Here is a 288,358-nt window from a genome sequence, read left to right as displayed (position 1 = left end):
TGATATAATTGTTGGGTCAACTGTTCCACAGGTGAGGCTTCCTGGCAGGTGTCTCAAAAGAGTTGAGGGGAGAGGTTTACCTTTTCTAGATTTTGAAGGTGTTCTTACATTAATTCCTGGAAGTTAATTGGTTGACTATATTATCAGGAGAAGGGCCATCATTATAAAAAGCTTGGGAAGAGCCAATCTGGATACCTCATGCAAATTCTCTTAGCTGAATGGAGCAAGGGGATTTTTTAAAAAGCAATGGAAATGTTTTATAAATCATTGGAGCTCTCCAATGACATAGTTCTGGAGAGGAAAATCTCAGAGACAAGGCAGGTTGTTTGGGACCATATTAAAAAGTATTGTTAACTGGAAACGTCTTTGGGAATTAATGTGAGAGAGCAAATTGTCACAGCTGATTTGTGTGTTTTCTTTTCTAATTTGTTCAAGATTTGTTTTGTATGAACGTAGCAAAAACCGAGCCGTAGCTTGTCAGCACAATCCACTTTCTTTAGTGTCAAACTGGAAAATGACATAGTAGGGAAAGTACATCTCTTCACACTGTACAGTGCAACCCCAATAGCCATGAGAGATCCTTTCCCAGACTTCATGTGAGTACATAAAACCAAGGATAATAGTGAATCTTGTTGAAATGATGGACTTCCATCCATAGAATCATGCTGGATGACCTAGAAAATATCTAGAGAGGTTATATTTTATTAGAAGTGGATCAATGAAACCACAGGTACCGATCCTGTATTGTATGAATTGTATGTGGCATTCATATTCCACCAAGGAGAAATCACTGGAAATATGAATTGTAAAAGTTATACAAAAGAGTTTTGCATCCCCGTTACTTTGGGAATATGGACACGAGAGTTTCAAGCATGAAGTGCCCTAATGTGTGTTTCCAAGGGAATAAGGATACATTTATCCCTTTTATAGTCTCAGGAAACACCAGAGGAATTGAGCTGTTGAGTAAACCGCAAAAAGGTCATTCTTGCACATTTGGGAGAAGAATAATTATAGCTTCAGATTACATTTAATGTTAATAATGGGAATATTATTTTAAAGATATATGCACCACCAAGTGCAGATAAAAGGTTTCAAGAAAAATTTCTGGAGATCATTTCCAATTTTACAGTTCATTTAGTCCAATCTTGTCATGAACAATGAAATCATTCTTGAAAGATGACCATCCAACCCCTATTTAAAAAACTTGGATGGTTGTCTCTCTGGAGTGTTTTAGCTGTATGTTGTCCCTGTGGGAACAACAGGAGTAAAGGTTGAAAAGAAGGCAATAAAAGTTCAGTTCTTTGTTGCAGCCAATTAAGTTGCTTTCCTAGAGATCTATACAGTGTCACTAATTTTGTGACTTCACAAATAGCATGAATTCTTTGCTTTACAAGGACTGAGAAATGGGTCTGGTATCACTTTCCCAAATTTGTGACAATTCCAATACTATAGTTCTTAACTTTTGAGAATACAATGATTCCATTTGAGAGTTTGACAAAAGGTATGGACCCCCTTCCAAAAATACATTTAAAACCTAATTTTCTTAAAAATATCAGAAAAGAACTTGAATGGGAGAAAGCACATAGTTCATAGTACAGGTTAAGATCTCTTCACCATATCATAGGGATGTTTAAGACTTGTTGTATTCAGGCTTTTAAAGATATTAGTAAAAGCTCCTTTTAATAACTAGAAGCTAAGCTTTCCAGAATTCTGATACATATTATTTGGGTTTTTGATGAGCAAAAGAATATTTTGGAGCAGTATAATTGTTGGTAGTTGTGTGTATTTTTTCTGTATCTTTTAATAGAAGCTCACTACCTGTTTTCTCATTATGTGTGCTTAAAGGGATCTCATCAATACACAATATATTATTAACCATTATCATCATCAACAACAACCTATGAATAATGAAGCCTTTCTTGCAAGCGTACTCATTTAGCTTGCATAATAACATCTCCATGCCTTTGCTTTTTCATAGTTGTGATGAATTGTGACATTCTGAACATTATGGTTTAAAAATAGATTTGTAGCACCCAGATACATATTTTTGGAAAAAAAACTTGTTTCTGCATAATTGTGAAAGTGTACTACAATGCATTATCTTTCTACACTTATTTAGCAGGGCACCCCAAATCTCAAATCCCATGCATTTGGTATTCTCATGCTTTATTGGAAATTGTTGATTTTTAACATTTCATAAAAAGTCTATTTTTCCAAGCCTACCTAGGGAGGTTCAAGGACAGAAGGAGGCGATCTGAGAAACTAACAGAATCTACAACTAATCTCATATACTTGTTTGCACTTGCATGTATATGAAAGTTGGGAGTGAGTTATGGTACTTACCATGTCCCCTAGGCATAATGCCCAGATTCTCCTAGTGAATAATTGATATTCCAGAAGCAATTGTTGCCTGACACCATATTTTGATAGTCAGGGGAATGAGCTTTTTAATTGCCCCCAAGGGTTGAATTTAAGATTAGAAGTTGCTATCTAATGATTAAATTTAAATCATTTCTCCCCAGAGTGCATTCAAATCTACACGCCCACAAATATTGAGTATGAGTAACTTGATGTCTGAGAAACAATTCAGTTGCTGGCTGATTCTGCTAGTATTTTGAATTGAGCCCAGGAGTTGAGTATAATGTGGAGACTGAATATTCAGTCAACTGTTCGTCCTTTGAGAATATTACAAGATTGAAATTTCGATTTCATATGAATACATTCATCCTTTCCAAAAACAGAGCACAGAATTGCATATTAATATCTTTATATTAACAGCATTCCCAACATGGGTAAATAGCTAATAGCTAAAAACTGAAATACAGTTCCTGATCTAAGTAGACTATCCCTATTAAACCAATGATGCTATTGGCTTGTATTCTGTTCTGTATCATTGAGTTAGTTCTAGTTTGGACTAATAATTGTACTGAGGCTTAAAACCAAAGTCATTGTAAAAAAGAGTTCTAAAGGCAAGGAATATCACGGTAAGACCCAAAGAACAAATACATTGAAAACATATATGACAATAAATTTAATGTATAGTAGTGGCATATACCATGTAGCTAAAGAACTACTCGAATCTGAAACAAGTAAAAATTAATGATTATGAACAAAATATATTGATAACAAAAAAAAAAACCCATAATAGATCATTCACACATTGAATGTAGCTGGAACGATAAATAAAAATGTAACAATCCTGGATGAATAGTACATGTAAGTTTCACAACATATAATTTATGTAGGATTAATGTAGAACATGTCCAAATATAAAAATACAAAGTGCATAAACCATCCTGGGTGATGATAAACAATCCAAAATAGAACTGATATAACCACTCCATAAAATATGCAGTTATTTCGAGAATCCAAGAAATTCTACACACTATCCAAGAAATAAACTTGAGATATGTGACTCATGTAACTGTCTTAATAGTGTGTATTAGAGCTAGTACCTCAATTTTCTTCTTGTAAAGAGTAACCAATAATAACAGTTATAGAGGGGTTTTTTTATCACACAATTGTAAAGAAAAAGATGAAAAATGTACATACTATTTATTTACTGTGTTTTTACTCATTGTAATATGTTTTTATTTGTTGTACTTTGTTTATTGCTTCAGGCCTTTGTCCTGTGTTAGCCACCCCGGGTCCCTGCGGGGAGACGGTGGCGGGATAGAAAAAAAAGTTATTATTATTATTATACTATAAATCTGGGACTTTTCTATATTTATGTGCAAGAAGGATTAATGTCTATAATTTCCTTTCCATTGTGGGAGAAAATAAATATTTCTGTGTGTTTTTCACTTGGTACTTAATATCTGAAACTACTTTAGGAAATAATTCTGTACAAAAATACATATTGTTTTTGTATTTGTGTAAAAAATAATCATTTGTTTTGTGTGCAAAAAAGAGGAGCTGTGTAAAAATTATGTACAATTTTAAATCAAATTTAGCACTTCATAAAAAGTGTTTTTGTGGAAGAAACAATGTGACTTTTGTTCCGAAAAATATATTTCTGTACAGAATTGTTTCTTCAAACATTTTGGGATATGGAAATACTACAAAATTCTTTCTTTTGTGTTATTCTTCCTTTCCCAATTTTGTGGGGAAATTAATAAAATAATTTACAACAACAACAATAAAAAGAAAATAAAACTTTTCAGATAAGAAATTAAATGTGTACAAATGGAAATGTTATTTTAGACTGGGCATATGATGTACTTTTATTGAAAGTGAATTCCTGAGTAAGCACCTCTTGATGACTGCTGAATTTTATTCATGATATTTTAATCCAGAAATTTTTACATGAGCAATCCTTTTTGTTGCAACTTTCCATTGAAAATTTGCTCATGAAAACATTGAAAGAAGTTGTTGCACAATACATTAAACATTCTGTATCACCCCAACGATGTTTCAGAAATTAGCTTTACTAACAGGACAAGCCTGTGTTAATACACAAGCATGTCCCACTACATCCAAAGGGACATACATCCAGGTACAGTAATTAGGTAGAAGGCCTGACTATAAATTTCCCCATTAAACTGTCCCATGTGAAACTTCTTGCAGATTTCCTACGTCAGCTCTTCTCAAAATAGCAGCAGAATTACATAGTATCGCTTCTTGTTGGCATTTTGAGAGGGACTTCAGAAGATGTGGAGGGATCCCAGAATAGTGCAGGATTCTCGTAGAGTAGTGTATTCTGCATATTTCTGCACATTTGGGGGGGGGGGGGGATTCTGTATTGTTTAAGGTAAAAATTGCCCAAAATCACCATGCCATTTTTCTCTTTTGAAAAACGAGATTCTGGAGGATGTTTTGAGATATGGCTAGAAAAGACCCAAAGTGCATGCACAATGCACCCTCCTGTTGTACACATTTGTGTAGCTTCTAGCAATGTGTATGTTTTCTGCATTAATGAAATTATTTGTGCGAATTCCTTCAACATTCTAACCATTGACATTTTAAAATTTGGGATTTGTATTCCTCCAAAAATGCTGTGTAGCCTCACATACATTAGATTTCTGTGGTGAAGAGCATTTCCTCTTGGAATGAGTCTTACAAGGTCACTTTTATCAAAGCTTTCCAATCCAATTATTCTGGCTATCCCACCAGTAATGTATACATATAAGTTATTCTACAGAAGTGGTTGGACATTTCGATCTAATATGGAAGTTCACATGCAGATGATGTCTTTGAAAGCAGGGTTTCACATATAGTGCCATTGTGCAGGTGGTGCCATTCCCTATGTGTTTATTATGCATTGCAATTGTACACTTCACATGTGTTTAAACACCCAATTGCATGGTGTGGCAATTTATTAATGCATAATTGTAATGAACTACTGTTGATGTAAAGTTCTATTTTGGCGGACCTCAACCAACCTTAGCTCTTGCTTTCTAATGTGGTTGGCTTATAGATGGCCAAATGCCACCAGTGACAAGTTTGGAAAATACCTATGGTATTTTTTCTTCATCATTAGTTGGCGAAATAGCTAAATTTGTAGAAACTTATAGAAATGTGTTGAAATAGCTAAACTTCCATTTCCATCTAGCACACTGTAGTAAATGATTTCAAATCAATTTTATTCTGTTAAGTGAAAATCAAGTTCTGTGAGTTAAATGCTGGTAATTAATTGCATACACAACTGCCATTAGAGTTATGTGAGCAGTTTTAGACATGTATTCATTTTGGACATCTCTTCGATTTTCCCAGATCTTAAAGAAAGGAGGTGGCTGGAGAGAACTATTTGTTTTCCTGGGAAATAGTGACCACAGTTTTCTTGTATGTGCAAATGCCTTAATCTTTCATTGTACCCATTTCAATCCACTCTTCAGAGCTCACAGACACCTTTATTCCTAGGTGCAGGAGTGGAACAACACAGAAAAATATGAGGAAGTGTCAAGCGTAACTTGATGTGGATAATTACTTGACGGTGGGCATAAAATGGGGATTAACTGGTGCCTCAAGGGATTGCTACTGAAAAGTAATCTTATCTTTCTCTCTCCCTTCCCCTTCCCCAGCCATTTGAAGTAATGAACTAGTTATAAATAGCGAATTAGTCAATTATATCCTAGTCTACTTATGGAGTCTTGCAACTGAAATTCCCTGGACTGTGCAGAAGGGAGTCTCATTGGAGACCTGGAATCAGGTGGAGTAGACGTAGAGGGATTATATAAACAAACCTCACTTGCCTAGTTTCCAACATACCTCACAACCTCTGAGGATAGCTGCCATAGATGTGGGTGAAGTGTAAGGAGAAAATGCTTCTGGAACATGGCCATACAGCCCGGAAAACTCACAGCAACACAGCAACTCAATCCGGCCATGAAAGCCTTTGACAGCATGATTTTAGCTTTGTTTAAAAATTCAGTTTTCACATTATTCCACTGGTTTCATTTGAATGTGATTGTTTCTTTGAATTCTTATTTTTTAAAATTAAGAAAATTTATGATAATGGCATATCATTCCAGAGCTTGAGTTCCTTATGTTCACAAAAGGTGAGTTTTGGGAAGTGCCTCACTGGTCTTGTGCATTACAAGAGGAGGTATTATTTATTTATTTATTTACAGCATTTATATTCCGCCCTTCTCACCCCGACGGGGACTCAGGGCGGATCACATTACACATATAGTAGACCATAGCAAACCAAGGCTGGATTCATAATTAGCTTATGTGTGTGTTATTACAAATGTGTTGTAAAGCTACACACCTTCAAAGAATTTTTAACTCTGGTTGTCTTCATTTTTTTTTCATCCTAGACTACTTCTTGTAATGTCTCCTACCTTTTCTCACTCCTTTAATTTTTTCCTCCTCCATCACCACTCCTGCTTCTACCTTGTGATCTCTCCTTAATTCCTTTTTTTTTGGCACTTTCCTTTCTTCCAGGCATGCGTATCTTGGTGAATCTGCTCTTGGACACTCTGCCCATGCTGGGAAATGTTCTGCTTCTCTGTTTCTTCGTCTTCTTCATCTTTGGCATCATCGGAGTACAGTTATGGGCTGGTCTACTGAGAAACCGCTGTTTCATGGAGGAAAATCTGACCATGTGAGTGACAAGGAACTGATTCTTTCATTTTGCTTCCTGCTTGTAAAGCTTCCTCCTTCTATTTCCTTTATGTGGTACTGACCTAGAACAAGTATCTTCATTTTCATGCTTTCTTTTCCACCAAAAGCCACTTTATTATTGTGAACAATAATGAAAACTATTGCCTACTTCTGGAAAAGACCTGGGGAAACATGACACCCACTCTGTAGCATTGTATATACAGGCAGACCCCCAAAACTTCAGAATCCATACCTACAGTTTCATTTCCTTGCATCCAGGAATTTGCTAGGTCCCCTGGATGATCCTATGGCTTCACCTGGAAGATGTAATACTTAATAGCCTTACTCTTATGCCAGTGTAAGAAGTGGCCACATGAGAAAAAAGACTTTAGGTGCTGTTGTTCTGGATGAAGAACTGTTTATTGAAGTAATAAGCTGCTCAGAGCCAGAAGATTTTCCCCGCCTATTCTTACCACCCTTGTATGATCCTAGAAAAATCAAAACTGCTAGAATGGTGGCCACTTCTTATTCATTCAGTTTAATTTTTAACCCATCTTGATTTCCCTGGGTATAGTACTACAGTTTTAAATTTGGATTCAATATTATGAGAAGTAGTACTATCAGATGTTGGGAAATAAGTACAGTACACTATGTGATTCTGTATACTGGCACAGCACCAGATTACCCATTTGCTCCACAAGGCATACATCTGTTGTCTGCTTTATTTCAAACTGTGTGGAAAATATTCAGCTTGAGGGAGAAAAAATGATCAAAACTACTCTTATTTAAACCTTTTTCTCAAAATCTCTTTCCACTGAGTGTGTATGGGGTGAGATGGAAAGGATTTTGCTTGGGGTTGTGCCTCAGTTCGGATCATTTTCCAACTTCCTGCGTTACCTGATTGTGCAGAACATTTGCCCCCCAAATCAGAATTAGAAACAAAAGATCTATTCCTGAATTCATATAGAGGGGAGGAATAAAGCTGAACATGCTGACCTGTCCTCGGCCTCTCCACAGCTGTAACTCTTATATGTCTTACAGTAAGCATGAAAGTCTGAAGGGGGGGGGGGGAATTCTTCAATCACTCAACTCAATGTCACCATCAGTGCTTCCGATCACACAGACGGTACTAGATGTGTGCAACAGAAAACATGAAGGATTTATCTTCACATCTTCTAATCCTGGTCTGGAGAGCAAATACCAACCATCATTTGCTGAGTTGGTTATGACAAGTTGTGATTGCTGCTAAATGGAGAATAAGGTGGGGAGTGGGGTGCTTGTAGACCTTACTTTATAGTCCCTGAAACTAGATCTTGAACAGCCTCCTGAAAATGGTCTAATAAGCACTGCTTTTCTATCTGCTGATGTAATAGATAATTGGGAAGCTATTGTGCTCAAGCGGTTCTCCCATTTTCCACAGATGTTATCTCAAATGTTTGCAATGGCCATTTCATTAGAGTGTTCTTTCTGTCTTTTCAGACAAGGTAACATCACCCTTCCTCCCTATTATCAACCTGAGGAGGATGACGAAATGCCCTTCATCTGTTCACTATCAGGAGATAATGGCATCATGGGCTGCCATGAGATTCCCCCACTGAAGGAGCGAGGCCATGTATGCTGTTTGGACAAAGATGACTATTTCTACTACACTTCTGTCAGACAGGAGTTCAATGTCAGTGGCATGTGTGTCAACTGGAATCAATATTACAGTGAATGTCGCACAGGCAATGCCAATCCTCATAAAGGGGCCATCAACTTTGACAACATCGGCTATGCATGGATTGTTATATTTCAGGTAATTTGATTTGGAATGTCTAAAACCCGGTGCTAATTTTATACTGCAGGTTTACTTCTTCTTTACTGAAACATCAGGATATGTTCTTGCACAGATTGTGTTTCTGATGCCACAGCTGTTATGCTTGAAAGCAAGCTTTGTGGCAGGTACTGGGTCCTTAGGGCTGATTGTGAGAAAGGTAAGTGAGGGTGTTCTGATGTAGAAAACATGCTGGTCATAGACAAAGTGGAGTTCAGATATCATCAACAATAGGCTATTGGTCTTGAATACTAGTAAAGCAATGAAGATCCAGAGATCCAAAGGCAGGATAATAGTCACAGATAGGCTAGTAGTTAGGTACCAGATAAAGCAATGTGGTGAGATCTTTGCTTTTACTCCCTTGGATGGTGGCTTGGACCAAATTGAAGAAGTTAAATCGAGCCTATCAAATCCTTGTCTTGGACCGATGGACTGAATAGCTGCAGTTCCAGTTCTGCCTACCAAAGAAATAGTACTACAGCTCAGCAGAAATCTGACTGATAATTCCCCCACTGAGAATCACAGAGAGTTGTCCCATTGATGCAGAAACTAATGTGCTTTGTTTCGCCTTCCAAAACCTGTGGTTCTGGTTTCTGGTTACCTTACAAGAAAATTCTACCTTCTCTGAATTGGTGCAAGGAGGAATCCATACAAAATGGGGTTGTGTTCTTCACAAAAATGGGGTTGTGTGCATTCTCTGCTCTCCTCATCAGTTTCTTTTTACTATCTAAGACCAGACCAGAGCTTTCTCTTAGCACCTTGTGATGCAACATTGTTAAATATGTGTCTTATTATTCTTTTTGAAGTTTACTTAGATGTTTTGCTTTTGTGTTCTTTTTCATTGCATTATATAAGATCTTGTCTAGCATTCTTCTTGCATCTTTTACACCATTCTTTTGCTACTCTAAGGTGAGACCTGACAAAGAGAAAATGAAAAGAACAGATTCAATTACACTTGAACAACCCAAGCACATAAAGCAGCCTTTTGACCTGGAACACTCTCTGTTGAAACTGGCAAAGGAACAAGCTGCCCATTTGGCACCACTAACCATTTCTTCACTATAGAGATGTTAGGAGAGGGAGTGCCTCCTGTTATTTTAGAATTACTGGGCAGTAGAAGTGAGGGTGATGACTTGGAGCCCTTGCTAAAAGGGGTTCTAGCACTAGTCAGATAGTGTTAACATTTGAATGGGAGGCTTTTAAAAGCAAATGGTCTGCGTGAAAAGTGTGGGATGTAACAGTTTCCCATACTATTAATCAATCAATTCATTAATTTCATTTGTATACCATCTTTTCCCAAGACAAGATTCAAAACATTTAGAATTAATATTTTTAAAGATTAAGATTTAAAATAATTTTTGAAAGAGTATGATTTATCATGCTAAATTGGCCAGCCATTTTTCAAAGAAATAGCTTCCCTTTGGCTGCCATCTTGAGGCTGACCTAAATGGATCACATATTCATGTATTTATTTAAGTTTTCTATTTTGAGCTGTTGCTTTGCCTTCTATATATCAACATCCCTCTTCTGATTTAGGAGCAGCAATGGCACAAATATGACACCGTTGTTGTGGACAGATACTGATTTTTAAAAAGGCCCTGCAGCTGGTCCCATTGTTTTGCTAAATGTATCTTGCGGATTCACGTTTAGTAAGCTATCACTTGTAAAAATCACAGTGAGGTCAATCAAAACACCAACTGCAGCAGGGGTATCTGCAGTTTAATCCCATTGTTGGTCCATCTCAGAATTTTTGCTGCCCTGGAGACTAGGACACAGAACAATGGCTTCAAATTACAGGAAAGGATATTCCACCTAAACATTAGGAAGAACTTCCTAACTATGAGAGCTGTTCAGCAGTGGAACTCTCTGCCCAAGAATGTGGTGGAGGCTCCTTCTTTGGAGGCTTTTAAACAAAGGCTGGATGGCCATTTGTCAGGGATGCCTTGAATGTGATTCTCCTGCTTTTTGGCAGGGATCTGGACTGGATGACCCATGAGGTCTCTTCCAGCACTTTGACTTTCTGTCTTTTCTCAAATGTGAATTCATACCTAATACTTCAATGCCAGAGTGTAGTTATTGGTCTTTTGTTGGCCTGACCACCACTTTTGGCTCTCTCATACCTGAAGAAATTTCAGGTGGAGGCATAAATAATGTCTCCACCTGCAACTCACCTTTTCCCTGTGTGGGATCTGCTTCTAGTTTTAAAACTATAATGTCACTTTTTAGTTTCAAAAAATCCCACTGTGTATGTTGTCTTTGAAATGTTTTTTTAAAAATGCTGCTTTGACTTCTCAAAAAAATTCAAAACTGTCAATAGTTTCAGTAAGAAAACGGTGCACTTTTCACCATAATTATCACTCTTTGCACCCAAATCCTACCTTTCTTCAAAAAGTTCTTTCTTCTTTCTTTGTCTCCCAAGAGCTAATCCTACCCTCATTCTGTCTTAATCTATTTTGTCCATCAGCAAAGCACTGGCATAATCTGAGAAGCTCTGTCGGATGAGCCCTAGTGAAAGAGAGACAGAACCAAACCTATCAGACAGTCAGAGCTGTTTCTTTGTTTTTATCTGACCTGTTTAACATGTTAACTTTTTGGGACTGTCTTAGAGCAGTGGGTTGGGGCAATATTTTTCAGAGTGGTGGTCAGTGGGTCAGTGCTGGCCTGAGAGCCTTTGGTTGTCAGTCCAAAACAAGTTTCTATTGGGTTTTTTTCTAGAAAAGAAAGACATGTCAGAATCAACAGAAAGAAATAATGGTATCAATCTCTAGCATGTTTTGGGGGAAAATGCCAGTTCCCCATATTAGATTGTTTGAGAAACACTGGCATGTATTTCAATAGCTAAAACATTGCATTCTCTTCTCATCACAGCCTACAGTTCAAGAGCTACAGTCCCATTGGTGTTTTTTTTCCTTAATGCCTCATTTACTAAAGTTTGTGAAGCAACAACCTTTTACGTGTATCAACAGATTCAAGTCAGCAGTTTTGTTTTGTTTTGTTTTTTTGGCTTGATAAAGTTAAGACAATAGTGGAGCGGGGCTTCAGCATCTTTCTTGCTGCAACATTTTTTTAATCTAAATTTAAGCTACTGTTTTTAAACTTGTTACTCAGCATGCCTTTAGGACAGAGTGAAACAGAAATCCAGTTTAATTGCAGCCACAACTGCATACTTTGAATATGTGTGTTGTCAATCATTGCCTTATCACTTTGAATTTTTGCTCAGCAGGTTGCAGATAAGTCTATTGGTGAACATTAACTGTCATGGTTATTATCCATATAAACCACCCAACACAGCTATCACTTAAATTGAATGTGTGACTTCATCCACTTCAGCTCCAAATATGAGGATATTGATGTATAGTTTGTGACATTTTTGATGATTAAGTGACTGCAGTTCTTAACTATTTTGCAAAATATCTGAAATGTGCTGTAAAGAACTATTGCTGTGAACATTTATATCTGACTGTCTTCTTAGTTTGTGTGTATGTATTTGCCTTCAAATTGCCTGTCTACTTATTGTGACCCCATGAATTGCACAGAGTTTTCTGAGCCAAGGAATATTTAGAGGTGTTTTTGTGAGTTCCGTTCTGTAAAATATAGTCTACAGTTTTTAGTATTCATTGGTGGTCTCCCATTCAAGTACAGTAGAGTCTCACTTATCTAAACTAAACGGGGTGGCAGAACATTGGATAAGCGAATATGTTGGATAATAAGGAGAGATTAAGGAGAAGCCTATTAAACACCAAATTAAGTTATGATTTTACAAATTAAGCACCAAAACATTATGTTATACAACAAATTTGGCAGAAAAATGTAGTTCATAGAATCATAGAATCATAGAATAGTAGAGTTGGAAGAGACCTCAAGGGCCATCTAGTCCAACCCCCCGCTAAGAAGCAGGAAATCGCATTCAAAGCACCCCCGACAGATGGCCATCCAGCCTCTGCTTAAAAGCTTAAAAGCCTCCAAAGAAGGAGCCTCCACCACAGTCCGGGGGAGAGAGTTCCACTGCCGAACAGCCCTCACAGTGAGGAAGTTCCTCTCAGCCTTCTCTTCTGCAGGCTAAACATGCCCAGCTCTTTAAGCCTCTCCTCATAGGGCTTGTTCTCCAGACCCTTAATCATTTTAGTTGCCCTCCTCTGGACGCTTTCCAGCTTGTCAGCATCTCCCTTCATCTGCGGTGCCCAAAACTGGACACAGTATTCCAGGTGTGGTCTGACCAAGGCAGAATAGAGGGGGAGCATGACTTCCCTGGATCTAGACGTTATTCCCCTATTGATGCAGGCCAAAATCCCATTGGCTTTTTTAGCTGCCGCATCACATTGTAGGCTCATGTTTAACTTGTTGTCCACGAGGACTCCAAGGTCTTTTTCGCACACACTGCTGTCAAGCCAGGCGTCCCCCATTCTGTATCTTTGATTTCCATTTTTTCTGCCGAAGTGAAGTATCTTGCATTTGTCCCTGTTGAACTTCATTTTGTTAGTTTCGGCCCATCTCTCTAGTCTGTCAAGATCGTTTTGAATTCTGCTCCTGTCTTCTGGAGTGTTAGCTATCCCTCCGAGTTTGGTGTCATCTGCAAACTTGATGATCGTGCCTTCTAACCCTTCGTATAAGTCGTTAATAAAGATGTTGAACAGAACCGGGCCCAGGACGGAGCCCTGCGGCACTCCACTTGTCACTTCTTTCCATGATAAGGCAGTAATGCTACGTAGTAATTACTGTATTTACAAATTTAGCACCAAAATATCATGATGTATTGAAAACATTGACTACAAAAATGTGTTGGATAATCCAGAACATTGGACAAGCGAATGTTGGATAAGTGAGACTCTACTGTACTAACTAGGGCTGACCTTCCTTGGTTTCCAAAATCGGATGAGATCTGCTACTTTAGTTTATGTAGCTACTCTATATAAAACATGTCCCCCTTGTGTTTCAGTTCATGATAAGACAGACCTGGACATGCACCCCAAATCTTTAACTACAACTTTTCATGTATAAAGAAATGTGGAATTCAAAAGTAAGACTGGCCTACCTTTAAGCATTATCCATTGATATAACTGAAGGAGACAATTATGTACTTAATCATCACCCATTGAAGTCAGTTGGATTTTTCAAGCAAATTTTAATGATGATTGAATCCAGTTATTTCCCACAACAACAAAGCTGCCCAGTGGCCACCCCTTCATCCATGCCATAGAGAAAAGACTGCTAACCGAGTCAAACTAATGTTACTTTAGTGATCTATCTATCAGAACTAAACCAATTAGTTGGCTTTTCGCTTTTGAGAGATTGTTTGCTAATGAAATAAAACACCTTAAAATAGATTGGATCATTCTTTCTTTAGTTACTGGTATGTTTCCTCTTTTCTTGTTCTTTCCTTGCAGGTGATCACTCTAGAAGGCTGGGTGGAGATTATGTACTATGTGATGGATGCTCATTCATTCTACAACTTCATCTACTTCATCTTGCTGATCATTGTAAGTACAATCACCCTTTTACTTAAGTGAATCAGATTCTAGACAAGTTGGGAGTCTGACAAGTGACACATTCTGTAGAAAAGCAAAAGATGTTACTGTAAGTAATTCTAGATAGCACATAATTCCAGTATTGGCTCTTCCTTTTTATCTGAATAGGAATATCTTTCTAACAAAGTTCATAGATAAACTTTGATTTTCCAATTCTAGAATTAGATTTTTCTGCATTGAAGAAATCAGTTTCCATAATTTCTCATCCCATTTATCGTTGTGTTTATTTGACAAGTAGCATAACTCCCATTCTTATGTGCATTTAGGTCAACACTAACTTAGGACCTTATCTCACAATAAATGTTTCCATTTTCTCACTGTCTTCTCACGCTGATGCAACGGAGTCCCCTGGAGGTCTTTTCATGACGACGCACAGCCACTTTCGGTGGTTGTGCATACAAGTCTGTCACAACCGTGTGAGAAGATGGAGAAAAAAGTCAGTTTTCAGGAATCTGGTGTTTCCCTGACTCCTGATTGAAGATAGTGGCAAGAAGCAGAGGAAAGCAGGAAAACATTGTGGGATTGCTGGCCATCCCCGAAGATAGATCTTGTTGGGCTTAGGTCAAGTCCCCACTATTAATGATACTTTCCCCCACTTTCCTCTGATTTCCTCCATCCCCCCCCTTCTTCCCTGCCTGTGGGATAAGGTCATCAGTGACCTATTGTGGGATTGCTGGGCAAGATTTATTTTGAGGAGTTTGCCATTGCCTTTCTCTGAGGGTGAGGGTGAGGTCACTCAATGGATTTCTATGGCTAGATGGAGATTTGAACCCAAACTCCCAGTCCAGAATCTCAACCATGCTGGCCATTTACACCACACATCTTCTATCTGCCTGGCGTAATCTCCCTACACACAAATTACTATGTACATGACTTAAAGAATGTATGATCTAAGTCAATCATTGCCAACCTGGTGACCTCCAGAAATGTCAAAGAGCAACTCCCACCATACTTAACCAATGTGACCAATGCCTGTGCTGGTTATGAGTAACAAACATTACATTTCAATACACTGAGAGTGCATTGAGTTGGAGAAAGCTAACTTTAATCATTGGTCACTATCCCCCAAGGTCACAACATGAAATAATAGATTCAAATATAACAAGAAATGGATGCATAAAATTTATTTATTTATTTATTTACTGTATTTATATTCCACCCTTCTCACCCTGAAGGGGACTCAGGGCGGATCACAATGTACATATATATGGCAAACATTCAATGCCATTAAACAAACAACACACAGACAGACAGACACAGAGGCTATTTAACTTCCCAGCTTCTGGCTTTGTGAGGGTATGCTCGATTCCGGCCACAGGAGGAGCTGCTGCTTCATCATCCACTGTGAAGACGAGTCCTTTTGATGGTGTACTTCCTCATCTGGCATGCAGGCTGCTGTTTTTTATGGTGTTGTAAATCAGTTAAATTAGCCTCCCCACATAAGCTGTCCCTAAATTTTCCTACATGACAGATGCAACTATCTTTCGAGTTGCTTAGGTCAACAGCAAACAGGGCTATTTTTTATTTTAATTGTTGGGCGCTCACTCTGACACGGACTCATGAGCTCTTGGTCATAGTGATTTATTGCAGCTGGTTACTAACCAGCCTGCGCCACAGCCTGGCCCAATAATACCAGTTATACGTCCAGTGTTTCACTCTTTTTAAATGTTTGTATGCTTTGAGTTTTAATTTACATACTGTATAATTTTTAGTGTAAACTGCTTTGAGTCTCCATTAGGAGAGAAGGAGTGAAATATAAATCCATAGAGGAAAAAAGAGAAGAAGAAATAAACACATAACACTAATTAAAAATAGACAATATCCATTTTTTGTTTAAAAAAAAACAGAAAAAAGTGGTTTAACATCAGTTGAAAGAGCATACACATTGAAAACAATTGAATCAAAATCTAAAACATTCCCCTTGGAGAAGAGATCATTTTCTTGTATTGAAACAATAGGTTCTGAGAGTAATAACACAGGATCTATATTGGAGCCCACATGCAGAATACTTACCCTATCATCTTGGCTAGAGTCCAGCTTTGTGGCAAAGAGGGGTAAAAACAGCTTTTGAAAAACAAAAATAGAAGCGAACTTCTTGTCACTATAGGATTCAGTAGCATGGGATGAGACAGTCTACGGCAGGCCTTGAGTGAGGGAAATTGCCCCCCGCCTGGACTTTCCAGGGTTGCTCAGCACTGCTTTAAACTGCTCCCATTTCTCCTCTTTCCTTTCACCTACCAACATGGAGACCAGAGGAAGGTCTACCAAGATATACAACTAAAGAATACTTAGCATTTTTGTCTGTTCAGACTTTCTGTTGACAAGAGAACAAAGCTGGCAGCAGGAATGGGCTAGGATATATTTTGGAAGAAGCTGGGACTCTTAAAGCCTTAGCAACAAGAGAAAAATGGAGAGCATGTACTAAACAAAATTCTCAGAAGCCAGAACAGTACTTTCTCTATCACCACCTTCCCCCATCTTCAAACCCATATCCGAATGTCTAAAACAATCTTTAGAAATCTGGTGTCCCTCCAATTGGATGATAATCCTTACAATCCACATCCAGTATTGCTGATATATTGCTACGTATATTAGCATTGTACTATGTAGTTCAGTACATCTGAAGGACATTGCATTGAGGAACATTTTTTCTTAAAAAAAGGAGATTAAGTACATAGAGGGGAGTTGATAGATAAAACTCCAAACTATTTAAAACAACTTAGAAAGATATTTAGGGGGGGGGGGGAACACTTTTCTATTTTGTCTTGAAACAGTGTTTTACCCTAATACGTAAGCTGGCCAGTCTCAGGTTTTCAAAGGCTTCGTCAGGTGTTTTCATTTATGTATTTGTCACCTTTGTCCTACATTCGGGTTAGGCTGTGTTCGATGGTGTAAATAAGAAAAGGCTGAGTGGGCAAATTCACTGAATGGGCCTTTTGCAGGTAATTGGAAAGGAGTAACCATTTCCCCTTCAACTGCCACAGTTTACACAAATGCCACTGCTAGAACCAGAAGAACATTGTTGAAAGTCACTTCTGAAAGAACTCTTTCTTGCCTTTTAAATTAAGATTGGGAACATAGCTAAGCCAATACCAAAGTGAGAATGGTTTTTCTGAACACCATCAACTTCATTATAATTGCTTATATTTTTAAATAAATACAAAGAGCTGTATTTTAAGATGATAGGAGAAATAAAAATTTGAAAGAATAAAACCCACAAAATATTGCCTACAGGCTTACAACCAGAATGAACACACACACACACACAAAAATGAAAAAGTAGGAGAAGACCATTAAGGAATAGAGACATTGAGTTAAATCACTCAGTTAACAGACAGCCAATTCTTAACTTTTTGGTATCCATATTTACAGTTGTGGCACAATTGTCACAATTGCAAATGTCCTCCCCCAAATCTACCTTCATAGAGAAAATGGTTTGCTGTGCTGGTGATCCAAACGTAGCATGGGAGCTGAAAACGTCATTCTGTTGCACCCTGATCACCAGCAGAACAAATACATGCCACTCATTGCCACTGCTGGCTGTTCAAGTAGGTTTGGGAATTTCAATCAGGAGATGATATATAGCTGTGCATTTTTAACTATGTCTATGAGGTCAGTTCTCAGAGCACTTCTTAAAAGGGCGGGAAGGACTGGAAGAGCAAGTGGAGAACAGCAAGGGAGCTAAATTCAACCAACATCCTCACCCCAAAGTGCCTTGCCCATGCTGCATAATGGTGGAAGTAAAAATAAAATATCCAGTATTCTCTTCCCTGCCTGCCCCTGTCAAGGAAAGCTGTTGAAAGTCTTATCAAGGGGACTTGTTTCCAAATTAAGTTTTTTCCTACAGACATGTATCAGTTACATCAAAGGCCTGTGGAGCATCCTTTTTCATAAAAACATTTTTATTAGTGCCAGCTTATTTGGAGACTGCTTGTCAGGCAGTTGGAAATGCTCCAGATATCCCAAATAAATAAGTACTAGATGTAATATTTTACATGAAGCAGTGTTTCATCCACACCTTCATTTTCTGAATCCCCCCCCTTAAACTTCTTATTTTAAACATATGGCTCTATGCATTTCTTCTCCACTGGTTCCTAGGTGGGCTCATTCTTCATGATCAACCTGTGCTTAGTGGTCATTGCTACACAGTTTTCGGAAACCAAGCAGCGAGAACACCAGCTGATGCAGGAGCAGCGAGCCCGATACCTGTCCTCCAGCACTGTGGCGAGCTACATGGAGCCAGGAGATTGCTATGAGGAGATCTTTCAGTATGTCTGCCATATTGTCCGCAAAGCCAAGCGCCGCACCCTTGGCTTCTATAACAGCCTGCAGGACAGACGCCTAGGTCGGACAGAGCCAAGCACTGCCAAGCGGAACATCAAGGAGAAAGACCAGAGGCAATACAGTAAGAATTGTCATGCTAATGCTCTAAAACGGGTGTCAAATTCATCTTCACAGAGGGACACATAAGCCTTATGATTGCCTTTAAAGGGCTGTTGGTATTTGTAAGACTGTATAAATATAACTATGTTACCCTGGCATTGAAAACCTTGTGGGCCACATAATATGAAATGGCAGGCCAAATTCGATCCATGGGCCTTGTGTTTGATGTGTGTCCTGTAGAATGTGGAGCTAAGGGAAGAACAATACAGTGAGTGGTAATTTACACAGAGATAGTTATCTTAATACGTTGTTGAAGGCTTTCATGGTTGGAATCACTGGGTTGCTGTGAGTTTTCCGGGCTGTATGGACATATTCCAAAAGCATTCTCTCCTGACATTTGGTCCACATCTACGACAGGCATCCTCAGAGGTTATGAGGTCTGTTGGAAACTAGGCAAGTGGTCTGTCACAGCAAAAAAAAAAAAGGAAATGAGGGATAGTGGGAAGAAGGAATCTAGTAGCAGCTTGAAAACTTTCTTTATTTCAGCATGAACTTTCATATTAATCCACTTGCATTGATGGAGTACAGTATTAGAGGACAGGAATTTTAAGTATAGCTATGGAAGGGAAATCTAAATGTAATAGGATGTAGAAAGACTTAAATTGTGAACCTGGCTTCAAAGAGCACAATGAGAAAACACAAGTGTCTGATGTTTCATATTCCAAAGCATCTCCATGAATCAAAGTACTTTAAACTAGGAAATGTTCCATGTTTCACATCAAAATGGCAGAAATGGTTTTCTGCCATTTTATTTTCAATGTATGAAAAATCATATTAAATTTTTACTAAATTCATTCATATAGTATGCATGTTTGTACACAATTCCTCCCGATACACTTTTTAGATGTGCATTTTCCCTAATATACCAATTTACTTGTTCATTTTTGATCTGAGAATTGTATCATATATTTTGGAGATGTGTAGTATCCGAAAATCAATGTGCTCTGATTTGTATATTAGTCTAGGAAATTAGATCATTTACAAATATGGACCAAACTAAATTCCCCCCCATCCATGCTTCAAAAACATGACTTATTCTTATGCTGATAGAAGACAGTACCTAGTAGACATGATTCAGTGGGCAAAGCACCGGAGAAGCTATCAGTATATAGCAGGCTTTCCACTTTTTCACAGAACACCCCCCCCCACACACACACACACACAAACAAAAATGGGAACACTGCAAATATACCGTGTTTCCCCGAAAATAAGACAGTGTCTTATATTACTTTTTGCTCCCAAAGATGCTCTAGGTCTTATTTTCAGGGGATGTCTTATTTTTCCATGAAGAAGAATTCACATTTATTGTTGAACAAAAAAAAGAACATTTATTATATACTGTACAGTAGTTGTCATCACAAACCAGCATAAACAGACGAACTGTGAATCCTGTCAAGAATTTCTTGTTACTACCATTATTTCCATGTACAACACTCTATGATACGTACATTTACCAATCCTGCATGCTCTGGTGTTCTGTTTGGCAGGCATGCTTCCAAACAAAAACTTTGCTAGGTCTTACTTTCGGGGGAGGCCTTATATTTAGCAATTCAGCAAAACCTCTACTAGGTCTTATTTTCTGGGGATGTCTTATTTTAGGGGAAACAGGGTAAAACCTGCTATATTTTTAACTGAGAAAACACCTCTATAGGAAACTCTAGACCCTCCAGCATGAATCTGTGGTCAACTTCTTCTGGAAACTGACCACAGAATGCCCTGGAAAACCTAAAAATTCCTTACATATTAATTAAACCCATGAATAACCAAATCCACAAAAGTGAAACCTTTAAATGTGGAGGGTGGACTGTAATCTTCTTGTTTATTGGCGACGCTGTACACAATTTAACAGCATTGAAGGACTCAGGTCCCCAGGTTTGGAAATATATATTTTGCAGCTTGAAATACAAGAGAATATGAAACAGGTAAACAGAATCCAATAGGTTTTATAATTAAGAAGAAGGATTACTAAATTAAAGCAGCTTTGCACCTTGTTTGTTAAGAGGAAAGCACATAATAAATCATTTATGACATAGAAAACAGACCACAGTCACATAAAATTATCCTAAAGAGCATCTAGCAAACAGGGTTTAAAAAACAAAGGAAAACAAATGATGCTGATTTCAGTGGAGTGGACCATGAAGGATTTCATGCTCTAAACAGGTCCAGTGTGCTTTGCAGCCTGAGCTAGAAGATCAAATGGCACCACCTTCCTCTGCCATGTAAAATATATTAAATCATAGGATTTACGGTATTAAATTCTACAAGAAGCTCCCTCTGCCACCATTCCTGGCAGTGAAAAAAACAGTTTCAATGAAATAACTATTGATTTGCTAGCTTCAGGCGTTAAAACGGTGACTCTTTTTTTGAACTATAAACACTCAAATTTTAGTTCTGGGGGCTATAATGCTAAAATAAGTTCTTTTTCCAACCTTTCCCTATCCCATCAGCTGCCTGGGGAGCAGTATCTCCCTACCTTATATTGCAGCCAACCTAGAATGCAATGTTGTAGCACAGGCTATGCACTCAGAAGATCCTTAAGTTCCTGAACTTAGGTCCATTCATATTTACAGCACTATGAATCCACTTTAACTGTGATTGTATCTTGGGGTTGGTAGTTTGGTGAGGCACGGTGACACTTTGTCTGAGAATTCTAAATACTTTCTCCTAAACTGCATATCCCAGGAATCCACAGGATGCTTCCAGGACAATTGAGTGAAATAGAGTACTATTACTGTGCCATGGGAATGTATCTAAGCCCTTGTTTGTCCATTGAATTGAACCTTTACAAAAGGCTTACAAACCTGGCATGCTCCCTTTGCCATTCTTGTAAGTCCTTATGCAGAGATGAGGATAGGATAAAATCAAATAGTCTTCATAGGAGACTCAAGGCTGCAGGCACACTCTATGCTTGTACATGTAGTTCTAGTACAAGAACAGTGACATTCAAGACTGGCTTTTAGTGCTTGACTTTCCATCACAATGAATTCAGCAAGGGCAGAGAAAGAAAACGAAGGCAGAAAAAGAAATAGCCTTTTTCACAGGTCTGCAATCTCAGCCTTTTTAATGATAAGAGCATTTTTACCATCTGTAGGTGATGATTTCTTTCAGCATGACTACTCTTCTTCTAATGCTCTGTCCTCATTCTAAAAGAAACTCACTTTCACTGTGATCTGCTGGAATTAATTATGGTACTGTGAGACGCGTAAGGGAATGGCATCTAGATGACAGGCTCAATATTTTGTCTTCCTAAGGCTTTCATGAATTGAGTCCACATCCCATCAGAGTGTAGGCCTGGTTTATAATATATTCATTGTGCTACCATCTCTCCTCTAGGGATGGAAATAATTTTGACAAGGTTTTTAAAGTATTTAAAAAGTGTTTCTCAAGTATTGGGAAACTGTGATGGAAAGAATCCCAAATTGACAAGAACCTTCAAAGTTTGAGACATATTTTACATAAAAGCCATACATGTGTGAAACTCTATTATGAGCTGGAAGCAGTTTTCAAAAGATTTGTATGTGAAAAAAATACAGTTTTCTGTTCAAAATTTTTTGCTCAAATTAAATTCTCAACCACAGTATTTTTGTGCAGAAAATTTTGTTTTCTATACAAAAGAAATATTGTTTTCTTTACATAAAATGCTATGCAAAAATGCCATGTGTGAATTTTCACAGAATAAGTCCCCAAATTGTGAATAGCCTATGAAAACTGTGTGCACTTTATCACAACAGGAAGAAAATGGTTGAAATTACCCATTGCTTCTTTAGAGAGCAAAATTAGTAACAACGTGCATCCCTGCCCTCCTCACAAACACTGCCGCTCCTTTTTCACCCAAAAGTAGATGGTACTACCAGCTGAGTCCCCTCCTTGAGGTGTCTTCATCACAACCTCCATATAAGTCACAGAGACAGGGAAAGTGAATGTGTTCAATGAGAGCAGGAGAGCCATGTGGACTTGCTCCTCTATACTCCTGATGGCATAATATATAATGTGAGGAGGCACAAACATGCTGGAGATAGAAAATGATTTCTCTGGTTGGGAGATGAAGACCATTTGTCCCAAGACCACTCCTAACTCAGAGCAAAAATGCTCACTGATCACTAAGAACGTAAGACTAAAAATATCCCAATCAGGATGACAATTGACCATGCTGGCTGGAAGGTTTTCTGAACTTTATACCCACTAGAACAGACATAACTTTATACTAAAGAGTGGATAATTATGGATTATTAGCAGTGGAGAGGGAAGGCATGTAATGCTTTCCTTCCTATTGCAGTCTTGAGGAAAATCCTCATCTGCAGTTGATAGTTTCATTGAGAGGAAATCCTCTGTTGGTGCTGGTAGGAGATTTCCATCCAACACAAATAACAGCTTTAGAGGAACAGCTTTAGTTTAGGATTGTAACAGGAGAAATACATGATAAGCTCTCATTCTCCACATTCATTTCTTGTAATGGTTGTCCTATTTATCCTATTTGCTTCTACAATATGAATATTAAATGTTAAGATGGAACATGGATTAGTTGGTTTTAATGCATAAAAAGCATACATCCTATCTTTGGCTACATCCTCCTATGTCACTTTTGTTTTAGCAACAGCACAAGTATCATGTCAATTAAAGAAGTATCTGATGGTTGTTGAGACAGACTATGGCCCCTTCCACATAGCTGTATAAAATCCACATTGAACTGGATTATATGGCAGTGTGGACTCAGACACAACAACAAATCAGGGATGAGCTTGCAGCACTGCCTAATTTGGAGGAAGTCAGCAAAGCCATCAGCCAACATAAAAAATAAAGCCAGCAGACCTGATGGGATCCCTGCTGAAATCTTTAAAGAGGGCTGACACAACAACTCCACCAGCTCATTGAAAAAGTGTGTGCAACTGAGAAAATCCCAACAGACTTCAAAGATGCCACCATCATCGCCCTTTTCAAAAAGGGGGAAAGAACAGTCTGCGGAAGCTATCCAAGATACCTCTCTTCTAACCTCCGCTGGGAAAATCCTTGCAAGAATCTTTGCAAACCACCTTCTACTTATTTCAGAAGACATCCCCCTGGATCCCATAATGGCTTCTGCCCCTCCAGAGAAACAGTGGATATGATCTTCACTGCATGAAAACTCCAAGAAAAATGCAAAGAACAAATCAACCTCTGTACATGGCATTCACTGATCTTGCAAAGGCATTTGACACAGTGAATTGCAGTGCTCTCTGGACCATCCTCCAAAAAATTGGATGTCCTGACAGATTTGTGAACATCCTGTGTCTCTTCCATAATGACATGATGGCAACAGTCTTGGACAGCAAAGGCTCCCAAAGTAACCCATTTAAGGTGGAAACAGGTGTCAGACAGGGATGTGTTATTGCCCCAACCTTATTCTCCATCTTCATCACTACTGCATCTTGTTGATGGGAAGCTACCCACCGGTGTGGAAATCATCTATCAGACAGATGGCAAGCTGTTTAACCTCAGCAGACTGAAAACCAAAACCAAGGTAACAACATATGTTATACAACTCTGATATGATTATGATAATGTAGTCTGTGCTCATTCAGAAAGAGACCTACAAGCCAATTTAAACACCTTTGCAGAAGCATACAAAAGTTTGGCCTCTCACTGAACATCGAGAAAACCAAAGTGCTCCTTCAAATGGTGCCAACCAATCCCTCTGCAATGCCAGAAATATAGCTTAATGGTATAACATTAGAAAATATTGACCATTTCTGCTACCTTGGCAGCCACCTCTCCACAAAAGTCAACATTGACACTGAAATACAACATCGTCTGATCTCTGTGAGTGCAGCATTTTTCTGAATGAAGCAGAGAGTGTTTAAGGATCGGGACATTCATAGTGATACCAAGATGCTTTTCTATAAAGCTGTTGTCCTCCCTATTCTGTTACACGCCTGCAAAACGTAGATGGTCTGCAGATGTCACACTCAACTTCTGGAACAATTCCATCAGCATTGCCTCTGAAAAATCTTGCAAATCTCTTGGGAAGACAAGAAGGCAAATGTCAGTGTTTTGGAAGAAGCCAAGAAGAAGTAAAGACCACCAGCACTGAAGCGATGATCCTCAACCATCAACTCCACTGGAGTGGCCACGTTGTCCGAATGCCTGATCACTGTCTCTCAAAGCAGTTACTATACTCCCAATTCAGGAATGGAAAATGGATTGTTGGTGGACAGGAAAAGAGATTTAAAGATGGGCTTAAAGCCAATCTTAAAAATTGTGGCACAGACACTGAGAACTGGGAACTCCTGACCCTTGAGCATTCTCACTGGAGGTCAGCTGTGACCAACAGTGCTGTGGAATTCGAAGAGACATGAATTGAGGGCGAAAGGAAAAAATGTGCCAAGAGGAAACCACGTCAAGCCAACCCTGACCAGGACCACCTTTCATCTGGAAATTGATGTCCTCACTGCAGAAGAACATGCGGATCAAGAATAGGTCTTTATAGTCACCTACAGACCCACCACCAAGATCCTACATTTGGAAAGCAATCATATTCAGACACGAGTGATCACCAGTGATGATGATGGGATTCAGATAATTCAGTTCAAAGCAGATAATGTGTTATATGCCTTGATATTCTGGTTTATCCTTAGATGATCCCTCGTAGTTCGAGGATGATGGTCCTCCATTTCATGGAAGACGCCTGTGTGTGATTTTTTTTAATGTGTAGAGGTCGGTGCACGGCCGGTCAACACACAGTCTTCACAGATTGAGGTCCCAGCAGTGGTGTGATTAACACAACGAGAGTGGCTTCTCAGTCTGTTGCAGCCTTCTTCCGCCTTCACAGCCGTTGTAACATGTACCATGTTATCCTCTGCCTTCTCCGCCATTGAGGTCTTTGGGTCTTCGGATTGTTCTTAGTCTGAATCCTCCCCTGTGGCCACTCCTGGGAGTGTGTGACTCCCGTGGTTGTCCCCACAGGTTCATTGGAACATGCAAGCCCCCTCACCACGTCAAGGTGACAATCCATCGAGGGGGTTTATATGGCTTTGTGGAAGGGCCCAAAGCTATTCAGTTCCATTCATTTTAAAAAGAGAGTCCTTTGTGTGCTTCCACACATTAGGCAGCAAGCAACCTGAGTTTGCAACTTCTTAGATGCTCAGCAGGAAATTGCTGTCAACCCCTGCAGGTTGATGAATGCATCTGCTGATTGATATGTGTTTGGTGCGCTCAGACTTTGCATTTTCAGATAAATAAATGATCTGAGGTCTATGTCTGAAATAAAATGTGTGAAGGTTCCCTTTGTGTCACAGAAGAGCATGAGGTGATGTCTTTTCACCAGTCTTTGTCACAGGGAGAAATAGGCAGGTAAAGAAACCGTGAACCTAATTCAATCCTAACCTGCTGCTTTTTCTCTTGGTACCTTTATTATTTGTTTGTTTGTTTGTTATATTTATATATGCCCCGCTTTATCTCCTCCAAAGCGGACTCATAAAAGCATAACAGAAAAGCATCAGCATAACCATTTAAAATATACAAATACTGTATATGAACATTTAAGCAGGATTAAATATAAACAGTATTTAAAAACTCCCAGTTAAAAATCATTAAAACAAATTCAAAGTTAAAAACCACAGCACCCCCTGAATTGATCTTAAGAACCTTCATCCTTAAAAGCCTGTCTAAATAAAAAAGGTTTTAGCCTGCCACCAGAAGGACAGCAAGGAGGGGGCCATTCTGGCTTCACTGGGCATTGCCTTAAAATGTATTTTGAACTGTTTCTTCATGTCAGCCTTCCACAACCTGGAACATTCCATATCAATGGATTCAATTATCCATGGCTTGAAATATATGTCTTTCCCCACCCATTGCAAAAAGCAAACTTTAATTTTGTCATTTTTTTTGGTAGCAATACTATTTTGCTGCATTATTGTATGTATAATGGGATTTGAACATACATTAATTTTTGTATCCATGGGGAACTCTGAAACTAAACCGAAATAGTTACAAAGGATCCACTATACCAATTATCCTCAGCCATCATACCCAATGGGAACTGTATTATAATAGATTTGGAGGGCACCAGTTTACAGAAGACTACTTTATGTGATCAATAAGCTTGAATAAATTATAAAGACAGAAATGTTTTTCAGAATTATTCTCCCTCCACTACTCTTCTTTTTGTTTGACCTCCAGGATAATACAAGCCATAGCCTCTTGTTTAATGATTCCTACAGCCTGGAGAATTATTCCATTCCTGCTAACTACCTGAACACAATCAAGTGAAAACTATTGTGGTGGAACTAGAGCGTGTCTCTGAGAGACAAGCAATCTTCATTTAAAGACACTGTAATGATGAACTTAACACTTCCCTTGGCAGACAGTCCCAGTGCTTAATTTTCATCGCTGTTACAATAGCGAGCAACCTAGTTTAGGAGTTGCTTGTGCTTAATTACATACTGAGAAGGAATAGTGTTGCACCGTTCTGAGAAATGAATGATTAACCCTTGCATTTGATATCTTTATGTGTTTCTATCCAGGGCGCTGCCGAAAACATAACTCTGCTGATTACATGCCCTCACAAGGCCTTGGCCAGCCTATTGCTGTGACTCTGACCTCTGATCCCAGCAATTGTCCAAGATGTCATAAGGTCCAGCGGGAAGCAGCTCGGAGACTTTCCGTCCTTGAAAGTGCTGATTCAGAACAAGAAGATGGTGGAGGACCCACAGAGGAGAAGGGAGATGGCAAGAAAGGAAGCGTGGAAGCTGCAGACCTAGAGAAAGAGGAGGAGGAGGGAGAAGAAGGTGGCCAGGTGGCCATCTGCAGTGACGTGTGGCAAGAAGTGAGGGTCAAACTGAGAGGAATAGTAGAGAGCAAATATTTCAACCGTGGTATCATGATCGCCATCCTTGTGAACACCATCAGCATGGGCATTGAACATCATGAGCAGGTAACTAGAGCGCGGGAGAAGTGAAGCCAACCAATTAATTCAGCAGCCTAAGGGGACTCTGTGCAATTCAGAATGGGTGGACTGGACATACATCAGCATGTTGTGATGATTGGGATAGCTCTGTGAGTATTAACCTTATAATGTGCAGCCACTTTTATCTTTCAATTTGACATTCCCTGGGGCTGGAACGTAATGAGCCCAAGGAATTTCAAGCAGCACATTCTGGGAAGCAGTCATATTTGTGCTAGAAGTCAAAGAAGGTGAAAAGTAACCTGAAATCTGCTGCAGTTTCCCCAGAGCATAGGTGAACAGCTGCTGGTCATCCATATATGATGGGACTGTAACTGATATTTCAGTCCTAACTTACACTTTCAGTCTTCATGATTGACTATGCTTACTAGAACGTATTGAAATTGCCTTTTAATGTTTCTAAGGCCAAGATCTTTCTTCTTGACCAGGCAGGCCCCAGGTTACGAACAAGATAGGTTCTGTACATTTCTTCTTAAGGTGAATTTGTGTGTAAGCTGGTACATTTTAAAGTGTAACTCCAGCCAAAAAGAATTTTTTTAAAGTTTTGGATAGCATAGGGAGGGGTAACACCCTGTGGTGCTTGTTTTGCTCTCTGTGCCCCTGTTCAGATAATTTCACCCCACTTTCTGTCCCTGTGACAATTGGGTTTTGAAAACTTTGGGTTGTCATGGAAACAAGGATTGGTGATAAAGCTTCAGTTGAGACCCGTTTTTTTCCCGTGTGAACTCTTTCAGGAGTGCATTTCCTTTCCTAGAGGTAGATTTCCTCTCACTTCCTGTTGTCTCACCCCCATTTGTAACTAGGAGTCAGATGTAAGTCAGATATTTGTAACTCAGGGACTGCCTATATCATTATTCCCACCTTCTGTGATCATTTCTTGTTCACATAGTCTGTACAAAGTTCCTCATCCTATCCCAAATAATTATATTGGAAATAAATGTTATTGGAGGCTTCAAGTTAGCAATCATGCCAGATAGACTAACACCAAAGTTTTTTCACCTCTGAAAAAATAACATGGGGAGGAGATCACTCCAAGAGGTTTGAGCTGGACATTGTCTATACGGTATTTTTAAAGAAAAACACAATTCACAAGTAGTTGTGCTGTGTGTTAGAAAATCTGAAAGCCACGGTAAGACAACACTATTGTTATGAATATTTTTTCAATCCGTTGAACAAATTGTTCTAAAAAACAACTCCGGGTGTCTTACAATATTACAATATTGTTCTTTGTTAAATACAAGGAACGAACAACAAAAACAAGAGCCATGAGCAAGAAAAACAAATAATCATACCAAAATGTCACAATGCCAAAAGGTAAATTCTTGGGTTTTCTTCTTCAGGCTACATGTTAAACATGGAAGGTGTAATAGTTGAAGTAGGGTTTTATATTATAGCCCCAAAGTCTGCAATTTATAATAGTCTTGAAATGTAGGAAACAGTGTACAGGTTTAGATTAGTTACTCGTCGTATTAAGTAGGTTTCAGGTTTTGCCAAAAGCTGCTGGAACAGGGCTTATAATAGCTATTGAATCAGTTTTTAAAAAACAAAATGCAATCCAGCAAGTGCTTGGTTCTATATCCATTCTGGAAATGATTTTATGGCTGATTGGTCCCAGTGAAAGTAATACTAATACCCTATAGTGGTGTTTGGAGAGAAGTAGCTTGTAAGCCTACCACAGTAACAGGTGTTATTAGGGTCTTGTGTTGACTAAACAAAGATCACCTTTCATATCATCAGGCTTCAGATGAGTAAACATTTCTGCAGTCTCTCTGTTTTTGTGACTCCACACACAGCAATTTTCGTGCACAATATTTTCTCTTCAGTTTCTGCCCTATCTTTTCCTCCCTTCTATTTCTGTCCCTTTCTGCTGGTGTATTCACTTTCCACTGATGGCTCCCTGTCTCTTCTCATCTTTGCTATAACTCACCATCTTCCCCTCTTTCTGTCTCATTTCTCCCTTCATTAGCTAACAGAATCCTTGCTCTATTTGGCTTAGTTTAACACACCCTCTGGGGAGAGCACAGACATTTCACCAGCAGCTCAAATCCAATCCATCAGCTTGCCAGTCTTCCCAAATTAATTAAGACACACACAGACATATTCTGCCTTGCACAGAGGTAGCAAAGAATCAAATGAGTCCTGTATGAGTGCAACTGCAGAAAACCTTTCATCCTCTCAAGGGGCAGGAATGTGCTTTCTAATTGGTAACTATTGGCTAAAAACCAGTCTCAGAGTGCATCTACTCAACACAATTACAACAGATTTTTTCCAGTGTGACTGACTTTGCTCCATCCTGTAGAATTCTGGGGATTGCGGTTTGGTGAAATGCTTAGGCTTCTCTTCTGAGCTCTGGAGCTACAATCCAGAGTAGTGAGCTAGAACTCTTTAGCACAGACATATAAATAACTGTATCTCAAAAACACTGAATCCCAGGATATCCCTCCGTTGTAGGTACTGCGGGCAAAACTGCTTTCACAATGGAGAGTAGATATGCTCCAAGGTTTTTGGGAAGGGGGTGCAAATGTGATATCTCTGAGACCTTAACCTGCAAGTCACATGTATAATGCTATGATTTCAAAGTGAAAGTGAAATCATAGTATTACAGGCAGTCCTCAAGTTCTGTAGGTTTGTTCTTAAGTTCAATTTGTATGTAATTCAGAACAGGCACTTTTTTTAAAGTGTAACTCCAGCCAATAACAGATATTTTAAGCTTTGGATAACTCAGGAAAGGGTTAACACCCCTGTGGTGTATGCTTTGCTGTTTGTGGCCCTTTTCAGAAGATTTCTCCTCGCTTTTGGTCCTTGTGATAAATGTTTTTTTTGTTTTTTTAAAAATGGCATATTGTGGAAACAAGGATTTATGATACAGCTTCAGTGGAGACGCCTTTTCTCCATGATAACTCTTTCAGGAGCGAATTCCCCTTCCAAGGGGTAGATTTCTCTCACTTCCTGCTGTCTCATCCCCATCCTTATGAGTTGTAAACTGGATGTAGGTAAACTCAGGGACTACCTGTATACAGATATTACTGAGTTAACAAAATATATTTATTTTACAGAGCAGGTACACATGGCAGAAATAACATGGGAAGAATAGGGTAGATTCCAAAAAAGTAGAACAGTTCAACTTGTTTCAGTAAACCTTTTATTCAAAACTGACCATATGCACATATGAAATTAAACAACCAGACTAGGTGAGTCTTCCATAAGTAAATAAAAAATATTTTTGAACTTTCTAGAGATGACATAAGTGCTCTTCCAAGAAATCCAGGGATGACCTTTTTTTTTTACTGGTATCCTCATTTCTTATGATTTTAATCTTATTGACCAAAACTACGAATCTTTTAAACATGTTTAGAGATAGCTGTCAGGCATGTCTCCTCCCCACCTTTTCTCTCTGCTTTACTGCTCACACACGGCCAATAAAGGATTTAGAAGCAGATGCTACTTACTTCACCTGATGTAGTAAGCCATATACAACTACAGTAGAATTGCCTACAGTGGAATCATTTCCTTCCCCAGCTCAAGACTGATTTGTTGCTTTGTTTTCTGAAGATGTGCCACCACAACCTGGCACCAAAACATGTGTTTCTCTCATTCTTTTTCACCATTCTCCTAACGTCAAATGTTGCTAAAAACAAAAACAACCTTTATTTTTGGTAGACAGATAATGGGAAGGAAAAGTGGAACTGGGCAGGCTTTAAAAGTCTTTGTTAAAAATGAACTTTCTTGTCAGAAGTAACTGCTACGAAAGAGGCACTGGTGGACATAGTAGAAGCTGAACAGAGTTCTGGAAAGGAGTAAGGCAACTTGTTTCTATTTCAGCTGATACTGGTACTTCTGATAGATTTGGGATAAAACAAATGCAGTTTTCCAGCAACTTTAGGAGGTTTTTTTTTAGTATATTGTTCTATATAGGACAGGAAAAGGAGGGTGTGTTTACAGTTTTCAAGACCTGACAAAGGTTGTTGTCACCCCAATTACTGATGGGCAGGTAGCCGCTCAGCAGCTGCAATGAATGGTGCTTCATCAAACAACAACTCCCAGGATTCCATAGCATTAAGTCATGACAGTTAATGTCAATCAATCAAACTTTATTTATATCCTGCCCTATCTACCCATGGGGACTCAGGGTGGATTACAACATAAAAGGTAACCATTCAGTGCCACAGAAATAAACAACAAATTAAACAATGCAGGTAAATATGTCAAAGTGATGTCAAACTGCATTAATTCCATTGTATAGATGCACCCTGGGTGTCAGCCACCTATCATGGTCTTACCCAGTTCAATCCACACCCACCACACTCACTTCATGTATATAAGGATCAGAAATTTGTGTAGAATTCTTATATTTCAAATGGTCATTTGTTTTTTAAGAGAACATTTCCAGTCTTTGTTATTACCAACATTATTTTGAAAATTGACAGACAATGTACTAATGCATTGTAAGTATAGAAATTATTATTGTACTTATCTTTATTGTACTTGTTTTTATTTATGAAGTCCCCCAGTGTTAGGTGCAGTAAAATAATTGAAGTAAAAAGCACAAACACTGCCCACAGGCTTACAATCTAAACTGTGAAGCCAGTGAAAAGATTTCCTAATCCGTTGCTTTTGATCTCTTAGAATTTCTAGTCCATGCCTTTCAAGAACTGATTCAGCATGTTCATAGCGAATACCCATAATTCGGCCTCAAATAAGTTCATGAAAACAATTTGCAACTTATGTTAATCATAGGCAATTAATTCATGCAAATTAGCTGTATTCCTCTGCATGATATATTCCCAGAGTAGCCAGGTCCTGATATAGAGTGTCTGTAGAAAGTTAATAATTTGGCTATTTTAATGAACATTATACTTTATCACTGTGCAAAATAGTTATACTTCAATGCTTGCAATTTCAATTCATGAAGCAAGGAATATGCAATAAGAGTGTAAAATCGCTCAGAGTAACGTATATTTTATTTCACATAAAGCAGTCAATAGTGCATAGAAATTCGTTAGACTTAAGTGAACCATATCCCATAAGACAGTTTCCCATTTTGATCAGTACACGGTCATATGCTGACCAAAAGAAATAAACAGAGCATGTCCAGAATAACACTTTATCTATAATATTTTATTTAAAATGTTTCTTTAAATTGTGTTTCAGGGAAGCATGAATTCCCCATCCCTTTATTATTATTTTTATTTATGTATTGGTCTTAGTGATATCTCACTTGTATGAAATATAATAGAACAGAGCTTGGAAACATATTTTTGGAGTATAGTTCTCAGCAACCTCCCACATGGACATGCTGGCTGGCAGATTCTGGAAGTTGTAGTTCAAAAGCTCTGGTCAAAAAACAAATGTATTTGTCTTCAGATCCAGTGACTGGTTTCCTTTTTGTTCTCACCCTATGTTCTAAGTCAGAGCTTTCCAAATATTTCATGTTGGTGGCACACTTTTTACCCATGCATCATTTCGCGACACAGTAATTTAGTTTTACTAGGAAACCAAAGGTTAAACCAACCACTCATAAAAGATGCAGACACATATATAAGTTGTTATAACCAAATCTATGGGAACACAACATACCTCATGAAAATCTTTCACGCATCTTTTTTTAACAACGGCTTCAAACTACAGGAAAGGAGATTCCACCTGAACATTAGGAAGAACTTCCTAATTGTGAGAGCTGTTCAGCAGTGGAATCTCTGCCTCGGAGTGTGGTGGAGGCTCCTCCTTTGGAGGCTTTTAAATAGAGGCTGGATGGCCATCTGTCGGGGGTGCTTTGAATGCAATTTTCCTGCTTTTTGGTAAGGGAATGGACAGGATGGCCCATGAGGTCTCTTCCAACTCTATGATTCTATGATGCTCACTATATGATTTATACTTATTTCACATAGAGTTTTCTTGTTACATTTGCGTGACACACCTACACACTGCAGCCAACACACTAATGTGTCATGACACACAGTTTGGAAAGCTCTGCTCTAGGTGAGCTGTGCACTTGGCACATTTATCTGAGTAAATGTTTGGTGCCTTACATAAAGTAAAGGTATTTGCGCAGACGTTACTTCAATTGGGATGGTTTAATCTAATTACGAAGACTCAATCCTGACGCTGCCACCAATTGCGCTGGTGCTAAAGCCAATTGGGAAGACTCAAGCCAATTGTAATGGTGTCAAAGCAAATTGTAAATGCTGTTTCCACTGCTGAGGGGATTTTTGAATCTTTTAATCCCTCTAGATTATATATATATATCACCTTTATATGAGGAGAAGGATTACAGGGGGTGATCTTTATTTCAAGATCCCAGCCTCTGTCTCTGTAGTTAGGGATTTCTGTGTTGTTGTTCCCTTTCTGAGGTAACTGTGACTATTACTCTTTCCCAATTAGGTGATTTATTAAGGTAACTGCCACCAACGTGAGGCTTTTGAATTATCACCGATGAAATTTGGCTCCACAGATGCAGATGAGATGTAATGAGTCAGTTGTTAGCAAAGAACAACAAGTTTATTGCGTACAAAGCTTATGGTTGCAGGTTGATTGATTTACTTATGGAACTTTAGATAAACAAGTGGTTTAATAACTCTTATAACCACCACACCAGTAGTCTCTGGTGTAATTCCACTCTCACTCTCCTACTGATGATATAAATTGTAGTGAACTCTAACCTCAGCTGAGCTCCTTAGTGAACAATGTCCCAACTACAATAAAAGCCTTTAATTTGATCTACTACCGATCAAATTCCTGATCACTAGTCCTTCCCAACTAGAGATCTTGCCTAGGCTCCCTTTAGTCTGCCTTGACTAAAGATTTTTGGCCAGGCCTGACTCCTCAGCCCTTCTTGACTGAAAAACCTCCCGCCACGCACTCCCTGGCTTCTTCTTTTTTTTTAAACTCCCACTTTTTCCTTTTCTTGGCTCTGCCCACTTCTCCCTCTGGTGAGCTAGCCAGCTCCGTCTCCTTGGTAACAGCACTACTGTGGATTGAAACAAGATGGCTTCTGTTTCAGCTACTGTGTCAACTAAACACAAATACATACTCTAACAGTTAAAATTAACAGTTAAAATTAACATAATAACTATGACTTCTCCACAGTATTGCCCATTTTTACATTAGAAAAGTACTTGAAACTTAAGTGGTTCTGTGATTGTTACAAGGGTTAGTGCCAAGTTGGGAGTCAATACCAGGAAGAATGGGGTTTCTGTTCTCTTGTTTCTGAAACCTGTGCATATTTTTCTTAATGGGACAGAGTATCATATTCTACCCATAGGTTACAAATGTTTCTTTCTTTCCTGGAAACTTGTCACAGACTGGCAACTAATGGTTTACAGGTTGGGACTAGTCTTTGAATCACCAGTTTGAAAAGTAATAATGTAGAATAGAAAGAGATTAAACAGCACAGAGAATAATCTCCATGGACTGGGAAGGCTGGACTGTATATCTTACTTTGTCTGTAAAGCGAGCCATGCATCTAATAAAGTTAAGGCATTCCCACCAAAGCCAGACCTCTTCTTGAAGAAACAGAGCAGTTTATCACCATGAGTTCAAAAGGGGACATTACTGTGGCTGTGACGTGTGTGAGAGGGCCAGTGGGTCCTCTGCTTAGCCAAGCGTTTCACCTACCAAAGCCCATAATAGAGCATCTTCCAAAGGCTTGAACTGAGCTTAGGACACATCATAATGCATATCGTAATCTCCCTGATCTTTTTCTGTGAAACATTAAGCTGTGCACTTAGTTGTTCAAGGACAACAAGACAGTGTTCTTGTTGTTCTGGTTCGAGCTCTTTCCTTAATGACAACTACACAGTATTATCCTGTTCCTGTTTATTGAATCTGCTAATATGAGTAAGTAATGTCATTAATAGATGTCTGGACTGTACCTGGCAATTCCTGGTCCTTATCCCTCAGTTTCATTATAAGTGTCAAAATCCAAAATCCACAAAAAAAGCAATATCTTTCTTGATCAAACAAAATGCACAAGATCCAAGTATTCTAAGATTTACTTTTTCATAGAATTGTAGAATGTTAAATTACAGCTACTATAATCCGCTGCCCACAGGACATCAGAGGACTCTGGAATTTATAAATCAAAATGTCAATTTGTCAAGCTCTGATTTCCAACTTATATTGAAAAGAATCGATCAAACTAAGACTTTTGTCAACAGTAATACTTCAATTAAGCCAGGACTGATGTCTTGGATGTTCTAGTCATAAGAGGTAGCGTCTGGCAGTATTATTGGTGGGTGTATGGGAATCTTGCAGTTAGACACAATCAAGTGGGCTGAGTGAGCCGGAGAAGTATGTTCTATGAACTGTAAAAAACAGAAGTACTAACAACCCTGTGACAAAAGTGATCAATAGTACATGGGGTAAAAGGGCTGAAAGTCAATGGCGTATAAAATAGAACTGGAGACAAAAGTAAGTAGAAAGCCTCCACCCATTACATTTGATAGATAAAGTGGTCTGGTATGAACTGCTGGCAACAAAACTAAGGGGAATCAGTTCTCTCTGCTTAAGATCTGCTGTGAATTTGTGTCTGATCCCACTATTAGACAGGGGCAGGCAGATTTTTTTTTGGTCCCAAACACAGGACATGATGCTGTTAGTTATTTGCTTGTTATTGCATATTTACAGCCAGGATCTGGTGAGATTCACTTCCCCAACTTTCTAAATAAGTCAGGTGGCTGTGGATGCTATGTACCTTGACTTAGACAAATGTGCAACGTTTGCTGTTCTGTCCCAGGCAACATAACATCTAGGGCTATCCCTCATTCATTATAAACTCCATCCAGCTACACAGCCTAAAACTGACTTCTAATCTTTGTTTTCTGTAGAGGGTAAAATAGCACTCAAGTGTGGAAAACACCACTTTTTTTTTTTTTTGGCAGTATGTATGATGATAACCTGCATTTGCTGACTAACCTGCCCACAGTCTTGTTGAATGTTTATGGAATATTCATAGCCGACAATCCGCTGTGAATCAGACAGTGTGGGCATAGCCTTTAAAAGGGGCCTGGGATTATTAGAACCTCTGCCTAATATAATAAGCACTCTTGTATCCACCTCCGTTTTCAAAAAATGAAATGAAATTAAACCCAACTACAATGAGAGCAATAAAAAAAGAAATTAATCGGCCGGGGGGGGGGGGGTTAAAAAAGGAAGATCTGACACAAAGGAAAGATGAAAGAAACTGAATAGGTTTCCCTTTGATTGGTGATGACTAAGGGCAGAGGACAGTCAGGATAATCAACTAGAAGTCTTCAAAGGTGATAAACACAAGCTCTTCGGAAGGCAAAGGAAAATTTGAGGAAAGAAAAAATAATTGTTTATCTCATATGCACGTAAAAATGGGAATAATGTCATATTCAGGACTACTTATAGGGAAACTAGCACAGCGGAATGACAGTGCAGGATAGCACTTCTTTGTGCTTGTGCATGTGTGCCTTTAAGGTAGCTGTTGACTTATAGTAATCCCATGAATTTCATAGGGTTTTCTTAGGCATGGATTATTCAGAGGTTTTGCCAGGTTCTTCCTCTGAAATAGTGCGTACAATACCTGATAGAGATGTGCATTAAAATTTTTGCTTCATTTCCTTCATGCTATCGTCTCATTTTGACCGTTTGTCTACACAAAACTAATGATGACATTTTCGTAGAAAACAAGAGGCAACACAAAAATGAAAGCCGGACAGTCATCCTGCTTGCTTTCGTTTTCCTTTCATTTCTGCTCTGTAACAATCAGGGCCGGCCCCACCATAGAGGCCACGTGACGCTGCCGCCTCGGGCGCAGGTCCCGGGAGGCGCCGTCAGGCTGGGCGGGAGGCGGGGCACCGCTCTGACGGTGCCCCGCCGCCCGACCAGTGCGCCCTGGCCTTGTGGCTCCCTCTTTCGCTGCCAGGGAAGGGGAGGAGGGATCCCCTCCTCCCCTCCCCGGGCGGCGAAGCCTCCTTCTTTCGCCGCCCAGGAAGGGGAGGAGGGATCCCGTCCTCCCCTCCCCGGGCGGCGAAGCCTCCTTCTTTCGCCGCCCGGGGAGGGGAGGAGGGATCCCCTCCCCGGGCGGCGAAGCCTCCCTCTTTCCAACCCTGGCTGCGCCTCCCACGCTGCGTGGGAGGCGGGGCCAGGGCGAATAGCATGGGAGGCGGGGCCAACCCTGGCCCCGCCTCCCACCCAGCGTGCCCTGGCCCCGCCTCCCACGCAGTGTGGGAGGCGGGGCCAGGGCACAGGAGGCGGGGCCGGCGGGGGGCGCTTTTCAGCACCCCCGCTTAATATTTAAATTTATCTCCGACCGGCCCTGGTAACAATAAGCGGGTACTGACAGAGGGCTGCTTTCTCATTACAGCTGATGTGTAACAATGAGTGTTAGTTTTATGATGGCAAGCTACTCTCGGAATCTAAGCTGAACCTGCGAGAGGAAAATGCCTCCACATTGCATCTGATGTGTGGAAATGGGTGTTAAAAACAATATTAATAACAATAGTACTCTGGGGAAGATCCAAATGTTTTAAAAATTGGTGGGCTAAAAGGGATCAAAATGCCCTCCGTGTGTGGCGACTTTCACCCCTCTAGCCCAAAAACTGAGGGGGGGGGGGTGAGCCTCGGAAGCCTGCCCATTGCCGCCAATGGCACAAAACTTTCGTGTATTTTCAAGCTGTGGATGATTGAATCCATGGATGGATGGAGGATCCATGGCTATGGAGGATCAGTTGTACTCAAGGTGCAAGTTACTTCATGGCCCATGTGTGGACTTTGTGAAGCCACTAGCTGTTCACTATAGGAAAAAGTGTTGGACTGGCAACCAAATGTTTCTTGAACATTCATAGCTGGCTCCTTTAAGTGGATGACAACATGGCATATAAACACAGTCCTTATATGAAAGTTGAGTTGACTAGTAGTTGACTCTTACTTCAACATTAGCAATAGGATAATATCCTTCTCCACTCATACCAAATGCAGCAACTTAATTTAGGGGCCAAAAAGGCTTGTATGATATACACAATTCAGTTTCCAGCTCAGAGAACGGCTGGAGAGTTCATTAGAAATATCTGGGATGCTGCTTGCACAAATCCCCAACATATGCATTTTGAGATTGTTGCCATTCTGCATAAGGCTAGGAACGGCGCTGTCAGCATCAACACATCTTCTTCCTCTGTTCCCAAAGGTATCAATGTAACTGAGGGCAAATGACAACACTGCATGGAACACAGTTCTCTCCTGAAACACCTTGCTGCTACCATGAAACATCAGCTGTGCCAAGTTACCACCTCTGCCTAACACAGTGGTTCTCAATCTGTGGGTCCCCAGGTGTTTTGGCCTACAACTCCCAAAAATCCCAACCAGTTTACCAGGTTTACCAGGACCCACAGATTGAAAACCACTGTCCTAACGGTAGGATCAGCTCTGAGCATTAAATACCACCACTTCACTTGCAGACATATAAATGTATTTTAAAATATAATGTAGCAAAATTAATAACCTAGAGATCATTTCAATATACCTAGCGTTATAATGACAATTAAAATTAGTGGCATGATAGATTTTCATTTTAGCCAGTGTCTGGCGTCTGCTTTTAATTATGTTACACGTTCAATTTTTAAAACTATCTGTCTTTATCTCTGATTTCTGTTTTGCTTCATAGAACTGTCAAAGGTTTTCTCCTTCTCCGCCTCTCGTTAACTCACGCCTGCTCCTACATCTTGTCTCCCATTCTGATGTTTTTCTCTTCTTACCCAACTCGCTTACTAAAACATCCCTTGGGGTGATTGATGGCCCATTAGAAAAAGATTAACAGGTGTGCATTTGACTAGAGAAACAGATGTCAGGCTAGAAAGGAGAATGAATGAAAACAGGCGACCTCTTCCAAAAAGAAAAAAGAAAAAGAAAAAGCCAAGCATGACAATCAATTCCTTCCTAAGATGAGAGCTAGTGAGCAAGAGACCACCAAATACAAGAGCAGGAGGACTTCCCAGCCTTGTATTTTGATGTTACCCTACATTTCTCATGATTATTTCTATAATCTGAAAGATTTGGCCCAGAACTGGAATCTTCACATTTTCACATTTCTGCCAATGTTTTCTAAGAGCAGATTTGCGCGAGCACTTCTAAGCTTATTTTTATCCCTGTAGTATCTACCATTGTCACATACTCATCCAAGTGGTCAAGTGTGCTATTAGGAAAAGTGATTCCATTTGAATATGTGCCTGCATGGTGGGGAAATTCATAGAGGTAAAAATGAGCACTAATGTAAAGAAAAAGCCCACCTTAAAAGTCTTTTTACACAATCCATTTTAAGAAAAGTGAATATAGAATCCAGATATATTTTATAATCATCTCTTCTGCTGTAGAGATCCTTGGGCCCTTCCACACTGCAAAATCATTATACGATGTTCTGCTTATAATACAATGACAGTATTAGTGATGCACTAGTGCTATCTGGCTGAAAATTCCCTATATCTCTTTCTAAACTGTAGATCCCAGAATTCCCATGATTGGGACTATGGGAACCATGGATGAAACTGATATATTATATTGTAATTGTGTAGTGTGAAAGAGTTTCTGCTATATTTTGATATACTGGCCAATGTTCCGCAGGTGGAAATTGGGACACAAGTCCAAGCACAAACATAATGTGATCAAGAAGGCAAAATTTATTAAACATTTTCTTATTAATAATAATAAATGTATTAATGGAGAAGGAAAAACACGCAAGCTAGGGAAGGCTGCAGCAGGGTGTTTTTTGTTTGTTTGTTTGTTTTTGCTTGAGCCTATTGGAAATTGCAAGACTTTCCCTCTTTCTCTCTCCCCACTACTGAATTAAATGCAAACTACTTTTGCTCTTTTAATTCAGTTTGCAGCAACTGATGTATGCTCAAGACAAATAGGGGAAGGGAAGGATGAGAAAAAACTGTTGACATTTTCAGAAGCAGCTGAAAAAAGTGGGATGACAGAGGATTAATTGTGACTGCCCCTGCCAAATGGAGATAGTTGGAGTGAATGTTTTGAGCTTACAATGATTTCTTAGTGCACGCATTTTGATTGCAGTTGCTACATGGAATATAGTTCCATTAGTATTTGTGCATCTTTGTCTTCAGCAGTAAATTTGGATTCTTTTTAATTTGGTGAATAACTGTGCACAGAAGTCCCATAATCTATAATCGCTGTGTTAATCACTCAGACAATTTTTACTGTAGTTATTAATTTGTTTGATTGATGCCATCCTTTTCCTCACACAAGCCCTGGGCATCTTATTGTATCCAACAAAAAATTACAAGTACCCCAAATGGCAAATTTCAGATACCTAAACTCCCAGATCACAAATGTAACAACCCGAACCTATGCATATTTACTCGAAAGTAATTACTACTGAGTATAGCAGGGATTACTCCAGAATGCTGCTGTAGGATATATTTCTTTGAACATGAATGCAGAAGCAAGGTTCAGCTCATCCCACTGAATCCTAAGGGGTTTACTCAGGGGTAAAAACGCATAGAATTACACTATTGGTTTTCCTGTTTTATCTTTGGCCTTGTCTATTGGGTCAAATATAATTACAGATGAAAACAAAGAGGCCTTGCAGATTGGTCTAAACTAGAATTCTCTAGGTTTTGCTGATTGTTGTTGCTGCCTTTGTGTACATTATTTAGTTCATTTGGCTGGGCTGTTTTCACAGTTTTTTGGATCTACATTAAAACAAGGTGTTTTTTTAAAAACCTAGGCATGGTTTGCTGATGTGATCCTATCTGACCCTGCTTAGCTTCCAATATCAGATGAGATCTTCTGCCTTTAAAGTGTTTATGCCTACTTCTGTTTAACTTGCCAAAATCAGACAAAATGACTGGGACCAAGAAAAAATAGGAGATGGGAACCGGATAGTCTTCAGTGTAATTTCTAATTGTACTTTCTCTTTATTTTTGTCCAGTGATTAAAAGTACAGCTGTGGAGGGAGGGGTTGGCCAGGAGAAAATTGGTTGCCCACCTCTGCTCTGAGGGAAAGACAGGGAAGGGTGTACAAGAAAAGTCGAAAGGGTCAAAATGCCTCCTGCACATCATAGAGCAGAAAGTGTGAAATCAAATTGGTTATCAGCATGACTAATGAACAGAATGAAATAAGCTATTAAAGAATGCAAAAAAGCGAGGCAGGATTTGGAAGACCATATCACTAATAACAACAAGACCTAGCATAAATATTTTAAAGCATACATCAAAAGCAGGAAGCCCATCAAAGTGGCAACTGGATCATTGCACAGCAATAAAATTAAAAAGAGTTCTGAAGAAGGTAAGAAAACTATAGAGAGCGTAAGACAGAGCCTTAACTAATGTTTCCTGGAGGAGAAAACAAAGACCAGAGGCAAATAGTTGTGGTCAGAGCAGCAGTTTGAGATAGATGCTAACCACCAATTCTTGATGGAAAGTGTTATTACGGATAATGCTGTCAAGTGTATTGAAGGGCAAGTCTTAATTTTAAAAGAAACAGTGTAGCCATACTCTGCCCTGATTTAACAGAGGTATTTATTTATCATATCAGAAGCAAACCGAGGGCACAAGTTGTAATGTATTGGAAAACACAAAGTTTAAAAAAAAAACTTGCCATTATACTAAATGACATTTGACCAAAGCCTCTGGTGTTGCTATAAGAAGGTCCCCCATTGTGCATATGGCAAGGCTCAAACTGCATTGTAGTAGGTGGTCTGTGGTTTGCTCTTCTCCACACTCGCATGTCATGGACTCCACTTTGCAACCCCATTTCTTAAGGTTGGCTCTGCATCTCATGGTGCCAGAGCGCAGCCTGTTCAGCACCTTCCAAGTTACCCAGTCTTCTGTGTGCCCAGGATGCCAGAACCTCAATCAGTGGCATCAGCCACTGATTGAGGTTCCGGGTTTTAGTCTGCCACTTTTGGACTCTCGCTTGCTAGAATGTTTCTGCAAATATTTCTGTAGATCTTCGAAAACTACTTCTTGATTTAAGGCGTGCTGGCTGATATCCAAACAGGGGATGGGCTGGAGATGGCAATGCCTTGGTCCTTTAGTTGCTGGCTGCTACTTCTCAGCCGGGCTGTGGCGCAGGCTGTTGATCAACCAGCTGCAGCCAGCTGCAATGAATCACTCTGACCAGGAGGTCATGAGTTTGAGGCCAGCTCGGAGCCCCGTGTTTGTCTTGACTTTGTTCTATGTTAAGGCATTGAATGTTTGCCTTATATGTGTAATGTGATCCGCCCTGAGTCCCCTTCGGGATGAGAAGGGCGGAATATAAATATGTAAATAAATAAATAAATAAATAAATAAATAAATAAGATGTCAGGCGGTGCAATACTGGCTAAACAGTATAATTTGTGCAGTGGTATGGGGCGTAGACATCCTGTGATAATGCGACATGTCTCATTAAGATGTCTTTACTATGTCTGGTTGTGATCCCCAGGTTGTGCCAGTCAGCTTTTGTACGATGTTATTTGTAGCACCCACTTTTTGCTTGATAGTCAAGCAGTATTTCTTGTAAATCAGAGCACGGCCCAGGGTAACTCCCAAATATTTTGGTGTGCTGCAATGCTCCAGTGGGATTCCTTCCCAGATAATCCTCAGAGCTCAAGATGCAGCAACACGCATTACCCCGTTGCCTTTTCTGCCATCACATAGGCTTTTGGGGCCAAAAGTGTGGCTAGCTCCATTGGAGCTACTCTCATGATGCTTATCTCCCCGTAGTGGAGGGCGCTTCACCTCAACTTTGGGAGAAAAGTGGGCGGGGCCTGCCTTGCTTCATGTGATGGTGCATGGCAGGCCCCGTCAAAGCTGCCCATGAAGAGGTCCTTAGACAACATCAAATTCCATCTTATTTATATCTTTTGCCATCATGACAATGTTGCTTGACAGTAAAATGTTGGCGAGCATTTATAGTTTTTACAAATGTCACTCTTACAAGGGAAAATTCTTTTAAAACCTCCATAAACACAGGAATTATACATGAGCTATTGTTTCATTGAACTTTGAAAAAGTAGCATACCCAAGAGTAGTAACCAATGTTAGCAGTCATAGAATAAGAGCAAAAGTCCTCTTGCAGATGGAAAACTTTTTAAAGAACAAGAAGCATAAAGTAGGTATCAATGACTAGTTCTTGTCATGGAGGGGTTCAAATAGTGGACTCATGCAGGGATACATGTTGGGACTGGTGCTCTTAAATATGATCATAAACACATTAGCAGCAGGCAATGAAATAGCTATATTTACTGATGACACTAAATTATTTGAGAACAATGGATTTCTGAAGAGCATCAAAAAGGTCTTGCCAAACAAGGAGGATGTTTGAGGTGAGATCTTATGTAAACAAGTATTGGAGGAGGGGAAATCCCAACTTCACATCCCCTGATGATGTCTGAGCTGGCAGTGACTGACTAAGAAAGGCACCTTGGGGTTTTAGACAGCTTGATTAAAATGTCAATGTGTGCAGCTATTTAAAAATGGTGAATGCCATGTTGGGCATAATTAAAAAGGGAATTGAAAAGAAAACCGTCAATACCTTATAGTTCTTATACAAACCCATGATGTGTTCTTTTCTGGAATATTATGTACAATTTCAGTTGCCACTACATTTAAAAGAAGGGCAATTTGGTTCTATAAATGTGTAGAAAGAGCAAGCAAAATGCAGTGCTAACTAGAGCAATTTAGGGCTGTGAAAAGTGAACAAGTAGAGAAATGACAGAGGTATAAAAATTAATCATATTTTTACTGTACTGTGGGTGGTGGGTTGTCTTTGCATGTGTATGTGTATATGTTTGTAATGTATATTATAGGTGCATTACAATTATAAAATTATTTTTATAAATAAATAGTAATCATATTGTGTACAAAATAGATAGTGAGACATATTTCTCCCTCTCACAAACTGCTACAATCAGGATCACACAATGAAGCTAAGTGGGCAGCAGGAGATATAAGGAAATGCTTCTTCACACAGGACAAAGTTCAACTCTGAAGTTTGTTGATACAAGATTTTACTATGGTTGCCAATGTCTTTAAAATGGGATTGGGTTAATTCATTGAGACTGATTTTTTTTTAAAAAAAAATGCATTTTTCTGAGGCTGAGAGAATGTGACTTGCCAAGGTCACTCAGTGGGTTTCCATGGGCGAATGTGGATTTGAACCTTGGCCTCCAAAATACTAATCCAACACTCAACCACTAGACCATATATATATTACCTTTATTATCAAAAGCAATACTTGTGCTCCAGTTTGGGGAACTTAGGATAGAAGATCCAATTAAATGTATGTCCTACTGATGAATGACACATGCTCCACAGACCAATCATGTATGGAGCAGAACAGTGAATTAAATTCACCTTTGACTTCATCCAGTGTGGCTCTTTCTATGCTCTTGGCTACATAATATAATTATAACCTTTAAAAGCCACCAATAGGTCTTTTAGCCCAAAATAATAGAAGCACTGCCTTTTCCAATACTTTGTCCTTGGTATTTTCTATTCCTTCTTATTTATTAGTATGTTATTCCTTGCTGATGCCTAATTCATGCACACTGATACTCACCAGAGTAATCACCCATAACGATGCCAAGAGACAGTATTAGCTATTAGAAAAGATTACCAGAACAGGAACTAGCAGAATACAACTAGAGGAAAGCAGGTCGAAAGAGGGACCAAGGCAAGAAGGTAGTACAAAGATAATTCCAAAGGAAAGAAAAATAAGAGGAAGTTTTTATTTGCAAATAGAGATGATACCTTGTGGCAGATTTTTTCATATCCTACAGCTGATTGTGTATGTCTGTGCTAGTATTATTTTTCACTACTGGTGGAAGCACTGCCTTTTCCAATACTTGGTGGATGGAGCCCCCGGTGGCCTAGGGGATAAAAGCCTCGCGACTTGAAGGTTGGGTTGCTGACCTGAAAGCTGCCAGGTTCGAATCCCACCCGGGGAGAGCGTGGATGAGCTCCCTCTGTCAGCTCCAGCTCCATGCGGGGACATGAGAGAAGCCTCCCACAAGGATGGTAAAACATCAAAACATCCGGGCGTCCCCTGGGCAACGTCCTTGCAGACGGCCAATTCTCTCACTCCAGAAGCAACTCCGGTTGCTCCTGACACGAAAAAAAAAAAAAAAACTACTGGTGGAAACCAAAAGCTTTTATACCATGAAATAAAATTGTTTAAATCCTGCAATATTATTGCAGATATATTGCTGCAGGTAAAACAGCACATCTTGTTCATGTGCCATGAATGGGACAAAAGATGTGGATATTTTCTTTGCCATTTAGAAAAAACTGTACAAAGTAGAGATTCCATAGTCCCTTAAATATACCAACAGTACAGGGAAGTGGGGGAAATGCAATTACCCTTTAAAAGCTTCAAACTTTGATGCAAATGACTAGAAAAAGGCAATAAAGGTTTGACAGTCCAACAATGACAATACATAAATGAATGCTTGCAGACAAAGCTTTTATTTTGCTATCATCTTGCCTCATTCACAGAACTTTATGGCATGGAAAGTCAAAATGATATCTTAGATCTCTAATCATTCTCGGTTTTTGAAGTTCTCTTTCTTTGTTTCATTCATTTATTTCTTCATCTACGAATGAGGAAAAACTAGACTATAATTGAATTGCTTTTCTATTTGTTGGCAGGAGCCATCCACTGAAAGTTCCTAAGATAATGTCCCTTATTTTATGTGCCTTCAAGTCACTTTTAATGGAGCTTTCTTAAGGCAAGGAACACTCAGAGGTGGTTTTATTAGTTCCTTCCTCTGAAATAGTCCCCAGCACCTGACATTTGTTGGCAACCTCCACCCAGGTATTTACTACTGCTGATTCTACTTAGCTTCCAAGATCAGACTGTTGCACCCCTAGACTGCAGAGACACCTCAAGAGCACCCTGGAGCCCCAGACTATAATCAAAGCAAGTTGTTTATCGAAGAATATATGTAAGCAATAGCAAATCAAAGTTCAAAGTCAATGAAACAAGGTTTTAGTCCACCAGGTACAAGATACTTGAGAGTTTTGAAACAAGGGTCCATGAAAATCAAACACAAGAATACACTTCAACAAGGTATCAAATTAGTCCAAGGAACAGGAACCAAACTGGAACCAAGAACAGGATATTTAACTGGAACAAGGGATCCAAACTGCAAATCTTTCATGAACAATGTCTGGATAATCCAAAATTCCCCAAGAGCAAGAACAAAAACTCGAACAAAACTCAAGATACAAGGCTACATGAACTTGGCATGAAAGTCCACAGGAATATGAAACAGGATTCTATGAAGCATGAAACATGAGTCCATGAACAGGAACAACACTCTCAATGAGCAAAGTTATCACCTCTGAAAATCTCTCTCAGAAGCAGTTCCTCTTAAAGCTGAAATCAAGGCCTCTTTCTGTGAGAAGTTTGCTCGAAAGCTTTTCTCATTAGCAACCGTCTGCTCCTTCTCAGAGCCTCCCTTTCTTGTCTCTGTTGACATATTGCTTTCTTTCTGTCAACCTCATTACTCTTATCACAACTGGAATGCCTGTCTGCCAAGGGATAGTTCGACCTTGACTTTCTCAAGGAATTTATTTATTTTTATTTATTTATTATTTATTTATTATTTAAACTTATATGCCGCCACTCCCCTAGGGCTCGGGGCGACTTACAAGAAAGGCTAAAATTTAAAAACATCTTTAAAATATCTTTTTAAAAAAATCTTTAAAACACTCCCTCACGGCTCGGAGTGGCTTACAAAAACAGCTAAAATCTAAGCAATTTAAAAACAGCAATAGCGGAGATCAAAAGCCTGCCGAAACAGGTGTGTCTTACATGCCCTGCGGAAGACTGATAAGTCCCTCAGGGCACGAACTTCAGGCGGCAGAGTGTTCCAGAGTGATGGCGCCACTGATGTAAAAGCTCTATGTCTAGTTGCTGTTAGGCGCAAGGTCTTAAAACTGGGAACTTCCAATGGATCTTGGTCCTCCGAACGGAGGGATCTCTGGGGTTGGTAAGGGGTGAGACGGTCCCTCAGGTACATTGGCCCTAGACCATGTAAGGCCTTAAAGGTAAGCACCATCACTTTGAAAGTGATCCGGGGCTCAATTGGCAACCAGTGCAGCTGTAGTAGGATTGGTGTTATATGACATCTCATCGGGACTCCTGCAAGAAGTCGAGCAGCTGCATTTTGTACCAACTTGAGTTTCCGGATCACCGACAAAGGAAGGCCAATGTAGAGGACGTTACAGTAGTCCAGCCTTGAGATGACCGTGGCCTGGATCACTGTAGCTAGGTTATCCCTTGACAGATAGGGGGCCAGCCGTCTAGCCTGCCGCAGGTGAAAAAAGGCGGTTCTACTAATGGCGGAGACCTGGGCTTCCATCGTCAGCAGAGGGTCCAAAAGGACTCCCAGACTCTTTACCAATGATGACGGGCATAGCGCCTCGCCATCCAGGGTAGGCAACTGGATATCCCCACTGCCCGGTCGACCCAGCCATAAGATCTCCGTTTTTGCTGGATTCACCCTCAACCTGCTGGCACGCAGCCATCCAGTAACAGCCTCGAGGCATTGATGAAAGCCATCGGGTACAGAGTCCGGTCGGCCTTCCATCTTCAACATAAGCTGAGTGTCATCAGCGTACTGGTAGCACTCGAGTCCGAAACCTCGAACCAGCTGAGCAAGTGGTCGCATATAGATGTTAAACAACAGAGGGGAGAGAATGGCTCCTTGAGGTACCCCACAAAGTAGAAGGGACCTTTCAGAGACCAGGCCTCCCCTCTCCACTCGCTGTCCACGGTTGTGAAGAAAGGAGGCCAGCCAATTTAAAGCTGTCCCCCTGACTCCAGCAACGGCAAGGCGGTGGGTCAAAAGATTATAATCAACTGTGTCAAATGCTGCAGTGAGGTCCAATAACACGAGCAGCGCCGACCCGCCCTGATCAAGCTGGCATCGAAGATGATCCGTGATGGAGACCAGCACAGTCTCTGTCCCATGCCCCGCACGAAAGACAGACTGGAAGGGATCTAATCTGGCTGTGTTGCCTAGGAACTGTTGCAACTGCTCCGCTACTGCCCTCTCAATCACCTTGCCCAGGAACGAGAGGTTCGAAACTGGGCGATAGCTGGAGGGAACCGAACGATCTAAATCTGGTTTCTTCAGCAGGGGAGAGACCACTGCCTCTTTTAAACCCTCTGGAAAGACTCCTTGCTCAAGGGAGCTGCCTGCTTGAAACCATTGTATGCTTGCTCCCAGAATCCTCAGGAACAAACTCTGCCTGTCCAGGAACAGCAGCTTCACCCAACTCTGGCTGCATGGGAATCCTAGGCCCCAACCCAGATTCATCTGACAAGTCAGGTGCAGGCACAATCACAGGCCAAATTCAGGTTCAGGTGCAGGCTAGGATACAACACAGACAGGATCTGGGTTGTAGCTTTGTAAAAGTTAGGTATTGCAGCTGTATAGCAGGCAAAGGAGAATGCTAGCAATGCAAGCTCCAAATATACCATCAACAAATAATGAAAAAAATGGGTGTTAAAATCTGAGCTCTTAATTCTATTAATGGTTAGATTCAGAGCACATAGGGTGCATCTACACTGTAGAATTATTGCAATTTGACACCACTTCAACTGCCATGGCTCAATGATATGGTTTTGTGGGAGTGTTGTTTGTTGAGGCACCAGCATTCTTTGGCAGAGAAGACCTTGTAAAACTACAACTCCCATAATTACATAGCATTGAGCTATGGTAGTTAAAATGGAACCAAACAGCATTAATTCCACAGTGTAGATGCACCCATAAATGTTTTATCAGTGGCAATACTGAAGATCTTCAAAAAGGCTTCCAGCAGAAACTGAATCTACACTGACATATAATTCAGTTCCTGAATCCAGATTATCTGCTTTGAACTGGATTATATGAGTATAAACTGCCATCTAATCCAATTCTAATCATATAATCTGGATTCTGAAACTGGATTATATGACAGTGTGGATGGGGCTAGAATGAGATTCAGTTGTTATCTTCCATTATCCTTATTTATATGCATTCCATTTTCAATACAATAGTCAAGGGACACTTCAATGAAGCATTATAGCAATCCTCGTTTATTCATCTTCTTCTCCATAATACCAAATTGTGGCATTTTAAGATTTCTGCAACCACTTCTTTATTGCAGAGGGTGATGTTGTGCTCATTGTAAAGCTGCTACTAACAAATGCAAACCAGGGATATATGCACAAAGGAGAAGGGAAGAACAAACAAAATGTGCAAGTGTTTATGTAAAAACAGGGGAGGTAATGGTAAAAAATCAAGAAATGTTGAGACATCATAAGGAGCTGATGACCTTTCATATACACACTGACGGTGAAATGAAATAAGAGAACGGAAGGACCTTGAGAGTTCATTCTGCAGTCCTCTGCTTTTCATCTTTTCCATATCATGCAAAACAAAACACTGATCCCAATCCAAGAATAATTGATCAAGATATATGAATGTGTGTTGAAGGCTTTCATGGCTGGGATCACAGGGTTGTTGTGGCCATGTTCCATGTTCAGGAGAGAATACTTCTGGAACATGGCCACACAGCCCAAAAGACATACAACAACCCTAAGATATATGAAGTTGCTGAACTGGATTAACTGATAATGTTATTAGAGATATATCTTTGGGTAATGTTAAGAAAGACTGGGACACGTTTATTACTTTTTAAAGACTATAATAATGGTGCTCCATGCAGTCATGCTGGCCACATGACCTTGGAGGTGTCTACAGACAACACCGGCTCTTCGCTTAGAAACTGAGATGAGTACCAACCCCCAAAGTCGGACACAACTAGACTTCATGTCAGGGGAAAACCTTTACCCACCTTTACCTAAAGACAATGCTGGGGGAATGTATCAGTTTTAGGTTTCATATGATATTAGCAATTTCCTTCAGTAGAAGTGTAACCAGAATGATGATGATGATGATGATAATGATGATTATTATTATTATTATTATTATTACCATAAACAGAAAGCATATGAATTTTAACTCACTGTTATGGAAGAGAGAATATTTGTAGTTTATAGATTTTAATATATGTCTGTTGTTGTTGTTGAGGGTTTTGTAATGTAATATAGACTCTTTTTGTTGAGATATATAGATATATTTCTGCATTTAATAATAATAATAATAATAATAATAATAATAATAATAATAATAATAATAGCAAAAACAACAACAACTAGAACAGGTTCTCTAATGTGGCATTTTCTAAATTGCCTCTAATTCTTTGGTGTCCTCCTTTCTCTCTCCTGCAGCCAGAAGAGCTGACCAACATTTTAGAGATCTGCAATGTTGTGTTTACCAGCATGTTTGCCCTGGAGATGATCTTGAAACTTGCTGCCTTTGGTCTGTTTGATTATCTCCGCAACCCTTACAACATTTTCGACAGCATCATTGTCATTATCAGGTAATGGCTGTCAAATAGGCATGGAGAGCTTGGAAACTGAGTACAAGTAACCCTTTATTTTTCCTTTGTTTTAAAGAAACTCAGATATTTTTATCTACATTAAAAAATCAAAGTAATAGAGTGTAAAGCTGACCTTTGCCAAAAAAAAAACCTAAAACACCCAAATAGGTAACACTCCTGCAAATCATAAGGTTATAGTTATGCTACAGTAGGAGTGAAATTATTCTTCATTCTGATAACTCCATAATGTAATTTTGTTATGCCTTGGTCGTTGCAGAGAGAAACTAATTACAAACAACTTGTTCATAATTGGATATTTCCATGCTCTAGCTTTGACTCTATATTTTATATTCAGCATGACAAAGGGTATACCTAAAGAGGGGCAGACGAGAATTGACCTCATGGCATCCTTGCCCCCAACGCAGAGCAAGGCCATTCATTTTAGTGTATACAGTGCTGTCCTTTGCTCATCACTTTCCCTTGTTTTGTTACTACTTTTCAATCTTTTATTACTAGCACAGGAAATATGTTAAGAAGGAAAATATGCCTTCCAGTTGTTTGTGTGAGGAACACCCAATCTGTGAACTTTTTTTTTTTTTTCGTGTCAGGAGCAACCGGAGTTGCTTCTGGAGTGAGAGAATTGGCCGTCTGCAAGGACGTTGCCCAGGGGACGCCCGGATGTTTTTTGATGTTTTTACCATCCTTGTGGGAGGCTTCTCTCATGTCCCCGCATGGAGCTGGAGCTGATAGAGGGAGCTCATCCACACTCTCCCCAGGTGGGATTCGAACCTGGCAGCTTTCAGGTCAGCAACCCAACCTTCAAGTCACTTAGTCCACTACGCCATCTGGGGGCTCCTGAACTGTGAACTGAGAAATATACTAAAGCTTGAGTCAGACTTTGTGTTGCTTTGACGCACAGTACTAATTGATAGACATCAGTAGATATCATGTGGAAATTCATTCTTCTACTTTATTTCTCTCCTTCCACCTCTCCTCCTTCTCTCAAACATTTATCAAACTCAACTATAATTCAAAATTATTAGAATAAATATTATTTCTACAGTAGACCCCCATATACATGGGGGACTACATTCCTGAACTTACAGTGGAGACAGGAAACTATGAATAATAGTGAACCTTATTGAAATGGACGCCTTCTGTTGGACATTACCATGCAGTTGCTCTGAAGGGCTGGGAAAATTCCTAGAACACGATTCTTTCTAGTAATTGATTAGGTCCTCTAAGGTGACTCTGTGGTCGCTTCTGAAGGAAGCAATCCATAAAATTGCCTGGAAGATGTAGAGATTGTTTAAAGATTGACTTATTTTGTTGAATTAGGGTACTGATCCATGGGCAAAGGGTCGTTCTATAGTTTAACATTGCTCCTAGAATCATAGAATCATAAAATAGAGTTGGAAGAGACCTCATGGGCCATCCAGTCCAACACCCTGCCAAGAAGCAGGAAATCGCATTCAAAGCACCCCCAACAGATGGCCTTCCAGCCTCTGCTTAAAAGCCTCCAAAGAAGGAGCTTCCACCACACTCTGGGGCAGAGAGTTCCACTGCTGAACAGCTCTCACAGTTAGGAAGTTCTTCCCAATGTTCAGGTGGAATCTCCTTTCCTGTAGTTTAAAGCCATTGTTCTGCGTCCTAGTCTGCAGGGCAGCAGAAAACAAGCTTGCTCCCTCCTCCCTATGACTTCCCCTCACATATTTATACAAGGCTATCATGTCTCCTCTCAGCCTTCTCTTCTGCAGGCTAAACATACCCAGCTCTTTAAGCCGCTCCTCATAGGGTTTGTTCTCCAGACCCTTAATCATTTCAGTCGCCCTCCTCTGGACACATTCCAGCTTGTCAACATCTCCCTTCAATTGCAGTGCCCAGAATTGGACACAGTGTGATTCCAGGTGTGGTCTAACCAAGGCAGAATAGAGGGGTAGCATGACTTCCCTGGACGCTATACACTTATTGATGCAGGCCAAAATCCCATTGGCTTTTTAGCTGCCGCATCACATTGTAAGCTCATGTTTAACTTGTTGTCCACAAGGACTCCAAGGTCTTTTTCACACGTACCGTGTCGAGACGGTGTCCCCCATTCTGTATCTTTGCATATCCTCTATATCTGTATCCTCTGCTTTTTACTTTCTTTCTGATCCTAGCTACCTTTCTTTCTTTCTCTTGTTCTGTTATTGGTGATCTGTAGCATCTGGGAGATCATAGGCCAAGCTGATGGAGGTCTGTCAGTGTTGAGGACATTTCGGTTGCTGAGGGTGTTGAAGCTGGTCAGGTTCATGCCTGCCTTACGGCGTCAGCTGGTGGTGCTAATGAAGACTATGGACAATGTGGCTACCTTCTGCATGCTTCTTATGCTGTTTATTTTCATATTCAGGTAAGAAGAAAGATTCTTTCATGAAGGCTGGGGAAGATGCCTTTAAAATATGTAAAAGTAGAATGCAAATTAGTTTGAGATCCATTTGGTTTCAGTTTGATTGATCTCAATGCCTTTCGTTCGGAAATCACATGGAACTGAGCCAAGCTTCTCTGCCATTTAAGGGGAAATCAGTGTACAACAATGTCACTTCGCTTCTGACACGATAAATAAATAGACTTACTGTGCTAATACTGTGTGGGTGAAGGAATTGGGATATATGTTCAAATTCTTTAAGTTCTGGTTTCACTGAAAACAAAATTAACAAAAGATAGACTGTTTATTGGTGAAACAGTGAAAACAAATTTGCAGGAAACTAGAGCCTAGGATAAGTGCGATTTGAGCAAATAATCTAAAACATAGCAAATCTCTTCTATCTTCCCTCTTTTTCCTCTCCTTCTCTCAAGCATTATTGTTCCAACTGTCATTCAATGTTAACCTTCACTTCTCCCTTCTACATTATTTTTAATATCCAATGTTGTGGAATTATGGGAGCTGTAATTTAAAAAACTTAGGGTACCCCAGTTGCCCACCTCTGTTCTAATTAAGAGACGCCTGAAGCGTCCTAGCCCTGCATTATACTACCCTGACCAAAACTCTTTACGTGCTTTTAGCAGACAAGTGTCCAAAATATAATGTCTTGTTTTGGTGATACAGATAACATCCATGGACACAATAGAAAGATTTTGCACATTCCTAGGGGACACACTGTCAGATTGGTTCTACTGATATCTCACAGAGAGCACAGTGTAGCTTGGATTTTCTCTCTCAGTGTGACCTAAATTTATTTGGGAAAGGAGGAGGAGGAGGAAGAGAAGGGGAAATGGAGAGGAAGGGTGTTGGAAGCAGTGGGAATGTGCAAGAACACTTGCACTAATTAACATTCTAGCACTACTATTTTGAAGATTAGCAAAGTATCATTGTTGAAGAAGCAGTACATCGAGTGTAGGCAATTTGTGTCCCTCTGCATATTAGTTTGACATTTCCCTTGTCTCCTACTGTTGGGTATTCTAACTGGAACTGATAGGAATTGTAGTGTTCTATATCCGGAGGGCCATAGCTTGCCCACCATTTATTTACCCTTTGTCTTCTGCCTAAATTACTTCTTTTAAGGTGGGTTCACAGGAGAAAACAGTCTGGGTTAAATGTACAGTGTTCCCTCACTTATTGCGGGGGTTACGTTCCAGGACCACCCACAATAAGTGAAAATCCACAAAGTAGGGACACTATATTTATTTTAATATTTATACATTATTTTAGTAGTTATACACTATTTTAAGTCTTTATCAATCAATTGTGTGTTGATAAATCGCCTCCTTCTCCTCTCGTTGCCGCATGGGCTCCTTTTCTCCCCCTTCAGCTTCTCCTTCCTCCCTTCCTTAGGCAATAAATTGTAATTTTTTATGATTTATAATAGTCTTTTAGAGTTTGTTGAAAAACCGCAAAACAGCAAATCCACAAAAAGCGAACCTCGAAGTAGTGAGGGAACACTGGATACAAATTCTACATTTTCAAATAATCATTATCATTATCGTTTTCAGCTTCTACTTGTTCTGATGGATTTGTCTCATTTGAGTTATAGTCATTTGTCTTCATTAATGTGTGACTTCTTGGACCTACATGTGAAGGAGACACTAGACAGACATATCATGAAGGCAGCCAGTCACAGCTCAATCAGGATATGATGGTGGGCTGCGGAGGAGCAGAATGCCTCAAAAAACAAAGGCTTGCTTATGTGAGATTCAAACAGGAGTTTGAACAGATACAAACAGGGTTTGAACTGGAACTGATGGGTTTGAAAGTTGGCACAACAGAGATTGGGTCGTAAATAGGAAGGGTTTTAGATTTGAGAAAGAAGGGAGAAGTACTCCTAGTTTTGGAAAGCATACAGAATACGGTATATTATTTTAAATTATTCGATTTTTCTATTGTTTTTATAAGCCATTTTGTGTTGTTGTTTTGTACCTGGCTCTATCAAACCTAAACTGGAGTCAGGCCATGCACACCAAAACTAAAAGACTGATGCAACAACATAATCACAAATTTACATATAAGGGGTAACCCTGAGGCCCAGTAACCCAACCCAACAAGGGAATAATTGGGGAAAGAAGGGCAGAGTGTTCGGTAAGACTCATAAATGTGTTCTCATATATTATCTTTTGGTTTAAAAATAATGTTCCTTTCATCATTATTGCAATCTTGCTGTTTATATAACCTTGCTCAACATTATCACAAACTGATTAGGTTTGAGCTTGATTCTCATTATCTATATATACACTGGCATTAGCTATTAAATAGATTAATAAGGACATGATTATTTTTTAAAGATGTAGAAATGTGTTGATAATTAACAAAAGAACCTGTGTTCCTCCTTGCAGCATCTTGGGAATGCACATCTTTGGCTGTAAATTCAGCCTCAGAACTGACACAGGAGATACAGTCCCTGACCGAAAGAATTTTGACTCCCTCCTTTGGGCCATTGTCACTGTGTTTCAGGTGAGTCCAGAACAGGAAAAGAGGAAGGCGCTGAGGTATGACCTACAAAGCAAAAAGTGGGGTTTGATCTGTCATTGGGGATAATGCTATGATTAACCATTTTAAAAAACATACTGGAAAAATGTCTTTTTCAGGCCAACTCAAGATTCAGCAAATGGGATGGTTACTTTCATCCAGATATCTTAATGAGGCAAGATGCTTTTAAAAAGCAGGCTGAAAAGTGGGAAGGGGGAATGAAAACTGAAAACAACTTGATTTTGAAGTAATAAAGTCAGCATTATTTGGATCCCAATTTCTGAAAGCAGAAAATCCAGCTGCTACTTTCAGATGTTTCCATACAACAAAATATAGGACATCCTTGATAGTGGAAAATCAAACCTGGTCATTTATCTCTTCGTTCCAGCAGTCCTAAAGGTATCCTGAAGCTATTACATTACTTGGATGAATTTAACTGAGCATTAGCAGTTTTCTTCTGCATTCACTGAAGACTGAACTTGCAGTCTTTATGACTTCAATATCAAATAAATCTTTTCCTCTGCTTCCCCAGCTTCCATTCACACACCTGCTTTTGGTACCATCTTGCATATCTGGAGATTTCAAAAGCTTGCCCATTGTTGGTGACCTTTGAGCTACCCTTATAAAGACACTTCCTTAAGACTGGATTTTGGGTTTTTTCCCTTATGAACAATACAGCTGTCTCTTAACAGTGTCTTTATAAGTCCAAAGTGCACACAGACCCACTGTGCATTCAGTCGCAATCTGCTATTGTTTGCAAGCACAGCCGTGCCTCTCCTCACAGAGCTGCATTGTGTCTGCTGCTCTCCAGTGAACTGTGAATGACAACTGGCTGTATTTCAGAGAGCGCCTGTGGCATTAGCATAGTATGACACAGCGTGATGCATCGCTTCATAAAAATCATGTCATGATAAGAAAAAGTTCACACGTATGAACGGACTCTCAAAGATAGAAACAATTAGAGATTATTTTTCCATTGGTAAACACGTTTTTTCACCCTGAATCCTCTTTACTTTGACCTGACTTTACAAGCTTGGGTCCTGTTTTTTATATATATCTCTCTCATGGCAGAGGTGTATAAAAGTTTGCATGATGTGGAGAAAGGTGACATATTTTTCTGCTTGTTGCATAATAATACTGATGCTGAACAATGGGAGATTCAGATCAGATAAAAGAAAGTACGTCCTTGTACACAAGCGCGTAATTGAACTGTGGGGTTTAATCTGGAGATTAAACAGTAGAATTAAACTGTGAGATTTACTGTCACAGTGATGGCTGCCAGTGTGAGTGTTTTCAAAAGGGGATTGGTCAAGTTCATGGAAGATGGAGCTATTAGTGACTTGCTTACTTACTTAGGCGATCCCTCATTGTCCGAGTATGATGGCTTTCCAAGTGTAGTGACTGTAGAGCCCTATTCTTTACCCGCATGTTCTTCCACAGTGAGGACATCAGTTTCCAAATGGAAGGCGGTCCCAGTCAGGGTTGGCTTGAAGCGCCTTCCTCTTGGCACGTTTCTCCCTTTCGTCTTCCATTCATGCCTCTTCAAATTCCACAGCACTGCTGGTCACAGCTGACCTCTAGTTAGAGCACTCAAGGGCCAGGGCTTCTCAGTTCTCGATGTCTATGCCACAGTTTTTAAGGTTAGCTGTAAGCCCATCTTTAAATCTCTTTTCCTGTCCACCAACATTCCATTTTCCATTCTTGATTTGGGAGTAAAGTAACTACTTTGGGAGACAGTGATTGGGCATTCGGACAACGTGGACAGTCCAGCGGAGTTGATGGCATAGGAGCATCGCTTCAATGCTAGTGGTCTTTACTTCTTCTAGCACGCTGACATTTGTCCGCCTGTCTTCCCAAGAGATTTTCAGTATTTTTCTGAGGCAACGCTGATGGAAATGCTCCAGGAGTTGAGTGTGACATCTGTAGGCAGTCCATGTTTTGCAACCGTATAAAAGGGTTGAAGGGTCAATAGCTTTATAAACAAGCACCTTGGTATCCCTACAGATGTCCCAATCCTCAAACACTCTGTCCAATAAATGATTTCCACTGAGGTGGGAAGCTTCCCATTGACAAGATGAAGTATCATAGTGATGAAGATGGAAAACACATCTCTGTCTGACACCTGATTCCACCTTAAATGGGTCACTTTGGGAGCCATTGCTGTCCATGACAGTTGTCATCATGTCATAGTAGAGGAGCCGCAGGATGTTCACAAATTCGTCAGGGCATCCTTTTTTCTTTTTTTCTTTTTTTGGAAAATGGTCCAGAGAGCACTGCGATTCACTGTGTCAAATGCCTCTTCAAAGTCAATGAATTCCATGTACAGAAGTTGATTTTGTTCCCCGCATTTTTCTTGGAGCTGTTGTGCAGTGAAGATCATGTCCACTGTTCCTCTGGAGGGGCTGAAGTGGTTCTGAGATTCTGGGAGGGTGTCTTCTGAGACAGGTAGAAGGCAGTTTGTATTTAAGATTAAAATTACACTCAGACATCATGGCAAACTTCCAATGAGCAATTAATTGTCCAGACCCAACATGGCTTTTCTTCTTATCTTTTTATATATTTCAGATCTTGACTCAGGAGGACTGGAATGTTGTGCTATATAATGGCATGGCCTCCACTTCCCCGTGGGCATCCCTGTACTTTGTGGCTCTCATGACATTTGGCAATTACGTTCTCTTCAATCTGCTTGTGGCCATCTTAGTAGAGGGATTCCAGGCCGAGGTGAGTTGCTATAGAAACTGTTTCTGGGGGAAAGGGACTAGGCTTATGGCCAATTAGAGAGAAGGCATGGTAAAGCATCAGGTGTTTAGTAATTCTCCCTTTATGTCAACTTTCCTCAACCTTATTCATTGTATCAGACCAGTAATGACACTAGGGTTGGTGTCACTCGGTGCAATAACTCACAGTGTCACCCCCATGGATCTCCTTCAGTACTAGACCAGAACATAATATTGTAGGTAAAATATCAGAAAATTCAACAAAATCAGCAGCTGTAAAAAACCAAGAGCAATGAAAACAACAGTGTGTGCTGGTAGCACTTGTTAGTGAAATCATAACAAAGTATAATTGTTACTGGATAAAAATAACAACTTTGAACAGAGTGCATACACATTAGAAAGTTCAAAAAATAATTCAGCATATTTATCTCTATGAACCAAAGGTGGGTTCAAGAAAAATGTTTTTATGGATATAACTCATTGCAGGGATTTTTTGTGAGAAAATAATACATTTCTACTGAAACACTGCACAAAAAATGTATATAGATAGTCCTTTTGGTGCCACCCCCTCTGATGGTGTTGTCCAATGGAGATTACCCTCCATGCCTTGCTAGTAATAACAGTATGTTAAATTACTGCTCAAAATGTCATACAACATAAAGTTGAGGAATGCTTTTCTCACATATCCATGATGGTCTTTAAAATAATTAACAAGAAATGGGTGCATTGGATGCCCAGGAGAATAAGTCAGCCTCATCTTCTTCATTCTGTGGCATATTATCCGAGCATTTCTATGGAATCATAGGAAAACATCTTTGCTCTAAGGATGCTCACCATTCCCAGGTCTTTGATTTTATTTTTCCAACACAGGGTGATGCTAACCGGTCATTTTCAGATGAGGATCAGAGTTCATCAAACACCGAAGAGTTTGATAAGTTCCAGGATGCCCCAGGTAGGACTATGAGGTATATCCATGCTGCATGACTATGAATGCAGTGCAAATTCCAGCCATTTGTCAGTTTGTTGCTTCACCTGTGGCCCCTTCCAATGCTTGAGGATATCAGTTTGTAATAATTATGGATAAATTAAGAGATCCTTAAGAAACATATTTTCCCCATTTACAAGGTTTGCTTATAGTGTTTGGCCTGTTAGTAAGCCTCACTGACCTTATTGGGACTAACACTTGAGCAGGACTCTGTTTGCGGAGCCCCCAGTGGTGCAGCAGGTTAAACCGCCGAGCTGCAGAACTTGCTGACCAAAAAGTCAGTGGTTCATATCCGGGGGGAGCTCCCTCTGTTAGCCCCAGATCCTGCCAACCTAGCAGTTCGAAAACATGCCAATGTGAGTAGGTCAATAGGTATCACTCCAGCGGGAAGGTAGCGACGTTCCATGCAGTCATGCCGACCACATGAACTAGGAGGTGTCTATGGACAACACTGACTCTTCGACTTAGAAAAGGAGATGAGCACCAACATCCCCGATTCAAGCACAACTAGACTTAGGGGAAAACTTTTACCTTTACCTAGGACTTTGTTATTGATTTCAAAATCCTATAATAAGGTCATTCTTTCTGTCATTCCAGAAGAAAAAAAATATTTGACAGGAGCGTGAGGGGAGGGCCTTCTTAGTGGTTGCTCCTATGCTCTAGCACTTCACAAAATAATCCCAAACTTACTGTTGTCAATCTGCCTGCACATTTTTTGTATTCAGCCGTTTGACTTTCAAACTATCATGTTTGTGGAATCAGGTATAAACCAATGGGTGCAGTTAATCTCCTTTTTAATTGTGTTTTTACATTATGTATTTTTATCTTTTAATTATAATTCTGTATTTTATTACTGTTAGCCACCTTGTATACTATTTTAAGTGTGTGTATGTGTCTTGAAGTCACTTGACATCCTATAACAACACCTGACATAGACTTTTCTTAAACCAACTCCTTGCTCTGAAATATAGCCTTCATCATTTGGTATTAATTGGCAGTCTCCCATTCAAGTAGTCACCAGGGCTGATCCTGCTTAGCTTCCAAGATAAGACAGGATCTGGTACCTTTTGGGCGTTTAGACGCTATTACCTCAAGAAGAAAGGTGGACTGTAAATAAATTGTCTGTGACTCATTTTGCTGAAAGATCTTGGGTCACGCTTAGAATTTTGACTGTGAAAATGTGTGTCATTTTAAAAGTGTTTATCTTCCTTAGCCCAGCAGATGGCTTGAGTTACAAAGAGGAATCCCATAATTCACTTGCATTTCTAGTTGCAAAAGGCAAAATTATGACAACACTTCATCACAGGATGTTTACTTTCATATCTTTTGGGCTTTCTGTGGTCAAGATCCTGTTTCTTTTCTCTAAAAGGCATATAGTTTGGTTCAGATTACAACAGTGATTTCCTAGACATGCCTGGCTTTTTCAAATACAGTAGTTTCACTGCAGCTAGAATAATGATGATACGAATGCTCAAACTGCTGATGAAGCTGGGCTGCCATACCAAGTTTCAATCAAACACCCAGTGTTCAAATTACACAACAGGTCGAAGAGAAATGAAAAATTTTATGTAAAACATCCAGCAGCTACTGACAGAAAATGATAAAACTTTGGATTCAAGTATCAGTAAAATCAGTTCATACTCAAAGACAAAATGGAAGATAATACCGTACATGGTAGCCAGTATTTACTCCGCTTCACTGTCAGTCCAGGTCTGTGCAATGAAAAAATGTTTTCCAGGTTAGAACAAACAGACAGGCCACTTAGAAGCCTTGAATACAACAGCAGATTGTTAACTAAGTACAAATTGCTTTTTCACTTTGAACTCAATTTGATAGAAGTAAGCTGAGCACAAAGCAGGAAAGTATTCAGAAGAGAGAGAAACTGGGGAGATAGCAGATCAATGAGGACTGTCCCTGACAAATTAGGACATTTGGATAGTATGAAACAACTGGTTTTAAAAGAAACAGGCATTTTCCAAAGGAGAAGAGAGACAGTAAACATTGCCAGCCTTCACCAGGAGAGATATGAAGCATTGTTAGCAGAAGCTTCTCAGGGAGTGGGAGAAAAACTTTCTTGTTTGGTTTCGTTTGGTTTTGTATATTCTTTTCTGTGCTCATAAGCCTTGACTATGGAGATAGCTCTGAAGCCTGTAAGAGAATCTATGTATCTGGCAGAGAGAAAGGAATGTATTGTTCTCCTTGTCTTTTGTGGTTTTCTGATCAGATCCAAAGCTTTGCACAATCCCCATGACCCCAAACGGGCATCTTGATCCCAACTTGCCTTGTCTTAACCAGCCTGGGACAACTGCTGGAATTGCTAATCCTTTATGCAATGCTCTACAGCCAGACAAAATCCTTGTAGCCCACGAATCCCGGAAAAGCAGTGTGATGTCTTTGGTGAGTCAATTTAAATGTAGCATGCTTTTTTCAAAGCATTTTCCAGTCTGTACCAGAATATGTGGTTTTAGGCTTGATGGTAAACAAGAAAATGTTCAAAGTATATGGTTTGCTGCTGAGCTATTTCTCCCAAACTTGCAAGTGGCTACTTCTTCCAGATCTTCTAGACTCCTCCCTCCATATTTCCTGCTGCTTCTACAGTATTTCTACAGGCTCCACCCATCTTAGGATCCTCCCCTTTCATTATACATGATCAATGGGTTGGTGCAAGACAAGTTCCTAGTGGATGGTAGCCATCATGAACTGTGAGTAAATTATTATAAGAATGAAGCCAAAATGACGGAACCCATATTTCTTGCCAGCCTTTCTTTTTTTCACTTCAAATATCTCAAGTACTGAAAGTTAGTATGATGATGTAGGCCAGGGGTCCCCAAACTAAGGCCCGGGGGCCACATGCGGCCCATCGAAGCCATTTATCCAGACCCAGGCGCACAACTTTCCAAACTCCTCCCTCACCTGGTGCGTGCCTTCCAAAGCTTTACTTCTTTATAATGGTATTTTAATTATTTAATTAATAATTGATTAATTATTAAGGGGTACTTTGCCAGTGCTTTTGGTGCACAAAGGCAGAAGGGGGTTGGACTAAATGGCCCAAGAGGTCTCTTCCAACCCTCTTTATTATCATCATCATCATCATCAACACAAAGACACAGTATAACACAGCAAACGAGATATACATGCTGGATTTCATATCACAAAATCACAAGTTGAACACTTCCCAAGAGTTTAGGACTGTGTGATTTTATTATTATTATTATTATTATTATTATTATTATTATTATTATTATTATTACAGTAGAGTTCTGGTTAACCGACTTCCGGTTAACCGACACTCCGTATTATCCGACGTCCCAGGCCCCTTGGGAGGCGCTCATGCACGTTGCTAGGTAGCTTGCTATCTACCTAGCAACGCGCACAGGCACCTCTCAAGAGGCAGGGCGGCGAGCAGAGAAGCGCCCGTGCGCGTTGCTAGGTAGATAGCAAGCTACCTAGCAATGCGCACGGGCGCTTCGCTAAGCCGAGTGCTCACTGCTCTGCCCCTTGGGAGGCGCCTGTGCGCGTTGCTAGGTAGATAGCAAGCTACCTAGCAACACGCACAGGCGCTTCCCAAGGGGCAGAGCGGTGAGCACTCGGCTTAAGAAGCACCCCTGAGCGTTGTTAGGTAGCTTGTTATCTACCTAGCAACGCGCACGGGCGCCTCCCAAGAGTCAGGGCAGAAGCGCCCCTGCGCGTTGCTAGGTAGCTTGCTATCTACCTAGCAATGTGCACGGGGCACTTCCTTCAACTGGCTTGCTAGATAATAGGGCCTCCCTATTATCCGTCAGATCCAGTTATTCGACATTCGGCCCACCCATTTATGTCGAATAACCGGAACTCTACTGTATTATTATTATTATTATTATTATTATTATTATTATTATTATTATTATTATTATTATTAACAACATTGAGGCTGGGTGGCCATCTGTCAGGGATGCTTTGCTTGTGCTTTTGGTGCACAAAAGTAGAAGGGGGTTGGACTAAATAGCCCAACGGGTCTCTTCCAACCCTTTTTATTATTTTTATTATGATTATGATTAACATTGAGGCTGTATTTGTTCCCGTTTGGTTTTTTTTTACTTCAAAATAAGAGATGTGCAATGTGCATAGGAATTTGTTCATAGTTGTTGTTTTTTTCAACTATAGTCCGGCCCTCCAATGGTCTGAGGGACCGTGATCTGGCCCCCTGTTTAAAAGGTTTGGGGACCCCTGATGTAGGCAGTCTGAGACCCTGCAGATACTGTCAAACTACAGCATTCATCTTCCCTGACAATTATCCATAATGACTAGGGGCTGATGGGGGTTGTAGTCCAGGGACAACAGGAAGGGCACAGAATGTACACCCCTGATGAAGTTGAAGAAGAGAAACTCAGTTAAAATACTAACTTGGTCAAAGGTTCAATATGTGCTCTAAACACATGTTCACATGTTTGTTCAGTAAAGTATATGCCAGAGGCTTCTTGTAATGATAAAATTCCAGTGGGGGTGTCATAATTCATAAATTCTGTGGAGCAGAATTTCCATAGCAGTTTATAAATGGCATTTGAGTTCATGGTGCTTATACCTATTGTTCATTTCATATATATATATATATATGTATGTATATGAATGACAACCTAATGGAAACAAAGGAGAGTGTGAAGGACATTATAGTGGAGCAGTAGCCATAGAAGAATTGCACCACGAGTAACAGAGCCAAAGGGTGGAGTGGATTCTCTCACACTGTGTCTACTAGGCTAATAGAGCCATTGGTTGTTCCTCCTATTATTTCTATGATGGATCTGAGTGGGGAAAGCAGCAGAGTAAGGAAGACCCTTTCTAAGATTGATATTCTTCATAACAGCCTACAGCAGTTGATAGGCACAGTTAAAAGCAAACTCGGGGCATGTGATAAGAAGTAAGGACAATCTTTAATGTGGCTATCACTCAATTAAAAAAATTAATTTGCTTAATTATACAGATCACATAAAATCAGCATGAATAAAAGCAGTAGTTCTGTGTTTTACAAGTATATGTGTGTGTCATCATCTTAGAAGAAGAAATCACTGTTCTAGAAGTGTGCTTGCCGTCTTTAGTTTCCATGAATACTTGCAGTCAATTTCCTTTTTTTTTAAAGACATCAGCTACCTAGTTAATCAGGAACATTTTTTAGCTATCAAAATATTTTAATTGATTAATCTCTCAGACAGACAGATGACTTTGAAATTAAGGAAGCCTTGAATATTTCAGTTACTAGGTAGTAGTTTAGAGCAATTTTGATATGCAGATGCTCATTATGGCACTCTCCAGAACCAAGCCCCCAAGAAGAGTCCATTAATGTAGACAGCTACATTGGTTCTGTACCAGGAACAGGGATCCAAGCATTGTTGGACTGCAAATCATAGCAGGCCAGGCCAGTGTAGCCACTAGTCAAGAATCTTGGAACCTGGATGACTGCATAATTCTCACCTAGATCTACATCAAGAAATCAATTCTGGTAGTTTTTATCTCCACCCAGAATCTCTTATAAATTTGATTAATCTGGATTACCCATTCAGAACCAAACCACCACAATATTTTTCACATTAAAACAGAAATAGCATACAACAATAAACCGTATTACTGCTGGTTAAATCCATTACTGCCTTCCAGCTTCTGTGAGATGAGACACTAAGATCAGAGGTAATACAGTCGAGTCTCACTTATCCAACATAAACGGGCCGGCAGAATGTTGGATAAGCGAATATGTTGGATAATAAGGAGGCATTAAGGAAAAGCCTATTAAACATCAAATTAGGTTATGATTTTACAAATTAAGCACCAAAACATAATGTTAGACAACAAATTTGGCAGAAAAAGTAGTTCAATACGCAGTAATGCTATGTAGTAATTACTGTATTTATGAATTTAGCACCAAAACGATGTATTGAAAACATTGACTACAAAAATGCGTTAGATAATCCAGAATGTTGGATAAGCGAGTGTTGGATAAGTGAGACTCTACTGTAGATGTGTTTGAGGGGGATAGGAGGTAAACCCCTGCTAATCAAAAATTCTTGGCACTTGACCTCTTAAACACTGACTCCCTTATACTGCTATCATTAAAAAATATGCAATGTATATAAAATACTATTGAGCTTGCATTATTATTTTTTCAGTTACAAAATTCCAAGATGTGAAATTGGGTTTGAGAGAGGGATAATTTTAGATGTGACTCCTTGAATGAAAATGTGGACTCATCCAAGTTTCCTGTTTGGGTGGAGATTCTGAATCCTATCTTGGCTCTCTCACAGTCTAGCTCTCGCAGTACTCACTATGGAGCATGGAGTCGTACAGGGGGCTGGGGGAGTCGACGCTCCAGCTGGAATACTCTTGCACGGGGGCATAGCCTCAAACACAAGCCTCCTTCAGCTGAGCATGAGTCGCTCTTATCTGGAGATAGGCAGAGGACATTAGAGGGAGAACGAGAAGTACCAGTAAGAATTCATCACCATCGACGAACGCTCTCCTTGGATATCAAAGGCACTTCTGAACTAGTGGAGTTGGTGCCATCAACAGTGTCTTGTCATAGGCCATCACGGAAAACAGGTGTGACAACTGGGCCTACTGAGCATCAAGACTGCAATGGTAAAATGCCCAATATTGCTAAGGACATCTTTCCAGAAATGAACAATCGCAAGGACCATGGAGAAGATGAGGATGAGACAGACTATGTGAGTACTTGTTGTTTTCACTAAAGCAATATTAAAAGCTTGCAGAATTGATAACTATCACAGCAGATAAGAGGGTGAACTAGATCAAACCAGAACTTCTGCACAGCAATATGAAAGAGGGAATCATGAATTGAAAGTTCCTATGAAGTTACTTCCAAATAATATGTTTTTATGGAGTATTTTCACACTGTTTTGCAGAATGCCCAGGTCCTAGACTTAACAGGATTCCTGATTGCACTGAAAACCAGTTTAAAGTAGGGATAACAGAAGTTTTAGTGGGAATGCTCCTTTACTCACCAAATTCTTCTTTGCAGCCAATAAGAATGAGAAAACTATTAGAATGTCTACTGTTGGAAAATCTGCAATTCAACCCATGCACCATTACTTAGAAATATGTCTTGCTGTGTTTCCACCATTAGCTGCAATCTTTCATCTGATGAAATTGGGTAGGATATGACCTTGCCAAAATGGTGCAAGAAAGTGCTCATGTGTATTCAGTTCATAAATCATCTATGCTTTCTGCCAAATAAGCCAACTTTTCCCAAGTTTGTTTATAGAGCCAGCATGGTGTAGTGGTTTGTGTATTGGAGTAGGATCCCAGGAAACCAGGGTTCAAATCCTTGCTCATCCATGAAAACACACAGGGTAATATTGAGCAAGTCACATTCTCTCAATCTTAGAGAAGGCATTTTGAACAAAACTTGCCAAGAAAACACTGTGGTAGATTTTGCCTTCACATCAGCATTACTTGGAAATTATTTAAAAGCACAGAACAACACAGTTTGTTTATAACTCTCAAAACTTATGGCACACAGAATTCCAGTAGACTTGATGAAGAATGAAATGCCTGTAGCAGTAAGGTGCCATTGGGAAAGCTCATCTTCGGAAGACAGTGTTTTGTGTTGTTTTGGTAGCTGATGCCTGTCAATCATGCTAACACTGTGGCACAATCAGCAATGTTTTCAATCTAAGTCAGAATAGCAGTGCTGATTCTCCACTTTCTAGGAGGTAAATTAGCTCATTACTCCTGCTGGGTTGACTTTGATGACCTTGGAGTTTTTCTTCAGCCTTACAGATCAGAGTGGAACTTCTCTGGATATTCTGTGCATGCCCTCAGCATCCTACTGCTGCAGTTCAAGACATTTTGTTATCTTGCAAAGGGTGTGGTGGGTAGATAGTGAATGATCTATAAAGATAAGGGAGCAGTAATTGGAAAAATTCCCAGTTATTACTGTGCTAGCCATGAAGGAGGTGGAAGTCACGCTCATGGACAGAAGCCAAGAAGATGGCAGTTCTAATGTCCTGCTTCTGTTTTTGCAGAGCCTGTGTTTCCGTATCAGAAAGATGATAGAAGCCTACAAGCCAGACTGGTGCGAGTTGCGGGAGGATTGGTCCATCTATCTCTTCTCACCACAAAACAAGTAAAGATTCATTTACTTCTGGTTAGTTGGTAGTTAGGTAGATAGGTAGTATGAGGTCACCATGGTGGATCCCAATTATAAAATAAAGGGTCATAAGTTGCTTTTAATTCTACAAGCCCATTTTAAGTTCTGCGGGGGGGGGGGGGGCTTTCTCTCAGGGCCCTTCCAGACAGGCCCTTTATCCCAGGTTCTGATCCCAGGTTTTCTGCTTTACACTGGATTATATGAGTCTGCACTGCCAAATAATCTGAGATAAATAGAAAACCTTGGATCAGAGCCTGTCTTGAAGGGCCCTCAGTCCCACCACCTTTTCAGGTGCACTTGGTGGGAACTTGGAGAGAACCCTTCTCCCCCAGTTGGCCCCCTCTCTGTTCTCTTTTCACTGGCAGGTAAAGATATTTTTATTTAGGCAGACATTTGAATTGCAATTTTTAATTATCGAATTGCTGTGTGTGTGTTTGTGTGTGTGTGTGTGTGTAACTGATGTGCTGTTTTAATGTTTTCAACCTATATGCTATTTTATGTTTTAAAATTATATTTTAAGTGTTTTTAATTGTAAATATCATTTATAACAAAACCAATTATTTCATTTCTTCTTAACTTTTGTAATTTAATGTTAACCTTCATTCCTTGTAAATAATTGCAAGTCACCTTGGATCTTAGTTTGAGAGAATGGCAAGGTATAAATATAATCAATTGATCAACCAATCAATCACACAATGTGAAATTAATAGTAGGATGTAATCATTTTGACAGTGTTCGTTCTCTCTCTCTCTCTCTTTCTCTCTCTCTTTCTCTCTTTCCTTCTTTCCTTCGTTCCTGTTCTCCCCACTTCAAAATAGTTTCCCAGATCTACCATTTTGTATAACAATAAAAATAAGAGTTTGCCTTGTCAAATATGAAGTGTTTCCCATTTCAAAAATGGGAAGTTCTAAAATGTCGCCATGAACCAGAATTTGTTAAATTACTTGCACAACCTTTAAATAAAATCCTGAGAACTCAGAGACATGACATTTAATAGCTAACACAGGCAGTAATTTCTTTCATCTCCAGTCTCTTCAGAACTTTGACAATGTTCTTGTAGCTTATCAGAAACATGTATAGTGTAAAAACAAACTCTCTATCTTGCAGGTTTCGCATCCTCTGTCAAACTATCATTGCCCATAAGCTGTTTGATTATGTTGTGCTGTCCTTCATTTTCCTGAACTGCATCACCATTGCACTGGAGAGACCTCAGATTGAGCATGGGAGTACTGTGAGTAGTCTTACACCATGATCTGTTCCAATTTCTTGCTTCTTTACACCAGTCTGAAATAGTTCTAAGGGTGGATGTAAATGGTAAACTTTGTTAAACTACAGCACCATGATTCCATAGCACAGAACTATGGCAGTTAAAGTGATGTCAATCTAGATGTACCCTAAGAGACAACCATCAAAATAATCACATTCCCTGTACAGTAATGTGTGTTATGTATTTTATGGATTATTATAAGTTAGTGGAAAAAATCCATATAAAATGGATTTGAAAGGGCATGAAAAAACCAATTCTTCTTTGACAGAATTATTTGAACTGATATCTCCTTGCATGATGGGAAATTGTCTTCTTGCCCCGTGTCCTTCCATATTGAAGGCATAGGAGGAGTTGCAGTTGGAAAGGGAACTGGAGTACTTATGTAGGTAGTAGGTCAGAACTTAATTAGTGCAGATTTGTTTTGTGTGACCGAAGTAGAGACGGTGTGTTACAGATTAATTAGCTGACTTTTAGAAAGAATATTTCTGAACACATCTGTGGTTAAAATTATGATGCTTCTATTCTCTATTAGAAATTTATTTCTGATTCTTTTGCATGAAATATAAGAGCACATATTTGGTAAAATGCCTCAGACTCATATAAATGTAATATTTGACAGCATATCTAATCTACATGAAGAAAATGCTTCCCATCCAAAGCATCAAGATGCTACATTTTCCCCTTGCTAGATTAAATTCCAATTAATTTTTCTTTATTGCTATTCCATGTAAATGCAAAGCATCAGAATGTTCATAATAACCTCGCCCTGTACATGACAGCAGTGAAGAAGAAATTATGTACTACTATTTGCTCTTGGTATTATTGGAATTAGCTTTTAAATGTATAATTGGGAGAACGCAAACCAAAAGCTGTTTTCCCACTCCTGAGACAAGGCTTATGGTCTGCCACACATGAACCATGACTATGTAACAGAGGCAAAAAAAACCTTTGCCGTTAATATCAGTATTCCATATTTTCAAGTACATGGGAAGCTATTTATGTAAAGTAGGGTAACATACAATGAATCCAGTTTTAGTGCATACACAAAACTTCCCATTTACCGTAAGTGGACTGTGTGGCTAGAAGTCAGTCTAGTACCGTACGGGACCACCAGTTTTGCATGAAATTGAAGGAACATTTCTCAGTAATAGAACACATGTTTTGCAGACAGAAAGTCCCATAAATAGTCCCTGTTAAAACAGAAAGTGGCTGTAACATCTCAGCTTGACATACAGGACAGCTATTTTTGGTTAAGGTAGACAGAAGATTTTAGATGGACATGCCATCAGTCAGATTTATTATTTGTGGATTAGATTGACATGTTCTTTCTAAGAATCTCTAGGTTCTCTAGTGGGATTCTGTGATCACCTTTCAGCAGAAGGTGATCATAGAGTCATGCTGAAAGACCTCAAAATTTCTAGAGAAATGTTCTCTTAGGTAAAAATAAATAGCATTTTGTATGTATGGTTTTCACTTTCATGGGGGTCCTGTGCCCCTAAACCCAGCGAATGTAGAGAGCTGACTGTATTTATATGTTGCTATGAACAATTTCCCTTAACCTTGCTGTAAGCTGCCTTCTATCCCATTTTGGGAGACACCTCAAAGAGCCATATACTTGAATGAGCTGTGACCTCCATGAATCTGGAGTTTCTGTGTTATGTTCAGTGGTTTGATAGGCCACTGTTAGGATTTCCAAGCCATTTTTTTTTGTTTAAAAAAGAAGACAGCAGTCACTGAAATTGTTTTGCTCCATCTACATCCATTAGAAGTAGATTAGACCACTAGATTAGACTAAAAGACAGCCAATTAGGCTTTAAGGTGATGGATAGATTGATGCTTTTTGGCAAGTTCTCTAAAGAAGTTTAGATTGTCATTCACCCAGTTCTTAACATAAGTCTTGGTAGCCTTTGCCAAGCTTATAATTTAAATAATTTAAATTGCAAAATACTTGCCAGATATATTTTGAGGCTGCCTTTGATTGTTCCAGGAAAGAATCTTCCTCACGGTATCCAATTACATCTTCACAGCAATCTTTGTTGCTGAGATGACACTGAAGGTAAGTCATCCACTAAAAAAGTTTCTTTTCCTTGATAAAACTGAGTGAAAAAGAGGTGCCATCTTCACCAACAATTTCACTGAATTATGTTTCTCCTTTACTGAATTTCCCCTCTGATAGAAGCCATTCACATCCCTTTGTATATGCTTTGGTCGCAGACAGTGACACTAGCAATAGCCAGGTCTCATTAGCTATGTAGTTACTGTGATTTCATCACAGTTATTATGATTCTTGATTGGTTAGAATCACTTCAGACATAAAGTGGGGGTGCAAAGTGGGAATGGCACCCAGTTATAGCAGATAAGAGAAATGTTGTTGTTGTTGTTGTTGTTGTTGTTGTAGTGGTTGTTGTTGTTGTTTATACCCCACTTTAGGACTCAAAGCAGCTTGACATAAAAGCATTAGCACAGCATTTACAATATATAAATATAAAAGCAGAATTAAATATAAACAGTAGTGAAAGATTCACAGTTGAAACCATTCAAACATATTTGTTGCCTATTCAAAGCTAAAGCCACAGCACCCCCTGAATTGATATTAAAAATCTTCATCTTTAAAAGCCTTCCTGAATAGAAAGGTTTTAGCCTTCAGCATTCACATATTCTGCATACATGGATTCAACTATCCACAACTTGGGCCCCTTCCACACAGATGAATAAAATCCCACATTTTCTGCTTTGAACTGGAATATATGGCAGTGTGGACTCAGATAACACAGTTCAAAGTAGATATTGTGGGATTTTTTGCCTTGATATTCTGGCTGTGTGGAAGGGCCCCTGGAAAACTTTTTAAAAATCCAAACGGCAAATCTTGATTTTGCTATTTTGTATATGGGATACCATCTTCTTATGCTGATAGATATATAGAGGGAAAGAGAGGGGGAGAGAGTGGGGGACTTGAGCATTCATTCCACTGAAGATCCTGGAAACAAACTTCAGTCGATACCAAGGGCCCATTATAACAAAACTCTGTGAAGATGAAAGATGGAAATACTCATATTTCCAGGATGATTTCCAGGAAGTATTTATAACCTCGCCTGCAAAAATAAAAATGGCAAACGTACAGCATTGGCCTACTTCAAGTTTTTGCAGTTCTATTTTTTACATTTTCCTCCCACAAGTTGGCATTATTAAGAGTAGTGAAAATTAAAACAGTTTCATTTGCAAATCTTAGTAATGCAAAGCTCATAATTATCTCTGTGACTATAAAGGAATTTATAACATCCCTATGAAGAGACATGAGTGGGTACAAGAACTTTATCAGCCCCTGATGGCTACAGGCAACTTTAAAAAATTTCATTTCTAAAGAAGGAGCAGTCAGTGCCTCCAGGGTTTCATCTTCTATTCCCCAGAATTGATTTTATATGAATACTGTGATAACAGTGTGATCATCAGTTTTCCATCAGTCTCTTGCCAATTGTTAATGAGGATTCAGTGCCAAAATGAAATTGGAAAATCTTTGCACTGTGCTTCTGTAATGGTATAGACTTGCTCTTCCAGTTTGTCTATCTAATTCTCCATGCCCATTTATTCTCTCAACTCCTCTAGGTAGTCTCCCTTGGCCTATATTTTGGGGAGCAGGCCTATCTCCGCAGCAGTTGGAATATCCTTGATGGCTTCCTGGTGTTTGTATCCATCATTGATATTGTGGTTTCAGTTGCATCTGCTGGGGGAGCCAAGATTCTGGGGGTGCTGCGCGTTCTCCGACTACTCCGCACTTTGCGTCCCCTCAGGTGAGATCTAAGGAGTAATGTACCTCCTCTTCTCGTGCATTATTGTTTTATGCTTTGAAGTGTTTCTATCTAGGGCATTTCTAAGGTGATTCTTGCCAAGATTTGTTTAGAGAGAGGTTGCTATTACCTTCCTCTGAGCCAGCTATCCAATGACCTGCCCAAGGTTACCCAGTGAGTTTGCATGGTTGTATGATGATTTAAACCCTGGTCTCCAGAGTTGTAGTGCAACACTGAAACCACTGCGCAACTCTGACACCCCTCTCTTGCATGACAAGCCTAATTCTGAATTTTCATGGCTTGTCGTGTTTCTGCATTCCCACATATTGAGATTTAGGTAAGGCAATGAAAAGGTCAATTATAGTCAAATTAGAAATGAGCTCTTCCATGACTGGGCCTACTAACTGGGAAAGAACAAGGACGGGTGGGGTCATCTGAATTAAAATGTAGTGGCAAATTTGAGATTCACTGAACTGCTAAGGTAGCATTAGGAAAAGGCAGCTATGAAGAAATTAGATAAGATCTTCAGGTGCCAAGATAAAATATTGAATATCAAAGTCAGGATAAGCCATGCCATGCCATTTACACTTTCTGTCTGAACTTGAGAACTGGACAGGAAGAGAATCGTTTCATTTGAAGTCTGGATTAATGTTCTGCAAATATTATGGTCTGACAAAAAGACAAATAAATGGACCTGAGTACAAATTACACCTGAACACAGGAAGAGAATCATATCATTTGAAGTCTATTTTAGAGTTCTGCAAATATTATGGTCTGGCAAAAAGACAAATAAATGGGTTTGAGTGCAAATTACCCCTGAGCTCTCATTAGAAGCCAGAGTGACCAAACTGAGGATATTGTGCTTTGGACATATTGTAAGACCACATGACTGGCTGGAAAAGGAAGACATTACAGATGAATTGACTCAGTCAAGGAAGCCATGACCCTGAGTTTGCAAGACCTGAGTGCTGGGCTCTTAATGACTGAGGCTTTTGAGATCTCTCTTTCATAGGATCATTGTAAATCAAATGTGACTTGTTTGCTCTTGCTGAACAAATTAGAGAGGTAAGCAAGCAAGCTGATTAGTTTATTAAGAACTAGCCAATGAATCAGTTTCAAGCATTCCTCACCATTGGTTATCCTGCCATGGATGTTGAGAGCTACAGTCCAGCAACATCTGGATGACTAAATAACACATACACACACACACTATTTAGATGCATGATGGGCTGGAACGGAAGCTATGTAAGTTCCTTGAAATATGCCATGTTGAGTTGCTTCACACATGCCCATTTTCCTAGAATCATAGAATCATAGAATAGTAGAGTTGGAAGAGACCTCATGCGCCATCTAGTCCAACCCCCCGCTACGAAGCAGGAAATCGCATTCAAAGCACCCCCGACAGATGGCCAACCAGCCTCTGCTTAAAAGCCTCCAAAGAAGGAGCCTCCACCACAGTCCGGGGGGGGGGGGGGGAAGAGTTCCACTGTCGAACAGCCCTTACAGTGAGGAAGTTCTTTCTGATGTTCAGGTGGAATCTCCTTTCCTGTAGTTTGAAGCCATTGTTCCGTGTCCTAGTCTGCAGGGCAGCAGAAAATAAGCTTGCTCCCTCCTCCCTATGACTTCCCCTCACATATTTGTACATGGCTATCATGTTTCCTCTCAGCCTTCTCTTCTGCAGGCGAAACATGCCCAGCTCTTTAAGCCGCTCCTCATAGGGCTTGTTCTCCAAACCCTTAATCATTTTAGTCGCCCTCTTCCGGACGCTTTCCAGCTTGTCAACATCTCCCTTCAACTGCGGTGCCTAAAATTGGACACAGTATTCCAGGTGTGGTCTGACCAAGGCAGAGTAGAGGGGTAGCATGACTTCCCTGGATCTAGACGCTATTCCCCTATTGATGCAGGCCAGAATCCCATTTGCTTTTTAAACTGCTGCATCACATTGTAGGCTCATGTTTAACTTGTTGTCCACGAGGACTCCAAGGTCTTTTTCGCACACACTGCTGTCAAGCCAGTATATTCCTACTTGAATATAATTATAAATCGGACATAACCTAATAAACTTATATATTTCAATTTTACCACATGCACACTTCCCACCAGACAAAACCTCATACATATGTGGCAAAACAATCAAATGTCCATACATCTGACAAGCATCTGGTTGAACATAGTTTCCTACATAGGAATGATATCCTTCTAGGAAATGTGACATGTTGCAATAGCTTTAAGCAGCAGCTGCCTCATATGTCTTTGGGGACTTCTTAATAAATAGACAGAAACAAACATTTCGGTATTCCTTCTGGCTGCCCCTCACAGTCCTGTTTTTTCCAGGGTCATCAGCCGTGCTCCAGGCCTGAAGCTGGTGGTTGAGACGCTGATTTCATCACTCAAGCCCATTGGAAACATTGTTCTCATTTGCTGTGCTTTCTTCATCATCTTTGGCATTCTTGGAGTGCAGGTATTGTCATTGCTATGTCTTAGTTTATGCGTAAGAGCAGTTGAGAAAACATATCCTCATGCTCATAGCCATGAACCCTTTTCCTGTTATCACAGACCAGAATAAATCATGGGAGATATATCAAGAGAAGGCAGCAAAAGTGTTACCTCCTACAAAATTATCTCCTTGGCATCAGTTCAGGGCTGTCTTGATTCTGAGTCAAGTCCCTTGCTGTAGTCAAACACGGGGTTTCCAGGTGGATTCCTGCTATACTGTTCTACCAGGCAAAATTATACAGCATCCCCTCCTTCACCCAGCCCCAAGCTCATCTTTTAGCTGTGCATTCTTCTGCAACACAACCATTTATTAGCCAGCCAGTAGAGCGTCAAGTGATGGAGTGATGATACAGAAGCATCCAGATATATTCCTGTTTAACTGGGCACACAGTATGGAAGGACAATATTAATGCTGTGAATCCATCTATAGGAACATGGTTGAATGCTTCTCTACTACAGCCCCAACTCTCCATCAATGAGCAGGAAGGACATGTCTCTACCTGGCAGAATCTGAAGCAATTCAAAATAACAATAAGAGAAGGCTTGGAATTGGAACTGCATTAAGATTCAGCAGGATCATAAAACCCATTGCTGTAATAATAGGCTAATGGCTGGTCAGAATGACACTGCCTGAAACAACGAACAGAGCACTTACCTGTTTTAGCTACATTTAATCTCCTTAGTCCCTGACTTTCCCCTATCTTGAAAGTACTGAATCCACCCACAACTGTTTGAAGAGAAAGAAAAAGTGTTATTCTCGTAATCTCTTTATTTTAGGCTTCTCTGCAAGAGTGGGTAGTGCTTCTGTCATGGTGAGGAATGTGCTATACTCTGTCTGTAGATAGCCAGTTTTGGGGACGGCAGCTTCACAGTTTATAGGAAGTGGTGCAAAGCAGATGTGCTTCCTGTAACATGTGAAATCACCCTGATCTTTTACAAATGCACAATCCAGTCCTTGCCACTTCAGAAAAGGAGTTTTTTTTAAAAAAAAAAAAAACCTTGCAGAATAAATTTATTTTGAAATACATAAGCAGTAGGACTTGTTTTGCTAATGCTTTACTCTTCAAAATAATATTTCTGTCTTTAGAACAACCATAACTATTTGGGCACTTACTGAATCAGGGGTCCTCCAACTTTTTAAACAGGGGGCCAGTTCACTGTCCCTCAGACCGTTGGAAGGCCGGACTATAGCTTTAAAAAACTATGAACAAATTCCTATGTTTACTGCACATATCTTATTTTGAAGTTTAAAAAAGCAAAATGGAAACAAATAGAGCCTCAATGTTAATAATAATCATAATAAAAATAATAAAGAGGATTGGAAGAAACTCTTTGAGCCACCTAGTCCAACCCCCTTCTGCTTTTGTGCACCAAAACGTAATCAAAGCACCCCTGACAGATGGCCACCCAGCCTCAATGTTAATAATAGTATAATTATAATCATAATCACAATAAAAATAATAAAGAGGGTTGGAAGAGACCTCTTCTGCCTTTGTGCACCAAAACATAATCAAAGCACCCCTGACAGTCACCCAATAATTTCCTGCAGCAGCAGGAAAGATGCGCGAGAGGCGGAGGGGAAGGGGGGGAGCCTCGCCATCATGAGAACAAACTCATAGGACAGGCAGTGGCAGCAAAAACACCCAGAGGGCAGGATAAATGTTTTTTGCAGGCCACATGTGGCCTGCGGGTCATATTTTGGGGACACCTGTACTAAATCTAGGCTGGCTTGAGGAAAAGAACTACTAGAATGAATACTCATTCATTTCCAATAAATGTCAGAATCATCAGTCATAATGGACCCAAGTCAATATTGGTCTCAGTGAATTTGAAGTCTTCTAATAGGGGTGTAAATCTTTGCTAATTTTAATCTTGATGGAAGCAATGAGCAATTTTAGCAATTTCTTTCCCACTGTGAAAAAGTCTTCAAAAGCTGTTTTTGAAGACTATTTATAATTCAGAATTCAATATGTGCCAAAAATGTGTTCATTTCTGTTTTCCACAGAGAATATTATTTTCTGCACAAAAATATAATTTTTCAGCATAAAATATTAGTTTCTGCACAGAATTTTCTAAGATAATGAGTGAACATCTTACACAGAATAATTCAAAAACTGTGAAGATTCTTGTCAGTCCAGGTTTTTTCTCCCAGCATTTGAGCTATTTTTCAGATATTCTTTCCATTCCTATCCCATAACCAATTACAAGGATGTCATCATCACATCTGTTTATACTGGCAAACTCTGACAGATTGCTTCCTTTTGCAGCTCTTCAAGGGAAAGTTCTACCATTGTCTGGGGGTGGACATCCGAAATATCACCAACAGGTCTGACTGTATGGCTGCCAATTACAAATGGGTGCATCACAAATACAATTTCGACAATCTGGGCCAGGTAAATGTGGACCATTGTCACACGATCTTTGGAGTACCGGTAACACTGTGGTCAGAGCTTCCCTTCAGAAATGCATTTAGTTACCTTATTTAAAGTAGATATGATTTACTGAGGCAGAAAGGCACAAGCCAGGCAATATTAATCTCTTCTAAATCTCGTTAGTTTTAGTAAAAGAGATTATTTATCTCTTTGTCTGGAGCACTTGCAGTGACTACACACACACATCCATACATAGAGCAAGAGAGAGCAGTAATTTGTATACTGCTCTTATGCCATGTTTACTTCAGCAGAAAATTGATAGGAGTAAAATCAATGCAGGACTCCTTCCAAATGGGGAAATGAGGAAACTTTGGCATTTATTTCTCTGAATTAAAAATGGGGTATAGATATCCAAACAAGATGTCTGCTGTCCTGAACTATTTTCTGTCAATTTTCAGAACTAGCTATAACATTTTATTCCCAACCTTAAATGGGTTTATTTTTAATTCTCAGACATGGCCAAACACCACAATTCCTCTCTTTTTCTTCTTGATTTTTTAAAAAATGTAAATGAATAAACTATAGTATAGCAGTAAAATGGTAATTGGGCACTATAAATCTACAACTCTGAAAAAATTAAAATTCAGAAAGGGAACATTTGTCCTTTAGATCTTAGGCCCTCCTCAGCAAACCATGGAAATTCAAGAAATTACTATAAGCAGAAGAATGGAACGCATGAATGCATAGGTAACAACCTGTCAGGACCCAGGCTGCAGAGCACCAATAACCATACACAGAGGCCAGAATCTATCTAATATCTTTATTGAGGAAATATATAAAGTTAATAAAAGCAAGTGTAGGAAATAGTTCAAAAGTAGACCTTTCAGGAAAGGTCAAAATTAGTCCAAGGAAACAATGTCCAATATGAAATATTAAGGTCCAAAGTTGTAATCCAATAACCGAAACACTCACTTTGCCAAGCAAAGTGAGGGGAGATGACAAGGTCCTTTAGTCCATGGAGTTTAATGCAAGGCTAGGAAGCAAACTAGATTCTTGGTAAACAAGGCTTGATTCAAGGCAACAAGAGGCGAGGAGCAAGAACAGGGTCCGTGGCGAGGGTCCGTGGCGAGGTCCGGGGAACAAGGCAGGGCTGGAGACGAGAGCAAGGTCCTGGAAACTGGAGTAGCGTAGTCCACACACAATCTACTCCCGAAGCTGACGAATTGACTCCGCAAGGAATCCTTGTGGCCAAGCATCTATATAGGATCTTGTTTTCCCGCCAAAGCAGACTTTCTCTGGGGAACAAGAACCGAAACCTAAACTGTCCAGATGCAGGACTCCTTAAACTTTCCCAAGGGAACCAGACTTAATCATCTAATTGCCTGGCAGCTATTCGGGCGCTTCGGCGAGTCGCCTCCCGCGCGTGTCTATCTTGATTATAATAAAGGCGGCGAGAAAATGGGGGAGATTTCTCCTCAAGGCTTGTTTGTGTGACTTCTTGTGGGCAAACATCCTGCAGCTGCAAGGGCTCCAATTCTGGCAGAAACGGTGGGAAACCCAAGTTTTCCTCTTCATCTGTCACAACAGTACTAGGAACGGGACTACATGGCCCATAAGTCATCACACAACCACTGCTAAAACCTATTGGGACCCTTCCCTAGAGCTGCTTGTAAGAGTCCATAGTAAAACTAGGGGAAAATCTAGTTTTAAGACCACAAGTAATGCTGCAATTAAAACTGTACAACACTTTTAATACATATTTGTGTACCTTGTTGAATATAGTGGGACATAAAGCATCTCACTTTAACTCACATCATGCCAAAATGTTTTAGGTCACATGTCACATTCAGAAAAGACAAAGAGGTATGTGCAATGTGCCATTAAAATGTACTAACAGCATATTTTGAAGTTTATAACTCTATTTATATAGTTGAGCTCACTATTCTAAACATGAAGAATAGGGAAGCAGGACTCTGGTGACCTATGCTACTCCTGGTCTCAGTGTTATTCATTAGCAGCTACAGCAGCCTTTATTAATCTGACATCCTTACAACTCTCATCATCCCCATCTACCATGGCCAAGCTGCTTGGAGATGATGGGCGATGTAGTCCAGCATACTGAAAGGGGACATCAACTTGAAGAAAGCTAGTCTACAGGTTTGTGCGGAATTGCTAGTGTGTGCATAGGCATCTTGATTGGATCTGGCTTCCTGAACCAGCTGTGTGGCTCCACAGGTTTACTGAAGGTTGTCCTCCTGTTACATAAAAAGGGCAATGACTTTTATATTGGATGTTGTATGCAGGGCCGGTCGGAGATAAATTTAAATATTAAGCGGGGGCGCTGAAAAGCGCCCCCCGCCGGCCCCGCCTCCTGCGCCCTGGCCCTGCCTCCCAACCAGCGTGCCCTGGCCCCGCCTCCCGCGCTGCGTGGGAGGCGGGGCCAGGGCACGCTGGGTGGAAGGCGGGGCCAGGGTAGGCCCCGCCTCCCATGCTATTCGCCCTGGCCCCGCCTCCCACGCAGCGTGGGAGGCGCGGCCAGGGTTGGAAAGAGGGAGGCTTCGCCGCCCGGGGAGGGGAGGAGGGATCGCCTCCTCCCCTCCCCGGGCGGCGAAAGAAGCAGGCTTCGCCGCCCGGGGAGGGGAGGAGGGATCGCCTCCTCCCCTCCCCGGGCGGCGAAAGAAGCAGGCCTCTTTCGCCGCCCGGGGAGGGAAGGAGGCGATCCCTCCTCCCCTCCCCGGGCGCCGAAAGAGGGAGCCACAAGGCCAGGGCGCACTGGTCGGGCGGCGGGGCACCGTCAGAGCGGTGCCCCGCCTCCCTCCCAGCCTGACGGCGCCCCCCGGGACCTGCGCCCGAGGCGGCGGCGTCACTGGCCTTTATGGTGGGGCCGGCCCTGGTTGTATGCTATCTTGAGAATAGTGATGGAAGGATTAACACAATCAACTTAAGTGGAAAATAGCTGTTCACCAGGCACAAATAAAGAAAGACCAAAAAATAAAATATAAGAAAGATGAGAATTGAAGTGTTGAACCTGCAGTAAAAGTTGTATGCTAAAGCTGGACATTAGGAAACTCCCATTTTTCAAAATAACTAATGGGAAATGGAAATGGTTGCCAAGGGAAACCACTAAGTCTCAATCTCTAGAGGCTTTTAAGAAAGTAAACTGAATGAGTGTTCACATGGGATGCTTTACATTTCTGATTAAATTATTACCTTGTTTTCATTCACGGGCAAATCAATTGAAATTCACTGTCTACTCTGTATGTATATGTAATGGATTCTGCACAATCCTCCCATGTTCTCATGCCACAGTTGGTAGAGTGGGGCCTTAAAGCCTCTTTGAATCTTCTTCAAATAGTTCATTTTTGCACATAACATGAAATGAAAGAACAAGAATTGACAGAGAAATATAGAGAAGCAGTAATAAAGGGAGGTAGTTTTTTTTAAAAAAGATATAAATCAGGTGCTGTCCTTTGGATTGATGGCCTTGCAGTATTTTAGCAGAGCAAGGTGGTGTTTATCACAGTGGACTGTTTTGGAATCCATTAGTCTGACTGAGATGATCTGGTATTTCCTTGGGGAAGAACTTCAGCTAGCTGGCATTTCTTCCTTCTTCTCATATCTCTCACATACAGATTCTTTGCCCTTTCTTAGTAGCTCTTCCTGGTCAGTTTAAACAGGATGGTGGAACAGAGCATGGAAGGTTTCTCATTTAAAAAAATGTGTAAATCAATTGTGTACCTACCAATCAAAATTCCACCTAAAATGACCAAACATGCCTTCATGTGTTTCAGGCATTGATGTCGCTCTTTGTTCTGGCTTCCAAAGATGGCTGGGTCAACATTATGTACAACGGTCTGGATGCTGTGGCTGTTGACCAGCAGGTATAGAAGCTCCTTCTCAATGATCATTCTTATATCTTTAAAATGAATTGTTAAATGGCCTGAAGGAACCATGTCTGGTGGCTGGGGTTTATTTTGTGAGGCCCTTCCCTACATGATGAAAAGTTTTAGCCAGAATCTTACATGGTGTAGATACAGTTGGCTTTCTACATTTGAGGGTTTAACTTTGGCAGATTGGATCATTCACAGATTTTATTAATACATTGCCTATTTTCCAACCATCAGGAAACACAGTATATATGGCATTTTTCAAATACTTATTTTTAAGTACCGTATATACTCGAGTATGAGCTGACTCTTTCAGCCTTTTTTAAGGGCTGAAAAAGTGAGGGTCCTGGTTGGCTTATATTTGGGACACTTTATACTCTAGTATATTGGCAATCAGAGTTGGACAGACTTATCTTAAATTATAGTTTTATGTAAATATTCAAAAACATTTAACCTACTGATGCCTCAATTAATGTAATTGTATTGGTATATATATTTATTTTTGTAATTTACCAGTAGCTGCTGCATTTCCTACCCTCTTCTTATACTCGAGTCAATAAGTTTTCCCAATTTTTGTGGTAAAATTAGGTGCCTTGGCTTATATTTGGGTCTAGATCCAGGGAAGTCATGCTCCCCCTCTATTCTGCCTTGGTCAGACCACACCTGGAATACTGTGTCCAATTTTGGGCACCGCAGATGAAGGGAGATGTTGACAAGCTGGAAAGCGTCCAGAGGAGGGTGACTAAAATGATTAAGGGTCTGGAGAACAAGCCCTATGAGGAGAGGCTTAAAGAGCTGGGCATGTTTAGCCTGCAGAAAGAGAAGGCTGAGAGGAGACATGATAGCCATGTACAAATACGTGAGGGGAAGTCATAGGGAGGAGGGAGCAAGCTTATTTTCTGCTGCCCTGCAGACTAGGACGCGGAACAATGGCTTCAAACTACAGGAAAGGAGATTCCACCTGAACATCAGGAAGAACTTCCTCACTGTGAGGGCTGTTCGGCAGTGGAACTCTCTCCCCCAGACTGTGGTGGAGGCTCCTTCTTTGGAAGCTTTTAAGCAGAGGCTGGATGGCCATCTGTCGGGGGTGCTTTGAATGCGATTTCCTGCTTCTTGGCGGGGGGTTGGACTGGATGGCCCATGAGGTCTCTTCCAACACTACTATTCTATGATTCTATGATTCTATGGGTCAGCTTATACTCAAGTATATATGGTATCCTTGCCATCCCTACTGTCCTCCTCCTCCTCCTCCTCCTTCTCTCTCTCTCTCTCTCTCTCTCTCTCTCTCTCTCTCTCTTTCTTTCTGTCTTTCTTTCTTTCTTTCTTTCTTTCTTTCTTTCTTTCTTTCTTTCCTATTCCATCCCTCTCCCCTCATGGGACACAAGGTGAATTTCCTCTCTTACTCAAAACCTGCCATTTGTAACAATAACAGCACCATCTGTTTCAGCCAAAAGCGAATAGCATCCACTGGGAAACTATGAAGACTCTCAAAACTCAGAATGTTTTCTCCCTTACTGACTACACTGCATCTCTGCAATCTGTTTGGTTGCTACCCTACACATCAGCACAGCAGAATGCCAATACATGGTGCTAAAGATATAATAATATATACCACACACATAAACAAGAGTAATGAAAAATATTGATTAAGACCAGAACTATACGGAGGAAGGTTAAACTATTTTTGTGGACTTAGGCTGTTATAGAGCCATTGGGCCACACTAAGGAAAAAAAAACTCTATTGTAATAAATTTTAGTATACACTATTGGTCATTTAAAGTAAACCTCTCTCTATGTGTCTTCAAGGCCCCTGCCAAGGGTGACCCCATGAATTTCACTGATTTTCTTAGACAAGAAATACTGAGAATATTTTTTAAATGTGCTGATGATCATCTCCTCCTTATTTACCCCATAATACCTTTGCACTAGTACTGCATGTCCTTTAGGCACAATGGCATGCTCTTCTGATTCATAATCACTTGCTGTAATTTCCCCCACCAGCAGGGTTTTTCATTGCTGGCAGCTAAAATCTGCTGCTGTTCCTGTTCGCTTTAATAATGCAAGATCACTTCCTAATGCAAATGGCAATCGCACAGGACCAAACAGAGCTGATGATGTATTGCTCCCATGCTGTGATCTCTACTTGTTCTCTCGATAACGCATAATGGTTTCATCTGGTCTCGTCAGTCTGTTGGAGAGAACCATTTCTTGTGTACCCTTATAATGACTTATAAGGATGTCCAGAATATGAGAACAGTTTTTAATAGGAAAAATAAGTGGGCAGTGAGCTATGTAAAGGCACATTATCAACTTGAAGAATTATGAGTGTGACTAAAAAGAGATGCATGTGTGTCCAGAAGACATCCCATTCTGTGAGCTTTAAACTGTGCTGTTCTCGGTTGTGAGAAATTGAGCTTCAGGACATCAGTCCTCAAGCATTGTTCATCAATCAGCCTGTGATGGTTTGAACCTGGAAAAGGGCAAGCCAATTACATCCCAACATAGAACAACGCATGTACTGTAGTTAGGAATGCACGAATGCTCCACAGCTCAATCTGGAAAGATTCCAGCTTTTGTGAGCACCTCTGTTCAAATGTCTCCATCATCTCTTAACTGTGGTTGCTATATGGACAGTAGTTACAGGGTTATCACAATAATTTGTTGATTGTGAGATCTTTAGAGGCAACATGGTGCAGGAATGCTCCCGTTGGCTTAAAAAAAAAAGATTCCCCTACTCTATAATGCCCCCATATTCTCACTAACCTTATATCCCTACCCTTTCATGAGCTCTACATTTCCCCCTTACAATTTAGATACACGTCTCCATGATGTTTGCTAAAAGTTCTGGCAAATGTATGAGTTTCTCTTCCTATCTGCCAGCAAGCCTTCTTCGTTCTTCTAACACATAGGATAAGTTCTCAGGATATTAGCATGAATTACTGTACCATGAATTAAATATAACCACACACACCCTCCAAAAAAATCAGTTTTGTTGTTCTTTTAAAAATAATATGTTTTGTTGTTTGGTTTGCTTGTTTGTTGAATGTATATCCTGCTTTTCTCCCAGGATGGGAGCTGTAGTTTTATTTACCACACAGAAGCGATTTTTGACCCCTCATGCAGGAAATTTGCCACATTCAGAACTTCAAAATTCTTCCCCTTTGTTCCATATTATGTGCCTGTAATATCCCTGAACTAATTTATGATATTTAATTGTCCTTTTGCCAGATAATGCCTGATAATGGTGATTGAATATTAATTCCTTGTGTATACATTGCTAAATGAGTTCTTTAGAGAATTATTGTAATTATCCCTCACTTCTCTAAAACTGTAATTATTATTCCTGTATCCCAGCTACCAAGATTAGTATTCATGGCAATCTAAATATGAATGCCACCCCACACACAGTCATAGACTGAACATCTTGATTGGATGGACACTATGTTGAAGAGTTTAGAAAGCTCAGGCACTCGATTCCTGTGTTTTTCAAACACTGAGGTTATAATTTGAGAGAAAAATCACCCAATTTCTTGTATATCTGACAACCTTTGGAATTTTGACTGGGGCAAAAGGAAACAAGAATAGGTGGACTAATTAGTTTTATTTCTCACAGTACTTTAACACAAATTGTTCATTAATACAACATCCTGAACAACATGGCAGTATTATCATCCCTATATTACAGGTGGCTATGGAGCTGAGAAAGAAGCAAAATGGCTTTTCCTGTAGCCTCTTGTTGAACTAGGAAATTCTCTCAGCTCAATATTTGCATAAGCTTTTAATCATTATCCTCTTGTGGCTCTTGAATTGTTTTTGTATTCATTAAAAAACTATGACAAAAAGATACATGTGACTAATTAAAGTACTCTTGTAGTGAAAAAAGAAGAGAAGTTGTAGACTGGGAAGAACTACCTTGAAAGACCTTCCCCAGTGAGACATCAATATGTTTCTCAGATACTCGGCTGGAGGGAAGATTTAAGCTGCCCTGTTTCTGTGAAAGTTCACAGGTCTTCATTTGTCATAAGCAGAAGACACAGGAATCAAATTGTGAACCTGATGTGAAAGAAACACTGAGGCTGCCTCTACACTCTAATGCAGTTTGACACCACTTTAATTGCCATGGCTCAATGTTAAGAAATCATGGGAGTTGTATTTTTATAAGGTGTTTAGTCTTCTATGCCAAAGAATGCTGGTGCCTTATCAAACTACAAATCCCAGGATTCTATAACACCGAAGCAGGGCAGTTGAAGTGCTGTCAAACTGTATTAATTCTACAATGTAGATGCATAAAAAATGATTCCACAAATCTGTAGAATAAAGCCTCTTTATGTATGTGCTGAAACCTGTTGTTCTTTCAGTTATCAATCACAAATTCCTGGTTAATTTGTGAAATAAAATCCTTCTAAAAAGACATTCTGAGGCTCATCTTCTGCTCTACTGCAGCTCCATTTGTTGCCATGATCATAAATCCAAATTACCTTATAACCCCCAAAAATAAGATGTTATTTTGGTCTTTACCTTGCCATCACTCTTTTTATCATACTAATCACCTTTTTTTTCTTTTTCAAAAAAAAAATCCAGCCAGTGACCAACAACAATCCTTGGATGCTCCTTTACTTCATTTCTTTCTTGCTCATCGTCAGCTTCTTCGTGCTCAACATGTTTGTGGGGGTTGTAGTAGAGAACTTTCACAAATGCCGTCAGCATCAAGAGGCAGAGGAAGCTCGGCGGCGTGAGGAGAAACGCCTGAGGCGCCTGGAGAAGAAGCGCAGGAGTAAGGAACACCCCCTCAATGTTTGGTTGGCTTGGAGCTTAGGATGTCTGAGAAAATGTTTGAGAACAACTATCACCTCTTCTTTCTTCCTCTCCGCACACAACTGCTCAGGTTTGAGCAGAATCATCACTGAGGAAGTGCAACCAAAAGCTTTACTCAGTTTGTAGCCAATTTTCATCCCTGAACTCCAAAAAAATATGCTAGTTGCTTTTCAAATATTTACAGGCCATTTTCTAAATAACGGTAATATTAGCAACTGCCATGTTTCTCATTAAATGGAGCCATATGAAAAAGAAACAAAGAAAGGAAAAAAAGATTTCAGTATTACACCAGACCTTGGAGTTTCTGTAACAGTTTCAGGATGCCTCTTCAAATGAAGTTTTGGTGTTCCTCAGATTTTTAAGTGTGTATGGATGTGTGTGTTTATGTGTGTTAACAATAAGAGAAACATCAAGGATGCATTCACATTGCATAGTTATATCGGTTGAATTTCCCTTATGAGAAATTTCAAAATCTGAAATACTGGAAGGTCCAAAATTGTCCACAATTAAGTAGTGACATCTTTGCTTTCTGGTGTTTTAATTTATACAAGCTTTTTTTCATGCACAATATTATTAAAAGATTGTAGAAAATTACCTTCAGGCCATGTATATATGAAACAAATAATTTTGTGTTAGACTTGGACCCCGCCTCAAAGATACTTCATTATGTCTCTACATGCAAACACAAGTATTCCAAAAAAATTAAAAAATCTAAAATAGAATAGAAATAGTTCCAAGTATTTGAGATAAGAGATACTCAACCTGTAATAACTTGTTTCTTTAACTGTCATGGCTCCAACCTATTTGTAGTCTGACTAAGCTCTTAAAATTTCCAACATAGAGTTCTACTGCTGTAGTTCAAGGGAGTGCACTAGAGAGTTCTAGATAACTCACAAGCAAATGAAATGTCCTGGGATTCCATTGGATAGGGCCATGGCAGTTACAGTGATACCAAACTACAAATAATGATGCAGTGTATAAAGCCTCCAATTATTGGACCTATACCATTAACTGAGCCCATTATTCCCTCACTTATCCCCCACCCTTTTCTCTTTAAAGCCCCTCTTCAATGTGATTCCTTCCAGAAACCAAGGGGTCATCTTCTATTTCCTTCAGATTTTTCTCTTCTGGTCAGGCCTGCTATCTATGATCATTTGTGTGTTCAGCCGTGGTGGCGCAATGGGTTAAACCCTTGTGCTGGCTGAACTGCTGACCTGAAGGTTTGGGTTACTGACCTGAAGGTTGCCGGTTCGAATCCGCAAGATGGGATGAGTTCCCATCTGTCAGCTCTAGCTTGTGGGGACATGAGAGAAGCCTCCCACCAGGATGGTAACACATCCGGGCATCCCCTGGGCAATGTCTCTGTAGACAGCCAATTCTCTCACACCAGAAGCAACTTGCAGTATGTTCTCAAGTCACTTCTGACACAATTTTTAAAAATTGTATATTTAATTTGTTGGGGCGTGTAATGCTGGTTTAGTATAATTTCCACAAACATGAGATTAATTGATATTTTCTTTCACTCTCTACTCTTTTCTTCTTTTATATCTGTGTTTTTCTTTCCTTGTATTTCTTTTTAATTACTTCTTTTACTATGCTGTTCCAATACTATTTTTGCTTTGGCTCACTTTTCTTTTGCCTTGTCTCATAATCCTTCCTCTTCCCCATTCCTTTCTTTTCCTTCCCTTCCCTGGCCTCCCATTGAAGAGGCCCAGCGTTTGCCATATTATGCCACCTATTGCTCTGTCCGCCTTCTCATCCATTCGGTCTGCACTAGCCATTATTTGGATATCTTCATCACCTTCATCATTTGCCTCAATGTTGTCACCATGTCCCTGGAGCACTACAACCAGCCAATGGTAAGTGAGTTCAAGGGGGGTAAATCCTCCCATTTTGCCTTTTTTTCCTTTCCTTTGCAAAATAAAGAATTTCCTCTTACCAAAGAAATAAATACATTACTGATAACAAAACGGTCTGGGGAGCCAATGTGGCCTGTAGGTGTCAGCATGATAGAGCTGGTTGGATGTTGGATGAGGACTCAGGGAGACCAGAGTTCAAATCCCTTCTCAGCCACATTCTTGCAGAAAAAAACTATGTCAACCTCTCTCTCAATAAATATTGCCAAGAAATCCCTAGGTCAGGGTTACCATAAATTGGAGTCATGGTTGAAGGCATATAATAGCAACACAACTAAATTAAAAAGCAGACCTGTCCAATGTGAATTGTTGAGAGAGGCTGGTCATGAAGCAAAGGACCCTTTTTTAATTCTTTCATGACCATGATCTTACGTTCTCTCATTTAATACTTTACAATAGAGTCAGGGTAGGAATCGTGTGACACATGGCTATATGCAGCAAAAGTAGAGCTGTGTACCTCCTTCTAGCCTTTCTTCCAAAAATTTTGAATTTGGTAAAACTGAGAATCAGGCCTTCAAGAGTCACAATTGTCCATTTAGTCGCTGTTCCTCATATTTGAAAATGTCCAAACCAGCAAATGTTGTGGGAAATGGAAGTGACAAAATCATCACTTCTAGTCTTGGGGAAATGCGGAGAGAGAGATGCAATCCACAGAGATTGGAACAGTATGTACTTCTATACCAGATTACACTAGAGGTATAATCTATGAAGAGTAGAAACATTTATGCAGGTTGTGTTTTAATACAAGCTTGTCTGAGACAATTCAAACTGAAACATGGTTATAATTTAATATTTCTATTTTCCCAGATTTGCGTATGTAGTTATCCAAACAAAACCACAATACAAAATGTGCATATTAGCAGAAAGAGTGTGTTTATGTTAGAAGAAATAATATATAAAAAAGTATTGCCTTTAGGGAAATTGTTTTCAAAAATGTGTTTATCAGATATGCACATGAAAATGGTTATATTAGTAGGGACACACATACAAAAATGCAGACTATTTTTCTTGTTGTCTTTTTTTTTTTTAAAAAGTCTATGGGATAAAGTGGACTCATGGCAATGTGAGAAACCAAGCAAAGCCAAAATAAATGTTTATTTGATTCATTCATTTATATCCCACCTTTTCTCAATAAGATTCAAAGCTGCTAAGAATACAGATTAGAACTGTACAAAACATGTTAATCCATTCTTAATCTGAGCATTATATTTTTCACTAGAGACACCATTTTTTCACTCTTTCTCTTGAAAAATTATATCTATTGCTGAGAGGAGAAATTTTAAAGAGAGCTGACCAGAAAGATGATTATAGCAGGCCAGAAGAATCTAGTTGGCAGTTCTTTTAAAAATCAATCTCTATTTTATCCTCTATAAAGACAGGGACTGTTGGCACATTAAAATATTGCTTTAGCAGTTTGCCATGAAATGGATGAGACTTCCATTCCTTGATCCAACATCTCTGTTGCTGGTTATGCACTACTTTTATGGAGAGCTATGAAAGTTCATTTCCACGTATGGATGAGTGAAAATGTGTGAGAAATCTGCATATAATCTCTCTGATTCTCCTAAATTTGAAGGATGCTATTACCCAATTGATGTACATGTATTGGAGGAGTTTCGTTCAATAGCTGGACTCTTGACTCCCACGTGTATAACATGAAATAAAAGGGGTTTTCCCCTATCTGGGAATAGAGATGGATGATAAAGAAGATCACACTCTTTTTTGTGTTCACATGTATGTTAGGAAACCCTGCCTCCCGGGCCCGCTGCCTTCAAGGGGCCATTTGAGACTTGCTCTTTTATTTCCAGTATCTGAAGTAGCTGGGACTGCAGTCACTCACACATCTTCCCTTTCTATTGAACTTCAAAAGCAAATTTGGTACCCCCGTAGTTTATACCTTGTATTAAAGTACAGCAGCTCAGATGGGCATGCTGTTCTACTGCATTTCAGCCCTCTTTAGTTAATGTTAGCTGGGTGATGGTTTCATCTCCATGTTATACCACTACATCCTTTGGAAAAATCTCTTTAGCAAAGATCAACAAACCTACCAGCAATGAACCATTCTCTCTGGAGATTCTGCCTTGTTTATTTCCTGATCTGTTATTAAGGTGAAAGCTGCCCTACAATGCTGCTGAAGTCAGACATGCTGTAAATGATGTTTTGGCCCTCTTCAACACCACCCACTCTCATTCAGAGATGCAGAGAATGATGCTCAGAGCAGAAGAATAACTCAATAACACTGTGGCAAGCAATGCAGCATGACTCATTTTCAGCTGAAGAGGATGAAGCTTCATGATTGGCCAATTTTTGTATGATTTGTTGTAGTAACAGAGGCCATCTGTGTTTAATACCATATCCTCTCCTGAATTACATTCTGTTTTGAGGTTTTATTTTATTTTATACTAAAATGAATACACTGGAAATAAGGTCCACAGTGTATATATGTATTAAACATCACCTTATATAATGGTTGTAATCATAGGCCTTCTACTCTTTTGTGTTTAACACTTGAGTTGAGACTATAAAGCACTGATTCCCAACCTTTGGCCCTCTTCAACTCCCAGCAATCCCAGCCAGTTTACCAGCCATTAGGAATTGTGGCAGCTGAAGTCCAAAATACCTGGAGGACCTGTAAAGGCATAGACATCTACCTGCGATTAAGATGCACAGATCTTAAGAGAACTTATCTTAAGCCAGCTATATAGCTTATTCTGCATTATGCTCAACATATGTACAAGTGTATCTGTGTAGCGAAAAAGTTTGCAAGGCTAAAGCCAAAATGAGCTCAGGCTTGCCAGGGACATTAAAAACAACAACAAAAAAGGCTTTTTTGCTTACATTGGTAGAAAAAGGAAGAACAAGGAGGCGATAGGGCCTCTGCGAGGAGAAGATGGGGTGATGATGACAAGGGACAGGGAAAAGGCAGAACTACTTAATGCCTTCTTTGCCTCAGTCTTCTCACAAAAAGAAAGCTGTCTTCAACCTCAGCAACATGGAATGGATGAAGGATTAGGGGAAATCCAACCCCAAATAGGGAAATAAGTTGTCCAGGAACACCTGGCTGCTCTAAACAAATTCAAGTCCCCAGGGCTGGAGCAGCTACATCCAAGAGTATTGAAGGAACTAGCTGAAGTTATTTAAGAACCACTGGCAATCATCTTCGAGAGTTCTTGGAGAATGGGAGAAGTCCCAGCAGATTGGAGGAGGGCGAATGTGGTCCCTATCTTCAAGAAGGCAAAAAAGAACGACCCAAACAATTACCGTCCGGTCAGTCTCACGTCGATACCAGGCAAGATTCTGGAAAAGATCAGTAAGGAAGTGGTCTGCGAACACTTAGAAACAAATGCGGTCATTGCTAATAGTCAACACGGATTTACCAAAAACAAGTCATGCCAGACTAATCTGATCTCTTTTTTGATAGAGTTACAAGTTGGGTCGATACAGGGAGCACAGTGGATGTAGCCTATCTGGAATTCAGAAAGGCCTTTGACAAGCTCCCACATGACCTTCTGGCAAACAAACTAGTCAAATGTAGGCTAGACAAAACTACAGTTAGGTAGATCTGTAATTGGCTAAGCGAACAAACCCAAAGGGTGCTCACCAATGCATCTTCTTCATCTTGGACAGAAGTGACGAGTGGAGTGCCGCAGGGTTCCATCCTGGGCCTGGTTCTGTTCAACATCTTTATTAACGACTTAGAACAAGGGTTAGAAGGCACGATCATCAAGTCTGCAGACAACACCAGACTTGGAAGGATAGCTAACACTCCAGAAGACAGGAGCAGAATTCAAAACGATCTTAACAGACTAGAGAAATGAGCTGAAACTAACAAAATGAAGTTCAACAGGGACAAATTCAAAATACTTCACTTCGGCAGAAAAAATGAAAGGCAAAGATACAGAATGGGGGACGCCTGGCTCAACAGCAGTACGTGTGAAAAAGATCTTGGAGTCTTCGTGGACAACAAGTTAAATATGAGCCACCAATGTGATGCGGCTGCTAAAAAAAAACCAACGGGATTTTGGCCTGCATAAATAGGGGAATAGCATCTAGATCCAGGGAAGTCATGCTACCCCTCTATTCTGCCTTGGTCAGACCACACCTGGAATACTGTGTCCAATTTTGGGCACTGCAGTTGAAGGGAGATGCTGACAAACTGGAACGTGTCCAGAGGAGGGCAACTAAAATGATCAAAGGTCTGGAGAACAAGCCCTATGAGGAGCAGCTTAAAGAACTGGGCATGTTTAGCCTGCAGAAGAGAAGGCTGAGAGGAAACATGATAGCCATGTATAAATATGGGAGGGGAAGTCATAGGGAGGAGGGAGCAAGATTGTTTTCTGCTGCCCTGGAGACTAGGACGTGGAACAATGGCTTCAAACTACAGTAAAGGCGATTTCACCTGAATATCAGGAAGAACTTCCTGACCGTGAGAGCTGTTCGGCAGTGGAACTCTCTGCCCCGGAGTGTGGTGGAGGTTCCTTCTTTGGAGGCTTTTAAGCAGAGGCTGGTTGGCCATCTGTCGGGGGTGCTTTGAATGTGATTTCCTGCTTCTTGGCAGGGAGTTGGACTGGATGGCCCATGAGGTCTCTTCCAACTCTACTGTTTTATGATTCTATGATATTCTACATTACTTTTTGCAAACTGAAACATCTTCAGTTCTTATATCTTCAAGGTTTCTTTCAGCACCTATGTGCATGCCTCTTCCAAATCATATGCTGATTGTATCTTTTTATCAACTCATGCATTAAGTGATATGCCCTATTTGTCATGGGGTTTTTTTTCTCAAGTGCTTTGCACTTTCATCTGTTCAAAGCTATTTCAATATTTTGTTTTGCATTTAAATCTCCCTGAGAGAGAGGAAGCTGGATACAAATACTATAAATTGATACAATAAATAAAAATATTAAGTGAGAGGGAATCCTCTTGCAAAACTGCTTGGAGAACCAAGAAAGGAGCCAATCAGTGCTATTCGGCAACCATGCTACAATTTGGGGTTTGGGGATACTATAGGATTGCTAAAATGAACAGCCAATCAGAGCTGTTCTCATTTGGCATATTCTGCAAAATATTAAAGTTGGTTTCCCACTAAACTCAATGCAGGAAAGAAAATTATACTTAAAGGAATTAAGTCAGCTTCCACAGCTTCATCCTCTTAATTCTTAATTAATCACAGGCCAGCTTGATGTTATTGATGTTCTCTTTTCCTTCTATTCATAGTCTCTGGAGACTGCCCTCAAATACTGCAACTACATGTTCACTGCAGTCTTTGTGCTGGAGGCAGTTTTGAAGCTTGTGGCCTTTGGGCTGAGACGCTTCTTCAAAGACAGGTGAGCAGAAATGATGGTGAGTCATATTCTAAGGGGCAGAGAAGATCATAGGTGATACATCATGTCTTAGGAATAGAACTCCACATTCTAATGAAAATACTGCTATGTTCTGAAGAACAATTAAAGTCTCAGGGTTTACTTCCCAGTATTCTTTGCCATGGACATAGAAAAACTGCTATCTATTGTTGGGGTGGGGTGAGTGATTTGACGGAGAAGAAGACTAAAAAAAAATGTAGTGTAAAGATAGGGAAGAAAAGTAAAAACAATGTAGATTTTGGATTTCAAAATTCCGGATATGGGATGCTCAATCTGTACAATATAATGATTAGATTGGAGACTAGAAGAGGTATGGATGAACATTTGTAGACAACTTCATTCAATAAATTTCATAGAACTATAGAGTTGGAAGGAGCTTCACAAGCCATTGTGTACAACTCCTTGCTCAATGGAGGAACTCCAACTAGGGCTGGTATGGACAAACTTCAGCCCTCCAGGCATTTTGGAGTTCAACTCCCAGAAATCCCAGCCAGTTTACCGTCTGTTAGGAATTGTGGGAGTTGAGGTCCAAAACACTTGCAGGGTCAAAGTTTGCCCATAGCTGAGATTGAGCATCCACAGCTAATATCTCTCCATCTGTCTAGGACTGCAATTGGTTCCTTTGGTTCTAAAGTTGTTCCACTTTTCTCCATGCCTAATTTGTTAAAAAAATTAAATCAAATTTACTCAAAAGAAAATCTCATCAAAACAAATTAAGTGGTCAAAGTAATGGATGCCAAGTCACTAAATAAATATGGATTTGCATGGGGTTTTTTTCAATTAAAACATTTGGAACACTTCTTTAGTACAAAATTCCAAATAACCTGATCAAAACATATCTAATGTAGAAATGCCTTGGCTGTTGTTTGTTTTTTAAATAGAAGAATACATTTAGATTTATTTTAAGTGAGGAAGAAAAGCTGAATTTTTAATTTTGTTTTGTTTTGTCTTCCCAATTTCTTATAGGTGGAACCAACTCGATCTGGCCATTGTCCTCCTCTCGGTCATGGGCATCACCCTGGAGGAGATTGAAATCAATGCTGCCCTTCCTATCAATCCCACCATCATCCGCATCATGAGAGTCCTGCGCATTGCTAGAGGTGAGTTTTGCTTGTGTGGTATGTCCCAGCATGCAAATAGCATGCTGGGACAGATGCCAGCCACAGAGCCTCTGAAGATGCTAGCCATAGATGTAGGTGAAACATCAAGAAAAAATGCTACTAGAACATAGTCATATAACCTAGAAACCACACAACACCCCAGTAGCATGACAATGTTTGTCAAATTTGTGCCTGAAAAGTATATTATATATATGGTGCATAGTGTATGGGTAGATTGTTAATGGAGCAAAAATTGAATGGTAGAATAATGCAAGTACATAGAGGAACAAAAGGGGTTAAGTGTAGACTGAGACCATAATCATAAAATCATTTAATTGCATTACCAGTGGTCAGCTATTACCAACAGTGCTGTGGATTTTGAAGAGGAACAAATTGAGTGTGAAAGGGAGAAATGTGCCAAGAGGAAGGCGTGTCAAGCAAACTCTTGTCGGAACCATCTTCCATCTGTAAATGTATGTTCTCACTTCAAGAGACCATACAGATCCAGAATGAGCCTCTACAGTCACTTGTGAACCCACCGCCAAAACTCTACCCATAGAAGACAGTCATACTCGGCCAGGAGTGATCGGCCAGGAATCATGATGCAGTTATCCACTTCTAAAACATCCCTTAGAAACTTTAGTTGCTTAGAAACTAGTAACAAATGAGAATCTACCACTTTCTGATGTAGTCTATTTTACTGTTAAATTACCTTTACCTACAGAAAGTTGTTTCTAATGTTTAGTAGCTGGGTTGATATTTCAGAAGTGATAGGTAATGGGCAATATAGTGATAAAAATGGGATGCTAGTGGAAATAGTCTTCATTTACTTGGGGAGGCAAGCCAGTATTTGCATGATTTCCTTTTATGAAAAGCAGAGCATTGTGTACTGTCTAAATGCTCAATGTCTTTGGCTTTCCTTCTTATTACAGTTTTGAAGCTCTTGAAGATGGCAACAGGGATGCGAGCTTTACTGGACACAGTTGTGCAAGCCCTGCCACAGGTAATGGAAACAATTCCTTTTTATGTATACATCTCTGCATGTCAAGTTTGACCCCAGGGGACTGTGCCCTATGCCCTTTTCAGCCAAACCTGTTCCACTTGTAAATTGTGGATAATTTGGGGCAGGAAAGAGCTTAACATCAACATGCTGATTGACCATTTGGATGCAAAAATTCCTCCAATTAATAATTTGTGAGGGTTCTAGTGCCTTGTGTGGAAAAACAGTGAGCAGGAAAAAAAGTCATTGGGACCACATGGACCTAGCTGGCCAACCAATTCTCACTTCTGCTTTAGTTCAATAGATCAGAAATGGGCCGAGGATGCAGTGCTTGAATTTCATTGGGCCCAAAATGTATAATGGATTTACCTATCTTGGACCAAATTGTAAGACGCAACAATTTTGTACATAATTAAGGAATGCAGTCATATCTTCCCAACTGTCCTAATTTGACAGGAACCATCCCAGTTGATTTTCTGTTGCCCCTCGTTTTCAGATGCTTTTAAAATGCCCCAGCTTCTCTCTTTCCTTCTTCCATTATCCCCCTTTGTTTCACTGTACTTCAGTTGTTGCAAACTGAAGCTAAAATAAGAAAGTTGTTTGCACTCAATCAATTCAGCAGGAATGACAGAAGAAAAGGAGCAGAATCTTGCCCTTCCCAGTAGACTCAAACAAAAGCAATCTGTGTCAGCCTATCGTAGCTTGTATCATTCTTCCCTGATTATAACCTATGTGATTTTGACTAATGTTGTTTCATCAAGTGAGTCATTGTTTTCATTTGTGAAATAGTGATGGTTATGTATTATGTAAAAACATAAATGCAAATGTTCACATAGTTTTTTTAACTACAAAATGAAATTGAATTAGCTGGAATGAACTGACAATTCACTGTATGTGAAATTGACCCTGTTCAGTAGACAGAACCACCAATTCCTATCTGGGAGGAAAGGAAAGTAGGACTAAATTACTTCCAGCCCTATCAGACCAATCCTATATATAATTATTCAGAAATAAATCCCAACACTTTGAAGAGGACCTGCTGTCAAATATCTAAAGGTAGAAGTTTAACTTAACACTATCATTGTAAGCACACTAACTAGAGAGTAAACCCCATTTAACAAAATGAGATTTATTTGTAAATCACATATAAAGGATTGCATTGCAAATGTGATACATTCTGATATGAACATTGTTCTTTTGTCCCTTTTCTAAAAGCACATTTCAAAAAACCCTTTCTCTTTAAACATTTCCAATGGTTTTGTTCTGTACTTATTATTAAAAGACAATAAAAAATACAGCACAGATAAAGTTACATATTTTGCTTGGCCAGCAAAGTTGTGGCATGTGTGTGCACATGCATGTGTGTGAATATGCTAAAATATTAAAAATTAGTATTATGTAGACATTCATGTCATCTTCTACCCATTAGAATCTCTGCAATGAGGACCCTAAAAATACTCTCACTGAATGTCAATGGTCTCAATTCTTAATAGCTATTCAGGCAACCAACATAAAAATATATAAATCTGATTATATTTTTAAAAATTAGGCCAAGTCCACATTGCATTGGGCATTGTTAAGAAAAGGGAGTAGCAACATATATAAAAGAAACCCTATTGCCTATTAAAGTAAAAGCAGATCAAGAAGGACACGTTCAGTGGAGCGCTATCCATCTAAAATTATTAATTCAAGCATCAATTATTTTGATAGATCAAATGGACAAAATACTAAAATTTAGTAAGCAAAAGTTTTTTCAACGTGCATGAATAATAACGATTTATATAAAAAAAAACTATGAAAAAACCTGGAATGAAATTTTTAAAAGACTTGAAAAATGGATTAATTTTTTGATCTCTAGGATGGATAGCTACAATAAAAATGAACATCCTACCCAAACTATGCTTCATGTTCTAAAATATCCCAAAACTATTGGCAGTACAATTAGTCTAGATGAGTAGGAATGCCTCTGGAAAGTAAAAATAAAAATATTTAGAAATTACTCACTGTTGGAAGACTTTTAAAAAATGCTCTATCAATATGATATAATACTTATAAAAATAGCCAAAATACAGCCACAATTGAAAAATACCTTTTGGAAATGTAAACAAGCAATGGAATCTTTTTTACAAAATGTGTGATGGTCCTGCAAGAAGGCAAAGATTTTTTGGATTGAGATCCACAAAACTATAGAAAAAGTAATAAAACTAAAAATGCCCATGCATCCAGAGGTATTTTTTTAACTAGGTATATCACATATGAAGACATATGACAGACTTTTCATTCTGATGACAACTGCAGCAAGAATTATGCATGAGCGGATGTGGAAACTAGAAGAAACACCAAAAATGGAAGAATGGGTAGTAAAAGCAGCTGAAATAGCGGAAATTGACATTTTGACAAGATATCTTCAGATAAAAGACCCTTCATTATTCAAGAAAGACTGGGAACCCTTCAAAAGTTTCCTGGAAGAAAAGAAAATTCCAGTATGGGGATTTCATGTTTAAAATGTTAATTTATTATGTTATAGTTTACACAGTGAACTAGATAATATAGAACCAATAGAGATTCTTGTGTGTATGAAAGGATATGTAAAAATTTGATGATATATTTCAATAAAAAAAGAGAAATTTTTACCTTCAGTGCAGTGGGCTGAGGAAGCGACCTGTGGATATTAACCCTGCACAGAGATTTACTTATATATCTGCCTCTCCTAGACAGTTAAACAGATTTCTGCCCCATAGCACTTCTCTACCTAGTTTATTATCTGTCCATGTATTCATTTACTTCGATTTATCATTGAATTTCATTTCTTTTCTTCTTGTTATTATTTCAATTAATTTCAATTACTTGAATTAGAATAAAATTATATTTAGTTATTCATTTTAATGGTAAATCTTAGCCTGAAAAAGAACTTTTGATTGACAAAATAAGTCTGGTATAAATTTTCAATTGATGCTTTCCCTTGATATTTTCTCCAGTATTCATAGACTACATGAGACTCAGGAATGTGAAAATGTCTCAATCTTGATCGGTTTGATTGCATTTCTTCAAATCCCATATTCTTTTTTTTTCTCCTGCTATTGTTTCATTTTGGATTGTAAGACTTTTTTTTCCTTCTCACATAGAAATGCATGCATGGTTTGGTACATCCTTTTCTGAAACCTAATTTGAAACAAAAATTATAAGAAAATGCTGGTGAGAGAGTCTGAGCAACTCAACAAACTCAATGCTGAAATTTTCACCTCTCTAGTTTCAATTCTTTGTGGAATGCAATTATCAGTCACGCTGATTCAGCATGCTTACCACTTACAAAAACACCAAAATTGTTAAACTAAGCTAACGTCCATTAGCTCCACTCGCTTTCATTTCACAGCTCAGGAAGAGAAACTATTCAGGTAATTAGCTCTTTATCCGGTGGATTCTTTGATCCATTTGAGCCTCATTTAACACAGTACTTTTATACTGTATTAAATGATTCTACTGTTACTTTTGATTATTTCACTGAGCCCAGGACAGGAAATTTTCTGTGTTAATTGTAAATTTGCTACTCAAAACGAGGACTTCAACAAAGCAAAATAGTATTAAATTTGTATGTATTTCTGTTTGGGGATGCTTAATATCTGACATGTTTTTGGCATGGACCAGCATAGCAAACACAGATGCTATCAATATTTGTCTCCTCTAGGACTGGGAAACAAATCATGAAAACCCATTGAATAGCCTAGGGCAAATCAAAAAGTAGAGGCAAATCTTCTCTGAATAAATCTCACTAAGAAAACCCTACTATAAAGTAATCATAAGTCAGTCATCTTGAAGATTAATGAGAACCTATGCAGGTGTTCTCAGAAATAGTCTGTTAAGCTCAATTGACCTACTTCCATGTACATTGCATAGGATTGTAACCTAAATGTGTCAAAACACCCACTTAATTCCTCCAGGGGAGAAAAGTAGCAAGCTGGGAATTTTAGAGTGAATATCGTTGGTCGAAAAAAGATTAAGCAAGATTTCGATAGAGTATTTGTCCAGTCCCTGTTGTTTCTTTCTAAGAGCTATTTGTCTGATTTCCAAAGGAAATGCCATGTCAAAGTGATTTTATACACAGAATAATGTAAAACAGTGTAATAGCTATTTAGACCTCTGCAGGTACACTCATTATTAAATGTGTTTTCAATATGTGTGTTCTAATAATGCTATATAGAAGTGGTCCAGTTCTTATCCAAATCCCAGACAGCTGAATGAGAATAAAGGTAAATCAAAACAGGACCAAAATAAATTAACTTGATAAACAAACAGCAAGTAACATAGGATACGTACAGCCCTGATAGCTACTGAAATGCTTTCTGCAATGTATACACAGTTACATGTAAGATCAAAAGGACATGTGGCCCAAGTTGGAATCCAATATTTAATACAGGTAAAGACTAGACAGCCAGTAGGTTTTGGTTCCTCTCATTGAATCCAGCTGCTATAAGCAGAGCTTGGGTAGTTATATCTAAACAGAATGAATTAATGATTAAGCCATCCTAAATTGATCAGTGTTAGGATAATACTCTAAGACCCAGTAATAGATGGCTTTATACTCATTTGGCTTAAACATTTGAGGAAAAGACAGGTTATAAATTAATAGAATCATAGAATCATAGAGTTGCAGAAAGCAGGAAGAGACCTCATGGGTCATCCAGTCCAACCCCTTGCCAAGAAGCAGGAAATCGCATTCAAAGCTATTTAATAGTTAATAGTTTTAAATATGTTTTAAATAAATACTAGATTTTACCAAACGCATGCATTAAGATATATGTTATCTTAAAAACACTCTCTTTTATAGATACATATTTAACTCTAAAATGGACATTTCAAAATATAGTAGAAATGTGAAAACCAAAATACAGGGTGTTTGAAAAAGAACTCCCTAGTTTTAATGTATTTTACATTAAAACTAGGGAGTTCTTTTTCAAACACCCTGTATTACTGCACTGTGATCTACTTATTCATCCAGGAGGTAGATATCCAGCCAGGTTAATACTAAGTGCTACATGTCATCTTAGTGCATCTCTGGTGTAGAACCGATTAATAAACTCTTTTCTGTATGTCTCTGTTCACAAGAATGCAACTGGTAAAAATTGACAGATATAGTTAGAAGGCACAAGACACAACAGCGTTGCTATAGCCATGCAGGTCTGGGTTTGGTCATTGGTGCCTTTGAGAGATCTCTGGGAGCCCTACTTACACTACCTTGATGATGGAAGAAAAGCAAGATATAAATGCACTAAATATATACAACTGTTTATATTCATGTATATCAACCTCAATTATGAGTCAAGGGCAAGTATGGGGACCAAAGTTACCTCAGGGGGACAGCTGGCCTTGGCTGCTGCCATTTTCCACACAGGTGTTCCAAATGGCAGAAGCGGCACCATGGCAGAGAGAATAGAAGGGTTCAGGATGGACTAAGCTGCTGTGTTTCACCACTCAACTGAGAAAAAGGAATTGTTCCTTTTTTGATGAGCGTTACAGTACAGTACTCAGATTGACCCATGGATCAGTTGACCCAGTTGTTTGCGGTTCATTTTTTTACTAAAATTTCTAAATTTATACATAGGCATATATAAATTGAACTGGAACTGGGATCAGTGGGTATCCTATAAGCCCAATGACACTTGCCTGCTCCCCAGATTGATAGTTACCTGTTCCCCAATTTAGAGAGAGCTCAAAACCTTCCATTGTGCTTGATCCCAAAAAACAGAGGATGATTTCTGAGTGTATATTATTATAATGATCACATAGTACACTACAAAACTGCAACATGAAAGTACCAGAGCAGGATGTTTTTTGCTTTTTTGTCACTCCATGATAATAAAACAAAGCCTATTTGCTGCAGAATAGCTGAAGACAGTGGGAACTGAAATGTCCTGCTATAGCATTTTAGCATTTTTGTTTGGTTAGTCACTCTGATAAATATGTATTCTAAATGATTAACAGTATCCTTCTGGGATTCAGAACAGATTTATTTGAAGTGCTGTTTGGTCCTTTCCTCATTTCCCTTTTCATCATTTTAATGTGACTGCAGAGTTGAAGCACCAGATAAAAACAATTCTATTAAAAGAAGAACAGATCTGATTCTCTCTGCCTCTCTTATCTTCTTCATCTTGTTCTTGGTTCCCCTGTCTGTCTAATCTGTTATAAAGCCTTCTGTCCCATGAGAAGCAATACCTCCTCCATCTGGGCATTGCTTTGCATGTCGTGAAATGTCACCTGAAAGCCAGCAGCTGTATGGGGAGATCTGCCTTGCGCGCAAAAGGCAGCACTCATGAGAAATAGCTATTGATGCTCCCACTCCCACCCACCCACCCAGGGATATTAAGCCAAGCACAGACTGACAGAATTCCCCTTGATGAATGAGTGGCTTCGGAAAATCGGTGTGCCTCCCCCTCTGATTTTTTTTAGAGAATTGTAAAGGAAGAAATAGTGGCACCAAAGAAATCTATTGATCATAGATCATCATATCACCCCAGAAAGCCTCAATAAGGAAGCTTATCTTCTATTCATCTTTGTCTAAAAATGAAAAAAGGGCCATTGATTTGTCAGGCACATTCTCTGTGGGAGTGAATGAAGTAAAACTGAGATTTCATTTTGAATAGTTACACATGAGAGTTGCACAGTGATCTCACATTCCACCACAATGTTGTATAAATTAATTGAACTCCAGATCAGACAAAAAGAAAGGGAAGAAGGAATCTTGTGACAGCTTTAACACTAACTTGCAATTTAATGTGGCTTTTTATGTATTTCAATCCATTTCTTCAGAGGCACTGATAAGAGTATAACCTTCAGTCCACTGATATTTTTGGACAGTTATATAATTGTGGACTAACAACCTTATCAGATGTCTGTCAGGGGGTGCGAGGAACCCATCGCCCCATGCCCCACATCACCCAACTTACTTGTGGCCCCATCTCATGGGGGGGAAGCCTCAGCCACACAGATTCCCTGTTGATCCAAAACAACACAGGAAACCTCCCGTGTTGCCGCTGCCATGGCATGTGCTGGTTCGTCTATGCTTTTACGATGGAGCCCCAACGGAAGTAGCACTACGTCTTGTAATGGGAGCCAGTAGGCTCCATCACAAAGGTATAAACGAATCGGCACATGCCACTAAAAAGTACTCTGTCTAATGAGGTCATAATGCTGTGATGCTGTTCACAAAGGCATGTGGAAGGCACTAGTTTACTAGGCAACTGGACGGCGTATTGTTTCTGAAGTATCCATGCAAGACATTCTGTTTATCTGAAAATTTGTTCTGTTGAGACAAAACTTTCAGACCATGTAAAAATTTCCCGCCAAGTAATTAAACCAGTGTACTCAGAAACATCTCAGAGTCATCTATGGTTTCTATTTTGCAGCTTGGTTTGCTTATTCTTGAGCCTTTTGCTATTTATGTAGATGGGTTGCTTCTTGTAGGGATTGCTATACTGCATTTATGCACATTCTCCCAATCTATCACTCAAAATCAAGAAAGTTGGTTTTGATTCTTGTGTGAAGCTTGAATATAGTACTTTTCTGTATTTGCACTGTCAAGTACCCAGTGTGTTCAGTAATATTTTTTCCATATATTTTTATTGCAAGTATATGAGGAATGAGAGGAATACCAGAGTGGATATATACATTTTCATCTTCTTCCATTGCTGTCTAATACTAAAAAGGTTTCTATGATGTTAAAAAAGAAAACAAGTATTTCTTTTCTAATCCAAAACAGAAAAATAGAAAAGTGGGTATACAGTAATATTAAACAGTTCAAGTTGAAGTACATTTATTTATAATAATATCATTTTAGATAATTTAAGCCATTTAAGCCTTCTAGGTTAAACAAGTGAAGATTATATAGGTGCAGCTTCCTCCTTATCTTAGTTTTTTGTACAATTCAAGATTAACTCACCTAATCATTATCTGTATAGCTAGCTGTTTCTGTATTTCCCCCTCCCAGTTGCACCATGAAGAACTATTTGTCTGTACCACCTATAAGGAGCAGTAATTGAAGTGCTAAAGTGGTTGCTGTTGTCGTTTTGCTTTGTTTTTCCCATGCTACTCAAATATATTTTGAGAGATGGTTATACAAAAATCGCATTTTGTTTCCTTCTTGGGGAGGAGTCCGTCAGCTTGATTCTTTATTAGCCCCTGAAGACATTCTGTCTCTGTTGAGTGATTTGTATCTCATGACACTTACGTTTTGTCTGTGCATTCTAGGTTGGAAATCTTGGACTGCTATTCATGCTCCTTTTTTTCATCTACGCTGCTTTGGGAGTGGAGCTCTTTGGGAAACTTGGTAAGTTTTTGAGCACAGAGATGAGTCATAAAATTACATGATGAGTAAGATTCTTATAATGTACCAGGCTTCACATTGGCTGAAATCCCGAGTGCAATTTATGATTGTTTTCATCATATCAAAGAATCTCATACTACAGTGGATTTCTTTTGTATTTCTCATTGCCCAGTTAGACTGAGCCTTCCTAGTGATTTTGTACTGTTCAGGGAATGTACAATCATAGCTCGGTTGATGCATTTGTCTTTCCTCCAGCTATTTTGGTAATTGCACAGATACTGTATTTTTCCAGTACTCTGAGCATGTGGACTATTGCAGGAATTCCTGCCTCTGCAGCATCCGGAAGTTGTGCTGCTATTTTAAAGGAGGTAATTATATGCTACCCCTGCCCTCATTTACTTTATCTAGAAAAATTTGCAGTTAACTTGAAAATGTTAAATGATAAGGCTGCACAGAGAAAGAGACATGTCCAAATGGTCTCTTGGAATTATCCTTCTGTTAGTGGTAAGTGAGAATTCTTCAGAAGTTTCTGTTTCTGAGTTTCTTGGCTCACCAGCAGCAGCAGCAACAATAATGTGGTCTCTTCATATTTTTTTCCCCTGCACTATTTTTGATTCCAGTTTGTGGCTACTTTCATATATAGAATGATGAAGTGACTTGCATAGTTTATTCTATGATTCGTTAAGAAAAATAACTGGATACAGTAGAGTCTCACTTATCCAAAATTCACTTATCCAACGTTCTGGATTATCCAATGCAGTCTGCCTTTTAGTAGTCAATGTTTTTGTAGTCCATGTTTTCAATATATTGCAATGTTTTGGTGCTAAATTCGTAAATACAGTAATTACTACATAACGTTACCGTATATTAAGCCGCTTTTTCTGTCAGCTTGTTGTAAAACATGATATTTTGATGCTTCATTTGTAAAATCATAGTGTAATTTGATGTTTAATAGGTTTTTCCTTAATCCCTCATTATTATCCAACATTTTCACTTATCCAACGTTCTGCCGGCTGTTGGATAAGTGAGATTCTACTGTATTCCTAAACTGAAAATGATTTTATATTAGAAATGTACCCCGATTCCAGAAATAACAGGTTAAAAAATGGGTAGAGCAAACTAACATAGATTTACTAATTTAATAGTATATGTTCCAACAATATGTTTTTGAATTACCAGATCAAAATATACTATTTTTCCTAATGGATTATCACAGAGGTGTTACATAGACCTCACTGTAGCACTTGGAACAAGTGTTAAATGAGTTGTTGCTGGGAATTGGTTGTCCTTAACTGGATTAGCAGTTCAGTCACTTACTTTGTCACTCTTGCTAGCTCTAACATCTGGCTCCAATGTACTTGCTGACTATAGCCTCTGCATGCGAATAGTCCATTAACTTTAATAGGAAATGCAGAGGTTCCATTTTTGCAGGATAGGATCTAATGGAAATAGAGAAAAATGTTTTGATCCTTCCAAATGTAATAATAGAATGAAAACTGTTGGAAAGTAGTTTCTATGCAGTAATGCAGAAATATAAGGCATTTTCTTCAACCCCAGCAGTGTTGGGGATAATCAGATGTTGCTCATTTTGCCAATTCCAATGTTCTGACAAATAAAAGAATTGGCAAAATGTATAAATACAGTAGAGTCTCACTTATCCAACATAAACGGGCCAGCAGAACGTCGGAGAATTGAAAATGTTGGATAATAAGGAGGGATTAAAGAAAAGCCTATTAAACATCAAATTACGTTATGATTTAACAAATTAAGCATGAAAACATGTTTTACAACAAATTGACAGAAAAAGCAGTTCAATACACGGTAACGTTATGTAGTAATTACTGTATTTATGAATTTAGCACCAAAACATCGCAATGTATTGAAAACATTGACTACCAAAAACATTGGCTACTAACAAATTGACTACAAATTAAAATAGAATTGCATAAAATGAGCTTACAGTAACAACATTGTCGGAAGTTAAATCTGTAAAAAGTTCAGTCCTTGCTGTCTAGAGAAATAGCTGTGAATCCAGGCGGGAGGCAGATTGCGTTGGATAATCCAGAGGGTTGGATAAGTGAGATTCTACTGTAGAACTTTTAGAATCCTGCAGACACCATGTTCAGTGTCCACGTTTACTGAGTGCAGAGGAAGTTCTTGGAACTATACTCCAGAAAAGTAGCCTTCCCAAGATCTGAAAAGGAGTATTACAAAGAACTTTCTTTTCAGCTCTTGCCCTTCACTGGAATGCTGTCATTTGTTCTATTTTACATCCCTCACTTCCTTCTTTTACAGTATGCAATGATGAGAATCCCTGTGAGGGCATGAGCCGTCATGCTACCTTTGAGAACTTTGGGATGGCTTTCCTCACACTTTTCCAGGTCTCCACAGGTGACAACTGGAATGGAATAATGAAGGTAACTTGGTGTACTGATGGAAATAGTTTTTGTGCTTCAAGAAAAAGTATGCTGAAATAGAAATGGAGTCACACTGCTTTGAAAGAGGGAGAGAGACTGCCAGGCAGCACTGAGGAATGTAATGCATTTGAAGCACAACAGACAATATGGATATTGGGGGTTCTTGAAGTAGTCCATCTAAAATGCTTCTCACAAGGAGAGACAATTGAAGAAAAAAGTCCGCTTGAAGGACATTGTTAGTGTCCCATCGGTGACTGTCAGTTGTGTGAAATACAGAGACTAGCATGGAGACTGGACTGTTATTTTGTGCCCTTTTTGATTGGCAACGATTTAGCCAGAAATGCAACATACATTTTTGCCAATCAAAAAAAGCACATCGCAATTGGTATGGAAAAATTTGTTGGCAATCTATTGGGTTATGATGGTGATATAACTTAAGCAAATAATTGCTCTTTGAATAGAGTTAATATTGAAGCAATCAGCAATCTCTGGTCAGAATCTTTTGTGACATAAAAAATGAATAAAAATCTTCTCAGCAACACTTCCCACTTTATGTGCAGGAACAAAGATGTATCTCATTTTAGAGTTAAATGGGACTGGGTTTTAGTTGGTTTTCTGGAAAATTCCAATAATCTTGATAGATTTAGTGTATTTCCAGGAAACCAAAACAAGGGGTAGGGAAGGGGAATTCCATCTACAGAAACATTTAACCATTAGGAGTCCGGAATCCTATGTACCATCTTTTTATAAGTATTTTGTCTGAGGAAGCAGATTCTCTTTGCACTTGTTACTTCAGCTTTTTCTCTCTTCCTCTTTCTTCATGTATGTGCATATGTGCTCGGGGTGTGTTTTCTGTTTGCTTTTCTTTGTTTGTTTGTTTTGTCCCTTTTTGGTCTAAATTACTTCTCAAGGACACACTGCGTGACTGCACCCATGATGACCGGAGTTGCCTCAGCAACCTGCAGTTCATCTCACCACTGTACTTTGTCAGCTTTGTGCTCACCGCCCAGTTTGTCCTCATCAATGTAGTAGTAGCTGTGCTCATGAAACATCTAGATGACAGCAACAAGGAAGCTCAAGAAGATGCAGAAATGGATGCTGAGATTGAGCTGGAGATGGCACATGGGATGTATCCACATAGCTCACTGAACCCTGGACAAGATGGAGGAGGTGGAAGAATGGACCCCGAAGGACATCTGTGCATGGCATGCTTCTCTCCTGACCAGGTAGGTGGGATTCTTTTTTTCTGCTCATAGTAAAACTTTAGTATATTGATGTGGAGAGAAGAAGACCAGCATAGGTGACTATAGGGCCTGCCGATGGAAAACTTTGTGCTCTAAACTCCATAGGATTGGCTGAATATTTTGGTACATTGACAGAGCCTCACATTGCCAGAACCTAGAACAGCAGGCCAGAACAATATAAGAAGCATAAGACCAGAACTATATATGACATTTGAGAAAAATGAGAAGGGGTATTGCAAGGCAGAGCACTCATGTAGGTACATAAGGAAAAACAGGGGGTTCTGCAGAATGTGATTGAGGAACACTTACATAGTCAAGTAACAAGCTTCACTAGTGCCTTTCTTCACATTCTCAACTATAGCCCCAACATTTTGCATCATCATACAGGGCTATATTCTGCCTCCTTTACTCCCCAATTCATAAGACCATAACTCTCTAATGGCCTTCTGGATTTAAATATGACTGTTTGCCCCAGGCAGAGATTATCTACATGAGTGGAGGCGGCAGAAGACAAACTTCAATTCACAAACACTGAAACAAACAAAAACCTGGAGTTCTTAAAATGATTTTTCCCATCCTCCCCCCTTTCTTGTCCCCTAGGAGAACTTATGGCTGGACAGTGTCTCTTTAATTATTAAGGACTCCTTCGACGGGGAGTTAATGATCATCGATAACCTATCGGGCTCCGTCTTCCATCATTACTCCTCGCCGGCCATGTGCGAGAAGTGTAACCATGACAAGCAAGAGGTAACCTGCGTGTGAGGTTATGGGAGGGGGACCCCCCACGTGTGTGAGAACACACCCGCACACCTATAGGCACACTGAGATCTCGTTGGGATGGTCTCTTTGTTGTAGATGACTTAGTTTTGTTACCAGAGTGCATTTGGGAAGTGATATCCTCAGCAGTAGTAAAATATTGGTAGAAGGATGAATGGAATTACAGATGGACTAACAAGAATGGCAGGAAAAGGTATTGATGTGTAGAGAGGAAGGAAGAATTGTTATCACAGATTACCACTACTGGCACCTTAGGGAAAGCAGTGCTTTGTTTTGTTCTTGGAAGACACAGGTTGAGGGAGGAATGCAATGTACAGTTTTTAAATTTCTGTTATCAGTTCAGCAAGGCTTTGGAATTACCCATGTAGCTTTTAGCATAGCTCTTCCTTTTAATTCCTAATTCAACTGATTGGCTTTTGGTATTTTGTTCAGCATGTGTTTACTGGTATTGGTGCAGCACAGTTTCTGCAGGAAAAGAACTGTCTGGGTTAAAATCTATATCAAACATGGTTTAAAGCAGCTGGCGACTATCTCAGCTCGGACTATAAAGGGTTCAGGCCTTCTCTAGGATTAAAATTTTGAATGAAAGGCATGGGAAGTGGCTGTGATAGGAAAAATTGGATTACTAATCTAGGTGTTAGTGGCTGTTGAAAATGACTATAGGTCAGGGAGATGTAATCTCATTCTTGCACAATCATTCGTTCTTATTTTTCTCCAATTAATCCTAATCGTTTAGTTATATGGGTTTCAAAGATCCAGAAATGCCCAAAGGGAATGTTATTTATTTATATTTATTTATTTATTTATTTATTTATTTATTTATTAGACTTGTATACTGCTACTCCCAATTTGGCTCAGAGCGGTTTACAGAAATAGATTAAAACAATACAATTAGCTTTAAAATAACAATAAGAACAGACATAGCCCCGAGTTTTTCACCCATCGAAAGCTTGTTCACGAATCAAGAGGCCATTGATAGACTACTGCCACATCTATCCAAGTAGAGCTCTAAATTGGCTCCCAGAATGAGAGTACTAGATTATTTTTATTTACAAAGATATTTTAACAGTAACTTTTGAAAGGTATAAAAACTTAATGTGAATAATTATTTCCAGAGTCTGGATTTGGCAAGCCCTTAAACTTTGTGTTAGCATATGTTAATACAATATATGTATGCATATAGTAAGTCCATGTTCCAATAATATTATGTTATGGTCAGTACAATATTGCTGAATAAAAGTAAGAAAGAACTCATTCACGTCTATTCATGATTCATTAATTACAACAACAGTATAGCATTCTAGACTTCTAGAGAATGTTGTATCAAGTCTTGAGTTAATCAAATCTTCAAATGTATACTTAATTTAACTTCATATTAACACCTAATTTGACTTCATATTGATTGCTGTGCTTCACCTGGAGATAATCTTTATGTGGAAATATAAGGGTGCACTACAATATTTTGAGTATGAACTCAAAATATTGAGTAAGCACTCAAAGTGAATCAAAGACATGAGAATGAAATTATTAGACTTGTGGCTCAAAAGAATCTTCATCACACTTAAGAGATATACAACTATTTTTTCTACATAAAGATAATCTCCATGCAAGACAGGAGTGTTATCTAACCTTATCTGGTTTCCACTCAAAAATTAGTTATTTGAAACTGAAAAGCCGATCCAGTTTACACAAACAATCCCAAGCAGTTACTTGGGGTGCAGTATTTTTACAACTTGGTCACATCAAAAATAAGAATCCCTTCTACAGCACACATTAATATCTCTTATACATTTCATATCTGCCAATAAATAATAATTAGTCTACAAAATATTTATTTAAGAGCAGCCATGCATCAGTTTGATGAAACATCTCATCAAAACAACTATCTCTGGTGAGCTAATCCAGGCTTTGGTCATCAGTACTCATGATTTACCCATGCACGTGACAAGCTACAGGTCTAGCAGAGTTCTTATTTTCTTAATTCTCAGCTAGAAGGCTTTCATCCAAAATGCATTAGGATGACTCAGAAATGTATAATGCATAAATAGCTCCATTAGGGCTTTTTAGTCTGATTAGGTTTTCTGTTGCTAAAAATTGATACTTTAATACCAGTACTTGGAAAGCTTTGTGCTCTGTTCCAAAATGCAACAATGCCAACCATGCAGTAATGCATATATGCAAGTGTCAAGAAAATCATCACTTTATAGCGAAGTGGCCAACAGGCAGCCTGTCAACTGCATGCTGTTCCCTCCCCCAAGCTATTCTTTTATTGTTGTTTGCCCACATCGGCTATTGCCATTATTAAAACAGGTCCACTAAAATTGGCAGTCTGTCACAGCTGCTGACAAAAGTGTACCAATGAAAATCCATGATGGCCACACTACAATTAAAATGTTTCCCTTTCCTTCCAAAAGTTGAAGAAAATGCTGGATATTCTCCACTTTGATGGCAGCTCTAATTATACCAGGAAGCTCAGCAGCAAAATTGCAGTGCAATTTTCTCACCAGTAGTTTAGCTAATCTAAGGAGTTCAGTGTGTCTCTGAACCCCATGGGTTGCCCAGTTTGGCTTTATAGCATCTGAGCAGTTAGACGTGAACCCACTGGACCTTTGGAACCATTTCAGACATTCATTCAACCAGTTTCTCACTAGAAGTGTATGCCTCCAGCCCAGGGCCGGCCCCACCATGGAGGCCACGTGAGGCCGCCGCAGGTCCCGGGGGGGCGCCGTCACGCTGGGCAGGAGGCGGGGCACCACCCTGACGGTGCCCTGCCTCCCGCCCAGTGCGCCCTGGCCTGGCTGGCCTTGCCCGGCCGGTTGCCGGCTGGGTAAGGCCAGCCAGGGCACAAGGCTTGCCTGGCCAGCTGCCACAAGGCCAGGGCACGCTGGGTGGGAGGCGGGGCACCGTCAGGGCGGTGCCCCACCTCCCGCCCAGCATGCCCTGGCCCCACCTCCCACGCAATGTGGGAGGCGGGGCCAGGGCACACTGGGCGGGAGGCGGGGCACCGCCCTGACGGTGCTCTGCCTCCCGCCCAGTGCGCCCTGGCCTGGCTGGCCTTGCCCGGCCGGCTGCCAGCTGGGTAAGGCCAGCCAGGGCACAAGGCTTGCCTGGCCAGCTGCCACAAGGCCAGGGCGCACTGTGCGTGAGGCGGGGCACTGTCAGGGCGGTGCCCCGCCTCCCGCCCAGTGTGCCCTGGCCCCACCTCCCACGCAGCGTGGGAGGCGGGGCCAGGGCTAATAGCGCGGGAGGCGGGGCCAGAGTTGGCCCCGCCTCCCGCGCTACTCACCCTCGCCCATCTGGCCTTTTCCCGCTGGCCAGACTGCAGCGATTGCGATTGCGGCGGGAGGCGAGGCCAGGGCGCGGGAGGCAGCGCCGGCGGGGGGCGCTTTTCAGCACCCCCGCTTAACATTCGAATTTATCTCCAGCCGGCCCTGCTCCAGCCACAACATTGTCGCCGTTTCAAAACAGTCATAAGAAACATAGTATCAGGAGTGGCTCTAATCAACTAGAATGAAAATCCTGCTCAAAATCCAATTAGCTATAGAGTTCTTTACGACAAAACATATTGAAATAATTTTACAACTCCATAAGAGTACAATAGTACTCCTGCAACATTCCATTCATTTCATTGGTACTTGCAGGACACTCAGATCTCCCCTTTTTGTGCCAGAAAATACTAAAACCCAAATATTCCTGTATGGCAGGAAACTGGACTGGATGACTCTTGTGGTCTCTTCCAGTTCTATGATTCTATGAATAATACCTTTACAAGTGCAATTTCTACATGGATAATCATGGCCATATTATTATTATTATTATTATTATTATTATTATTATTATTATTATTATTTTACTATGATCAAAATGCTGGGGATCTTGCAGATTTGATGCATAAGACTGTTAAATACAAAGTTGTTCAAGTTACTTAATATCTTAATTATGATTTTTCTTTCTTCATTTAAATTTTGTTCCAATACATTTTAATGATAACAAATATGTAATTTTTAATTGCCTTTATGTAGGTCATTAATAGCTTTGGGCTTCTGTGAGGAGGGGTGGAATAAAATACAGCACACAGACAATATATTTCATGAGTAGGAGTTGCAAAAAATATGAAAGAATGTTTGTCTTCTTAAAAGCAAATTAATATTTTGATTTTCCAAGCACTAATACTCTATTTAGTGTTCAAAATATAACTGGGTATGGAAAACTTTAGGAAAACCTAGTATTACATTTTTCAAAGCATACATTATCTCATCATACTCACCTCTTTCCTCTTTTCGTGGCATTACGCTAATTTCATAATCAGTCTTTATGTAGTCTACATATATGCTAGCAATTTGTATTAGTTTGACATGGAATGGTTAATTGGCATCACATGGTATGGTCTGTCAACGCATAATGGAGAATAGTAGCTTTTAGCATAAACTTGTTCTCTATAATTGGTGAAGAGTTTCTTTTGTACTAAACCTCAAATGAAAAGGTTACCTCTTCCTGCAAAGCAATAGTACAGCAAAGTGCAATGTCTAGCATCTTTTTAAATATGGCTTTTTTAAAAGTTACAGGTCAGGAAAGGTTATCTTGAGGTTATTTTTGCATAGGGCCAGAGTTAAGGGTATTTTGATATGTCCTTCACTTATGAGTTGACAAAACTCATTAGATGAGTGGTTTACGCAAAGATTATGTTTTCTTTATGTGTGTAGATATTGTGATCTAGTTGTGTTGTGTGTTGGTGTGGTGTTATTGTGGCTTTCCTTCCCTTCCCTATTTTACTGTTTAGATGATTGGTGGCAGCTTACAATTTTAGAAAACATAGGCTACAATCCAGCACACTAATAAGCAGGCTTAAATCCCACTGCTCTTAAAGGGATTCTGCTCTAATCAGAGTAGTTCATTGAATTGTTTCCATGGAAGAACTGCGGTGTTAGTGCTATGAAGAGTGCAGTCACCGTGTCCTTGTGCTGGATTACATCCTGATAGTAAATTATCCTTTTGGAAATCTGCTTCAGGCACATGAACTATCAGTCTGAAGGAGTCCTAACATATGGCACTGCCACTGATTCTGTTATACTTCCTGTCCAAAGCCATCAGCTCTCCATGCCATCTTTCGTCACTATTTTACATGCAATACATGCATACTGAGCTCTGCACAAACACAAAAATGTAAGGACCTTGCCTGAGGAGCCCTGCAAACTAGGTCAAAAGCATGTAGCTAAAATATAACCAGAAAAGATCAAATGCCAGAACAGATTAGTAGAACTTCTCTAAAGACCAGCACTATATTCTGAACGGGAGGATACGTAGGTTGGATCATAGGACAAATAAGACTTAAAACTCATCCAAAGAATGAAAAGAAAAAGCTAATCCAAGGAACCAAGTGGAAAAACTAATCCAAGGAATGAGTTAGGAGAGGCAGATAGTTTCTGGTAGGAAGGGAAACTTCAAAATAAGAAAGTGTATCTCTTTCACTGGAATGAAGAGAACAACAAAAGAAGAAAACCAGAAAGGGGAGCAATGACAGGAAATACATGTTGATTCTTTAGTTCTTTCCTGGTATTCTGGAATTAGGAAAAAGCAGAAGCAAGATGCCTAGAAGGAGATAAACTAAGACAAGAACTGGTCAGCTGCATTTTCATCTGGACTGTATAAAACATGGTTACCGTTGCTGGAATGAAGGCATCATCACTATCATCTGTTTGTTTGAGACATGCTCTGTTATCCACAAAAAACATTCTGTCACTGAACTCCAAGGTAAACTACGTTCTCATTAGCCTGGGTAATTCTCCTCTCTCTACCACCAAAGCAAATTCAAACCCAATTGCACCCAGAGTCATGGAGTCAAAAATTTCAAGGTTGGATGAAAAGATTTTCCTTCCTGATCAATGGGTTGAATTCAGCTGAAAAACTGAATAAGAAATGCCTAGGTCTTGTTTGTTCTTGCTCCTTTCCACCATGCAGGCCCTTCTACACAACCATCAAGTCAGGTAATCCACAATACCAACATTGAACTGTGTTATCTGCCATATAACCCAGTTCAAGCAAATGTCGGATTTTATATAGCTGTGTGGAAGGAGCCTCAAAAACAATTCCATTGTATGCAGAATTGGGTTAGGACTCTTTAAAGCTCATGTGTGGTCTTTCTCCTTGTCTTCAAACCCTTTCCTGTGTGACTGGTTGAGACGCAGAATTAAATTGTGTTTTGTTACAGCATAATCTTTCCCACTCTTACTTACTGCAGGTCCAGCTGGCTGAAATGGAAGGCTTATCCCTTAACTCTGACAAGTCGTCTGTCCTCCTTGGGGATGATGAAGATAACCAGAGTGGGGATCTGCCAAGCCCCAGGGAAACAAAGGTAAAGCATTCTGAGAACTTGTCTGTATATGTATTCACAATCTTCCTTTGAAAAAGCCATCAGCTTTCCTGGCAGCAGAATAAACTAAGGTTTCTTACTCACTGTCTCCAAATGTGTGGGCTTTGTCCTCACCTTTGCACCAATGTAAGGATTTTCTCCTGTTCCAGCACCATAGTTACCAACTATGGGAACGTCCTAGATGTTCTCATGGTTCCTATGTAATATATTGTTTTCTTTGATTTTAAGATGCCTTTGATCATAAGATGCACACTAATTTCAGTACTACCAAAGAAAACGGTTTGTCCCCAAAGTAATGGGAATGGGTTTTTTTGCTCAGCGCAGAATAGTCAAGAAAGGAAAGTAGGGATTGAGGCAGGTGGAGGAGGAACCCTGACATACAATTTGACCTCTCTCAGTTGATTTGCCCCTTTGTAGCAGTCAGTACATTAGCAAAGTACGTAGTAGTTTTTGTATCTTGTCATGGACAAAAATGCAGAGAAGTTTGGAACAGCATCTTTCTACTTCAAGAACAATGTGGCTTGTGTCAAGGCTGTTCTGCACACCTCTCCTCCCACTGTACAGCCCTAACTTGATTCAGTGCAAGTTCTTTCCCAAAGCTGAAAGCCCACCTCAAAGGACATCATTTTGGGATAGCTGAAAATGCCAAGGCATTTGCAACAAAGCTTTGAACAACATCTCAAGTAAAGATCTCCTCCACTATTATGGAAAGTGGCAGCAATGCTGGAACCACTGTATTCGATCACAAGGAGCATATTTTTAAGGAGATACTGTAACTGCATGTATGTTCAATAAAAACACTTGTTTAATCATTCTCATTAATTTTGGGACAGAACTAAAAAGAAAGTCAGGGAAAACTGACATGATTCTTTTGAACAAATTGATAGTAGAGATTATGGCAGCTAATGACACGGAGTCACAAAAATAGGCTTCAAAAGTTGCTTTTGGTCTGTGGGCCATGTGTTTCCTACTGATAGTATAGCTAGCTGCATAGTGGCCTCAGATTATAGCACGGGAGCCTTCTATCTGAGATGTTAAGGGTAGGTAGATCACTAAGGTTGGAGTAAAATTGCTAAAATATTAGTTGTGAGCAGAAGCTCTATGATCTCTTTTACTACTCTCTGATCCCAACGTTATCATCCTCTGTTCCAAGCAATGCATCACTGTGCAGAGGTGCCTGGCAATTTGGCCTTTGTAATTTATCATGTTGCTCCTTTTTTATTGCACTACTAAAGGTGGTGCAGGGAAGGTTCTCAAATGAATTTACTTCCTGATGCTGATGCTCAAACTGGGAAGGCATATCTTCCAGATATTTGAAAGCAACAGTCTAATCTTTCCAGATCATGGGTTATTAAAATAATGAATTTGGTCCTGGTTTAACACTTTCCTTCTCTCATATCAGTGGATGTATGTGAAATTTCAAAGAGCAAACATCTTTATTCCAACTAGGATGGTGAGGACAGCCCTAACTCCACGGGGATTGTACCTGTGGAGGAATGTCTCTTCCCTTTAACAAGTACAGATGCTTCTCCTGCTCCAGAAAGCTACCTTTGTGAAATGGAAAAAATCCCTTTCAGTCCAGTCCAGTCTTGGCTAACAAATGAGAGCAACCAAGGTAGGTAGCAATAGCTCACATTTCAATGATACAATAGCAAAAATTGGAATGCTATTTTTATATTAGATAAATGTCATTTGTAATTTGTAGAATAGCAGTATGTCAGTAATACATTCATTTTATCATTTTAAAACACTTCATTAATTTATATGTTTTTTATTTCTATATTTCATTCTGCTGCCACTATCTTTATTGCATTACATTTTTCCAAGGACTCTGTGAAGTAGAATTGCTCCATTTCAGTAAGAAAGTCAATGATTAGCCAAATCACGTTAACGGGCTTTATCATCATCTTGGACACCTTTCTATGAAACTCCAAAGAATATGCCAAAGGAAAGCCATCCTGAAAATGAAGACAGGTCCTGTACTGTTGCCCAAGTCCCATTTGGGCAGGAAGAGGGTGCCAGATCAGCCAACTCCAGAGAGAACACAGTTGCCCATGTGAAGGCCAACTGTGTTCTCTCACGAGTTGGCTCATATTTCTAGGGTGGATTTCCCTTTTCCAGACTATTCAGGGAAGACTAGACACACAGCAGTTGTAGCAATTTAGAGGGTGCATCTACACTAGTTTAGTGAGGCACCAGCACTTTTTGATACAGAAGGCTAAAGACTTTTGAAAAATATCATTCCTGTGGTTCCATAGCATAGAGCCATGGCAGTTAATGTGATGTGAACTAGAGCTGCATTAGATGCCCCCTGAATCTCAGGCTGTATTAATAAAAGAACGCTCTCCTTGCAAAGTACTACATGAGAGAGAGATAAAAATTGATGCCTTCTGTATTGCTCCCAATGCACACTACTAGAACAAGTTGGGTAACTGTAGTAGAGTAGGAAGCCACACTAACTGCACTCCATGAAACCTTGTAAGGCTACATTCTGGGGGTTTTTTGTCCCCAGATGCTGCGTGGGAGAGAAGAGTGTCATTTTCACCATGTTTTGGGGGCTCTTGGGCTATTGTAGATCCAAGAGATTTTTTTTAACAGGAAGAGACCAGAAATCATTTCCTGTTTCAAATTTTTTTTTCCCCTGTCCACACCCCTAAAGGGTGTTTTGCGAGTGAAAAAGATTTCTGAAAATGTTTTGCAAAAATGTTTCACTATAAGGAGAAGAACAGAGGACTCTAAATGTAGTGAAAATGCCCTCCACTTCCCTTCACAGGATTTTGAGGGGCATTTTGGAGGGGAAATTTTGTTCTTTTTTTTTTTTCAAAACTAATTTTCCCCCACCCTCCAGTGAACCCTGGGGCCAAATGCAACCCATAGGTACACTTTATAAATCCCTGCACTAGGGATGGAAAAGAGAATAGAAAGGCGTGGGGAAAATATGCAGAACCTGTAAGAACATATTTGAAAGCTAGTCTTTGACTTGTTGTTTTTCTGTTAATTTATCTCATCCACCACCACACTATTCTGACAGATCCTCCCAGCCCCTTCTCTCCAGATGCATCTCATCCTCTGTTGCCTGTACCAGCAGAGCATTTCCTTCCAGCTGTTTCTGCCAGTCAGCAAAGTCAGGAGGAAGCTTCCTGCCCAGAGACTCTCCCTAAAATCTCTCTGCAGGCTTCTTGGGCTTCACTACAGTCTCAAAATGTGAACTGTTCACTTATTCATCAGGTAAGGGTACCTACAGCTACCACACTTCCATTTGTCCATAACCAGATGCTTTAACCTGTGAAAGAAAGAGGAAAAAGGTGATCCTCATTTAAAGGATGATTTTACTCAAGATGCTTAACAAGTAATCACCTTGCATTACATGCACGGAAGTAGCCGAGCGACGGTGAGGCACCTGTAATACTCCCACATTATCTCACTGTGTCTTTCATTTTCCCTCCTTTGGGGACAAATTATGCCTTACTGCAGAGTTCTTTTGAGAACATGTACTTTGGTAAATCAAGGCTGGGAGTTAATTTTGAATAACAGAGTTGGAAGTGACATGCAAGGGCCACCCATCCAACACCTTGCCTTGCAGGAATACAGAACACTCCTGACAGATGACCATCCAGCCATTGTTTAAAAACCTCCGGAGAAGAACACTCACCATGCTCTAAAGCAGGATATTCCACTGCCGAACAGCTCTGACCATCAAGAAGTTCTTCCTAATGTTTAGGTGTAATCTTTTTTTTCTCTGTAATTTGATTCCCTTGCTCACTGTCCTGCTCTCTAGAGCAGCAGAAAACATGCAACGTCCTTTCAGATATTTAGACATGTCTATCAAATCATCTCTCAACCTTCTCCAGACTAAACATTCAGCTGCATAAGAAACTGCTCATAGAGCATAGTTTCCAGAACTTTCCCATTTTGATTTTCCTTCTCTGGAAATATTCCATCTTGTCAATAGCCTTGAACTGTGGTGCCCATGACTAGCCGCATGTAAGGTCTGGCCAGTGCAAAGTAGAGTAGTACTATTAGCATGTCCAAACCTAATGTTCCTCCTGGACAGGATGCTATAATCTGCCAGAGTATACAGAAAAAGGTGAATTATGATGTTGTGAATTGCAGTGGTATAAGTCAGACACAGCTCTGTAGGAGCTCTCTAGGAGCATGGGCTGCAGAGAAACAGATACAAGTCATCCCCTTTCCTTGTGCTAATTACCACCAAGAAAGGGTGGGAACAGCAATGTCCTTCTTGGCAGGGGACTAGACAGAATCAAACCTGATCCAACTGTCCATACTACCCCAAAGCTCCAGGATACTCAAGCAAGGGAAAATTGATTTAAAGCCAAAAAAAAAAAAAAAACAGGATACTCACTAGAAATTACTAAGCATTGTGAAAACTGGCAAAGGTAATTCATGGTGAGGATGGCTTTTTAAGCTTATGTAAACAAGTCCTAAGTGACCTAAATCCTTGTCTGGACTTACTCGATTTCCCCATCCCCACATGCTCAATTTTAATCCTGTGGCCTGTTAATATATAAGAGCTACTGCATAAATTATAATTACAATTTCGGCAAAGGCAAAAAACTGTGGTAAGGAAAGACGTTATCACCTTTTTCTTAGCCACTATTCCTCCTTCCCAACAAATTCTTCTTTCTGTACTTTAGGGATGGTTTTGCTGCCAATTGCATAGGTTTGTCAATTATTATTTTTCTTATGAATCTGCTGGAGAAACTGCTCAGTGAGAAAAGTTTACCATATTCAGAACTTTCAAGTTTAGAAAAAAGGACAGGTGAGAGAGATACAGTATGATCGGGTAGAAAAAGTTATATATGACGTAGTGGAAATTGATAGCGAGAAATGTTTGTCCTTCTCTCACTAGACTAAATCCTTGGGTGATCTATCGAAGCTAAATGGTGGGATAAGCTAGAGAAACAAAAAGAAGTATTTTCCCACAGAGCATACCTAAATTATGGGATTCCCTATGGGATTCACTGCCATGTGATCAGAACTTAGAAATGTAAATTAAGATGGCTGACATGTAGCATATTCTTAAAAAATTAATCCCTCAAAATATAAAATGCTTTATTTATTTTGTGTCAAAAGCATGCATAAATAAATACCTTTAAAACTGATAAAATTAAGGGATCACAGGCAGCTAAATAGTTTTAGACCAAAAATGGGCAATAGCATCTGAAAAAGGGGGAAAAATGCAAGATCCTAGTATAAATTTTACTGATTATATCAAATCCACAATGCTTTAAAAAAAAGAGGAGTCAAAAGGTCCCCATACCACAAACAGTAATATGTTACTTCCAAGTTCTGCATGTGATATGCAATATGAAATCCGTACCCACAGGACCAGTGCCTTCAATTTTATTTATATGCAACTGACAAAATATGTCATATCTAGGCATTTTCCAGATACTTCCAGTGCATTTCTATGGCACTGGAGGACCTAGAGATCCCTAAATAGGTGCCTTCTCTAGAGATTTCCTAGGTCTCTCAGCATGACTCTACAGTATGTTTATGTCAGAAGTTGTTCATGCAGTAAGATAATAATTTTTGCTAACCATGGTAAATCTAGAAATGTATCCCCTGAAGATACTAGGGTCATACTTTAATGATGACTGCCAATTAGAATTGCTTCACAAGATGATTAAGCAAATTAGATTAGACAAATCAATGGAGGAGAAGGTTATTAATACCTACTAGGCATAATAGTTTCATATTACCTGCTGTATCAGAGGTGGTATGTCTCCTGAATACTAGTTGCTAGAGAACATAGACAGGGTGGCACTTATAGTGTCCTATTTGTGGGCTTCCAAGGGAATGCTGCAGTAGATAGGCTTTTGGTTTGAGGCAGGATGGTCCTTTTATGTAACAGTGAAATGTGGATAGACCAATAAAAAAGATGATGATTAAGCTGGTTGCCTGAAACAGGAGTATGAAATAATGAACAGAGAAACTGTAGGAAAACCAGCAATATTGATTGGCCCTGGATGAAAAGTAAAAACAAAATATTTCTCCAGTGCGTAATTACATTAACACAGTATATAATGATGGCCACCAATTTCAGTGGCCTTTTAAAAGAGCAGAGCAAAATAACTAAAAATAAATTTACCAATGTCTCCAACATGTGAATTACTTTTATACAGTAAGCAACAGAGTGGTGAAATACAGGGTGTTTGAAAAAGAACTCCCTAGTTTTAATGTGTTTATGCTTAAAACTAGGGAGTTCTTTTTCAAATACCCTGCAGATTAGTCTGCCTCCATCAAAGTAGTCCTTATGTTTGCAAGGATATGTGTCTGACCAGGGCCGGCCGGAGATATTTTTAAATGTTAAGCGGGGGTGCTAAAAAGCGCCCCCGCCACCGCCCCCGCCTCCCATGCCCTGGCCCCGCCCAGCGTGCCCTGGCCCCGCCTCCCACGCTGTGTGGGAGGCGGGGCCAGGGCGAATAGTGCGGGGGGCGGGGCCAGAGTTGGCCCCGCCCCCCGCCCAGCGTGCCCTGGCCGCGACCAGGAAGTAAGGCCCAAATGGCCTATCTGTGCTGTGCGCATGCGAACAGCCAGATAGGCCTTTTTGCCCTTACTTCCTGGTCGCGGCCGCCGATCGCCCGGGCGATCGGCGGCCGCGACCAGGAAGTAAGGCCCGAATGGCCTAGCTGTGCTGTGCGCGTGCGCACAGCACAGCTAGGCCATTTTGCCCTTAGTCAACAAACTAAGGGCAAAAATGGCCTATCTGGCAGTGCGCATGCGCACAGCACAGATAGGCCATTTTGCCCTTAGTTTGTAGACTAAGGGCAAAATGGCCTATCTGCTTGTCGCGGTTTGGCGTGGGTGGAAGAGAGAAAAGGAAAAGCAGAATCATGCCCTTCCCCCTCTGTTCAAGCAAAAGTAAACAGCTGCAACCTCCTTGTCTTGCAGCTGCAACGGCTGCAAACTACCTTGTATTCCTTCCTCATTAATACTTTTGTCATCTTGTCCACATTCGCTTTGTTCCTGCTTTTCATTTGTGAAATGTTTGAGGGTATGGAATTGGCTGACATTGCCAAGTGGCATATAGTGGTTTGAGGACAACTTACAGTAGGTTACTTCAATATTAACCTCCTCACAGAGTTATAGGTGATTAACCTTTCCCTCTCACCCAGAATATAAATAAACAAGTATGGTGACAACTGTAAAATCCACAACTTTGCTTTTCTCATTGCTACTTGACCCTACAGACCACAGGGAGTGACACCTCCTTAGATGACAGCAGGAGCAACAGTTCAGAAGGAAGTCTGCAGACCACACTGGAGGACAGCTTAAACCTCAGTGACTCACCCCAGTGTGCCCTGGACCTCCCAGTAGCACTGTGTCCAGTGCCGGCAACAGCCACCCAAAAAGCCTTGGCCGCACCGCTTTCCCCTGCTTCTCGAAGGCAGAGTTTAAGGGGACGTGGAATCTTCACTCTTCGGAACATCAGGCGGCACCAGCGTAGCCACAGCAGCGGAGGAAGCACTAGTCCAGGGTGCCCTTACCATGACTCCATGGACCCTTCTGATGAGGAGGGTGCCGGAAGCAGCCTAAAGGGTGGAGGCAACAATAATGAGCAGTCAGAGACCCTCAGCAGCCTCTCTCTGACTTCTCTCTTCTCACCACCCCCTCCACCCCAAGGTCTGTCACTGATAAAGAAGTGCAGCAGCACCAGCAGTCTCCATGCCAACTCTTCTTCGCAGGGTTCTGCAGCAACAGAAACCAAGCAGTTCTACTCAGTTGACCCAAGGGGTTTTTTATCCATGCCCTCATGGATGACGGATTTCTACAAGAATAGCCCTTCTACTAGAGAGGGCAGTATGGCAGAGGGCTCAGGCAGGATTGGGACTGCAGACCGCAGCTCCCCAATTCCTTCTGAGTTGCAGCTGGGAAGTGGAGTCAGCAAGAGGAATAGATGAGTCTCCTTGGGGCAGGGAGGAAAAATGAAATGTGAACAAGGAGCGTGTTTGGGCTACCATTTCCTATTAGCAGTTCCAAATGGCAGGACTGTGGAAAAGGAAGCAAACAACCACGCAAAATATAAATATGTACGTCCGTGTGTGTATGTGTGCGCGTGCGTGTGTATGTGTGGAAAACAAAGACTTTTGTACCATACCTCAGAGACAAAAGAGAGTGAAAGCAATATGTGAACACCCCACCCATGCATGGGACCATCGCCTCTGCAAAGACAACCGTGGAGCAAGGGAGTCAAAAGATGAGAGTGCTGGGTTAAGAGGGTGAAGTGCCTCCAGCCAAATTATTGGCTGAAGGCAGCCATTTACTCCTCTACATAAAAAATATATATGTACAGACATATAGAATGATTTATTTATTTTTTTTTACAGAGAGCTTAGGACTTCCAGCAAGTGCTAAGTGTGAAAAGGACCAGATCTTAGGGGAAATATTTCAAAATGAAATGAGGAACCAAGCTGGATTTTAGGGCTTGGGTATCTTTTTAGAGGAAAATTGTATTGTTCATGTTTTAATTTGGGGGAAGGGGGAATTGTCTATTTCCCGGTCAGGGTGAGTACGGTGTGTGAGATGCTCCATGCAGATGTTGGGGTGGGGTACAACAAGATCTGGAGTTGAAGTTTGCTGTTTCTGTGTTATTAAGCTTTTCAAGCAATGTCAGTGAAACTCCATTCCTTACATGTTAACTCTGCAGAGCCTGCTCCACCAACTAAAACGTTGAGGTGAGCTTTGGAGCATTAAAAGGAAGTAAAGTGTCAATGTGGAAAGAAGGAGAAGAAGCAGTCACATAATAATTACTGCGTACTCTGTTCACTTCAACTTTGCTTTTTTAAAAAAAAATGCAGAGAGAAAGCTGCTTGCGGGAAACTTCTCTGTTTTGCTAAGGGTGTGGGATTTATATTTTATTTTCAGTACTTGTGAAGAATATATTTTAGAAGCCCAGAGGTACAAAAACCATCTCTAGAGAAAGGTAAGCTATTTTTACAAAGATATTAAAAGGTGAAGAAAACAACCTCAAGAGAATGAGCAAGAGGAACAGAATGAACCTGTCGTATAAAGTGTAACTAGCTCTCTAGTTACCTGGAACTCATATGGTGTCCCACAGAAATGTATTTCTGAGTGATCTTTTAAAAAGACTGTGAGCCGTGTCCCCCCAATGCTCTTGTATGGCTTTGTGATTTAAATCCGGTGTGGTGACTCCTGGATAACACCAGACAAGGTTCCTCCAGCCGTTCTAAAAATTCAAAGCAATTAGCACTTTTTTGGCCCTAACACCAGAAGTTGATAGTGAGGGCCAAACTTTGCAACATAGTTTAGCACTGTGTGTATGTTTTTAAAAACTATAAATAACTGCTGCTAGGGGGTGAAGGATTGGGAACATATTGTGCTGGGAAAAGGGATCTTACTGCACCAAAGTCTTACTAAATGCCAACTACACCCATAGGCTGCTATTTGGCATAGGACAGAAGCTCCTGTTCCTGTCAGTGAGTACTTCCCTCCCATGCCAAGAGTCAACTTCTGTAAACAATTCTAATCAGGCACAAAACAGTTAAATTATCTCCCTAGTTGTCGTATTACTGTCCCCATCAAAATCACAGCAGCTGATATTTACAGTTTATAGATGTGATGACACCAAGCTACATGTTAAATGTCACATGCAGCTTGGCCTTGTGAGAATGAGAAAGAGTACATGTATGTGTATATGCAATATAATGGGTTATTTGTTTACTAGTGAATGTTTGGAAGGATTGCTCCTTACATTTTCAGTGCTTTGTACATGAAGAGTGGATTGATCACCCGGGAGGTTCATGGGAGTTAGTAATTAGATGAGGGAGTCACTCTCCAAATTTTAAAAAAGGCCACCTTATCTCTCCCTGTTAGATAACACATTCCCAGTGATTCAGTCCTCCTTTCAGGGTGCCTTTGTATCTTATCTGACTAGCCAAGTGCTCTGCCAAGGCTGGTTTCAGTAAAGCATACATGATCAATTTCAGTTTCAAAGCAGGGTCTGGACATTCAGATATAACTTGAAAGCAAAGTTGCCAACAGACCAGAAATAAACTATAGGGCAGGCTCCTATGCCTTTGACAGATACATGTTCTACAGAAAGTTGCAATAAGTGTATTTACATAAAGTTTTAATTTAAAAAAATTAACAGAAAAAAGTTGGAAGTAAAACTCTCCATAATATGGAGATAAACACTTTCCCATACTTTTTGCTAAAGATTAAAACCCTGTTTAAGGCATGCCTGCAGAGGGCTTTTGAAAAGTTGGTAACCAACTTAAAGGGCTTTGGAAAAATATATATACAGAAGGATTTTAATACCCTTTCCATCCAACTCACTCCTCTCTACTGAGGGCTCTTCTAGACAGGCCCAAATCACGAAGAAAAAAAACAACTGGATTTAAAATCCTGATTCCTTTTGCAATTTAGGCCACACATAGGGTCCAAATCCCTGGTTTTTCCAGGGGGAGTGGCTACATGATCCCCCTGGTCAACCAGAGGTCGACTCAGGAGGGCATCTAGCAAGCTCCCAGTCCTCCTGATACGTTTACAAGAAAAACAAGGGGCTGGGAGGGGAGTGTGGGGGAGAGCCCAAAGAAGAGGAATGGCAATAGGGGTTGGCCCCCAGAATCACAGAAGGCAGTCCTGGGAGTCCCCACAGACCCAACACCTGAAAAGATCCAGATCATGCAGTAGGGACCAGATCTTTTCAGGTGTTTTTTTTAAAATCCAGAATAAATAGGAAATCCCGGTTTTACTCTAGATTTATCCAGATTAACCTAAGGTGTTGTTTTGACAACTCAGGTTAATTCGAAACCCATCACAAGTTTTGGGCCTGTGTGGAAGGGCCCTGAGTGTCACATACCCAGGAGTAGGGGAGTGAGTTGTTTTATATAATGAGGCATTTCTTTTTCCCACTAGATGTAGTGGGCCACACCTGTCTATGTATACCTGGGCCTCTTCTGCATACCTGGGCTCAAGTTGCAGCCTTTTTAACAGCCATGACTGCAGCATAAGGATTTTAAGAATTAGAACATTCCTGGCTTATATGTCAAAAAGCTGCTTTGTTCTGTGTAATGAGGCAGTAAATACCAATGTAATTTTAACAGTAAATTTATCTCTTGGATCTTTCTTAAAGAATATAAAAGCAAAACTGGTCAATGTCTAAGAGACCAAGATAATCCACTGCTTCAGAGAAGTCATTGGTCTGCGTTAATAAAGCAATAACAGTGGTCTTAATTTTCATTTTTTTAAAAAAAAAAAAGTCCTAATTTGTGGCACACTTACTGCCAATTTTTGAAACCAGGATAGGATGGTGACCAGAGAAAAGGCAACACATACATACCCCAGTTGACTTTAAAATGTGCACTTCTATTTGAATGACTTAAGGAAGAGTTCTACAAGATGAGACTGACAGTGATCATATCACCACCACCATCCCAAGCTGTAGTCATGTTGCGCCCAATTCATTGTGTATAACATAGATTCTACAACAATTAATTCATAAGATAAAGCAATGAAATGACATCTGCCCCAGTGCGAAACTGACACAAGTAGCAAAGCTCTCACATTGTCTACTGAGAGAGCTGAGTGAATATATCTGCTAAGTAGGAATCTTACATTTCTAGTTTGATCCTATTTGTGCAAATCTGTTGGGAAACCTCACGAGTAACTTAGTCCAATGTTACTTTCCCACATATATGCCCTTCTAAGGCATCTGGTACTGAACAGTTTGATGTTGACGTTGTGTTTATTTGTACTTGAAAAATAGAAAGACCAAAGTGAAATTATCAAAAACAGCCCACTCACAATGAAAGGCAGATATAAACAGTTCATAACTTTGACCCTGTATATTTCAAATGTAGCCTTAAATGGCAAGAATCTGGGTATGAAAAGTAGCTGGGAATCCACCTAGCCTTGGAAATGGCCATGAAATATGAAAATGCTAAATGTTTCCAGTGGGATGCTTAACTTTTACCATGCCTGCCTGTAAGTCCCTGCAACATTACTAGGAACTTAGGTTTCCACTATAATAGTTCTTCTTCCAGAATGATCTACAATCAAGGAGCATGTCTTATGCATGTTTAATCAGTCCCATTCTCCAGTGAGGCTGTAGTGGCTCTCCAGAGTACATGTTTGAGAAAGCACCTACTCACAGTCACAGATAAAGGGTTGTCTTTATTAATACCAAGTGGAGAAATTTGCTCCAGATATTCCAGACTGACCCTAGCTGGCTATCACTTTAAGGAGCCTGTTAAGAATGTAGCTATCCCTTTCTTTCCTTCTCCTTCAAATTATTCTATCATTTCCATGCAGAACTAGGATAGAAGGGAGATTTCTATTACCTGAAAGCTTTCAGTTTTGGTTGAACAACTTCCTTACAATAATTGGTATTTTGAAGGCATACCTTCAAGTTCCTGTGCATCCTCATTAGAAATTTCTATGTATTGTCTATCCTAAACAGTGTTTCTGGCATTTGGACATCCTGTCAGGCAGTTGTCTTAACTGAAGAATATGTCCAGTGCATTGTCTGTCCTAAACAATAATTCTGGCAGTGGAACCTCCTATTTAGCATTTAATTTGGCCCAAGACTATTTAGAAAAGTCCTGGTAGCTCTGGTGCCTGTACAGATAGCAATGTTTCCATTCAGGGCGCTTCATCCAGAACAAAAGATTTCTACCAAATTAAAACAAGATCAACCTCACCTGGAACACAGGATAAAATATGTGATGTTGATCATCATTACACAAAGAAGCATTACACAAAGAACACTGGAAGGGTGTTGAGTCATCGCCTCTTGCTATAGATTAAGTTAGTTCAATTGACTGGCTATGCTGCTACCTTCGCAGAATATTATTAGTATTACCTGAGCAAGGTTTATGCAAGACCTCTTAGACCAGTTGTTCTCAACCTGTGGGTCCCCAGCTGTTTTGGCCTTCAACTCCCAGAAATCCTAACATTTGGTAAACTTGCTGGGATTTCTGGGAGTTGTAGGCCAAAACACCTGGGGACTCACAGGTTGAGAACTACTGTATTAGACTCCTTCTACCTTTTTAAATTCAGATCACCAAGCAACTTACTTACATCAGAACATAAACATGTGCTTCACTGAGGAATGAAAGTTCTTGTCTTCAGGGACATTGCTCAAATACCAAGCTATTAGCTTGATTATACCAGTGCAAGCCTCTGGTCAATATGGTGAAGCAGAAGGTGTTCACACCACGACATTGCAAAATAACTAGCAGCAACTCCGGGAATACTGCAGAGAAAGTACCGATGCTAACCGATTACCATCAGTCGCTTCCTTTTCCAGCACCATGTCCCTAGGGGCACATTTCCTTAGCAAATTTTAAATCAGAGTAGGACTTTATAGGAGAAGATCTCTTCTGCGATATGTGTTACTATCGAATTAGAGTGAAGGTTTATTATCTCTTCATTCACTTGAGGCTGATAGCCAGAAACAATGAAAAGATCCAAGAACAATAGATAGAAATTGGAGCACAAAATTATTCATTGTGTCATCTCTATGATCCTGGCATGCTGTTTAAAATACTTATAATTCTTCCTGTGAGATATTTAATTATTTGAGGTTTTTTCCTAGATATATTGAATCCAGGAAGGGAAATATCAGTATAATATAGAAATTCCTGAGGCCCCAGATTCTGAATGCAGGTTATCTGCTTTTAACTGGATTATATGACAGTGTAGATCAGGCATGGGCAAATTTTTGGCCCTCCTGGTGTTTTGGACTTCAGCTCCCACAGTTCCTAACAGGCTACCCAGAAGCCTACCAGGCCAAAGTTTGCCCATGTTTGGTCTATAAAGTAAAGGTAAAGATTTCCCCCTGACATTAAGTCTAATCGTGTCCAACTCTGGGGATTGGTGCTCATCCCCATTTCTAAGCTGAAGAGCCAGCAATGTCTGTAGACCCCTCCAAGGTCATGCGGCTGGCATGACTGCATTGAGTGCTGTTATCTTCCCACTGAAGCAGTGCCTATTGATCTCACATTCACATGCTGGGTTGGCAGAAGCGGGGGCTAACAGAGGGAGCTCACCCCGCTCCCCAGATTTGAACTGCTGATTTTTTGGTCAGCAATTCAGCAGCTCAGCGGTTTAATCTGCTGCGCCACTGGGGGCTCCTGCTTGGTCTACACTGTAGAATTAATGCAGTTTGACACCATTTTAACTGCCCTGGCTCAATCCTGGGAGTTATAGTTTGGTGAGGCACTAGCACTCTGGCAGAGAAGGCTAAAGATTTTCTGAAATTACAACTTCTTGGCAGATAAAGTGGTGTAAAACTGCATGAAATCTGCAGTGTAGATGCACCCAAAGTCGTCTTTACGTTTCTGGAGCGTAAAAAAAAAAAATACTACGGAGGGATAATGGGTAGGTGTTTTCAGTCTGGAATTTCTGAAGCAAGATTCTGGTGCCCTTATAAGATATGCATGGGCAAACTTCGCCCCTCCAGGTGTTTTGGACTTCAGCTCCCACAATTCCTAACAGCCGAGGCTGTTAGGAATTGTGGGAATTGAAGTCCAAATACCTGGAGGGCTGAAGTTTGCCCATACCTGTTATATGATCATCCCACTTGTGTGACTGTGAGGAGATTGCCCTAGATAGATTGTGAGGTTGGATTGCTCCCTCCCAAGAGATGCTCTCTCTTTTGAATGTTGACAATCCGGCAGGCGAACCATATCACGCAAAAAAAAAAAACGTTGTTTACAATACAAATACAAGAAAGTGGTAAAACAAAAACCCTAACCTGTCACCTCAGCTGTGAATACGCCTCAGTCTCCCATTGCTGGCTTTCGTTGCAGGGAAATGGCATGTCTCTCTCTCTTTATTTATTTATTTTTTGGAAGGTGCTCCTGTGGATTTGTGTGACTTTTAGAAAAACCAGCCTGCTTCTGTTATGTAACGCTCTGGTGTTGAACTTGAATTTCCTAACAGCACAGCCATCTCCTCATTATCATATCCTTTCTCTCCCCCTTCAAAAAAAATTGTGGATTTCTGTTGCTACAAGGAAAAGCAAAAAAAAAAAAAAAGGCTTCTGGCCTAGGAAACAGGTTACCATGGCAACTGGGGACTAGGTTATCTTTGGAGGATATTTGGCCTTCCCTCTTTTGGTTATATATTTACTAATGGTTTTGAGGACGTATAGATCTGTTCTTTCCAGAGCAATTTGTTAAAATTCAACAACAAAACGATGGGTATATTTCAGGCATGGAGAAACTTGGGCCTTCCTTCCAGGTGTTTTGGACTACAACTCCCACCATTCCTCACAGCCTCAGGCCCCTTCCTTTTCCCCCTCAGCCGCTTAAGCGGCTGAGGGGGAAAAGGAAAGGGCCTGAGGCTGTGAGGGATGGTGGGAGTTGAAGTCCAAAACACTTGGAAGGAAGGCCCAAGTTTCCCCATATCTAGTATATTGATTGAAAGAGAGAGTTGTTTCACATTTGGTGGTGATACAGGGGGATGTCTGTCTATGTCTGGTTAGTTTTGCTTTCCATGGTCTATTTTCCCCCCTAAATCAAGATGTAAACCAACCCGCCTCCCTTTGTTTTTTTGTTTTTGTGCTCATGTGGGATAATATTTTCGTTTGCCATCTCAGAAGCTGCACAGGGAGAAAAGAATATGTCTTGTTGGAACTTCTCTCCAGCCGTGAGGTTATAGACAAGCGCAAGACACAAATGCACTTTGTGTAGAAAGTTTTGAACATTAAAGTATTGCCTTTTGACAAGAACTGCCGTGGTGTGGTGTCGTTTCTCCTATCCTTTGCAGACGAACAGTTCGTTGCTGTTGTTGTTGTTTATGTTTTCTAGCAGTCACAAATAAATGATTATGGTTGTGGGTCATGCCGTTTCTGATTATCAAGATCAGGAACTACAATTGCATTCGATGTAGATGAAGGTATCTGGGACGGATTGGAAACAGAGCAGACCCTAACAGAAAGGAGAACAACAGGAATTAAATACATACATATACGAAGGGGGAACTCTGCACACTCTCAGAGGTTCCCTTCACTTTTGCTCTCAAGCGGCGGTGCAGAGATGGACACGCAAATGAGTTGAATCTTGTGAAGACAGCTTTATGTGCCGGCCAGGAGAGAATGCCTCTGGAACATGGCCATACAGCCCAGAAAACTCACAGCAACCCAATGATTCTGGCCATGACAACACATCAAACTGCTAGTTTGGTTATATCTGTTTTAAATGTTGCTCTGATTTTCGACAACACATCAAACTGCTAGGCTGTCAGGAATTGTGAGAATTGAAGTCCAAAACACCCGGAGGGCCAAAGTTTGGTTATGCCTGGTTTAAATGTTTCTCTGATTCAATCCTGGGGGACCTTTTTCAAAATTAAGCCCATCCCACATCTGTTATTAACCTGGCCTTAGGCTTTCCCAAAGTGCGTATTTTGTTTTGTTACTGTTTTTTGGTTCTGTATCTCAACCTGGACTTATTTTGGGTTTCTTCCCTCCATTCCCTCTGAAATGGCAGACAAAGGTTTGAGGAAATGAGACAAAGGGAGTTCCGGTGGCTGTAGAAAAAAGACGTTTATTCTCAGTGGCCAGAGAGAATAAGCAATATGGACCCTCCTGTCTCCAGGAAAAAAGGGTACAAGACAAAGAAACACAGATCCTTATATACTATTTTGGCCTACCTCTATCTACGTCACATAGGTATTATCCATCACCAATTAGTGTCAAAAAAAAGTCTTACTCGGCACTTAACTAAAAAGCTACCTTTGCATTTTCCTAAAATATAGACTACTTCAAGACCTCTGACCCTCCATTAGGCTGTTATCTCTGGAATTTCCTATCTAGGCTCTCAGGGGTTCTCATTAATTAAGGAGTTCCCCCCTATCTTAACTTTTAGGGAGCCATTAGCACTCCTACACGGGTGCCAGGTCTTATTTTGACATCCCAAAAGCCTTAATTTGTCTTTTGTCCATTAGCTTATCTATTCTTGTTGACACTTAACAGATTTTTCTGCATGTTTGAGGCCTCGTTAAGTGAACTTTAGTCTTTGCTGTGGGGAGAGATCTATTTGCTAGGGCAGAATGTATTTTTGGGCTATAGGCACACAATTCTGCTTGTGATTACATTTTTCCTATTTCTATTTCTTAACATGATTACATTCAATATATAGTTTCCAATACAAGTATTATATTTTCCCAATACACCTTCATCACCTCCACCGCTCAGTAATCTTCAAACTATAGTTAAGATGGTATTGAGAAATTTCAGTGGAGGCAGAGGTCACTCCCCTTTCATGGCAGGTGAGGACTTGAGCAATAAGATAAGCACATTTCCACTCCTATGCAACAGAAAAGTGACTTCCCATTAAATGCATAGTTTACGTTGCATGAGAAATTGTTATGTTGTCAATTAGTATTGCTGTTATATTCCACTCAGATATAGAAAAGCGGGTTAAAGGAAAGAAAGTGGTAACCAGCAACGTATGTTAAATGGAATTAAAGAGTTTTAGCTGAGGGTCTTTCCACACAGCTATATTACCCAGAATATCAAGGTAGAAAATTCCACAATATCTGCTTTGAAGTAGATTATCTGAATCCACACTGCCATATATTCCAGTTCAAAGCAGAAAATGTGGGTTTTTATTCAGCTGTATGGAAGGGGCCTGACTATCATCACCTGTAATAGTTGGCACCTATTTTTGCTTTTACCGTGCTCATTCTCTCATATTCTCTTTTCCTTTCAAATTGGAGGAGACTGAAGCACATGAACTCAAGAATGAAACTTATATATTGGTAATGAAAAACATTTATTTGTCTTTGACTGACTGAACTGCCAGTATTGATGGGATTTAAGGAAGCTCAGTTTGCTTAGCTTATCAAAAAGCTGAAGAGGTGGCTAGATTGCAGCATCTAAGCACACTTGAGAAATACCTTGAGGAAAAGTGATGGGTATTAAATAGCTCCTTAATCGCACAGAAGATGGCATAAGAAAAGCCAAGAACAAACCAACACCTGAAAGCTGATTCTCAACCAATTCAAGTGAAGACTAAAGTATGTTTTCAAATAATTCAAGTAATTAACCACTAAACATGGGAAGTCTGGGTTTGATCTATTCAACATTTTGCAAAGCTGGTATATAGTAGTGATCATGGGAGTGAAACCCTATCATTCAGAAGTTCCCGGTTCATATGGTAAGTGGTGATTGGCCCAACAGCGTAAATTTAATTGTTAGTCCCAATTAGAATAGACATACTCAAGGGATGAACTTTGCATAAGAGTTAATTCATCAAGTTCCCATTGAATTATTGGGTTTAATCCTTGTGCGTGAAATCTCACTGTAAATCCACAAAATGTAACTGTATTATGGTAAATTTAATGACCTTGTCAACATTTTGGATTTAATTCGTCAACTAAATTCAAATTAATTTGATAATGAAATGATAAAAGAGGTTAGCATTTTGTACTCTGAGAGAAAAAGGTGTTTCTAGAAGAGGCTTTTATCGTACAATCATCCAGCTTCATTCACATAATGTTATGGCAGGTTAATGTCAATTTCCACTGATAAGTTCCTGTGCTTTCTTTTTGTTTCTTTTTGTATTTTTCTTTGCTACCCACAAAACAAATATTAAAGAACAAATAGTTGACAATGCCTTTTGATTAGAAGGACTGGAACTTGTCTATCTAGAAGCAAGTTTAGTTTAAAAGGCACTTTGACATTTAAAAAATATGACTGACATCTTATTAGTATTTACAATGTTGTACATTTGGCATTCATGTTTAGAATTGCTGCATTATTACAATAACCCAAAGGGCCAGGAGAGGTCTGGATAGACTTCTTCATTCATTGCCTTTGCTGTCCAGTGACTCAAAAATCCCTATGGTGGTGGGACTGTCTGATTTCTAAGGAATGTTTTTGAGAATTGTCTTGGAAAATGTGGCACAACAACAAAGCTTTGTCAGTGCAGCTATGTTAACCAGAATAGGGTCTTGACCTGTATCGGAGGAAGCAATCAAATGTAAATTTAAGAACTCTTTTTGCTGTTTTTTTTAAATTATACATTTGTATTCACTACACTGTGTAAGTGGCGTCTGGACTCATATTTCAATTTGTACAGTGCCACATTGGTGTCTAAAACCGTTGCTCCTCAAATGGCTGCTTCAAAAGCTTGCTTCATCTGTTCTTTGACTTTGTCATTCTGACCTCACAAAGCCTCTTGACCTCCTTTCTTTTATATCTATCAGCTCAAATTGTACAACTTTCATCCACAATGTATATTCAGTGCTTGGCTTAATGATGTAGTATTATTTCTCATGTGGGAGAAGAAGGCTGGTCCTCTCTCTCTCTCTATCTCTCTCTGATAAAAATGAATTGATCAAATACTATAGAAATGCGAGAGCTCAAATAGTTTCCCCAAAGTCCTGCCAAGAAACTCTACTGAAGATGGCTAGTTCCCATATTTTATTAGTAAGAGTGCTCTGAGATGTAGGGCCTAATTGCACAAGGAAGTTTTCAGGTTCATTAGAAGGAATTATGCCTCTGATAAACAAAAAATGCCCATCTTTTACCACAATATTCACAACTATTATGCACTTATTTAGAGCATGTGGTAGGGCTTCCATGCCAAAACTCTACAATTCTAACCTTCAGGATCCTTTTTAAAAGCTTAGTTGCTACTGTGCTGTTTATTACAGAATTATAAATGAAAAATGGTATGCAAGAATAGAAAATTTTTGTGTTTGCAGGCCCGAGCACGGCAATATCTGTGAATATGATGAAGAATTCATACTGAGTCCTACTAGAAAATCTGTCCTGAAAATTTCAGGAAATTCATTTCTATTATGATATCCATATGTATCCCTTTACCTCATTAATTCCAAAGCATATCCATGTAAGGGAAATTAGAACCGATCTTCATTTTGGAAGTGACGCCTGCAGGTTCTAACTGTGCCTTGCTGGTGAATGTAAATCATTGCAGTTCACACGTTTGAGAGAAGAAATTGGGTACTGCAATCTCTTGCTCTGTGTGTGTTTTGCATTTAAGATGATGCAATGGTGTCATTTTCCCGCTAATGCTAATTTAATGCTTTGTTGACTTCCAAGTCTCTTTCATTTATAACACTCATCTTGGCATTTAAAGGGCTAGCCTTCTGAATTAAAGAGTCTGCATCAAAGCATGTGCATCCAAAACATGTATCAGTTTATCCGTGCAAATGAGCAGGAAAGAGAATGAAAGTGTGTTTGCCAATCAGTCTCAGCAATAATGAGTAGTGATTATGCGAAAATATACACAGGCACCAATGGAGATTCCTAAAATCTGCTTGCTTTGAAGCTTTTCCCCAAAAGTAGAGCAATAAACTGGCAATAAAAAGCCATTCTACCAGTCATATGATGAGATGCTGTCATATGAAGACTGGTAACTGAAAGCAGATTGTATGAATGCATGGCCATTTGGAAAAGACATAAATAGTAGGGGCTCCCAAGATTCTGTACTGGGAAAGATGCTTTTTAATTTGTTCACAAGTAATTCAGAGATAGTAAGGAGATGGCTGTGTTTGGCAACATCAACTTATTTAGGGTAAATGAAACATTAACAGATTGCAAAGAGCTCCAGAAGGATCACGCTAAACAGGAAGAATGGGTATTAAAATGGTAAATGAAGATCTAACATAAGCAAGTGGCAAGTGATATATGTTAGAGCAGTGGTTCTCAACCTGGGGTCCTCATATATTTTTGTCCTACAACTCCCAGAAATCCCAACCAGTTTACCATCTATTAGGATTTCTGGGAGTGGAAGGCCAAAGACATCTGGGGACCGCAGGTTGAGAACCATTGTGTTAGAATAAAATAGCCATAGTTTACATGTTCATCACAATCTTACACATTTCATATCAGTATCCAGCAACTCAGATCTCATTAGTATGCAATTCAGTATGCATCTACACGGGAGCTGAGGGCAGTAGAAAGCTTGCTTTAAAAGAAATTGGGGGTTATTTTAATGTTAGGAGCAACTTGAGAAACAGCTTCTGGTGTGAGAGAATTGGCCATCTGCAAAAACATGGTCCAGTGGAAGCCCGGATGTTTTACCATCCTGTGGGAGGCTTCTCTCATGTCCCCACATGGGACGCTGGAGCTGACAGACGGGAGCTCACCTCGCTCCCTGAATTCAAACCGCCAACCTTTTGGTCAGCAGTGCTGTCAGCATAAGGGTTTAACCTTTTGCGCCACCGGGAACTCCAGTATTGCCTTCTTTCTAGGCAATTCTATAATAGCCTTAAGGAGTGGGGAAAGTAGATTCTAATTGGGAAGATGGCATGGGACAGAAAACTGATCTTCCTTCACATAATTGAACTAATCCAGATTGCTCTACCCAGCAGCTTTAAAAAGTAATCTGTAGGGATACCTAATTATGGATTTCCAACATCTCATCTTGTAACTGTATGTATAAGGGAAGTGTTTAAATAAACCTGTGAGCATTCTGGAGGTATGATTCCCTGGATATAGACCGTCTTGGTAAAACATCACATTAAGAAAACTATGAAGTAATCCTTCTCCCCACCCCCACCCTAACAAATCTGAACCTTCTTGTTCCCTCTACCCATCCCTTAAAGGACAAATATCTAAATGGCAAAGTGTGAATCTGAGTGCCTGATAAAGAATTTAATTGTTTGACTTTTAAAGTCTGCAAATTCTATGTGTCAAGTTCAGACATTATAAAGATGCCAAGTGTCTGTGCTTTTATTTTTTTTCTTAATCCCTTGAATTTTTAAAATTCAAGGCGGAAGAGGTGAAGTAAACCTTGAAACGGTGCTGCTAAAGTCCACTGTCATCGGCTAATTTAACATTCTGAACAGCTCAGAACACAGCGCAAAGTGATGCTAAATACATGACTTGACAGTAGTTTCTACATAGCTTCTACAAAATACTTCACATTTACAAAATAACAATGAGAGGTCCACAAAGAAAAGTCTCATTTGTGGAAATTCATGTATGGTTGTCACAGTACTTAATGCATGGGGGCTAATTCTCTGTAACATGTAAATTAGTCCAAATATAGCAGCCTTTTAAACAATCCTGCAGATTGACAGGGATGATGGACAGTCTTCATTGAATGTGGCAGGTTTTAGAATTTGAGAAACGATGGTAGTGGGCCCAGAAAAATATAGAAAGAAAGACATTAAAGGGGCAAATTAGATTTTGTAGGGCGTACAGATAGAAAAATGACATTCCTTCAAGTAACCACATGGAATCACAGTTGGGGAATACAGAATAAGGGTCAACAATATGATACATTTGGCATTCAAGTGGTGAAAGATATCTTTTTTATAGCACATATTTTTCTTCACCCACATTTGGTGTACTTTATTTTGTTACTAATAAATGCAGCTTTAATGTATTATTTATTTTTATTTATTTACAGTATTTATATTCCGCCCTTCTCACCCCGAAGGGGACTCAGGGCGGATTACAATGAACACATATATGGCAAACATTCAATGCCAACAGACAAACAACATTCAGTTTTAGACAGACACAGAGGCATTTTTTTAACATCTTTCCAGCTTCACGATTCCGGCCACAGGGAGAGCTGTTGCTTCACCGTCCATTGGTGGCTGTTCTTCCTCTTGTTTTCCTCGTGAGCAGTTTTATGGTGTTGTAGATTAGTTAAATTAGCCTCCCGCATAAAGCGTCCCTAAATTTTCCCTACTTGACAGATGCAACTGTCTTTCAGGGCTGCTAGGTCAACAGCAAGCCGGGGCTATTTTTTTTTTATGGTCGGAGGCTTAACCCGACCCGGGCTTCGAACTCATGACCTCTCGGTCAGTAGTGATTTATAGCAGCTGGTTACTAGCCAGCTGCGCCACAGCCCGCCCCCTGAATGATTTCTGAGATACATATACATATATCCTCTTATTAGAAACAAACTATGTCACGACTCAATTGTATGGGCCACCAGAATTGCCATGCAGTGTGGCGAATCCAGCTGTGCCCATCGGGAACCTGCCACCCCATGCCCCGCATTGACTGACTGACCCCAGTCCCCGTCCCATAGGTGAAAGCATTAGTCACCTGGCTTTTCCCTGTTGAATTCTGTTCAACATGGGAAGCCCCACATGTTGCCACCATAGCAGTATGCAGCAGTTCATCTATACTTTTATGACAGAACCCATTGGAAGTTTCTCTATTGTGTGGGATGGGAGCCAGAGGGCTCCGTCATAAAAGTATAGGCAAACCAGTGTATGCCATTGAAAAGGACCTCATATGAAGAGGACTTTAAACACAATAAACGTGCTGTTCCTTGAAATGAAAAGTTACTCTCAGCTACTTTTCTGGGTATAGCAGCTTGCCCTCTTGCTTCTCTCCTGGAAGTGACTAAAAGGTCTGTCTCCCTCTACATATATGAGGATGAGCAACTTCAGAGGGTTCAGAGGCCTGTTTTTTCCCCCACCCAAACAAACAAAAAGCCTACTCCCAAACCTGCTGAAAATGAATATGGCCATAGCTTAGATTAATTTTTTATTTTTTTCATCAAGGGAAGAGGGGATTGGGGGTGTTTTCAAGGTATTTACCAAGCTCCTACAGTGAATATTTACTTATTATGGGAGATTCTTGATCCAATTTGTTAGGGAGATATGGTGAGGGCTCAAGATAAGGATGAGAAGTACAAATAAGCTTCCTAGGTTACCATGTGTCTCATAAAACAAATTTCCCTTTCCCTCGCCTATAGTGTTCCACTGTAATTGTAGGATCTGAAAAGATTACATATATGGTCCATAATGAGAGAGGACTGAACCTAGAGATATTCCTTTTATGATCTACAATTCCTGGAATCTCCCAAACAAAATGTATGTTATGTATCACTAAACTCCAGTTATATCTTTTGAATAAATGGTCCAACTGCTTGCTTGTGCAAGATCCCATCTGCGATCCCTTGTGAGTATTCTGCAAGCTTATATGACCCTGCTAAATGGGAACAGGAGACCCATCACTCAAGTCCTCAGTGCTCTAATTTATCTCTCTGTGATTTAATGCCTCCATTTACATGGAAGAAGGACTCTTTGGAGCTTTCACTTCATCCCAACTGAGTTATAATTCTCCCTGCTTGTCACTCAATCCCTTAAGGGACTCCAGGGCAAGTGATGTTCCTCTGCAGTGGCAGGCAAGACGAATCAGACATGTCCACCCCCTCATCCAGCAAAAAAAGAAGGGACACAAGATGGATGCTGAGAGAGGAAGAGTAGCAGAAATAGCCTTTCTCTCTTTTCTCCTGCAGTCCCTGAAGAACATGACAGGTAGTTTTATTCACAGAATTCTAGGAACCAAAACTAAAAAAGATTTACCTCAGGACTTGAAAGCCTACTTACTGTATCAGTTACTCTTCATGGGAATTTATTTTTAATAAATATCTTTAGCTTTATTTAGTAGGATTCTCTCTCCTTGAGAATTAAGATGCTTCCCAAATTCTTTTTTAAAACTATATTATCATTTCTGGCTTATTCTCATCTTTTCTATGTAGCTCGTAAATTCCACTTGCTTCAGATTTCACCTTTCAAAATAACTTGCTCTGATATTTATTTCACTCATTCTCGCTCTCGCTCTCTCTCTCTCTCTCTCTCTCTCTCTCTCTCTCTCACACACACACACACACACACACACACACACACACACAATTCCCCTTTAGAACCTGCCAATAGCAAGTGATGGATTCTTGCAAAAAAAAAAAAAATGACAACCAGTACCAGCAGATCCTGATGTCAGAATCTCTTATTTCAGTGCAGTGCACTTAGGAAAATGTTAACAACCCCAGCTGTATCAGGACCTATGCCTTTCTAACTTGCTGATAAATAGTCTAAAGTTGTTTGAGTGTGCTATGCTTAGAATAAGCTTTCATGAGATATGATAGAAGTGCATGATGTAGGGGAAGTGTGTAGGGGAAGCTTTCACTCATAATACTACACTTCAGAATCATTCACTGAACCTAACAAATAGCCATTCAAAACAGAGAAAAAGAAATGTCCAGATAAATTGTAGAAACTGTCAACGTTTGACGTGGTGATGGCTGCCAACTTGGGTGGCTCTAAAAGAGGTCTAGAGAAATTCATGGACTTAATAATCATAATGAACATGCACTTCTTCATTCACCAGAAGCATTATGTCTTTATTACTTGCTGGGGGTGTGGGCAAGAAGGTGGTAGTGAACGTATGTCTGCTTGTGAGCTTCCCAAAAGCAGCTGTTTGACCATAGTGTGATGTGAATTGAATTTGGAACTAGACAGACTTTCAGTCTGATTCAGTAGGACTGTTCTTATGTTCGGAATCCACTTACTTATCATGAAAATCTATGTTGAAGGAAAAACACCCACCTCTCTTACTGTGCACAAGCAAACAAATGTGTAGGGGAGAAAACTGGATTTATTTGTTCTTGCTTAATAGCAAAAAATCATAGCTGATGAGGAATCTGTATCTGGCATCATGCTAGGAACATATAACCACATATGTTTCTCTTGCATATGTATGTGCCTTTTTGCGGCCATTATAGGACTTGATATTCTCTTCTTCCTCCAGTGCCAAAAGGCCCTTCTCTCAACTTACTGAACAGTTTCTGGACCACCCTTCTCCACCACATGGCCATTCTGTACTTCATGGGGAAAGGCAAGATTGCAAACATTATCTGGCTATATCCCCATAAGCCAGATGCCAGTAATGGCCTCAATGCTTAGCTCATTCATGGTCTTCCAGAGGGCTGAGTTCTTCTATAATTCTGCTCTCTCCCCACAAAACACACAGGAAGCCATGTGGAGGACCACAGAGCACAGCTTAGTTTTGCCTGTGGACCTACTAGGTCACAGTGACAGGGTTATGGCCTACATGTCTTGAGCCCCTTTTCTCTCTAGAAACAAGACAATTCCTGTATATTGCTTATACCTCTGTTCAAAATATATCAGAAAACTATTCTGAATGGGTTGTTAAAGATTTAAGTGAACTTCCTTTATGTTTATTATGATTATTACTTATTCAGACCCTGCATTTCACAATATTTTTATTTGGTTCAATAATAAATTCATTGGAGTGCCAGGGCTACAACACTGCTTTGAATAAATGATTAAAATGTGGGAGGACAACATTTAGAAATGGCCATGTGCAAAGCTATGTTTTAGGTAAGGAGTATGTGTAAACAAGAATAAAACAGCTAACAGCTTTTTACTATCAATTTAGTCCCAAAGAAGAAGGGAACCAGCATGGTTTGAGTGTTGAGTGGAGACCAGAGTTTAAATCTCCATTTGTCCATGGAAATCCACCAGGTGATCTTAGGCAAGTTGCATTACTTCCGCTTTAAAGGAAGGCAGATCTGAACAAATGTCACCAAGAAAACCCTGTGATAGATTCATCTCAAGGCCACCAAAAATTGGAAACAACCTGAAAACACACAACAAACTAAGTTGAAGTTCATGAAATTTCCAGTTAACTACCACAAAGCATCTCTAAGGTTAGATGTGATACAGGAGACACCAAGGGGACAGGGGGACTATGTGTGTCTTCTCCATCCATCCTGCGCAAGGCAGAAAATCAGTGCTTAGTTGAAGGCATAGAGCTTGGGAAAGTTACTTCTGGAATATAACTCCCAGAATTTCTTGAAGAAATGGGATAAGATTTCTGCACAGCATTAGATTGCAAATTCCTCACACATCATCCTGACTTGTGGAAGCTGTGCAATCACTTACATTTAATGAAAATCAGCCTTTATTTTGTGGCATTAGAAGCCTCGCATTGTTGTATATGGATTTTGCATCTTCCTCTCCTCATTTAATGGTGAAATTATTGGAAAGATCCTGCTCAAATATGAATTCTTGTCTTACAATATTTTTTTAAAGGAATGAAATAAGCCCCTAGCCACCATCATTTATTTTAGAGCAGAACTCATGAATTCTAACCAGATATTGTCGGATTGAGTATTAATATACAATTATGCAAAACCACTGTAATATCTCTGATGAAAATTAGATTTTGTTGCCACTGTTATAAGCGGTGATGGCATATTGTTATTATTTTAAAGGCTTGTGACCTAAGATTTCTGTTGCTATGACGATAAGATAGTTAAGCAGGAAAGAGCAAAAGGTAAGTGTGGGTATGTGTGCTATCAAAGGGAATGAGGAGATATTGAACTGCCTGTCATGAGTCCCTTGTGCAATTCTATCTCCCTCTCTTTGTACTGCCTATTAGCATATAACATGAACCATCACCATCCAGGACTGAAATAATCCATATTTAACTCTAGATGTTTTTTTTTTTAAACCAAATTCCTGTGTAGATGTATCAATGTTTCTGTAAGCTATCTTTACAGAAACAAAACAAATCTCCATGACAGACGACGTCTAAATGACCCCATCGCTATATTTTGCACTTTATTCTGCCCCTCTGTTGGAAATAACTTGACTTCCTACCCTACCCCAAATCTCCTAAGGAACACTTCAGCACTTTGTCCATTCACCCTACCAAACGGTGTTTACAATTCATATCTCTGCACTTTTGTCTAGACCCCCCTCCCATTTTATCTATCTATTTGCCATTAAGTTGTGGTTTTTGCTTTTTATCATCTCTGTAGTTTATTGTTTTATTGTATTATATTGTATTATTGTGATTTCAATTTGTTTATTTTACCTGTTTGATTATGTTGTTTACATATGCATTTTATTTTGTTTACTGTTTGTTCTTTGGGCTTGGCCCCATGTTAGCCGCCCCAAGTCCTGTGATACCCCTGGCTGCAAGAGCACTGGAAACCAATACACCGAGGCCAATAAACAATCTAATATCTTTATTAAGGAAATGAAGAAATGAAACAAAAATAAGCAGAAGATATAGTTCAGCAATAGACCTTTTGGGAAAGGTCAAATATAGTCCAATAATATAGTGTCCAATCTCTGATATTAAAGTTCAAAGTTTGTAATCCAAAAAACCGAAACGCACTCAAACTTCCAAGCAGTTTGAGTGGGGAAATGTCCAAGACCTTTTTCTAGAGTTCAAAAGCAAGTCCAAGGCAAGCCTTGAAGACAAGGCTGGATACGTGGCACGACAAGGCAAGGCTGGAATCACGGCAAGACAAGACAAGGAACACGGCTGGACAAGGCACGGCTAGGCTGGAAGGTAGTGGACTCCGACGCGGTCCACACTTGGCTGGGAACGAAGTTATCCCTTCAACTGTCACGTTGACTCCGCGCTGGCTAGCCAGCGCACAGAACTTTGAATCTTCCCTCAGAACAGGTGTCTCAAATGCTCTTTTCCCAAGGGAAAAGAGTTAGAACAACATCTTGACCAGATGCAATCCTCCCTTAGAATTCTCAGGGGAAAATAGGTTAATTAGCAGATTCCCTTGCTGCTAATCGCGCGCTTCGTCTCCTGCCAGCTTTCTCCTGCCTGTTAGTTTCCACAAACATCCTTCTATCAAAGGGAGGGGAACTGGGGAGAGAGGACTCCGTTTCAAGGGCCTTTTTAATGAGCGTTGAACTAGAATTGTCAATAGGGAACATCTGGAACGGGGCAGAGTCTTGCTGAATCGGCACAAAACTTGTTTCCTCATCACTGTGGTCCACAATGGAGTCAGGTTCACGGCCCAAGGGTCCATGGGACATCACAAGTCCCTGCAGGGAGATGGGGGCGGAATAGAAAAATAAATTATTATTATTATTATTATTATTATTATTATTATTATTATTATTATAAGCTGCAAAGCACTTTCATATAGGAACAGTGTGAAAACTGACAATATGGCAGTTTTAAAATGGAGTGATTACACAGTCGATCCTCCATATCCATGGATTCTGTATCCATGGATTCAACCATACACAGCTTGAATTTTTTTAATCTAAAAATCAAACCTTGGTTTTGCCATTATTTATGGGACATCATTTTATCATGCCATTGTGTGTAAGAAGACTTCAACATCCACAGATTCTGGTATCCACTGAGGGTCCTGGGCCCAAACTCCAATGGAGATCAAGGGTCCACTGTATATTTTTCAGGGCATAGAGAAATAAACTTAGTCACCTTTGCTTAACTATCCATATGATTTCATGCTTTTCTCAACACAGTCATTTCTATTTGCAAAAATAGATGCTTTTACTTTCTGCCATATCTTGGCTACCTTTACTTTATTCACAGTGTCAGTTGCTCTGTCTTGCCTTGATAGGGCCAAAGCCCATTTGAAAAAAAATAGGATGGGAAAAAAGGGTTAAGAAGTTCCTTCCTTCCCATCCTTGCATGAGAAATGTGGCTTTGTTGAGTTAAAAGAAATATATTGGACAAGGGTTGCAACACATGACTACCCTATATACTCATATATAAGTCTAGAAATGTTCGTTAAAAATCCACCCGAAAAACTGGGTTGATGTGTCCTTGGATTAATATGAATACTGTATCTTAACTCTTTTTTTAAAGGAACTATCCCCTTGTCTGAGTAAAGTGGTGAAAGCTGAAAGCTCAGTCAATCCCAAGACAACCTAGAAGAAGCCCGAGACCCACTAATCAAGGCATGGACAAATTTTGGCCCTCCAGGTGTTTTGGACTTCAACTCCAAAGTCCAAAACACCTGGAGTTGAAGTTGAAGGTGGGAGCTGAAGTCAAAAACACCAGGAAGGCTGAAGTTTGCCCATATCTGCTCTAAGCCCTCCACCGTGGCAGTGCTTCTGGCCTTTTTGAATGCCTGTTCAAGGAAATGACAATGATAGCCAGGAGCAGCTGGACTGAGTTCACATTAATGTTTTCCCTCTGTGCGGAATGACCCTCAACATCCACAGGTCATATTAAAATTCATAATTTTGGCCCTACAACCTGCTCTCGACTTATACATGGGGTCAATTTATACATCACTATATAATGATGACTGTAGATGACTAGCAGTAAGCAGCCCCGTTCCTTGAGTCATACATGAGGTTGACTGGCAGTAAACAGTACTGTTCCTGTTTCATGTCAGCATAGTGCAACTGAATCTCTGAACATCTTTTTGCTTCTTGCCAAAAGCCTAATATGGCCATCCCCTTGGAAATTATATCCAGCCTTTTCCCCTTTTTAAAATATATTTTCCATGGGAGATGTTTATTTTGTACACATGCATTTCATTGACTAAATATAGCTACCAGGGTTTTGTAAGATGTGTGTACATGAGTGTGCATGCTTCTATCTCCCTGCTGCATTGTATGTGATGCTTGAATATTTCTTTTTTATACTCTCCAGCTGTCCTAGTCAGGCTAGAACAGATTAACTCTCTGTTGGCCCACTTTTTCAGTTGATTTTGAAATGCCCCAGTTTCTATGTCCCTCCCCTCCACTTTCCCCCTTTGCCATTATCTTACTTCAATTGCTGCAATGTGCAGAGAGAATAGAGAGGGGGGATCTTTCCCTTCCTTATAATTTCAGGACAGAAGCAAATTGCTGAAGCCTGTCCTAACTTTAATAATTTTTGGCATGTTGACCACACTCATATCTTCCTTGGCCACAAGTTTTTCATATGCACAGTGTTGAAGGATTGGTCTTTACAATCCACACTGAGAAACTGTCTATTAGAAATAGATAGGTGTGTGCGTGCATTGTGTACCTTTGTGTGTCTTCAGGCACATGTGAGTGGGAGAAAGGAAACAAGACAGTGAATCTAAATGACTGAGCTGCCAGCTGGCAAAGTTTTCAGTAAAATAGCTGTATTTGTCTATTGCAGCATAAAAAGGACAAAAGGATGCGGAGGAATCTACAGCTAATTCATCTGTTTGACATTGAGTGATAATAGGATTCCCCACTCCTGTATAACTGGCCTTAGAAACCTTCAGCTTTCATAACACTCTATCAAGACATCTGAAGAAATGGATACTAAAAGTGCATACTAAAATAGATAAGTTATTCTTAAAGAGGCTCCAAGATTCCTCCTACCCCCTCAGCAAAGATAAATCCCAGCTTTATATAATTCTATTGGGATTTCTTTTTGAGAGCACCCATACATGAATCATTGACCCTCAAAAGATATCACTCTATGCACAATAAATGTATGCTCTCTGTATAGTTTTTGATCTGGGGAAAACTAACAAACATTGTAGTTAAAAGTAGTGATGGATAGTGCAGGAAGCTGTCTTGAGTGTTAAAAACAGGTGAAATTATTTGAAAAAGTCAAGATAGGAGAATTAAATCAAAAATGTTTGTGTTTTTGTAACTTACTGCTTTGAAGCTTGTGCAAAACCTTAATTGAAGAAAACATGTCCAAGAGATATTTCTCTGTAAAACCAGAAGCTTGCGCCTGACTACTGAAATACCACAGGGCCCTGCTCTTCCTGTTTCTATACCATCTTTCCTTTATGGATCATGAATATAAAAGAATGGTTAAACAAAGAGAAGCCCAGTTTGATCCTCCCATCCACCCCTAACGCTTCATCCACTGCATTTCCCCAATTATATTCTCCAGCTCTTTGAACAGCCTACGGAGCTGAAGCTATGTGGATTTCCATAATTCCCCTTGAGAACTATTCTCTCACATTAGCAAATGCTTCCTGAGCTCTCCAGCCATATTTTCTCTTTGATTAATTTTGTCCAAAACTCCCTTTTGCCTCCTACATCCCAAAGGATGCTTCCTCTTGAGATATTTTTTTAATTGTTGGGGTTTTTAAATTTTTCTGTAGTATTTCTGGAGTTTGTGCGCTGCATAAAGGTTTGGATTCTTTTAGCTCTGGTGCAGTATGGTGTCCTATATTTGACAATTGTTTTGACTTGATTTTTCAAAGCATACTGAGAAAGACGTATCAGCCAGAAATACCATTGGGAACATTGTTGTGCAGACTCTGTCCCTATTCCAGCATAGACATATGTTTGCTTTTCAAACCTATTGATTTACTTTGTTAGATTTTAATCCCTCCCTCCCTGCAAGTAACTCAGGGCATTGTACATAGCTTCGCTCTGTGCTTTGTATTTTGGTTTGTCCCTTGATGTTTCAGTGCAGTTGTTGTTATTTGCTGTCAGGTCAGTTTCAACTTAAGAAGAACTTGTGAGAGGCTTGTGAGAGCTTCTGTCATAAACAACCATGCATGGGTCCTGCAAATTTGGTTCAGTGCCTTGATCAAATTAATCCACCTGTACCATAGTCTTCCTCTTTTCCTGCTGTGTTCCATATACCAAGCCTTGTTATCCTTCCCAATGAGTAACATTGTTGCATGGTATGTCCAAAGTCCAACAGCCTCACTTTAGTCTTGGTTTCTGGTGAGAGTTCTGACTGGATTTGCTCAAAGACCCATTAATTTGTCTTTTTAGCAATCCACAGAATTTCTAAAACTTTTCTTCAGCACCACATGATTTTCTTCATGTCAGCTTTCTTCACTGTCCAGTGTTAACGTTCTTACATATAAATCAGTATATTTTGTAGCTCATTTCCTTGTTTTAAGATGTTCTTTATACTGACATGTATGTTATTAATACTATTATTATGGATATTATTAAACATGTGCATAGACTATACCATACACTTGTGCATAGACTATGCCATACACATGTTTTCAAATAGATTATGGTTGAGATTAGTGGCAGCATTAGGGTAGGACATTGGTGCAAAACGTTGTTGAAAGAAGTGGGTAACTATATATGCGGAAGAGGCGCAAAGATTCCTTATCACATTTTCAAGTGAAATAATCTTGTCTTTGAAAAGATATAATGAAAACATTAAGTCTGTTGTCTAATCTGGTAGGAATCTGATGGGGGAAGTGCTGGCAATTACTGTATCAGAGACTGACACTAAATTTGTGTCTATTTGGTAGAATTTTTCTTTTCTTTTTCGGAAGCATACTAGCTACCAGAAGCTATGTCTCAGGGACTAAAATCATATCAGGAACAGCCACATTAAGTAGCATTGCTCTAACATACTCACTAACCCCACTGAATGATACCACTGTTGAGGTGGGCAACTAGTGGTCCGTATATAACCTCTGATGCTATTTGAGGACACCCTGAGACCCCGGTGTCACTGTTAAAATTGCTTCACTGGTTTGGTAACATTCATTTAAGAACATGTCCACTTTCATAAATAAAATCTGGTTTTTACAGCAAGAAAAACTCTCTCCCTCCACGGTCTTACCTCATTACATTCTGTCACTACACATTTCTCTCCCTCTCTCCTGGCTCACTTCTGGAGTTGGCATTGGAGTGGGCTGACAAAAGCTGCACTAACGAAAGGGAAGAGGAGAACTTGTTAAAGTTACTTTTAGGGGGAATCTGGGAGTTGTCATCCAAAGAATCTACTTTTTCTAAGCAGTAAAAACACAGGGATGTTTCATTTCCCCTCACCCTCTATGGATGTTTTCCTGTAAACTCCCTTTTTATCTTAGAGAACAACAAATGTTAGATCTGTCACGTCAGATTTGGCCCAGGCTGTCTGACAGAAAAGGGGGGGGTGAAATTGTTTTATCACAAATGACATCTTCTCACCGTAGATTTCTTGCTAGATTGTGAGGAAAACATGCCCTTGGCAATGTTCACCCTCTACTGCAGGAGAGAAACAAGAGTTCAGGTTTCTCAAGTGAAGTGTCCTTTCACCCCCCCCCCCCCCGACTGTGGCTGTTGAGATGTACCGCAGAGGAAAAGGCAATTTTATTGTATTTTTTGGAAACTCAATCTATCAGTCTTCTTTGCAATCCATGTTGCCATGGCCCTTGGGGACATCACCACCCCTAGAATTAGTGTGAAATGTACTGTGAGAAAAGAGATTATCAGGATTGTTGTTTGTATTGTAGGTATTGTAGGTTTGTATTGGAAATGGCTGAACAGAAAGTCATAATGGGCAGGCTGTGAATGCAGGTCTGTCATTTTTGTTCATACCCTCTTTGTCTGGCTCTTCACCTTAGGTTTGCTTACTAATGCATGGCATGCAGTTGTTGACACAGATCCCAAGAACCTTTTCCAGATAGTTCATAAAGGATTCAGTCCTGGAGAAATAGGGTGGTGTAGCAGTTTGGACACTAAGCTATGAGTCTGGAGACCAGGTTTCAAATGCAGTACTTGCTCAGCCACAAAACCATACTGCTTGCCCTTGGGCAACTCACATTCTCTCAGTCCCAGAGGAAGGCAGTAGTAAAATGCTTCTGAAGAAATTTTGCCAAAAATTCCCTGTAATAGGATCACATTTAAATCACCATTAAGTTAAAAAGAACTTAAAGGCGCACCATAACTATAACATTCAGTCCTCAGCTAAATCTGATCTCCCATAACTTCTGTGCTATCTTCCCTCATATAATGACTGAGGTGAGAGCCAGCATAGTATAGTGTCCAGGGTTAACTAGTGAATGACCCTGGGCAAGTCACACACTCTCAGCCTCAGAGAAAGGCAATGGCAAACCTTCTCTGAACAAATCATGCCCAAAGACCCTTTGATAGGATTACCAGAAGTAAGAGTCAGTTTAGAGGCATATAACTACAATTCATGGCATGTTTAGTGAATGAAGGGAAAATATGTTGTAAGCAGCTCTCTTTTAAAACAAGATTGACTCCAGCATTGGATTTGCTTTACAGAGGAATGCATAGCCAGCAATGGGATTTTTTATAGAAAAAGAAGAAGCTCTTAAAATGAAGTTTCAGGAGTCTGCCTCTCTGGTAACAATCTAGAACGAATCATCCAGCTGCCTAAGGGCATTGATGCAACCTAGCAGTAGGGTTATGATTTAAGTCATTTTATTATACAAAACTGAACATGCTCATACTAGCTCTTTTGTTTATTTATTTTTAACCAGGATAGGTGAACCAGTGTTTCAGTGTAAAGGGCACAGTGAAGTACTTATAATGCTTGCAGCAGATCCATTTGTTTGTCTAAACCAGGGTTGTTAGAATGTATAGACAGTCCACATTTTCTCTGGGGAGTCTGGAAAGAATCAAACAGTTAGTGTCTGTCTTTATACAAGGAAGGAATTACACAGTAATAGCTGGAATTCTTTTGGGGATTTATATATGTGCAAACACCAAAATTACACAGTGAATCCCATCCCAATTCAACTAATTTCCAGTTACTGTGATTGGCATGGGTCTATTCCTCTCTCAACTGGGAAGTAGCTGACTGATGGTCCCATCTTCTCCTATGAGCAATTTAAGGCATGGGTCCCAGCCTTTCCCATGGGAGCAATCTCCCCCAAATGATCTCAGAAACAGGATGTCTCATGCTGAAGACTCCTTGTGCGAGGAGAGGAAATGGGATCATCAGCCACCTGCTTCACAATTGAAAAGGGGAAAGACCCCCTATGAATTGCATTGCTTCCCAATAAGTGGAAACTGGGAGGCTTTCACAGTCCCTAGGTAGCTCCTAACTCAGTTGTGAAGCACGCAAGTACTAATATTTTCACCACAAGTAAGAACATAGACTAGAATATAGGCTAAGCTAGGGGCTATGTACGGATTGCGAATACAAAAGAGTGTGTAAATCTAGGTTAAACATGTGCAATTGCCCAGCAGGATTCTAGCCAATAAAGCCTTCAGGATTTAAGTATCTGAACTATATTCTTATTGGTACTTGTGAGCTTTGCAACTGTCTAGAGTTCTTCACTATACAACCATTAAGTCCAGGATTTAGTGCAGCACTGGACAGAGGCATACAATGTTCCACTGAAAAGAATTCCAGAATGAGACAAATACAGATACAGTAGAGTCTCATCCAACACTCACTTATCCAACATTCTGGATTATCCAATGCATTTTTGTAGTCAATGTTTTATTTATTTATTTATTTACAGCATTTATATTCCGCCCTTCTCACCCCGAAGGGGACTCAGGGCGGATCACATTGCACACATAAAGACAAACATTCAATGCCATAACATATAACAGAGATAGAGACAAGACGCAGGCACGGGCTGGCCTCGAACTCATGACCTCTTGGTCAGAGTGATTTGTTGCAGCTGGCTTGCTTTCCAGCCTGCGCCACAGCCCGGCCCAATATATCAATATATCATGATATTTTGGTGCTAAATTCGTAAATACAGTAATTATTATATAGCATTAATGTGTAATGAACTACTTTTTCTGTCAAATTTGTTGTATAACATGATGTTTTGGTGCTTAATTTGTAAAATCATAACCTATTTTGATGTTTAATAGGCTTTTTCTTAATTTCTCCTTATTATCCAACATATTCACTTATCCAACATTCTGCCGGCCTGTTTATGTTGGAAAAGTGAGACTCTACTGTATTCTAAAAATGTATTTAGTAAAGCAATCAGTGGTTAAATTATACAATTTATAGTGTCCTCTTTTTAAAATGTTATTTTTATATAAATTTTGGTTAAGCAGGAAAACATAACCTGTTTTTAGTCTTCTGAGAAGAACTACTAAAACTCAACCCAAGAATCCATATCTTCTACATACAGTAAAAGCCTGAAGACTTCATCAATATAATTAACCAACCCCCCCCCCAATTAAAAAAAATCCTTCCCTCATTTCTGCATAAGTATCAACATATGAATAAATAGAAGTGTCAGTCTATGTTTCTTCTGTTCTCAACTATGACTCATAACCTAATTTTATGATACTAATAATATACACTGTACTTATTTGGCTTCTCTGGAATTTGTTAAAACAATCCATACCACCTTTAGAAAAGGTTTGCAATTCTGACGGATTTTTTTAAAAGCTCTGAATATTTCTTATCATAGACATTTAGATCTAAATGCTAGCTTAACTCAGACTTACAGTCCTAGAAAACTTGTTAAATCTGTAGTGATTTGAGACTGGGAGACCAAGATTCAAATCCCTGTTTGGGCAGAGAAATGCATGGTGTGACACTCTCTCAGCTTCAAAGGAAGGTAATAGCAACCCCCTCTGAACATACCTTGACATGAATATCTAGTGAAAAAGTACACATAGTGAGAAAGGATTTGTAGGCACATGGCAACAAACTGTAATGTCAACTACCAAAAGTACAGCGTCAGCCTGTGCCTAATGCTAACCAAAGCTGGTATTACAGAGGGCAGATCAATATCATTGGATATGGAAAACTGATTAGAGACAACATTATGTAGTAATTTGAGTCTTGGACTAAGATTCTGGGAGACTTGGATTCAAATCCCCACTTATCCATGAAAATTCCTAGGTATCCTTGGATGGGTCACATTCTTTAAGCCATGAAGAAAGTCAATGACAAGTCTCTGCTGAATAAATCTTCCTAGAACAAAGCCATGGTCGGTTGCCATAATTTGGAGTTGGCTTGAATGAATACTACAAACGATGGCTTGGGGAAACAAGTAGGTACATCTTTGCCCAATGAAGATGCAGGTACACATATAGCCACCGGCCAGTTTTCCAGTTCTACAGTTTCAATGTATAGCTAGTGAATAATATGTACAGCACATGCTGATTCTGTATAATCAGTATAGCCTCAAACATCTTATATAGTAGGATTAGGAGGAATTGGATGGAATCATTGGCACAAGATCTTAGCTCTCAAAATCAGAACCATCTATATGTGAAATTTAAAGGGTAGCAAACTCACATTATTCATACATTCCCTGAGTCAGTCTAAGTTTACATCACAATGTTCCTTGAATCTATTGATCTGTAGGAGGGTTTTGCAATGATTAGAGCAGCATGTCCCCATGGCAAGGTGAGTTTAGCAGGCAGTCCTCTGCTGATTGCTCAGGGAGCATCTCTATTAAAATACTTTTGGTTCTTATATAATGACTGATGATCAAGGCAACCCTTTGGTTGCATCCAGGATTTGTCCAAAACACTTTCATTTTAGGTGAAAGTGTTATGTAAATTTATGCTTATGTATTGTGTTTTCTATGTATGCAGCACTTTTGTGAGCCACCCCATGTCCCTTTGGGGAGATGGTGGTGGGATATAAATAATTAATATACTTTATAATATTGTTATTATTATTGTTAATTATTATTATTTATCCTGCTCCAGCAAATCTGCAAAAACTTCTTCTGTTGGGCATTTGTTACGATCCAGTATATCAGGTTTCTCAAGTGCTGTTGTTAAGCTGTGCTGCCAATACAGCTCTTCTGAAAGTATATAACTGGATCTAATCCCTTGGCTCCTGACATCTGAGATTTGTAATGCACTGGCCTGATTAGGTTTTCTTAATTGAACACTGCTTGCCTATTTAAGATATTGCTTTCATCTTCCTAAGAGTGTGTGTGTAGCCACTGTGTCCAGAATAGCCAATGAGCTGACACTATCACTGGCTGGTTTTTTAAATAAAAAAAAACACACACACACACACACAACTATACATTTATTTCATCTGGAGAGACTGGTGCCCACGCCATGACTTACTGTGAGAAATGAATGGTATTGCAATGTGTTCTGTGCCTTTTAAACTTTCATTTTCCCTTCATAGTTGAAAGCCAGGTCAGGATTAAGAATAACCCTTATATATGGGGGGAGGGAATTTCAAGTGTAAATAAGATCTCACTGGCAGTGGGGGGTGAGGGGGGAGAGGAACAAAACATGTTATCGATTTCCAGGAAGAGCTTGGGCTGTTTTGTAGTTGGGTTTTACCGACCCCTAATGGACAATTTAAAATCACAAGGAAAGTCTTTACAAGAAGGAATATGCATTTGCTGTCAACTAGGTTTTGTATTATGATATAATTTGGTATGGTGAGATGATATCAGCTTATATTTGAATTTAAATAGTATGTCTATACATGTGTGCTATGCACACCTGGCATTTTGCACCCAGCATAGATGACTCCTTCAATATATATAGGAGAGAGTCCAGAGTTTGGAAATGTTACTTTTAAAAATACAAATTCCAGAATCCCTAACCATATTTGCTGAGATTTGGGGGACTGTAGTCCAAAAAGACATCTCTTCCCCCTCCCCCGAACCTAAACATACTATTTTCCTGCTCTTCTGCCCAATTTTCCAGTAAACTGAACATCTTGGAGTCAAAGGCTTCCAGAGACGCATTATTCTGGAAAACGAAAGACCGGCAATGAACTATACAATCATAGGCCCCTTAATCGACGTTATAGGATATTATAGTTTTTCTCTCTCTTCTTCATCTCTCCTACCATCCTCCCAGGTTTACAGTAGAGTCTCACTTATCCAACGTTCTGGATTATCCAACGCATTTTTGTAGTCAATGCTTTCAATATATCGTGATATTTTGGTGCTAAATTCATAAATACAGTACGTAATTACTACATAGCATTACTGCGTATTGAACTACTTTTTCTGTCAAATTTGTTGTCTAACATGATGTTTTGGTGCTTTATTTGTAAAATCATAACTTAATTTGATGTTTAATAGGCTTATCCTTAATCCCTCCTTATTATCCAACATATTCACTTATCCAACATTCTGCCAGCCCGTTTATGTTGGATAAGTGAGACTCTACTGTATTTGTATCCGCCATGGATCTAGATGGGAACTTACTTCATTTTCAGAGCTGAAAAGCAATGGGTCACATGTTTGGTTTTTTTTCGTGTCAGGAGCAACCGGAGTTGCTTCTGGAGTGAGAGAATTGGCCGTCTGCAAGGATGTTGCCCAGGGGACGCCCGGATGTTTTTAATGTTTTACCATCCTTGTGGGAGGCTTCTCTCATGTCCCTGCATGGAGCTGGAGCTGATAGAGGGAGCTCATCCACACTCTCCCCGGGTGGGATTCGAACATGGCAACCTTCAGGTCAGCAACCCAACCTTCAAGTCACAAGGCTTTTTTATCCCCTAGGCCATCGGAGGTCACATAAAACATCTGTAATCACAGCTTTGAGGAATAATGGAGTGTCATTTTAAAAACAATACAGCTGGGCATGAAGTGACTTTGATAGTATTAAGAAGTAATAGCTGAAATCCTGTTGGCTAGTCTCAAGTAGAGTAGACACACTGAATGAATTATTGACCTATAAGTAAACACTTTGGGAAATCCAATTGTTGCAATTTGTCTACTTTGGGTAGGACTAGCAATTATTGTAATTTACTTTTATGATTGACAGTTTTAAGCATTTTGAGAGAGATTTTTCAGATGTTGTGGTAGTCATAGTAGCAGCACAAGCAACAAAAAACAAATTTAATCTGGAACTATATTAAAGCTGCCCAAAGTCCTGACAAGATTAAAGGAGTGAAAAATAAAACTGAAATAAAATGAAAGATGTGTAGTTTAGAAATCCAGTGGTGAACTGATGCCAGGAGCCTCAAGGTCCAGCTCAAGCCTTGCTCCCACTCCCCATCAGCTGTTCCAGTCTTTCCAAGTCCTACTCCACTCATAGCATTATACTTGCTATGAGCTATTTTTACAGTAAATTAGGAAAACACACATTCCGCAGAGTCTTCCATGTTACTATAGGTTGGAGAGAATAGCCCTGCAGAACATCTGCAGGAAAGATGTTGATGGCTGACACTGGAAAAGCGACACTTAAGCTGGACTTTTCACCAATGATTCAGGTGCTGTGGAATTGCATTTTGATCCAAATAACAGGAAGTGTTCAGGGTTGTTGTGTGTTTTTCAGGCTGTATGGCAATGTTGCAGAAGAGCATTCAGTTGATACATGTCTGTGCTTCTTTTCAACCTTTGAAATCAGACTTTGCTGTTTTCCAGTGTAATACAACTCCTCACTTTTCCTTCTTTCCTAATATTGTTAGCTGCCGTCTACAGAAAGATTAACTGAAATGGTCTGTCGATTGATCCATGGCACAATTTAAGACTTTCCTGTTCCAGAAGAATAAGCTGCTGACAGGATAAACAGGGCCTGTCATGTTCTAACTGGGAACTCCTGTTTGCTCATTTGTCTTCTCCTGTATGGTGAGCACAGGAGGGAGTGGGAGATGGTGAGGGAAGGAAGCTGTGCCTAGCTGGCTAACTGGGCAGGAGGCTGCTTTTGTTTCAGAAACAACCAATCACACTCACTGCTGATGGATAGGGGCTTTATGAAAATCCAATATACAATCATGCTTCTATAGCATGTTAAGGCTGAATCCTGGAATTAAAAGGAGATCTTAGAAAGCGTCATGCTTTCCAACTGTCCTGATTTTTCAGGGACAGTTCTAATTAATCTGTTTTGTCGGCTGTTCTTAAAACATCACAATTTTGCTCTTCTCCTCCCACCCTTTGTTCTTGGCATTCTTCAACTACTGCAAGTTAAATTCAAAGTACAAAAATAATTTCCATTATTTTAGCACATCCAAGAGAAGGCAGACTGGTAAACAGAAGCAAAAGTAAATTGCTGCAGCTTCTCCAAGCTTATGTGTTCTTCCTGACAAATAATCCTGACCACACTCAGGTGTTGTTTGGCAAAATGTCTCTACTTTTCATCTATGAAATGCCAGAGGGTATGAAACTTACTTTTTTGGACTGCAGCTTCCAAAATGCACTATATCTAGTGGGTTCTGGGAGCTGTAATCCAAAGGTAACTTTTCCGAGCTCTGGTCATGATGTGGGGCCAAAGCAGCACCTCTCTTTTTCAGTTTGTAAAGGGCTGATCTTGTTGCCACAAATACCATTTTCTCTCTTTGTCTCAAGGGTTATCATGTTATGCATACTTGCTCCCTAGGGATATAAATAACATAAAAGAGTATGCCCCATTGAACACTGCCAGATTTGCTTGAAATGCCAAATATATCCCAGGAGCATCCAATTACCAATCTCTAAATAAAGCCTGCTTCAGAAAAATATCTAAAGAATAAAATATCTGAGGTATTTCAAAGGAAAGTGAAAAAACAAGTGAAAGGGGGAAAACAGAAAGATCAAGAGAGTAGTTCTCCATCTCTAGTATATATATTTATATACTATGTTCTCTTATACAAATATATGCCGTTGCAGCCAGAAAAACATATTGGAGAACACACTACATCAAAACCCGCCTATTAAAACAGCTAAAACCACCAATACTAAGTCAGTGTATCCATCAGGAAATAACAGCAACCTTTTTCATGCCCTTACAGTGGGGGAGGATATGGACCAAACTAGAAAGGCACAATTTGAACCTTTTTTGGATTAGGGATGCTCAACCTGCCTAAACACATGCTTTGTGAGTTGTTCTTATACAACTGAGACATAAGTACTAAGGTTGGATTGCTGTGTTCTTCTGATGCATCTTGCAGCTGTGTTCTCCTCTGATTTTTTTAAAAGTGAGTTAAGACTTGGTAAATATGATGTACCAACTCTGGAGATTGAAAAATAGATGAGAAAGTTAATGACACAGAGCACTAAAAGGATTTTACTAGCTGCTTTAATACCGTTTTTCTTCCTTAAATTGGCAAGGATCTATTCTCTCTAGATCAGCTCTGTCAAACAGTGACAGGGCATTTCTAGTCTTTGATCAAATCGCTTTGATTTGAAACACCTTTTAATGCAGGACTGCCCACTTCAAAGCCCTGGTGTGGTGATGTGGGAGAGTCAGTGCTTATTTTAGTTTCTCCTGAGAAGAACTAAGATCTCACTTTATGCCACTCTATTCAGAAAAAGAGGTGGTTACTTTTTTTGATAAGAATTAAGTACACAGGTCTCAAACTCGTGCATGCAGTTTCTTAAGTTGATATTTAGACTAAAATTTCTAGACTTATACCTGAGTATATATCATACATTATTTCACACAATCCTTGTGCTCATAATCCTTCTGTATCATTTCATTTGGAGAGCACAACTGCATGAAAATGCATGCACATCCTTCCTAAAATAGACTGAGCAATGCAGTGAGTGCACCACTTCACTCAGATAACCCATACATTTTCAAGAGTTTTGAGAACAATTTTGAACTTAAAGAAGATTTTGCCAACTATGCTTTTCATATGCGCTATGCTACACATTGAAATGATTTTCAAATCGCACTACCTTGGAATTATGTGAGCTGTAGCCCAACACACAAAGAGGGCACATTGAGGGAAACTGGTTTAGACTGAAAACAAACCATCTTCAAGTAGGCTTGAGAAATGCATACCATATGTATTAGACTATAAGTCAAAAACTTCTGGTCTTAAAATGTAATCTAAAACCTGGTTCAACTTATTTGCTGGGCAACGCTGGAAACAGAAAGTGGTTGGGCTCGATGAGCTCTGACTCACCATTTTAGTCAGTTTTTCCTCATTTGTATTCCTTTCCCTATCGGTATTTGTGTAGATGTAGACATTGCAATTTACACACACACAAACACCAACTCCTCAGATAAAGAGGTCTTTTCATTCTCTTTAATCCTTCCTATGTTTCTATGCATGTTAACGCTCCTAAGTTTTCTACTTGACTTATCCATGAGTCATAGCAAATTCCATAATTTTGAACCCAACTTATCCTCAAAATCAACTAATAGTTAAGGATATGTGATAGTAATGTGAGCTCAACTGTCATATCATCTGCCAAAATATGAATGACATTTCCTCTAGAAAAGTCAAGATATTGATCATGCTGTTGTCACAAAACATATTATGTTGCCATAGTTGAATTCCTGATTTTTGTCAAAATGCTATTTAAGAGTAGCTTATTGGCTTTATATCTCAATACCTGGCTGAATCATGCATTTAGAAGGCAGATTTGGAGTGGCTGGCTATTTCTTTTTAATTGCATTTTATATTTTATTACTCCCTTCTGGAATGTTGCACACACATATCAGATGCCACAAGCAAGGAAGCATATTAAGGAAAAGGTCAAAGAACTGCATTTGTAACTGAACAAAACCCCAACAAAACGTTTGGCCACGTTCCACGGCACACTTTATTGTTGACATGACTCCAGGGGGTTGTAGACATACATCTCTGTGATGTAAAATAACTTTTTTCGTTCAGAAGAAAATACAACAATTATACTTTACAGTTTATCAGAGACTGAAAACAAGAAGCATAATATCTTATGGAATCCTAGAGAGAAGGTTAGAGTTGTGTATGTATGGTGTTTTTTTAAAGAGGTTATTTCAAAAAGGCAATATGTTTTGAAAGAATTCTTTAAAGTTGTTTTGCAGAAAAAAGGCTTGAAGACTGACTGATACATCACATATGTTATAGAAACAAGCATGAATACTTGGGAGAGGAACTGTTCTGAAACTCCCTGCCAAGGCAGGTCAGGGTTTGCACATTATACAATTACAACACTACAATTCTACTTTGTCACAGTAATAATATTCTATGGGATCCTGGAGTTTATAGTTCAGTGAGGCCCTGGAATTCTCTGACTGAAAGTTCTAAATGGTTTCCCTAAATTGCAAATTCCAATGGCAGTTAAAATGGAAACATAACATTAAATTCTATAGTGTGAAAGCTTCAAAGTTCATTCCATCTTTGTTTGCAAAAGGAACATGTAGCATCTTTGAGACTGAGTTGGTAAAATAAGCTTTCAAAGACAAAGGCCACTTAACCTGGGGCCAGTCCAGAGCACAAATGTGCCAGATTGGCTCCAGAAGCAGCCAGACCAAAGCAGATAGAGTGGCATTATAAACTACCTTTGAAATGCAGTCTTCTTCGGTTAATACAGGCCAGAATTGCATTGACTTTTATGGCTGTGGCATCACATAGATTAGCTTGCAATCTGCTAATACTCCTAGATCCTTTTAACACATCTTGCTTTCAAGTCAGGTGTCACATATCCTATATTTTTGCATTTCATTTTTGCTGACTAGATATACTTTACATTTAACCCTATTGACATTCATTTTATTTCTTTGGACTTCACTCCCCAATCTATCAATGTCATTTTGAATTTTGACCCTGATCTCTGGGGTATTCATTATCCCTCCCCGCAATTTGATGTCATTTGCAAATTTGATAAGTATATCTTCTATTCCATCATCTACTTCATTTAGATTTTATTATGACTACTTTTTAATGCAACCAACAAACTCCTATCTCTAATTCCCAAATTCTGTTCAGAACATAAAAAATCTCAGCAGACTTCAACTTTAAAGAAAACACAATTTGAATGTCTAGACAAAATCAGCAAACTCTTTTCAGCCCTTCTCTGAATTCTTAAGAGGCTCTCAGCATGCTGTTATACCCAATATTGCTGCCACAAAGCACAGCCTTTTAAGGTGAAGAGGCAGAGATTAATGAGCCACACAGGAGCATAGTAAGTGTGTGTTGGTTGAGATTAATTATAGTAATTGACTATTCGACATTAAATGTAAAATGCATTCGGTGTTACAAGTTTAATTTTTTAAGAATAAAGTATTCAATACTATAGAATGGGATTCTGAAAAGATGCATTACTTTTCATTTATAATTTGTAAACAGTGTTTTCTATTCAGTTTTCTTAAGACAAACACAATGTGAGTATGCACATGTAGAGAATCTTAATAGACACAGTACTGACATTTAATAGCAGTGGTGGGATTGTATGTTCCTGTGAGTAAAGAACAACTGTAAAGGGAACTATGGTGTGAGTAGAGTCTCTGAAACAAGGGCAGTGCCACCATAGCTAACAATTATTAGCACTGTGCAGAGGAGGCATGGTAAATCCCTTTTGTCTTTTGCCATGAAATCCCTATGATAAAACATTCCAAAATAAAATAGAGGAGAGCAACAGAACTTAAGACTCTTACAGCAGATGGCACTCAACTGGGGTAAAGTAGAGGACAACTACAAGTAGTGTGGTCACTAATGACACAAGTTGAAAAGACTTTCAGCTGTTGATGTGTTCAGAGGTGATAGAAAAAATCATTCATAGCAGTTTCTTCAAGTAACCCAAGAAGCTACAAGATACAGTGACAGTGTCTGGTGGACAATATAGAAATTAAATAAGACCACATAACTGGAAACTCCATTCTCTCTTCAGAAATAAGACCAGGAGGAGATTGTGGCACAGACCATGAACTTGCTGGTATCAAAATTAAAACTAAAGAAGAACTAAAACCAGGATAAAATCCCCACAGAATTTAAAGATGTCAAATGGATTTGTACTATTAAATCTAATTGACTGGAAACCAAAAAAAACTGGACTGAAGCCAGAGATATTGTCAAGAAGGAATGCAAAAAAGCATTGTCTGCTGCCAAAAAGAAAGGGGAGCTTCAATGGATGGAAACCATTGAACCTACAATTTTAGAAAATGAAGTGGAAGCGGCACTAACGGCACTTGAGAGAAATAAATCACCAGATAGTACACCAAGATAGTTGCTTCAAACTACAGAGACAGGATCTACTCCATTTCTAACAAAAATGGTCAACAAATGTGGAAACGGTGGCCTGCAGATTGGAGGTGCTCCATATTTGTTCCAGTTCCCAAGAAAAGTGACACCTATCTTTGTCTCCTTTGGACTCCTCTTATATCTTGTGATTACTGCACTTCTCTTTTTCTTACTGTTAAAAGGTTATTTTCCTACCTTAATCCAAGTAGGCAAGGTAATTGACCTGAGGTAGGGAAATTATGAATGGCAACTGCAATACACACAGTTCTAGGCCAGAGTGCTGCAGGTGTCATATACTGACAAATGTACTTTTTTCAGTCATTGCAGAAATAGATATCTAGTACCTACTTGTGCACACTAGTTCAGGTTGTTCATACTGGGCCACACTTCACAACCAATGAATGGGGATGGAGGTCTCAAACATTGTGTGGTTACAGTTGTACAGCTGGCAAAACCGAACAACTCCGAATAATTTCATCACAAAAGGATTTCTTTGTGTTAATGGAATTCTAAAGCTATACTAGAGAATATAAATCCAAGGGTCAAGAGGTAGATATAAAATGGAACTGTTCTGATGTTATTATTACCACCTATAATATTAACAATATTATTGTCATTCAAATGGCCACAAATGTGCTCTGTCAGGGTAAAGCTCTGAATTTTACACAAATGAAACTATTGCTATATCTAATTCACATTTCTTGTCATCACATATTTTCATACCATATTTTCAGCCACTGTTATGTATTTTTAGGTAAAGGTAAAGGTTTTCCCCTGACATTAAGTCCAGTCGTGACCGACTCTGGGGATTGGTGCTCATCTCCATTTCTAAGCCGAAGAGCCGGCGTTGTCCATAGACACCTCCAAGGTCATGTGGCTGACATGACTGCATGGAGCGCCGTTACCTTCCCGCTGGAGCAGTACCTATTGATCTACTCACATTTGCATGTTTTCAAACTGTTAGGTTGGCAGGAGCTGAGGCTAACAGCAGGTGCTCATTCCGCTCCTGAGATTTGAACCTGGGACCTTTTGATCCGCAAGTTCAGCAGCTCAGCGCTTTAACACACTGTGCCACCAGGGGCCCCTATGTATTTTTAAGTAAGTATAAAATTAATTTGTCATGACAGAAAACAAACACACAATATTCCATCAAGAATGTCACACATTATTTATTCTTCTTTTGTTAGAGTGCTTTTATTTTTAATAGATCTTAATCACTTTCAAATGTTGCTTGGAGTCAGCTATTAAAAAGAAGTGAAAGAGTCTACCTAGAACTTCGCATATTATAATTCCTCAAACTGTATTTCACCAACAAGCAAATTTGACAGAGATGTTAGGGCAAACTAGTGAGATCTGAAAGATTAACGCAAATATGTTTTTTGGGCAGTGGAATCCAAATATTTACCAAAAGAATTCCTCCTATGAATATTCACATGTGAAATCAAGAAAAAGAAAAGAGAAAGCCAAAATTGTTTCATTTTTGGCAACAGTAAAGAAAAGTTTGAGTTGGAGTAAGGGTACAGGAAACTGCCTACATTCGTTTGTGTTTTAAATGTTGCTGTAGATTAGTCTACTAGCTTGCTGGTTCCTTTGCCAGGCAAACTGCTAAAACTAAAATATTAAGGTAATGTCTATGGCAGAGTTGGGCAAATATCAACAGTTAGAGCGCCGTATTGCCTCTCTTCGTTGATCCCCCATGTAACTTCGTGGTCTGCACTCTCTTCCACGGCCCCCCAAAGCCATATGAGGGGATTTGGAGGCAATGTCACCACTCTTTGTGAAGGCTCTGGGCCACTTTCAGTTTAAAGGAGACAAGAAGATCAATTTCCATGTCAATTTGGGAATTCCACCCCACCTCTGGTTTATGTGAATAAATGTGGAAGAAATAAATTTTGAACAGAGGTCTTTTTGTGGATGAAACTTGTAACATTGTGGAGGGCCATACATTCAAAATCAAAAACAAAAGAGGTTTATTTCCCCCTTTTTCTTTTCTGTCCCAGCATAGTTTTTGCCACCATTGCAGATGTTTAATATAGATCACCCCACCCCCATCAGGAGGCCACAATACAACACCATTCCAGTTGCACCATTAGAAGGATTCAAATAATGGGACATTTTTTCTTTGTGTTTATCTCTCAGAATCAGTCAGTGTTGAGCAGTAGTCTGAAAATTTACTTTCTTAAGCACTATTTCCTGCCATGTAAGAGTTTGCCTGCTGGTTGCATCAACACATAGTCTTCTTAAATATATAAAAAAACAAAAAAACAAGTAATTGCAAAATGATTGTGAAGTTAGATTTTTTCCTCAAAGAAACCCAAAGTTAAGTAGTTCTGCTCTAGAAACCTCTCACTACTTTCCCAAGTGCAGAATCTGCAGTCATCTCTATCAACCCCCAGACAGGGTCACTAAGATTAGCCACTGTTTTTTCCATTAGTTTGTGTCATTTCCATCTACACTTTTTAACACTATACGTGCATTTCTCAGCAAGCCTCACAAGTCTTTTTTTCCCCTAAGCTCTTTATCAGATAGCATTTAAACTGTCACTTGAAATCAGAGAGTACAGTTCTCCTACTGGCATTTCCACTATTGCTCTCCACTGTAGAGACTCTGAAATCAATGAGGCAGGGTTATCATTTTGTCTATCGTGTTTCCATGACTTCAGAGCTGCCAGGTAGCTTTCTTGTACAATTGTTTGTCTCAAACGAACACTGTGCACAGTTCTATTTCAAGTCCTTTAATACTAAGCACAAGTAGTCACTGTCCTACTAAACTCTATCCCTCCTAATAGCTTCATGGATAGTGTGGAATTTTAAGTCATGTGAAGGCATTCAAGAAGACTATATGTGGGCTGGGTTTGCTGAAAACGTATTTAATTGCTCTTTGGGCCTTTTGAGATTAATGCTTTATTTGTTTTAAGTTTAGCATGGACATGCAGATTTCAAATATTCAGCAAATTAGAATAAACAATTCTCTTTTTAAAAGGTTAACTACATTAAATGATACAAACAACTATTTATATTTGGTAACAAGAATTTAACATGTGAATATATATGTATATGTGTTTACATTTTTGTGTGTACATATATGTATTTTTATACCTGTTCATTCAAACTCTAAACTAGGATATCTGATGTGCAATATAAAACAGATTACTGAGGCACAACTCAGAAACAATTTCTGGCACTTTAATGAAGTGGCCATTAGGATAACTATATTAGGTCAGACTCATGTATATCAGTCTGGAGAGCGACAATGAATTGGTTCATATTTTGAACAGAAGCCACCATATTTGTTAACTTATTACTAATAACACGCAGCTCCTGGGTTGCACTGGAGAAGTCTCCTCTTAGTCCACAAACTGTATTTTTAATCTCTTCCAAAATGGCTATACATTTTGGTTCAGCACTTATATAAAGAAGGTCTTCCTCAAGGCGATTTGCAGGAGGCGGCGTGACAGGAGCTGGTGAAGAAGATGTCTCTTGCATTACATTGTTTTCCCAGCTCTCACCAGTGGCACGAAATGTTCTGCTTCTAAATCCATCAATTCTTTTTGAATTATCAAAATGTTGATTTATGATACTACTATCATCTCCATCAGATGCTGGGCAAGGAGAAAAGGACTCTGCAATCCTCTCCTTAAGGTCTTTAAAGTAAAGATCTTGTGGGGAAGATAAATAAGATGATCCATGGGGAAGCTCACAGTGGGGCTGTGGTGTGTTGTTCGGAACTGCGGATCCAGGGGAAAAAATAGAAAAGGAGGAAGATGTCCCAACAGAGCTGGAGGAGCCTAAAATTTATAGGGAAAAATGCAGAATTTTAAATGCTTTTAAAAATGTATTCATTCTTAATACTCACTGACTCTTTAATGACAATAAATGTAAATATCTTTATTTATAATGTTCAATAAAAGTAAAAGATGGCATCCAGTCCACAATGGACCCCTGCACTTTAAGAAAACCAGGTCTTAAACCAGGTTTAAAATGCAAAAGACAGATTGTTTCAGAGGTTTTGGACCTTTAACAAATACAACCCTTAACAATAGCCCTTAATAAGTGCACCAAAACAATCAACACTGGACAAAGGTGCACTTTTTCTGAAGGAGAGCAAGGTTTGCTTTTGTGATACTAACAGTGCAGCAAATAAATCAGGCTCCCTGTGGAGAACAGTGATCAGCAATCAAAAGAATTAGTTTACTCACTGACATGAATATATACAATTCAGTCCCACTACGTCATCAGTGCAAGTCTTGAAACTAGTAGTGCCATCAGAGGAGGATTTTCGTGAAGAAGCTGCACCTCCACTCAGCAAAATGAACAGGAAGCCCTCCAAAGCAGCAGCTCTGACTTCAGTATTTTTATGTAAGCGTAATACTACTACTGGGAGTGATTGGGACCATTAAGGCCATAGTACAATGATGCCTAACTGCCCTATTATTCCTTGTATCAAAGAAGATACTCTTAATTTCCAAAACCTTGTGAACAGTATACCAGTATTCCTTTTGAGTAACAATTCTTTCAGGCTGGGCATGGTACCTGAAAATTCAGAATATTTTCACTAACTATAAAATAAATGGAGATAGGCTTTACTTGCTTAATTCCATTTTTTATTTTTATTTTTTGCTTTATGGTATTTATTAATGCTCAAAAATCTAAACTAAAGCTAAGGGTGCATTGGCATGGAGGGATCCTCTTAAGGCAAAGTGATACAGAACATAGCAATTTCATGTCAGTGAAAGCCATGGGGCACACCTGAGACACACATACACGCACCTCATGTGTTACACCTTTCTTGAAGCCCACAAAACCCTTGATGCCTCCCATTTTTTATCAAATAAAAAATCAGTCACACCATCACAAATATGTACCAGTTTGGTTAATTTCAAACCCCGGTGTTCTATTACCTCCAAATCCATTGAAATGTTCCAGAATGCTCAATTTTCAGCCAAAACCATAACCACTGTAACATTATGTCTAATTTGTCCAACACATATGAGAGCAGTCTGCTAGAATACAAGGAGCACTATTCAGCACCAAAGCAGTTGTTCTTCCCAATGCTGACAAAGGCGGTTAAGGTAATTATAATAAAACAACAATTTAATAACATTAATGTGTAAGTAACCAAACCGTGTACATTACCCCAGTGTTTTTGCTCTCATGGGCCAAAACACTGAATTTGGGAGCAATGTTATTGCTTACTGGGCAATTAATTAATTCCACATGCCCATTTTCCTACTAAGAGTAAGCAGACTACAGAATTCCCACCTACAAATTGTGGGATGGGATTAAAGATATTCTAGTTTGGAACAGGCCCTAAATGGAAAGAAAGCAGGAATCAGTTCTCTGCGCAGAAATGTATATAGTCATATGCCTGGCATCACACATATACAGCACAAGAGGCATGACCAAGGGCTATTCCCCACACCATATATGCATTTACCCAAAATAAATAGGATATCTGAAATTACATAACACAGATTAAGCATTTTGTCATAATCATACCATCATGCAGACTAGGTTTCATCAGTAATGAACCTATATCTGAATTATGTGTATAAGAACTAGCTAGTTATTCCAACAACATTAAACTCAAAACCATGGAGCTGTTTTCAAGTGCTTTTAAAAACAAACACTCGCTACAGTCACCTTCCCCCCCCCCCCTTACGTTTCACCTTGACAACTGTTATCTAATGTTTACAGTATAGCTTTAGAAAGGAGCAATTTAACCTGCTTATAATAATGTTCACCTGGTTCCCATTTAAGTATCATATCAACTATACAAATAGATTGCTATGTAAGCAATTATTAGCAATGAAAGCTAGTCCCTCAAAGTATCAAAACACTTTATTTAAAACCTTCAGCCCTCCAAATGTGGAGTTCCACTACCAGAAGCCCCAGTCAGCATAAACAAATTGAAATGTCTGGAGGATCAGAGGTTGAGAACCACTATTCTAGATGATGTTGAAGCCTTCTTCCTGAACAATATCACAAAATCATCTTTTTATATTATTTACGAAGTAGAAATGTGATGGAAAACCAATAGATATGCTTATCTATGTGATACCTTGGAACCACAAGCTCACCTGGCCGTGTTGTGGGACAACCAGCTATCTGTCCAGCAGCTGGTATGAAGTAGTGGGCATTTTGCAGGCTGGCTTCACTAGGCCCAGAGAACTGTACAGAAGGTGGAGCCGATTTTGTGGTGTTCACTGTATTATCTGCCAAAGGATCAAAGGTCTGAAAGGTAGGAGACTTGTAAATAGTTTCAACAGAAGCACCAGTATGACAGTGGGGAACATCTGTTTTGGAGACCTGTTGCTTGTTAATATCCTCTGGGCTTGATGACCATACATCATATAACATTGTCCCTCCCATGTGAGTTTGTACACTTGACTGCCTCCTCGGTGGAGTTTTCAGCATAACTCTGGAAAGAACAGAACTCTTTGACTTTCTGCATGAATCCCTCTTTTGCACAGGTGATGAATTTCTTTCTGAAGGACTCAAAGCAGTATCTGAAAAATAATAAATGTTATGTAATAGACAATAACTTTTAAAATGTAGTGCTTTGTTTGTTTTAATGATTACATCCTACTTTATTGCCAAATGACATTAAGATGACTATAAAGAAACCCTACCTCCTCAAATACAAGAAAAGAATGCAATCAAAGAAAACAAGATAAATACATTAAAATCTACACAAAATATCCAGAAAAGAGCAGGAATACAGTTGAAAGAGTCTCTAATGCTGTTAAATGCCATAAGTTCTTAAACTAAGTTATGTGTTTCCAACTGATTGCATGTATTTTAATATGTTGTTGTTCCCTGCCTCAATTCATGGGGAGAAGTGAGTTGTTATTGTTGTTATTTATAAAGGGAATGTAAAGAGTGTAATGCCCAAATTTTAAACATGCTATTTGAAAGGTTTAGCAATATAGCATAACAGACTATGTTCTGCATTATGATTCTGGCAAGAAGTTCAAATCTCAATCCCATTCTTTATCTCAGTTTTATCTGGGACTCGTTTCTTTTCCCGTGAAAATTAGTACCTTTTGGGGAAAAAACTGTTGTTCAAAATCAAAAAGCACAGACACATAGAAACGGACACATTTGAGACAATTTGGTAGCCATTTAATATGTTTATGTATAAAAAAATCTCCTCTCACTATCCACCTTCCTCATAATTTATATATTGGAAAAAATAATTATGATAATCTTACAATGACTCATTGCACCTGCAACCTATGTACCAACTATTATGGATTTACGTTCTTCGATCTACTGCCCATCGTCTGTTTACTTTGTTACTCTGCTAGTTGTTGATCAGATACTGTGTTATTATTAACTGATATGTCAATTTAATATTTTCTATATAATTACACAGCTGGAATACTCTATCATGATGTGTTATTTATACATAGCAGATGTGCTAAGATATATTGTTAGTGAATTGCAAAAGTGCATAATGAGACACTGACAGGAATGCTCCAATGTGCATCAGCCCTCCCTATTTGAGTATGAATCCCATCGTGTAACAATGATCTTGTGCATTGATCCCAATATGAATTGTTCACTTTGCTGGCTCCCCTACATAGTTATATAAAAGCAGCCCTTCACTGTATACAGATGTGATGAACTGGTCTATTGGGAAGCAAAAGTTTTTCAAGATTATACTTTATTAAGTTTTCTTTTTAGACTCAGAAGACTATTTATTGGCTGGGATCGTGTAATATGTGCATGATGAAGCCCATGTTACAAATTTACAGTAGATCCTAAAAACGATACGTTGACTCTGAAAAGGCACAATGCCAGCAACATACAGGACTGATGCTGGGATGGTACTCCCCTTGCCTGCACATCAACCCTTTTGAAACAAGAAAATTGCAAGTATTAGTATCAGTTTTTAAGAAATGAAAAATCACTTTTGGAAAAGCTTCCCTGATTTTGTGTGTGTGTGTGTGTGTGTTGAAACATTTATATGGTTTAATGTGCATATGCTGAGGGAAATAGCTGTATGAATGCAAAAAAAAATTCTCTAGCTATTTTAAATGTCATCTCCCATAAATCTTTGCCACTATGACTCGAATTTGACCTGAAAAAAGCTTGTTATTTTAAGTCTAGTTTCTTGTGACTAGTTAGAATCAATCTGTGTAACTGCACTTAAATATACGTAATTATGCACTATAATAGTATTGTATTCAAATTTGTCCTGCTCAAGCTGAACACTGATTTGGCGAATGCAGCCCTTAATGGCTATCTATCCTATTTAAATGCTAATCACCCAGAAGAGATTTTCTTCCCAGAAATCCCCATACCAATTTTATTGAGTAACTTTATTATATGGTGCAAATCTCAAACAGGGTAAAAAAATCCTTTAAAATGATAAAGTATTAGGCTGTATGCAGACACAGCAGGGAAGAGAGGAATGACAGCTGGAGATGTCTGACATTAAAGATCCATATACCTGACTTCCTATCCAAGTGTCAGATTCAGGGAGTTGCTTCAAGCCAAATGCTAAGCTTGAAATGAATAAAGCTGCTTGTTAAAGGATTGGGTTCAATTATTTCCCACTGACTTCCTAACTTTGGGAAAGGACAAACTATATGCTCTACTTTTCAGTCAAAATCTTTCCTTTAACCTGCTCTTAAGCCTTCTGCTTTGACTTGGCAATCAACTGGGTACAGGGGACACATTTCTGAGTGTTCCTCTTTGTAATCCCACAAAAACAAAGCACAGAAATTCCCACATATCCTTCAGTTATTTAAATGAAAACCAAATTTTGAGTACCAGAAAAGGAATGAAAGAGGCTGACTTAGGAACCATATGACTGTATCTTGGTCACCAAGGGTATTTTTTTAATAATAATTTTTATTGAAAGAAATATTTTATTGAAAGAAATATTTCACCAGCCTGTGGTGCAGGCTGATGAGCAGTCTGCTGCAATAAATCACTTTGACCATGAGGTCATGAGTTCGAGGCCAGCCCGTAGCGGGGTGAGCACCCGTCAATTAAAAAATAAAAAATAGCCCCTGCTTGTTGCTGACGTAGCAACCCGAAAGATAGTTGCATCTATCAAGTAGGAAATAAGGTACCACTTATAAAGTGGGGAGGCAAATTTTACTAATTTACGAAGTTGGAATGAGGAAGTGCTGTCACAGTGAATGATGAAGCAGCTGCTCCCCCCTGTGGCCAGAATCGAACATCCCCTCAGGAGAAGGTTAAATTGCCTCTGCGTCTGTCTCTGTCTCGGTTCTATGTGTATATGGGCATTGAATGTTTGCCCTATATGTATATAATGTGATCTGCCCTGAGTCCCCTTTGGGGTGAGAAGGGTGAAATATAAATACTGTATGTATGTATGTGTATGTGTATGTATGTGTGTGTGTATATATATATATATATATATATATATATATATATATATATATATATATATATAAAAGGAGGAAAAGGGAAAAGGGGGAAACAAAAGGGAGGAAGAGGGGAAAAAAGAAAAAAGGAAATAAGGATATTTCTTTAGTCTTGGGCCAGCATTCCTTTCTTCAGAGGTGAAAGACAGACACCTTTACAATTCAAACTTTGATTATGAGCCAAATTTGTTATAAGCAAACTAGTTTGTAAGAAACAAGGAGGATCTCTCCAGGACAACATGAATGACTTTATATCACAATTAAAATATCTTGGCACTGCCTTTTTAGCAAGACTTTTTTTCAAAAGGAATGGGAATGAAATTGGTTGTGCGTATTAGCAAGTGACATACAGAGGAGGAACATCTTCTGATCAGACATCCAATAACTCAAGCCAGGCTCGTAGCCAGGATTTTGTTTCAGGAGGGGTTGGGATTTTGGTTCGGGGGGGGGGGGTGAGTCTGAGCAGGAGAGGGTCTACCCTAGCAAGCCTTTTGTATCGTTATCCCAATCCCCCCATGCATATGTGATATATTGAGCATGATGATCAGATCAAGATATGAACAAACATAACAGTTTAAATAATAAATGTAAGGCCTTCTCGCGGACCACCTTGAGAATTTTGGGGGGAGGCTGAAGCCCCTCAAGCCCCCCCCCCCTGGCTACATGCCTGACTCAAGCCTAGATTCTTTCCCACACAGAAGCCTACATATGTTGAAGTTGACTTGACAGCAAATGGCAACAACATTATCTATTTTGTTGTTCTCTGTTTCTTGTTTTTTGCTAACTTTAAATACACGTACATATCAACCTCATGTATAAATTGAGGGCAGGTTTGGGGGCAAAAATTATGGATTTTGATATGCCATGTGGATAAGTAAAAGATCATTCCTCAAAAGAAAATGTACCAAAACTGCCTAAGGGCCAGAGGTCCCTGGCCACCATCAACATTTTCTCACCCAGGCATTCAAAAAGGTCAGAACCAGTGTCATATCAGAGATACTTGGAGGATATCAGTACTTCTTTTAGATTCTCCCAGGGTGGACCAAGCTTCCATCTTCATTACTTTTTGATAAGAGTTAAGGGACAAATATTCAGATTGACCTGTGGATAAGTCAACCCAAGTTTTGGGAGGCAATTTTTAATTAAAATTTATAGATTTAGACATGAGTATGTAGGGTAATGGGAAGCTGATGAAAGACCCTCTCTCCATCCCTACTGTCACGAACCTGAGGAGAGGGGAAATAGTATCTGCTTGACTTATTCCTTTCCCATATTGCCATCCCCTTTTCCTTTTCTTCATGTTTGAACTAGATTATAAACCTGAGGGAAAATAACTTTTTTGTTGGTCTTTTACTTATAAAGTGCAATGTATAATGATGGTACTATATAGCTTCTCTATTTTATCATCTTTGACAGTCTACCTAATCTTCCAAACATGTTCCTGTGGACAAAATAAAGGATGTTTTCGCCATCTGAACCACAGTCTGAAAACTCTCTTGAGAGCAAGCTAGTGACCTCTTTGGCTATAATAAATTATGGATTTTTGTCCACATGCTTTGTTAAAAGAAGTCACATATGAATATAAAAACAGCAAAGAACTTGAAATTAAACCTCTGGAGTTTTAAGGAGGAGAAAGATTAATTGCTGGATTTTTAAAAAATACAAGAATAAGCACTATCCAAAACAGATGCAATTATGCAGAGCCGGTCCAACAATGAGGCGAATTAAGCGGTCGCTTCGGGCGCCAAACATACAGGGGCGCAGTCGTGACTGCTTTTTCTGTTGATTTGTTGTAAAACATGATGTTTTGGTGCTTAATTTGTAAAATCTTAATGTAATTTGATGTTTAATAGGCTTTTCCTTAATCCCTCCTTATTATCCAACATTTTTGCTTATCCAACGCTTTTATTTTTCAGTGATTGTTTGGGGGGGGTAGCGCCAAAATTCTGTTCGCCTACACTTGAAAATACCTAGGGCCGGCTCTGCAATTATGTTTCAGGAATTATAATTACAAATCACACTAAAATTGACTGCAGACAATTCAGTCTTCAGAGTCACATATACAAACAAATCGCACCATTTCATTATAAAAATTTAAAAAACAAAGGTTGCATAATTCTAACACAGAATTAGGCTCACAAAGCCTCATTGGTTCCAAGTGCACCTTTGTAGTATTCTCATTATTCTTTCACAGTATTGATCCCTTTGCGTGGAACCAGTAAGTACTCTGTTATGTGTAGCCAGTGTCACAACAAAAATGAACAGATATATCTTGTTGGCAGAACAATATATTGACTGCTTTCTAGTTTGCTTTTTCTCAATGTATGCAATGGAATCAATCTACCACAGTGCTCAGTTCCCTCTGAAAGTGCTGCACATGTATGAAGTAATCTGATACAAAAGAGCACCTTTAGGCTAAACTGATTATTTCAGTGAGCATTTCTGTGGAATGCCCTCTTTGCCCAGTGAAGCTTGCCACTGTGGCTCTAACTTGGATCATCTCGAGACTGAGCAAGACCTTTGTATTTTGTCATGCCTCTCTATGAGTTAGCCCAGCAGCACTTATTTAGTTTCACTTCTGATTTTAACTACTTTTGCTTTAAATAGTTTTACATATTTTCTTACACAAATTGAGGAGTGTAAAGATATCATACATTCAATCAACACACTGAAATATACTTTACCATCCACATTTAGCCTAGTTTCAACGAAAGTTGATGGAATATTATTTTTCTTGAGTTTGGGGCAGCTCAAGCCCATTCTGTGGAATCATAGAATCATAGAATTGGAAGAGACCACCTGGACCATAAAGTCCAATCCCATCATGCAGGAAAAGCACAATCAAGGTACCCCTGACAAATGGTTATCCAACATCTGTTTAAAGCCTCCAAAAACAGTAAAAGTAGATTCCCCGATAATGCTCCTACATTCATGATCAATGGTAGTATGAATGGAAATTATCAGATCTTGTGATCAGCATGAAAGATCTGAACTGAGAGGGCAGAATAGGATCTGCCTTATGTTCATCTTATCTTTTTCAGGGCTATTATAATATTTTTAGATGGCTCACAAGGATAGCTGTTTCACATCTTCATAGAATCAAAGAATAGTAGAGTTGGAAGAGACCTGATGGGCCATCCAGTCCAACCCCCTGCCAAGAAGCAGGAAATCGCATTCAAAGCACCCCCGACAGATGGCCATCCAGCCTCTGCTTAAAAGCCTCCAAAGAAGGAGCCTCCACCACAGTCCGGGGGAAAGAGTTCCACTGCCTAACAGCCCTCATAGTCAGGAAGTTCTTCCTGATGTTCAGGTGGAATCTCCTTTCCTGTAGTTTGAAGCCATTGTTCCGTGTCCTAGTCTGCAGGGCAGCAGAAAACAAGCTTGCTCCCTCCTCCCTATGACTTCCCTTCACGTATTTGTACATGGCTATCATGTCTCCTCTCAGCCTTCTCTTCTGCAGGCTAAACATGCCTAGTTCTTTAAGCCGTTCCTCACAGGGCTTGTTCTCCAGACCCTTCATCTGGATGCTTTCTAACTTGTCAACATCTCCCTTCAATTGCGGTGCCTAGAATTGGACACAGTATTCCAGGTGTGGTCTGACCAAGGCAGAATAGAGGAGTAGCATGACTTCCCTGGATCTAGATGCTATACCCCTATTTATGCAGGCCAGAATCCCGTTGGCTTTTTTAGCAGCCGCATCACATTGTAGGCTCATATTTAACTTGTTGTCCACGAGGACTCCAAGATCTTTTTCACACGTACTGCTGTCGAGCTAGGAGTCCCCCATTCTGTATCTTTGCATTCCATTTTTTCTGCCGAAGTGAAGTATCTTGCATTTGTCCCTGTTCACTTTTCTAATTACTGTGCTGCTGCTCAGTCATTTAGTCGTCCCCGACTCTTTGTGACCTCATGGACCAGTCCATGCCAGAGCTCCCTGTCGGCCGTCACCGCCCCCAGTTCCTTCAAGGTCAAGCCAGTCACTTCAAGGATACCGTCCATCCATCTTGCTCTTGGTCGGCTTCTCTTCCTTTTTCCTTTCATTTTCCCCAGCATCGTGATCTTTTCCAAGCTTTCCTGTCTCCTCATGATGTGGCCAAAATACTCCAGCTTTGCCTCTAATATCCTTCCCTCCAGTGAGCAGCCGGGCATTATTTCCTGGAGAATGGACTGGTTGGATCTTCTTGCGGTCCAAGACACTCTCAGGATTTTCCTCCAGCACCAGAGTTCAAAAGCGTCTATCTTCCTTCGCTCAGCCTTCCTTATGGTCCAGCTCTCGCAACCATAGGTTACTATGGGGAATATCATTGTTTTGACTATGTGGACCTTTGTTGCCAGTGTGATGTCTCTGCTCTTCACTATTTTGTCAAGGTTGGCCATTGCTCTCCTCCCAAGAAGTAAACGTCTTCTGATTTCCTGGCTACAGTCTGCATCTGCAGTGATCTTCGCGCCTAGAAATATAAAGTCTGTCACTGCCTCCACGTTTTCTCCTTCTATTTGCCAGTTATCAATAGGTATAGTTCTAATTACTGTACAGTACACACATCTCTATAGTCATGTCTGCTTCCAAGAAATAACTATCAAATAATAATTCTGGTTGTACTGTATATAGTTTCACTCTAAAATATGTAGTGAACTCTAATGTGTGTTGTTCAAAAATGTAAGTGCCAAAAATGTGGTTTAAATCTCTAATTAGATATGTGTATAAATATTTCCTAACACTATGTGTTTTTAAGTAGAAAGAAAAAGAAAGATGGTTATAAAAATCCATTCTTTTTCTGGTCTCTGAGATCTCATGGCTTAGGACAAATTTTATGACGTAAAAGCAAAATCTAGCTTTTTTCCAAATTATTTTCCTTGCAACTGGGATCCTATCTGGCTTCTGATATTATTTTGATTGTATATATACTGCAGCAGTTTGTAATGTCCCAGAGAATGTACTAAGCCATCTGGGATAGTGACTGCCCCAACATAGACATTAGAAAAAACAAAAACACGCCAAAGCATTTTCTTTTATCAATCTTTTGACTTTCAAAGATTATAAAAGAAGGCTCTAATGCAGTGGCTCCCAATCTTTGGTCACAGAGGTTTTAGGACTTCAGCACCCAGAATCCCAGTTGTTCCTGAGAGTTGAAATCTTAAACAACTTGCTCTAATGAATTGCAAACTGGTTTGCAAAACTTTAAAATCAAACATGCTACATTATACTCTCCCCACCGCACCCCTATTAACACGCTTATAACTAACCACATCTTTCTTCAGAAGAAGCAACTGTTAGGACCCCAAGCTAGACAAGGACAGAGGAAGGGTTAATCCTTTGGATCCCAAGACATTTTAGAACTTAACATTTCCTTCCCACTGCAAGCTATTTATACTTGGAAGGCATTTTCCTACAAGTCCTATTTTGTATTTGTTAGGTATTTGGCTGCTCCTTTGTACCTGTTGACAATTTCTCTCTGGAGGCTTTAGGAGAAAACGTTGATTGCACAGCAGGAGAGGAAGACTCATCCTCACTGAAGACTATTAAGTCCTGCTGCAGAAGAAAAGTAGAAATTAGTTAAGTAGAAATAATTGATTAAAAGACAAACTAAGAAAAGAAATGGAAAGTTAAATGTCATGTGGCATTCAACATAATGAGCAGGGAACTAAAATTGCACAATATTTAAACTTTCAAAATGATCTGCTACCCAAAAGATAATGTATTTACTCTGACACAATTTTATTTATTTGCTAATAGTCTATCATACAACCCACTTCCAATGCTTCTAGTTCAGGTTCCCAATTATTTTCTTTTTTTCCATTTCACCCTGATCTATTCTACCATGCCTATTCAAACTTAACTTTACATCTTCCCTCGGAAAGATTTTGAATCTAAATACTTCTTTCCATATATGGTTTACAAAGACAACTAAACTGTCTTTCTGTTATCTGAAGCCCTTCACAAATGAATTCAGTTGATCATGAAGCTGGATCTGGGATTTCTGGGAATGGAAGTCTAAAATACCTGGAGAAGCAGAGTTTGTGAAACACTGTTGTAGTTCAACTGAGAAGAAACCAAAGCCTAGTCAAATCTAACTATATTAAGAATGTATGCTTGATGCTGGTGCATTAGTTCAACCATTCCTGGACACGCGTGATGCTGAAGAATCTAACAAAACATCAGGTTCAAGAGACCTTCCTAAACTGTAGTCCTAGCTTTTTAAGGGCAATGCAACCTCACACAGAAAAATCTTGCCAATTCAACTTCCAAAGCAATAGCATATTTTTATTTGGTTTTTAGCCTCTACAAAATATGATAGAAAGGAGGTCTGGATCAGAGTATTACTAACATACTTAAAACCCCATTTTCATGACATCAACTACATAAAACAAAGCAATATTCTGAGTAGGCAGACAACTCTCTTTTTTCTAAATTTCAGAATGTTCACTCTAGAGTCACTCTCCTTTCAAATAAAACATTCACAACTGCTTTAAAAAAACAAACAAAATTGAATTGTTTTAAATAAAAGGTTTGGAACTGTATTAATTTTAATCGAGCAGTTCTGCCAAAACCAGTATCATTTCAATGCTTTCTTATTTTCTATGTTCACTTATATATTATTTGTAACTGTTCCATAATTATTCACAAACAATACATTCACTTAACTATTTTTGAAAGCACCCTTGTATATATTTAGTTTTTCAGTCACAGCTTCAATACTCCAATGAAGTGCAGTTCAATTAATTCTGATCTATTTCTATTCATTTTAGATCTGGATACTTCACCAGAATGCTGGATAATCTCAGTTTCTTGACTCATTTCACAGCATTTTGATGGCTAATCATTATATCATCTGCATATCATCTGATCACTTCTTCCATGCTGCCAGTTCTCTTAGCAATTTGGCTGACAGATTGAATCTTTTCATAATTTTGAGAGATAATTGTGAACAGATTACACATCCCAATGTTGTTGATAATTAAATTGTTTTAATGCATGCTTGATCCCACAGGTTAATTCATATGGACACTGAAGAACTGTGAAGGTGGGTTACAATAATATAAATGTGTACACTGTTTCTGGGATTTCAAATACCCCTACAAAATATTCTGGTTGAACACTGAGGGCATGTTATTCCAATTCCAGTGGCATCCAGAGAGGTCATCAGAACAGCTTCACCATGAGGTTTGAGGGCCTACAACAGAATTAAATATCTTGTGTCCGCAGTGCATGATTAAAAATTCTTTCTGTTAGGGGGTGCATCTTGGTACAAAAGCTTCTGACACAGCCTAGTTTGAAACAGATTCCTTGCTGAATTCCAAGATCCGAACTACATGGGCATCATTGTTTCCAGACCTGTTAAGTTACTTTTCTGAAGTGGTTTCCATGCAGCCAGACACAAAAGAATGAGAACGCATAGCCCTTGACACAGTCTTTTACAGAACCTTTTACAGTTATGGCAGGAATGAGAAGTTCTCTTGCCACCCAGCTCAGCTAGATCTTTTCTATTTGATTTTATATACAGACTAAAGAGCAGCAAGAGAGCTACCACAAAACTCCACAAAGTCAAGGGTCTTGTTTTGTTACAAAATGACTTTGAAAACACATGTCTGTAACATTTACTTTCATTTTGCTATTGGAAAATATTTTTTGCGTTACAGGCTTAATTTCTGTTAATAGTTATTATGCCCTACCAGAGCCAGTCCAACAATGAGGCAAATTAAGTGGTCGCTTCGGGTGCAAAACATACGGGCAGAGCTGGCCCTAGGTATTTTTCAAGTGTAGGCGAACAGAATTTTGGCGCCCCCCCCAAACCAATCACTGAAAAATAAAAGCGTTGGATAAGCGAAAATGTTGGATAATAAGGAAGTATAAAGGAAAAGCCTATCAAACATCAAATTACATTATGATTTTAAAAATTAAGCACCAAAACATCATGTTTTACAACAAATCAATAGAAAAAGCAGTTCAATACATGGTAATGTTATGTAGGGATTACTATATTTGCAAATTTAGCACTAAACATTGAACAGGGATATAGGGCAGTGTGGACTTAGATAACCCAGATAGCCCTCAGTATTAAAAAAAAACCTCTAAAATCAGGACAATAAATAAAGAACAACACTCTGAAAACAGAAGAAATCCAGACAGTAAACAATCAGGGACAGCTAACTCCTCCCAAAAAAAGATTCTCCCAGGCAAGAAGAAGCCAGGCCTTGAAGCCACAGGGCCATTAAATGCTAATCAAGGTGATTAATTACAACATTCACACCTGCTTCAAAGAAAAGTTCTTTCTCCCACCCTGGACCTTCTACAGATATATAAACCCCACATACCTAGCTTCCAAGTTCCTACAGACCTCACAATCTCTGAAGGCCCCAAAGGTGGGCTTGCGTGGTGCGAAGGTGGGTCTGCGCTGGCCGGAAGGCCCAGCGCGGCCGCTGGAAGGCCCGAAAGAGAAGGAGGTGGAGAGTGGTGCCCTCCTCCCAGGACGATGGTGCCCCCGGGACGATGGCGCCACAGGCAAATGCCTATTTCGCCTTATGGTTGGACCTCCTCTGCATACGGGGGCGCAGTTGAGACTGCTTTTTCTGTTGATTTGTTGTAAAACATGATGTTTTGGTGCTTAATTTGTAAAATCTTAATGTAATTTGATGTTTAATAGGCTTTTCCTTAATCCCTCCTTATTATCCAACATTTTCGCTTATCCAACGCTTTTATTTTTCAGTGATTGGTTTGGGGAGGGCGCCAAAATTCTGTTCACCTACACTTGAAAAATACCTAGGGCCGGCTCTGTGCCCTACTAATCATTTGCAACCATTTAAAATTGCTATTGTGTCTGTTTTGGATAGAACAATATTAATAATAAAAGGAAAGCTTTCCAAATATGGCAGAGATACACCAGCTGCACTGCCAATAAAAAGATCTACAGCAGTGCAAATGCTGATTTCTAAAGAAGGACCAGAGAACTTAAAAATATCTGATGGGCAAAAAGACTCAAGAAATCAAACACTTTGCAGATGTCCATGGTGCATGGGGATTTTTTAATGTCACAAAGGTCCTCTATGGCCCAACAAATCACAAGGCTTGTTCTCCAGACACTTGATCATTTTAGTCGCCCTCCTCTAGACACATTCCAGCATGTCAACATCTCCCTTCAACTGCGGTGCCCAGAATTGGACACAGTGTGATTCCAGGTGTGGTCTGACCGAGGCAGAATAGAGGAGTAGCATGACTTCCCTGGTTCTAGACACTATACTCCTATTTATACAGGCCAAAATCCCACTGTCTTTTTTTGCTGCCACATCACATTGTTGGCTCATGTTTAACTTGTTGTCCATGAGGACTCCAAGGTCTTTTTCACATGTACTGCTGTCGAGCCAGGTGTCCCCCATTCTATATCTTTGCATTTCATTTTTCTGCCTAAGTGGAGTATTTTGCATTTGTCCCCGTTGAACTTCATTTTGCTAGTTTCGGCCCATCTGTTAAGATTGTTTTGAATTCTGTTCCTGTCTTCTGGAGTACTAGCTATCCCTCTCAATTTGGTGTCATCTGCAAACCTGATGATCGTGCCTCCTAACTCTTGATCTAAGTCAGTGTGGTCCAACCTTTAGTTACCCAAAGGCCAAACTTTCATATAGGAATATGAGGGGCAGGGACATTCCAGAAAGAAAATGTTTCCTAAAAACTTAAAGCAGTAAAAAGGGTAAATGATCTTTTTCCAAATGTTAAAATATTTTTCCAGAGCAAGGGCCAACAAAAATGAATTGGTGAGCCTTCTTTCCAGGAGGAAGAGGAAGCATTGGTGAGCACCCTTTGGGTTCGTTTGCTTAACCAATTACAGATCCACCTAACCTTAGTTTTGCCTAGCCCACATTTAACTACTGTATATACTCGAGTGGAGCCTTCGGTGGCTCAGTGTGTTAAAGCGCTGAGCTGCTGAACTTGCAGACCAAAAGGTCCCAGGTTCAAACCCAGGGAGCGGAGTGAGCGCCCGCTGTTAGCTCCAGCTTCTGCCAACCTAGCAGTTCGAAAACATGCAAATGTGAGTGGATCAATAGGTACTGCTCCGGCGGGAAGGAAACGGCACTCCATGGAGGTGTCTACGGACAACGCCGGCTCTTCGGCTTAGAAATGGAGATGAGCACCAACCCCCAGAATCGGACACAACTGAACTTAACGTCAGGGGAAACCTTTACCTTTACTTATATACTCGAGTATAAGCCGACCCGAATATAAGCCGAGGCACCTAATTTTACCACAAAAACTGGGAAAACTTATTGACTCGAGGATAAGATGAAGGTGGGAAATGCAGCAGCTACGGGTCAATTTCAAAAATAAAAATAGATATTAATAAAATTTCATTATTTGAGGCATCAGTAGGTTAAATGTTTTTGAATATTTATATAAAACTGTAATTTAAGATAATAATAAGACTTTAATAAGATAAAACTGTCCAACTCTGTATACCTATATACTCAAGTATAAGCCGATCTGAATAGAAACCAGCCAGGACCCTCACTCGAGTATAAGCCGAGGGGAGCTTTTTCAGCCTTAAAAAGGGGCTGAAAAACTAGGCTTATAACCCAAGTATATACAGCAGTTTGTTTGCCAGAAGGTCATGGGGGACCTTGTCAAAGGCCTTACTGAAATCCAGATACACCACATCCATGGCGTTCCCTGCATCTACCCAGCTTGTAACTGTATCAAAAAAGAGATCAGATTAGTCTGGCATGACTTGTTTTTGATAAATCCGTGTTGACTATTAGCAAATGACCACATTCGTTTCTAAGTGTTTGCAAACCACTTCCTTAATGATCTTTTCCAGAATCTTGCCTGGTATTGACGTGAGGCTGACCAGCCGGTAATTGTTTGGGTTGTCCTTTTTTCCTTTCTTGAAGATAGGGACCACATTTGCCCTCCTGTAATCTGCCGAGACTTCTCCTGTTCTCCAAGAACTCTCAAAGATGATTGCTAGTGTTCTGAAACAACTTCCGCTAGTTCCTTCAATACTCCTGGATGTAGTTGATCTGGCCCTGAGGACTTGAATTCATTTAGAGCGACCAAGTATTCCTGGACGACTTGTTTCCCTATTTGGGATTGGATTTCCCCTAATCCTTCATCCACTCCATGTTGCTGAGATTGAGGATGGCTTTCTTTTTGTGAGAAGACTGAGGCAAAGAAGACATTAAGTAGTTCTGCCTTTTTCCTATGCCCTGTCAGCATTACCCCATCTTCTCCTCGCAGAGGCCCTATCACCTCCTTGTTCTTCCTTCTACCACCAACATAAGCAAAGCCCTTTTTATTATTTTTAATGTCTCTGCTAATCCTAAACTCATTTTGGCTTTAGTCTTGCGAACCTTTTCCCTACAGGAGTTGGTTATTCGTTTGAATTCTTCTTTGGTGATTTCTCCCCTTTTCTACTTCTTGTGCATGTCTCTTTTGAGTCTTAGCCCAGTTAGAAGTTCTTTAGACATCCATTCTGGCTTCTTCTATTATTTTCTCAAAAATGAAAATAATAGTTTGCCATGTCAGATAACCACCAAGAGATTGGCACCTGTTTTGATAGAAACAAAAGAACAGGTTGCTTATCTGCAACTGTAGTTCATCTGTGAACTCACATAAATGAGTTATCTGCACCTGTGCAACGCATAATTCAGAAATTTCTAGAACTATTACATATGCTGTTTGGCAGTGGCCCATCTGCTTCCTGCACACCTATCAAGCATATCTCCCATCTAAACCTTCAGTTCCATGGATGCCAAAGCAGTAGCATCCAAGAAGCCAAGGACAGGCAATGGCAGGATGTGCAGAGGTTGTGTGAGTTTGCAGATGACCATGCAAAGAACTACAATTAAGCAATCTGTCTTCCTTCTTCGTGGTCTCTGTGACTCACACAAATGAGGGACTAGCAAGCTACTAACCAGAGGAGGAGAGAATGTCATGCCCAAGAAGAATAAAGTACAGCCATCAAAAAGCCATCAAAAAAAGCTTCCTGCAAGAAAAGAATATAGCATTGTTCTCCCAAAAGCATCAGTCTTAGACCTTGCATCTGTTCCATAGTGAAAAATGTCAAAGACTGCCACCAGGTCTCAGCTTTGCATATTTCAGCCAAGGACACGCCCCTCAAAAAGGCAGCCAATGTAGCCATCGCTTGCCTAGAATGTCTACAAACATGAACTGAATGGTCTTTGTTTGGCAATACATAAGCTAAAAATATTGTTGAAACCACCCATTTTGAGATCCACTGTGAAGACAGATAGTCCTTTCTTCTTCAAGGCTTAGCAGATGAATTGTGTGGGTAGTCTGGGCTGCAAAGAGAGTGGAAAAATTAAGTCCAAATTGCTCTGCCAAATTGTCTTCAGCATGGTCTTTGGTTCTTAGAAATGTTAAGAGAGATCTACTCCCCCTCACTCAGGCTGAGCAGACAAAAGGTAACAGCAATGACATTTTGCTGGCTTGATTTGGACTCTAGCTGGGAGATAAAAGATGGGAGAGACTCTGGCCGGGTAGGCTGTACCTGTTGGAATCCTGATCAGTTTTTGATACCTTTATATTATGGTATGGAGCCCCTGATGGTGCAGCAGATTAAACCGCTGAGCTGCTGAACTTGCTTACTGAAAGATTGGTGGTTCAAATCCAGGGAGTGGGGTGAGCTCCCGCTTTTAGCCCCAGCTTCTGCTAACCTAGCAGTTCAAAAACATGCAAATGTGAGTAGATCAATAGGTACCACTCAGGCAAGAAGGTAATGGAACACCATGCAGTCATGCCGGCCTCATGATCTTGGAGATGTCTACGGATAAGGCCAGCTCTTTGGCTTAAAAATGGAGATGAGCACCCCCACCCGCCCAGAGTTGAACTTGACTAGACTTAATGTCAAGGGAAAACCTTTACCTTTACTTATATTATGGTATATGGCTTATTTAAAATATACTTAATTTTTAAAAACCAGAAACAAATACACTGGAGTTGGGACTAGCAACTAGATTCAGGCCATTGGTTTTCAGACCTTATCTTATTTCCGAAACTGCAATTTAAACAAAACCATTCCTATTAATTTGGACATCATGAACTTTAATTTAAAATAGGACACAGAAGCTTCTGATCATCTTCATATAGTAGAAGAGTAGTAATGTGTATGAGGCAAAGGCCCACAGGCATTTTAAAATGTCACTAGTCACTGGGAAATGATTGAGTACATATGAGTTAACTCTAGCAATAACACATTTCCTGCTTGAACAACAACAAAAAATATCCAAGTTGCTTTATTTTAGGATATAGATTTACACAGAATGGGGAATTAATTTTTGAGAAAATAACATTAAAGGCTGATAAATGTTCAGGTATTAATATAAGGATTAGGTGATCAACACTGTGAAATTTAATGAAGGGACAAGTGTGTTTGGAGAAACATTAGTTTTAAGGAAAAACAAGGATTAAGGCTGATCTATTCAATGGATTGAGAGTATTATATTGGTATTTCACAGCAAATGGAATAGAATATGAAAAGGCAATTTTCTTCACACGGGTATCGAGTTTATTATTTATGCATCATGATGTTAAAAGATTATTCCTACAACTGTTCTTTAATAATCTCTTAGTAAAATGTGTTTGTGTATAGGTAAGCAATTAGTGGTGCTTTGTAGAATTAAGAGCATATTGTACTGGATACCTTCCCAGTATATCATTCCCTAATTTACTCTGCTGCTTCTATTAGGAAAAAACATTGTACAAAGAGGATTAATTGCAGCCATAGAGAAAACACAAAGGGCAAAAAAGTCAGCTGCACAGATGGATATCTTTTGAGGAAACTCTTTATCAAGGAAAAGTGTACATCTGAGCAAATGAGTGTTGCACACAAAGAAGTCTAAAACCAATTGCTACTCTGAACTAGAGTCCACAAACTGAATCAATAGAACCTAAATGTTAACTTAACAAGTTCCCATTGATTCAGTGGATCTAATCTAGTTCGAATGAACAATTGGACATGTCCAAGTTAATACCATACTGAAGAAAGCTTTTTCTCTCTCTCGGACTAGCACCCCACATTTTTATCAAGATCAAATCCTACAATTACTACATTTTGTTTGCAAGACTGGATGCTGCTTATTTTAGACAGGACTGAAATATGAATGATCGGTACATTCCTACTATTAATGATACTTGTTTTACTTTGATCAATCAGATTTACTGGTGATCTTATATTTGTTCTGTTTCTCAGGACTATTTTTAATATGACTGTGCAACACCTTCAGGTCATCCTGAATTGTGGCAATTCATTCTAATTTGAACCAGGATCAGGTAGTGCCAATTTAGTTCCAGAGGAGAATAATGCAGTACAAAATAAAAATCCACACAGTGTGTATCCAAAATATATGACAAGTGCCAAGTAGTTGTGCTATGGAAAGGGGAGAAAGGCAGCGGGTTTTATTCATTGATAATTTTAACATGAAATCTGGGACAAGAATCACACCCAGCAAATCACTGTGCTTATGAGAAAGAATTGTGTGAAGTCGCTGGACCTATGTAGCCAATTATATCCTGCATCTTCTTTTATTTACTAAATTTAGCTGTTAGTAGCAAATGGTTGAGAAAGCTGTACGAAGGGTTTATGTAGTTATTGCCTATCATCTGAGGTAAAATACTCTCTGAGTATTTGGGTGCATCTACACTGTTGAATTAATGCAGTTTGACACCACTTTAACTGTCATGGCTCCATGCTATGGAACCATGGGAGTTCTAGTTTTACAATGTCTTTAGTCTCTACCAAAGTATGCTGGTGCACCAAACTATAACTCCCAGGATTCCGTAGCACTTAGCAATTGCCGTTAAAGTGTTTTCAAACTGCATTAATTTGACAATGTAGCTACCTCCCCAAACTTTGTTTCTTGCTCATTAGCCTAGTTTAATCCTGTCTTTCTTGTTAATTTGTTCCTTTGATCGTAACCTGTTTTGTGTGTGCAAGTTTGCATGTCTTTTAGGTAGTGTAACTCAGAGCCCTTCCATACAGCCATATAACCCAGAATTTCAAGCCAGAAAATCCCACTATATCTGCTTTGAACTGGGTTATCTGAGTCCACACTGCCATATAATCCAGTTAAAAGAACAAAATGTGGGATTTTATTCAGCTGTGTGGAAGGGGCCTCATTCTTCTACCATTATCTCAATTGACTCTAACTGTTCTTATGTGTCTTGTGTTGCTTTCTCAGTGGGATCCATTAAAAATTTCTCTAGTTTTTCTGTTTCTATGTGTGCAGATTTTCATTTATTTAGTCTATCAACAAATACATTTCATTCACAAAATACACTTATTATATTATGTGATTAATTTATATTATGAAGCAAAGTAAATATGTTATTGCTCATTTCATTCATACTTTACTGAATTTCCATTACATTAACTAGACTTACATATAATTTACAGTTTTAGACATTATTACTTCAACTTTATCACCACTGAAAAATTTCCACAGAAGTGATACAAATTCACATAGTGTCACAGAGCCAGAGAGAGGTTAGACTGGTTTGTCCTTACCCCAGTAAGTCTTGTAAGGTGGCGATAATGGGAGAAAGACTATATTAAATGTTAGAAGGAGTCTATTGGAGCCTGAAGATTGGAGGCAGCCAGAAAGCAGCAGCAGCATAATAGCAATACCTGAGATGGAAGGTAAATAAGCTGAATCGCTACAGAGAGGAAGAGTAGGAGAAAGAAAGAGACCAACAGATGCAGGAGGAAAGAGATGATAGAAAGGAAATGGATAGAAAGGATGCAGGGGCGGTTCAACCATTAGGCAAAGTATGCAGTTGCTGAAGGTGCCATCCTCTAGGGGGCGCCGAGGGGGCGCCATTGAGGCACCTCTGCCCAGGCGTGGCCTTCCTGCCTCCACGGCCATGGCCTGACCTGGCCTCCGTGGTGGCCGGGCCGCCATGGCAGTTAAAAGTGGCGCCGAGGTGCCTTCACTTTAAAGCAGAGGCGCAGAGTCGCTTTCTTCAAGTGCTTCCCAAGCTTTGGTGGTGACCCAGGTGTTTTGGACTCCGGTTCCCACCAATCCCGAGCATCAGTCAAAGCAGTGAGGCTGTTGGGAGTTGAAGTCTCCTCCCTGGGGGCGTGGTCTGAGGAGGAGGCCACTCAGTTTCGAATGTGGCGGCCGCAGCTTGCTCCCAGCGCTGGCGAGGAATGGAGGGCGGAGGCATGGAAAGCGGGGGCCAAGGCGACGGGGGCGCCTATGGAGCAGCCAAGGCGGGCAGCCCCTTCGACCTGTGGCGCTTCCTGCAGCAGCCCCAAGTCCTTGCCCAACTCCATAAGCTGGGGTTCAGGAGGGGGTTGAGGGAGCTCTCTGAGCGCTCCCGGGGAGGGCTGACGTGCGGTGTCCTGATTGGTTGCTTCAGATACCTGGGTTTGAGGGAGGGAGTCACCGGCCCGAAGACTTTCTGAAACTCCCAGGATTTTATAGCATTGAGTCATGGCAGTTAAAAGTGCTGCCAAGTTGCCAAGGCATAGGCAAACTTCTGCCCTCTGGTTGTTTTGAACTTCAACTCCCACAATTCCTAATAGCAAGGGGCAACCATGAAAACTATTTGCTCAACTATCTATGACAGGCATGGGGCAAACTTCGGCCCTCCGGGTGTTTGGACTGCAACGCCTACAAATTCCTAACAGCCGGTAGGCTGTAAGAAATTGTGAGCGTTGGAGTCCAAAACACCCGGAGGGCTGAAGTTTGCCTCATGCCTGATCTAAGGCAAACAATTGACATAATAAAGCATACTGGGTTCAAGTTAACTAGCAAAGAAAGTGGGATGATGGTCATATGGGGAGTCAAGCCTCTTCTGGACTCCTGGACCGGTTCTTAAACACGCTTCGTGTATTCCAAGTAGGCTGAAACATAGAATCATAGAATCATAGAATCATAGAATAGTAGAGTTGGAAGAGACCACATGGGCCATCTAGTCCAACCCCCTGCTAAGAAGCAGGAAATCGCATTCAAAGCACCCCCGACAGATGGCCATCCAGCCTCTGCTTAAAAGCCTCCAAGGAAGGAGCCTCCACCATGGCCCCGGGGAGAGAGTTCCACTGTCGAACAGCTCTCACAGTGAGGAAGTTCTTCCTGATGTTCAGGTGGAATCTCCTTTCCTGTAGTTTGAAGCCATTGTTCCGTGTCCTAGTCTGCAGGGCAGCAGAAAACAAGCTTGCTCCCTCCTCCCTATGACTTCCCCTCACGTATTTGTACATGGCTATCATGTCTCCTCTCAGCCTTCTCTTCTGCAGGCTAAACATGCCCAGCTCTTTAAGCCGCTCCTCATAGGGCTTGTTCTCCAGACCCTTAATCATTTTAGTCGCCCTCCTCTGGACGCTTTCCAGCTTGTCAACATCTCCCTTCAACTGTGGTGCCCAAAATTGGACACAGTATTCCAGGTGTGGTCTGACCAAGGCAGAATAGAGGGGGAGCATAACTTCCCTGGATCTAGACGCTATTCCCCTATTGATGCAGGCCAGAATCCCATTGGCTTTTTTAGCAGCCGCATCACATTGTTGGCTCATGTTTAACTTGTTGTCCACGAGGACTCCAAGGTCTTTTTCGCACACACTGCTGTCAAGCCAGGCGTCCCCCATTCTGTATCTTTGATTTCCATTTTTTCTGCCGAAGTGAAGTATCTTGCATTTGTCCCTGTTGAACTTCATTTTGTTAGTTTTGGTCCATCTCTCTAGTCTGTCAAGATCGTTTTGAATTCTGCTCCTGTCTTCTGGAGTGTTAGCTATCCCTCCCAGTTTTGTGTCGTCTGCAAACTTGATGATCGTGCCTGATCCATACTTGTGGATTATCTGCCTTGATATTCTGGGTTATATGGTTGTGTGGAAGGACCCTCAGGGCTCTTCCACACAGCCATATAACCCAGAATATCAAAGCAGAATAACCCACAACATCTGCTTTGAACTGGGTTATCTGAATTACTAAGTTCGCAAATATAGTAATTCCTACATAACATTACCATGTATTGAACTGCTTTTGGTGCTTAATTTGTAAAATCATAATGTAATTTGATGTTTAATAGGCTTTTCCTTAATTCCTCCTTATTATCCAACGCTTTTATTTTTCAGTGATTGGTTGGGGGGGCGCCAAAATTCAGTTTGCTTACACTTGAAAATTACCTAGGGCCGGCCCTGAAAGGGTGTTACTGGCACTACCAGTGCTAGTAACATCCACTTCAACTTCTCTGAAATATCTAAAATGTCCTACAGTGCTCCTTATAGTTTGTCTCACAATTAGTATATTAGTATATAGTCAGATAAACCTACATAGTGAATCAGTGAGAAAGACATAAATAACAATCCTACTGACAGAGGTTGTGTTACTGTGTCAAGCATTATGACACAGTACATTATCTGAGTAAATGTTGAGGAAACTGGCAGTTAAAAGGATACTTAGTCAACAGCAGTGACTTGAGTCTGTGAAGTACATCATGTAAGTGAGAAATATGAATAACAATAAACACTGAAAGAGAAAGAAAGGAGAAACTATTGCTTTGTATTTAAATTGCTGTTATACATAGGAAAAATAAAAGGAATTCACATTCAAATAATTGTTTAACTGGTAATATCAGCAGGATCTAATGTGCTAACTGTTGCAACCATATAGCAGAGTTCTCTTTAGTTCACCACTCCAGAGGTTCCCCTTAGCTAACTTTCACTGTCATTTTCATGTCCCCTTAGAACAGGCCTGCACAACCTGTGGCTCTTCAGGTGTTTTGTACTTCAACTCCCAGAATTCCTGACCATTGGACAAGCTGGTTAGGGCTGGTTAAACAAAAGCCTCACATTACAAGAAAACGTACTTTACAACTGAAAGTATAGTTTAAAACTGAAATGACTTTCAAAAGCTCTCTGTGGCTGTTGTGTTCAGAACAGTGAATTAACTGTGCACTGTCCCCCTTATGTGAAATGCAACCCAAGCATTCTTCCCTTACACTAGGAAAATTATTTCAGGCAGGTGGGGAGGGGGGGAGCTATGTTAAGAAAATATATCTGCCTTGTTCATCAACCTGTTAAATTATCAGCTGCAGAGCTGCAGAAAACATTTTGTTGTGTTTTTCATTTAATATGAGACAGAAACTTGCAAAGAGGGAATTAGGAGATAGAGAAATAATACATAGTATTATACTCACTTCAAGAGCTTTAGTTAAGAAGCAGTCTGTAATTTTAATAAACCAGTAAGCAAAGCAACATCCATGACACTAGGCTATAAACAGTAATAACAATAAAATAGCTGACAAAGATAATTGGATGCTAACTGTGGAGCTTAACAATTACCAGATGATACGCATATGCTCTGATTTTGAAACTGTTGTTGTTGTTATGTGGCTTCAAGACAACTTCAACTTGTAGCGACCTTCTGAATGAAAGGCCTCCAAACATCCTGTTATTAGTAGGCCTGCTCAGGTTTTATAAACCCAGGATAACAGCTTTCTTTATCTATAATGAAAGTTTCCTTGTTTCTACTGCCTACTAATTTACAGAGCATTATCATATTTTCCAGTGAGCTGTGCCATTTCAAAATGTGTCCAAACACAATACACTCACTTTTATTCACTTTGGCTTCCAGTAGGAGCTCAGACTTCATTTGCTTATGGATCACTTTTTAGTGGTCTGCAGAATTTGTAGAACTCTCTTCAATCATCACATTTCAAAGGAGTCGATTCTATCCTGACAGCTTTCTTCAATGTCTTTCAATTAATATACAGAAATTACAAATACTGTAACAATCTTAGGCATTTGACATGAAAAAGTAGGAAACAGAGCAGGATCAAAGAATGTAAGAATATTGGCCTAGGATCACAAAATGAAAGAGTGGCTGACTGAATTTTTGTGTCCAACAGTATATGTATTGCAAACATATTCTTCAAACAGCCAATGATGCAACTGTATACATGAACATCACCTGATGGCAATATAGAAATCAGACTAGATAATTATCTCTGGAAAAAAACAAGATCTGGATTGAATTGTGGCACAATTATAGTAAAACTAAAGAAGAACATTAAACTAACCATTGGGCCAAAATACAAACTGAAGAACATTCTTGTAGAATTTAAAGAAAATGTAAAAAAAAATTCACTGTTAAGCTTAATGTGTTGGGGACCAGAAAAATGTTGGACTGCAGCCAGAGATATTGTCATAGAGGAATGCAGAAAACCACTAAGGTAAAATAGAAGGCAGTAAGAAAAAAGTAGGACTCATTATGGATGGTCAGATTCAATCTAGAAAGCCACAGGAGGTTTGATGATGATGGAACAACTTGTGTCATAAGTTGAAGCCGATTGTATGTAAATTAACAATGTCTGGCTTGATTGTCTTCTGATTAAAAACCTTTGTGAATCCAGTTTGGACAACTTGCTTTTCACGCTGCATTCATGGTAAAAGGTCTTGTTATAAAATCCTGAACACTATTTGCTTATATGGGAGATTAATGTTACAACAGTCCCTGGAGACTGGAAACAATATTGAGCAGTTCCAGTCCATGGGCCATTGTTCTATTTTCCATGTTTGGATTTTTTTTTCTGGCATGCCTCACATCTCTTTTAACATTTATTTTTCAGCCAAAGGAGAGGCACACAGGTACAAAATATAATGTAAGTATTTTGTGGATACAACGTAGCAATACTAGAAAGTATCACATAATTTTCTCTTTTCCAACATAATCATGCACCTGCGGTCAAATTAATTACAAAGAAAACAAAGCTGAAAAAAATAGGACAGAGATGATGTTTGCCTTTCAGGAAACAAATGACAGACAAGGTTTAAGGCAAGAATGATGAAAATGTATTATTTCCTGATCTTGTTGAACTTGAGTTTCTATCACCCCCTGACAGAATCACCAATGGTCAGGTACCTCAATTTGTTAGATGTCAGATTTGTTTTAAATGTCATCCCATATACGATAATTTTTAATACTGATCCTAACTAAATATTTCTATCAATCCTTCTACCTTTCCTCCTACATTAGACAATTATTCATTATTAGCATCTTGTCACTATGTTTTATTATTTATTATTATACTCATTACATTGTTTGTCTTCTTGTTCAATTTTATTTCCATGTTCACTAAATCTTCATTATGTCTTGTTCATGGTTCTGCTCAAATAACTTACCTGAACTGATTAGAGGATTTAGCACAACAAGGAATTCATTTCTTATGAATTCCTAACTTTCCTAACTCATTCAGACATGCATTATTTACATTCTTGATTTGATCTTCTTTGCTTTGAGAGGTGCAAAACACCTCAAAGGTTCTCTGCTAAATAATATGTCAACTCTGACTTATATATTTCTTAAATTCTAAACACAGGTAGAATAATGTAAATTTCAGTAACCATTTCATAGTACACACAAAGTTATTCGATTACTGTAGTATGTTTAACAGGTTTTTTACTTATCAGGAGGCACTTGGCTGTCTCGCAAAAGCAAGAGATTAAAATGATCATTCATTATAACTTGAATGCTTTTCATTAAAGTATCAGTCAATTAAATGTTTAGAACCACAAATCCATTTCACAACTATGATAGAATGACCTCAAGAGACAGCCATACAATTTTCAAAGAGAAACCCATGTAATAAAACAGAAAGGAGGGGGATGCAATCCCTAATGGCAGTTCTCAAACAAAGCAATTCCAAAGCAAAATAGGTAAGAGAGAATCTGAAGATACCAGCCACAGATGCAAGTGAAACATCAGGAGTAAATGCTGCTAGAACACGGCCATACAGCCCGGAAACCACATAACACTCCAAACAGCTTAACTAGACAATACTCATGAATTCCGTAACTATTAACATACTGTTAGTTAAAGAAAGACAATGTTTTCTTGGGATAGCATATATAAATACTTATGACCTCACAACCAGATATTTAACACAAGAATTCTCCCCATGCAAATTTCTAACTCTGTGAACAGATTTATAGACTTCACACTTCAGAATTAAAGAGCAGTGTTACACCATTATTATCTTACCCAATTGTTTTAAGGTTTATGGCCAATGTCACAAATTGTGTTTTCCTCTATTCTATTACACTTATATCCCATCCCTATGTAACTGCTAATTGTGGTTGATATTAGATTCATTTGTACCTCTGAAAAGGTAGATCGAAATACAGGAAATTTCATGCTAAAACAAATTTCAGTAGTTAATTTTAAAAGTGTTGTGAGATTTGTTCCCTCCTCCCCTTTTCTTTATTATAATATAGAAACAAAAGCATATGACTTTTGTAAATGTCATTTTAAAATCTATCTTTGCTCTTTACTAAAGACAGAAATATGGTTCCTCCAGATTCCTGACAATTTTGCTTTCTTGTTACCAGCTCAGTTGGCCACTTGTCCCTGCTCCCATAATACTTTCCCTTTTGTCTACTCTGAAGGAAGTCCCATCCAATTTAATAGGACTCATTTTCAGTTACGTTGATGCAGATTTCTATCATAAGTCTCACTAATTGCAATGCTAGTGATAAACATCATATGAACAGTTAATAAAGTGCAAAATTAAATTATTTCATCCCTCCAAATACTGCATATGATTTACCTCTGATGACATCTTTGCAACAATCTCTGTTGTTGTTTGAACTATCTCTGCTTTGCCTGATTTTGGTGCAGGCTGGCTTTGCTCGATTGCAGGTGATGCCTTCGGGTGAAGATCTGTCAAAGAGTGGAGGTATTTTTAAAGGAAAGAGAAGAAAAATAAACAGGTGTTAAATTTCCTTCAGTTAATTGAGCAAAAAATGCCTCCAAAGTCTTGTTTGGTCCATTAATTACAATACTACCTGCAGTGGATGGATCTGAATGTTAAATGGTTTTATAATTTTCTCTAATAATTGACAAACTCAAACAGAACTCTCCTGTTCTTAAATGTGAACTCTACTTATTTCCCTACTGTGTGAAACAAGTCATCTTCTTTTTTCCCCACATGGGACAAATTAACATAAAGAATCACCAGTTCTGCTTGTTTATGTGAAAATTATATGGTGGAAACTAGAAAATTAAGGCCAGTATCATCTCTCTCTGTCACCAAATCTTCCAATTAGTATTTAAAAGAGGTGTTATTAACGTAGCGTAGCATAGCAGGCTTGTGTTTCATGTTATGAGCAGTTAAAAGGGAATTCAGAGGCTGAAAGATAATGGGAAAACTTTTAGGCTGCGGCCCTGTAGCAGAGATTTTTATCTGGAAACAAATTGAAACAAGTAGCAAAACATGAAATGACAGTCAGTCACATTTCTATTTTAATTTACCTATTGTTTCAGGCTTTTGAAGACTGTCCTTGCACTTTACCTTTTTTGAAGATTAATAAACAATGGATTCAGAATAACATTTCTGTTTTCTTGTCTTATGTTGCAGGGCCCTGGGCAATTAATTACTGCACTATAAAAGACCAGTTAACATGATGTGTATTAGTTCACATATCACTAAGATATAGATTTCTCTTGACCATACCTCGAGAAGTCTGATCTGACCATGGTGGTCCATGCCTTAATTACCTTTAAACTGGACTACTGCAATGTGCTCTATGTGGGGCTGCCTTTGAAGACGGCCCGGAAATTACAACTAGTACAGCGTTCGGCAGCCAAGCTCCTAACCGGAGCGAATTACAGGGCGCGCTCAACGCCTCTGTTTAAGGAGCTTCACTGGCTGCCATTTACTTTGGTGGGGACGAGAGAGAGGGCCTTCTCCGTTGTGGCCCCCCGGCTTTGGAACTCGCTCCCTAGAGAGATCAGGCAGGCCCCTACCCTCTTCTCCTTCTGTAGGAGCTTAAAAACCTGGCTCTTTCAAAAGGCCTTTGATACTTAATTTGGTGTCGGACTGATCTATCTGCTCATTTTATAATAGCCCCATTCTTGAGGTGTTGCCAATGCTATATTGCACTTTGTCCATTTCAATTGTGAAATTACCTTCCCCATTTCGGCCCATCTCGGCTCATGATGCACTTTGCCTGGGTTCTAGGAATTAGTCTCCAGTGTTAATATTGTATGTTTTATGTTGATTTTAACTATTGTTTTTCTGGTAATTGATGTTTTTATTGGATAACTGTTTTATTGCTGTGTTTTGATATTTGATTGTTTTATTGGACAAGGCCCCATGTAAGCCGCCCCGAGTCCCTTCGGGGAGATGGGGCGGGGTAAAAAAATAAAGTTATTATTATTATTATTATTATTATTATTATTATTATTATTATTATTACTTTGTTTCTCTCTGTACACACAAATGTGACCTTCAAAAGCAACAGAACTGTTCTAGGATATTTTATTGTCCGAGGTGGAGCTGCAAGGGAAAATGTGTATTCACACAAGTCAACGAGCAGGGTTATTTTGATACGCAAAGCAGTATCAAGTCTCACAAATATCTCTTCTCTTCCCTGATAATAAAGATAGCAAAAACCAATTTCTTGTAATTTCCAAGACCACTTATGCCTGGGAAGTCAGCTTATTTCACCTTATAGTAACACTGGACCTGATGGATGTCCACATCTTGAAGAAGTAATATGAGACGGCCATGGGTGCCAGATGCCCTTCTTGTACCTGGCAAGCAACAGCATACCCTCCATCATTTCATGGATGAAAATAGAAATATGCAGCCAAGCAACTTCAGAGTGAGCTCAAAATGGCAAAAGTTACTGATGAGGAAGAACACACAGGCTAGGAGAGTTTGCCTTTGCCTAATTCCCACCATCACTCCTCTCCCTTCCTCTCCACCCCCTCCCCCCAATTAACTGAGTGTAAACTCTTTTTGCACTTTGAACTCTGTTTGCAGAAATTCAAGCAAGATGAAGGCATAGGGGGTGAGGCGAACATAGGACATTTTAAAAGCAGCTGAAAATGAGGATTTATTGAGACTGTCCCTGCCCAATTGGGGCACATGGAGGATATATTACACACGTTGCCTCAGACTCAACATAAATGTTTAGCCAATATGTTTAATCTGTCCATAATAACAAGATGCAAGCAACAATGACTCATGGAATTTAATGTTGAAGGACAAAAATATCACTTCTTCACTAGTTCTTTTACTCAGAATTGTGATCCATTTTTAATTAGAATCCAGATAACATGTCTTTCTATTTTTAAACTCCTAATATCTGGTTCTTATGTGGTTATTTAAATTGTTAGGTAATTACATTACCAACCTAATAAGTGGTTCTTGTTTATTTAGTTCCAAGGGTAATTATATCACTATCCTGTCCAGTGTAAAGTGGAAATTCACTGTTGATTATTTTTAAAGGATACTCTGTCTTTAATTAAAAACCTTCTCCTGGTTGCTTCTGTTTAATTAATTGTTTCCTGATTCCTTGTGAGGATACAACGAACTCAATCTGCGAGTAGAGTCTTCCTGTTGTTTCCTGAGAAGGAAGTGGTACTTTAATTACCACTTTCCTTTTTGTACATCACAATGCTTCAATATTAAAGGAATATTAAGAACACAATTTTACAACTGTGATACTAAGTTGGTTTGTTTTTTCAAAAAACAAGCAGTTGGTATGACTACAAAAAAGATAGCAGCAGGTCAGAGGAAATCAGAGTGATAGGCTGGGAGACTGGGGTATCAGCTTAATAGTGCAAGAGCTGGCAGGGAGCAATATCAAATTCTGAGCTTAGAACTGCCAGGGTGAAAAGTGGAGATATCTCCTGGACCTTTAATTGTTATGTGGAAGAGGGAAATTCAGGAGGTGTTGCTTGTTACCACATGATTTGATATGCAATACCTGCAGAAATTCCCTCTTCTAGACCACTGTTCTTAAAATGTGGGACCCAACCGCAAATGGGGTCCTCTTACCTCAATGTTGGGGTCCCAGATTTTTTTCTGAATGCCACCTAGTGACTGTTTCAAACTTTTACACAATCTGTTGTCCAGTGTTTACAGTGGATTCTGTAGAAAATGCTTCAACTGCACTTCATAAAAAGGATAAATCGGCCTGTTTAGCAAGCATTGCAAATGCTGATTTGTTACCAGTAAATTGGTTTGTATACCTATTTTATATATCTACATACCTGGGATTATGTAAAAAATTTATCAGGCCAAAACGGGTTGTAAGTGGAAAAGTTTAAGAATCCCTGTTCTAGACAACCATTAAAGATAAGGAAGCCTGCTTTAGTTTCCACTCTAGCAACCCTATATAAGTTGTGCGCGCAGGCATTTAATGAATGAGAACATCAATTTCACATGGTCTGGACTAAGATTTACCTATGAGGATTTTGGACGAATGGATTTTAACTCAGATATGTTTTTAAATTTGTACAATGTGTTTTTATTATGTAATGTTATTTGCTTTTATATGAAATGTTGTTTTAGTGTACTGTTTTCGGGCATTGAATTTTTGCCTGTTTATTGTAAGCCGCCTTGAGTCCCCTCGGGTGAGAAAAGCAGGGTAAAAATGCTGTAAATAAATAAAAATAAAATAAAATAACTACAACTACTAGAGCCTCTCCGCACAAGTTTTTAGCTGTTGACATTTATGCACTGCTCATAAGAGTATGCTATACAATGGGATGGAAATCTGTCTGAGGCTTAAAAGCTAAGTAGAAGGTGCCCAAGGTAGGCCTAAAGCTATCTAAGGGCGCTTCCAGACAGGCATTTATCCCGGGAACATTTGCGTTTAAAAAACGTGAATGTGCCTGGATGTCTGTCTGTCCACATACACCTGTACTTTCTGGGGTGGGTGTCCAGATGTTCTCTCGGAACTTTCCAGGAGAACACCCGGACACTGTAACCCTCTCCCCAAAAGCACCCGAAACCCCTTCAAAAAGTTTTTTAAAAACTTACCAGACCGCCATTACAGTGTACAGCTCTCCTGGTGCATAGGAATGATGCGCCAAGAGAGCAGGGGGGAGGGAAGGAGTGATTCCTCCCCCCTCTCCTGGCTACGAGCCAGGAGAACTACAAGAACACTGTAATGGAGGCCTGGTAAGTTTTTTTTTAAACTTTTTAAAGGGATTTGGGGGGCTCTTGGGGAAGTGGGTAGATGTCCTCGTGGTTTTCCGGGCTAATTTAGCCTGGAAAACCGCGGGACAGCAGAAGTAGTGGGTTTATCCCACGCCTTGCTGGAAGGTGCGAAATAAACCCACTAACAAATTAATTCACCACAAGCCAGGGTTTTCCTGATTTGTGGCAAATTAATTTGTCTTTTCTGAAGACGTCATCCAGACAGCCCCCTTTTTGTTGCGGGGAGTCCCTCATTAAAGGGGCCCTAAGAAAACCACAAGATACATTTGCTTGGCTAAGCTTGTTGGGCCATAGAAAGCCTGGAATGCATGGAAGCTGTCTGGGACTAGGGAAGGAAGTTGAAAGATTCCCTCTCCCCACCACCACCACCACCACCACCATGTTGCCATTCCAGAAACTCCCTTTCACCAACTCTATAACAACTGTCACCTTGCCAGTGACTTCTGAACACCTTTGGGCAAAAAAATTGAAGTTCTCTGCCCTGAATAATGGATCTTTCATACTACTCACAACACTGTGATCCTACTTTGACTGTTACAGCTGGGAAAATTCTAAATATCCCCCCCGCCCTAAAAAAAAATACAAAAATCATGGCAGTCAAAGTGATATCATAGTGCTGCTTGAGTATCCCTTATCTGAAATGCTTGGGACCTGTGATGTCTCATGGGCCATGTAGTCCCGTTCCTAGTACTATTGTGGCAGACGAAGAGGAAAACTTGGGTTTCCCACCGATTCAGCCAGAATCGGAGCCCCTGCACCTGCAGGATGTTTGCCCTCAAGAAGTCAGCCAAACAAGCCTTGGGCAGAATTCTCCCCCGTTTTCTCGTAAGGATAATTATAATAGAGATAGAGGCGCTAGGGAGGCGAATCGCCAAAGCGCCAGAATCGCTGCCAGACAATTAGCTGATTAAGCCTGTTTCCCTTGGGAAATTCTAAGGAGTCATGCATCTGGACACAGTTTGGGTTTCACTTCTTGTTCTCCAGGGAAAGTGTTCCTTGGCAGGAAAACAAGATCCTATATAGGTGTTTTACCGCAAGGAGATCCTTGCGGAGTCAATTCGTCAGCTTGAGGAGTGAGAACGTGTGTGGACTACGCTACTCCAGTTCCTTGTTTCCAGGACCAAGTTCCAAGCCTGCCTTGTTCCCCGGACCTCGCCACGGACCTTGTTCTAGTTCCAAGCCTGCCTTGTTCCCCGGACCTCGCCACGGACCTTGTTCTTGCTTCTTGTTGCCTCGTATCAAGTCTTGTTTGCCAAGAATCTAGCTTGTTTCCCAGCCTTGTTGTCAAGCTTCAATGGACTAAAGGACCTTGTCATTTCCCCACACTTTGCTCGGCAAAGTGTGTGTTTCGGTTATTGGATTATAACTTTGGACCTTAATATCTCCTATTGGACATTATTTTCCTGGACTATATTTGACCTTTCCTGAAAGGTCTATTTCTGAACTTTATTCTTCACTTGTTTTTATTGACTTTATATAATCCTTTAATAAAGATATTAGATAGATTCTGGTCTCTGCACATGGTTATTGGTGCTCTGCAGCCTGGGTCCTGACAGGACCAGAGACATCTTGGATTTAATTTGGGGAGGATTTTGAAGTTTTTGCATATACAGGTAAGTAGATATTTTGGAGATGGGACTCAGGTCTAAACACAAATTTCATGTATGTTTCATATACACCTTATACACATAGCTTGAAGGTAAATGTATACAAAATATTGATAATAATTTTGTGCATAAAGAAAAGTGTGTGTACGTGTGTGTGTGCATGCATGCGTGCTTTGAACCAAAGGTCTCACTATCTCATCCACCCATGGAGACAATTTTTGATTTTGCAGGATTTTGGATTTCTGGATAAGGGCTACTCAACCTGTACTATAACTGCGCAGCATGACAGTGCCTCAAATCATCTAAGTGGAGAACCTTCTGCTGACCCTTTTGGTTTTGCCCTTCTATGGCTAGGCAAACATAGCATAAATGCATGCCAGCCACATTTGGGCAGAGGTAATACTAGTGTCACTTTAAAGAAAGGTGCATACTTTCCATGAAGTAAACTGCATTGCACTGTAAAACCCTCCATATCACACACAGATCTACTTTTCAGGTTTAAGCACATTTGTTGTGTCGACAAAGAATATGTTAACTTTAACTTATAATGAACTTATTCTAAGCTTTTCTTGGCATGAGATATGGAAGTTTGCCATCACTCTCCTCTGAGGCTGAGAGACTGTGACCTGTCCACAGTCAGTCATTAGATTTTCATGCTTGAGACCCTGGTCTCCCTGAGGTCTAGTCCAATACTCAAAGCACTACACCCACACTGCCTTATAGGAATAACAATAAATGAAATGTTTCATTAGTGCTTGGTGCACCATACAATAGAGCACTATTGGCTTACTGTAGCATGTTATGTAATAGGATTTTTACTTATCAGAAGGCACTTGGCTGTCTCTCACAAAAGCATGGGATTAGAATGATCATTCATTCTAACTTGAATGCTTTTAATTACTAAAGTATCAGTCAATGAAATGTTTAGAATCACAACATTGTTTTTCTTAACTACTTGAGATTCCTATAGAATCATCTATTTCAGCAAGTCTGCATAATTCTAATAACATTCATCATCAGCATCTTATAAAGCTTAGCTTAGACAATTTTCTATAATTCTAATTTAAGAACTTCTGCAGATTAGCTCACTGAAAAAGTAGCTTTACTATTCTTCCAAAGAACAGGTATTCTTAAACATAAATTGCACCCTGATTTTCAGGTTTTTTATTCCTATTAGATTGTTCTTAATATTTTTTGTGTCAAATTAGAAAACAAGAACACAAAGAGCCCTATGGGATCAAACCACATTGTAAGCAAAGAGGCATAAATACCTGTGTACAGCAATCAGTGGGAGAGGGGGCAATAGTGAGCTAGATAGTTGCTGCAATATTTTGTCTTTGCATTTCCTTGGATCAGTGCACTTAGGCCTTTTGCTTCCTTCTTACCCATTAACATAATTCCCCCTTTTTTTTCTTTGTGTGGGTAAAGGAGCCTCCATGTGGCCCCAACCCCAGTAATGGTTGCTAACATATCCTCATATATGAGAATTAGCTTTAGGGACTATTATAACCAACTATAGCTGACTTCCTTTTGTCTATCTCCTTGACTATCTTTGGATTGGTTTCCCGGGACAATTAAACATTGGTTTTCTTCTTTACTTCACTAACATCATGAGTAATGAAATCTACCATAAATTTCTGTTGCAGAAGTCCTGCTGCACTCATATCAATGCCAAATACAGGCAGTCCCCTAGTTATAAACATCCGATTTACAAGTGGCGCATAGTTAAGAACAGTGGTGAGACAACAAGAAGTGAGAGAAATCTTCTGCTAGGAAAGAAACTCCTGAAAGAGTTATCATGGCTAAAAGGCGTCTCCACTGAAGCTTTATTGCTAAGCCTTGTTTTCACAACAAGTCAATCCTACATGGCAAGGGGTTGGACTAGATGGCCCATGTGGTCTCTTCCAATGCTATTATTCTATGACTCTTATGATTTTTCAAAATACAATTATCACAAGGACAGAAAGTGAGGTGAAATCTTCTAAATAGGGACATAGACAGCAAAATAAACACTACAAGGATGTTAACCCTTTCCTTTGCTATTCAAAGATATATTCAAAGATATATATGTAAAGCTTAGCTTAGACAATTACATACATATATGGACAAAGTCAAACTTTAAAAATGTGCCTGTTCTGACTTACAAATTCAACTTAAAAACAAACCTACAGAATCTATCCTGTTTGTAACTTGGGGACTACCTGTATTCCTGGAGATCAAAAATCTCTGAAATTTAATATCCTGCTTCCCATGCCTAGAAATTGTTTCCTTATCACATCACCTAAGCCATTTTACATTCTCCTTTATATGAGTGAGGAGTGATGACATTTCACCAACATCATCTAATGGAATTTCAATCACTAAAGCTCTGAAATGCAAGCACTTGTGTTGCAACCTAAATTTGCTGCTTACGTTGGATACTCTCTGAAGGAGGACATTCTGGAATGGAATTGGAAGCAGGCATTATTGGTAAATGTCCTTTTGTCAAAGGCTTCGACGTGACCAACGTTGCATAGGAAGTGCGCCACCTGGTCCGACGTGCTATTCCACGTTCATTATGCAACAGGTGATCATCTTTTAATAAGGCCAGGATTTGCTTAGCCTTCTCCCTCACATGGAAACCTGTTGAAAACATACCATCAGAAAAAGACATGGAGATACTGAGGAAAATTGTATAGAAGTTACTACTGTAGTCCATCTAGCTCAGTAGGGCTCCAATGGGACTCCGTGGATATAGAAAATGCTGAAGTGTCCAATAACATTCGCTCTTGAAACTTACAGCTGGCAAAACAAAATGGAAGAAGGTTGAAATCTAACATTGTACAAGCAGAAGGCAACCCTACCCTCTCTCCTGAAGATCCCTGTATCTATCTCCCAGAAATATCTCTAGATGGTAGAGGACACTTTACAATGTCTACAAAACATTGTAAAGTATCCTCTACTAGGCATCAATGAGAGAGGCAAAGCAAAGTAGTAATTTTCATGAGTACTGCAAAATTGTTTTGCCTGATCACTATTCCAAATATAGTGTGCCCCCAATAACTTTCCGTTTAAAATACTTACAAGTAATTATATTTATTCTCAGTTGTTACATCCTAACAAGCACCTATGCAAACAAATTAACTATTCCTGTTATTAGGAACACGTTAGGATAATTATAAAGCGCAATGCCCTAACTTGGTTACTGAGAAGCAATAATCTCTTGGCATATGCTTATTTCCCACTTGGTGAGAAATATTGAAAAAACAGAAATAAACAATATATATGTGTTGTCGAAGGCTTTCATGGCCAGGATCACAGGGTTGTTGTGTGTCTTTCGGGCTGTGGCCACACAGCCCGAAAGACACACAACAACCCAAACAATATATATATATAAAGGCCATACTTAGACACCAATGGGGGTGAGAACTCTGATCCTGCTTTTATTGGCTTGGCATGGTTTTCACAGTGTGGAAGGAATGCTCACAGTCACATATGAATAAATCAACAATGTGATTGCTGCTGTGATATGGCAGTCGAAACATTTGCCACTTATTAGATGCTGTCCATCATAACATAGTTTGTGAGTTAACCTACAACATAACGTGTTTCCCTGAAAATAAGACAGTGTCTTATATTAATTTTTTCTCCCAAAGACATGCTAAGTCTTATTTTCAGGGGATATCTTATTTTGCTCCCTCCTCCTCCACTGAGGAAGGTGCATGTGGCGTGAAGGAGAAGGAGGGAAAGGAACCTGCCTTTCCTTCCTCCTTTGTGCCGCTCGCGCCTTCCTTGGCGGAGGAGGGAGCCGCCGCTGCTGAGGAAGGCGAAGGATGAGGGAAAGGCGTGCACCTTTCCCTCCTTCTCCTTCGCCTTCCTCAGAGGAGGGAGCCGCCACCGCTGCTGCCAAAGAAGGTGAAGGAGGAAAAGGCACGTGCCTTTCCCTCCTTCTCCTTCACCTTCCTCGGAGGAGGGAGCCACCGCCAAGGAGGGCGGAGAAGGGGGAAAAGACGTGCCTTTCCCTCCTTCTCCTTCCTCAGGAGTGACGGCTCCCTCCTCCTAGGTCTTACTTTCGGCGGCTGTCTTATATTTGGCAATTCACCAAAACCTCTACTAGGTCTTATTTTCAGAGGATGTCTTATTTTTGGGGAAACATGGTATTATCTAAGTTTATATGATTTAAACACACATGCCATGATATGTATCTTATAAAACAATGAAATAATTTGGTTGCAAGTCATTTGACTCTATGGGAGACATAGCAATACCTAATGCTCTGCTTCTGTTTTTCAAAGGAACAGTAACAAAGCAGTGCAGGACATTTGATTCATGATATGTTTTTCCTTATCTGCAGAACACAAACATAAAAACACAAATGACATTGGATGCTCTTAGAACTTGTTTATATGTATCCCATAGAGATCTGATTTGATTCATTTATTTGGCTTTCCACCACCAGAATTCAAATAGCAATAATATGAAGACTCAGTGAACAGTTTACTAGCTGCTGACACCCCCAACAAAACTGTTAATACCAATTCAGTTTTTAGTTATGTATAAAAACAAAAACATGCCAATTCGTTTCCTTTTATCAATTTTTGACTTCACATTCAAAGATTATTTAAAAAAATACTCTAATGCAGTGGCTCCCAATCTTTGGTCGTGAAGGTTTTAGGACTTCGGCTCCCAGAATTCCTGATAATTTGTCTGAGAGTTGTTCCTCAGAGTTGAAGTCCTAAACAACTTGAGGACCACGGCTCTGATGAATTGCAAAGTGACGTCTTTGTTGTATTCCTTTAAGTCACATCCGAGTTATGATTATATAGCTTTTCTTAATAAGTTTGTTCAGAGATGCTTACTATTATTTTCTTCTGAAGCTGTGGGAGTGTGACTTACCCATGGCAACCCAGTGTTTTTTCATCACTGAGCGAGTATCTTGACTCTGATCTCTCAGAGTCCTAATCTAATACTCAAACCACTATATCATGCTGGCTCTCACACTGCAACTTTTGACACTTCCAAAAAAGATTGTACAATCTAATCACAAAGTTATTCCCCATCATCTATTGATGAATCATTAATTGTATGGTGGGGAACCCCTATCCCTCAACCCAATTCCACTCAGTCTGCAATGCAGCCTATTCTCTAGATTAGTGGAGTCAGACTTGTGACCCTCAAGGCTTGTGGCTCACTGGACAAGTTGGCCATGGCTTCTGGGATTTGAAGATCAAAACATCTGGAAGGCCACAAGTTTGATCCCTCTGCTCTAGATGCATGCCACATAAACATTTTGTGTGAGTGAAGAAGTAGAGACACCCTGACAAAGACTCCAAAGCAACATAGATAGTAGATTCCAAATAATTGGTCTGGGATGACCCAGCCGAGTATATGTATGTTGTGCGAGTGGTAGAGCCATGCTGGACCATATCTCTCAATTTATGGTTTCTCCAGTGCCATGCAGGGGAAGAAGAAACCTGGGGAGAGGGAGTCAGTTGGGGAACGGGTCAGGTCCAGCTATATGCATGCACCGGAGCTGTTTTTTAGTGAAATAAGCAATGTGAGAGATGTGAAATGACAAATAAACGATAATATGGTGGCACACTGGGAGAGAAAGAGAAATATGGGGTTGCAGAGGACAGCACAGAGTAACACAGAGCTATGTAATCCTATAAACTGCCTACCTTCGGTTATGCCAATAATCAGCTCTAGCACTCTTCACTATCATCTCCAGCCACTGATTGGCTTTCCCCATGGATCAAAAGTCTTGCATAGAAGACTTTACTCCTACCTTGGAAGCTGAGCCTTTCTTCATCAAACCTGTGTTCTTCCACCAAATCATTCCTGATAGTCATGTTTCATAACATTGTTCAGCCTGTCCCCTGTATCCATGGATTCAACTGTATATAGTTTTTGAATATTCCCCCCAAAATATTCCAGAAGACAAATCTTGATTTTGCCATTTTATATCAGGGGCACCTTTTTCCTATACCACTATAGATGATGGGGCTTGACTATCTATGGATTTTTATGTTCCTAGAGAAACACAAGCATATACCAATCCTTGAGTAATGAAATAATGTCTTCCCTTCCTGTTCTAAATCTGCAGTAGTCACTCAAACAGCCACTAAGAGCAATTTAACTGACTTCTCAAAGCACTTTTATTCTTACCTTGATCCTTCCCAGCTTCATCTAAATGTTGGAAGTCCTTTAACACTTGAATGTTAAAGAAACCTTCTTGACATAGCTGTATGACTTTCTTTGATCCATTCTTGAGGAGATAATCCAAGAGTGTGAGAGACTTGTACACGTGCCTCCAGTTCTTTCCATGGTCATTCATTCTGTGCCAGATCATGCTCATAATTTCAGATAGAGAAACCATGTTGTATGTTAGGTCACTTATCTCAGACATCAGAGAACTAGAGGGACCCCAGGGATCATTTGAAGTTGCTTCTCTGACTTTTATCTCTGCTTCAGAATAATTTTTCACAAAATTCTTCACATGCCTCCTGAATGCCATGAATGTGACAAATTGTTATTTGCTTTCTTAAACTATGAGAAGGACTGCATGTTTTTGTAGTGCTAACTCTCTTATTCCATTCTTCCTTGCAATACATTGATAAAATTCTTTAAAGAAAAATAAAAAGGTTAATTTGTATGATATCACTTAGTGTTTTGAAGGAAAGGGTTAATACAATCACAATTCCATCCTGAATCCTGCCTGAAACTCTGGAAAGACACATTGCATGTAGCAGGTAAATCACAACTGCATCTGGATAATAGTGTCTTCTATTGGGGCTTACCACATGATACGGTTGCTCTTGTGATGCTGTCCTTTGGGAGACTGTTTTAAAAGCTGTTATTTTTACTAACAAAAATCTATTATTGACTGCCTTTCCTGCTTCTGTCATACTATGATTTCCTACACTGTAGTTCAGTTATGTCGATTTTAGTGGTCAGGGAATAGTCAGTGTGGGAACATCACAAAGCAATGGTGTCATTATCGCAGACATTCATGTAGAAAAATTGGATTTTTGAATTCCAGATAAGGGACACAGCCTATAGTGCATAGATTTTGGTGTTAACAGACACTGCAATCTTGGAATGGTTGCAAATGAGCAAAAGGAAAGACAGCAATCCCAATGGCATAGCATTTCTACAGACAACACAATTGTAGTGGGAGAAGGGCCTTGTGTGATAAGGCATCTTCCTCGTTTTCTAGCATGAAATAAAATGATTTCTTTCTGGCTCAGTAATCAGAAGGCAACAGTCTTGTAATTATAATACTTGCACTCATATATTTGAAAACAATGTTCTAAAATAAATATTTGAACTATTTTGCTGTTCTGTAGCACACCATGAGATTTTTTAAATATAATATATAATATAATAATATAAATAAATATAAAGAATAAAAGTGACAATGCTACTGAAATAACATATCATGGTTCTAAATATGACATTGTATTAACTTGCTAGCTTTGATAATACTCTGAGAACACCACTTTGTTGTTCATTTTTCACTTCTGTATGAGATCAATCATAAATTTTACCTTCTGTACAAATAATTGTATAAACTAAGTGTATAGATTTTTAATGTAGAGTTCATGATTAAGTTAAAGCCACAGATACAGAGCTCCTGAAAAACACCAGATCACTGTAGTCACCATTTTCTAGTTTATAACTAGAATTCACCCTGATGTCCAAATCAGGCAAGTATTAATGACCTGTAAAAGTAGTCTGCACTCCCACTTCAAATGCCAATAGCGCAATTACTCCTTAACATTCTTCCATTTTTTTAGGTGAATGATGGTTTGGAAGAAAGGAATTTGAATGTGATAGGAGAAGAACACACAAGCCTGCAATGCATTGCCATTGGTTCAGCAGATCAGAAATGTGAGATTCCAAATGAATCAAAATTATACAAAGGAAAAAAAGTGGAGGGTCTTGTGATTTTTTTAAATTTACACAGTATGTCCTTGTTTAGAAAATAATATTAGTTGCTGTTCTAAAGTTCTGTATATGGTATTTTCAGCATTTAAAAAATGGTATTAAAATATAAAATTAAAAACATCTGCACTCGATGAATGAAGCATTTCTTGTTACCTTATGCTGTGGGGCAACAGCCCCTTTGCATCATGACTATTACAGAATTGTGGCAATGATATTTCAGTCCTGATTAGCTTGACTATAGCTTGTTCTATATTTCTTAGCTGTTGCTAGGAACAAAGGAATGACCTCAGTTGCTGCAGTGATGACAGAAAAAAAGTATGCAGCCTCTCAGTCAGCTTAAATCATTGTGATTTGCCAGTTCGCAACTTTATGAAATTTTCTTCTCTCCCTGTCCTTTTATTTTACGAATTTATATCTATTCACTTATTGACTGAGTCACCAGAGAACATTGCCATGATCACGTATCAAATTGATTTTACGCTCTGACATGACCCAGCTTTGACCAGAGATGCAATCTATAATCAGATTTTACATGCACAAATAGCAAAATATTAAAATTCATGACAACTATGTTTGTTCTCCATTTCATATATCTCTACTTAGCAACACTGATCTCCTTTAAACTACTGCTATGCCTTCTGATGAAAATTGCTTTGATCTAGAGTCAAAACTGGATTTTTTTAAAAATCTAATGTTACCCTCCTAATTTTGAAAATGTAAGAAAAAAATTATGGTTTTGATCAAGGCATGATGCCCTCAATTAACTTAGATGCAAAAGGTATTGGCTTCACCACGATTTTATGAACGGGATATGCAATAAAAACCAAGAGAAAAAGGAACTGTTAATAGGTGAGCACAGTACATTCTTTCTTCTTTGTGCTTCAAATACAGTTGAGTCAATCTATAGTGCTCCTACAGAAAAAGTTTTCATTTCATAATCCATCTCAATGAATCTATTATAAATTTCATCCTTTGAATAATGCCTCACTCTCTTTTGCAGGTAAAGAATTGTGACCCTGGGTATATAGCAGGCAATATTGATCTGTGATTGTTTTTCCCCACAAGTAACTGTCATAATCATAGTTTGCTACAAAGGAAAGCATGGCTCTCCTTTTACTTTTTCTTTGGGGTCAATTTCAACCTGTTTTGTTTCTCAGCCAGTTGATTTAATAAACAGGCAATACCCAAGTTATGAACAAGATAGGTTCCGTAGGTTTGTTCTTCAGTTGAATTTGTATGTAAGTGAGAACAGGCATATTTTGTAAGTGTAACTCCAGCCAAAATATGTATTTTTAGCTTTGGATAACATAGAGAAGGGTTAACACACCTGTGATATTTGTTTTGAGGTCTGTGCCCCTGTTCAGAAGATTTCACCTCACTTTCTGTCCCTGCGGTAATTGGATTTTGAAAATTTTGGTTTGTTGTGGAAACAAGGAATGGTGAGAAAGCTTCAGTGGAAACACCTTTTCCCTATGATAACCTTTCCAGGAATGAACTTCCCTTCTGAGGGGTAGGTTTCTCTCAGTTCCTCTTGTCTCACCCTCATCCTTAACTGTGAGTCATTTGTTAAGTCAGATGTTTGTAACTCAGGGACTGCCTGTATTATATAGGACTCCCCTGACCCACAAATACACAATATAAAACGTAATAGAGGGTGTTTGAAAAAGAACTCCCTAGTTTTAATGTATTTATACTTAAAACTAGGGAGTTCTTTTTCAAACACCCTGTATTGTAACACTCTTGGAAGTAACACTTTATATGAATATGTACAATACAATAACATTAATTAAAAATTAAACAACAGTGTGGACAATAGCTATAAATTCATTGTAGTAGTAGGATTCAAATAAATTTGGAGAAAAAATTAACGGAACTATCCTCACTTTACCTCAAAAACGTCTGTACATTATTTTCACCCGACAAGTGAAGGAATCTAATGCAGAACTTTTTCATTGTCGACATTTGGTTCATTTTTTTTTTCGTGTCAGGAGTGACTTGAGAAACTGCAAGTTGCTTCTGGTGTGAGAGAATTGGCCATCTGCAAGGACATTGCCCAGGGGACGCCCAGATGTTTTGACATTTTTACCATCCTTATTTGGTTCATACAATCACATTCAATTTATGATGATGATGATGGTGATTATTATTATTATTTAATTTCATTTATTACCTTTCCCTTCCTATAGCTCTAGGTGGGGTACAACGTGGTTAAAATGGACTGACAAATAGAACACCATTAAATTAAAGTAAATTCATATATAAAAATACACATAACAAACACTTTTTTTTATCGTGTCAGAAGCGACTTGAGAACATACTGCAAGTCACTTCTGGTGTGAGAGAATTGGCTGTCTACAGCACAGGTCCCCAGATTAAGGCCCGTGGACCAGATGAAGCCCTCACGGATTTGAACCGACAACCTTCAAGTCAGCAACCCAACCTTTAGGTCAGCAGTCCAGCTGGCACAAGGGTTTAACCTACTGCGCCACCGCGGCTCCTTAAGACAAACACTAATACAGTAGAGTCTCACTTATCCAACATTCTGGATTATCCAATGCGTTTTTGTAGTCAATGTTTTCAATACATTGTTATATTTTGGTGCTAAATTTGTAAATACAGTAATTACTACATAGCATTACTGCGTATTGAACTACTTTTTCTGTCAAATTTGTTGTATAACATGATGTTTGGGTGCTTAATTTGTAAAATCTTAACCTAATTTGATGTTTAATAGGCTTTTCCTTAATCCCTCCTTATTATCCAACATATTCGCTTATCCAACATTCTGCCAGCCCGTTTATGTTGGATAAGTGAGACTCTACTGTACCAATAAAAAGCAGGTTAAAATTGACAGGCCTATCCAGTTTAAAACTGACTGTTTTTTTTCCGTGTCAGGAGCGATTTGAGAAACCCCAAGTTGCTTCTGGTGTGAGAGAATTGGCTGTCTACAAGGATGTTGCCCAGGGGACGCCCGGATGTTTGATGTTTACCATCCTTTTGGGAGGCTTCTCTCGTGTCCTTACGTGGGGAGTTGGAGCTGACAGAGGAAGCTCATCCACACTCTCCCCAGGTTGGATTCGAACCAGCAACCTTCAGGTCAGCAACCCAACCTTCAAGTCATCAGTCCTGCCCATTGCTCCACCGGAGGCTCCTAATTGACTGGGTAGGCCTGCCGTTATATAAGACTATTGCTTCGGAAACAAATAGCAGTATATGGCCCCAGAAATGGCAGTTCGATAACAGAGCTATCTCAACCTCTTTTGGGCTTTACCCCAAGTAACTAATTCCAGGGCTTTTTTGGGCCCCACTAATTTTATCCTTTACATTACCTGAAAGAGCAGTTCAGCTGTGATGACAGTTAAGCCTTCGCCCTTGCTTTTCAAACTGCTGCCAATCATTTTGTAAAGCCCACCCCTCACAGGCATCCTCCAATTAAAATGCTTGTTCTGTAGCTCCTCCCCTTTTCTGCTTTCACTGTGGAGCTTTCTGAGGGATCTCAGTCTCTTGTGCTCAGACCTAGTCTCTTTCATGATTTCGGCCTACTGTTTTTCTAACGCTTAAACAGCTGAGTGGGAAAAGGAAGGGGCCTGAGGCTGTTAGGCATTGTGGGAGTCAAAGTCCAAAACACCTGGAGGGCCCAAGTGGGCCCATGCCTGGTCTAATCACATAAGGGCTTTACTTCTATAACAATATATTGTTTCTTATTCATGTGTGTCTTCGGGTTACTTCCAAATTATGGCGACCTTAAGGCACAAGTGAGTCTTGTAAAGAAACAAAATGGAAACCGGAAAAAGATGAGGCCCTTGGTTTAATTTATTAGGAAACTGGATTTGTGGTGATGTTAACCACTTCCTATATTTTAATCTGCCAGAATTTTCCCTTTTGATTTACGCGTTGGCCCTTTACTCGACCCGACCCATGACAAACATGATGATAAATATTTTTAATACCATCTTTCAATTCTGTTCCCGGGGTGACCTTTTAAAAAGGGATGAGATAAAAGCTACAGAATTATCAAAGCAGCATGAAATAGATTAAAACTATTGCTCAACAGTTCTGGAAAGATACAAAGATCTTTGGGTTGCTGTGAGTTTTCCAGGCTGTATGGCCATGTTCCAGAAACATTCTCTCCTGATGTTTCACCCACATCTATGGCAGGCGTCTATGGAGGTTGTGAGGTCTGTTGGAAACTAGGTAAGTGGGGTTTATATATCTGTGGAAAGTCCAGGTTTGGAGAAAGAATTCTTGTCTGTTTGAAGCAAATGTGAATGTTGCAATTGATCACCTTGATTAGCATTTTATGGTCTTGCAGAGTCAAAGCCTGGCTGCTTCCTGCCTGAGGGAATCCTTTGTTGGGAGGAGTTAGCTGGCCCTGATTGTTTCCTGTCTGGAATTAAAGTCATTTTTAAAATAAATTGTGGGAATTTGCTGAAAAATATACAAATTATACCATGGATGTGGCATTTTTGGGTTGCACCTCGTATGTCCTCAGGGGTACATCTACAACTGCCGTGGCTCAATGCTATTGAATCATAGGATTTGTTGTTTGGTGAGGCACCCACACTCTTTGGCAGAGAAGACTAAAGATTTTATTAAACTACTAGCTGTGCCCGGCCACGCGTTGCTGTGGCGAAGTCTGGTGGTATGGGAAATAAAGTATTGAGGAATTGGTGGTAGTTAAGGTAAAGAGTAAACGTTTTCCCCTGACATTAAGTCCAGTCGTGTCCGACTTTGGGGGTTAGTGGTTATCTCTATTTGTAAGCTTGAAGAGCTGGCGTTGTCCGTAGACTCCTCCAAGGTCATGTGGTATGACTGCATGGAGTACCGTAACCTTTCCGCTGGAGTGGTACCTATTCATCTACTCTCATTTGAATGTTTTTGAACTTTAGGGTTGGGAGAAGTTGGGGCTAACAGTGGGGGCTCTGTCTGTTCCTCGAATTCAAACCTGCAACCTTTCGGTCCAGAAGTTTAGCAGCTCAGCGCTTTAACACGCTGCACCATCAGGGGTATTATTTTCGTAAGGTTGTGAATATACAATATTTTTGATTGTTTTTGTCTGTTGGAGGGAAGTATGAATGCTGCAATTAGGAAAAATGATTAGCATGTAATGACCTTGTAGCTTTAAAGCCTGGCTGTTTCCTCCCTGAGTGAATTTTTTGTTGGGAGGTGTTAGCTGGCCGTGATTGTTTCCTCTCTGGAATTTCCTTGTTTTCAGAGTGGTGTTGTGTGTGATATTTTATGTGCTTCTACTGTCTGTGACCCTCAGAAAACAGAGCATTTCCCAGACTTTGGCGATGGGAATACTTTGTTTGGAGGTGTTAGCTGGCCCTGATTGTTTCCTGTCTGGAATTCCCGTTTTCAGAGTGGTGTTGTTTATTTAGTGTTGTGATTGTAGAGATTATATTGTTGTGTATTACTGCACCACAGTAATTATTTCATCTTACAGTAGAATCTCAGTTATCCAACATTTGGTAATGCAATGTTCTGGATTATCCAATGTAGTCTGCGTTTTAGTAGTCAATTTTTGTGTATTCAGTGTTTTAAATTGTGATACTTTTTCTGTCAAATTTGTTGTATAACATGATGTTTTGGTGGTTAATTTGTATAATGATTCCCTAATTTGATGTTTAATTGGGATTTCCTGAATCCGTTCTTATTATCCAACATATTCAGTTATGCAATGTTGTGCTGGGATGTTTATGTTGGATAAGTGAGATTCTACTGTATATTTATAATTTTGCAAGGAAGGCGTTTGCGCCATCCCCCGGGCCCTGGAAAAGGGTAAATAAGAGAAGAGGAGAAGGCGCTCTGTACGTGCTCAGGGGCCAGGCGGGAGGTGTGGCGGGGTGAGGTCTGCCCTTCCCCTTTGCCCCTCAATCCCGGCCCTTCCCCTCCTACCGGAGGTGGCGGGTTGTAGGCCAGGCAAGAGTGGGCTCCGGTGGAGGCGCAGGCCTGGGGCATCGCAGCTTCCTCCCCGCCTCCGCGCTTCCCGATGCCGGCCTCCATGTTCTTCCCGCGGAGGACAGGAGGAGGCCTGAGCAGCGGCGAGGAGGAGGAGGGGAACCGAGCCAGGAAGGCGGGCAACGTGGTGCTCGTCCGCCGCTGCAGGCCCGAGAGGAAGAGAAAGGGGTGGGAAAGGCTGCCCCTCCACACAGAGGGAGAGAGGCAGGACTCGCTTTCCCAGAAGTGCCTGGCGCGGCAATGACAGTGTTGGCGCCAAAAACCAGGAAGGTCCCGAGGGAGGGACCTTTTTGTTTTCCAGGCGAGAGGTGAGGGCAGGGAAGGGTCGGCTTAGGCCCTCCGGGTGTTTTGGAGTAGAACTCCCGATTCGAGGATGGGGAGCTCAGCCTCGTGAGGCGGAGATGTGCCTTCTCCTGCAGAGTCCCTGGCTTCGGCGGTGGAGGAGGTGCAAGAGAGGGAGGGAGGGGAACGGTTCTGTGTGTGTGCGCGCGCGCGGAAAGAGTTGGGAGGACTGTGTTTCTGCGCGTGCGCAGATTGCCTGTTGTGTTTTTTTGGTGTTGTGATTGTGTTTTTTGTTTGATTATGTTGTATCTTACTGGAGGCGGGGATGATGGATTGCGTTGCCAATTTTAGAGTTTGGGGGAGCTGTAGATTTGTTGTTTTGTCCATCGCCGTGATGCCATCACTCTTTTATATATATAGACAGTTCCATATCATTGAACCATGGCAGTTAAAGTGGTGTCAAACTGCATTTTTTACAGTGTAGATGCACTTCTAATTATAATCTACACTGAAGCAGAAAATCCTCCAGCTATTGAAAAAGAAGTTATTTAATTTGATTAGGTAAAGGTAAAGGTTTTCCCCTGACATTAAGTCTAGTCGTGACCGACTCTGAGGTTTGGTGCTCATCTCCATTTCTAAGCTGAAGAGCCGGTGTTGTCCGTGGACACCTCCAAGGTCACGTAGCCAGCATTACTGCATGGAGCGCCGTTACCTTCCCGCCAGAGCGGTACCTACTGATCTACTCACATTTGCATGTTTTCGAACTGCTAGGTTGGCAGAAGCTCACCCTGCTCTCCGGATTCAAACTGCCAACCTTTCAGTCAGCAATTTAGCAGCTCAGCGGTTTAATCAGCTGCGCCACCGGGGGCTCTTTGATTTGATTACATGTATTGTATTAAAAAACCTTTTGTGGAGCTCTCTTGTGAAACAAAATGAACTTTCCTACAAGATGTCTACAAAACATGACAACGCTATGAACGGAGACTGCAGAATGATATATCACTCGACAGTGAAAAGAAATAAAACCACAGCTGTTAACTAAGTCCACACCCAGTTTTTTTGAGTTGTTGCAAGTTCCTCTATATCTCAGATTGTGGTTTTCTTCTTGGTTGTGTGATTGGCTAAAATTTACAAGAGGGTACGAGGGAGAGACATAAGTGGTAAGAGCCTAAACTGCTCTGAAATTGTCTAAGCTTTACAGGAACCCATTCTGGTGGAGAGAAGAGGCTGGCCACGTGTTATGGCACACAGCATTGTCATATTTACATTTTGTGAATTCTGCAAGGCGGGAATCTAAGAAAAGCAAGCAAAGCAACGACCCTTTCCTGCCTGTTCTGCTCTAAAAGGTACGTGACTGATATTTGCCTACACTTCATTAACAATAGAACAAGTGGGATCTGCAACAAAATGTTACAGTATTGAAATCCAACAACCATTTGCCTTTCAGGATGCAACATTTTATTCCCTCACCATTCTCAACAAATACTCAAGTTACTTGGTCTATTTTGTGGTAGGGAGGGCATTAACCCCTTAGAGGGGGTTTCTTAAAATATTTTTTCTCCTATTGGATGTCATTGAGTTCCCCAGAGCATGCTAATGCTTTCGTCTTGTTTTTCAGTAGTCATGCCATAAGCATGCAGATACTAATCAAAATGGAATTGGTCTATAAGGTTTGAAAATAATAATAGTGATAATAGGAAATCTTTCAGAATGATAGTGATCTTTCCTTCAGTCTGGATATCCACATAATTCGTTCTACATGCCACAGCATCAAAGAAAGATGAGTTGGATCTCCTTTGAAATAAGCATTAGAATTGCTTCATTTATAACTATAGCATTCTTCAAAAATTTAAAGCATAGCATATTTAATTAAGGCAGTGCCATCAGGAGATGGCAGGGTGTGATCGGAAGTCCAGTAAGAAACCTCGTTCTCAGTTCCCCATATTATGCTCATTTTGCATGCTGTGAGATTTTTATGTATTTTATAACCAGCTGGCAGTTAGCAGTTGACTATTGTACAATGGTTCTATGAAAAGCAGTTCAAAATGGGTGAGGATCACAATTATATCTAATGGCTTTAGTTTTAACCAGATTTTGTTGAATGTTTTGGAAAAGAAGAGACATGGTTCGGTGTATTTGAGGGAGTGGTGCCTTGTTCTCAATATAATGTCACCCACACTTTGCATGTAAACTATATTTGAATGAATCTATGTTGTAGAAGTAATGCAATTTGACACTTTAACTACCATGTCTTAATACTATGGAACACTGAGAGTTGTCGTTTTACAAGGACTTTAGCCCTCTGCCAAATACTGTTCTACCATTTCCAGGATTCCAGAGCATTGAACCATGTGTTAAAGTGTTACCAATCTGCATTAATACTTCAGTGTACATGGACCCTTCCTCTGTGTATGTGGCTTCAAGTTGTTTGTTGGTTTATGGCAGTCCCATGAATTCTATTGGGTTTTCTTTGACAAGGAACATCCAGGGATGGTCTTGCCACTTCCTTCCTCTGAAATACAGCCTACAACACCTGGTGTCTTTACACTTCATTAAAAAAATAATTAGAGGATAGTGTCATTTTATTTTGTTATGTAAAAGATCACAGAAGCTCTTCTAATTAAGTTTTTAAGTTTCCTTCTTCATTCTATTTCTTCTTTCTTCCTTAGAGAAAATCATTTTTCCTAAATACCATTATCTTGTGTGATTTGTCCTGTTTTTTAATTTGTGGCTGCTGCTAATGATTGATAGCATAAATTTAATCCTCTGCCACTCAAAACATTCTTCTCTGGAGAATATGGCTATCCAATAAATTAGCTTGCTGACTTAAAGGCAGCAGGAGACCATCAAGCAGGAGAGCAGTAACAAAAATCCAATAATACAGCAGAAATAAAAAGGTCTAGAGTAGTGTCTAGTATATGAGTTTCTCATACAGACATTAATTTCCTTTTTATTGACCTCAGATGCAATCCCTTGTGGGTGGAAGATGCTCAATAATGCCAATAGCTTTGGCTTTTGACTCTCTTGGCTCCCATCAAGACTGACAAGCAATTATTCTTTACACCTGTTATTATTACTTATTTTCCTTCTCTTTTTCTGAGTTTTTTGTATCTTAAATTTTTTTTAAGCAAAAGAAGGGAAATAAATTGACTTTAACCATTATTGTTGCCTCTTCAAGTTGATTCTGGGTTCATCTGCATTGTAGAATGAATGCAGTTTGACACCATAAGTCTTAATGTACTAGAAGGTGCACAGCAACAATACAAGTATTTGTTTAACAAAATTGTCATATTCTTAATGCCTCAAAATGCACATTTGTAAAATCATAACAATATCTGTTTCTCTTATTTCTAATTTAGAGCACGGCGCATGGCATGAAGTAAAAAGTGTAAGAGTAAAACATATGCCATGTCACAGTTAACAGATAATGAGAAAGACAATGCAAGCTTTCAGGACTCAAGACTAATTAAATCAGAAGAGTAATGAAACTTTCTTTTTCTTAATTTCACCAGAATTATTAGAATTATTAGTGTAAAGAGCTCCAAAAAACTATTGCAAATAATCTGAGAGAAAAAGTTTGAGCTTTGTCGTTTGGAGAAGCTTCTCTTATAATTACCTGCTAGAGAACTCTGGTGTTATAGTACAGGAGTAAACAGTAGAGCTCTCCAGCAAAGAATTTTAAGAACCCCACCAAGTTACAAATCCTAGGATTCGTGGAGTCATGGTAGTCAAACCATTACATGAAATCATGGCATCAAATTGCTTTAATAGAAGCAGTTCACCCCCGGTGGCACAATGGGTTAAACCCTTGTGCCAGCAGGACTGCTGACTGAAAGGTTGGTGGTTCGAATCCGGGGAGTGGGTGAGCTCATGTCTGTCAGCTCCAGCTTCCTATGTGGGGACATAAGAGAAGCCTCCCACAGGATGGTAAAACGTCAAATATCCGGGCATCCCCGGGCAACGTCCTTGCAAATGGCCGATTCTCTCACACCAGAAGCAACTTGCAATTTCTCACGTTGCTCATGACATAAAAAGACCCCTGCTTTTAATAGTACATGTCAAAACCCAATCTATATCTAACAGAGATACTTGTTGTACCGTGTTTCCCCGAAAATAAGACAGTGTCTTATATTATTTTTTGCTCCCAGAGATGTGCTAGGTCTTATTTTCAGGGGATGTCTTATTTTCCATGAAGAATTCACATTTATTGTTGAACAAAAAATGAACATTATATACTGTACAGTAGTTGTCATCACAAACCAACATAACCAGACAAACTGTGAATCCTATCAAGAATTTCTTATTACCATTATTTCCATGTACAACACTCTATGGTATGTACATTTACCAATCTCGCATACTCTGGTGTTCTGTTTGGCGGGCATGCTTCCAAACAAAAACTTTGCTAGGTCTTACTTTCAGGGGAGGCCTTATATTTAGCAATTCAGCGAAACCTCTACTAGGTCTTATTTTCCGGGGATGTCTTATTTTCAGGGAAACAGGGTAGGTGGTTTATCTGTATGGTTAAGCAATATTTAGCCTGTTCCAGAGGATGCGATACTCCATTAGGATCAGATTAATCATTTTGAGGCACCCTTGGATCCAGCATTGACCCTAGAGACACTGGGGATCTTAATAGGTCAAAGGACCTTACCAGGCCCATTCCAAAGGGGACAGAAATGACCTTCCTGCCATTATTCATGCTCTGGTTGCCTCCTGTTTGAAGTATTTTAATGTGACATGGGATTACCTTTGAAATAAACATCAGTCGACCCCAATTAGGGTACCTATTATATTATACTAATTATATGCCACTGCTTTAAAATCTTCACTTGAATCTAAAAGGAAAAGTAAATGATATTGTAGTGCATTTACACTATAGAATTAATGCAGTTTGATACCACTTTACCTGTCATTACTCAAAGCTATGGAATATGGAAGTTGTAGTTTGACAATTTCTCTGACAAACAGTGCTGTTGCCCCACCAATCTGCAAATCTCCTGATTCCATAGCACTGAGCCATAGCAGTTAATGTGATGTCAAATTGCATTAATTCTGCAAGGTAGATGCACCCAAAGTCCCCTTTCATTAGCAGTAGCCTGTCCATTGGAATTTCTTTCCCAGGGAGGCTTATCTGGTGACTAGTACACCGGTCTTTTCAACACTGCAGAGAAGAAGTAGAGTCCGCACACATGTAAATAAATGGCAAATTCACAAGATTTGTACAGATATAAGAATTTTCCTTGTTAAATGCATAATCTGATCCTCAGATTTATCTCCAGAAGGAAACTGAACTACCCACATTTTTAAAATGCAACTAACTTTAATTGGCCTGATATATCAATTGATATTTCCAGTGAGTGGAAACTGGATAAATATTGTCCCAAGCAACCATCCAAAAATTCTACCATAGAGCAAGAACTGTTAAGCAGCCAAGCTGTTTTGTGCATGTGAATGCAAGATAAATTGACTCGAGATACATAATGTATGGTTTTTCAAAGAAAAACAAGAAAAATAACACATTGAAGGGGATTAATCTCTTTATAAAATGGTTGCAGGTCCTCTGGCATATTAAAATCAAATTACCAATGATCATATTTATCAGGACCAACATAAAAATTATAAACTAACAAATTCTGCCAGATTCTTCTTCGGCTTAGATGTTAAGTGAATCAAAACTAGCAAGGAGAGGGCAATTCAGAGCTTGGTGGAAATATGAAATGGTGGAAGATGTAATGTAAGAGCATATATGGCACTTGGGCATAATTGTTCCATTTTAATGGCCATGACAACATCCTCTGGGATCTTGGGACTTTTAATTTGGGGGAGTCCTAGAGTTCTCTGGCTGAAAATTCTATATACACCTCTTTAACAGTAAACACCAGGATTCCGTTGGATGTAGCCATGACAATTCCAATGGAATTATAGTGCTTTCATTTAATAGTATGAAGGAGCACTCAGTGATGTTGATGCAGAGCCAGCCCTAAGTATTTTTCAAGTGTAGGCGAACAGAATTTTGGCACACACCCCCCCCCCAAACCAATCACTGAAAAATAAAAGCATTGGATAAGCAAAAATGTTGGATAATAAGGAGAGATTAAGGAAAAGCCTAGTAAACATCAAATTACATTATTATTTTACAAATTAAGCACCAAAACATCATGTTTCACAAGAAATCAACAGAAAAAGCAGTGTCAACTGCACCCCTGTATGTTTTGCGCCCCAAGCGATCGCTTAATTCGCCTCATTGTTCGACCGGCTCTGTGTTGATGTGATATTGAACAAGCAACTTTTCATTCTTTGACAAGGGCATTTTGGTACTGCCTTCAAAATCTCTATTTTAACTTCAGGCTATTCTAAATTCGCAGTCTTTATCATTTATTTTTTCACATAATGGAGATTATGTACACATTCTAAAAGCTAGGTGAGCTTTTGCAAACTGCAAAGTGCTTTTGACATGCACCTGCAGTGTTGTTGTACAGTCTCATTTTGAGTTGGGATTTCCTGTGCTTTATTTTCCCAGGGCACATGAGCACATGTTTTAGATCTATTTATATGGCATTCATAGCATCCCTTTCCCTGCTCTATGGCAATTTCAGTTTATTTGTTTATGTACAAAACATCAGCTTGAACTCAGTGACCATTTCTCATGATGATGGGAAAATCATTCCCATATATATGTGCAAAACCAAATAAACTACATTTTAAAATTAATATTACAGATAGGGCAACAATGCCATGTATATGCACATAAGTCAGGCAATATAAAGAAAAAACCATGCCCTCCGTTACTTTACCTAATTTTCTTGTATATAAAGGTAGAGATGTTAAACTGATCTGCAGCTTAATCTCTTCTGAAAAACCATCTCACTTTGGCTCCTCTTGCTTGTAGGAACTCTGTTACTTTTAAAATACATACTCAAATTTCGTCCTCTCATTTCTTCCTCATTTTTTCTTTTGGTTGCAAGCCTAAAACTGGGAACTATCTTGTGTTTTATAATAGTCTTTAATTCAGTCTAGAAGATTTGTAGGCTTGGGTCCATGCTAAAAGTCTTGCAGTGGATGAATAATTGAACGATAAAATAACATTTGCAATCCTGTTTGTTTTATGATAAAGAAAATGAACCGTTGATTAATGTTTGCAAAGAATTAAAATCCACTGGAAGAGAGGGTCTGTAGAGCTGTTAGCTGTTGAAAATCTAAACTTCACTGTATTGCCAGTTCTCGGGATCTGAGAATTTTACATAGTAAGCCAAAGGGATATTGAGCAAAGAGTTATAGCCGAGGGTGGGAAGTGAAAGCATACTCTCCAACAGTCCTGATTTGACAGGTACAGTTGCAATTAACCCTCTACTGTCCCATTTTTAGCTGCCCTTAAAATGTATGCATTTCTATGTCCTCTTCTCACCTTCTGTCCTTTGCCCTTGGCTTATTCAGTTGCTGCAAGATGATTTCAAAATGCAAAAGTTGTTTGCATTCAACTCAGCACATCAGAGAAGTGTAGGCTTGAAAAATGCCTATATACTATTGTATATGTAATCCAAAACATTTGAATACTGAAATGATATTTACTGGTGATTTTATTGTATTAAACATTTTAATGGATTTTTCCCTGATGAAGAGCACACATCACTTGAAATACCTCAGGCCTGGCACTATAAATCCATAAAAGCAACACCTGCAACATTTCTTCGCCTCAGTCAATTATGCTCTTGTGGGCAATAAATGAATGATATAGAATATATTACTGATTTTAATTATAAACCAAGATTTTGGAAATAGAATTGTGAAGTTTTAATACCATTTTTATCACATCTGGAGACCCTGTTGCCACTTTTTGCAATCTTGGCCCCATTTCTGAATTGTACAAACCCTTGGCCTAGTTTTTGTAACATACCTTTCCTAAAGCACCTTGACAGATGCACACAAAAGTCAGAAAGAATTTGTCTCATTCCCAGTGCATAAAGGGACTGAATGAGAGAGAAACTAGAAATGGTAACTGTGAATAACTAGGGGGGAAATAAAGCAGAGGAACCTCATTAGAAGAAGCATGAGAGCTATAATATAACCTCTTTCAGAATGTCGAGGAGAGTATAGAATTTATCTAGGCTATTAGTTCCTGACAGGGCAAGTTTCTCTATAATTGGACAAGGAAAATGGCCAGCATTTCAGACACTGGGAAGGGAGAAAGACATACATTCTAAAATCTTTCTCATTTTCACATGTGCCAAGATCAAAGGTGACTGCCTCAAGTATGAAGAAGGGAATGACCCCACATAGCAACAGCCTCTAGATAGCCAGGTTCAGTGCCTGGCCTGTGCCAGTGTCCATTTAAAATCTACCTCTTCTGGGAAATATAGTTTTTCTAGTGATCTGAAAGGCTGACTTTACAGTCTTGTAGGTAATGTATTAACCAGCACATTCCCTATAATCACTAGATATCAGTATATGGCATCTTGCCAGAGCAGTAGCATCCTTTCAATGTATAGTGATTATGAAATCCATCACACAGCCAATCAAAGTCAAATACTGCCCATTCCTATCACTCAATGACTGCAAAAATTGACACTGGGAAACAAATGATCAGATTCCAGCTCTAGAGACTAGAACATCTGGATATATATACTAGTTCTACACTATTGTAGTATGAACACTATATTTTCACTCAATATTGTGGAAGATTCAGATGATATTCACAACTTCAACATACTGAAATCAGTTTCCCCCCCCCTCCCTCCTCCTCAATTGAACACCCTTTTAAATCTTGAAACATGGTTCTCATGATCCCTCTCTACTGTGGTGGTGGTGGTGGTGGTGATGATGATGATGATGATGATGATGATGATGATGATGATGATGATGATTTATTTATAACCTGCCCTATCTCCCTGAGGGGAGTCTGCCCTCTTTCTTCCCAGCTAAACATTCCCCAGGAGGAAAGAAGGGAGGAAAAAGGAAGGAAGGAAGGAAGGAAGGAAGGAAGGAAGGAAGGAAGGAAGGAAGGAAGGAAGGAAGGAAGGAAGGAAGGAAGGAAGGAAGGAAAGGGGAAGAGGGAGGGAAGGGAGGGAGGGAAAGAGGAAAGAAAGAGAGAAGGAAGGCAGAATAGGATGATGAGAGAGAAGGGCCTCAGAAAAGAGCCCAAGGGGCCGCATCTGGGCCCCGGGTCTAGGTTTGCCCATACCTGCCCTAAAGGCACCAGATTCTATCTTAACTTGGAAGCTAAACAGGATCAGCCATGATTAGTACTTAGGAGACCATCAATGAATACTAGGTAATGTAGGCTATAATTCAGGGGAAGGAAATGGCAAAAAGAAACACTTTGAAGTATTCCTTGCCTTAGAAAATCCTATGAAAATAATGAGATTGCAATGACTCAACAAGCAACTTGAAGGTCCATATACTCTTAAGAGATCCTGTGTCTTTAATTGGAAGTTTCCTGCTCAAAGATTTCTCTTGTTGCATCGCATCCTGGCATTCATGCAGGACTATTACAGATGAACAGCTTGCTAATTGTAGCCTTTTGACATTGTTCCTTAATGTCAATCCATTTTAGTTACTGAGTTCTTATAATAATATAATAATAAAATTTTATTTATATCCCACCCTATCTCCCCGTGGGAACTCAGGGTGGCTACCAACAAACATTCAATGCCTGTAACAAAGACAATAACTGTAAAATTTAAACAAAAATCACTAATAAATTCCCTTTTTATTATTCAAAAGTAACATTGTGCAATGGCACTCCATGCAGTCATGCCGGCCACGTGACCTTGGAGGTGTCTACGGACAACGCCGGCTCTTCGGCTTAGAAATGGAGATGAGCACCAACCCCCAGAGTCAGACATGACTGGACTTAATGTCAGGGGAAACCTTTACCTTTACCTAATATTGTGCAATTTGACTACAAAAAACCACTAGTTTTTATATAAAAAAGAAAAAAATCTGAACAAATGGCGATATAAAAATGCAAAAGTACTTGGTGTGTTTCTTTACACATAAGTCTGTTGTATTGACGAAGACATAGCTCCATTTCAATCTGGTTTCAGGCCTGGCTCCGGAACAGACATAGCAAGCCAGCTGCAACAAATCACTCTGACCAAGAGGTCATGAGTTCGAGGCCAGCCCGTGCCTGCGTCTTGTCTCTGTCTCTGTTCTATGTTATGGCATTGAATGTTTGCCTTTATGTGTGCAATGTGATCCGCCCTGAGTCCCCTTCAGGGTGAGAAGGGCGGAATATAAATGCTGTAAATAAATAAATAAATAAAATCAAGAACAAAAAGAAACCAATAATTAAAGCATATGTGAGGCGGGAGGCTAAAAACCCCAGGAAATGCTATATATGGGCAGAGATGGCGGCGGCTAGCGAGCCGGGTGCATAAGCTCATAGGGACACGTGATTTCCCCGAAATCACGTGTTTCTGAAGAAATGAAAGCTAAGAATAGGCAAACTGCGCTTGCGCACGCAGGCGCCCTGAGTGATTGTGAACACGACACGAAAGGGGTGCACCCGGGCCGCTGGTCGGCGCTGATTGGATGCAATTCTAGCTGCGCCACAACTACAGGCCAATGAATTTGCTTATGGGCGGGCATAACCCGAACCCTGCAATTTGTATAAATATTTACTTAGCCCACCGCTGGGGGTTCTCCCTTGGAAAGCACCGTGTTGTGTGAGGGGGAACCCCAGCGGCCGCTTGCCAATAAACTGTTTTCTTGGAAAGACTCCAGTTGTCCGTCTTCAATTCCTTCCTTGCTCGCATGGACCGTAGCAACAAAGGTTCCGCTACATATGCACAAAGTGATAAGAAGAATTGTCATTAAGAGCTAATTTGCAGACTTGCTGGGTAACCTTTCAGCTATGCTCAAGAGGAAACAATAAATGGGAGCGAACCAGTAGGGAAGCTACTGCAGGGTATGTGTGCAAAACAACTTACTTGTGAGTAAATCTTAGCCAACGGGAAGAGCCTTGCTGAATATTGCAATACTCTATTAAGTACTGTGTGCAATTACAGATTTAATTTGCCATTACAAAGTCTCCAATGGCACTAAGGGGCCCTTAGGTGGAAACTGCTGTTGAGAAAAATGGTATTAAGACAAGAGATTGATAGTGTTTTGCATTTTACACAGTTTTTTAGCATTGTAAGCATTAGGTTTTCTCAGAAAAGTTTCAGAGTTATCTATTTCATTGAGGAAAGAGAACAGGAAATTTAAGTTGCATTTTGTAACATTTGCTTAATTACAAATGCATTACATACATTCAGAAGCTGGAAAGCTTAATGTAAAATGACCATGCAAGCCTCAAAGTAAAATTAGCCCAATGTCTCAAAAATAATGATTCAAGCAGTAACCCCTTATTAACTTTTCTCCAAGCTTTTTCATGTGGTCTATATGTGGAAGGAGAGTAGGATTGTCCTCACACTTGAGGATTGTGCTTCTGTTCTGTCAGTTCAATCAGCTTGGAAACTCAAAATAGTTTTGCTGACCAATTTGAACTATACTGTTTTAACAGTTTCACAGCAGTAAAATGGATACAACATATTTGAATAAGTGGACTACACTACAATCCCTGTATCCATGGGGGGATATGTTCCTGAACACGTGGAAACAAGAAACTGTGTATAACAGTGACTGTATTGAAATAAATTACTCCTACTAGAAGTTACCATATAGTTGTGTTGGAAGAACTAGAAAATTCACAGAGAGATACCTTCTCTAGCAATTTGCTATGCCCTCTAACGTGACTGTATGGTAATTTCTGGCAGAAACATGCCACAGAGTTGCCTGGGGGAACTAAAAATTCCTAGAGAAGACACATTTTGTCAGATGCAAGTAGATGAAACCATGGTACTGTAACTCCCAACCATTAGAGCCTGTTGCCCTTCCCACTGGATTTTATTATTAAAACATCATAACCAGAGAAATATTTGGCATAACCAGTGGAGCAGGTTTTCACTACAATGTTATGCATAAACGAGAAAGGAAAAATAAAAGTAACACAAGATTGCAGATCTAATCACTCTGTATGACTATTTAATGCAGCAAGACAAAAGGTAATTGTATTTTAACATATAATTCCAAATCTTCTACCAAAAAAAAACACACCAATTCTTTGGGTATGAAGGAATAGTTGAAAGTTCTGACTTTGGTAGTCTAAGGGCCCTTCCACACAGCTATATAACTCAAAATAGCAAGGCAGATTATCCACAATATCTGCTTTGAATTGGGTTATCTGAGTCCACACTGCCAGTTCAATGTGGATTTTATACAGCTGTGCGAAAGGGGTCTAAGATTTTTTTTAATGTATAATTTTTATTGAAACAAATAAAGACTTATAACTACATAAAAAGTGGAAGAACAATCAAATAAAGGAAAGTAGGAAAATAAGAAGATATAAAAGAAAAGAAAAACAAGGGAGAGGGGAAGGGAGAATGGGGGAATGGGAGGAGGGAGGAAGAAAATTTGTAACTTTCGTTCTTCTTCCTTCCATTCCATTTTATATAAATCTGTTTCACATCCTTAAATCTTTTTAAAGTATTCCTCAACACTTGACCAATCAGTCATTTTCAATCCTCTACCGGTGGGTTCTTTTAATAAAAAAGTCAGTGAATCCATATCCTTTATCTCAAAAACTTTAATTCTCCAATCTTTCACCTCTGGTATTATGTCTGTCTTCCATTGTTTTGCAAATACCATTCTTGCTACAGTGGCAAAATAGGTAAAGAGTTTTTCTTTATTACGATCCACAAAAAGTTCTGCATCCAAGATTCCGAGTAAGTAATATTCTGGTTTCATTGAAAAAAAATTATTCCATTTTTTTGGCATTCTTTATGTATGATTTTCCAATAATTCTTTGTCTCCTCACAGGTCCACCACATGTGGAAGTACGATCCTTCTTTTACCTTACATTTCCAACACTATAGCCCAGCTTAGCAATTTGTTGTAAATCTTCTTTATTACTTTTTTTCTCAATGTATATTAATTTTTCCCAAAAATCTTCTGTAGAAAAACCTAATTTTCTGTCCTTATTAAAATGTTCTTTAATTTGTAACTAATGGACCCATGAGACATCCTTATAATTTTCTTGAATCTTGTTTTAATTTGGGGGGGGGGGGTCAGAATTAGCAATAATAAGCTCTTTATATGATGGCCACCTAGTCCACCCCAACAATCTTCTCTGGTTCTCTTCGAGACCCATTTTGGTGTTTTTGTATAGAAGGTTGTTTTGTATCTGTCCCAAACTCTAATTAAGGATGACCTAATAAATGATTCCCAAAATTTTTCTCAATGCTAAATTTCCCATACCAAATGTATGAGTACCATCCCTTTCTAAAATCAAAACCTTCTACTGTGGGTACTCTAGATTTGTCCAATGCAATCCAATCTTTCACCCACACCAATGCACAGGCTTCAAAGTACAATTTGAGGTCTGGAACTCCAAAACCTCCTCTTTTCATTTCTTTTCTTTTTTCTTTTTTTCTTTTTTGGATCTATGATTATTGTAAACTTTATTCTTGGGTTTTCCCCCTTCCATATGAATTTCATCAATTCTTTATTCTATTCCTTCAAAATCTTCATGTTGCAAATGATGGGAAGATTTTGAAACAAATAGAGCATTTTTGGTAAAACATTCATTTTATCACTGCTATCCTTCCTAATAAGGACAAATTTAAACTCTTCCGCTTTTCCAATTCTTCCTTTATTTTTTCCATTTAGCCAAATAATTATTCTGTAGTAATTGATTATTCTTTGCCGTTATCCATAATCCAAGATATTTGATTTTTGACAAAATTTGCATACCAGATTTCTCATGTAAGATTTCTTGATTCTTTTTAAAAAGGGTTAGGACTGAATTAACTACTACCTATTGCTGTGCAAACTGAACCATGTCAAAGAGTTCCAGTGTCAAGTTTGAGGATAAATTCAAGTTATGTTTGACTTATGTGTGTGTGTGCATGTGCCTTCATATTGCCTGTTGGTTTATGGAATCTTTGTGGGTTTTATAGGATGGTTTTGCCAATTGAACTATACCTTACATCATCATCATCAACATCATCATCATCATCATAGGCAATCTCTTGTGGCTGGGTATGATTGTCTTTCAAGGGTAGAGTCTTGGCAGTGGGTCCGTAAGTGACTGTGACAACCTATTTTGGATCCACAGGGTCTTTCACAATGAGGACACAGATTTTTACAGCACCTGGTATTCAGGTGGGTTCTGGAACTCTTCCAAGTATTTGAATACTAAATTAACATAAGACATATTTTTAAAGGCAAGGAGGTAAGAAAAATGTCAGTGTATGTGTGTAAAGTATGGGAAACCTCAAGAAATCTGCAAGTATTTGGTTACCGTTGTTAATGAAGCAAGGTGATTACATGATATTTCTCACAGCATACTTGTTATCCATTTATTTTAAATTTATTTATTTATTTATCATATTTATATCCCGCCTTTCTCAACCCCTGGGGGAACTCAAGGCAGCTTACAAACCGCACTACATAGTGCCTACAACATAAAATATAAAAAAGTTACATTAAGATAAAAATAAGCATACATAAAAACATATTTAAATACAATCCAATGTTAAGACACAGCATCCAAAAACAAGGTCGAAGGCTGATCCAGAGCCAATTGCATGATTTCAAGCAGACTTCTGCACTACTATTTCTCGAAGGCTTGCGCCCAAAGCCAGATTTTAACTCTCTTTCTGAAAGCCAGGAGGGAAGGGGCTGACCTGACATCACTTTGGAGGGAGTTCCACAACCAAAGGGCCACCACTGAGAAGGCCCTATCTCTCGTCCCCACCACCCACACTTGCGAAGGTGGTGGGACTGAGAGCAGGGCGTCCCCAGACAATCTCAGACACTGAGGTGGTTTGTAGGGGGAGATACATTTGGACAGGTAGACTGGGCCGGAACCTTTTAGGGCTAAGCCAGCACTTTGAATTGAGCTCGGAAGCAGATTGGCAGTCAGTGGGGCTGATGTAACGGGGGGTGATATGCTCCCTATACACCGCTCCAGTGAGCAACCTGGCTGCCGCCTGTTGGAGCAGCTGAAGCCTCTAAACTGTTTTCGAAGGCAGCCCCATGTAGAGCACATTGCAGTAATCTATGCGGGTAACCCACATCTTACAATATACTAAACTGTTTCACATGACCAGCAAAAGGAGTGGAAACATTCAATCAAAATATGCCAATAAAATTGTGTGCATGTGTGTTTGAGAGAGAGGCACATAATAGAGAACACATAATTGATCTGTTAGACTTTCTTGAGGACTGCTTCAAGTTGAAAATCAAATTTTACTTCAAAGATAAAAGAGATGTTTCATTTACAGTATGCTATAAAATGATAATGACATTGTTGTATGAAGGATCAAAGGCAGTGAATGGATGATAAAATTAATGTAACAGACATGACAGAGTCAGCCACCTGAGACATAAGATGAATTGTCAAGGTGAAGTTAAAGCTGCCAGTTTTTATTAATTCAAATTAAGGTTGCCTGCTTCACCTCCAAATATTGCCTGCCATTTCAAATGGTTTAGATGCTGATGTAGCCAGATACATTGAGAGTGTGATGGGTGCAAGAGAGATTTTTTTGATTTTAAGAAAAGATTTATGTGTCATCTCCTTACCAAAGTGCTTAACAAATTTCAGAAATTATTCAGATGACATTAAAATAAAGAAGGGTTTACAGGTGCATGTACATTTCTCTTTAGCCTTCATCGGGGCGGTCTTGGACTCTGCCACTCGCAGGGCATACCTGCCAGACGATCGGTTTGCAGTACTTCGCAAGGCGGCTCTCCGAGCAAGACACCAGCCCTGCGTCCCAGCCAGCCATGTAAGATCTCTGCTGGGATATATGGCATTGACTACGGCGGTAACGCCGTTTGCCGTTCGAGGATGAGAGCCCTGCAGTCATGGTTCCTGCAGGTCTTTCACCCTCTCCGAGACAACCCCTCTATACGTCTGTACCTACCACCGTCCATCCGACTCTCACTCCATTGGTGGCTGGTGTGAGCGAACGTGTGCTCGGACTCCCGAGCCATCTTGCATGCTGACCATAGACGCCTCCCTGGAAGGCTGGGGAGCTCACACCGGTTCTCTCTCGGTACGCGGCCACTGGTCGCCGTCCGAACAGACTCGTCACATCAATCTCCTAGAGTTGCTAGCCCTGTACAAAGCGGTGCAACTGTTCCACGACATTCTCCACGGCCACACCGTGCAGATTTGCACGGACAACACCACAATGGCGTGGTACGTAAACAAGCAGGGCGGGACGCAATCACGGTCACTGCTTGCCCTCACGTTGACCCTGTGGAACTGGTGTCTGCGCAACAACATCCGCCTGGTAGCGGTGCATGTCCCGGGCCATCTGAACACGCTGGCTGACCAGCTCAGTCGGTCTCGCAGCACCAGTCACGAGTGGTCTCTTCATCCTGCCGAGGCCAAAGCCCTCTTCCATCGGTGGGGTCAGCCGACTGTGGACCTTTTTGCGACAAGCCTCAATTCCAAATGCCGGCACTTTTGCACTTGGGGGGCAAGGCCGTCCAGGACAGGCTGCCTAGGGGATGCGTTTCTCTTCTGCTGGACAGGTCCCCTCCTTTACGCCTTCCCTCCGGTGCCATTGCTGTCCAGGGTGGTAGCCAAGATCTACCACAACGGCGCAGACGTGATTCTGTTAGCACCATGGTGGCCCCGCCAGCCATGGTTCCCCTTGCTGACGGCAATGGCTGCGGGCCATTATTACGACCTTCCTCGTCGGCCAGACCTGTTGACCAGCGAGCACAGGACCCTCTGGCATCCGGATCTTGCCTGGCTACACCTCATTGCATGGAGGATCCGGCCCAGCCGCTCTCCACAGCAGTCTTAGACATCCTGGCGGCGGCCCACAGGCCATCAACCAGGCGGTCCTATGACCGCAAGTGGGCCAAGTTCACCGAGTTCGCGACCCTTTGGCAGCTCCTACGCCGCTGCTCCTTGACTTCCTGGCGTCGTTAGGACGCAGGGGGTTAGCCCTTTCTTCATGGAAGTGCTATTTGTCAGAAATCTCGGCGTATCGCAAGCGCCAGGGACTTTCCTCTTGCTTCCAGGATCCATTGGTCCAAGTGTTCCTCCAGGGTTTCAAGAACCCACCACGAGCTCCGCCGCCACCCGCATGGTGACTCCAGCTGGTGCTTTCCGCGTTGACGAAACCTCCCTTTGAACCACTTGCCTCGATTGACCTTTCCTTTCTATAATGGAAGACAGCGTTCCTTGTCGCTGTCACCACCGCTCGTCGAGCCAGCGAGCTCTGTGCTCTCCGGGTAGATGAGCCGTTCCATAAGGACAAGGTTATCATGCGGACGTAGCCTTTTTACCCAAAGTTGCCACACTGTTCCACGTCTCCCAGGACATCGTGCTCCCGGGATTTTTCCAGAATCCGTCCACACAGCTCGAACAGTCTCTCCACATGGTTGACGTTCGGAGGGCACTGGCATATTATGTCAACCATACCAAAGACATTAGGAAGTCTCCTCATCTCTTCCTGCAATACCGAGCTGACACCAGAGGGATGCCGGTGTCTTCACAAAGGTTCTCTGCCTGGGTCGTGGCAGCGATCCGGCTAGCATACCAGCTGGCTGGTGAGGAGCTCCCGGCTAGACTCAAAGGCCACTCCACACGGGCCGTGGCCACCTCCACTGCTTTTTGCCGTGGGATTCCCTTGGACGACATCTGTCGTGCGGCAACCTGGGCCACACCATTGACGTTCGTGACCCACAACAAGGTGGACCTCGTGTCCAGGCGTCAGACAGCCTTCGGGAGAGCCGTACTATCTTCAACGTTGGCATGACGCCCGCCATCCATGGTGTGTAGCTTGCTAGTCTACCATGTGTGTGCATTCCACAGACACCACGAAGGAAGAAAGTATGGTTGCTTACCTGTAACCATGTTTCTTCGAGTGGTGATCTGTGGAATCCACACAACCCCGCCCTTCCTCCCCGCTGTCATCATGCTTTTTTCTTCAGCCGCTGCGTCGGCAAGGAACAAGGCCACAACCCCGCCTCTGTGCTATATATCCTCAGAGGAGGAAGGGCGGGGTGATGGCCAATTTTAAACAGCTGTGATAGTTCCGAAATGCTGCACAGGTGCAGGTAACTACCATGTGTGTGGATTCCACAGATCACCACTCGAAGAAACACGGTTACAGGTAAGCAACCATACTGACTCTTGACACTTGGTTTGATTGATGGGACTAGTACTCTAACAGAGTCACACATTTCCACACTAACAATTCACTGTGGAAGGCGGGGGGAATAAATTGTAGTGTAAAATCCATGGGGTATGCAGTTACACATAGAAAACAACAACATCCGGATACTATGTACAGTTCTGTAAACAAGACAATAGAAAGATTTTCTTTGGCATCACTCTAAGCAGTGGTGTTGTTCAGATGGCATTGCCCCCAAGGCATTGAATGGATGTCCCTTGCAGCTCAGTCTGTGTTTGTCAATATATAGACAACATGGCTCTACTAATAGCCAATGCCAGATGAAAGATCTCGCTTTAATATTTGGGTATTTACATTCAAGCTGCCTATCAACTTATGGCAAATCCATGAATTCCACAGGGCTTTCTTAGGCAAGGAATACTCAGAGGTGGTTTTCCCAGTCCCTTCCTCTGAAATATAGCCTGCAGAACCTGGTATTGGTTGGCGGTTTTCCATTCAAGTACTAACTAGGCCTGACCTTGCTTGGCTTCCAAGATCAAACAGGATCTGGTGACTTTGGGGCATTTAGGCCCTTATTACTCTCTGAAATACCAACAAATTTTGCTTCCTTTCTCCCGCCCCTTCATCAGCTTGATTCTCATCCCCATTTTTATAGTTAACTGCCCAGTCCCCTCTGCAGATTCACTGCCGCCTGGCTTCCGCCATTCCCATCTCCTTGGCAACCGATGCCCGAAGCAGTGTGTGCTCTCTTCTTCAGTCCTCTTCTTTCACCCTCTCTCTGTGCTCCCTGAGCTCACAAGCCTTCCTTCAATTTTCTCATCTTCCAGGTTTCAGATTTAAGTCCTGCACTGACTTGCCTTCATGTGAAACGGGAAAAGTATGTGTGTGTATATATATATATATATATATATATATATATATATATATATATATATATCTTCAGGGTAAACTGTCATGGCATGGAAGGACTCTCCCTTTCTTCCACTTCCTTCCTTTCTTCCTTCTTTCTTTCCTTTCTTTTTTAGGGGATGGTGTGGTGTGGTGTACATTTGTGTACATTTTCATGTCTTTTTTAAATTATTCAATTCTGTAAAATGTGCCATCATTGGAAAATGCAAAATGACCTAGTCAAAGAAGTAGTATGGATCTTTTGTGTCTCGAAGTAACAGCTCACCAGTTTTGCAAAGCATCAAGAGTTTTATGTCAGAAAATGTTTGCACAATTTGCAAAAACAATGAGCAGAGGTGTTTTGGTCTCATTCTGAAGACAAAATGTCACAAGGGATTACTAATATAGTATAATCTTGTCATGCTGAGGTTTGTCTAAAACCTTGGGAGCTACAAGAGTTTGTCATATTCCTGGTTCCAATCACCATGCTATTTACAGGCAAGAAAAGGCTGTGAATGCTTAAGCAATGGGGTAGCCACTCTATTCCATGTTAATTCAATTCACATTCCTCCAAATTTTCCAGGCCTTTAATTTAGTGTTTCTTAAGTTAACAGGTGCAGGGCAACAGTAACTTTTTCAGTACACTAGCAGCCAGATCTACATTTACTACTATTGACTATGATTGTTTCCTTCTGCCCTGGAAACTCTCCAGGAACCAGCAGCAGCTGGCTTAGAGACTGGAACCAGTCCAGGGACCACCACTTTGAATTGTACTGTTCTAATATGAGTATTCTTAATGGTTCTTTTAAAGTGGGAATGGGTGGAGCTTCAGCAGGTAGGATGGCCCAAGAGGAATAGGTCTTCATCATTAAAAAGAGAGGAGCCAGGAGGATGGAGAGGAAGTGAAGTAGTTCTTATTTATCCATTTGAGACATTTGAAAGTATAGTCAGCCCTCCACATACACTAGAGTTAGGGGCACAGGATCGCTGTGAAAGTGAAAAATGCTGAGAGAAAACATCTCTAGGGATTCCTAGCTCTTCCAGCATGTCTTTATGGTTAAGTTCAGCTGGATGTTGACATAGAATAGCAATTTATCAGTACTCCTGCAGGCAAACTCCAGCACCAGTTTTTCTGGAAATCACCTGACTTTTAATTGCATATACTCCCAGGCAAAATTGAAATTGGTTTTCGATGTCAGTCTTTTAGATGAAACTGGGGAGGAGGTGAGAAAAAGAACTTATGCAACCAAGGAGGAACTAAAAAAAAAGAACCCCTGTTTTGTAGTGGAGGAAAAGTCTCTTTGTTCCTGGAAACAAAAAAATTAAAATTATCCAGTAGTGCTCAATGAGGAAATAAACTCCATCGATGCTTTCTTGTACTCAGAAGGGCGTGAATTGCTAATAACAGTATAACTTTTCTCCTTCTGCTTCCATATGAAAGCTTCCATGGTCAGAAGGCATAAGCTGGTGATGAAATGTTACCTTTTCTGACTGACAGCATGGCCAGACAAATAGCAAGAGGAAACACCTGACTAATAAGACAGTGTCTGGCCAATAGGGGAGAAAAGCAAAAGGAGGGAGTTACCAAAACACCTCACCTCACCAAAAAAAGGAGGCATCCCTTTAAAGTACAGGCTGTTCTCATGTTACAAACAAGATAGGTTCTGTAGGTTTGTTCTTAAGTTGAATTTGTATGTAAATCAGAACAGGAAGATTTTAAGTGTAATTCCAGCTGTGTGTGCGCATGCAAGTTTTGGATAGCATAGGGAAGGGTTAATACCCCTATGGTGTTTGTTTTGCTGCCTGTGCTCCTGTTCAGAAGATTTTACCTTACTTTCTGTCTCTGTGAGAATTGGATTTTGTTGTGGAAACAAATATTTTAGCCATTGACTACAATATTTTTATTGGAAACACTGCAGATTGGCAAACAATAGTTCACGGACCAGTCGCAGTCTATGAATTATCACTTTGAACAGTACTTTTGTAGACCACATGGGTGATAACTGATCATTACCACCATCTTTGTTGCTGTATGCCAGGGGTCCCCAAACTAAGGCCCGGGGGCCGGATGCGGCCCTCCAAGGTCATTTACCTGGCCCCTGCCCTCAGTTTTATAATATAATATATTGTATATACAATATGAGTCCCCTTCGGGGTGAGAAGGGCGGAATATAAATACTGTAAATAAATAAATAAATAATAATATTGATAATAATATTATAATGTAATACAATATAACACTAATAATAATAATAATAATACCATACAATAGTATTAATTATATGTTACTAATAATATTACTAATAATATTACAGTATAGTGGTATAGTTCAATATAGTAATATATAATGCTAATAGTGTGCTATGCTAACAATATAACATATTGTATGTACATATAATTTGTAAGCCATCTGTGTCCCCTTTGGGGTGAGAAGGGTGTGATACAAATGTAGTAAATAAATATAGTAAATAAATAAATAAATTTTAGACTTAGGCTCGCCCAAAGTCTGAAATGACTTGAAAGCACACAACAACAACAACAACAACAACAACAATCCTAATTAACTTGACTATCTCATTGGCCAGAAGCAGGACCACACTTCCCATTGAAATCCTGATAAATGTATGTTGGTTAAAATTGTTTTTATTTTTAAATATTGTATTGCTCTTTTATTGTTATTTCATTGTTCTTGTTGTTGTTGTTTTTGCACTACAAATAAGACATGTGTAGTGTACATCGGAATTTGTTTGTATTTTTTTTCAAATGATAATTTGGCCCCTCAACAGTTTGAAGGATTGTGGACTGGCCCTCTGCATAAAAAGTTTGGGGACCCCTGCTGTATGCCTTCAAATCATTTCAGACCTTTGGGTCAAAAGATCTTCTTCTTTTTTGCAAGACTGCTGTGAGGAAAAAGAGAGGCAACAGGGCAAGAGAAAGGAATAATGGGACAGATAGATCTGCTATGATTTCCCTTCTAGTTATTTGAAGACCGTGCATTTAAATATTTTCTTTAAAAGAGTGTGTGGCTGTTGAAATGAGAAGCAGCCAAAGCAACATGCTGTGACATTAAGTAGAGCAGATTGAATTGACACTAGTTGTCACTCTTGAAAGGCACCATAATTAAGATCTTTTTTAACAAATTATTTTAAAACACCTTTTCCATTAAAAAGTATTGCTCAAGGCAGCTAACAATGGGATACAAATTTGCCAATTGTGAAATTATAATGAACATGGGGAAACACATCCATTACAAGTGTTACTTTATAATATATCCATTAGAATACTTTTAGTGAGGAACAAGAAATGAGTAGCACCTACCAGAATAAAACCAAACTCGGTAACAAATTAGCCTAAAACACAAAAGTATGTCTTTCCTGCTAACAAAAAGACAAGAAAAATGGATTCTCCAAAAGATTGCTGGCAAGCTGCTTCGCTAGTGGTAAGGTAGAGAAAATGGCTTCTTATAAGGAAGGAACTTAAAGTCTGAGCAGGCTCATAAAGCTGAGACTATCTTACAAATAACCTAGCCTTAAGTAATGAAAATCACTGCTTCTAAAATTTTGGGTCCCAACCCCAAATGGGGTACTCTTAGCTCAATGTTGGGTTCATGAAAAAATTGGCAGCTGCAAAAGGTTTCTGTATGCCACCTAGACATTTGCACAAATCTGTTAGCAACAATATGGAGTGTTTATGCTCTATACTTCGCAAAAAGCAAAATCAACCTGTTTAGCAAGCCTTGCAAATGCTGGTTTAACATTTTTAAAATGTTTGATTTTTATACTATTTAAGATACCTATATACTTGGGCAGAAGGGGGTTGTATGTAGAAAAAGTGTAAGAATTGCTGATGTAAAGTCTTATAGGACAGAAGCAGCCTTTTGAAATGAGCTCTGAGGGCCCATCCAGACAGGCCTTTAAACTGAGACCTGTCATGGTTTTAAGGCATCCAAATGCTGGCGGTAAAAACAAATTAATGCGGAAAAATCAGGGTTTACCTGCTTTGTTCTGAATTAATTAGATATCCCATTAGATCCAGGCCTTCCTGAAAGGCCCAGGTCTAATGGGATATTGGGCCTGTGGAGCCCAAACGTGTGGAATGGCACCCCTTCCCCTTTGTTTTTAAAAAAATGTATCTGGCCACCATTAAGGCACTCCTTCAGTCCTCCTGGTGCATAGAAATGGTGCCCCAGGAGATGGGGAGCAAGGAGCAATACCCCCCCCCCCGGTCTCTTGGCGCATCATTGCTATGCGCCAGGAGGACTGAAGGAGCACCTTAATGGTGGCCAGGTAATGTTTTTTTAGTTTTCAGGGTTGTTTTGGGAGGCTTCTGGGTGGCTACATGCCATCCTGGTGGTTACCGGGATGGTATGTAGCCACCCTCCCCGAGAAAGCCCAGATTTTTTGCGGGGAAGGGCACAGATTTTGATGCTGTCTGGAAGCACCCAGAGTGGTATCCATTGAAATTCTTGTAACAGGTAAGTTGCATATTTCTGCAACCAACCTATCAAAAAATGGTCTACTTCCAACATTATGAGTCAGAAGAAGTTTCTGGAGATTTTTCAGAAGAAGCCCCACACAAATAATGGCATACATACACATTCATATAGAAACAAAAACACAGATGTATACGTGCACAGAGAACACAACAGCTTAATTCTGCAAATTGCAAATACTATAGTTATAGTTTCTGCTTGGTTGCATAATTAGTACTAGTTTAAATCTGTCTGCACTATATGATTCACCATAAATGAAATAAGTAGATTATAGTGTGATCCCAAAATTGTCCAATTTGTCCACTGCAACACATACATTATTAGTTTGGAGTACTGTAAAAACATTCATGATGGTCCATGTATGCTGGGAAATAAGCAACAGACTGCTAACATTCTGGAGATGTACACTTATTTAAACGTATTTAAACAATACCTGTTCCTGAGCTGTACAGCCTCCTTCCAAGAGTAGCCAGTCTGGATCCATTTGTCTTGTCTTTTATAGGCTGTTTTGTTACTGAAGCAGAGTAAAGACAATTTCAATGGGGTTCTACAAAACTAGGTGTCTGGGCAATAAAGGGATGAAATTTCATATTGATAAGTACAAGGAACTTCACATTATAAAAGTAACCATTTATACAGGACCCTGAATACATTTTGTTAAAATCCAGCATAAAAATATTAGTTCTCATTATATATATTGAAAATGTCTGCTCAGTTAGCATGTAACTATGTTTTTAAATTTTTAACTCTATTTGAGACTCTTGGAAGATTGGAAGAATCTTTTAAATTGAAAAAAACAATGGCAATTCTAAGTGTGCACTCACATATTATAACTCAGAACCAAAATTTTATCTTTGGATTTTGCAACTCAGACATCCTCATGTAATAGTTAATTTTGAAATACTCTCCATGGGCTTTATCTCGTTATATTCAACTCTTGTTTGTTAATACCCTAGATCATTGATTCCCAAACTTGGTCTTCCAGGTATTTTGGACTTCAGCTCCCAGAAGCCCAAGCTAGTGCACCCAACACTTGGGAATTCTGGGAAATGAAGTCTCAAACATCTGGAGGACCGGAGTTTTGGAACCACTGCCATGGATTTTTGCTACTAAGACCTCGTCACCATCAGCACCCATTTTGTAATGACTTTCATTATATTTTTTGTGGAAGAGTTAAGATTGTGCAATAGTTTAAGCTTTGGACTATGATTCTGGAGGTCAGGGTTTGAATCCCTGGCTCAGTCATGGAAACTCACCCTGTGACTTTAGGCAAGGCATAGTCTCTCGGCTTGACAAGAACAAATTCCCTCTACACTAATCTTGCCAAGAAAAAAAAATGATAGGATCACCTTAGAGTTGCCATAAATCAGAAAAAACTTGAACACACACAACAGCTATTGCTGTCATGTGTCTGCATGTCAAACCCAATTTATGGTGACCCTATCATTGGGTTTTCTTGGCAAAATTTTTTTACCATTGCCTTCCTCTGAGGTTTGACATTGCCTTCCTCTGAGGCTGAGAGAGTGTGGTTTGCTTAAAGACCTCCAGTGGGGCTGAGCACAGATTTGAACCCTGGCTTCCCATGTGTCTGTATAGGATATATAGTTTAACAAAGATTTGTGAGTCATAGATTCCTCAGACCTGCTCCCACAGTTTTATGACATCTAGTATTTCTCTCTCAATGTTTGAAAATGTGCAATGCACAAAAGAGGTATTTTCTCCCCTGCATTGCTTATTGCGTGAATATGGCTAGATTCGAAATAAATGTAGCAGAATGATTTTTCACTTTGAAAATGTCAAATGACTCATTCATACCCTTTGCACAAAGCCTTAGTTTTTGCCACATGCATTCTAACAAATTTGGAAACTATGTGGTTGACTGCCGAAGATCTTCAGATAAAAATCTCACAAAAGCGTTAGGTTAGTGACTCCTTTTGTAGCATCTGCTTTTGGTTGCACACTGAAGCTGCAATTAACTTACCTGGTAGATGGCCTGCAACATCACTGTCTTCATTGTTGTCATGGGAATGGAAAGCATCCATGAATACAAATGAACAATTCTCTATGCTAGTGGTTTGAGGATTTTAAAAAATACATATCCTGAACTTGTAGCTATGGACACAACCTGACATATGCTAGCGGATGACCAAGCGAAGGGTTGAATTTTCTTTATGGTTCATGAGGCCATAGTTAAATATTAAGGCCACAGTATGGTTAAAAGTGAAGAAAGGAATCACACACATTGAAAGTGACAGAAGCAGCATGAAAGTGAAAGAAACAACATTAAAAATGTAGCTATGGAAAACCAGATGATTGGATCCAGCTCAAAGCAAAATAGGCATGGTGTAGAATTTAAATGCATAGCTGTGGAAAATCCCTTGAAATGAAGTCAAAGACTGGAATTAGATTCCTCTAAAACTAACTTTGTTGTTATTGTTGGTGTGTGCCTTCGAGCTGTTTCTGACTTATGGTGGCTCTAAGGTAACTCTATCATGTTATTTTCTTAGCAAGTTTTATTCAGAGAGGGTTTGCCTTTACTTTCATCTGAGGCTGAGAGAGTATGACTTAACCAAAGTCACCCAGTGGTTCCCATGGCTGAGTGGGAACTCATCGATGAGCTGTAGTCCAACAGTCAAACCACAAAACCACACCGGCTCTCCATAAAGTCAAATTTACTTCTATACCATAACAAGTATAAGATTGTGAGCATGATATGGTAAATAATTTAGAGCTGTTTTCTGACCCAATATCACCTGATAGAATTAATAATTGTGTGAGAAATATGCCCTGTTCTATAGTTCAAAGGGATGTGAAAATTCTTGGAGGTATCACCATTGCTTGTAAGACTTGTCTCTATGTGGCTTTCTGTCCTTAGAATACAACACACGCGCACACAGCCCATGAGCAGAACTGGTATGATGTGGAGATGAAATAAGGCCTTAACATGGGGGAGAGCTTTAAGCGTTTTCTCCCCCATCTCTGCTCCCCCAGCCCCAGTAATTCTTGTCTGGATTGGGATCCTGTGTCATGATAAGATCCTGGTAAAGTTGGTGTGAGAGGGGAATCCATTAGTCAAGGACAAACTGCATACACGCAATATCTCTAGCACATGTGCTTCTGAATCCAACTCAGGACAATTTCTCCTCCTCTGCTTTTATCATACAAGTACCAAATTTGCACAAAGCAAGTTGGATATCCCTATATGACAATGACAAAGAAAACCACTCACTCCTGCAAATCTCTTGGGAAGACAGGCAGACAAATGTCAGCATGCTGGAAGAAGCAAAGACCACCAGCACTGAAGCGACGATCCTCTGCCATCAACTTCACTGGACTGGCCATGTTGTCCGAATGTCCATCACCGTCTCCCAAACAATTACTATACTCCCAACTCAAGAATGGAAAACAGAATGTTGTGGACAGGAAAAGATATGTAAAGATGGGTTAAAGCCAACCTTTAAAACTGTGGCATAGACACCGAGAACTGGGAAGCCCTGGCCCTTGAGCATTCTAATTGGAAGTCAACTATGACCAACAGTGCTGTGGAATTCGAAGAGGCACAAATGGAGGGCAAAAGAGAGAAACATGTCAAGAGGAAGATGCATCAAGCCAACCCTGACCAGAACCACCTGGAAATTGATGTCCTCACTGTGGAAGAATATGCAGATAAAGAACAGGTCTCTACAGTCAACTATGGACCCACCACCAAGGGACTACACTTGGAAGACAATCATAGTCAGACACGAGTGATCACTGATGACTAGTGTTTTCTTTTTTTTCTTTTTTTTCTTTTTTTGAAGTCACTTTTCTCAGCTGTCTGATTTTAGATAGCTAGAGGTTAGGTAAAGGTAAAGGTTTTCCCCTGACATTAAGTCTAGTCGTGTCTGACTCTGGGGCAGGTGCTCATCTCCATTTCTAAGCCAAAGAGCCGGCGTTATCTATAGACGCCTCCAATTTATTATTTGCAATATTTATATTCCGCCCTTCTCACCCCGAAGGGGACTCAGGGCGGATCACATTACACATATAAGGCAAACATTCAATGCCTTAACACAGAACAAAGACAAGGCAAACACGGGGCTCCGAGCTGGCCTCGAACTCATGACCTCCTGGTCAGAGTGATTCATTGCAGCTGGTTGCTCAACAGCCTGCGCCACAGCCCGGTCCAAGGTCATGCGGCCAGCATGACTGCATGGAGCTCCGTTACCTTCCCATCGGAGCGGTACCTATTGATCTACTCACATTTGCATGTTTTCGACCTACTAGGTTGACAGAAGCTGGGGCTAACAGCGGGAGCTCACCCCACTCCCCGGATTCTAACCACTGACCTTTTGGTCAGCAAGTTCAGCAGCTCAGCGGTTTAAACCACTGCGCCACCAGGGGCTCCATCTAGAGGTACTGGGAAACAATTATTTTAGAAGTAGTTGATGGAAGGGAGCATAACTTCCCATTCTGTACAATTGATGTCAGGTTCAACTTTGTGATGCCAGACCTCAGATCTTAGAAGATTAGGAGTGTATTGTTTTGTTGATGAAGCAAGTTAAGTACATTTATCATGATGATTGAAGTCCAGATAGAGAGAGAGAGATGGGAGGAGGAAGAGAACATCATTTCCTGATGCAAAGAATTGAAGGTTAGCATATCTCACAATCACAGGCCACTCATCAAAGCAATCATTTATCTCCTGGAAATTAATATTTGGTCAAGTGATTTATGTTAGAAAATCAGAGCAGTGGAGAGAACTATCTCTCTCTCTCCTCCCTCCCTCCCTCCAACTGACAGGGAATAAAATCAACCACCCATGCAGAACATTTTAATTTTGTTCTAGTAGCCATGCTATCCCCTGTGTGGCTTAGCAGCAACCAAACTGTTTTTCGGAAATTTCGGGATTAATCATCATCGTTATTGTTCAAGTGCCAGGTCTGGGTAGTCATCTTTATTTTTATCTCTAAACATTGCTTCCAGCCCTGCTTTTCTTATTTGTGGACTCCCTGACCCTCACATATGCCTCAATTCCTCTCTTGCAAAAATGTTGATAGATTAGCATTGGTCATTGGTGTCATATCCTCTGCCTGGAGGAGAATTGGACTTTGTGGCATAAAGAATTAAAACCTTTCAAAACAATGGCAAATGGAAACAGACTATGGTTCATGGATGTCTAATGGAGCTCCACCAGTCTATACTATTAGCCAATGGTAACTAAAAACTTCTACAACATAGTTTATGTGCAGTTGTTACTAATATACTATCCATGTACCAGTTCATAGAGTTGAGAGGTCACTAGCAAGAACCAAGATACATTATTTCATGCCTACCCTCCCCAGACTCTTTCTACCTCCAGTGGTCTCTGTTTACCCTGCTCATTCTTGTTTTGCTGTTTTGTCATGCATTTCCATGATTGGAGGTAGTATACCTCTGGAATACCAGTTACTGGAAGAGAAATAGACGCTTTTATGTTGTTATTGTGATGATTATGTTTATTTATACCCCACTTTTTCTCTCCACAAAGGAGACTCAAAGTTTGTTACATTAAAAGCATTTCAATGCAATTTAAAATCCACAAATATAAGAACATTAAAACAGAATTAAATATCAATGACATTTTTTAAATAACAGTTAAAATCCAGAAAAATTATTAAAAACTTATTCAAAGCTAAAACCACAATAAAAGCAAACTTCTGATTTTTAATACCTCACTCTCATGCATTGCTGAGAATGCAAGAAATTTGGAAACTGGAGAAAATTTTCAGGGTGGTGGGAGTCTTATTTGGAGAGCAAGGACATCACCCCTCTCTGCATAGCTACATCCATTGAGTAGATTTTGTGACACTTTCAGTGGAAGTGTACAAGAAGAGGCCTATTTTCAGTATTTTTGACATTAAAATACAAAATAGTGTTGTATTTTTATGGAAAGCATTTTTACTTTTGTCATACTTAATTGATGTTATTTGCCATCAAGTCAACTCTGCTTTCTGGTGATTCTATGAATGTGAAACCTCTAGGAGCCCTAGTCATCAGTTGTGCTGCTTAGGTCTTACAAACTAAAGGTCATGGCTTCCTTAATCAAATCAATCCATCATTATCAAACTTTCCAAAGAGTTACATCATCTCAGGATATGTCCAAAATAAGGCAACCTCAGTTTAATCATCTTCACTTCTAGTGTGAGCTCTGTCTGAGACCCATTCATTTGCCTTTTTGCAATCTATTAGTCGCATAGGAAATAGAAAAAGCTGTAATTGAGTAATAATAATAATAATAATAATAATAATAACAACAACAACAACAACAACAACAACTAACCCAATGTTTTCCCTTGAAGGCTGATCCTGGTTTCCAATATTCCTATGAGAATGAGATTGCTGTTATTTAAAACTGTTAAGAGGCGAAATTAGTTATCATACATGCACCAGAAATGAAAAGAACAGCCAGTATTTGATCTGGAGTGGGTGAATGAATAACTACTGTCTTGTAGTTACATGTATTTGCAGATTTTGAATGCAGCAGTTGGTATAAGTGAACTTTTTGACTAGATGACAGTAATCCTGCTATGTAAGAGCTGCACCTGATAGCAGAAACCACCGCAGGCTTTGTCAAAGAGATATCAGTAAAGCTCTGCAAAAAAAAAAAAAAAAAAACATGGCATAAGCACCCTTCTCTGAAGGAAACAAAATTGCCTTTTAATAACTCGCCATCATATACATCATAAACTGCTGTCTGTAGTCAGACACATGTCACAAGGAAGAGGATGAATGAATGTATGTGGAACACATCTAAGCATGCGACAGGAATAGATGGAAGATCAAGAAAGGCTGGACAGCTCCCATCCATAAACTTCTGCTTGTTGTGAATTTATAACCTGACACTCTCTAATCCACTGGTTGATTAATTGTTGCTTGCTATAAAACATGACAACTGAGAATCCCTTTGGTTTCAGACTCACACCTCCTTGCTCTTGACAGCATTAGTTTTCTAAGCCAAACTAATTAAGAAAGGGTTGGACCACTTCAAGATGTTAAAAAGAGAAATCCAGAGTCAAAGCACAATTAACCTCAAATGTTAACTGAAGCCATTTCAACTAGGAGAGAGTTAGAACCTCATACTTCTTTAAAATTCATTACAGTTTTTATAGCTACATTATACTTCAAAATAGAAAACTGAAGTGGTAGAACAGAAAGGGTGGGGGAACCTTTTCTCCTAACACAGTCCATCATGAATTCAAGATAGTGGAACGACTGCAAAGGAGGTTCCGCTTCATTGTGATATTTCAATTCCTATTATGTAAGTATAGATTAAAATGTCTTAAAATAAACTCAGTTATGGAGAGGACAATCTCATTCATTTCAGAAGAATCAAAAAGTATATAGATTTGTGATGAGGAAAGAATCTGGCATCCTTATCTGAAACATCTGAACATATCTATCCAGAACCTTAGAGTACCTTCATCATTGCATTATTTTCCTACATTAGTATCTGTTAACCTTCTTTAGAGCACATAAATCTGGAATACATCCATAGACATTTGTAGGATTTTAAATACCAGTTAAAGGTAAAGGTAAAGGTTTTCCCCTGACGTTAAGTCTGAGGGTTGGTGCTCATCTCCATTTCTAAGCCGATGAGCCGGCGTTGTCCGTAGACACCTCCAAGGTCATGTGGCCGGCATGACTGCATGGAGTGCCGTTACCTTCCCTCCAGAGCAGTACCTAATGATCTACTCACATTGGCATGTTTTCGAACTGCTAAGTTGGCAGGAGCTGGAGCTAACAGCGGCCACTCACGCCACTCCCGGGGCTTGAACCTGGGACCTTTCGGTCTGCAGCTCAGTGCTTTAACGCACTTTGCCACCGGGGCTCCTTTTAATACCAGTTACACGATAGCAATAAAGGTCTTCTATACAAGCACGCGTTTTCACACATTTATGTATATTCAGTCCCTTAATCTAATTTACTTTTCATTGAACCCAGTGTCATTTAACTGATGACCATCTACACAAGGGCACTGCTCTTTCAATTTTCTGTCCTGTCTTACACTGTCCCTAATTAAATTAAATGAAACTGCATTAAGCCACTCTTAAACTTAAAAAAGTATATGCCCACCCTAAGGCTGGTACTTAGTTAATCTTATCAGAGTAGATTTACTACTTTAGTTAAAACAAAGTAGCTCAGGGGCTAACTAGATGTGACAGCAATGTTAAAATCCAGGCTGCTGGTGAGGATTTAAAGCTGCTTTGAGGCTGAAAGAAGGGGTGCTGAATTGTTTCCTCACCTGAAACCACTTCCCATTTGTTTGACTTCATCTAAAATGGGTAACTCCTTAGAGACTGTACCACCTTCAGAAGGAAAACTGAGGTATGGGGAGTGTACACTAATACTTTAAATCTCCCCCCACTTTGCCCTTAAACATTACAAAAGGTTTCAGGATTTCTGATATATTTTTCATGTTGCCATAATATGTAGAGAACAGTCTTACAAATAAGTTGTTCATATAGTATACATATCTCCTGAAAATATGCAAACTTATACAAAAGGGTATCTCCTTTCAAAAGCCAAGATAGCAACACTGAAATAATGAACAGCATTTGAAAAAAGTTTGTGGGATTTTTTTCCATCTCTTAATGTATCATCACTGGGTGTTTTATTGGAAAATATGATCAATAAATCAGTCTTTCCTGGCAAAGACTTTGTTATGTGGTGTTTTTTATGGATACATGACAATTGGCCAACTTTTTACATTGCCAGATGGCTGAGCTAATGGACAATTCATGTTTGCTTTCTCACTGATGTGCTCAATAGGCAGAAGGTCCATTAATTGCAACCAAGCAATAATCAGATCATTTGGGGTTGGTATGAAGTGCTCTCTCTCTCTGAGCATGAAAATTCATGTAGCTTGAATCTGACAATGTGGTGAAAGTATGCATGAAACCTATCTGACAAATGGCCAGTGCAATTGAGAGGACTAGTATAGCTGCTCTGGGCAATAGGGTAGTTTTGATATAGCAAAATGAATTACACAGCACTAGCAAATATTTACTTGTACTGAATCTCCTTTCTTAGTTGCCTTGTCAGTAGGTACCCTTATTTCCATGTGAAAAAGGAACAAGCTTTTTTGGTTGAGATATCTAAAGCATTGAGAAAGATGAACTTGCTAAGATACAATATGGGCTCCTTACTCAACTGATGTAAGGGTATTTTGTTTCTGTGTGCCTTCAAATCATTCCCAACTTATGGTGATCCTAAGATTAACTTATCAAAAGGTTTTCTTGCAAGACTTGCTCAGAAGGGATTTGTATTTATCTTCCTCCAAGTTTTAGACAGTATGATGTCTTCTAAGTCATTCAGTGGGTTTCAATAATAATAATAACAACAACAACAACAACAACAACCCACCCTATCTCCCCAGGGGACTCAGAGCAGTTTCCATGTCCAAGCAGGGATTTGAATCCTGTTCTCCAGAGTCCCAGTCCAACTCTTAAAGCACTACAGCACTCTGGCTCTTTGAAAGAGTATTAAAAGGTAAAGGTAAAGATTTTCCCCTGACATTGAGCCAAAGTGTTACTTTAGGAAAATGTATTCAGTGTATTAATACAAGTAATGATGACCACTGAATTGATTAAACCTGTCCCTTGTCTTTGATGTGCTCTTGTCTTAATGTGGCATATAAAGTCACTTCTGTTTGCTTTAGATAAAAGAGTTGTGTTCCTTCCCTCTTTTGAAGCAGGCTTTTTTCTAATGCCTTTTCATGTATTCCCACTTGGGCATGCCGTGTAGTGCCCAGTTAGGTCCTTGGAAAGTATCCCAGCCTAGCTTTGTAAGCAGTCCAAATGATCACCTAGAGCAGCAGCACTATAGAGCCATGTGTGGAAAAATGTGAATTATGTAATATTCTTCAATATACCAGCAATAGTATCGTGCAAAACTATCTTCAGGGACTAAGCAGTTGGAAACATTTGGCAATTTTTTTTCACAAACCATGCTTATTTTTTATTTTTTTTATTGCTTTCAATATTTTTATACAGTACTATATTTCAGGACCAGAGGCCCTCCACTGTGGTTTTTAATGTAAAAACATTTTTAAAACAAGTAAACCATAAAACATTAGTACTAAAGAGCCATGAATAGCATAAACATAATGTAAATGTAATGCAAAACTCATGGGCATGTTCAGTTTTATCAGTGGCCATTGGGGGAGAAAGGAGGGAAGGAAGGTACAGTATTGCCAAAATGAATAGGTGATACCCATTTGAATGATTGAGGGAATTACTGAAATATGGTTTGATGCCAGAAAGGAGATATGATAAACTGGCCAAGAGAGCCTTCATGAGGCTGAAGTGTTACTTGTTTTTATAATATGTGTAATATGCAAGGAAGATATTCATTTTACATAATGTTTGGGATGTTGAACACCAGGAAGAATTTCACAAAGATTATCACTGGCTTATAATTCTTCTCAACTGTTGGGAAATCTGTTGTTCACATGGGAAGAAGCAATTGTGCATATTCTTTCCATCTCTAGTCCCCTGCGGCACCCCAAAGACAAATTACCCCTCCCCAGAATTATTCTCTGAATTTGTCCCACCAGAAGGGGTTCACATTACCATGATTCCTTAGGTCCAGTCTTACCTTGGTCAGACAGCTCAGAAAAGCATAATGGTCAGAGTTATTTCAGGCCATTAGGAAGTCCAGAAGATCTTCCACACTTAAAGAGATTGAGGTTGTTTCTATTCCAAATGTGGGCTGGAAACCAGATTGGATCTGAGTAATTAGTATAATTCAAAATTGCACACAGAAAAGTGGTGTGTGTGTGTGTGGTTAAAATTAAGGTTTTTAAAAATAGCACCTAGTCATAAGTCTGAAGCAGTCAAGTATAGAATTGTTTCAGTTAAGTCTATCCTCCAGTTCTGTATAACACATAGAACACCTCTGATATACCAGAGTTAGATATCAAATGCTTTTATGAGCTTTGGAGATATTAGATTTAGTCATTATAGGCTTCTGTCTCCAACAAAGGTGCTGTATTATCACAGTGCAGTTTCAAACATGCCAACAGGACTTCTTTACTCAAACCATTTATTAGATGACAAAACATCATGGAAACCCTTCCATTACAAGCATATTTTCCTGTTATTGTAAATATACTCTATAGGTAACTTTATAAAAATTATACTCAATTGTGTGCAGTAATAGCTGCAACTTTCAGCACACAGCTGAATGCTGCATAGAGCCAGCTACTTCTTTCTTTTTTAGCCCATCAAAATTGACAATGTTATGTCATTAGAATGAAAGGCACAATTTTGTTCACAGTGTGAAAGGAGCTTTAATATCCTCTAGGATAAAAGTTGCCTGCAGAATATAAAGTAAAGACAAAAAGAAAGGGAAAAATCAAACCCCTCAAATGTTAGAACAGAACTCTGTCACACCCATAGAGAAGAACTAATGAACTAGAAGCAGAGAGGCTTTCCTAAAGAGCCCACTGCTGATCTAATGAGAAATATAAGGGACCAAGGGTTGCTTGGAAGTTCATTTGATGAAAAGTGTGAGGCTGCAGTTCAGATGCAAGATTACTGGCTGGTAGTATTTAGTGAAGCTGGTTGAGGAAAAGCTTAAGGACACCAATATTAATTCAATACCAATGTATCAACCAAGCTGATTACCACACATGACAGTTCAGTCCCTTTTAAATTTTGCCCCTGGCAATGAAAAATAAAATGAATCCATCTGTTAGGTTGTTTGAAGAAAAATTTAGCTCAATATATCATTATCTACCAGGTAGCAACTAACAAAACTGAAAGTAAGTGAGAGTCATCTTTTAATGCTTACCAGATGGCATTTAAATGAACTTCAAGCCAAAGATCAGTTTTAACTGTTATGAGGCTGAAAAATAAAACAAGCCTCTTTCTTTCTAAAGGATACTGCCAAAACCTCTAATCCCAAAAGGCAAGCTTTTTTAAAGGAAAGGATTGCTGCTATATCCGTAGACATAAGAAGCTCCCATATACTGATTCACATCATTGGTCTATCAAGCATGATTTAATCTAGGAGATTCCCAATCTGAAACCAAGATGTGTTTAGTGAAAACTCCCATCATCCTCATACAGATTTTATCTCATTAATTGGGGGTGATGGAGGTTGCCATTTAAAACATCTGGAGGCATCATGTTATGGAAGGTTGGATTACACTGACTGACATCAGCTCTCTATGGTTTCAGAGAAAGGTATTTTCCCATCCTACATACAGACACCAGAGATGGATTCTGGAACTTTTTGCATGCAAAGCATGTGTTTTATAATTAAGGTAAACCGTTCACAAAAAGATAAATCCATTTCATTTTGAAAATCTAGGATATGTTTGTAGGACTGGATATGTCCTGATATGATGTGTACAACTCTACAAAATGGACAGACTGTCAGATACCCTTAGCATATATTCTTCAAAGATCAGTCCACCTCTTGCACTTTTATAGTACCTGTTACATTCTGGTTATATGAAAAACCAAACTTGTTCAAAAGGATAGACTTCTTTGTAGATCTTCCCTTAAATTTATTACCAGCTAGCATGGTTAGAATGAGTAAAATGAAGCAAATTCCCTTATCATATGACCATGTTTCAATCATATATATTTCATATATATTTATGAAGTAATCAAGGAGAGAAAAGATTAGAAACCACCAGTTGCTTTAAAACAAAATGAGCAAACAACTGACCTAGAGGATGTTAGGAATTATCCACCAAACATGATTTATGTGGAAGTTTCCTGGGCCTTCCAAACATAGCTTCAGGCCGGCCATGTCTCTTTGCTACCAATGTAGAGACAAGGAAGACATCTGCAGGATGTTGTTGTTGTTTACCTTAGGCCAATTTCCAACTTATTGTAATCCTAAGGCAAACCTATTGCAGGATTTGTTTAGCAAGATTTCTTCAAAGATTTGCCATTGCCTTCCACAGAGTCTGCGAGTGTGACTTGCCCAAGGTTGCCCAGTGAATTTACATGACTACATAGGGATTTGAAACATGGTCTCCAGAGCAGCAGAGCAACAGTTAAACCACAACAGCACCACACTACCTCTGCAGGACTAGATCACTAAATGCCTTCACCAATCAATAGTCTTTGAATAACCAGATCATACAGATTATATCTTTGAGAATGAGTCAACCCAAAATATGCATTAAAATACAAATGGGAGCCTATAGCCACTTGGCAATTTAGATATATTTCCAGAAAAGGGGAGTATCTGTATTTCACCAACATCTTTTTAAACTTACAGTAGTCTTACCTGTATATTTGAAAACTGCAGGAGGAAGGCTGATCTTATCCCTCTACCCTTTGTTTTCTCAGCACCCTCCCACAAACTGCTTCTACCCCCCTTTGCCAAAAGAAAACTAGTTAGCAGGGAAAAGGTAAAACATCCCTTTCCCCTCTTCTTCTGCTGCTGCTAGAAGGTTCATATCTTCAGCCTTTCAATTTTAAAAGAAATACATAGAATGCCAAATACATCTTTGCATTACATCTAGTTTGATTCCAGTGCTTCAAAGAAAACATTTTAAAGAAAACCATTCTTAGCAATGTCTTCATCCTCTTATATGTTATCTGTGGTCAGTGAATGCCACTTATCAGTATATTTGTATTATTACAGCTGAAATGGAAAAATTATGATAACTGGCTAACATTCAAGCACACAAGCAACAGATCTGCAGTTTTGTGATCCTAATCTTTTGCTTGATAATCTCAACTGCTCACATAAATTTACACACACATCCTAGTAACTTGTGAAATGTGTGATCACAGGAATCCCCAACATGTTGGCCTTGACTCATGCACTAAGCATCAGCTAACAAATGCCTAGGCTGAGAACCACCTTTTCATCAAGTTTATCATGAGCCTTTTGCCTGCATAGGATACTTAAATTATAGTCAACTATTCAAAAAGTGGCATAGAAAGCAGTTGCTTCTGGGTGATTTCATAGGCAAGAGAAGAAAATGAGGTAGTAGGGAAGTGGTGAGTAATTACTGAGGCATATCCCGCAACAAATTTCTCATGCAATTGCTTTGATGTCTTAGCCAAGTGTTTTTGCTGCTTTTCAAGTGCATGCATTTCTCACAATTCTATTGACATACAGAGAGCAGATAGGTAGACAGGGGCTTCAAGTCATGTTATGTACCTTCATGTCATTTTCAACCTACAGCGAACCTAAGGCAATTTTTTCACTGGTTTTCTTGATAGGATTTGTTCCAGAAGAGTTTGCCATTGTTTTTCCCTTAGGGCTAAAGAGTATGACTTGGCCAAGATCACCCAGAGACCAAGCAGGGATTTGAACCTGATCTTCAGAGTTGTAGTCCAATGCTCAAACTACTAGACAATACTGGCTCCCATCTGGTCTAATGTATCATGCATTGGTCATGTTTCTTCTGGAGTATTGATGGAGTTCTGGAGTTAAGTTTGGGTGCCTCATTTTAAGAAGGATGTAGACAAGTTGCAGCAGGTTCAGTGAAGAGCAGCAACAATGATAAAAAGCAAGGAAAACAAAACATATAAAGAAAAGTTGAGGAGTAGGACATGTCCAGCCTATTGAAGAGGGACTGAGGGGTGAATATTTTTTAATACCTCAAGGGCTGTAAAAAAAAGAGGAGGTTGCAGGTTCATTCTCTGTTGCTCCAGCTTTTAAGTTAGAGGAAGGAAGAGTTCTATTGAACATTAGGAGGAACTTCTTGACAATGTAAGTAACAATAGAACCAATTATCTAGAGCAGTATTGGAATCTCCTTCTCTGGATATTTTCAAAAGGAGGTTAGAGAGCTACTTGCTAATGATGCTCTGAGTTCCGGCATTGAGCAGGGAGTTGAACAACTCTGTGGCTCCATAACTCCATGATTCTATTTAAGTTTTGAGTGGACTTTTGAGTTTAGGACCATTCTCTATTCAGTCATTATATATACATTCATAGACATATATATTTAGAATTATTGAAAAATCATATGTAAATAAGAAGAATCACATTAGAACTTATTTCAACAAGCAGTAGCAGTGAAACATTTGGAAAACTATGATGAAGTAACAGAGAACCAGCTTGGTGTAGTAGAGTACTGACTATGACTCAGGAAACCATGGATTAAATCATTACTCAGCCATGAACCCAACTTGGTGATCTTGGGCAAGTCACACTCTTTCAACTTCAGAGGAAGTAAATGGCAAACTTCAAAAAAAAATCCTGCCAAGAAACCCCATGATACATTTGCCTTAGCGTCTCCATAGATCGGAAGCAACTTGAAGGCACACAACAGGTACTTTTAGAAAGGTACTTTTCAAGCTCTTGAGAGATTATAAAATAGCAAAAAAAAGTATTGTAGATAGATTTTATAACTGCAGTAGGAAGCAGATATAAAGATTTGTATTATTATATTTATTTTTATTACAGAGCCATGTGAAGAGAAAGCTTTAAACTTCCAATATAGTTTATCTTTCCCTGGAAAATTATTATGAGCCTATATGAAGATTACTCAGTATCTTATTCACCCTAGTAATAGAAGAATTTGCAGAAGAGTCAATACTCATTGATGTAACATCCAGGAAGTCAACTTCTTTTCTGATAGCAGATTTTTGTAAGATAACATCATTAAAAAAAATGCATGCTCATATTTACATTTTCTGGGTTAGAGAGCTGGCCTCCATTAAGTCTCCAGAGTGAGATAAATAATGGGTCATACACCTACTGTGATTGCAATAATTGATGGTGGAATGTGATTCCACTCCGTGAATATAAATCTTTAATCTTGTTATTTTTTCTTCATGTTGCAATATTTGCTGTTGCATATAATGTTCTTTTATATGTCCCATCACAAATAACTTCGTGATTGCTTTATTTTAATACTGTCTGCTATTTGTTCTTTAGAGATCCTTTCGGTGTTTACTCTCTGCTGGATTTCACAGGTGACCTAGAAAAGAAGTGTTGGCATTTAAAGCAGAGGCTGAGAAAGATGATTCTTTGACCCTTGTTGAATGTGTCAACTGGAAAACTCTTGTGATCAGTGCAGAAATATGATGGAAGAAGTTACTGTCAATCAGAACAGACTGAGCTGTAAGACTTTAGTGTAGAACAGCATGGTGTGAACGTCCAAGGAAAATGCAGTCTAAACAGAATGCTGTTCAACAGGGTCACATCAAACCAGCTGTGTTCTGTGTGTGTGTAGGCTGCAGAAAACTTTCCTCTAGTCAGCCTGTTACATACTTAATCCCATTAATTCAAATCCATTGAAAATAAGCAACAAGAAAATAAAAAGGGTGCTTTAAAAATTCAAATCCAGGAGGAACTATATAAAGAAGATCAATTTATATTTAGGAAGGAATGGAAGGAGATGATCTCCAGTAAAATATCCCTAGGGTACCATTACCTTACATTTTAAGATTTATTTATATAAAATCGATGCCTTTCTTGCGGGTCTGTCTTGATGAAACTCCTTGGTTAATTGCATATCCATTTTAAAAGGTATTTGTTACATGTTTCATCACTTACCAAAGAAGAATACCATAGATTAAATATTAAGCTATCATAAAGAAGGGCATAAAGAAGTGTTATGCTCTCAATTGCATTGATTTGAAGAAATGAATGTTTTTATTTTGATTTATGCCCTTCCTTTCTTCTAAAACTGAGAAGCTATTGTTCTGGGGTCTCATCCTCTCTCCTTTTTTCCTCAAACAGTCCTATGAAATAGATCAGGCTGAAAGATTGCCTGGCTCAGGATCATTTCCAGTGAATTTATGAGCTCCATGAGGACTATTACCTGTATCTTCCAAGTCCCAGTCCAGCCCTCAAACCATTATACCTCATACTTGTGGAGATTTGTAAAAGGCACCATGATGTAATGGGTTGACTGGAAAGCCATGTGTCAGCAGCTGATTGGCTAACCATGCTAGGAGCCAACATTCTGATTGGCTACTGTCTCTGGCTTGCTGCTGAGAGAAATGGTTTTAACTGTCATTTTCACTTTAGAGAGTGAAGAGAGAACTGACTGGAAACAGTCATGGAATTAATGGCTGCCAACTCTCCGAAGCCTGGTCATTTTAAGGCAATGAGGCATATTTAAAGACTATTTTAAAAGGACTGTTCATTCTCTCTGTTCTCCGTAAGAAAACATTGTTGCTCTGTTTGCTCTGTTGAAGTGAAGTAAAGTTACTGTTACTTATTTTACAAACCCGAGTGGCACGTTATTACACTGCAGGGTAAACTTTGGTTCAGAAGCCGTGGTAAAGCTTCTATTTATTTACATCTACAACTTCCAACAATACTGACATGGCTATTTCCTCTCTTCTACTGCTATTCAACAAATAATTGCCTATGACAGGGGTAGGGATGACAGTTGTTTGAAAACATGGAATTCATCCCTAATCTTAAAACACTTAAATAAAGTGATGGTTAGAATCAATGTATAGTGTGATGGCATGAGAAAGAAATGATCTAACCAACATGTGTCTTGTAAGTAGAGTCTTTGACAGGTTCTTTAATGAGACAACATAGCTCTTCTTATCATCTTACAAATGGCCTTACTCTTCAGAAGACTCAAAAACCTCCCCTTATCAAATTATTGTCACTAAGGATTGAGATTCAGTGAAACTATTGTGGAAGATCTCCAAACCACACTCCAAATTAGGGATCCCAGTCATAAATTAAAAAATCTATGTGTATGTGTGCACAAGTAAAAATAATTGACAATGTCTTCCTTCCTTCCTTCCTTCCTTCATTTTATAATTTATATATATTTACACTATTGTGCTTCATATGATTAGTACACTATTTCTTGTTTCAACTCAAAGATCACACAATTAGTTACTAAGTGAGAAATGACACTTTTCCAAATGCAAACCACTAACAAACAACAGAACAATATCAATGGGATGGGATAGGATAGGATAGGATAGGATAGGATAGGACAGGATAGGACAGGATGGTGACAATGGACATTATCAACTTGGGACTTTTGGTCCCTTGCTACACTTTGGGGGTGGTGCCTGCCGAGTGCCACTACATAATGCTGGCTTAGCACTGCCCCATTTATTCCCCAAAGTGGTGAGGAAGTGTCACATGACACTTCCTCACCCATGACAGAAAGTTAAGTGGATTTTGGGGGGCTTTCTCCCATGTGATGGGGGAAAGGACAACACATATTGCTGCCCTTTCCCCCATCTAATGGGGACAGGGACAGGGCGGCAATGTGACTGCCAACAAAATGAATCAAAATGGAGGGGGGGGGGAGGTTAGTGTGAAGAGGTTTTATGCTTCACAGAGAAGCAAGATCTGAATGACGAAAAAGAGTTCATCAGGCAATTGCTTTTCTTATCTGAATCATTCCCACTAGCAGTCCATTTCAGTCTGCTTCTCCAACTATGCTTGTTTCTAAACATGAAGCATAGCCACAATTAGAAAGGAGAAGGATTCCAGGAAGAGTTCACCACCACTTCTTCATCTACTTGCCCAATGTTTCTCTGCTACAGATCTATTACCAAAGCTTGGGTTTAAATGCTCATTAAGATTGGTTTTCCTTGTGACTCCCCTTGCCCTGTCACACAAGAGTAAAGATTTTCTGATGGCGCCTAGAAGATACCACAACTCCCAACTCTTAAGTGACAATGCAAGTAAAATATACTTTGTGATCATTGCTAGGAGTACTGAGATAATATCTGTGTTGTGGTGCTGAACACTCCTCATATCTATGTAAATACTCTATTACTATGGTTATGATTAAAAATAAAATCATGCCTGCGGGTGTTCCAGTGTTATGCAAAGCTATTATTTACTAAAAGCAATAATTATTTTTTTAATGGTCACAGCATGTTAACAAAGAATTGTAGGTAAAGAGTCATATTCACATTTTTACAAAGACCATGTTCTGTTTCTTAGCTGCTCATATAAGACACCTGCACAGACTATAAAACGAGCCACTTCCTGCTCTGGTTTTGGTGGCCTCAGCAGAAAAATATAAGAGAGTGAAGGAGAAGGACTGTTGCAGTGGTAGTCCTTTCAGATCATATCAGAACCTTGTTAGCAGGAAATGGTAAGAAAAGTTTTCTCTGCCTATCCTGGCAGCATCTACTGCAGTTGTACAAACAAGATTTTTGTTTGCTGTGCAACCAGCCAAAAGAGCAACTGAGTCTATAACTTGTGTTTGTAATCTGCACATTTGACCCACTGGAATGCACTATTAGAAACTAGATGCACAATTACATTAACCATCTATGCATATTGATAACTCGTTCTGCTATGTAGATACATGTTTGATGTTATGCACTTATGATTAACAGAATGACATTTTTGCATGCTGGCCATCTCTATTGACACGCCTGACAGTTTTAGTGCATTTTGTATGAGCCCCTTCCCCAAGAGCACCAGTTCTGAAATTTGTGAGGATGGATAACCATCCTCTTATTAATAGTTATATTCCAAAATATGCTTTTATTCCAATATATAAAACTGCATGTATACTGTATTCAGGATTATTTTCTACCAGCTTCATTTGATACTTCCACTGTTCCATCTGTTGTTGAAATGTGATCTGAATATTGTTGCATGTCAGTAACTTCACAACTAAGCCTTGTCTTTGTGAAGCCATTTGAAAACTCGATTGAAGCTTTGTGTATGAAAGCATTGTTCTTACAACAAAGATTAAGCTCTTCTCTCAAAACATCAATGGTTTTTCTATGAAAAACTGATATCTGTAGTTCTATGAGGTGAGGTGAGACATTGGGATCTCTTTCTGTCTTCTTGTTTGTGAGTTATACATGGGGTGTAGCATACTAGGTGGACGGAGCTTTTTGGCCATTGCCCTCCAATTATGTTTTGTAGCCGGCTGTCTGGGAATAATGGATTTTCCAATCTAATACATCTAGAGAATACAGGATTGAAGCATGCTACAATATTACTGATTACAATATTTGGGTGATTATATAAGCTGACTCTGCTTTGGTGAAACCAGGTTTTTCAGGGAGAGTATTTAACTATTTATTTATTTATTTATTTATTTACAGCATTTATATTCCGCCCTTCTCACCCCAAAGGGGACTCAGGGCGGATCACATTACACACATCAGGCAAACATTCAATGCCTTTTTAACATAAGACAAAGACAAACAACAAACATAGCTCCGAGCGGGCCTCGAACTTATGACCGGTCAGTGATTCATTGCTCTCCCGTCTGCGCCACAGCCTCGGGCTTTTGTTTCTCTGGCTATTTCACTTGACTGTGCTGATAGTTGATTTCAGGATTGTGACAACATCAATGTAGAATGACCAGAAGATTGGCCAATGTAATATGACCTGAAGACTGAATGGCAATACAATAAAGAAACATTCCCATTGGGACTGGTGGGTCGAGGTTGCCAGCAGAAGATGATGCTGAAGTGTCTACTATGGATGTTGGCATCATTTTCCATTGGCAATCTTGAACAACCATGGTAGACTGTTCCAACTAATTATAGTTTTGTCTCCATACTTCTCCCTTGCAAAGACACAGTGTCAACTCCTTAACAATTCACTACAGTGAACAACAATCTATCCTAAAAGTTTAGTAAGCTTCTACTCTGTCATATTTGATTCCCTTCTTAGGGGAAAGTGGTGTCTGTACCACAAATGGGGAAACAATTGTAGTACAAGTTCAATTTATGCAGTTTAAGTAATTGGATAGCATTTTTCAGCTCTCAACAACTGTTATAAACAATACCCTATCCCTTCTAGTTTATCCCTATTACACAGAAGGCAGTATGGAGGCCACTGCAAAGTTTGACTTCATTGCATCAGGAGAGGAAGAACTGAGTTTTCGTTCTGGAGATATTTTGAAGGTAAGTGCCAAGTGAGGATTTACTGAAGTATTTTTTCCATTAGCACTGTGAAATTCTGCTATGTTGTTATGTCCTTGTAATAACTGCCCATCCTACAAGCCAGGAAATGTGAATTGGCTCTTAAACTGGCAACTGTAAGTTAGAAATTCACTGATAATTGCCGGGTTACAAAAGAATTGATTTTTTTTCTTTTCCAATATTTTAATTTGCATTTTGAAGTTGAGCAAGTAAAACAACATGTTTTCTTTAGATGTCAAGTGGTGGGTGATGTAATTGCAAACCACGGCAAAGGTATTGATAAGGTAGTCTTTTTAAGACATTTTCCAGGAAAAGTGACAAGCAAGCAATATAGAAAAATGTCTTGTTCATCCATATTCCTAATACTCATATGGAATACCAGCATCATAAATATGATATACTCTTTCACATATAGTTGGAGTACGTGAAGCTGTTTTTGAGAAGCAATATTTGAACACATTGTTGAGATGTGACCAGTATCAATAATGTGTTCAATAGATTAAAGAGCCAGAAAAGGTCAAGCCCACTAAACCCTTTTTCCTAAACTACTATCTCTCCACATAGATATAGATATATAGATATAGATCATTTAGACCCATTCTGCATTCACCAGTTCTCTCGAAGGCCAGTTTCAATAAATCAAGCCCTAAACAAAGACTTTGTTTATAATTTTTGCTTTTAACTTGGTTTAGTAACCACAAGAATATCATAATAAAATAGACATTAAAATGTTAATGAGTTTCCTGTTGTGAGTATTGATCCATGAAAATCCGTGAAAATGAAGTTGAGTTTTATTATTTAAAAGCAGCCATTGGTGTGGCTGATATAGCTGTTGCCTAGCAGTACAAATCTTTACTATACAGATTGACAGTTTGACTTGCAGCAATGTAAATATTTGTATAAATATTATTTTGTGTTTATTCTTGTGAAGAAGAAAATCAAGAAAAGAGTTTATGCTGATTGTAGGTAAACAAAAAGGGTTGTCTTTTGCTTGATTCATTCTGGTAATCACATCTGTGTAGTCTAAATATCCTACAGGCACTAGATCCTGTCTGATCATGGAAGCGAAACAGGGTCAGCCCTGGTTAATACTTGGATAGAAAACCGCCAGGTGCTGTAGGTTATATTTCAGAGGAAGGTTTTTGCAAAACCACCTCTTGAGTATTTCTTGCCTAAGAAAACCCTATGAAATTAATGGGGTTGCAATAGGTCAATAAACAACTTGAAGGTACATGCAAACAATTTACATCTGTACAAGGAACTTAAAAGGTTTCCAAACTAGATTTATTCCAGAAAGAGCAAATGTGCCAAACGTTGATGGTAATCATAACTGTACTTTTTTTTTTTTTACAACATCCATATTACCTAGATGCCTAAGGTGCAAAGTTTGAGGGTTTTTCTCTTTATTTTCTCCAGTGTTCCCAAGTACTTTTCCCTCTCACATAAGCAAGGTGTTTATTTTCAGACGGATATATTTGTTCTTATAGTGAACTGTGAGAATCTAATCTCGTCCCTCCCTGTTTTTGGGATGTTCCCATCCTCTGGCCTATTTTTTTCTGCACCACCATCCATGCTTATGTCTACTGTTTTTAATATTTGAAACTCTTTTTAGTGCCTTAGCGATAAAGCAGTCGCCTTCTGAACTGAGTATGATCCCTTCCCCCGCTTTCACACACAGTAGTCAGTTTGGGCACCCAAATGTAGGAAAGTTTCCAGTGAATGTCCCCTTCTGTTCTCTTTTCCAGTCTTATATATTTCAGTACTTTTAACTCTTTCTAGACCTTTGCTGCTGTGTTTAGAGAAACCATCACCATCACTGACACTTTTATACAAGTCAGTTGCAACTTGACTTGGAGGTGCTGATGTTCTATCACACACAAAACACTCTAACAGACTAGCACATGAATATGCAAACAAGTGACAACAAAGATTAAATATCTGGGAATATGGATTATGGCAAATAATGCACAACTCTTAAAAAATAACTACCAGACAAAATGGAAAGAAATTAGTCAAGATTTGCAGAAATGGAAGAATTTAAAAGTTTCCTTATTGGGGTGCATAGCCATTATCAAAATGAATATCCTACCCAAATTACTATATCTATTTCAGAACCTTCCAATAATACGTAATAAAAAGATATTTAATGAATGGAACAAAGAAATTCCTAAGTTCGTATGGAAAGGGAAAAAACCAAGAATTAAATACACTATAATGATGGACACAAAAAATAGAGGAGGATTTGGCCTTCCAAATTTAAAGTTGTATTTTGAGGCATGCACACTTACTTGGATTAAAGACTGGGCAAACTTACAAAAAGACGACATATTAACATTAGAAAGTTTTGACCTTAGACGTGGGTGGCACGCGTACCTTTGGTACGATAAAAGAAAAATAGAAAAAAAATTGGTAACCACTTTATACGATCTTCAATTATAAAAATTTGGGAAACATAAAAATATTTTTATACAAAAATACCAATGTGGATTTCCCCACTTGAAGCTAATCAGAAATTTTTTTAGGATGGACAGAATGGCCTAAATATAAGGAATTATTGACAAAGAAGAACGGTTCCTATGAATTAAAAACACAGGAGGAAATAAAAATTCAACAAAGTCTCATGGTTCCAATATGCACAAATAAAGGAACAATATATAAAAGATAAGAAGACAGGATTTAATGAAACTGAAAATTTTTGGGACAAAATCCTACAAAATGATAAGAAAGACATCACAAAAATATATAACAAGATTTTAGAATGGTCCACAGAAACAGAAGAAATCAAAAATTGTATGGTAAAATGGGCAAGAAATTTTGGACATACAATTAAATTGGCTGAATGGGAGAAAATATGGAACAAAAAATTAAGATATACATACTCCACAGACCTTCAGGAGAATTGGATGAAAATGTTCCATCGCTGGGATAATGTATAAAAATGCTCAAAATTTATGTTGGAAGTGTAAAAAACAAGAGGGAACATTCTATCATGCTTGGTGGACCTGTTCGGAAACCTCAAAATATTGGAGACAAATACATGAGAAAACACAAAAAATATTAAACAAGACATTTCCGATGAAATCAGAGTATTATCTTTTAGGACTAACTGAAAGCATAAAGGACTTGAACAAGAATGATGATATATTACTAACCTATATTACGACAGCGGAAAGAATGACCTTTGCAAAATATTGGAAATTGCAAGAAATACCATCAAAAGAACAATGGCTAGAAAAAAATAGATGAAATCTATGATATGGACAGATTGACCTTCCTATTAAAAGAAAGTAAAGGAAAAATATTAAAAACAACAGATTGGAAGAAATATGAAGAATATAAGAACAAGCAAAGGCCTTGAAAATTCCTGAGGACTCAAATAAGGATGAGTCTAGAAAACCTTGAAAAGAATAAACTTAACAGAATAATAACATGAAGAACAAAGAACGGAAGACTAAAATACATCCTGAAACCTTTATCCCTCCTCCCCCTTTTTTTTTTCTTTTTGCTTTCTCCCCTTCTAACAACTCCCCTAACAATGGGGTTGTTAGAAGTCTCTACCAGGCATAAGCTGTTGTTTATAATTCATTCATTGATGTACTGTACTATCACTTAGTGAAGACCGATGCAGCTGACAAATCTTCCAAAAGTTTTCTATGAAAGCTAAATGTATATGTTTTTGTCTCCTTAAGGTACTTGATGCCTTTGTTGTGGAAGCATGAGATTGCAAATAAGCCCAAGCACTAGTAACATAAGACTCTGTACTGAGCTCAGAACCATCCTGTGCTAGAGAGCTGTACTATGCGTGTAACTATTGGGGGATCTACATGCCAAGTGCAGACAGAGCCAAAACCACATTATCTCCCTTTCCTTCCTGCTTCTTGCCTCATCTCTCTGTCACACACCCCTTCTATCTTTCCTCCATCTCTTCTTCTTTATCTCTGTATGTCCACTACTCTCCTCCTCCCTACTTCTTTCCCAATGCACATCTTCTTTCAAACATCAAGAAAGGAGCCCCTTTCTCACAGCACAAGATGAGATATTTGAAGCAAGAAGTGATTGTTTAAAGCACTGTTAGATAACCCTACCCCTTTTTAAGCTGTCTGTGGAACAGCTGAGCAAAAGGTTGTCAAGGGTAGAAAGTCGATTAAATCTTCGCCTGCTCCACAAGATTATTCCTCCACTCCCCAGTGCATTGGTCATCTTATCATGGGAAAAAGTGGAGAAGCATGGCAAATGAAGCTATGAGTGCATGCAGGTCTAAAGATATTGGTGAGGAATTAGAGATAAGTACAGTGGGCTGAATGTGGAGGAGTGGTTGACTGCATACAACCTACAACCAGTTAAGAGTGGTGCCTGTGGGCTTGGGGCAGAGATTTAAGAAGTTACTCCTGTAACTCCTATGCAGAGGCGGTCCACCCACCAGGCAAGGGAGGCATTTGCCTGTGGCGCCATCGTCGGGGGGCGCCATTGAGGCCCTGGGAGGATGGCACCACCCCCCACTTCCTCTTCCTCCTTTCCAGGCCTTCCTGCAGGGGCGGGGCCGTGCAGGGGCGGGGCCACGCAGCCTGGCCTGCCCCTGTGCCATGCGGCCCCGCCCCCGTGGCCCCGCCCCTACTCGAGGCCAGGGCTGCGAATGAGGCCTGTTTGAAGGGAAGGCCGCAAGCACCGCTGGCCCTTTCCCCTTGCCTTCTGCCTCGAGGGAAGAGGGCAGCCCTGGGCTCAATGGCTGCCGGGCCAAGAGAACTGGGGCCCTGGACTCATTGGATCCATTTACTGCTGAAACGTGAGTAGGGGGGAGGGGTTAAACAGTAACCAAGGGCCTCCAGAAAAACTGGAGCTCCCTGGGGCTCCCGCTCCACCTCTGCCTCACTTTCCCTTCTCCCCCTGCCATCCAGCCCTCCTCCCACTGCCTGGTGCCGCTCAGGTGCATCTACATGCAGGCTCCAAGGCAGTTTGGCACCACTTTCCCTGCCCCCTACCTGAGGGGTGCATCTATATGTATCCTGCTCTGCCCCCTCCCTTCCCTTCCCAGCTGAGCCCTCTGCAAGGCTATTCAATGTTCATCAAGGTGGCCAATGGCAACATTAGGAATTGTGGGGGTTATTGGAAATAATAATCAACCAGTATTTTAAAAAAAACTCTAAATAAATAAAGTAAATAAAGAACAACACTCAAAAGACAGGAATTCCAGACACAAAACAATCAGGGACAGCTAACACCTCCCAACAAAGGATTCCCCCAGGCAAGAAGCAGCCAGGCTTTGAAGCTGCAAGCCTATTTAATGCTAATCAAGCTGGCCAATTGCAATGTTCACACTTGCCTCAAGCAGAAAAGAGTTATTTCTCCTTCCCTGGACATCATTCCACAGATATATGAACCCCACTTGCCTAGTTTCCAATAGACCTCACAACCTCTGAGAATGCCTGCTATAGATATGGGTGAAACATCAGGAGAGAATGCTCCAGCCCTCCGTTTCTACTTCATGTCATGGGATTTTTAGGTGAATATTTGGTATATGCATGAAGGAAAGCCAGCAAAGGAGCTAGAAAAAGCCTTCTGCAGGACTCCCAGCTCCTCTTCCCCTCCCTCCCCCCATCTCTCTCTCTCTCTCTCTCTCTCTCTCTCTCTCTCTCTCTCTCTCTTGTTGACAGTGGGGCCTCCTTCTTTGGAGGCTTGAAAGCAGGCATGGGCCAACTTCAGCCCTCCAGGTGTTTTGGACTTCAACTCTCACAATTTGTAACAGCCGGTAGGGAAGGAGGGAAAGTCCAAGTTTGCCCATGCCTGCTTTAAAGCAAAAGCCGGATGGCCACCTGTTGACTGTGTGGTTCCTAGGGTGCAGCTTTCTCCCATACTAGGATCTTATGACTCCTTAGGAAACTTATCAGGTTTCCTAGCAGTTTGAATACATGCAAATGTGAGTAGATCAATAGGTACTGCTCTGGCAGGAAGGTAATGGTGATCCATGCAGTCATGCCGGCCACATGACCTTGGAGGTGTCTGTGGACAACGCTGGCTCTTCATCTTATAGAAGGAGACAAGCACCAACCCACAGAGTTGGACACAACTAGATTTAATATCAGGGGAAAACCTTTACCTTTTACTTATATTTATTTATTCTGTATGTCACCTTTTCCCCTCTAAAAATGCTCCAAAGCAGAGAATATGCATTAAAATAGCAACAATTTAGAAAATGTGTTAAAAACTAGAAGTTGTGCTAATTAGCATTATTGTTAGGATACTATATTTTATTTTTGATATTACTATTAATGTATACTGTATACCAATAAGCATTAAAATAGAATTAAACCTACAAAGGAATCATTAAAACAAATTTAAAATACATGAAACATTACCCAACACAGATTAATGGTACAAGACACACAAGTGCAAACAAGAGATTTATTTTTATTTCATTAATACACATATCTAGATCTACCAACTCTATTATTCTGTTCTGGATACAACACATTGAGTGATTCTTCTTCAACAAGAAGCCTATTATCTTTGCTATTTATCTCCATGGCTCTCTTCTCCCACTCTCTTTGCACTGGGTTATCTGACTCCACACTGCAATATAATCCAGTTCAAAGCAGATAATGTGGATTATCTGCCTTGATATGGCTGTGTGCCATATAACCTAGAATATCAAGGCAGAATAACCCACAATATCTGCTTTGAACTGGGTTATCTGATTCCACACTGCCATATAATCCAATTCAAAGCAGATAATGTGGATTATCTGCCTTGATATTCTGGGTTATATGGCACACAGCCATATAACCCAGAATATCAAGGCAGAATAACCCACAATATCTGCTTTCAACTGAGTTATCTGTGTCCACACTGCCATATAATCCAGTTCAAAGCAGATAATGAGCATTATCTGCCTTGATATTCTGGGTTATATGGCTGTTTGAAAGGACCATCAGGGCTGTTCCACACAGCCATATAACCCAGAATATCAAGGCAGAAAATCTCACAGTATCTGCTTTGAACTGGGTTATCTAGGGTTCTCTCTCTGGCCCCTTCCACACATAACTGAATAAAATCTCACATTTTCTGCTTTGAGCTGGAATATCTGGCAGTGTAGACTCAGATAATCCAGTTCAAAGCAGATATTCTGGGATACGGGGCTCTGTAAGGGTCCTCCCTCTGGCCCCTTCCACACATAGCTAAATAAAATCTCACATTTTCTGCTTTGAGCTGGAATATCTGGCAGTGTAGACTCAGATAATCCAGTTTAAAGCAGATATTCTGGGATACAGGGCTCTGTAAGGGTTCTCTCTCTGGCCCCTTCTACATATAGCTGAATAAAATCCCACATTTTCTGCTTTGAGCTGGAATATCTGGCAGTGTGGACTCAGATAACAGTTCAAAGCAGATATTCTGGGTTATATGGCTGTGTGCAAGGGCCCTCTCTCTTTGCCTCCTTGTCATGTTGCTCAACTGACCCATGATTTGCATTTCTGCCTGCTGTAGCATGCAGAAGGAATGCCCAGCTTGCCAAAGTTTATATGCCACTTAGGGCCTTTCCAGACGGGACCTATATCCCAAGATCCAATCACAAATTTTCTGTTTATCCCAGATTATGTGGCAGTGCGGTCTCATATAATCCAGTTTAACATCAAAAGCCTGGCCTGGGATCCTATTTTCACACCCTGCTCCTTTGGATCTTAATAATAATAATAATAATAATAATAATAATAATAATAATAATTTGTGTCTTGTCATGACCAGAATCAACGCTTTTATTTTTCAGTGATTGGTGTATGTGTGTGTGTGTGTGGGGGGGGGGGGGGGGCAAAATTTCTGTTCGCCTATACTTGAAAATTACCTTGGACCTCCTCTGCTCCTATGCGAGCTGGGGCCTTTCAGGAGCTATAGCCCTAAAAAAACAACTTTTCCATATTCTGGTTGAAAATATGGAATGTCCCAAACTTAGATTACTGCCAAACCCCATGCATCCCGTAAGCCAATACTAATTCTTCCTTTGATGTACAGATCTTAAGCTCTCAAGAAGAATGGTATAAGGCTGAGTTGAAAAGTTATGAAGGCTACATCCCAAAGAATTTCATAGATTTTCACATTCCAAAGTAAGTACAAACTTATTTTAGATTCTATATTCAGTGTGAAGTGCTGAAAAAGAAGAATGGAAGAACTATGTCACAGCAGACCTATGAGCATGGCCTTCCCTGTATTCTTGCAATATACACATTCTCCCTCTGCCTAGCAATATGCTAGAATGCATCAGAGTTCGTTACTGATGCTTCCAAATTTAGTACTTGCTTCCATTCCTCATCACATCACTGGTTGTTGCAGTCAGAATGTGAGAGTAGGAGTATATTTATTTACATGGTTACAGCAGCTTGATGCAATTTTGAGTATAATGATACTATTCTATAGAATCCTGGGATTTGTAGATATGGTCTTTGGAATTCTAGTAAAGGGTAAGCATTTCTTATCTGGAATTCCTAAATCCAAAATTCTCCAGTATTCAAAAATGTCCACATTTGGGGGGGGGGGGATGAGATAGTGACACCTTTGCTTTCTGATGATTAAGGGTTCACAAATTTCATTTCATGCACAAAACTATTATATTGTGTATAAAATATATACAACCTATCTGTGCAATGTGTGTATGAAATAGCAATCCCACCTCCAAACTAACTCAGTATGTACACATATTTAAACACAGATATTCCAAAATCTAAAAAATGCAAAATACTTTGCGTCCCAAATATTTGGGATAAGGGATACTCAATACTAAATCACATTACAAATCTCAAGGTTCCATAAAACTAACTGGGAAAATTTGAGTGGTGTTGGACTACTATAACTATGTAGTGTAGATATGATTTAGTAACAGATAGATCTGAATGAGTTCCATGGCTCAACCATTAGGCAAGTCACACACCTCTCAGAGGAAGGCAATTGCAAATTTCCTCTGAATAAAATTGACCAAGAAAACCCTGCTATAGGTTCTCCTTAGGATCACCATCGGTTGGAAACAACCTGAATGCATACGGCAACAGGGCTATGTCTGAATCCAAACCAATTAACAGCCAAACTACATTGCATCATTTTTTAATCAAACGTTTCTTTTTTGAGATTGTTGCACCATAACAGAGAATACATGCCTGGCAGCTTGGCTTTAATAGGCAAGGTGTGTGGCAGTGTCAAGTTTCTAAATACTGTAATCATTTCCATATGGTTAACCTGAAACAGATGTGATGAGGGCCGTTTTTAAAGCACTGTATTATCCTTAGTGTTGCTATATTGTGCCACTGCCATCTCCTGAAAGGAGTTGTTTGTCAAGAAGAGTTCCATCTACTGGCAGTCAAGGTGTAGAAAAAATGAACTTAAACCAATATAGATTCAGTTGAAAAAAAGCAACTAAATGCACTGTTTGCCAATGAACCTGGATCTCTAAAAGAAACTTTAAAACTGGAGTTTATTAAATTAAATGTACTAGAATTATTGGAAGTGAGTTTTCCTTTTTAACAAATGCACACAGAAATTGTTTCTATTTGCACATTCCCTGATTGTTTATTGGAAGAAAATCTCACTGTTTTCTATTAGAGATGCATGCATCCCGTATTGTTACCATTAGGATGATTTATGAGTGAATGTATACTCATAGAGCTAAATGTCTCTTCTAATAGTCTGACATATATATCCAGGTACATGACAGGCATGTTTTCATTTACTGTTCTTGAGCTGCAGAAATGTTCTGTAGTTTGACAGGAGTTCGTTTGATTTCCCCCACCATCTCACCCACCTCCCACAATTCATATTTAATATTGTAAATTAATAGAGGTTAGGAAATGTTGACATTTGTTTTTGGGGTTTTTTTAACTATTTTCCCCCAGCCAATTGCTATGCTTGGTAGAGTTTTGCGAGAGTGGTAATTTCTGAACAGAAAATGCTTTTTCCACCACAGAAGATGATGTAGTTGATGGTTTATTGTATGCAAAATTCATATTTGGGGTGTTTTGTATAGAAAACTGAATTTTCCTCAAATAGCATTTTCAGTGCATAAACTAATAATGTCATTTTCTGTGCCAAAAGAATGCAAATTTTGCACACAGTGACTTCAGTCCAACATCCGCTTAGCTCAGCATAAATACTCACATGTGGACATATGCCATAGCTGCATTGTGCAAATCCCAGAATACATAACAAAATCCCACAGCACATGCCAATTACTAGGTATCATGGTGTAATGCACAATACTTGATGCTCAACTGCAATGTGAAATCACAATGCAGAATATAGGATGCACAATTTTACTACACATTGCACAATTTGCAAAGACTTATGTGTGCATATGTCCATGGTCCCATCTACACTGACCATTGAATGCAATTTCAAACCGGTATTGAAGAAAGTGGTTTTGCAGTCCCAATGATTACATAGGAAATCCTGGAACCATTTTGAGGCCTGGATGGTAATTACACAAACCACAGGGCTTTCTTCTGCACACTCTTGCGGGAGTTTGTTGCCTGGCTCCCTCAGTTTGAAGCTGGCTTCTAACAGCATTAAATGGTTAGTGGAAATGGGGTCCGTACATGAACTCCAACTATGACATTCCAAACTTTTATAAACTTTGGAAATGTGTAGAACTGAAGGAGTTAAATCTTTTTCTGTAGCCAAGGATTGGCTTGTAGAATGAGTCACGGGCATTCCTTCCCATTGTATTTGGTCTCTTTACCTGGCTTACTGCTAATCTTCTTTTCAATTTCTTTTCCTTTCTCACCTGTTTCTCAACGCCAACTCCACTGATCTCTGTCAACGCTTGGCAGCTGGTTCCATGAAGGAGTGTCTCGCCAAAAGGCTGAAAGTATGCTCAAGGATAAGGTGGTGGGTGCTTTCATTGTTCGAGCAAGCCAGAACTCCCCAGGTGACTTCTCAATCTCTGTCAGGTACCTGTGACTTCTAGACTTCTTTTTTAGCGCTAAAGAAAGATTGAAGCAGTGAGAAGAGGTCTCCCACTTGCAGGCATCTAAAAATAGTATACCTTTTTGTATCTGTTTTCAAAAGATTCCCAAGTTATTTTCAATGACTTGTTTGACTTCAAAGTGAGATTGAGATGGTTTATAATATAAAATCTGGCCAATAAAATAATTCAGAACACAGTCCCATGCAAAGTTGTCAACTCAAGGATTGCATCTATATATTATTAATCTAGGTACTAAATGTTCTGGCATTTTTCCGATCACCAGCTTAACCACCCTTTTATAACTTTAGTAACTCAAATGAAATGTTTTATTGTTTTATCACAATTTATTGTGTTATTACTTATTTCTATGGTACATCTCTGGGTTTTAATAAGGTAAAGGTAAAGGTTTCCCCTGACGTTAAGTCCAGTCATGTCTGACTCTGGGGGTTGGTGCTCATATCCATTTCTAAGCCGAAGAGCCAGCGTTGCCCGTAGACACCTCCAAGGTCATGTGGCCAGCATGACTGCATGGAGCGCCATTACCTTCCCGCCAGAGCGGTACCTATTGATCTACTCACATTGGCATGTTTTAAAACTGCTAGGTTGGCAGAAGCTGGAGCAACAGCAGGCGCTCACTCCGCTCCCAGGATTTGAACCTAGGACCTTTCGGTCTGCAAGTTCAGCAGCTCAGTGCTTTAACACACTTCACCACTATTGTAAATTCCGTTTTGATTTTTGGTAGGAAATTGTGTATTGAAATGTCTCACCTTAAAAAAAACTCAGAAGTAAGCCCTCTTGTGTTCAGCAGAGCTTATGATTAAACGAGCATGCTTAAGTTTGCAACCCAAAATTTCTAAAAAATGAAACCACTGTTATAAATGGCAGAGCAGTACAGACAGCAGGGGCCAATGCAGAGCTTTTGAAATATTCTTATTTGACCTTTCAGATGATTTGCTTTGTTGCAGCTAAAGCCACAAAGCCTTGTGGTGCCTTAAAAACTACCCAAACTTTTTTGATATAAGCTTGTTCGTGCAGGATGCAAAGCAGTACAATAGGATTATTTTAAAATGACATAAGCAGAACTCTATTACCAATACATTTTAATTTCCCCTTGGTACCCAGGAATGAAGGAGATGTCCAGCACTTTAAAGTGATGAAAGATGCAAAGGGCAACTACTTTTTGTGGAGTGAGAAGTTCCAATCATTAAATAAGCTTGTGGAATACTATAAGACTGCTTCCATCTCCAAACATACACAGATCATCCTGCGGGAGGAAACTATGAACGAACAGCAGGTAACCCTTAAGGATCTTTCTTTATTTCCTTCTTTCTTTTTACAGTAGTCAAGGTGAAAAAGTTCACACTTTTAGAGTGTTGGTTTTGACGCATATCATTAGAAATTTTAATGAAGTGACTTTGACTATGACATTGGCTAATTTATCAGCTTTTACATGGTCTGCTCCCACGGTATAATTATCCACCAATCTTATATGCTATTCTCAAGATCTTAATTAATTTGGTATCTTCTAATCAGCCTTTAATAAAACATCCAGCTAAGAACAATTTCTTCATTTTTAATCAGATATGGTCATCTCCCTGATTTTCCCTCCAGGAACCTAAATACCCTAAAGGCACCAGATCTCATTTGATCTTGGTCCATCTCTGGTTAGTACTTGAATGAAAGGCCACCATGTGCCTATATTTCAGAAGAAGACACTGGCAAAACCACCTCTGAGTATTCCTTCCCTAAGAACACCGTATGGAATTCATGGGATCATTATACGTCAATAGGCAACTTGAAGATGCACACAGATACAGAATGTACAATCCTTTAAGCTCAATTGTGGCCCAGTGTTTGCTAGAGATTACATAACTATACATGTGCATAAATACTCATACACACACCTTTCTCCCCAAACACATGTACAGACATTGTTTCCCCACCCACATAAGATTTAATCTCCCATCCATGTCTACTGAGATCTTGGGAGGTGAAAGACTCATTATCTTCTGATAGCTACCACAACTAGCTGCAGGAAATAGCAATCTTGGAAATGAACTCTGTGGGTTGGGCATGATTTTTACTTCTCCCACTCTTCAGAGATGATGCTGCTGCCTCAGTCCTGATACTATCTTTCCAGGAAAATCCTCACTTCCTTAATGCTGGCCAAAGGCCCTGCTACCATATAGGTCTCTAAAGATTTTGTTACTTCCCTCCTAAGTGATAGCATAAAGACACCCTATAGCAGCTTGTCCCATTTTCTATTGTCAACTGTTGGAGGGTAAGTTATTTATCTATACAGCCTGAACAGCAGCTGAGGCTGAAAAATATAGACTCAAGCAGACATAATGTGAGAGATCCCTACACATCACAAATATGTGGTTAAAGATTCCATGTTGTTATTAGACTGCCGTATATTAGGGATGCAATAGATGCTGCAGATTAGCACAGAAAGAACAAAGTAAACTACGTAGGAATGAAAAGTCACAGGATGGGCTCCCTGGCTGGGATATGGTTTTACTTTCTGAAATGAATTGCAATCATCCACTGGAAAGGTATGAAAGATCAAAATGGAAAATTGTTCACAGAACTGGATTTGATCCGTTCAATCTGGACTAACAAAAACAGAATGTGTAGCACCCCAATACTCAGTCTATGATCTTGTTCACTGGGGGATTTTGGAAACTATAACCAAAAAAAGTAACATTTCCAAGCTTTGGAGTCAAAATGTAAATATTATAAAGCTGATATATACTAATAAAGAGACTGAGGGAAATGATACAGATCATGAGTTGGGTTGCCAACTTGAATATGGCTTCTGTATCTTTAATAATAATAATACACCTTTTTTCTACTCTGCCCTTCTCCCCTAGGGGACTCAGAGTGGATTACAGCATTTATATACATAGGCAAACATTCAGTGCCTTTACAATAACATGAGAGACACAAACACAATGCCAAAGCTTCTCCTTTCATTTTGGGCATCTGGCGGTGCTCATCTCTGGCTCAAGGAGATGCTTTCCCATTTTCAAGCCAAGGAGCCTGTGTTGTCACCTCCTAGTCATGTGGCCAACAAGATTGCTTGGAATGTCTCTTTGCCTTTTCCCACTGAAGTGATACCTATTCATCTACTCGTATTTGCATGTTTTCAAACTGCTAGGTTGGCAGGGCTGACAGGCAGGAGCTCACCCCATCTCGCGGATTCAAGCTGCCAACCTTCAGGTCAGCAGTTCAGCAGCACAAAGGTTTAACACATTGTGGAGAAAAGAATATTACCAGGCACTGCTTATCACACAAGATAACATACAATTCCTGCTGAAATTCCTTCTTTTTATGCAACCGTTAAAAGTACAGAGTCCCACTAGCTTTCTTCCTGGCAACCCTAAGAGAGAGATTTTTTTTTGGAGACATGTTTTTCAGAGAGATATGTGCAACACTTGACATAGTCGTCTTATTAATTCTATTCTAGTCTTATTCTATTAATTTATTAAATACTGCTTGATGTTGTAGAAGCCCCTTACATGATTTGAGACTCTTAATCAGTTTCTGTATGTTCAATAAGTTTAATTTAAAAATGCAAAACACAACACACTATCCAAACTGCTGCAGAAGAACAAAACCGAAGATGGCACCGAAAAATGAGAAGAGACCCTTTTGTATGTATTGGTGTCAAGTCAGAGAGAACACCTTGTGTTAGAGCTGTAGGTTAAATTTCATTGTGGAGTTTATTTCGACTTTCCTTTCTAATCTACAATAAATAAAAGGGGGTCATTGAAGTTATGAGAGTGAAAGAAATACCAAAGGAAGAATTAAACACACTGCAAAATGTGTTAGGAAGTACTGAAATCCCCAGACTGTTTGCATCCTGATTCAGTCTATGCCAGAACTATGAGGAAATAGCTGGTGAAAGTTTGCCAACCATTGCCAAGGTACAATGTTGACAAGGAGAACATTCATGGTAACTACAGTAACCAAAGCCCGGCTTCACCAGGAACTGGACTCTAATATTAAATTACCAGGATGTGATTGCTGGATAAAGGCAGACAAAACCATTTGCTTATAATAGCAGTGGATTTACAGCCCACATTGTATTGGGAAGAACCGTTTACTTGTTCAAAAAAAGAGAAAGGATGCCCTTCCATATCTGGCAATCACAGTGTTGTCTTCCTAGCCCTAAATTATCCATTTTTAAGGTACTGTTGTAGCCTGCAAAGAACTGTACTTGTCTAGAATGGCAACTACTGTCATGAAGCATTAATAAAAGAAAGAATATTGAGTTAGGAAGAAGTATGATGGGGCCAAGTATGCTTACAGCAGACTGTTCAATGCTGGATATGGCTAAAATACGGTTTCCACTGTTTCTTCAAGTGATTTTGAATTTATCATTATGTTACAAGCATTCTTTTTTGTGGATTTAAAAATAATAATGCTCACATAAACATTGCAAGAGAGGATCCAAGAGATGATTCAACCCCATAACCAGGAAAGAAAGCAGATTATTGTGGAACTCTAAGTTACACAATAATACTTGGATGGGAGACCACCAATGAATATCAGATGCTGTAAGCTATATTTCAGAGGCAGTAACTAGCAAAACCACTTCTGAGTATAAGTATTCCTTGACTAAGAAAACCTAATGAAATTCACGAGGTAGTTCTAAATCAGCAGGTGACTTGAAGGTACACACACAGAAGTCACTCTGATTCACATATTTTCTTGACTTGCTAGGATTGAAGAATATTTGCAGGTTCAGTTGCTATGAAAAAGTAAGCCTTAAACTTAGTTTTGAAATAACATTAAAAGCAATAGTAATTACAAAGCATTGTACCTGAAGACTAAAAAAGCTATTTGAATTTTTTGAAAAACAAAGTATCAGGAGGATTAGTTCTGGAGGGCTTTGGGGCAAAACTAAAAAAAGTTCAGTTAATTTAAAAGCACAGAGGCACACTGACTCATATGTTCAGGAACATGAGTTCAGTTTCCATGTAGTAAAGTACAAAATGTGGATTTAAAGTCCCAGCACCTACCTCTGGGTTTAAGAAAAGAACACAAAGAAGAATGACCTGTCATTACCACCTTGTGTTTCTTTCTATTTTAGTAAAGTGACACAACTAGCTGCATTGTAAAGTATTACAATTCTTTTCTAATTTTATATTATTATTATTATTTTATTATGACACAGCAAACAAGATAGATATGCTGGATATCATATCACAAAATCACAAGTCGAACACTTCCCAAGTGTCTAGGACTGTGTGATGTATTTTCGGATGATGCGCGCAGATACCAGTAGGGTGGCCTTTTGCAGATGACAGATCGTAATTTTGTCAATGTCTATTGTTTCCAAATGCCGGCTGAGATCTTTTGGCACAGCAATATAATAAGAATAAGAATAATTATTATTATCTACATTTCTATGCCGCTTTTCTCACCCCGGGGAGACTCATAATAAATGGCAAAATTCAATGCCTCACATATGTATAAAAATATATCACATATCTAAATCAAAAACATATAACTGTAGATTAAACCATTAAAACTATAAAAAATCAAACATTTTACCATTCTTTTCTTATTATATTAGACATGCAAAACACAAACCAAATCATAAGCACACATATTCCAAACATATTGTAAACATAAATGTTAATACTGTATTTTCTAGATTCTAACACACTTTTTCCCCATAGAAACATTTCTAAAAACAGGGTGTGTCTTAGAAAAACAGGTTCTCTCTCTCTTTTTTTTCTCTCTCTATGTTTGTGTGTGTGTATTATATATGTATGCATATGGCTTTTTTCTATTAGTGGTACTGAAACTGTGTGTCTTACAATCTTAGGATTGATGAAATATGGATATTAGAAAGGCAACTCTTTCTAGAAATTACTATTGTCTGCAAGTAATTTCTAGAATTTGGAAAAGTTACTTTTTTGGTTTGCAACTCACAACATTCTCCAACGAGTATTGCCATAATCCCATATTATTTAAGTTTTGGTAAAACAGTATTGTCACCCAGGCCTTTGGCTAAGATCGCCCATCCCCATCATAATTACAATTATACTCCTCGACCTTTTGTACTAGTCACTCTTTTCCTGATTACTTGATATTAATTCAGGGCTCCTCTCTACCCAATGTGATCTTAAATGAATCTATTGCACTTTATCTATTTAAAATTTGTAACTCATAATGTGCACCTTGCTTATCCGCTATTGCAACCTCATTGTTTTTAATTCGATGTTTTAATACCACGTTGTGTTTTTTCGGCTGCTGTGTATATATTATTATTGGTTTTTATTATTGTTCTTTGATGTTTCATATTTTATTTTATCGTTGTTTTGTATCTGATTTTGCTGTAAGCCGCCCCAAGTCCCCTTCGGGGGAGATGGAGGCGGGATATAAATAAAATTATTATTATTATTATTATTATTATTATTATTATTATTATTATTATTGTTGTCAGTTGTTACCCATCTGAAGTGGCAGTAAAAAGTCTGGACTCGCAAGAATTTTCAGCACAGCTGCCCAGATGTGCTTGTTCAGATGGCAGAAGATGGCAGTGCTTATCGGGGGACTTTGGAAGCTGTGGTCCAAAAGGTTGACAGTTCTAACCTCTGCCTAGAAAAGAGTTCAGAACATCACCAAAATGTTTCCTCTTTCTTTCCAGGAAGTATGCTCTCACAGCAAAAAGGAAAAGGAAGCTGTTTATCATCCTACCAAAGAAACAGGTCCATCAGGGCAGTACAAAGATGTGGCTCACTTTACATCTAGGCAGCATAAGCAGGTAACATAACAAAGGAAAATGGGGTTACCAGCCTTTCCTCTCCATATGTGTTGGTCCCATCATCCCAAGCCATCATAACATCTCTAGACAACATAAGCAGTGATCGACTAGGGATGAAATGTGCTAATTCAGGAGCTGCACTGCCATCTATATTCAAAGTTTAAAGACACTAACTCCATACTTATTTTTACATGATGTTGGAATCACAATTAAATCAAGCAATGGCTCCCAATAACCTCCACACCAGTGTACAGTTTAGAACACATTTCAAAGCAAAATAAAAACTGTGCAATCCTGTCACTTGTGCTCCCCTCCAACAAATGTGCAATGTAGAGCAGAGGTACATATTTTTAAAAAATGCTGAGAATTTTGCCTGATATGGATTAAAGATATGTTTTTTAAAAGAATATAGTTCTTGCCTAGAGCTGGATATGCTACAACAGGTCCCTGTACTATTACATCAGAAGTTAAGAAAATGTGACCGGTGGACTATATGTGACACCCAAGGCTTTTTGAGGTCATTCTGTGCACAAGTGCTGCCTATAAATTATAGTATATTGGGGGGGGGGGGGGCAACATTTTTGCTGGAAACATATTCATGGGTACCTGTGTTGACCATGCAGAAAAATACTACAAAATCCACAAACAGTGAAAGCATTACTAATCACCCAAAATGCACAAAATACATCAGACTAGGTTTCAAGCTTCGCTGGCTTCTTCATTAGGTAAAGATGTTAAAACCACAATGACAAAATGACCGTATTAGTCACAGGCCTATTTGTCTTCTTGACCATGTGGGCCAAATGTTGTTGCTGTATACCTTTAGGTTTTTTCCAACTTATGGTAATCCTATGGTGAACCCATAGGATTACCATAAGTTGGAAAAAACCAACTTTTTCCAACTTATGGTAAAACTTATGGTGAACCCATCAAGTGATTTTCTTGGCAAGATTTCTACAGAGGTGGTTGCCTTCATCTCCCCCTGAAGCTGAAAGAGTGAATTGCTCAAGGTCATCTTGTAGATTTCCATGGTTGAGTGGAGATTTGAATCCTGATCTCCAGAGTTCAAGTCCAATACTCAAACCACTATACCACACTGGTTCCACAAAAGGCAGTTAAAGACAAGTAATAAAATATCAGCCCCATTAGTAAAGAAAAATAACTTGACTTGAGATGCAGGCTGTCTTTGTCCTGCGTGTAGCTAACTGCCTCTTTCTTAAGCAGAGAACATTTAATTTCTCAAGATATACCTGTACTGTCACTTCTAGGAAGGGAAATTAAGTCCTATTTTGATAAAGCTTCCCAAGTTTGTAGTATCACTATATTGTGGAGTTTGTATTATTTTGCTGAATGACCAGTATGACAAACCCTGAATGTTTCCTGGATTTGAAAATACAAAATTTTGCTGCTACAAATTTTAGCAAGAGGAAGCTAATGGAATGGAGGATTCTAGCCTCCAACAGTGGGAAAATTATTTCTTTTGAACAACTGACTACTGAACTGATGCTTATGAAACACTGTTCTGGCTGGTATCTTGGACACAGAAATATCCCTTGAGTGATAGATGGTGGAAAAAATCCTTTAGATCGCCACAAAACTACAGTATATCATATCTATGGGTTGGAGTGTTTGCTACACCATATGTACACAACAGCACTTCCTGAAAGAAAGGGGAAGAAGCTGAATCCCATAAAACAATACCAGCTATGTATGAGTCATGTGGTAACATCCAGAAGGAAAATAAATAGAACACACACACATACATCCTTTAAAACAAACTCAGCTTGACTTGCTTGTAACATGTGTAGCAAGAAAGAAGTGACATACCTATCTGTAGTGAGTTACACTGACCTTTTGTGCTGGCTAAAATGCTGGGAAGAAACCTTCAGGGAGAGTTTGAAATGTTACATTTTGTAAAAGGAAATTGGAAAATATTTTCAGAGCTACAAACAAGGACGCTGGAAGATCTACAGGGCATTCGTTATTTTTCAGGGAGCAGCATCTATTATATAGCCTGGCTTTCTTCAAAGGACAGCTGTGTTACACCAATCTTTCTGACAAATGTTGCACCCACATATTGACAAAATCCAACATATTTCACTTTATAATGGGTTCTGCCATTCCCCTGAATGCCTCCCTCACTCAATCTTGATAGTACCAGCATCAAAGAACTGACATTAAAAAAGTTAAAAGATGAAGTAAATTTAATATGCTAGAGCAGGGGAAAGTAATGAGAGCTCCAGAAATGCATGGCTTTTACACCAGGAGGTGAAGGAAATCCGTGGTCCCCCAGGTGTTGGTGGACGACAACCATCTGTAGCCCTACCCATTGTGACCAATTAGAGGTAAAATGGGAACTACATGCTCCTTATCCTTGTTCTATAAGGCAATGAACCAAAATGGACATGTATAGATAAAACCATTATGGGATGGCAAAACTCAATGACAGGATGGCATTATGTAATTTTCAGCACTGCCACTCCTGTGCATCATTGAGTTTTATAGACTGGAGAATTATGGGAAAACTTTATAATGAGACAAGAACCAGTTTTCAAAAACAGAGATTTATTACTTATGAAATTATTAAAGCCACCAGAATTCTAGTAAGTGAAAAAAATCCTATCTCTTGTATTAACTTTAGAATTAAATATTTCACTGTTAAGCTCATAGGGAAAGTTGGGAGCTCAAAAATAGCTGCCTTTCTTTTGTAACTCTTCTATACTTCCTATTTGTCCAATACAAATCTGCTGTCTGTTAAACCTCCAGTTCTACCTGAAGAGGTGGTATTAAGAAGCTGCAGTATCTCAAAGGACTTCTTGTTGCCTTCATGAAATTCATGATGCAATATCCGTTGCAAGCTCAGTTTACTTTGTAAACCAGAAACCCAAAATATTGGTAGCAGAGTGTACATGTAGAAAGAGAGAGAGACCCTTTCTTCTTCTCAGAATGCACAGGTTGCCAAATACACACTATCTTGCTTATCTAATAAAACAAAAGTCAAGGTGAGATGTCAAAGTCATGTGAGATTCCACATTTTTGGATAATCTTAGCCAATCTTCCATCAGAACCTTCAGCCTCAAGTGACATGTAAAGACAGCAGAGTTCTGAAGTAGATATCATGAGGCTTCCCAGATATCATGCAAATCCCAGTAACTGTAAGCCAGCAAGGATGATGGTGGGGGATGCTGAGAACTGCACTCCAACCACAATTGGGGTTTAAATGATTCCAAGCCTTGGTCTACAGAGCACCAAGAGCTGTCTAACTGTATTCTCAATGAAGATAAATTATTTTATACAGCAATGGGGAAGCTTTTGACTTTCTAGATTTTGATGGGATTTCATTTTCCAGGATCCCAAGCAAACATACCCAATATCAAAAGATTGCACGAGGACTAGTCCAAAATATTTGAAGGACAAGCGTTCTCCAACTCTGATCATGTGGCTTCCCTGCATGATTTATTTACTGTTTCTTAGGGATGAATTGGGCCAGCAACTAATTTAACTGGTAGCTGCCATATAAGACAACCTACTTAGTGTAATTTCTGCTGATTGCAATTAATATAAGGTAAATTCACAAGCTGATAAGAATCCAAAGATTTCTTCCACATTCCAGCATAGCATTGTAGACAAGGACTCCCAAACATGGGAGCATCTGCCTATTAAATACTATGCATCTGCAATAAAAATATTTCATTTAAAAAGACATTGCACCACACCTGGAAGGGATGTATTTCGATTCTGTTGCTTTGAAAGCAAATTAATATTACAAAGAACAGCAATGGAAAATTGTGTGGAAAACCAGATATGCAAGTTAGCTCCAGACCTTTTTAATTGCAAAGAATTAGACTGTAGACAAAGATTTTGATTACAGATTAAAGCGTCTTCAGCCTCAAGGAAACACTGGAAAGAAATTTCCCATTTTCTAACTCAAACTGAAACCTCTTTAATTATACAAATAACAATGTCTCTACACACAATTCAGATTCTTTGAGCACGCCGAAGATAGGAGCTTTATCAAATGCTTCCGGGGAGCTGATCTTATTATTATTGATCTGGTTGTATTCCATTCTACCTCATAGGAGTCTAAACACATTGAAAAACACATCTGAAAAGTGACATCTAAAAAAATACAATAAACCAACAATCCAATAAAGAGAAATTTGAAATGACTAAAATGTATCTTGGAGTACATACATTGTTATTTTATTCCATTCACTTTCTAGGACAGGCGTGGCTGGAGTCTGGATATTCAAGATGGGCATAAAAGCCAACGAGACCTTGGAGAAGCAAGCACACCATCTATGTCCAGGAGACACACTGATCCAGCACAACAGCCACAGGTACTGCGTAGGTCTGCTATTGTTTTGAGTGGAAGACAAGACTCAGAGAAGTTTTGTTCAAAGATTTAGAAACAAATATATTTTGCATATTTCACTTGGAAACAAAAGGGATGCTATGCAAAATGTATGTTGCTCATCAGGAATGGGGTTTTAAGATCTCTAGTGGAAAATGAATAATTATACAATGTTGAAAATATCACTGTGGCATAGTTCCATTTTAATAGTTTATGCAGTGCCCCTGGATTGTACCAGAAGGACTGCTGAGAAACCATCTTTCTTGCCTTGGGGGAACTGAAGCAGACTTGACTTGCTGAACTGTCAGCATCTTGCTCTCCATGGTGGCCCGTCCTTCCCCCATCTGCCAACAGAAAGGCAGCTGGGAATGATCTCACTTGCCTTGAAGGGACAGAAGGATGGATGTTCAAAAAGCAACAAAAGAAACAACATGAGAAAGATTAGAGGAAACCATCAATAGACCACAAGAAGACTGGAATGTAAACTTGAATACAGTTGCTTCCAGGACTGAATTAAATTGCTGTAATGCATACACATCAAATCCCATCTCACATGTCTCATGTCTTCTAGATCAATAGTATCCGTGAACCAGCCTACAGCGGGTTTCCATAAAAGAAACAGTTGTAGCCAATGGACACAAAAATGGAATCAATCTCCATCACATTTGAGGGGGGAAATTGCTTGTCCTCCGCATCAGATAACCTAAGAATCACTATGCTAGGAGGCAGGGTTTGTCAGTATTGATTTCTGTAAGCAGCTTGGGTGGGTTTTTTTTTTAATAATAGAGTACATATTTTAAAAATGGACTCACAATTTACAGGAATAAGGAAACAAACTGAGAAAGGGGATAACACAAAAATTTAGAGGAATGTAGTATCTGAAATAAATTTCTCAAGCATAATTTAGTTTCTGGATATATTTATGAAGCTTGGAGATGGATATGCAAAGAGAATGCAATTATTGGGGAACATTTTAATTGTGCAGTTAAGATTGCCTGTAATGTTCATTAGTGGCTTATTAAGAGCATTTTATATTATAAGATCTATAAGGTTTTCAGTTGAAGTTTAACACTTCCCTCTGTTTTCTCTGGCATTAGCGAACACGATGGGTCCGTGCCTTGTATGACTTTGAGGCAGTGGAGTGTGATGAGCTCGGGTTCTGCACTGGAGATGTGATAGAAGTCCTGGACAGCTCTGATGCCTCTTGGTGGAAAGGATCTTTACGCGGACAATTTGGTCTGTTTCCTGCGAACTATGTAGGTCCTGTGAACCGGTGAATTCTTAAACAAGGATACTACATTTTATCATCAGCAGAAGAAATCTCCCTGTTCTCATGTAACTGACATAGTTTTTCACAATCATAACATTAGCTATTAGTAGTGATGTTCAATTAAACCATCTTTTCTCCCAATAGAAAATCAGAGGAAAATATTTCTGCCTGTTTCACATTTCCAATTGGCTTGGACCAACAGTGGCACAAAAACTCTTCTTGCAGCAGCTAACTTTAAGATTGAGTGAGGTGTTTTCATTTTTTAAAGGGTTAAGCATATATTTAGTGTTTAAAATATACATATAGCACTTTTGTTTTTATTGATTTAAAAAGTCATTTAGATATCCTCGAAACACCATTTGAAAGGCCAAGCAAATGACAGAATCAGTGTTATCTCCCAGCACACCTACCATTTGCATTGCAAAACGTAGGAGGAAGTTGGCCTCATGCTGCCAGAGGAAAATGAAATATGTTTTTGGTTTGATTTGTTTTCTGTATGTCCTGATTCCTGACCATTGTGAAATTATATATATTCCTGTTTTGTTTTTGTTTTTTTAAAAAAGAGCTTTGTACACTCTTGAGTAGCAAATCCATGTGAACATAGGGTATGTCCATACTGCAAATATATACCAGTTTTGTTTAATAAAGCTTTATGGTAATCATCTATACCATCTCTATTCCCAAAGAATAAGGATTCTATAGTGTTGAAGGTTGTAGAGAGAGAGGAATGGCTTATTATGGTGCCGATATTCTCTTCCCCAACTGGAACAAGCTAATATAACAACAGAAATGTTGGTGCTTTAAGGCACTGGATTTAAAACTGCTGGCAAATGTTTTAGTGTTATGTGTGTATAATTTGTGCATATGTTCTTTTAGGCAAATACATGCCATAATGGGAAATGGTTGAAGAATGTGAGTGATGCTAAGCAAACACTCAACTTGAACGCTTTTTAACTATGCAGTAGCTCACCCTTGCTTTCTCGTTGTCTTTAGCTTTTTCTTGCTAAGTGATGACAATCGAAGTACACCTCAAATCAGTTACTCTTGATTTTTGTAATGATAACAAGCCATGTGCTTGCCACCAATAAGGATTATTGTGTAATATTAATTTGCCCTAGAATGAGATACTCTGTAATCCTGAGAATGTATAAAGTTGTGCTCATTGAGAAAGAGTATGTCTTGTCTTCATTGTTTAAAATCAAGATAGATATTTAGCCTACTTAAAACAAAGAGCAAAAAATGAAGAAAATTGAATGGTCATAAAGGCAATATGAAAATAAAAATGACTAATAGTAATAATCTTAATTGGGTATTGTTATTATCTATGAAAAATGTGTTGTTCAATAATTCAGCACAGAATTAAATTTAGAATAATAGAGTTGGAAGAAACGATATGGGCCATCTAGTCCAACCCCTTGCCATGCAGGAAAAACACAATCAAAGTGCCCCTGACAGATGCCCATTTAGCTCCACTAGTCACTTTTTCCAGGATGAAGAGGAACCATTGGTGAGCACCCTTTGGGTTCAGTTGCTTAAACAATTACAGATCCACCTAATAGTAGCATTGCCTAGCTCACATTTGACTAGTTTGCTTGCAAGAAAGTAATGGGGGACTTTGTCAAAGGCCTTACTGAAATCAATATATGCTGCATCCACAGCATTCCCTGCATTTACCAAGCTTGTAACTTTATCAAAAAAAGAGACAATATTAGTTTGGCATGACTTGTTTTTGAGAAATCCATGTTGACTTTTAGTAATCACATCATTCCTTTTTAAGTGATTGCAGATTGCCTCCTTAATGATCTGCTTTAGTATCTTTCCTTGTATTGATGTCAGGTTGACTTGACAGTAATTGTTTGAGTCCTTTTTTTTTCCTTCTTGAAGTTAAGGACAGCATTTGCCCTCCTTCAGTCTGCAGGGACTTCTCCTGTTTTCCAAGAATTCTCAAAGATTATTGCCAACGGTTCTGAAACAACTTCTGCTAGTTCCTTCAATACTCTTGAATGTAGTTCACCTGGCCCTCAGGACTTGAATTCATTTAGAGTAGACATGTATTCCTGGACTACTTCTTTACTTACGAGGGCTAGCCACAAAGTAGATTACGTTTTGGAATTAAAAATGAACTAAGTATAGGAAAAAAAAACATTTACCATATGCAGTTGAAAGCCATACCCAAATACCACATCTCACATATTCGCCATTCAAATCTAGAAACTTACCATAGCGATGAATGAACTTTGCAAATCTTATGTTCTTTGTATACATGTTCATTGTTGTTGTATATAAGTTTCAAAAAAAATACTTCTGTGATTGCTTTACTACTGCTTGTGGTGAAGGGAAATTAACCACTGGATTTTCTATGAAATGGATCAGGATAATCTGTTTATCCTAGAACAATGGTTCTCAACCTGGTATCCCCAGATGTTTTTGGCCTTCAACTCCCAGAAATCCAAACAGCTGATAAACTGTCTGGAATTTCTGGAAGTTGTAGGCCAAACACATCTGGGGACCCCAGATTGAGAACCACTGTCCTAGAAAGACAAGTCTTACCTGCACTATTGGAAGCTGGATTGGGTTCATTGAAGAAGAAAAAAACACAGCCAAAGTGCCCCTCTCCCATAATCCAGATCAGGGGTATTTACTGCTTCCATTTAGTCAAGATAAAATAAGTATGAAAGACCAAACACATGATTGGAGTGGGATAATGTCAGGTTTAATCAAGCACCAAATGAGAAAAAAGAGAAGGTAGGGGTTAAACAGGGAAACAGCTTGCCCTGGAAAGATGGTAGTTGTCACTTGATCACTGGTGGAATTAAGAAACTTGTGAATGGGCAATGGCAGCAGTAGAGAAGAGGAGAGGAGAGTTTACTCAGTGAACAAGATCCATAGAGATTGGACTCCAGCAAGTTCTTTCTTCACCCCGTTGGATAATTGAGAAATTATTATAAATACAGTCATTGTATAAATTATTTCTGAAGGGGAAAGGGTGATTAAGGATCTTAAAAGACTGCATCATCATGTGTAATTCTCAGCCAGAGCATTTCTTCTGGTATTGCCTCAAGCCTTTGAGCTGCACTTATCTCCAGCATCAAGAATGCTTACCAGCATTTCTATAGATCATGGTTGGGAATTATGAGACTCCCAGGATTCATCATCATTGCCTATACTGGCTAGGCCAGGAATGTGAACTTCATCCCAGAAAAATCTACAGAACTACAAGATTTCCACCCCTACTATCTATACAGCTTTTTATTATAAAGAGACTACAGCAAAGAGTTTTATAGGGAATTCAAATAACACTGCATTCAGTTATAGCTCTGCTCTGTTTTTCATTGTTTTTCTCTTTTTTGCCACATCAGGAAATGCACAATGACTTTTCACTTTTACAGGCAGGAGCCCTCATTAAGGAAAACAAATATTTAAGCTGATTTTAAAGATAATGTTTAGAAATGGATTAACATTAACCCATTCCCATGATACCAGAACTTTCCAAAGGAATGATTGCCCAGACCATTGTAGTTACTGGGGAGCTAGATTTTACAGAAAGATGCAAGTAGAATATGACTCTGCTGTGCAATATTTATTACCGTTCCTGAAGGTTACAAAGCATTGCCAGTTTCTTTTGCTTTTAGAAGTCTTTAACCTGACAGCTTTGTGAAGTGGGTTAATTTGCATGAAACATCAAAGATGCCATTTACAGAAATAGAAGTGACAAAGGCTGTAAATGTAGCTGTCAGATTCTAGTCTGTAGCAGATAACAGACAAGTGAAGCAACAATTCACAATGAACCCAGATGCAAAAGATATATTCAAAACAGAAGATGGGTATGTTGTGCCCATCCCCTCTCTGGGGAGATACACACAGTAGTTGTCTCCTGGCAGAACAAAACCAGACTGTCAAGTGAATGCCAACACCTTTTAATAGCTTTCTCAAACTACCAACAGGTTACTGAGCTCAGGCCCATTCTCACTGATGCCACAAAGCAAGTGCTCTTCTTAGGTAAAGGACCCACATTGTCTTTTGAGGAGTTGCCATATCAGAGGCTTAACATTTTCTGGACTGGACAAATAGATGGTAAGATGCTCTTGTGTGCAAATATGCTGATTTAACTCTCTGTCAATACATTGTTCCAAGATCCAGTTTTCAAGCTCAGCAAGTAACCACAGGAACAGGCTCATCCAGCTGGTATGTATCAGCTTCTAGATTTTGTTGGTAAGATATTTTAAGATCAAGACCCAGCAAATTGTTATTTTAAGATGGCAAGACGCCATAGGCATAGTCCTTGAGGGAAGGTGAGGTACAGTCAGGTCAAGCCCTAGCTGTCACATCATGGCATGGGCTGGTAGCAGCTAGGCACTGGTGTGGCACTGGGTTCAGATATGGCAGAGGCAGTCACAGCCCGAGTTGTCCTGTTTTTTGAGAGAAACCAAAGGTGTGGCTGTCTTGCTAGGCAATGAATACCTGGTGGCAATCCTACTGCAGGTGGAGGGCCTGGAGCAGCTGCAGTGATTTGTTATTGCCTGGCACAAGGCAGTAACAAAAAATCAAAGCCACAAAAAAAACTGAAAGCAAACCAAGACAGGTTAATAGAATATTCCAAATCTCTACAACTGATGGCTTGTCTATGTAAGGAGTAAAATCACTCACCGAGAATCTGGTTTGATCAGGCCAGAAGATGTACGGGAAACCCTTGCACTCACCTAGAATTCGGTGCAATCAAACCAGGTGACATACAAACAGTCTTTTAAAACTTGGGGATCACTCCTGAACTTTCTGTAAACTCCAATATGCTCCTGGTGTTTTTGAAGTGTGGACAGCTGAATTAGGTAGGATTTGGGGACAATCACACATCAATATCACCCACTGGAATAGACTGCTGCTGGCAGGTATTGTCATTTTCTGTCCACTTCACTTAACAGCACTAGAAGGACCACAGGCTTGCAGCTCTACTTAAAACACATCATGAATTAAAGTCTTATCATTAAAAGTATAATAGGAGATATAGCTCAAGAATTTGCATGTCCTACAAGAGGGAAAGGTGTACAATATACACCTTCCCAATTTTGTTTCACCAGATAATATAAAATAAGTGGGAGGAGGGAAAAATGCTTTGAGCTAGAGATTTTCCATTTCCGCTTCAGAACTAGCTAAACCAGTAATCCTAGTACTACTTCGGGTTGGGAGCAACTATCTCTTCCTCTCAATCTTTCTTTTTTGCACTTTAAAAAAACCCTCTGTCATGTTTACATATCAAAGTCTTTTATGTAGTACAAGCCTAATACTATCTGGCACTTATCACCTGGCATTTGCATTTTTTATCATTCCAAAAGCATTCTTACATCAGTAACTTAAAACTATGAACATTATACCATTACTTCTGATAAAAAGCCACAAGCACAAGATAGCAGCTGTTAGGTACTTTCTGGGCAGATGAAACATTGAGTTGTGCAGATGCACCTGTTTCAGCTGCAATCTTGCAAATATTAGGTCTATCTACACTGGATAATTAATGCAATTTGACACCACTTTAACTGTCATGGCTGAATACAATGGAATCGTGGGATTTCAGACAAGGTCCTTCTCAGCCAATGAGAGCTGGTGCCTCACCAAACTACAAATCCCAGGATTCCACAGCCTTGAGTCAAGGCAGTTAAAAGTAGTGTCAAACTGCATTCATTCTACAGTGTAGATGCACTCATTGTGTTCCATTCAGAACATGTAACTAGGAGGCAGATATAGCCTTTCTCGCTATTGCTTCTCAACAATACTGAAGAGTAATTTTAGCTAACCACAAAAAGCACGTTCGAGCTCGGCGTGCTCTGCTACTGCCAATGAGCCTGATTCAAGACACAAACTGGGTTTGAAGACAACAGGAACCGTGGTTTATTTCTTTCAGGCCCAAAAGGATGTTAGATACAGAGTTTCCACTCTTAAAGATTCAACATAAAGCATGCAGCAAAGTACAGGACATTTTATTCATTCTGACAGCCATTCAAAATACCTGCGCCCTCCCCAATTGCGTGAAAAGCCAGCCCAGCTAGGATCTGGGCATTTGTTGGCTGGGGATTCCTCCTGGTCACAGGTAGTCAAGATTTCCTCCGTGATGGAAAAAATGTACTGTCATTTGTGGTTTTGAAGCTGGAGTTGTTCAGAAGGTCTACCCTGAGAAAGGTGCAGACAAGTGGAATGTAGGAAGGAAATATGCAAAGCAGTCTGTGATAAGATTAATTGCCCAGTCCAGTTTACACAAAGGGTGATCTTATCAGAACACAATAGGTTTTTATGTAAATATAATATACAGTAGAGTCTCACTTATCCAACATAAACGGGCCGGCAGAATGTTGGATAAGCGAATATGTTGGATAATAAGGAGGCATTAAGGAAAAGCCTATTAAACATCAAATTAGGTTATGATTTTACAAATTAAGCACCAAAACATCATGTTAGACAACAAATTTGGCAGAAAAAGTAGTTCAATACGCAGTAATGCTATGTAGTAATTACTGTATTTATTAATTTAGCACCAAAATATCACGATATATTGAAAACATTGACTACAAAAATGCGTTGGATAATCCAGAATGTTGGATAAGCGAGTGTTGGATAAGTGAGACTCTACTGTATATGAAAAGTATACAGAATTAATCTGTGCTCTGATGTCTGGTAGTGGCTCATCTCCAGACCCCCCCAGGAAGTTGGAAAAGTACCTTACATGATGGCATTAACTTCTCATGCTGGCACTGACTCCTCCTTATGGCCCTACCTCACAGAAGGTGGGAGCCAGAAAACCCTTCAGGGATACACATTGGCATCTCATATTATTTTAGTTTTTCCAAGAGATAAGTGTTGGACTGTATGAGCATAGATATGGTTCTCTGCTCCAGCACATCCAGTTACTTTTACTACTAAACATGCATGTGGAGATCACAGAGTTATGAAGAGGACCATGTGGGTTTTATAAATGATTTCTTAAAGAAGGATAAATTTATAGCTCTGAGACAGTGAGTGAAACCTCTTTTGTTAAAGAGCTTACAGATAGGTTTTAGCCTGGCATTAGTGGGTGCACATTTCCTGTTCAGTTCCCCTGCGGTGATTTGTTTGTGAAACGTTAATCTCTTTTGGAGTGTGTAGTCTTCCTGCCCCTCCTGGTAGGGTTACTGGAAATGAGGCCAAAGGTAGGAAGGAGGAATACTAAAGGAAAGATAAAAGTTCCCCTGACGTTAAGTCCAGTCGTGACCGGCTCTGGGGGTTGGTGCTCATCTCCATTTCTAAGCTGAAGAGCCGACATTGTCCATAGACACCTCCAAGGTCATGTGGCTGGCATGACTGCATGGAGCGCCATTACCTTCCTGCTGGAGAGGTACCTATTGATCTACTCACATTGGCATGTTTT

At 39.5% G+C, this 288,358-nt stretch overlaps 3 protein-coding genes across 11 annotated transcripts in view; 2 read left to right on the top strand and 1 right to left on the bottom strand.

The window, feature by feature from the left end:
- Positions 1-126,274, top strand: part of cacna1i (calcium voltage-gated channel subunit alpha1 I) — a 372,048-nt gene extending 245,774 nt beyond the window's left edge. The window contains exons 6-37 of one of the 5 annotated variants that reach the window (XM_062982912.1): positions 6,886-7,045; positions 8,524-8,839; positions 14,242-14,334; positions 18,481-18,787; positions 27,324-27,733; positions 51,009-51,160; positions 53,364-53,549; positions 55,967-56,084; positions 58,665-58,820; positions 59,687-59,768; positions 62,026-62,198; positions 66,071-66,490; positions 67,811-67,911; positions 69,043-69,166; positions 71,190-71,258; positions 72,806-72,990; positions 75,322-75,448; positions 77,751-77,876; positions 81,647-81,736; positions 86,324-86,516; positions 88,265-88,416; positions 93,691-93,800; positions 94,803-94,936; positions 95,869-95,939; positions 104,178-104,256; positions 106,549-106,670; positions 107,582-107,896; positions 108,515-108,661; positions 114,930-115,043; positions 116,511-116,676; positions 118,093-118,289; positions 122,276-126,274. In XM_062982912.1, the coding sequence (XP_062838982.1) occupies positions 6,886-7,045; positions 8,524-8,839; positions 14,242-14,334; positions 18,481-18,787; positions 27,324-27,733; positions 51,009-51,160; positions 53,364-53,549; positions 55,967-56,084; positions 58,665-58,820; positions 59,687-59,768; positions 62,026-62,198; positions 66,071-66,490; positions 67,811-67,911; positions 69,043-69,166; positions 71,190-71,258; positions 72,806-72,990; positions 75,322-75,448; positions 77,751-77,876; positions 81,647-81,736; positions 86,324-86,516; positions 88,265-88,416; positions 93,691-93,800; positions 94,803-94,936; positions 95,869-95,939; positions 104,178-104,256; positions 106,549-106,670; positions 107,582-107,896; positions 108,515-108,661; positions 114,930-115,043; positions 116,511-116,676; positions 118,093-118,289; positions 122,276-122,986 (5,906 nt within the window). In that variant the 3' untranslated portion in view covers positions 122,987-126,274. Of the gene's footprint in view, positions 1-6,885; positions 7,046-8,523; positions 8,840-14,241; positions 14,335-18,480; positions 18,788-27,323; positions 27,734-51,008; positions 51,161-53,363; positions 53,550-55,966; positions 56,085-58,664; positions 58,821-59,659; positions 59,769-62,025; positions 62,199-66,070; positions 66,491-67,810; positions 67,912-69,042; positions 69,167-71,189; positions 71,259-72,805; positions 72,991-75,321; positions 75,449-77,750; positions 77,877-81,646; positions 81,737-86,323; positions 86,517-88,264; positions 88,417-93,690; positions 93,801-94,802; positions 94,937-95,868; positions 95,940-104,177; positions 104,257-106,548; positions 106,671-107,581; positions 107,897-108,514; positions 108,662-114,929; positions 115,044-116,510; positions 116,677-118,092; positions 118,290-118,644; positions 121,149-122,275 lie in introns of those variants that run through there. The other 4 variants (XM_062982911.1, XM_062982916.1, XM_062982915.1 and 1 more) reach the window with 4 other exon arrangements.
- A 37,684-nt stretch (positions 126,275-163,958) lies between these two features.
- Positions 163,959-210,414, bottom strand: enthd1 (ENTH domain containing 1). 3 transcript variants are annotated; one of them, XM_062982909.1, is made up of 7 exons: positions 210,289-210,414; positions 205,178-205,633; positions 201,443-201,652; positions 193,017-193,129; positions 175,907-175,997; positions 167,147-167,575; positions 163,959-164,854 (listed from the first exon to the last, which is right to left on the bottom strand). In XM_062982909.1, the coding sequence occupies exons 2-7, from the start codon at positions 205,524-205,526 to the stop codon at positions 164,277-164,279; spliced, it is 1,770 nt and encodes a 589-aa protein (XP_062838979.1). In that variant the 5' UTR covers positions 205,527-205,633; positions 210,289-210,414; the 3' UTR covers positions 163,959-164,276. The 3 variants fall into 3 exon arrangements, with proteins under 3 accessions (XP_062838979.1, XP_062838977.1, XP_062838978.1); XM_062982907.1 differs by having other exon boundaries at positions 175,907-176,000; positions 210,289-210,413; XM_062982908.1 differs by lacking the exon at positions 210,289-210,414 and adding an exon at positions 207,113-207,771 and having other exon boundaries at positions 175,907-176,000.
- A 720-nt stretch (positions 210,415-211,134) lies between these two features.
- grap2 (GRB2 related adaptor protein 2) lies at positions 211,135-282,135 on the top strand. Of its 3 annotated transcripts, XM_062982910.1 has the most exons (9): positions 211,135-211,153; positions 214,396-214,548; positions 257,500-257,603; positions 265,623-265,714; positions 268,424-268,543; positions 269,683-269,854; positions 275,225-275,341; positions 279,565-279,681; positions 280,793-282,135. In XM_062982910.1, the coding sequence occupies exons 3-9, from the start codon at positions 257,526-257,528 to the stop codon at positions 280,970-280,972; spliced, it is 876 nt and encodes a 291-aa protein (XP_062838980.1). In that variant the 5' UTR covers positions 211,135-211,153; positions 214,396-214,548; positions 257,500-257,525; the 3' UTR covers positions 280,973-282,135. The 3 variants fall into 3 exon arrangements, with proteins under 3 accessions (XP_062838980.1, XP_008108936.2, XP_003221032.2); XM_008110729.3 differs by lacking the exon at positions 211,135-211,153 and having other exon boundaries at positions 214,326-214,548; XM_003220984.4 differs by lacking the exons at positions 211,135-211,153; positions 214,396-214,548 and adding an exon at positions 255,806-255,823.
- Positions 282,136-288,358: the final 6,223 nt, after the last annotated feature.

This window comes from Anolis carolinensis, chromosome 5 (genome assembly GCF_035594765.1).
Source record: "Anolis carolinensis isolate JA03-04 chromosome 5, rAnoCar3.1.pri, whole genome shotgun sequence".
Lineage (NCBI taxonomy): Eukaryota > Metazoa > Chordata > Lepidosauria > Squamata > Dactyloidae > Anolis > Anolis carolinensis.
Note: the sequence above shows the minus strand (reverse complement) of the source record. Positions and strands in the feature narration are given on the sequence as shown.

What these genes read in the sequence shown, in the direction of transcription:
- enthd1 (XM_062982907.1), bottom strand. Translation starts at nt 205,526, where the DNA reads ATGGCATTCAGGAGGCATGTGAAGAATTTTGTGAAAAATTATTCTGAA. An exon ending in TCCTTCAGAGAGTATCCAAC is followed by an intron (nt 193,130 to 201,442) that starts GTAAGCAGCAAA and finishes ACTCTTTGACAG; the next exon opens with ATCTTCACCCGAAGGCATCA. An exon ending in TTGCAAAGATGTCATCAGAG is followed by an intron (nt 176,001 to 193,016) that starts GTAAATCATATG and finishes TTTCTTCTGCAG; the next exon opens with CAGGACTTAATAGTCTTCAG.
- grap2 (XM_062982910.1), top strand. Translation starts at nt 257,526, where the DNA reads ATGGAGGCCACTGCAAAGTTTGACTTCATTGCATCAGGAGAGGAAGAA. An exon ending in ATAGATTTTCACATTCCAAA is followed by an intron (nt 265,715 to 268,423) that starts GTAAGTACAAAC and finishes AACGCTTGGCAG; the next exon opens with CTGGTTCCATGAAGGAGTGT. An exon ending in GACTTCTCAATCTCTGTCAG is followed by an intron (nt 268,544 to 269,682) that starts GTACCTGTGACT and finishes CTTGGTACCCAG; the next exon opens with GAATGAAGGAGATGTCCAGC.